The sequence below is a fragment of the Microtus pennsylvanicus genome, chromosome 3, assembly GCF_037038515.1.
Source record: "Microtus pennsylvanicus isolate mMicPen1 chromosome 3, mMicPen1.hap1, whole genome shotgun sequence".
NCBI classification, from domain to species: domain Eukaryota; kingdom Metazoa; phylum Chordata; class Mammalia; order Rodentia; family Cricetidae; genus Microtus; species Microtus pennsylvanicus.
The window spans coordinates 19,569,668-19,858,025 of record NC_134581.1 but is presented as its reverse complement, the minus strand read 5'-3'; the positions used below and the strand labels follow the sequence as shown (position 1 = coordinate 19,858,025).

The window sequence follows — 288,358 nt, the reverse complement described above, 5'->3', positions numbered from 1 at the left end:
AATGTATTCTCATCTTGCTTCCTCTGTGTCTGGCTGTCCATTGTGTCTCTGCCTTTCCTCTTTGGTGAATTCTAATCACCCTGCCTATACTTTTTGTCTGGCTGTTGGCCAATCAGTGTTTTATTAAACCAATACAAATGACAAATCTTTACAGTGTACAAGAGCATTATCCCACAATACCTAGTCCAATTTCAAAAGTTCTCATAATTTTTAACAGTCCCAACACTATCCAAAGTCAAAAGACTCAGTACAATCTCTTAACTATGAACCCTATAAAATTAAAGTACAATTTATGTAGTTTTGATGTACAATATCCAAAAGTGACATACAGGGAGATAGCAAGGAAAGATCAGACAAAGCAAGCCCCAAACCCAGCAAGGTAATCACAAAATTGTGCAGCTCTGTATCCAAAAATCTGGGGCTCTTGATGAATTCACCTGAACTCCAATGACCTTGGGAAGCTCTGCCATTCCCACTCTGCTGGCTGCAAATGTGACCTCTCTTGGGCTAGCTCCATTTTGCATCTGCAGCTTTCCTTGGCAGAGGTCCCAGAGTTCTTGCATCTCCTGTATCCTGGGATCTCCTGTAACATCAGCATCACCTTCACAGCCTCCTGTGATGGCCTTTCAGGGAATCTGATCTTCCACACATTGCTGGCTCAGCTGCTTTCTGGAGCCATGGAAATAGCCTCCATAACCTCTTCATTCTTCTGCTTACCATGCCCGTAAAACCAGCATCATGTAGCCAACTGCCAACTTATATTGTCAGCTTGAGAAATAGCCTAACTCCTCTTATATCTGCAGTCACCTTTGTTTGCCTTGGTGGCTGAATCTGAAAAAAATGCGTTCCCACGTAGCTTATTTGGAGCAGGGAACACTGTCAGTGATGTGCTTTTAGGGCTCTCTTAGTTCAAATGAACTTGTATTTTCACAATTTGGAACTTTGGATGGGTGGAGTCTTGCCCTTACTGCACATTTCTACCATTCCAATGCAGAGCACAATATCCTTTTCAATGCTACCAGTGTCTCAACAATCACAGCTACTTTTACATGTACCTTGTCCACAATTTAAAACTTTTCCATGCTTCCTTCTTCACCAAACTGTACATTTTTCATCTTTTTACCCTATCCCCCCCCCAAACACACACAGAGCACAAACCTGAATAAGAACAGTGAGAAGGAGCCATGACACAGCCTAAAGGCTGTCTTTTCTTAAAGTTTTTCTCCACCAAACAAATTAGCTCATTGCTTTCCAGCTCCATCTCACTCAAGTCCTTAGAACAAGAGTGAAATGAATTCCACAAATCCTTGTGGAATTGTGACATAAATGGCTTCTAATCCAGTTCTCAAAAAGAGTGTTTATTCCCCTCTGAAACTTCAGGACCTAAACCTCCACTGTCTGCTTTGTCTCAGAATTCTGAACGTACAAATACTTAACCAGAATAACCCACTGATCTCTGCTTACAACATTCTGGGGATTCTCTAGCCCACAGCTCCAAACTTCTTGACATTCCTCACACAAACCAATTCCAAAGCCTAAGAATCACATAGTCAGATTTCTCACAGCAGTGATTCTACTCTTGGTTCCAAGTCTCTGTATTACTTTTCTCATTGGTCTGATTAAATACCTGCAGAGAAGCAAGTTATGAGAGGAAGAGTTTGAAGAGATACATCCTATCATTGCAGGGAAGATATTAGTAGACAGAAAAGTGAAGCAATTAGTCATAATTCATCCATGGTCAGAAAAGAGAGTCAACAGAAAGTGAGTCTCCTGGCTATAAAACCTTGAAACCCTCTGTGTTGGTTTGAAAGAAATGTCCCCCAAAGGGAGTGGCACTATTAGGAGGCATGGCTTTGTTGGAGTAGGTGTAGCCTCATTGGAGAAAGTGTGTCACTGTAGGGGTGGGCTTTAAGGTCTCCTTTGCTCAAGCTGTGCTTAGTGTGACACATAGTTTACTTCCTGTTGCTGTGAATTAAAATGTAGAACTCTTCCCCAGCACCATGTCTGCATGCTGCCATGTTTCTCACCATAATGATAATGGACTAAACCTCTGAAACTGTGTTGTAATAAGGGCGGCGGCGGGGCTGTGTCCCCAAAACCCCAGCCGCTTGCCCGGCCCGGCTAGCTCAGTCGGTAGAGCATGAGACTCTTAATCTCAGGGTCGTGGGTTCGAGCCCCACGTTGGGCGCCATCCCATTTGTAGTAATATGGAGCGGCGGCGGGGCTGCGTCCCCAAACACCCCAGCCGCCTGGCTCGCCCGGCTAGCTTATGCCCCAAATAATTACACAGACACTGTATTCATTTAAACACTGCTCTGGCCCATTCCTATCTAGCCTCTTCTAGGCTAATTCTCACATATTAATTTAGCCCATTTCTAATCATCTGTGTAGCGCCCCTAGGTGCGCTTACCGGGAAGATTCTAGCCTAAGTCCATCCTGGGTCGGAGCTTCATAGCGTGCGTCTTCCCTGGAGCAGGTAGCATGGCGTCTCTCCTGCGTCTGCTCCGGAGAGGAGAGCTGTGGAGTCTGACCTCACTTCCTCTTCCTCCCGGCATTCTGTTCTGTTTACTCCACCTACCTAAGGGTGGGCCTATCCAATGGGCCTAGCAGTTTCTTTATTGCTTAGCTAATGAAATCAACAGATTGATATATGACACTCCCACATCAAAACTGTAAGCCAGCCCCAATTAAATGTTTCCTTTTATAAGAGTTGTCGTGGTCATGGTGTCTCTTCACAGCAATAGATACCCTTAGACACCCTACCTACTTCTTCCTATGAACCCCACATCCTAAATGTTCCCCAACTTTCCAAAACAGCTTCGCTGACTAGGAACGAAGTATCCAAACATATGTCCCTCTGAGAGACATTTCACACTCTAACACCCAGGGCCAAGTTAATAAATTTGTAGCCAACCTGAGAATGAGCCCATTGCCTAAGAATAAACCCATTTTAACATTTGCAGAGGCCTAATTTACTCAAAGAATAGAAAATGCAAATGTCAGGTGTGTCTGTCATTGAAGCTGGTCTGACTGGCACACAGTTTCCTTTTAGACAAACCACATGTCAACCAAACAGAAGAATTATTTGTGAGTGTGAAATTAGAACTGTGGGTATCATTTGAGTGCTGTTTTGTGCAAAGCAGGTGGCTCTGGTATGAGATATTCTGAGAAGAATATCTTTTCCAAGACATCCTGTTGGGGTAACTGCTAAAACAATTTGAGGTACAGTTTGTTTCTTTGGAATTGACCTAAGAAAAGGACTGGGGGAGGAAGCAGTAAGGGACAGAGGAAGTGGTTGGAAGGTAAGGTTGACTGGGCAAAGCCCTGTACTCTGGCACATCTACTCATCAGAATTGTCTCATGTCAAGCTGAGGTCACCAGGCCTTTGTGTTTCTGCCTTAGTCTGACACTGAGTTTGGGCTACAGCTGGAGAGGCAAGACCTTGAACGAATATAGTGAGGTGACATGTAGTCAAATTTACCACATTCAGTGGGCCTAGTGATGCATCTCTCCCCATTTCTACCTACGTCTTTGTAGTCTTCTGGGTTCTAGTTTGTTGACATGGTTCTTCCTTGTGCCCTGACAGCGCTTGTCTGTCATGCTTCTTTAAAAATGTTCTTTTCTATTCACCACCCCCATCTTGGTCCAAAAGAAGGTGTACAGCACACATAATTCCCTAAAATATGCCATCACTACTTGCTGGTAAGTCCTGGAGGTGAGTGGTGAAGGGTTGTCATGGGGATTTTGAGTGTTTCCTAATTTTTCAGATACACGGGGCTGTCTTTTTTACTGTCACCTGTGGTAGTGGATCCAACCAAGGGTCGATGTCATGACTTTTGTGACAAAAACCAGACCCGAGTGTTCTTTAATGCCACTCTGCTCTTTCTTTCATCTTTCCTCCCCCTCTCTCTCCCCACATATATCTAACAGACCGTTTAAGAATGGACTAGACCTTGTGAAAAGCCCAGTTTGGCCTGGTGTGTGTTGTCTTTTCAACTGAGACTAATTTTAGACTGGATGCTGCCATACATTCTTTGGATTTTAACTGAACCAGAAAAGAATGATAAAGATGAACAGTGCTTCTAACATCAAGACAAAAGAGCCACATGCAAAAGGCACATGTGTTTAAATGGTGGCAATATTTGCATTTCAAGAAGCAAGCCAGTGATGTCACTGTCAATTTGATAAATCCAGTTATTTTATTCCTTGCTATAAAATCGGCCATAAAAGCCCAAGTTAAAGTTGACATGTTATTACTTGGTGAAGCCATGGTAGGGGCCTCTAGGCGTGATTCACAGCTCTTGTTATTCAAGGATCACAGAGGGAAAGGCTAGCACTGGGAGGCTATACTTCAGTTACTTTCAGTAATCAAATTACCAGCTTGAACACATACATAGATGTATGCATGCACCAAAATATAGGCCAGTTGAGCAGAATACCAAATTAGCTGAAATCTATCTTAATTCCTCCATATGCAAGGCAACGTCCAAGAAATATTCCTGCAATTGTTATCATTAGCCTGCCATCATACATAAATATTTATTCAATACTCACCCTGCCTCTGGATGCCTTCCTTAGCTGGCTCTCCAAGCCTCGAGCCCCCTGTTGCCTTCCTTTTCTTCTACAATTCTCTCCCTTATGCGAAACCCATACCTTGGAGCAAACATTCTCTCCATTGGAAATTGCCTCGTTCCAGTTGGCAACCCAGAATGTAAGCATCAAAGAACAGAAGGACAACATCATGGCTCAATCAGCCAGCACTTCACTAGTTAATCAAGTCTGAGGTCCATAAAGCAGTACACATGCATGTTTAATGGTTACTGCCATACTACTTCGTGAACAGCCCATCGAAGCCTACAGGTGGCCTGTTTGAACAGTAAGGCTGAGGGCTTGTGTTTGTGCACAAACAGAGACACACGGGTTTTATTTCCTGAGTAGGTTAAGTTCTGGGAATTCAGGGAGCTGATGCAAAGTGTTTGGCCCACTCCAATTAAGCCGCTTGGACAGCCCGAGCTCAGTTTCAGCTGTGTAAAATTTGGGTCCCATTCAGTTGGCTTACACAGCAGAATAATAGAAAAAATTGGTCTGGGCATTCATGGCTGCCTTTTGCCACCTGTCATTTCATGCAATCAAGCACCGAAGCTGCTGCCCTAAATGAAGTTCCCTGCATTGATTTATTTCTTGCGAAATGTGGAATTACGATCTTTCACTTCTTCTTTTCTTTCTTTTATCAGCTAGACTGTGTGATGTGTTCCCTTCAAAAATGCCCCTGTGAGCACTCAAACTTTCCAAGACAACTAATCAATCTGTATTGCCTCCAAGAAATCTTCCCAGGTAGAAGGGACTAAATCAGACTATGACATATTATGTGTGTCCGCACCATTGTGTGCTTGTGTGTGTGTGTGTGTGTGTGTGTGTGTGTGTGTGTATTCTGTCCATGGATCTTTATCTTGTGCTTTTTTTATTGTAGCTACACAGAAAGAAGACATTTCAGAAGCTAAAAAATCAAAAGTTTGTTCAAGATTCCAAAGCCAACAAGGATTGAAAAATAGCTCTATAGTTTCCAAAATTTCTAGACCCTTAAATATTCCCAAATGACTTTTTTCTCATAAATGTCTTCCTAGAAAGACAGACACAATCTTTACATGGCAGATGACTCCAGTTTAGCTAATCTATTTTCCCTTATCTCTCAAATCAAGTCAACCTCATGTCATCCTAAGAATCTCTCACTAATATGAAACAGTCTGTGTCCTGTCAACTCCTCGCTCACCTAAGATAGATTTTGCAGCAGCGGTGGGGAAGGGAGGGTGTCAATGGCACTCTTCTATATACGATGCATTGTTTCTGGTGGTTGCCTTGGTTTCCAAACTCTAGGCCCACGTTAAGGCTCATAGATCTTTGCATTCACTCAAAGGACTGGGTTTCACTATTTTGTATTTTGGCAATTCTGGCTTTTAAAGAATGATCCAGATTGTATATTGTGATTTTTTTTAATATGGGATTCTAAATCAGGCAGTGTTAGCCTTCCAGGAGGTTCTGACATTCATTATTACTGATCTTTTTAATTTGATCAGTCTTCGTGGTATACAGGCTACCCTGGTTGTATCAGAATGCTCAGGTTTTTTGAAAAACCCTATGTTTCTCTCCACTACAACCATCTTGAATCTGCTGGCAATTTGCTCCCTGAACACATTTTAAAAGATTCATTTTTAATTATATGGCTATATGTAGATGAGTATAGTTGTCCTTAGAAGCCAGAGGCCGTAGATGCCCTGGAGTCTGAGATTTAAATGGTTGCAAAGCCATACAATGTTGATGCTAGGAGCTGAACCTGGGTCCTCTGCAAGAGTACTCCTAACTGCTGAAGCATCTCTCCAGCCCTAAACTTACATTTTGTAAATAAATTATAAAGAGATCGTTGGACATGCACATGAGCAGTGGAGAGATACCAGAAGACTTTGGCCTTGTGTGTTGGCTCAGACACAGACCTGGTCAGAAGCAAGTAATAGGAACTCCAACCAGTGCCCAGAGGCCCACCTATGGTATTCTGAAGTGTTATAGTAACCCAAAGAGGATGCCAGGTACAGGATAATGGCAACAGAAGCAGCAGATGGCAGCAGTGACCAGGTCCCGGGAGACTGGAAGGATTTCATGTGGGACAGTCCTAGAACCCAGAGGGGATGAACAGCTTGCTTGTCCCCAGAGCCCAGCCTTGCATTATCTGCACAAATGTTAAATTCATAGTCCAAATATCAGGACAGAAACTGCTGGCATTTCGGCGGTAAAACTTTTTCAATAAATTATTAGAAGACAAAAGCATTGAAGTGGCTACAGTCATGAGTCATTCCCTGGAAGTATTGACTTTGAAGGGTTTAGAATGTTGTTTTGAAAAACCATAGCACTGCAGCAACCTTGAAAAATAAGTGTGTGGGAGCTTCAATATAAATATCAAATTTAAAATGTGTTATATTGGAAGGAAATATAACACATTTTTATGTGAAACGTAGATGAGCTGAATCTTATATGTATTTATGTGTGAACTGTGTGTGCGTGGGTATATTCATGTTCCCGTGTGTGGGCACCCATCTATGTGTGAGTGCCTTCCACTATTCTAGTCACCTTATATATTAATACAGAGTCTCTTGAGTGAGAGTCTGCCAATGTGGTTAGTCCCAGCTTGCTTTGGGACTCCCCTGTCTCTGTCTCCTGAGCAACTGGGGTTACAGGTAGGCCATCTTATCTGTCATTCATATGGGAGCTGGGGATTTGAACCCCAGTCCTAACTCTTCCACAGCCAAGTGCTTTCCCCACTGAGCCATCTCCTTGGTGTCAAGGTGACCCAGTTGTTAATGAGAAAGACTCCTTTTGTTTTTGTTAAATGAAGATATCTTTTAAAGTAACATTTGCTTGTAATTTAGTCAACTGTGATGGATGTATTTTGAACTATTTATACCAGTAAAGCTGCTTTTGGTTCTACATGTATAAGGAGACTCTAAAATGCATGCTATAAATTCATATTTAAAATCAATTTCATACTTAGGATAAAAAAAATCATTTATATAAATAATTGATTCTAAAGAAATTTAAAATCATTATTGTATGTGTATGTTTATGTGTGTGTTTGCAAGCATGTATGTCTGTATACCACATGCATGCAGTGTCCATGAAAGCCTGAAGGGGGAAACAAATACAGACAACTGCCCAGCCTCCGGAAGAACAGCAGCCTGTGTTCTTAACCACTGAGCCATCTCTCAGTGCCACAGCTGAATCTCTCTAGAGAAGTTGTTCTCCAAGAATGTGAACTCTAGATGTACTGAAATGTGTATTTTGAACTAATTTATTAGACATTTGTCCTAATGCTGTCATATCTGTAAAATCACTCAACTTGAGTAACGGCTCCTCCAGATGATCCTTCTCAAAATAAGAAATTATCAAAAATTATCTGTAGTCTTGTATTTGACAAGAGTGACTAACGTAACTTTCAGTTATACCAACTGAAAATAAAGTCCCTGAAATATAAATTTCTATGACTTAATAATTTGCATAAAAACAAATCAGAAAAAAATCTTATGATGAACTAGGATTACATTAGCAAGATAGTATAATGGATCATGTAATATAAAATTACGACATCACACTACGTTTCTATAATCTGTGCAGTATATTTGTACAAATTATCATGACTACCCCTCATGTTTTAAAAACTGTGAAGGTAGCCGGGCGGTGGTGGCGCACGCCTTTAATCCCAGCACTTGGGAGGCAGAGGCAGGCGGATCTCTGTGAGTTCGAGACCAGCCTGGTCTACAAGAGCTAGTTCCAGGACAGTCTCCAAAACCACAGAGAAACCCTGTCTTGAAAAAAAAACTGTGAAGGTAAATGGAAGCTTGGGCAGAAATTTTTGAAAACTGTTTTTGTTTCTAAATTTCATGGTTCACTCATCAATATGTCTGATCCAGCCCTTTCCAACCTAGCCAAGCCCAGCTTCCTAGAATAATGCCCACACATCTTTCGATCAATTTGAGCCCAGAATCAACATTTGTCAATACCTTGTACACAAACACTGTGGTAACAATCTGTTTATTCTGGTAAGTGGGGCACACGTGACTAAACTAGCCTTTTGGAACCCTATGTGCGGACAGGCTCATGAGCAAAACATGTTAGATCAAGTACATACATCTCACATCCAAAGCAGAGAGATGCCTGTGGCTGGGGCTTGTGAATCTGGTGCAGAGTTTGTAGGCAGCAAGCTGACTCTGTAAGATGAACGGATGAAGATCCTTGATTCCCACACCAGCCAATGGTGCGCTGCTGACTAGACCGGAAGTCCCTTTCTAAAGCAACACCTAGCGTGTTCACGTTAGGTGGGGATGTCTCCACATGTCAACAGGTCAGCGGTGGCGGACCTTTGTGTGTATGTTGGAGAGGGAAGTGTACTTATGTGTATATGGTGATGAAGGACAGAGGTTAAAACTGGATGCCTTCCTTGACCGCTCTCCACCATATGGCTCTCACCAATTCAGCTGGCCGGTGAGCCCCAGGAGTCCTTCTGTGCCCGATTCCCCAGTGTTGATATTACATGTATATGCTGACATGCCTGACTTTACTTCATTTTCTACATACTACTTAATTTATTTTTATACATTACTACATAATTTATTTTTCTCTGTGGTTGAATAAATGCTCAGGTTTTTGCTATTTGCTCATCAGTTGATGGACAGGCATCTAGGCTGTGTTCATATACTGTCCCTTGTGAATAACAAACAACACGCTATTCATGGATTCCAAGTGTTTAGGATAAATTTTAGAAGTGGGTTTGGAGGTCAACGCAATCGCATTATTTACGGCATATCTTCCTGCACTGATGCCCAGTTATCACACTCTTTGCGGTTCTAGCAGGAAGTCCTCTGCAGTAGTCATGAACACCACGCGTAGTGAGCTTTTTAACCTTCGGCGGTCTGAGAAGGAATGTCACCTCCTGGAAAGGTCATCTGTCACCTCTCCACTCTCACTGTCACTAATTTAACTCAGTCTACTAATATCTCTCTCTCATGTTGTCACCGCTCCCTAGCAACATGGCTGTTCCTAAAGTTCCTTCCCAGCTCTGGGACACATGAACATGGGCCTAACTCTCCTCCTAAGGTCCTAATGACAAACCAAGGCATAGTTCTACCAATATTCACTCAGGGGAACTGAAGAATTTCTTGGGCTTCCTTATAGAGCATAGTTGAGGGGTTACTCACAATGAATGCTCCTTCTATGAAAGGTTACACCTGGAAAGCCTTTCCCCACCAGGGATGATGACCTCCACAGAGCTATAGAGAGGGAGCCTCCTGCCTCTAGCCCTCCCCAGCTTATATACACTAGCAACTCTCTGGGGCTACCTACAATTAAGGCAGTGTTGCCTACAGGCAGGAGAGAGTGGCTGCGTATTCAGGTGAGCATACACAGGTAAGGGTCTTGCGATCCTCCCTACCTCTCTGTGAGGGGATGTAAACAGTCAATAAGCCCCGCTGGATTGATCCTTTTACAAAGGAGAAACAGCCGAAGTCTCTAAGATGGTGGTTGCTAGGCTCAAAGGGTAGTCACGCACTACTGTGATCTAAATGCAGCCCGCTAGAACATGGCAGCAAAAGCGGGTCCATCTCAAGATGTCACTTCCTGCCCAAATCACCCGGATGCTCCGGAATTCCAGGATTGCACTCAATCTCCGTGGCTTGCATTCTTGCTCCTTCAGCTAGTAACACCCCCACACTCTTGAGTTGTAATGCCTAAGGCTGGCCATGGTTTCTGTTGCCTCTAGAAATGGCCCCATGCCTCTCCTTGGTCACAGTGCCCTTCACCTCCACACGTGTGTTCTCTTCCTGACAAGTGCCCATTTGCTACTATTTGAATTCAGTGAAGGTGAAGGCTTCACCTTCCCAAAGCCCAGACACCCTCAGGTTTCCACAACTCCCCCTTCTCTGTAGACATGCTCCTTGCCCTCTGTAAAATATAAAGCCACTTGTCAACCACTGAGGGGGCAAGGAAAAGCCTACTTCACAGGTTGGGACACGAATTTGTCTCTCAAATGCTCAGCCTTCTCAACTTTGTGTTCCTAATGTCCAGTACAGAATAAAGTGGCCAGTACAGAATGAAATTTAGAAACTCTTGGCTCGTTTCCCTAGGCTATGGTAGATTTTTTTGCAGAGTTGCAAATTATGGAATAGTTAAATCCACTTTAAGACAGCAGGAAAGACTCATGGATGTGAATTCTGTCCCCCCATTTTGTGTCCTATTATACCCCTGTCTCTCAAGAGATGCAAGGGTCTTCTTCCTTATTTTTAATTCTTTAATTCTGTTATTCACTTATTTAATTTTGCTAGAGAATACATTGACTCAGAATGACAAGATGATAGATTTTGTAATATCATCTACCACAATTTTAACAACCCCTAAAAAATTAATAGTAATACTCACATATTAGGCTAGTCTGAACTTAATTATTAAAATAAGAAGGATTTTAGCTCTAAGAAAACAGCTATAAAAGTTAATTTCCAAAGGTATTATCCAGAACTTTCCAGGCAGAACGTAAGAAAAAATATGGGATTTAATTTTGGCTGAAGGTTTATTTATTGTGAAGGTAGGTTGTAAGGATGGCTTTGTGGAAGCCAGAGGCAGAGGGATAGCTGAAATCAGAAACACTTGAGACACAGATGCTGTTGTACATTGTCTTGGTCAAACTCCGGAGCTTGTCCCTTGCCTGCCCCATCTGGAGTCCACCACTGAGTCTTGCAGGTTCTTGTTGTGTGGTGTTTTATTCTTTTGGCTTTTTGAGGGGCTCACCACCCAGCTCCAGATAAATCACACACTGAGGCTTATTCTTAGTTATGAATGCCTGGCCTTAGCTTGGCTTGCTTCTTGCCAGCTTTTCTTAAATTATCCTGGCTACCTTTTGCCTCTCAGCTTTTATCTTTCTCTATTTCTGTATTCCTTTCTTTACTTCCTTCTCTGTAGCTTTCTGTGTAGCTGCCTGACTGGCCCCTCATGTCCTCCTGTCCTTGTTCCCTTGCTCTTCTTCCTCATTTCTCATATTTTTACTCTGGCGTGGGAAGTCCTTCTGTATATGTGTTGCTTTTATTGGTTAATTAATAAAACTGTTTCTACCAGTGGCTTAGCAGAATAGAACTACGTGGGAAAACTAAACTGAATGCTGGGAGAAAAGGTGGAGCCGAAGAGAAGCCATGTAGCTGCCACCAGAGACAGATGTACTGGAACCTTGCCAGTAGGCCACATCCCTCATGGTAAAATATAGAATAATTGAAATGGGTTAACTTAAAAAATAAGAGCTAGCTAGAATTATGCTTAAGCTACTGGCCAAACAATATTGCAAATAATATAGCTTCTGAGTGATTAGTTCATGGTCTGGGCATCCGGGAACAAACAAGCAGCCTCCTACTACAATACTCTGCCTGCCCCGTCCCGCCTATCCTTGCTCCTTCCTTGCTATTGGCCTTTCAGCTCTTTATCAGGTGTTTTAGACAGGCAAAGAATCACAGCTTCACAGAGTTAAACAAATGTAGCACAAAGAAAAGCAACATACCTTAAAATAATATTTACAAACAGGTTCTTACATCAGTGGCTTTCTTGACTCTATTCCTGCTTACTCTGAGCCTCAGGTCCAATTTGGATCAAGCATCCCCATCCACTCACTGATGGTTGTCACCATGGGTACGGATGAGGGGAACTGTTCCCAGAGGTAGAGGTGGATAATCAGACTTCTAAAATAGTAGACACGCAGGGCAGATTCCCAATGGCTTACCTTAGGAAAGCTTTCATCTCGGAATCCTGGCAGTTGGTTTAGCTATTAAAACTGGCATGACCCACTCTGTTACTCTGAAGCGATTTCTATTCTGCCCAAAGATCTAGGGATCTCCTTGCCCAACAGGAAAGCCTCACTGTGGAAATTCCCCCTATTTATACCACAGGGTTCAGTCCACGGCGGCCGTTCCACATTAAATAAAAGACAGCAAACAACAACACAACATCTCCAAGAACAAATGATTCTTACAATCCAATCTGAAACTCAACCAGACTCTGAATTCACTGGGCATCTTTTCTGGGCATAGCTGTCAGAGAGCCCAGCAGGAGTCTAATCGGAAATCATTTTTGACCCAGAGAAGAGTAAATCATTTATTCTTTTTCATTTGAGGACAGATGCATAATATAAACATGTGGTCATTCTGGCAATGGCACTAATCTCTTTTAAATTAAATTAGGCTCCCTGACTATTAAACACCACCAAGCAGACTCCTCCTTTACTTGGCCACATTAAAGTCTGCAGAACAATCCTGCCTTGCTCCCTGGAACGTTTGTCCACATTCCTTGTGTTTCTCTCCAGCTCTCAGTTGTTCTCCGTCATTCTGTTCTGCACCAAGTTCCACGGTCTTAGAAATATTACGAGTGTAGTGAGCCCCAAGAGGAGCCAAACACTGGGAGAGCCTTGAAGAATACCCAGGTAGTTGATGACCAGCATAGGGCTGCTCTTCCAGCAGAATCCATCCCCAATTAAGTCTTTCATCATCTTCAAGCAAATGTGTTCTAAGGTCTGAGTTGCTGGGTCAGTTTTAGGGGCATGCATGGCTACCCAGAACTTTAAGTATGCTTACAGCATCAGAAATAATAGGCAGTCCTGAGCTTGTAGCAGCTATGGCTGGCTGCACCTGCCCTGCGCAAGACTGCCAGTCAACATCCAGTCACTATGGAGGAAGGACTCCTAGAGCCCCGCCCCTTCGGGGAGAGCTATTTAGCTGTTAACAGCTACTAACTGAAGGGTGGGGGTATCATGGTCTTCAGTGCTATTATGGGATATTTATACACTGTGTGAAGGCGTGTAGCTCTGATTATTGCAATAAAAAGCTAACCAACCAAGATCTAGGCAGGAGGCATAGATGGGACTTCTTGGTAGAGAGAGAAAGTAGGAGGTGATAATCGAGGCCCAGAGGAGATGCCAACAAGACATGGAAGGAGTTGAATATACAGAATGAAAGTGAGGTAAAAAGTCACATGGTGGAATGTAGATTAATAAAAATATGGGTTAATTTAAATCATAAGACCTAGTTAGGAACAAGCCTAAGCTATAGGCCAAGCTTTCATAATTATTAATAAGTCTCTGCTTCATTATTTGGAGCTGGCTGGTGAGACAGAGAAAGATTCGCCACACAGTGATCTAACCACTGGTGAGTTTCCCATGCTCCAGGGGAAAGTTCCACGCTCGTGTTGCTTGGCCCTTGTTAAACTCAGTGAGTCACAAAATAAAAACAAAAAGGCACAAGGAGATGGGGAGATGACTCAGTGGGAGTCATGAGGCTCTGAGCTAACATACCCAGCTAACAGGGGATTCATGAGGATCTCAGTTATGAGGCTCTGAGCTAGCATACCCAGCTAACAGGGGATTCATGAGGATCTCAGTTATGAGGCTCTGAGCTAGTATACCCAGCTAACAGGGGATTCATGAGGACCTGCGTTATGAGGCTCTGAGCAAGCATACCCAGCTAATAGGGGAATACATAAGGATCTTAGTTAGAATGCTCAGCACTTATTTAAAAACTTGAACGTGACATAACCCCAGCGTTGGGGAGATAGAGACAGGTGAATCCTGAGAGCTCACTGGTCAGCCAGACTGTCCAAAAGAACAAGTTTTCATTCACTTAAAGACTGTGTCTCAAGACATTAGAGAGACATCAAGAGAGATACCCCCATCCTGCTCTGGCCTCCACGGGAGTGTGCATGGTATGTCCTTGAATAGTCACACACATACACACCACACACATACAAATACGAAAGAGAAGAAGGAAGGGGACTTGGGAGGAAAGAGGTATAGGCAATGGTGGGAAAGCATAATACATTATATACATGTGTGAAATTTTCAAATAATTTCAGAGTTTTGAAACAACATACAAGTTTAATGAAGCAATTCTGGATTTGCTTTTTTTCTATATGTGTGACTGACAACAGGGACAAATAGTTGTAGTGTCACAAATATAACCCCTATAATTGGCTAAACACGGGGTGAACATACAATGCAAGCCCCGGGGTCTTCCTGTTTCTGAACACTTGGCTGCGTTATTGGGTATGAAAATACATATCCATGAAGCTGAGTGCTAATCCTCTCAATGTTTCATGAACTCGTCTGATTGGTAAACCACAGCATAAGCAGCCATTCCTATGGCATTTTTGCATTCAAGTCAGAGAATATTTCTCATGACAGCCGATTAAAGGCATGGAGGCTGGCAAGGGGGCTGTTATGTGAATATTGTGCATAATCTGATACTATAATTGTTGTCTCCCTCTGTTTCTCTGTGTGCAACCCAGACCCTTTGGGACACAATCTGTAGCTCTTTGTTCTAACACATTGCTGTCTTTTTAACTTTAGGTGAGATCATGTTGACCTATTTATATTCATGGGACATCTGTTGCTCCGAAAACCCTTGGTAAGAAAGAGTGAATCAGGCCATGTGAGACCAAGCCAAGACTGAGCAAGAGCACACCCTGTCCCTATGAGAGGACTAAGGATTTCCCTAAAGAGAATTTCCTATCTGTTAGTCCTGGGATCTGGCAAAGCTGGAAGGAGATTTGATGGCTCTTGAAAGGAAGGAGAAGGAGGGAATTGTTTTTTTCCAGGGCCTTGGCACAAGCTTTAGTGGATCCTAAATCAGTTATACCAGAGAGGGTAGACCAGGAAAGAGCAGAATACAGAGAACCCCCTGGCAGCCCAGACCCGTGAAACACCGGGAGAAATGGCTAAGCAGAGTGCTGGGAAAGCCTTGCTGGTGGACAGACTTCTAGAAAGCAGGCAGCAGCCCTGTGATCTAAGGTCCAGCTAATCTGACATCATTATTCCAGGCCCTAACATGTAAGTGTGTCTTACAGGTAATATTTATTGTTGTGAATAAATAATGCATTATCCATTATTTTATCTTTCCTTAATCTATAAATAATAAATAATCCCAAGCTAAAATTTCTGATAGGCTGTCCATCTCCCACTTTAGAAAACACTCCTGACGCTGTGTGAGTTTTGACTTGATAGAATCTATATCTTATTCTGAGTGTAGTTTACAGTCTTTAGAATCATGCCAAACACATCAAATATGTATAAAGAATAGGAGCAAACGAGGAAGAATTTAAAAGTTGTATGGAGAAATTGTTCTTTTAATATATTTTTCTAATAACTGTAATGTGCCTATTAAAACTATGGCTTCCAAGAACATGTGATGCTTGAAAAATGTGATAATTTTTTAAAGCACAGTAAAATGTCTGTATGTATTGATTTAAGTTTCCAAGTGAGTATTTACGTATGGAGAGAAGGGCACCAGAAAGGAACCAGAAAATAGCTAATAATAATCCTTGCTCAGGTTATATAGGTAAAAAGGATATTTCATTTCTTCTTTGCTTTTTCAGTTTTCAATTTTTAAAGTGATAAATGGATCCTGCTCTCTTAATGAGAAAAGTTATTTCTATCCACAGAGCTTTAAAGACAGAAAACTCTAGAGCAGGCGGGACATGTGACTTGGTGAGAGAGAGTTTGTGAGGCTCTGTGTGAGGCAGTGAGTTCTGGCACCCTAGAATCAGAGGCAAAACAAAAATCACAAAGCTATGGGGAATTCGTCATTAGGAAGTTGGTGAGCAGGAACAAATGAACGTGTTAGACAAGACTTGGAAAGCGCACTACAACTTCAATGGCAATTAATCGGTCTCTAAAGTCAATTATTTTTAGACATTAAATATGTAGGCAGCTGTCTGTATGTCAAATACACTTCAGTAAAATGACTTTTCAGAAAGAACTTTGATGAAAAACAAGTGCTGATTGGATTCAGAGGGAGAGACGCTGTTTTAACTTTTCAATTTATTTTGATGTCAGGATGCTTCTTTTATAATGTAAAATCTCAAACAAAAATAACCCTTTCATATAGTCTGTAGAAGCAGTAAATTAAAATTTTAAAGTATAAAAATTTAATTCGTAAACAGAGTGAGCACCTTGTGCAGGGGGTGGGGGATGTGAAATTCTTTTCTCTGTAACACTAGCATATCTACAACAAAACAAAAACAAAAGCCAGCCCTTCTGGGCATGGCATCTCAGGAGTGAGATAAGGCTCTGGAGGCAGCCTTCAGGGGACTGAGCCACCACAGGCGGGGGGCCAGCCTCCCTGGGCTTCAGTTGGGAATCTAGAACTTACTAGGAGATGTCTCACCTCGGCGACTTGCTGTCCTGAGTGCCGGTTTCCTCACTCAAAGGCAGAGGTGATGAAGTGGCCACCATCAAGGTTAGGAAACCAAGTGAGCGAATGTGCAGGAAAGAGCTTTTTAACATTTTCAGATGGTTCTAGATCTGTGACTGTCATTCCTACCTTGTAGCTACCAATGCATCTTCGTGAAGACCAACATCTCCCTTTGCCTATTGCTGGGCCTAAGACTTCCTGTGGCATCAGTCCTGAGCACCAATCACATAAAAACTAATTTCTCTAACCCTGCAGTCACTCTAGAATCCTGATCACTCCCGAGCTACACTTTTCACAAGCTCCTGAAACAGAAGTATAGCCAGGCACAGTGGCACCACCTGTAATCCGGTGCTTGAGAAGCAAAGGTAAGAGGATTAGAAATTCAAGTCTATCCTTGGCTATCTAGCAAGTGTGAGGCCACCCTGGGCTTCCTGAAACTCTGTCACAGCAAGCAGAAAAAAAAAACCAGAAAAAATTGAATTGCATGTGCAGAAGAACAGCGTTTTAAATGATAGAGGTAAAATTCAATGGTATTGCAAGGTAAAGACACCCATGTGGTCATCGTCCAGATTGAAGCATGGCTCCCTAGTAGGGTTCCTAGGAGCAGTCTGGCTCCTGTCACTCCCATCTGGTCCTACCCCTGTTACTACTGAGAGGCAAGCATCCCTCTGGTTTTTAACGCCTGAAGTTGGTTTTCATTTTCCTAAGTTATGGAATGAATTTGCATATGAGAGATTTATCCCTGTGTAAAGCAATGACCTGTTCATTGCTGCTGCCGGATAGTGGTCTGTTGAACCCCACACGGTTTGTGTATCCATCCTATGAGCCTCACGATGGACATATGCCCTCAGTTATCTTAGGCCATCACTATTGAGTGGAACCTGGGTTGGAGGAGACACCTACTTGTGTACGTCTTTAACTGATACTGGCCCACTGCATTCCAAGGCAGCTCCCATTTCCTCGAACCATAATGCTCCATCAGCTCTCTCTCTCTCTCTGAGTCTGACATCATAAGTACCACGCTCAAGTAGAGTCACACGGTATGTGTGCTTTTGCACCTGGCTTATTTCACTTACCACAATGGACTCCTCCACCCATATTGTAACTTGTGTTTCAACTTCTTCTCTTTTCAAGGTTGAGTAATTTTCTACTGAATGTGTACACCACTATTTTGTAATCCATCCATCCATCCACCAGTGGACACATCAGTCGCTTCCACTCCTGGCTACCGTGAGTTCAAGCACAGAAATGTGCAAACCATGGCTTTTGATTCTAACTACATACTCTGAATTGGAACTGTGGCATCATTTGGGGAGGGGAGTATTCTTAACCTTCCAAAGTAGCTGCCATACTGTTCTCTGTTTTTAAAGATTTGTTTTTTTTTTATTTTGTGTGTATGGGTGTTGTGCCTGCTGGGTTTTTTTGTGCACACATGCATGCAATGCCCATGGATACCAGAAGAGGGCATTAGTTCCCTAGAACTGGAGTTACAGATGGTTGTGAGCCACCAACTGGGAACTGAGTCCAGGTCCTCTGGAAGACCACTGAGCCGTCTCCCAGCCCCAGACAGATTTGTTTAGCTCCTTCATCATCCGTCTTCATTTTCACAGCTAAGACCAGGTCAACGTCCCATCCATTCCTCAGACTCTGCATGTGCCATTCCTGGCTGTCTGTACAACATGGCTGAGGAAGGGAACCAAAGCTGTCCATGGAGGAAGGACCTTCTAGTTCTGCTCCCACTTACACCATGTTAAATATAAAACAAAAGCATGCCCGGGCATTGTGAAGTTAGGATAAGACAGGCAAACCCCTTTCTTTAACCCAGGTATTCAGAACGTGTTCTTACGTTCCTCAGCATTTAATCCAGCTAGACTGGGTCACATTGCTCAACCACAACCACAGTCTACTGTATACCTCTTACCTTGTCCTCTCCGGACTCGTAACTTGGATGTCACACACCAATGAATCTGCAAGGACATGGAGTTTCAAAGAACCAAGGGAAGAAGGACTCTTTGGTTGAAGGGAAAATTAAGCGTGGCAGCTGCTATGTTTATTCCTTCTCATTCCACGGCTAAGCAGCGAGGTGCAATCATCACGGGGTGAGCAGTTCAGATTTTCTTCTAAAATACTTCCTGAGAGAATGAAAACAGTTGTCCCCTCAGAATGCACCATGGTGTTCACACCAAGACCGTCCTTCTTCTACATGGCTCCCTGACAATGCCTAGAAACGGTAGTGTCTAAGATGCTCCTCCCTGATGTTCCTGGTCAGCCAGGCATGGAGGACCATGTCTCTAGTACTAGCATTCATGAGGTGGAGGAAGGAGGATTGTTGATACTCTGAGGCCAGTTGGAACTACATAATGAGTTTCAGTCCATTCTGTCTCAAAAACAATGGCTCCAACAACATATGTATAATATCTATGGAAGGATAAATCTTTTCCTCCTCAGTCTCTGCTCTCCTTGGACAACTGTCATGGCTGCACCATGGTCTGTAGGCTCTCCCTGTCTGCTTTGGATCCATATTTTTCCACTGGCATTTCTCCCAATAAATCTCTCAGAAAACTCAATTCTATCTTCACATTTGCTTCTCAGAGAAATATGCTCTCAAAGTCGAGTGCAGGGCAAGCAAGAACCAATTATCATTTCTGCGATTAATGACCTCAGTGATTGGCTGAAAGGCCTGACCCTTAGAACCAATCAGAATTCTTCCCCAAGAGTTAGTCAACCTCAAACAGAATCTCTTTGTAACAGTGGTATTCAGAAAAAGTGAGGAAGCAAGTGCGCCAGAGACCGTATTTTCTGGTAAACAACTCTTCCAACTAGAAAGAGCAAGGTCAAGAGATGAAGAGAACGGAGAATGAGGGAAAAGTAGGGATAGTATGGTAGGTCATGTGGATATGTAGAGCTGGATTCTAAAGATTGGCATCCACTCTTCCTACCTGATGACACAAATCAGTGAATTTTCCCATTTCAATTATTTTAACCTCTTTTAAAAACTCATCTTACTCCTTTAGTAAACATCTTCCCACATCTCCCATTGACTCTAGCAGGGAGCCCAAATGCCCTGTATTTCAACTTTAAAAAATATAGATTCAACATACATGGGGTTTAATTTCACGAAGATAATTTCTTTCAAGACATCATGACCATATGCACCGCCATACATGTTCCCCCACTTCCTGCTAGTTCCTTTTCTACCCTCAGCCTCCCTTCTGCTTTTGTGTCATATTTTATAAGTCTTCTTATGTTTTGATAAAAAAAATTATGAGTTCCACAAATGTTAGAAAATATTTCATATTTGTCTTTCTGAATTGGTATGTTTCACTTAAAATCACCTCTAGCTGTGTCCATTCTTAACAAAGTATACAAGGCCATTCTTTTTATGGCTGAACAAATGTCCTCTGTGTATCCCTTCCCCTCAAGGCTCAGGGAACACTGCAGAAGAAGAGGTGGAGAGATTGTAAGATCCAGAGGCCTCTGAGGACTTCCATGAGGTAGTATCCTCTGGAAAGGACAGGAACATTGGACTGTGAACTCTTTGCAGCTGTAGTTGCCTTCACATGACCTGTTCCAAACCCCAGAGGTCAAAATTTCTGCCTGGTGGGGAAAGGGCTTACAGGCCCCACCCTTAACCAGGAAGCTACAGGCAGTCAATGACTGCTTGACTGCTGGAGGAGAATCGATTTTCTTCATGGATGTAGCCCATGTCCAGTGGCCAACCTTACACCTATGTACATATGGGCAACACTAATTTGGCACAGGAATATATATATATATATATATATATATATATATATATATATATATATATATATAATTTTTAAGTAGAAGAAAAAGACATAGTTGAGAGGACGGAGGGGAAAATCCAGAAGGGTTTAGTGGGATTAAGTGAGGGATGGGTATGATCAAAATGAATAAAATTACCAAAGAAAAAGGAAAGGTCATCTTTTATCCCTCCCCTCACCCTCTGATGAGCAGCTAGGTCTATTCCATAACTTGGCCACTGTGAATAGTATGATAAACACAGATACGAAGGGACTTCTGCGGTAGTCTGACTTACTCTCCTTTGGGTGTGCACCCAGCAATGTTAGCTAGGCCATATGGCAGTTCGGCCACTATGAATAGTGTCATGATGAACACAGATACGAAAGGACTTCTGCGGTAGGCTAACTTACAGTCAGCTGACTTACAGTGTGCACCCAGCAATGTTAGCTAGGCCATATGGCAGTTCTGCTGTCTGGTTTTGTAGGAGCCTCCATAGAGATTTCCACAGTGGCTGGACTACTTCACATTCCCCGAGCAGTGCACACGGGCCCTGTTTCCACAGCATCCCTGCTAGCTTTCTTATTTGTTCTCTTTATGATGAACACCCTGACTGGAGTGAGATGAAATTCCAATGTAGCCTTAATTTTCATTTCCCTGTTAGCTAAAAATGCTGAAGATTATTTTTATATTTCCACTGGATGTCTGTGCTTCACTTTGTGAAGATCATCTGTTCGCTCTCCTGGTCTCCTTACTGACTGGGCTGTTTTATTTTGGTTTTAGTTCTGTATATGTTTGGATAATGCTCCTCTGTCAGATGTGCATCTGGCAAAGAATTTTCTCATACTGGAGGCTGCCTCTTCACTCAACTATGTGTTTCCTTGGTTGTGACAAACATTTTTTTATTTCATAAAATCTAATATTTATTTTGAAAAATTTCCAAATTCACTGAGAATTTGCCAAAATGATCTTACACCCTTCATCTAGATATCAATTGCTACATGTCTTATCTTTCTTTCCCTGTTTGTGAAAATAGTTTCGATGCATCATTGGGAACTGAAGTAGTCATATTCATAAATATCTCAGCATATATCCATCCAGAATAGACTCTCTTCAATGTAACCCCAGTGCAATGCCATGTTTAGAAAACAGAACATCGGTTTGTTATTTAGCCTCTATCCACATTCAGATTTCCACAGTTGTGCCATTACTGTCCTTTATGGTTAGTGGTTGACCTAGTTTGGTTTCTATTGCTATGATAAACAACATGCCCGAAAGCAACTCAGGGAGGAAAGGGGTTATTTCAGCTCGCAGTCATTGTCCATCATGAAGAGAAGTCAGGACAGGAACTGAAAGCTGGAACCTAGAGGCAGGGATTGAAGCAGACTGGCTCTTTCATCCTGCTTTCTTATACCACCCAGGTTCACCAGGAGTGGTACCACCTCCAACAGGTTAATTGTTAATAGAGAAAATGTTCTACAGACTAGCCGACAGGCCAGTCTGATGGAGGCATTTTCTCGGTTGACATTCCCTCTTCCTAGTGGTTTCCGAGTGTGTGAAATGGTGGTAGATGTTTAGGTCTGAATATCTCTCCCACATTTTTATGTCCAAACAATCACCAGTGATGATATTAAGAGGTAAAGTCTTTAGGAGATGATTAAGTCTACCTACAGAACCCTCCTGAATGTGTTCTTCTAAAGGACACTGAAGGGAGCTGCCTTGCCCTTTATCACACGGAGATGAAGAAGGGACCATCACTGAAACTGGGAGCAAACTTTCACCAGACACAGCCTGCTGGGCCTTCATGTTGGTCTCCTCAGCCCCCAGAACTGTAAGCAATGAATCTCTGTGGATTATCGCTTACATAGTCTAAGGGGTTTTGTTGCAATAGACCAATAAGACTGAGACACTGTTGTGTTTTGTTTTGTTGTGCAACATCCAGCCAAGGATGGTGCGGTGTAAGAGTTGTCCTGTCTCTGTAATCTCCTGTTCTTCATTCTTTTTCTGCCTTTCTAATACCTTGGCATTTTTGAGAGTCTAGGTGAGTGGATTAGCAGAATTCCCCCTCAAAATGGATTTGTCTGGCTGTCTCCTCATAATTAGATTCGGGTCCGTGTGTTCAGGAATAGACTGAAAGAATGAGATCGCCTCTGCGTTCTCAAGGTTTCTCGCAAGCCAGACACTGTCTAGCTGTCAAGCCCCCTCCCCACCCCTTTATTACTTTCTGTTCCCCACCTTTGAAGGCCTCGTCAAAGTATCCTATATGCTCAAGCTGCCTCTCTTTCATCTTCTACACCACCACCTGCCTGCCGTGCCCTTCCCCTCCCCTGCCCTCTGCTCAATTTGGTGAGCATACATGCGTGTTATATGTATGTAGCCTTAAACATCACTTTACCCGGGAGTCCTTCCTTGATGTGTGGACCAGCCTACCCATATACATGTTTAACTACCTTTCCTTTGTTCCGCTGTTCTTCAAAGCCTGATCCTTAGATCTTTCGGATCTGAAGGCTACTTCATGGGGCTCATGAATTCAAACCTATTTTCATGATAATACTCGCATGCTATTTCTTTTACTGTAGATATTTTTTCACATTCTGCACGACAAAATGGAAAGTTTTAACTGAGCTCTTTTGCTGCTGAAATGGATGGTGAGGTCAGAATGCTGTGTCTGTTTGGATTTTGAGCTGGACCAAGGACTCTTTTCCTGGAGTATCATTGTTAGCTGAAGGGATAAGAGGCAGTAAAGCTAGAGTTATTGATTTGGCAAATATTTTCTCAAAAATTAACTGAGCCTTGCAGACAAAGACAGCTCTTTCCTTTCCAAACTGTTCAGACTTATAATCACACAAAAAGTATATTAATTACAACACTGTTTAGCCAATGACTCTAGTGTATTCCTAGCTAGTTCTTACATCTTTAATTAACCCATTTCCACTAATCTGTGTATCACTGGTAAGGTTCTGGCTAGCAGCTGGCGTTTTCTCCTTTGGCAACTACATGGGGTCTCTCTGAGTCTGCCTACTCTCTGTATATATCTCTGTTCTGATTTTCCACCTGGCTTTACTCTGCTAAGCCATTGGCCCAAACAGCTTTATTCATCAACCAATAAAAGAACCACATATACAGAAGGACCTCCCACATCAGAGCCTGTTGTATCAAGACAAACAACTCACATGTCCTAGAGATGCTCAGTTGGTATGAGACCTGAGTTCATATCCTCAACATACATATAAAAAGGCAGGTGTGGTTGATTACTGAATCCCAGAGCTGGAGGGCAGAAACAGGAGGAACCCTGGAACCACTGGTTAGCCCATGAGTTCCTGGTTCAGTGAGAGAGCCTGTCTCGGGAACAGGAGGAAAGCAATAGAGGAAGACAAGTGATGCCAACTTCCGGCCTCCACATGCACATGCCTATATGTATGCATGCATACATACACCACACACGTGTGTGTGCATGCACACATGCACATGCATGTACACACCACACACACACACACACGCACAAACATGCACATATGCATGCCCATGCAGAGTGAAAGAAAGGACGGTATAAAGGAGTCAATCTGCAGTGTATCAACCCTGGTAAAATTCATGCACCAAATAAGAATTAGGGTTCTAAAAAGATTGTCTCTATCACAACTGGCTTCACAGTTTCCTGGTACTTGATGGGTTTTCTAAATCAGTCAGTGTTGGTATTAATGAGTATGATTTTAAAATATAGTATAATAAAATGTGTCGACATTGGAAAGTTCTTACAGCTCAGTGAATCAATATTTTCTAAATGAACAATGGGTGTTGTGACAGAAAACACATGTAAAGCGCATTGAAAGCACAAGGTGACATAATGAATGGTAATGTAATTTTTAAATAGGAAAAATGCATTGCTGAGGTTTGCAGCCAATCTTTATGAAGTGCTCGCCCACTGGACTTCAGAAATACATGAGAAAGAATTTGCAGTTGTCTGAACTGGCTTTTAAGAGACTTCTCTCTTTTCCAATCACACGTCTAGGGGAGGCCGATGTCCTTCACCTACTTCATCCAGAACAACAACAAACACAAACTCTCTCTCTCATCCTCTCTCTCTCTCTCTTTCTCTCTCTCTCATCCTCTCTCTCTCTCTCACACACACACACTACATACACACACACACACACACACACACACACACACACACACACAGGATCCCCCACCTTGTTTTTTATTAAGCTATGCCCAGATGTCCTTCACCTACTTCATCCAGAACAACAACAAACACAAACTCTCTCTCTCTCTCTCTCTCTCTCTCTCTCTCTCTCTCTCTCTCTCTCTCTCACACACACACACACACACACACACACACACACACACACACAGGATCCCCCACCTTGTTTTTTATTAAGCTATGCCCTACAGAGGTCAGCAAGCATGGAGCAATGCCATTCTTCCTAACAACTTCCTCTTTGGGGAAATGTAAGATAAGAACGCATTCTTTGTATCTCATTACACAAGTTTAAGAAGACTGGATGAATAATACTCTAATTTCAAGTTGTAATTTCTTTAACTTTTTAATGACTTTGTTGTGAACGTGTCAGAGGATGACTTGAAGATGTCCATTCTCTCCTTGCATCACGTGGATCCTGAGGATCACACTTGGGTCTTCAGTCTTGGCTGCAGGGGTCTTTCCTTATTGAACCACCTCACCATTTCCCAAGTTTTCATTTGTAATAAAATGAGAATAGATAGTTACAACTCATATAAGCAAAGGCTCTCTATGGCAGTGTTACAGGATCATAAGACTAAAAGAAGACAGAGGAGTCCCACTCGAGACTCAACTTTGTGAGGGCAGAGCTGGGTTTGCTTTGGCCACTAAAGACATCTCCTTTAATGGAAAGTATTTGAAACATGGCCAGTCATGCTTTGAAAAGGTGGCTGAATTAATGAGAGAGAGAGAGAGAGAGAGAGAGAGAGAGAGAGAGAGAGAGAGAGAGAGAGAGAGAGGATGACACTTAACCTGAACCTCACAAGGCATTCCAGACAGAAGTAAAAAGCTGATTTAAAAACAAAATAAAACAAAAAATACCAGATGGGGTCAGTGGGTCAGCATGAAGGAAGGATATCAGGAGAATTTTGAGTGATTTTGTGTGGCAAACAGCACAGTGGCTAAGGCATAGGCTAGGGAAACAAACAGTTCTGAGTTCAGAAAATTCTGGCTCCAATCCTTGTTGGCAACGTCACTCTGGGCAAATCAACTACTCTGAGCTTTAGCTGATGAACTGTGTGAATTGGTACAAGTTGCTACCTCTCTGTGCCTCTAGTTAGCTCCAAATAGTCAAGTGCTAAGAGCTACACCATTGCCCATGGTAGGCTGACTGAGAAATTAAAATTGTATTTAATCTTAATTGATTGAAGCAACACTTCCTGTTTTAAATTGGCAATGCAAGTGAGACTAGAAAATAAAATTTTGGAAAGTTTTAATTTATTCTTTGACAGTTCCATACACTGATCATATCCACCTTCAAACTCCTCCTTCCCATGCCTCCAAACACCCCCAATACAAACGTCCACCTTCATGTCCTCTGCTTTACTTTCTTTTTCTCTTTCTTTATTCCTCTCTTTCTTTCCCTTTCATTTTGCAACCCATTGACTCCAATAGTGCTGCCTGTGGGGTTCTTGGCTGATCTTACTACCCAGGGGACCACAGCTGCTGTGAATTCATGAGCGCTTGGACCACGGCTCTTATATTCTATCCCCTCTTCCGTAATGTTCCTTGAGCCTGTGTGTGAATGTGTGTGTGTGTGTGTGTGTGTGTGTGTGTGTGTGTGTGTGTGTGTGTGTTGGTATCAATGTCCCAATTTTGTTAGAGAACTCTACATTTATTTATTCTTAGCACTTCAACCAGTTACAAGTCTCTACATTAACTGTTGCCCATTTCAGAAGCTTCTCTGGTCAAGGCTAAAAGCCATCCTAATCCATGGGTATAAACATAAATATTTAGAAGGTAGTTTGATAATGTGCTCATTTAGGAGACAATAGTAGTGGGTCATTACCCTTGCAAGGCCTATGATCTCCTTAGTCATGGGCTTTTGAATGGGTTTACAGTATCAAGTGTGAATTCTCTGCCTTTGGAACTGGCCTCAGATCCCATCAGAAAGTGTTTGGTTACTCCCATAACCTTCATGCCACCGTTGCACCTCTGGGTCAGCTCACCTGGAAGGTTTGTGCTGTATCATTCATAGTTTGCCCCTTAGCAATATCATCAGTGGCTTTTCTCCCACAGGTGCTTGCAATTTGCACCTTCTGGCACTACAGAAGCTAGCCATCAGAGAAGCTTTGGGTCAGCTCCAGATCAACTTCTCTTTGTCTACAACAAAAGCGTGTTTGTCTTCACCACTTGGAGTCTTACCATATAGCTATGGTGTGAAGTCTAAAGCAATAGAAATAGCCTTTGTTCGGGAGTGCTTGCGGCCTTCCTGGCCAGCATTTCAGTAAGAAAGTTCCCACACCTGGCACCAAAGTTTTCATTTAATAACCTGTGTTTTCTGGAGAAAATACCCACCTATGAAAAGGAAATTGCTTTATGCATCAATTCATGTCCTGAAATTCTAAGTGTGTTTGGAATAACAACTTGTGTAAATTATCTACTATTCTTACTGTGCATTTTATGAAAGCTAAGATGCTGATCACATATTTTCAAAGAAAATTAGCATCTAAATTGAGATGTTCTGTAGGTATACGATACCGATTACTTCAAATGACTTGATATTGGAAAGAGGAATAAAATATCTTAGTAATAATTGTATATTAGTTATATACTCACTAGAAAAATAGGTTATTAAAATCAATTGCATCTGTTTCCCCTTTTAACATGGGTTATTTAAAATCTAAAATTAGACATATGTCACACATATCCTATCTGGACAACAGTTTATTATATTTCAAGTATGATATAAAATGTAAACAACATTTATATTATTATTGATATTTGCTTTGATGTATTTATTTCTTATTTTTATTGTATTATGATTTATGTGCATGGGTATGGGTGTGTCAGGCATCCATTTGGCAGAGGACAACTTTCTGGAATAAGTTATCTCCTTCCACCTATTACAGGAGATTCGTGGATTCCACTCAGGCATCAGATTTGCACAGCAAGTACTTTTACCCATTTAGCCATCTTGCCAGTGCCCTGTTCTTATTATTTATTGTATAAAATCTTATAAAGACGAAATGTGATACTATGGGGAAACTCTCAGTGTGCACTAAGGGCATGCAGTGGTAACTTTGCATTGGTGAATGCAATTCCTGGAACAGTCCTAGTGAATGATGGGATTGGCACTCTGGGTGGGGAAGAGGTGAGGTAAAAGTTTGGAGAACCAGGCAGAGGAGCTGGGGCTTAATTCAGCTTGGAGCCACAGAAGCATGATTGGAAATGTGTTTTAGAATGGTAACTCTGACAGCGTGTATCCTCAGAAGGGGGGATGTGGGCTCTGAGAAGAATTCTCAGGCATTTGGAGCCCAGTCTGCTGAGCAGGTTGGGTGATCAAGCTGAGAAACGCTGTCGGGAGTCACGCGCTAAGTCTCAGCTTGAGTGATGAGTCTAGTTTCATGGACGGCTCCTAATCCAACATTGTGGCTAATTCTGAAAGAGCACTTTTGAAAAGTGACAGCATCGTTGCCTTAAATAAATCACTTTCCACAGCGACTACTGTATGCCAAGATGTGTGAGTGTGTGTTGATGTGTTTAAGCAAGCAAGCAAGTCCACGGTCTTGTCTAGTCTACTTGTTACAGCAAAGCAGGGGCTCTTACAGCAGAAAACTCCCTGATCTCCAAACCCCAATCTGTTCTAGTTCCTGGTTTTATATTAATGAGCTCACTCTTTCCGAGAAGATCCAGACCACCCACTCAGGCAGAGCTGGCCTGTGTGTTACTATGGTACGTACACTGTATTTTACCTAGACAATTGTTATCTTGATTTACAGCTTTTGGATAGTTAGGTATGTGGTTCCATAGACCTCTATTTGTGTCCTTGCCTAGGACTCCATGAATATTAGGTATGCACAAGACTTTAGTTTCTGATTCTGGGGAAGAGGGGCATTTACCTGTGTATTATGTTGCATTATAATTGATTATAATACAAACACTGAAGCTGGAAAGGATGGGTGAAGGCCCATGGTGGTGGCTTTTAGGATGTGCTCTGTCTTAATGTGTATTTATAGGACATTTCCCAAGACTAAGAATCCATAGCTATCAGTTAAACACGTGTATATATGTATTAGAGTAACTACTCTACTTCAAAATTATTATAGTTTAACTTTTGCTTTACAAAATGAAAAAAATCATTTTCAAGAGACTACAACATTATTGAAAAAATTGTACAGGATGCACTTTGGGATAGAGAATTATGGTGATCCCTGTTGGTCATCCAGATGGGTTCCTCCTACTGGAGTGGTGTTTTGATGTCCCAGGCTCTTTGGGTATTGGCTGTTGACTGACAGGGGCAAAGCCTGTCAGTCCCTTCTCCAAAGCATCGCCCATGGCTGACAGGATTTAATTCCCCCAAAAGGCTACTCTCCACCCCTATTCTACCCTATAGGCAGATGAAAGTGAGGTCCCCTCCTCTGGAGGTGGGACATCTGTGTAGTGTTGTGCTGTACAGTTCCCTGTGGGTAAGAACAAGGCTGCTCTTCACCAGAGACCACACCTTTGCTGAATTCTTCCCCTGACCCACCCTGACTCCCTCTCTTCCCTATGGATTTTTCCTCACGATACATTCAGTGCATCTGGACACCTGAATTCCTGACAACTGACCAGACCATTAGGTTTAGTAAGGTACAAGATAGGAGTGAGTTCTTCCATGTCTCCATCGGACACCTATTTTGGTGATTTCACACTCTGAATTTAAAACTTCTCCACTAGGTACAAGGCATGCTGAAGCCCCTGCAATGTGGAAGGAAGCAGAGGGAAGGTGGATTTCATCATTTCTCTTCATCTTTTCTTCCACCCACAGTCCTGTTCCAGGCTCCCCATGGAGTGGGATGGACCTAGATAAAGAACAGCAGAGCCTGCCCCTTCATGAGTTTAATTGTGGTTCGACTCCACTGTCTCGGGGTGGGAAGGGTATCCAAGTTTTGGGATAAAATATCCTTCCAAAAAGTTACTGAATAGAGAGAGGATTAATTTGGCACACGATTCCAGGTTAGGTCCATCTGTGGAGAAGTGAGGGGAGCAAGAACTAGCCATAATCCACCCATAATTAAGAACAGGGAGCAATGAATTCATGCATGAATGTGTGTGTGTCCAGTTCCCTTTCCCCTCTTTATTCATCCCAGAGCCCAGCCCTTGGGAAGGAGGCTCAGCCCAATAAGAAAAATCCCTCAAAGGCAAACTTGTGGGTCTTCCTAATCTAGACAATTCATCATTGAGACTTCTTCCCAACTGATTCTCCATTGTGTCCAGTTGACAAAACTAACCACCACAGACATGTAAACACACACACACACACACCCCAGGAGTTAAGGGCGGAAGAGAATAGAATGTCTTCAATTGCTGTCCCTTTATGTGCTGACATGCCTGTCCATAACCACTCCCCCACTCTCTGCTCCTCTGTGTAGGGACACCCAGTTCCTTTCTGCCCAGGTCTCCTCTTCCTAGGAAGAATGCTGTTATCTGGCAGGATGCATTCCTTCTGAGAGTTCTATGTCTCCTCCCTCCAACTCCACACACTGTCTTTCCTCCCTGTGTGTCCCTTCTGTTTAGTCTGGTCTGGTCTCTTTGGCTCCAGCACCCTCCTCTAGGTTTTCCCAAATATGTGTGAAGTGTCTTTCCTCAGAGGGCACAGGCTAAGCTCTCCGGGTAAATTACTAGACCATTATTCTTATGTTTTGACTGTGACACGGATAAATCTCTTCTCCCAAAGAAACAGAGGCACTGCAGTCCGGGGACAGTTCTTTCTAAAATCTTTGATGCCCCTCACTTGATTTTCAGCCTTCCTGCATCTAACAGAAACCAGCTCTTGCTGTCTCCCTTTGCAACATAGGTGGTCTGCCCTGGCTAGTATCAGAACTCCTGTTAGGATATGGGGCTCTTGACTCAGTTTTTGGCTTACAGGTGAACAGCCCCAACACCCTAATCTATATGATGATGACAACAGCTCAGCTTGTCTCATGCTTACTACTGCTTCAGATTCCTAATCTCTCCCCGCATCAAATCGCCTCTCTATGCCCAGCTCCAGCTGTCATCTTCATTTTACAGATGTGGAAAACAAGGCACAGAGGAGTCAATACTTCCCAGGGAATAGACTCCAGGTTCTCCATGAGTAGAATTCAGACGTGGGCCCTGGTTCACCTTCCCTAGGTGACCTCTGAGCTAGTTCGTCCCACTGAACGTGACCTTCCCGCAATGTGCCCACAGAAATAGCCAACCATACACTGGAATCCTCCTTGAAACAGCCTGCTCCTTTTCCACCTGGAATGTCCTTAAACAAAACTGCCTGTCAGCACTTGGCACACGAAGAGTCACTACCAGTTTTCCATTAGTTTTAGAAAGTATGTTGAGCTGCCTTGTGAAAACTTTCTTTTTCCAAATCAGCAGCTTCTCTGGGTGATGAATGTCCCTACACCCATATGGTCACTGGGGTGAGAACCCAGACCCCTGACTACACAGAAAGGGGCCCTCTGCTCTGCAGTTTGGGGTTGGAAAGAAAAGCTGTGCCCTTGGCCAAGGCAGCTGACGACCTTCCCACATCACAAGGAGAAGACACGTGGCTTTCTCTCCTACTGCTCCTTTTATCCACACCCTCCTGAGCCAGAGAACTCCGTGGCATAAGTACAATGTGAACCAGCTTATAAACATGGCAGAAGCCATCTAGATGTTGAGACAAGAAGGAAGACTTAACAGATATGTAAAGCAACTTCCCTTCAAATTATGCTTCCAATAATCAAACGGCTAGAAAGACAAGTACACCATATAAAAATACGTATGTTGGGTCTGTGGGGGGTAGGTTGTTCCTATGTAGCCCAGGCTCGCTTTAGGTTTGCACTGATCTTCTGCTTCAACCTTTCAAGTGGGTGGGATTACAGGTCTGAGGCACTATAACTAGCTAAAATATTTGTTATCGTATATACTAGCAAACTTACATGTAGTCAGATATAATGCAGCATGCATATGCAATATGAAATATGCATTGGGCAACAAAAAACAAATATGGCTAGCAGAGTTAAAAATGAAGGCAGAATTGTTGCTTCCCTGGAGAGGAAAAGCTTCACCGAGTCTCTGAGCATATGCGGGAGCTCTATAGGTCTACTACAGCAGAAACTGAATGATTTACACCAGTGAATTGTATGAGTCTGAGTTCAGATCTCTGGCTGTCCCAAGAAACAATGTGACTTTTTTCTGTCCTTGCCTTGTGACATAGGGAGCCTGATTTCAAACCAGTCTAGAACCCGATTGTCCATTTCTGCAGTGAGGCCTGGATCAGTCAGTAGATACCCAAGGGCCCGAAACGTAGCATGTTGCGCTTTAATGCTCTTCAGCGGGGAAGGAAAACTCACAGGCCAAAGACACAGAAGCAAAGAGGACTGCAGTAGCACGGGAGATGGGAAGTGAAGCTGCGAAGTCTCTGTCTGTGAGGTCCAGGTCCCTGCTAGGCTCTAGGTCTTTATTGCCTAAGCAGGAAGAGAGAGGCAGGTAGCTCTGGCTGCATAAAGCTGAAGTTGGATGAGACCATCTGCCCTGTGATCTGGAAGGGAAAATGGCATCTTGGCAGTAGGCTTTCTGTTCCCAGGCTCTGTGTAGAACATCACAGGATAAAAGCAGAACCTAGCCCCGAGCCACATGCCCTAGAACCTATGTGTTGAGAGCTTTGGGACTGTCAGAACCAGCCCCAAATAGACCCCGCTCCAAACAGGGTAACCTTCAGGATTCTCAGGGAAGATGAACTCTCTGACGTCTAACATGATTCTTAGGAGCAGTGCTTCGAATGTGTAGTGTGAGACTTTCTGGAGTTCATTTCTCTGATCTCTTAATCAGCACTGGGTGTCAGGTCCCTTGCCATTTGTTGTCTGAAACCTTTCCGACAATACCATCCTACAGCACACCCTGGACCCGAGCAGTGTGACCCCCTAGCTGCAGAAAAGAGAGCAAGACAAAAGCCTCCACTCTTTGCACCTACCTAAAATCTTCCAAGATTCATTTGGGGTGGAGGGAGTGGAGTTAGAAAGCTTTTCCATATCATGGACACTTGCAACTCCATACTTAACTAAAAACACAGGTCAAGAGAGCACAGTGGGAGCGGCTCCAAATAGCAGCCCTGAGACTCGGGTTCTGGTCTGGCTTGGTGATCCTATGGTCGGGGTTAGCACATGGTGACGGTCAGTAAAAGACAGTGTAAATTCTCATTGTTACTCAGCATACCTGACCAGGTACTCAACATCCCTATATTGTGGTCAATCCCACCAAATCCCAGATGTGAATGGGACCCTGCTCCTCTACATAGTGAAGCAGCGCATGCCCAGCCTGGTTACAGGGGGTGTCCAGTGTCATGGAAGACAAATGTCAAACCTTCAGAAGGTAGAGACTAGGTACAAATGTGTCCATTCTGTGCCCTTGTCAATACTTCATATGCTATTGTGCTGTGCCATGAAAGGTATTGGGGCCTCTCGTTTATACGAGACTGATAGAAAAGTAAGCGTTAGTTCTAATCATCAAGTACACAATGCAAAATGATAGTCCTGCTTCTCAGAATTTATGATGGAATGCGATTCAAACGATCCAGGTAGAATCGCTCAAAGATGAGTTCTTTGCTTCGAAAGCCCTTCTTGTAGATGCTGAGCCCATCCTTGACTCAGACGCTAACCCTCCGTGGTTCTCCCCTGGCTTGGGAAAGGAAATCCGATGCAGTTGCTTCCTCGTGCTAACCTCCTCCCGCACCTCCATCCAGGATCCTGCTCATCCTGCGAGTCGGTGGAGGGAGGCATCCTTACAGCTCCTTGCCTATGGTGCGCAGCAGGCCTCCAGTGTCCCTGGCAACATGGAATTAACCACCATCTCCTAGCAACCTCCTCAAATGTTGTCCTAAAGATACTTCACAGCAAGCAGGGGAAATGCCAAAGACAGAGGTGAGAGATTACAGTTGGAGGAAGAAATAAAAGCATGCTTAGGAGACAGGCCAGATTAGAGAACGGAAGGCAGATTTTGAAACCCTCCTTCAGCGTAAGACGGCAGTGGGGGTCCACCACAGATGGCAGTGGGGACATACCGCAGCATGAATGCATTGTGTATGCGCATAGGCCCCTTGCAAAGCACTTTGATGGAAGCGAGGTGTGGAGTGATATATATATGATACACACGTGGGCTTGAATTCACCTGCCACAAACATTCAGACACTAGTGAATGCTCATGCTAAACATGGCGAGAGCTGCCTTCTATATATTCCTCAGGCTTTTCAACCTTAGCATCTTTAAGATCTTATTAGCCTTTATTTGACCTCTGACCTTCTGCATTTAATGCCTGGTCAGGACACCACTGGACTCAAATCACCATGGCTATAAAATGCAGCCTCTTGATCGTCTGTCATCATCTCCACACCCATGATGGTTAACTGACCTCATCACTACCCAGACTCCTTTTATGGGAAGGTGTAGGGGCATTGGTAGCCCAGACTCTCATCTTTGCTTACCTGACCCCTGTCTGCAGTCTGACTCTTCCCTTTCCCATCCATAGAAATCTTTCTAGAGAACAGTCGCTGCGTGTTCAAATACCTTCAGTAAGTGTGTTCTTCCTGGGGTTCTTTCCCCCATGCCATCGCTTAGAATCCTTCGCCAGGTAACGTCTACCCGACCTGTAAGCCCCTTCCTGTATGAAACACTTCCAGCCTCCGCATCTCCTGGTAAGCAGGCAGCTTCAGGAGCTTCAGCATTCCACACCTCTATGCTGTAAGCACTCGCTCTTTTAAACTGAATCTACTACCGGGGCCAGTGTGTAGACTGTTTACCTGTGAGAAGATGTGGAGCTGGCGTGGGGCTCAATGGTAGGGTGTTTTCCTGGCATGCATAAGGTCGTGGATTCGGTACCTAGCACCGTAAGAAGAAAAGAAGAGACGAGAGTAGAATAGAAGTGGAGGGGATGAGAGGGCAAGGGAGGCAGGGAAAGAGACTGGGATCAGGTATGTTCCTGTATCTACTGCCTAGCAGAACTGTGGGCTCACAATAGCTACTTCAAAACTTCAATTCCTTCCTATTTCCTCAGCTCCAGAAATAGCATTGATCTAGAACAGAACATGACCAGACATCTAAATCTATTTGATGAAGACAAACAGAGGTGGGCAGAGATGGAAGCCCCATGCCCTGGACACATGCTAGGGCTTTGGGCTGCAGCTGTATGTGGCCGATGCTGAACTGGGACAGCCAACCTGATGTTGACACTGCCTTTGAGGCTGAGCTGTTTTGACAGGCATCTCTTTCCAAGTGAAAACTGTCTATGGCAGACGCTGCATTAGGGTAATTATCTTATACAAATGTAATCGATTTCTCTGCCTGCTTTCTTTCCAGAAAATCGTTGTATGCAAAGCAAAGCTGAGTGCTTCTGCTTGACAAGATGCCTTTTTCCAGGATGGCAAAAGAAGTGGTCTAGAGACCTTGCCAGAAATCTCCAGGTATCACCACACGATGTTGGTCAGTTTTCATTGGCTCCCACTTCCCCAGGCAACTCAGTTCCCTAGCACATCCTCCCTTATTTCTTCCATCTGCACACTGAGGGTGAATTAGGTTATCTCCAAGATATCTTTCCTGCCCTTAGAGTCTAATGTTGCAGGATTCTTCGTTCTGTTTTATACCTGATCCCTTGAAAAGTCAGTGGGTGGTACTGAAAAACTGGAAAAATAAATTAATTTGGTGATTATTCTTTGTTCAAAACTAATCCTTTTTTGCTTTATAGGATTTACCTCTATATCAATCCCCTGGCTTCTTTGAAATAGATTTGATTATAGTACTTGACTTGCATATCTGACCTTTTTATACAAAGCAACACTTATTTCCATGACAAGTCACATGACAGGCAGTACTCAATACAAAATAAAAATGCCAGGTTCTGGTTTGAAAATTAACAAAAGTTTCAGGTTGTGATAGCAGAACATTAACCAAGACAGAGCCTTGTGTGAGGAGCAGTCCCTGAGCATCTGCCAGCCCTGTTCATCTAGGCTAATCTCTGTAGACTTCAGTTAGGCAGCTAAACTGTCATTAGAAATAAATCTATATGCTCATTCCCCCCAAATGCTATGCTCCAAGTAAACCTGACGATTAGGAATAGAAATTCACAGGGTAAGAGCAAGAGATTAAAGTTGGGCCACAATCTAAGCTTCTATATGCACATTCAATAGAGAGCCCTGCCTGAAACCAGCCTTGAGGGTCATGTGTAGCTGGTCTCTCTCGCATGAATATGGCTGATTCCCTGGATTCTCTGGCCACACGGTTTTCCCCTCAGTAAGTAAGGGCCCTTGGTTTTAACATCAGAAGTCTGTGTGTGACTTTTGGCGTTCTTTCTGACCCCAAGGCTTGTCTCCTTGATCATGTGTTTTTTATACCTACAGAAGAGTGTTCATGTTGAGTGTGCTGAGCTTATTGGGTTCTTATAAACAGCACGCTGATGCAAACAGACCCAGAGTCAAAATCTAGAAGACCCAGATCTCAAAATCCCATCACGTGCACCCCCAGGCCACAGCTCCTAGCTCCCGTAGGGAGGCCACTAAACAGGCTTTTAATAATCTGTCTCAAACTTGTTCATCGTTGAACTTTAAACATGCTGGATCATGAACTGTGCGTGCATCTGGCTTCTCAGGCTTATATTAGGCTTTAGAATCAGACACAGTCACTGTGGGTCCGTGATCCACTGGTTGCTGAAGCACATCCTGAGGGCCTCCTACAGGTGATGGACATTCTGATAGGTCTCCTTTGGGGCTGCTCATGTGATTTTGTAACTTCCTAAACATATCTACCATTTCTGATTCTCAATAATTTTATTATGATTGAAAATCACTTTACTTTCTTGGAATTTCTGAACAATGAACTGGAAATGCCTTCATTTGGGATTTTCACAAATCTTTGACACTCGTTCTTCATAACCAAAAGTGAACAATGGGCAGAAGATGAAGTTCTCATTCCTCTCCTTCCTTCCAAAGCTCACAAGCTCTGTGGTAAGCTAGAGCTTACATCATAGTTGCTCTAAGCAGCTGTTTCCATCCATTCTCCTGCCCATGACTGGCACTTGTCACAAGACCCTGTTCTGGCCAAGATAATAGGAGGCATGCATCTGGGAAGTCCTCGAAAATTTTTTCACTCAGGTAATAAAAAAATAAATCTACTTAAGGGGCTGCTGATACATTTGTAACTAGTACTGTCAATGTTATCTTGTGGTCCACAAAGTTACTGTCTGGAACAAGCCTTTGAGACTCCCCAAGGCCATTAGCCAATTCCAAGCAAGGAGAGACTGAGGCTCAAGACCGCCTGAATCATAGCCTTGCCTTTTGTGTTATGTCAGGTTTATTCCTGCTTCCGAGTGCTCCATCCTACAGCTAGAAGGGAACTGCCCCTCCTTTTTTCCTATTTAAAACTCAAGATTCTTCTCAAATACCCATGTTTTTCTGAGAACCTTTGAAATACTTATGACCGTTAAAAGCACACCTCTTTGAACCTAAACATATTTTATACTGATTAGATCATTTGAAGTGTGCTAATCATTATGCTCAAGACATTTTTCTGATTTTTCAAAGATTTCTTTGTAATTTTGCATTATGTGTTTGTGGGCGGTGTGCGTATGTGAGTGCAGTTGCACACAAAGGCCAGAAGAGGGCGCTGGATTTCCCAAGTGCTGGAATGACTGGAGGTTGTGAGGCAACCAACAGGGATACAGTTGAACTGAAGTCCTTTGGAAGAGCTACGTGCACCCCTGACCATGGAGACATCTCTCCAGTTCCTAAGGCAATTTTTAATTTCTTCCAGGAAGGAAATTACTGTTTGTATGGTTTTCAGATGGAGCTACAAGCCTTGGTCAGTCTGTAGACTTTCACATGTGAAGCCCGAAAGCTCTAAAAACAGACTTTCTTATTTTTTGGTGTTACTGTCCAATTCTGCATGCTTCTTTGTAGTTTAAAAATAATACTGACTGGAAGATGCATTAGATAGAATTTAATCTTCTCGTTTGTTGTGCTGCATAAGAAATAAGGCAAAGGTTTAATTAGTTTTTGGAAAGTCCTCTCTTTAGATCCAAAACTAATTTTCTCCCCCCCTCTCTTTCTCTCCCCTGTGTGTATGTGTGTATGTGTGTATATACCTAAAAAGACATGCAAATATGCAAAATTACCCAACCTTTTAAAAATAAATTTTATTTAGCTGAAGAAAAACTGAAATATTAACCGCAACTATATCTAGGTGGTCGAAACATGACTCATTTGTAGTTTATCCCTTCTTGTATGTCTTAACTTTCTATCATAATGGGGTTAATTTTTATAATCAGAAATCAAAATAAATTCTTTCGAGATACCCCTGCTTAACTCCTAAAAGAAATGTTGAAAATCTATAGACTTGCTCAAATCAGTTACCACCACTGAAAAATGGCTTATATTACCATGTGATAGCCACTTTCTTCCCTATATATGACTCAAAATTCAGCTCGGATACCAACTTTCTTCTGAGAACCCTTAAAATATTTGTGTAGAGAGAGCCTATTAGAAAAAAATCCCTGTAAATAGTGCTAGGTTGTCAAGCTGTCCCTGAATGGATGTCTTGTGGGCCAAATATTTCATTTTTAGCAACTCTGGAAATACAATTTCCAAAAACACTTCATGTATAACTAACTGTACATATAGGTGCATATGTAACTATTTTAAACTAATGATATCTTAGTTTTCTGAGATGGACTACGTGGGTTTGATTGGGCAGTTTTCCCTAGTTGAGGTTTGTAGAGTTCTTTCTGAGAAGTTTGGCTTCTATCCTTTTAATATCTAAGTCAGAATCTTTTACCCCTAGTGGGGTTACACATGAGGAGGTTGTATCGAGCTTATGTGGGTCAGGACTCTGTAATCACAGACCCCAGAATCAGAAAAGCCTTAAAAAACAAAACAAAAACGAATTAAAAAAAACATTTCTCGTGTCTTCCTTTTCAAAAAGACGTTTCCTGATTGAGACTTATACTCAGCCTGGAAGAGTGGGGGATGGGAATCAGATTCTGCCTCTCATTTGATGAACCAGCAGAGAATATCCAGCCGGGTTTAGATGTCTAAGGTCAGAGGAGCCGCTATGGAGTTTGTTAGGGTCTCAGTGATGCTGATACAGCCATGTCACAGAGAAGGCGAGAGCAAGGACAACAGGCTGTCCACTGGATGGTATGCCTCTTGCCCTGGTGGATGGATGCCTCTGAGTGCTTCAAGCGTCACATGGCCTTGAATTGAACGGAGGGGCATTGGCATCAAGCAGCTCTGAGTTCAAATCCCAGTTCTGCCACTGACCCTTTGAATCACTTTAAGCATTTTGTTGGGTCACCCCCCTACCTGGGAGGGTCCAACATTCCTTAAACTCCATAAAAACACACAGATGAGAGATAGCCGCCAATTTTACAGAATTTAAAGAAATTGGAGTCATTCCATGAGCCTAAGTTCCTCAAGAGAGAGGTTATAAACCTCTCTGGGACGTTTAACAAGTTCATAGGCTAGCCTCGCAACTCTATATGTTCATCTCTGTTCTGACATTTCCCCCCTTCTATTTCATTACAACTCAAGTTCCATCAGAAACAGTTGACTATCCAGCAGGTGAGATGCACCATTTAGCCATCAACAGTGGATTATACCTAATACCTGTCAAAGCCAGTAAGGTTTCCAGAAAATTCTGGGTTTATTGTCATCTCTTCATACCCAATGGATAGGGGGACAAGGTTTTATAGATTCATTGGGAGAACGAAAGTAAAGGTAAAACATATTTTATTTTATTCTATTTATTCTTCTCTCATGCAATATATCCCAACCACAGCCTCCCCTGCCTCCCCTCCTCCCAACACTCCCATCTCCCCTCTCCTGGAGATCCACTGCACCTCCATTTCTCTTCAGAAAAGAGCAGGCCTCCCAGTGATATCAACCGAACTCGGCATAACAAGGTGTGATAAGACCAGGAATATACCCTTATAGCAAGGCTGCACAAGGAAACCCAATAGGAGGAAATAGTTCGCACAAGCAGACGAAAGAATCAGAGACACCCCCTACAACTCCCATTGCTAGGAGTCCAATAAAAACCCCAAGTTAAAGAACCACAGCATGTATGCAGAGGACCTGGTATAGACCCAGGCAGGCTCTGGAGTTGCTGGTTCAGGCTCCACAAGACCCTTGTAAACCCAGTTTGCTAGGCCATGTTCACCTGGTATCCTCGAACCCTCTCACTCCTACGATCCCTCATTACCCTCTTCTTCGAAGTTCCCTGAGCTCCATCTAGGGTTAAAGTCAATGGAATGATTCCTAATGTATTCTGCTCTACTCGTAGGATTGGTACCTAGCCCAGCTGCCGTCAGAGGGGCTTCCGCCAGTAGCTGATGAGAACAGATACAAAGCAAAACATTTAAAGGGGAAATTTGGATTATAATAAATTAGCATTCTTTAACATGTGAGGAAGTGCATAACAATAGGACCAATATTGTGAGGGATATTTCCGTCTCAGTGCAAGAACACAGGCTTCACTAGTAAAGAGTAATTGGAATCGAAGGCTCTGGTAGTTTGAATGAGGAGTGTGACCCACGGGCTCAGTGCTTTGTCCTTAGTTGAGGACTCTGAGGACATGTAGGAGGTGCGGCCTGGTGGCGGAAGTACACTACTGAGACGGGATTTAAGACAGTATCTTCTGACCGTAACTCTAGTTGGCTCCTCTGCTTTGTGTTTACATATGAGAACAGGAGCTCTCAGATTCCTGCTTCTGCCACCGTGGCTGGGGCTTGCCGCCGTGCTTCCGGCCAAGATGAACCCTTACCCTCTAGAACAGTAAGCCAAATAAAGACTTCCTTCTGCAAGTTGTTTATGGTTAAGGTGTTTTTTCACCGCAACAGAAAGAAATGACTGGTACAAGCCCTCAAGATATTGGACAAGAAGATTGAATTGGTTTCCTTTAACATTTGATCCAGAGTTCCCGTGATGATTCAGAATACCATCTTCCTTGCTTTTCCTCTGCCCTCTGCATTGGGTAAGGGCACATTTCAAGGAACCTTCTTGTCTGTGGCTTCAACATGGCTATTGGCAGTTCCTAGCACTAACATTTTCTAGGTTTAAAACTATAGGAGATCCCCTGCTGTTTCTCAGAATTACAGAAAAAGTCAAAATCATCTCAAGAAGACAATAGACATTAAATTTTATATAGAAAGGTTCAAGAGGCAGAAGAGCTGAGAAAAGTTAATAAAGACAAAGAAAGTTGGAAGAATTGCATTATCCAATATCAAAAATTACTGGAAAGTTGCAAAATCAGCACAGTATATTTTGACAAAAGGACAGGAACACAGATCAGCGGAATGGGACTTTAAGGGAGTTCAGAAATAGTCAAATAGGGCTATTTGATTCTTGACAAAAAAAACAATGTCAAAAAACTCACCTATCCAAAAAAATTGGAATCCAAAATATACAAAGAACCCTCAAAACTTAGCAATAAGGATATAACTCAATTTTTTTTAAACAGGCAGAGTTTAGAGATTTCTCTAAAGAGGAAATAAATTGTCAAATAGGCTCATGGGAAGATGTTTAACACCATTATGGAAATACAAATTAAAGCTAATATTCTGACACTAGACTAAAAGAAACAATTGTGCATCAAAATGTGGCACAATCAGAACTCTCACAGGATATGGACGAGAGATGTAATAGCAACATTACATTCACGTTCTAGCATGCTGCAGGATTTACAGAAGCATCCCCCCTTCTCCCCAAAGCTTCCCTGAAAATCTATGTCAGCCTCTCCTTTGTCATATCAAAATAATGACAGCATCGGTCTTACTGAGTTATTAAGAAAAATATATAAGGCCGGGCAGTGGTGGCGCACGCCTTTAATCCCAGCACTAGAGAGGCAGAGGCAGGTGGATCTCTGTGAGTTGGAGGCCAGCCTGGTCTACAAGAGCTAGTTTCAGGACAACTAGGATTGTTACACAGAGAAAAAAGAAAAAGAGAGAGAGAAAGAGAGAGAGAGGGAGGGAAGAAGGGAGGGAGGGAGGGGAAGGCAGGCAGGCATGAAGGAACAAGGAAAAAGAAAAGAAAAGCAAATAAAAGCATACACAAATATTCTGGTTCATAACAAAAATGTAAAATTATTTGACTGCCTTGTGTTTAGCAACTTATGATTTGCCTGAACTCTATCATGTCTCCTTTTTCTCTAAGTGTGAGCACTTCCTAAATTTGGAATAACCTAAAGCTGAGAGCAGACAGATCTATGTTTTTAAAGAGAGAAGAACAGGGTCACACAATGTCACAAGGGACGCTCCTGGAATGTGGTAGCCTCCAACAAATAGAAAAGCCTGTTTATGAGATATATTTTATTCCTATCATTTAACATAAGTATCCTCAAGAATTTTTTTTTATTTTTTATCATGTCTGCTTTTATTATTTTATTTTTTTTGAATTTTTTTTGAGAAAAGAAAAAAAACAAGTTTCCGCCTCCTCCCAGCCTCCCATTTCCCTCCCCCTCCTCCCACCCTTCTCCCCCTCCCCCCACTCCTCTCCCCCTCCCTCTCCAGTCCAAAGAGCAGTCAGGGTTCCCTGCCCTGTGGTAAGTCCTAGGTCCTCCCCCCTCCGTCCATATATAGTTCTATATCCCCAACATCCCATGACGTGCCTTCTCCATGGATATCATAAGCAGCAAGTGAGACAGACTACACAAAAATGTATTACTTTGGGGAGTTTTTTGTATGTTAGTTTTTTTGTTGTCTTATTTTTTGCCATTGTGATACATACCTGTAACAAACCATTTAAAAGGATGAAAAATGCATCTAGGTCACTGTTTCAAAGGTTGTACTTCAAGGTCAGTTGCACCATTTCTTTAAGTTTGAGGTAAGACAGACTGTCAAGTATGAGAACGCCTCATGGTGGCAGAAATCAGAGCAGGGTAACAGAATGGGGTCAAAGACAAGATACGCCCTTGAAAGCCACAACCAGGGACCACTTCCTCCACCCAGGCACCATTTAGTTCCACAATTCTGTCACCTCCAAATAGTCTACAAAGATTTTGAATCCATCAATGGATGAAACCATTCACTAGATTAGAGTCCTTGTGGTCTACCTGCCTCTGAAAATTCAGAGGCATCGCCTTTGTTAGGGACATTCAGATCTCCTAAGTGTCTCCCAATCGAATCACATTGATCATCAAGACTGACCATCACCACACACTTGCTCTTTTGTCCAAATACCACTTGCCTAGCAGTTGCTAAGCCTCAAATGCAATCCCAGGTATACAAACACAGATCGGTCTCCATCCTGACTCTACCCTGAGAGCACAGTTAGGGGCTGTAATATGCCTGTCACTCACAGATTCTTAATAAATCACATGTAAACAAAATGCAACATGAGGGAAAGAAAAAAATGGAGACCCTAGAAGATCACTGGAAAGAACGTAGGTGAGGGACTGTTTGGGGCTTCTCGGCCTTCTAAGAGAAGTGTCAGGGCCACTGCTGAGAGGGAAAATGGCCAGAGTGGTGTTCCTAGCAAGAGAAGTTGGTCAGGAATGAAGAAGAGACACACAGTAGCAGCAGGGATGGCCTGAGCAATGCTGGACAACATGCCCTGGGGTCAGAGCAGCAAGGCTTTGAGCTTCCCTTCAAGAATTCCTGGCAGTCCCAGAAAGCAAGATATAAAAGCTGCTGGGAGTTGCCAAGAGCTGGAGCTGGCACGCATAGCAAGACAAGGTGGCACCAACCTTTCTAACCATCCAGCACTCCCGTATCCGATTTGTGATGTTCACGGTGTTGGGTGCCTAATGCAGCCTGCTTGTTTACAAAGGATATTCTCAGAAGCCTTGCTAAGGACTGCCGAGGGAAGACATCCATCTCAGTGGTACAAGCCAATATTCTCATCTCATCCAAAGGCACAGACCACAATGTGACGGAAGAACTATTCTTGGAGATCAAGGTCAAAATGTTTACTTTGAGCTCTTTGATTTTCTGGGGGCACATGGGAGGCCTTGGAAGACAGCTGGAGGGAGGATCAAGGGTGGTACTGGTTATCAATGCCCTACAAAGCCTGGGACACGTTATCTCCCAATTCCTCCAGTTTTATCACAATACTCCTAAAACCTTTGCACCAGCAGAAATACCTTGGATGCTTGTCTAACGAGTCCTCCACTCCCAGCCCAGAGTTATGATTTTTTAGGTCCTGGCTGGGTCTTGTTCTCTTTCAAATTCATATATGTATATATGAATGTATGTGTGTATATATGTATGTACACACATACACACATTACTAAATACAACCTGCGCAGTCTTATATGTATATTTTACTTATATGTATATTTTCAGGACTACCCTTCTGGTATTGGATAAGCAATCAGTGTACTCTTCCCTGGGGAAGACTATTTCCCTCACTCTCAGCATTCAAGACATTTCTCGAGTGACTTTTGTATGTACTTACTCTGACCCAGGGTAGATACTCCTACCCACTGGGGTCACCAATGAGTAATGAGCAATGTGACTGACATAATCCAGGTCCTGATGGAGCTTACTAATGACAGGGTTCAATAACTATAACCACCACCACAAATTGCAGTGTCTATAAAATAAAATTACAGAGGGTTGTTAAAGGGCCTATGTGGTGATTTGAAAGAAATGCCCCCCCCCCCCCCAAAGAGAGTAGCACTATTAGAAAGTGTGGTCTTATTGGAGGAAGTCTCTCACTGTGGAGGCGGGCTTTGAGATCTCATATATGCTCAAGCCACACCCAGTGAGACAAGACCACTTCCTGGTGCCTTCCAGTCAAGGTGTAGGGCTCTTGGCTGCTCCTCAGCACCATGTCTTCCTGCATGTCGTCATGTGCCACCATGGTGATAATGGACTGAACCTCTTTGTAAGTAACCCAATGAAATGTTTCTCCTTTATAAGAGTTGCCATGGTCATGGTGTCTCTTCACAGCAATAGGAATCCTAAGACATCCCAGGTTATGAAGGCAGGACTTATATGATGAAACGAAAGGGTGAAGTCACCTTGAGGTACAAGGACTTCATAGAAAAGTACAGACCTTATGGCACATACACCTCTTCTTCCCTCTGAATCCCACTGTGTCCCCTGTAGTAAGAAGCCAGCAGTGAGCTTTGTTAGCTGATGGAGGAAGGCATACCAACCAGTGAGAAGTTGGTGGACCTGGGCCAGTAACTGACACTCCTTGGGCTTTAAAACTCTCATCTTCAAATTTCTATAATTGTTTCTGTGATTTCCCTAGGGTCAGGCTTCTGGAGCTTATTGGGAGCTGGAATCAACCTATTGGAATCTTCTGGAATGATTTTAAAAGAACTCTCTCATCTCCAGATACTGTGCACTTCACCTTGCTGGGTAAATATAGAATATTATGAATATGTTATATTATGAATTGTGAATATAGAATATTATGCAATTTTATTCAACTTGAGCTCTCCCTGTAGTGCTCCACAGAACTTGACTATGATCGAAGTTTCTTACCAGAGTCTGTGGGTCCTACTGATAGCACTTGTTATCATTTTGTTCGAAAGCTAGGAGCAGCACAAAGCCAGCACCAGGAGAATTAGCTGAAGACACTCCTCTCTCTGCAGTTTGCCTGGGGTGCTTGTTTTTCAGAGTTAGTGGAAGCTAGAAACTAAAACTTTGACACCTTTTTTATTGTGTCTCAGACTTAAGCCCATTCTGTAAATGTTTCCCATCCTGACATGGGCTCAGGTAGAAGTCTACAGTTCCAGGTCATCTGCCACTGGTTAGCTTAGGGCTTAGCCACAGGACTAACCCTGCTGTTGTGATAGCTAGCTAGCACTGTTTTGCCTTGGTCATAGTGACTGTCCGCCTCCTCGCCTTTGTTACGATCTGACAGTGCTACAGAGCCACGTGAGCTTTTACCAGCCAGAGCTAGCACTCCGCTTAGGCAGAAGACAGTCACCAGGATATTCTTATTTGGTATAAGTTGCACTCTTTAACCACCTTTTCCAAAGGCACCTTCACATCTTCATCCACCAACAAAATGCATACCTGCCTCAAGCCTTTCCACCAGTTCAGCTGAGAAGGCTGTGGTGCATGAGAGGCTCCAGAAAAACCCTGGACCCTTGGCTCAGATTCACATGTTGCCACCGTTAAGTCTCCAAGTGAATCAACTCTCAGAGTTGCTTGTCAGTAAAAGTGAAATCACACCCATCCACTCCAAGCACTGCTGAGCTCCTGACACAGGAGCATCAGAGCAACCTGAAGAGAGGTGGCACTGTGTCTCTTCTTCACACTCCGAGTGTCTGACCACAGCTCTGGGTGGGAACTGAGCATCTGCAGTACCAACAGGCTCCCAGCGATGCCTCGCAGAGGCCAACTTAAACGGTGTTCTTTGCCTTATCCGAAAGAGAATCCAGCCTTCGGAAGATTAGAACAGGGGTTGCATAATCAATCCAATTATTGTTTGCCTTGTTTTAAACTCAGAACTTCCTCTCGATCGTCACCTCTGCAAAGATCATTATATAGGTAAGAATATCAGGTCTTTGTATCATTACACATCTCTTCTTCACCTGCAGATCTCACACCCGCTGCCTGGAATATTCCCTCTTCTCTTGGTCCCCAGAGAACTCCATTTTTCCTTCAGACTCCAGCTCAGTTGTTACAACAGCAGAGAAGCCTCCCCTGACCTGCTGCCTAGATCAGATTCCATAAGTCATCCTCTCATTGTGCTGTGTGTCCCCACCTTGAGATACTTAGAGTTTGAGTTTGTGTCACATTTAAAGCTTAGTGTAAACCCAGACGGTGGAAGATCATATCTATATTTTCTCAAACACTTCATACTCTGTCCTTGGTAGCATGGTATACAGTAAGTACTCAATAAATTAGGACTTCTGATATCTTAGGACATCTGGCATCTTGCAGTAGCATCAGAGGAAGCTGCAGACCCAAGGTGGGGACCAGATGTGGCTCCGGGTTAGTCCATAGGCATGAGGAAAGCGCCGAATATCCCAGCAGCTTCAGAAGTTGGTGCCTACCCCTGGGCAGACTCCTCCTGAGCAGCTCAGACCTCATGAGAGATGCGCTGGGTGCTCACCAACACAGACACTCACAACTGGTCCCAGTGCAGAAAAGAGGATGCTCTCAGTCACAGATGGGACATCTATGTCACCTTCCTCTGTAAAGCTCAAGGACCATCACAGGAGAGGAGGTCAGGTAGAGCCAGAGGTCAGGGAGGATCAGAGAGGAACAGTGTTTTCTGGATATGACGGATGTTTGCACGCATGAGCTCACGGCAGCTGTGGTCGCCTGCAGAAGACCTGCACAGGATAGAGCCAGTCAACATGCTAGCACTGGGGGTGCTCACGAGCCCCTTACTCCTAACTGAGGAACCACTGACAGATAATGGCTTCTGGGGGAAGAAGAGTCAGTTTTATTTAGTGGTGTGCCCTGGTAGGTTGGCCAGCCTCCAATGTATGGATAGCACACATTAGAGTCAATGGGGTTTGGGGGATTTTGCAAGAGACATGAAGTTGGGGGTGTAGGGAGGTGGGGTAAATCTAAAAGGAGTTAAGGGGGGGAGTTGGAGGTGAAAATGATCAAAGTAATTGTATGAAATTCTCAAAGCATTGAGAAAGGTAGTTTGTTTAATGGGGACTTCCACATTCGGGATTTTCCCGTTGATTATGAATTGATTCCCCCAGAAGAGGGGCAGAAATACTTTACTTTTCTCGTTATCTCTGTTTGACTAGTGAGTCAGAAGCACCTGTGTTTTGGGAACCTGTACAATTAATGCGTGTGGGACTGGACGATCAATTCCTGCTAACTGGGTCACAGTGCCCTCCCCACCGCACCTCCTATCTCTAGGAGCCTAATAAATCCCTCTGGTGAAAGATAAGACACATTGAAAACTCACATAGGATTGGGGAGACGGTTCGGTGGGTGATGCTTGCTGTGCAAGAGTAAGGACCTAAGGTTGGGTCCCCAGCAGCAGCCAACGGTAGCATCAGTGCTTGATGGGGGGGGGGGGCGGTGAGAACAGACAGATCCTGAGGGTGCTGGCCTGCCAATCTAGGGAGCTTCTGGTTCATGAGGGAGAGGAGTGGCTGAGGAACATAGTCAACACCAATCCCTGACTTATATACACATAAACAGTGGAAAGGTGTGGGAGAAATACTTGTGTAAAGTTTTCTAGGAAGAGAAAAATGAAGAAAGGCACGAGCTACAGTCTTTAAGCAGCTGCGCTCAGATGTCTGGGTTGGGAAATGTCAGATCAGAGTCCCCAAGACCTTGGAAAGGACAGAGATGACAACCTCCACGATTACATAACCAATGCAGAACTGTGGCCGTCTTTGTTCAGTCTCTCCCTGCTAGAGATAAGCAGGCATCAAAGCAGACTGAGGATATTGCTATTGGTTTAAAGCTGGGAGTTTAAGAAGTGGGCGCCTGTTTGACTTCACATAATAAAACATTAATTGAACTTCACAGTTGAGAAAAGCAAGGATACGCTTTCTTGCATAATGAAGGCCGTCTCGTGTCTTCAGAAAATCTTTGATATCAAGACTCAGCACAGGCTTCCGTGGGGATGGTGGCTGGACCAGGGTGAGGCTGCTATTTAGGGAAGCAGCGGATTGGGGTACTTTCCCTCTGCCAGCTTCTCTTTGAAAGCGTCAACTGCAGACTTAATCCTGCAGGCTGCTCTGTGCTTATGTTGTATGATTTGATGGGAGAGGCACAGTGTGCCCTAGTTTTGGCTGAAGCATAGTGCCTCAAACTCTGTCTCGGCAATTTCTACTCACCTACAAGGACAATGACATACACTTAGGTTTAATTGCCTCTGTGTTGTCCAGAACCTAGAGTCTGAATTTATCAGGAATGAACAGCTCTAAGCACATCCTACCTTAACGAATCCTCTCTTCCTTGATTCCTAGTACCCCCTGCCATCTCTACATCCTTGTGGATTGGTGGAGTGAGGGCTAAGGCATGGAAAGAACCTCACTTTGAATGAATGAGGGCAGTGAGAAGTTGGGGTGATCCAAATAGCTGTTCCAACTGCAGGTCATCTTGGTGTGGTGGTACAAACCTGTAATCCCAGCACTTGGGAGGTAGAAGTAGGCCAGTCAGGGGTTCAACACCAGTCTTAGGGACATAGAGAGTTGCAGGCCAGCCTGGACTACAAGAGACTTTGTAGAAGAAAAATAAGATGGAGGAAAAAGAGGAAATGGGAGGAAGAGGGGGAAGGGAGGAAGAGAGGAAGGAAAGGCAGAGGAAGAAAGGAAACAAAAAGACCCAATGACTTAAGCCACCCTATCCCTGCTTGCACTTGACCCTGCAAGGGGACAGTAAGAACCATTGCGATAATTTGGATATTTGCAAACCTCATGGAGTAATGAGTAAGTTGTTTTAAAGGACTCTGGGAGTTGATCGAGTATGCATATAGCTGTATGGATATTGCTTTGTGGCACATAGACTCAACTCAGAAGAGTAGACGTCAGAGGCACGCAGTCTCGAGGACAATTTTCCCTAAAATGATACAGATGATGAAGATGCCTGTATGTAGATCTGTGGGTATATAGAGAAGATAAAAACCAAAGGAAGCCAAGGAGAGCTGCCACACAACTTTAGGATAAAAATTTAAACTATTTTTAGATAAGGGTTAATTGCTAAAGTGTGTTCCTTGCTGTTTTCCTTGCTTCCAGTGGGAAATGACTCACTCAAAGCAGCCCATATGGTTTCAGTGGGGCAGTGGGAAACAGCAACCTCCCAACACAGGCCAATGAGACCTTGTCTTGGGAATCTGGAACCAGAACACAGAGATGCCATGTGTTTTCATTTTTCTGTCTTTAGTTGTGACGCAAGCCTGGGAGTTGCCAGTAGTAGCTAGTAACCTTCCATGTGTTCTAAAGGACAGAGACAGCTGGGATAAACCAAGTAGAAAAAGAGATGCAGGTGTACAGAGAAAAATAGGGACCTGAGACTGGAAGTTTTCTGGTCCCCATCTGATGTGGGAGTGTCATATATCAATCTGTTGATTTCATTCGTTAAGCAATAAAGAAAACTGCTAGGCCCATTGGATAGGCCCACCCTTAGGTGGGCGGAGTAAACAGAACAGAATGCCGGGAGGAAGAGGAAGTGAGCTCAGACTCCACAGCTCTCCTCTCCGGAGCAGACGCAAGAGAGACGCCATGCTACCTGCTCCAGGGAAGACGCACGCTATGAAGCTCCGACCCAGGATGGACTTAGGCTAGAATCTTCCCGGTAAGCGCACCTAGGGGCGCTACACAGATGATTAGAAATGGGCGAAATTAATATGTGAGAATTAGCCTAGAAGAGGCTAGATAGGAATGGGTCAAAGCAGTGTTTAAATGAATACAGTGTCCGTGTAATTATTTCGGGGCATAAGCTAGCCGGAGCCGGTGGCTGGGGTGTTTGGGGATGCAGCCCTGCCACCGCTCCCTATTACTACACCCATCCTCTTCCACACCTGGATTCCTGAGACCCAACAGTAACCTTGTACTTAGATTCTATGAAATGCACTTCTGTCTTTGGGTTCATCCCACATCTGGCCAGGCTGACCTGTGAGCCTTCTTGTTGTAAGCTACACCTATGGAGTATTCTGCTTACATGTATGGTAGTTAAGTACTAGCTACAGTACCAAGAGTGCCCTGTGAAAATTAACCAAGATCATCCTAGTGGGAATCTGAGTCTGTTTATTCATTTTGATATAGAGGGAGCCAGCCGCCATCTCCCCAGTCTTCAGAGGCAGGCAAGGCCATAGGAAAGCTTTATGTGAAAACAAGATAGGATGCTGTGCTCTGATTGGAGACTTTTCACATAGGGATGCTAGCACAGGACAACTTTCATAATTTATATGGGTAAGATTTTTAACTTCCTCTGGTTGGCCCTGAGTTGGAGGATGGGAGGAAAGGGAGACTGGGAGTTATTGAGTGGGTCTTGACAGTTCTAGGCTGATTACTGTGGGTAGGAGCTCTACCGTCATTCAAAGTCTGACTGCTATCCGCTTCTGTATTCTGTCTCTGAGAACATATATTCACTGAGTAAGTTTTGAACCAATGAAACAGAAGGATTTCTGGAGGTCCCTGGGCAGCCAGTGTAGCCAATCAGTGAGCTCTGGACTCAATAAGAAACCCTGCCTCAAAAGACAGTGTATAGAGTGTTAGCGGAAGAGATTCAACTTCAACCTCTGACCTTTCCACACATGTATATGAGCACCCCTGTGCATGTGTGCACATAGATACAGACACTCCCTCACACACATACACAACCATCTGAGAGTCTCACAGCTGAACTGGCTGAATATGAGAATAAGTGGGGAAGTCTTTAACAGCAATACCTGATCCAAATTAAACCAGACCCTCTGAGATTACAGCCACAATTTGTGTTCTATCGCTTTTCCAAACGATTCCAAGGCACAGCCATGGCTAACCAGCAAAGGAGTGAAACCTGAGCACACTCTTCAGCAAGGATGCTGCCTTCTTTGCTGACCGCTGCCGAAAGACACATGATTGGCAAGGGCTTGCAAAAATGCAGCCTGCTGGTAAGACTAAGGGGCCATGAAATGAGGGAAGTGGCTTCACCAGTATGAAGCAAGCTCTTCCTAAGCACGTGCTCCAGAGAGTGCACGCCCACTGATGCTGTGCATGTATAAGTCTGTTCCCTGGGGAAAGAGGCTCCACGGGGCTCTGAGAAGGAGGTGCGGAGGATTTCACACCGTTCCTGTCCTCTGTTCGGCACATTCCGCGGTCTAGTCATTCTACCAAACATTTTTCCCATTGTATACAGAAATAGAGAGTTGACCCTCGGGTACTATTTGTTTCCCATTTTAGATAATTGGAGTATTTAATTAGCGTTCACTTACTTAGCACTCCCTATGTGTCAGCATTCTGTCAAACGCTGGAATATGGTAGTGAGAATGATAGGCATTGCTCTGTCTTCCCGGAATGCTGTGGGATGCTGTTCTCTGAGCATAACAGCATGACCATCTCCCCCAGAGTGGCTCTGGTGACCTGACCTGTCAGAGACCCTTGAGACTAGACCCACAGACATTACATCAGAAAAGGGAGGTAGGCAAAATCACCCAGCGGGTGGAGGTACTTGTTAAGCCTGATGGTGTGAGTTCAATCCCCATGAATGCCGAGAGTTGCCCTTTGACCTCCACACATGCTGTGACACATGTGGTCTAACACATACACACACACACACACACACACACACACACACTTTACACACACACAAAGTTAAGGGGTTGTAAAGAGAGGCATTGGCTATGGCTGCTCCCTACTACTGACATACACTTTTTCTAGCTATAGGTAACTCTGCCTTACTCACATGTGGTCTCAGGAGATACTGGAATATCTAGAAAGTGAGAGGTTGACTGAAGTTGGGGAGCTCCACTTACACAGCCATGGGGAGGTAACCTCATGCTGGATTAGGAATTCTCAGTGGTAAGAGCTCTTTGGGGTCACCCACACTCTGTAGATAATCCCTCACCCTTGCTCCTAGAAGTCAGGCTAATAAACTCACTGCTTTGCCAAGCTAAACCTAAGTGGAATCATTACTCTGACCTGACATTTGTCCCTGCTCTGAATAAATATATGTTTCATGTATTCCAAGGAAAAGCTACACAACGTGGAGCTTAATCTTCAAGTGTGAGCAATTACCATGAATATGTTAAATTTTTGAAGACATTGCTATTTGATTGTCCACAACATTTATAACTCTTCCAATGACCTTCTTACCTCTAACAATCCATCTCAGCATCCCCTGGAAACCCACATCTGAGACTTAATAATTGCCAAACATTTTTCACAATGACTCTAAGCGTATTTGTCTTTATTTATGATGTGAAATCAGGATTAAACAGTCTCTGCAGCCACTATTCACTCTGCCATTGTGTTTTAGAGCAGCCATAGGTGATATGTAAATGAGGGAGTGTGGGTGTGTTCCAATAAAACTTTATTTGTAGAGACAGGCAGGCTGACTGCATTTGGCCCAGCAAAATGACAGTGAGCAAACTTCTCGAAGTGAGAGGAATCAGAAAGAAGGATATGATGTTAGATTTTAATCCCATCTTGCCATTCAAGAACCAGGAGAGTCCAATGAATGGATTTTTCTGCAAACCTAACTCAGAAATGTCAAAGAAAATCACATTATTGTCATTTTGGAACTTTTTAAGTCCACGGTATCTTTAAAGGATCAAAAACTGTTGCATGTTCAATCTTCTACTGTTCAGTTTTAGTCAATTTTATCTAACACTAAGTTGGCTATTACAATATTTTATTTCTATCAAGTATATCTTCAAATAATTCACAAAAGATAATCTTTGCTTAATGACTATTCCATAGATTAATATTTTCATTTCACTTTAGTAATAGGTTTATATATGTTTGTATTAAAAATGTATTAAATATTAACTTTCCATTTTCAATCAAATGAATTATTGAAGTAGCTATAACTCATTTGATGCTTATAGCAACCCTGTGAAGTGGCCACTAGTATTTTCTCTAATTACAAATGGTCCTGGGAACTCAGAGAGGTTAAGAAACTTGACCAAGGTCACACAGAGATAAATGGCAGGAGTTGAGGCTACAAGCTAGACTTTTGGTCATCAGTCCATGTGTTTGGCCACTGTGCTAAGTTGATGTTTTCTGAAAAATAAACAATGGTGTTAGGGATTGAAACAAATGCTGCCACTGCTGTATCAGCATTGCTATTTCATCCATCTGCCGTAGTTACTACATTTGAACTGTGGGATGAGGTTCCTGGAGTGAGGGTAGCCACACCATGTTGAAGATTCTGTGAGGGATTGATTGGGACTTCCTGATTGGGGAGAAATGGAATGTTATGGATCCAGAGCCTAATTATCTTGAGCCATCATTAGTTCCCTTGACAGCTATTCAATGCTCACCACTGTGTTGGACCTTGCATCCTTTGGACACACAGTAAAACTTTTGGAATGTATTCTTAGTCACCAGCTTCTGTCAGCCTGGTCTACAAGAGTTAGTTCCAGGATAGCTAGGACTGATAAACAGAGAAACCCTGTATTGAAAAAAACAAAAAGAAAGAGAGAGAGAGAGAGAGAGAGAGAGAGAGAGAGAGAGAGAGAGAGAGAGAGAAAAAAGAAAGAAAGGAAGAAAAAGCAAAGAAAATGCCCTATAAGCTGGATCTTATGGAGGCATTTCTCAGTTGAGGCTTTCCTCTCTGGTGAATCTAGCTTGTGTCAAGTTGACATAAAAAACTAGCCAGTAATATAGCTTTATTTTTTGCCCACACTAAAGCTCCAACTATACACCAACATCATGGCAATGGCCCAGATGAAGACTGTCTTGTTATTATGAATGTGCACAGGTGGCCACCACCAGATGCCTCCTTTCCCTTTCCTTCCATGGACCATTGGGACTCTCTAATTGGGGAAATGCAGAAAGCCTGGATGTCATTGTGTTGTCTTTCAATTTTTTTGATAAACAATAGCTGTTGGGAGACATTGGATTGTGGAGACAGCTAAATTAAACCAACCTTTATATTTTAAAAATGTCTTAACTTCAAAATGGAACTCAAAAAATGTGTTGCACTGGAGAAGAGGTTATGTTTTGGTTTCCATAGGAAATGAAAGAGTGTGGATTCCTTTTGGGTAAATAGAGATCAGATTTGATTGAGGGGACCTCCTGAGTATCTTGGCTACAAACATGGGGGTGGAAGCCAAAAAAGACTACAGGACAAGTGATGTGTAAGCTGATCCTTCTGCATGGGAACAGTTCAGAGACAAGATGAGACATGATACATCTTGTTGGCTACAGAGTCTTCATGACTTATTATTACATACCATCCTTTCATATGGCATGGATAGAGATTTATATTACAATTATTTATATTGGTTATGCAGTCCAAACAGACTCATAAAATTGACAGATGCCTTTTCACCTGCTCAAACATAAAACAAAAAATTCTTAACTGACTTGTACACACCACACCTGGCATACTTGTGTTAAAGCAAATATTATGTTACCTTTAAAAGTTAGGGTGTTTTCAGAGCAAGGGGACCAGAAACGAATGAAGACAAGTGGCCCAGGTGAGTCAGCCTCTCAGAATGTCTCTGTCACAGTTTCCTCAGAGTTCTACATCCAGAACAGTGTCAAGGCTGCTGGCTGAAATGGTCCAGCCTCACAGACTACTCCAGCCAGGACTTCAGATAAACCTTTCACTTTCCTATTACACAGAGACTGGACAACAAGTGATACAGCTAGCTCTCCTAGGACTTGACCATTATCCCAATTTTCTCAGAGTCCCTAAAGATACCAGTGTCCCCAGACAACAGTAAGCAGTCTGTTCCCAAGAGGTGGGTGGGTGTTTTTTGTTCATTCAATGGGTTAGGAATATTTGTCATTGTTTAGGTGGTTGGTTGCAAGTTGTCATTGGTAATGCTAATAGTCAGGAAAAGGCTGAACAAAGGAGATTAGAGCCAGAGATCTCATTCTGAAAAGAGGGGATACATATATAACAGGATAAAAGGATAGATTATTGTATTTATATTTAAACTAAACTACTACTCTTTTAAAAATATTTTAAATTGGTATGGATTTTTTATATTGGTACAAATTTAAGTTTATTTTTGTTATACTGTATATGTGTTTCTACTCTTGGTTTAAGGTTTTTTTTTTATACTGATACAAATTTAAGGTTATTTTTGTTAGAACATACTATACACACATTTCTACTCTTGTTTAGGATATTGTACCTATGCAGCGCATTTAACAATGTAATATAAATTTCTAGTCCTTGAAAGTTATTATTAAAAACTATTTAGGATAATAAAGAAATTCAGGTTAGTAGTTGATCACCTATAACAATCAAACATGTTAAGTATATTTTCCATGTCAAGCAGATATATTTTAGATAGACAGGTGGTCTTCAAACACTTCAGAGATGTACAAAATGTGACACTTAAGATATTTTAATAACATAAGACTTTTCATGATAATGATACATGTCTCTTCCTAGTAGCTCCCATCTGTCAGATATTCTAGGCCTGTAAGCCAAAGATAAATGCCCCAATGTTACAGAGAAACCTTGGGTGACTATCCAGACAGTCAGATGTTTCTGTCATTTCTATAGTTTTGGAAGTTGTTTGCTCTGCACTTCCTGTTTACTTGGGTAACATTATATCCTTCTTGTGTCTCTGATGTAGTTGAAGACTAGATAGTTATAGCTACAATTTTCTTCTTATCAAATTCAGAAAAAAAAACTCATGAAAAAGGTATAAAGTGTATAAGGTTGAAAGACATAAAGACTTAAATTGTTTATCTAAGAAAATGTTCCAAGACTAAAAAAATAGTTTTGGGTTGGTAATACAAGTTAGTAAAGAAAATGAGTTAGGTACAAAACTTTGGACTCACCAAAATAGGATAGATAATGGAATATTTTCTCTGGATTTGCCAAATGCAAATGGAATAGACATTGTAAATAAATTTTTACTTGATAATTCTTATTGTATATAATTAATTTGTTAAAGTTATACCTTTCCTTTCTATTTAGACACTAACCGATAATTGTTTGTATTGTATATAGTTTTACAATGTTAGGAATAAAACCCTTCCTTTTTATTTAGACAAAAAGGGGGAAATGTTGTGAAATAATTTTGCACACTGTGAAGATGGTGTCTCTCTGATTGGTTTAATAAAAAGCTAAATGGCCCATGGCTAGGTAGAATTTTTGAGGTAAAGAGAATGCTAGCGAGAGGAAGGACTGAGTCACCATCTAAACACAGAGAAAGCATGACATGTAGGAGATGAGGTAAGAATCTATGAGCCATGTGGCAGCATGCAGGTTAATAGAAAATGGTTAATTTAAGTTATTAGAGCTAGTTAGAAACAAGCCTAAGATATCAGCCAAGCTTTCATGATTAATATGTCTCCATGTGGTTGTTTGGGAGCTGGCAGGCAGGACAGAGAAAGACTTGCCACACTTCTTAGTTGCTGTAGTGATTGCAGTTGCAGGCTGAAGCCCTGAGCCCCATCCTCCACCCACTCCCTGCAGGTCACCTCAATCTCCCACAGGAGATGGGAAGCATTCCTCCATCTCCACAAAGGATTTACTCCAGAACCATGCAATAATTTCCCTTCCCCATCCTGATGTCTTGTATTGCCTTGAGGATTCTAATATTTAAATCTTGATTATTACTTTGGGATTAAATCACCGAAAGTGTGACTTTTTATGTTGCACACGCAGCCATCATTCATTCATTTTTTTGTATTCATTCATCAAACATGTCTGTTGTAGGAGGCCACTTGTTTGTTCCTGGCTGCTCAGCCCCAGATTAATCATACAGAAACCATATCATTTGCAATACTGTTTGGTCCATTAACTCTAGCTTCTTGTTGGCTAGCTCTTACATATTAATTTAACCCATTTCTATTAATCTGTGTATTGCTACGTAGCTGTGGGTTACCGGGTAAAGTTCCCACATCTGTCTCCAGCAGGGCTGCATGGCTTCTCCTTGACTCTGCCACCTTTCTCCCAGCATTCAGTTTAGTTTTCCTCCTGCCTACCTATATTATGCCCTGAACAGACCTAAGACAGTTTCTTTATTAACCAATGGTATTCACAACATACAGACGAAAATTCCACAACATGTCTTCAGTGTTTACCCTCCACCATCCTCCCTGCCAGCCAGAAAAGAATAATCCATGCACTACCTACCCAGCAGCTTGGGAGCAGACTCCTAAGCAGATCATTAGAACACAGGGACCTTGGCAGTAGGACCACCTCCTGGATTTTGTTCTGATACTTTGCATCAAGCTTCTGTTGAGGTAGATTGCAGTTCAAATTTGCTTTTCTGGCATGTAGGCTGCATTTTATGAAAGTGTTTGTAGAACTATTTATTATCAGAAACCTTGATTTTAGAAAAATTGTTTGCGAAAACAAACAAGCCTTGAAACTGGTTTGGCAGTTGAAGCCAGAGCGATCAGCCACTTAACACCTGGCCAATCTATCATGTCATGGAACAGCTGTGGAGGAAGACGTGCTTGTCTGAAGCAATTAGTGGAACATTCATCTTTAAAAAAAAAAGAAAGAAAGAAAATATAAACAATAATGGGGAACCCACAGAGGGGGCCAGAGTAGCAGTTTTACTTAGGTAATTAATAATCTCAAACAAGTGAGTTGAAGACTGCCAAAATTATCAAAATAATTCACCTACTAAACGGTAGGCAGCCCAGCTCAGCTCTGAGGTCAGCCAAGCTGCGACGAATGTAACTCAAGAAGCCACCTCCACAGATGTTGTCCGGAGTAATAAGGTTCTATGAAAAGCTTTAACAGAGTCACCAGCTCAGCACATTTCTGAACAGTCCAGAGAATGATCTAGGACAGCCATACTCTCCGTCTTGGGTGAGTGAGGTTATCAAGTGGTAGAGCATGCTAAAGTAAAAGAATAAACAGCAAGGGGTTGATGGATAGATTTTTTTCTTTTTTCAGGATAGTTTCTCTGTGTAGCCCTAGATGTCCTGGAACTTGCTACGTAGACCAGGCTGGCCTCAAACTTACAGAGCTCCTCCTAACTCTGCTTCCCAGGTGCTCAGATTAAAGGCGTGTGCTAGAGCTCATCAAATGGGCACTCAGAAGCTGACGGGGAAGCTAGAGCAGTGAGCTGGAGTTCTGACCAAGCTTTCTCTCCATGGATGAACTTCCGGGGGCTGAACTTCCAGCGTCTTTCTCACTGCAGACATTATATCACAAAATAAGCAATACTAACGTCTACTGGAAACGCTCTGGCTTCTGGATGCTCTCAAAGACACGAGACTTACTCTCAGACTGTTTTGCTCTTCTCTTCCTTCCCTGTCACAGAGTTAGGAGGGCCGCCCCCCCCCAGCAAGGAATCTTGGGAAATACTTGACATACATACAGTCTGCTTGAATTACAGGGGGAGGTTACTGTCCCCAACCTAGCAACCACCATCTTGGGAAATTCAGCTATACCCCTTGCTAAAGGATTATCCCAGCTGGGCCTGTTCACTGTTTAAATCCCTCCTGGATGGGTTGGGGGAGGGTAGGGCAGTCAAGAGACCTCACCTGAGTACATAGCTGCTTCCTACCACCTGTTATATGCAACTCTGCTTTAAAGGCTTGTGGCCTGGGGTGTTGAAATATGAGCAGCGGGCTACGTTCCTGGCACCCAGCCGCCCGCATGGCTAGCTTTACCCGAAATAATTACACAGAAACTGTATTCTTTTAAACACTGCCTGGCCCATTAGTTCCAGCCTCTTACTGACTAGCTCTTACACATTGATCTAACCCATTTCTAATATCCCTGTAACACCACAAGGTGTCTTACCAGGGAAGATCTTAACCTGCATCTGTGTCCGGTGGGAGAATCATGGCGACTCCTGACTCAGCTTCTTTCTCCCAGCCTTCTGTTCTGTTTACTCCACCCACCTAAGGGTTGGCCTATCAAATGGGCCTAGGCAGTTTCTTTATTAATTAACCAATGAAAGCAACAGATTAGAAAGAAATCACTCCCACATCACTGGGGGGATGGGGAGGGAGGCTAGATTATATAAACTTGGGGATGACTGGGGCCAGGAGGAGGCTCTGTCTGCAGGCTCTCCTCACAGCTGGATAAAGGCTTTCCAGGTGGTCAGTCAGGGGAGCAGCGCCCACACCTTTATAAGTAATCCCTCTCCTAGGCTGTGAGGAAGTCTAGTAAACTCCCTGGTTCCCCAGAGTGAACAGTGGGAGGAATGGTGCCTCCATTTGTCACTGGAACCTTAGGAGGGAGAGACATTGGTGATAATCCCTCCCCTCTCAGAAAGGAATTTTAGCAACACAGCTCAACTTCTGGGGCCAGCGTCTCAGTGAGCTCCAATAGTATATGTCAGCTCACTAATAATATACGTTACAGGTGGGCCACTGCTCCTGAGACTTGAGTTTACTCCTGAATCCACTGGTGGGCTTGTATAACATGAATCTCTAGGCCCACCTCCAGAGTTCCTATAACAGCAATTCTGGGATGAGTCCGTCGGCCGTTCTCCTCCCCCCTCCCCCGCCTCCTGCCCCCCCCACCAGACACACATTTCTAAATGGGTTCCCACATGGATCTGCTGCTGCTGGCCAGGGGCTGTTCTTTGAGGACTGCGGACTTTCCAGGAACCTCACCTAGAGAGCTTTTAAAACAATGACCGGGCCTTTCAGAACAATCAAATCAGAATTTGCGAGGCATACCATGGCAGCAGTATACTTTGAAAGCTCCCACGTGATCCTACTGCACAGCTGAAGCTTGAGAACCACTAGGTAGTGACTCTGCCAACAGGAAACACATCGGCAACTCCTAATTCATGAGAGAATGCCTATATGGCAGAAAAGAACAGCTATGTGTTAAAAGCTCCACGTGAACCCAACTTGACTTTACTACAGCCATCTTGACTCCTAACTGTCACGATTGCCTCAGGATAACCTTCAGCAATTTTCCTGCAGAGTTCCCTAGCAAACCATTAGATGGTCTATGGAGCTTCCCAACTAGGCCCTCCCTAGCTTCAGGAATGTGCCTGGCTCACTTAAACTAGTGAACCTGGATCTGGCTGCTTGTCTTTCAGTCCCTCTATCTGTCCTCACATACTAGGACTAAATTTTTTCTGAATCAGACTCAATCAAAACCCCAGGTGGGGCTTTCAGAAGCTGAACACCATTTTAGGGTAATTCTGAATCTCAGAAAGTTCCAAGCAAAAATGTTTTTACTATGGGAGCAGAAAAAGAATTTACCTAAATCTGATTTGCAATGCAAGGGTGTATTAGCTAGGGTTCTCTAAATTAACAGAACTTTTAAGGATTTATAAAATGAATATGTATGTGTATTATATATTCTCTATATATGTGTATATATCTAATAAACCCCACATATATATATATGATATATATGTATATATGCATGGGCTATATGATATATATGTATATATAGTGTGTGTATATATATGCTATTTATTAGAATGACTTACAGGCTATGGTCTAACTAACCCAGCAATGGCTGGCTATAAACAAAAAGTTCAAGAATCCAGAAGTTGCTCAGTCCACAAGGCTGGATGTCTGAGCTGGTCTTCTGTATACACTGGAATCCTGATGAAGTAGGCTCTAATGCCAGTGGAGGAATGCACTTGCCAGCAAGACGAGGGCAAGCAAAGAGTTTCCTTCTTCCATGTCCTTATATATAGGTTTCCAGCAGAAAGTGTGGCCCAGGTCAAATGTGTGTTTTCCCACCTCAAGATCCAGATTAGAAGTGAATCTTCCTACTTCAAATTAAGAAAAAAAAACACCCTCACTGGTGTGCCCTCCATTTCTTAATTTTAGTTAATTACAGATGTTACAGATGTAGTCAAATTGACAACCAAGAATAGCTTGGTTCTGAAGTCACACAAAAGGTGCCTTTGTGTGAAGCCATCACAAAGGGTGCCTTTGAATTTCTATTGCTATGATAAATCTCATGACCAAAAGCAACTTGGGGAGGAAAGGGCTATTTCAGCTTACAACTCAGGTTGTTCTCTGTCTCTGAAGGAAGTCGGGGCAGGAACTTGAGACAGAACTGAAGCAAAGCCCATGGAAGAACGCTGCTTACTGGCTTGCTCCCTATGGCTTGCTCAGCCTGCGTTCTTATACATTGCTGGACCGCCTGTCCAGTAGGCTGGGCCCTCCTCGTCAGTCATTAACAAGACAATATCCTACAGCCTTGCCTATAGGCCAATCTTATGGAGACATTTTCTCAATTAATATTTCTTCTTACCTAAACTTCACCTGTGCACCGGGGAGCTGCGGTTTTCAGTTCCTGTACACTCACCCCAAATTGTTGTCTTTGTGCATTGCACATTGGATGAGCCAATTATTAACAAATAGGCATTTTCTGTGTATCTAGTGGTTGCTTTGTACTGAAAGAACAGCTTTGAGATGCAATTAAATGGTAAACTCTGATTCTATTTGGGAGAAACAGAAAAGGATACCGTTAATCTCTAGTTAAAATTGAGCATAGTTTCCCAACTTTTACACTGAAATATCATTTCAGGATGTTTAGATAACTGTGTCTTATGTTTAAAATGCTCTCCCTTCCCCTGATATTATAGTTAGTTCTTTGATGCCTTTTACACTTGAACATGATTGCTCATGCTTTAGATTTGCCAAAATAAGTGCTACGGTGTTTCAAACTTAACTTGCCCCCTTCTACTTTGTTTAAAGAGATATTTAAAATCCTAGTTCTAATTCTGAGCCTGTATTTGGGTATTAGGATATGAGATATGCTTTTACTTCACATTAAATATAGCTGGGTACTTGAGAAGTCCAGATGATGGCCACTGGTGGGTGCAGTTTCCTAGGACCTGACCAGCGCCTCAGTCTTGAACTTCAGACCCACTGAGCTGGTGTAAACTTCACCTGGGTCCATGACTGGATACATTTGGATACTTGTCTTCAACATTAAAAACTTAGCATACATTCATTTCTATAATATGCATTCTTGGAGTGGCGAGCCTTTATTGTTAATTTTGTGACATACTAGCTCATACATCATGTGTCATCTTCACAGGTAAAAAAGATTAAATAATAAATTACATACAGTTTTTTTCACATTGAAATTATAGAAACATTTGCTAAATTTAAAACCTCAATAAAGAGTGAGCATGGCACAGGAGCCACACACCCAGAATGGTAACGGAGGGATGTGTTGTAGCCTGCCAAGGAGAAGAGATATTTGCAAACTCATGTGTCACCAAAGTTTCTGATTCTTTGTTGGAGGGTAAGTCCGTTTGTCTCAGTTTCCTGAGATTCTCCAACAGATCAGCCCAGGGTCAGGCTGGTAAAACTGTATCTTCCTGGGTCAGACTAGTAAGCCTGTATCTTCCTGGGTCAGACTAGTAAGACTGTATCTTTCTGGGTCAGACTAGTAAGACTGTATCTTGGCACTGTTGCTATTACTCAAACTGCCAGACTTTTCAAAACCCAGGAGGGGGTTGGGATCAATCACTATTCAATCTGGGGCAAAAAGAGAGAAATTCAAACTCACAGCATCTGGGCTTTATTCCCAGAGATTAACCTGATACAAGTAATCTTTCATGGCTCCATTGAGATGTCTTCATTTTTTTTTTTTTTTTTTTGTTTTTTGAGACAGGGTTTCTCTGTGGTTTTGGAGCCTGTCCTGGAACTAGCTCTTGTAGACCAGGCTGGTCTCGAACTCACAGAGATCCGCCTGCCTCTGCCTCCCTAGTGCTGGGATTAAAGGCGTGCGCCACCACCGCCCGGCGTCTTCAATTTTTTTCTGCTTCAAAGAGCTACATTACTTGATTAAAATAATTCAAGTTCTCTTCTCATATATGTCTAGGTTTGTATCAAGCTGACAAAACCCAACTAGGGCACAGGTGATGGCGCCACTAAAAGGAAGGTCCCTTTGACCAATTAAATGGGGTAGAGTTAGAATAAAGTATAATAAAAGCAAATTTTAGGAGACTTAACTGCTGCTAAGGCAAGTTCTGCCAGCTCCAACTAGTGAATGGGTCTGGCAGAAGTTGTAGAAATTTGTCAGAAATGTCACCAATTTGTCAGAAATGTCAGAGAGGTGAGCCATTGAAGACAGTTTATTTGGCTGAAGCCCAGGCAACTAGTCGATGAGTTGAAGGTTAACTGGTTGTCTATAGCATTATTAGCTGTTTATACTGCTTCGGGAACACCACCAAAGCTCAGTTACTAGGGCTGAACTCTGTTGGTCTTTGGGGTCTAGGGCAGGTTCCGGGACCAAGTGCAGACCCTTCCACCAAATGCTGTCTAATACTACTGTCTCAGTTGGGCTTTCTATTATAAAATACCATAACCAAAACCAACTTGGGGACGAAAGGTTTTGTTTCAGTTTCTAGTTCCACATCATGGTCCATCACAGAAGGAAGTCAGGACAGGAACTTGAAGCAGGAACTGAAGCAGAGATCATGGAGGGACACTATTTACTGTTGCCTGTTCCTCATGACTAGTTCAGCCTGTCTTCTTACAGCACCCAGGACTACCTGCCCAGGGGTGACACCACTCACAGTGAGCTGGGCTCTCTCATATCAATAATCAATCAAGAAAATCCATCATGGCTTGCCCACAGGTCAGTCTCGTGAGGGCATTTCCTCAATCAAAGTTCCCTCTTCCAAAATGACCCTAGTTTATGTCAAACTGACATAAAACTAGACAGCACAAGTACTTTGGGTTGATTCACTGTAGAAAGAATTATGCAACCTAGAAAAAAAGACTAAGAAATTATCTCCCCGAATACAAACACCCACTGGACAGGAGGGCTTGAAATCTTGATTATGTGAACTTGCGGCCTCCCTTTGTAATCCTTACACTAACGGCAATGCCTGTCGCTCTCAGCCCATTCTGCTGAGGCGTTGCTGCAGACGGATAGGTCTATAGAACCCAGACGTCTCATCCTTGGCCTGCCCTGCTCCTCCAGCCCAACAGTTGTGCCTGAGATGAACATGTGACACAGAGACTGGGTTCTGCCTTGAAGGTGCAGCACAAACAGGGATGCAGGCTCTGCTGAGCCAGTCAGATCTTTCCTTATTGAATTTGGAAACAGCAGCAGCAGTAGAAGGCAATTTATGTAGGATGAAAGTGGGCATAGTTGAGAGATATGAATGCAAGAAAAGTTGGGTCTTCACAACTGGACGGCCCCGAAAGTAGACTCCTCAAACTTCTTGAACTTCCTTCATCCCTATCCCTCTCCACTTTCTGGATCTAAGACATACAGATTCACTGGGTGGATTCAAATACAATTGTTTTTCTTTTGTCCCTGACTTAGTTAGGGTTTATATTATTGTGGAGAGACACCATGACCACAATGACTCTTATAAAGGAAAACATCTAACTGGGGTGGCTCACTGATAGTCCAGAGGTTCAGTCTGTTATTGTTATGACAGGAGGATGGTGGCATGCCGGAAGATATGGTGCTAGAGAAGTAACTCAGAGTCCTGCATCTTACAGGCAACAGGAAGTCAACTGAGACACTTGGTGGTATCCTAAGCATAGGAAACCTCAAAGCCCGCCCCCACAGTGACACACTTCCTTCAACAAGGCCATACCCACTCCAACAAAGCCACACCTCCTAATAGTGCCATTCCCTATGAGATTATGGGAACCAATCACATTGAAACTACCACAGCCTCCCTCCTCATGAAGCTGTGGAAGAGCAGTCCCTTTTCTGAGGTTACCTTGTGGTGCGGGAGAATTGTCTGTATTCTGTCAATCATATTTTAAATAAACACTGATTGGCCAGGCAGGAAATATAGGCGGGAAAACCAGACAGGAAGAAGAAATGATGTAATGAGAACAGGAGAATTCTGGGAAGGAGGAAGTTGATTCCTCCCACTCCTGCCCAGATCACCAAAGCAGCAGGATGTGATCTGCCCCACTGAAAAAAGGTACTGAGCCACATGGCTAACATAGATCCGAAAAATGGGTTAATCAAGATGTGAGAGTTAGCCAGTGAGAGGCTAGAGCTAATGGGTCAATCAGCTATATAGAGATCTTTGTGTGATTTTTCTCTGGGACTAAACATCTGGGAGGCCAGATGGGACAAAAACCACAACAAGCAAGCCAGGCCCGTCCATGTTACAACCTTGTGAACTAGAAAAGTGGCAGGGGCCTTCCATCACACTGTCTTCTCTCACATCTGAGACACTGTCCTGTCTTGTGGCTCCTCTCTTGTCTAAGGACCAGAATGTGGATCTGTTGAGATTTGAACCCAGTCTGTGGTTCTGGGAAAGTTTGTCATTTTTAAGAGTCTTGTTGGGAGTTTTTCACCCACACAAGACTGTGAGGATGATGTGGAAAGTCACCATGAGCATTGGAAAGGATTACAAGTAACACAAAATACATTCTGGAGCCAGACTCCTCAGGTTCAACACTCAGCCTGATGTCTTCCTTGCAGTGTGGCTTTTAGTAGGTTACTTAATGGCTGGGCATCCAAAGCTAACAACAAAAGCATCCCCATCAAGGTGGGAAAGTGAACTAGCTATGTCAAAATTTAGAACATAAGAATTTTATCAGAGGTAGCCGTTATAACTGCTCAATTCCTGGGAAGTATTTACACATGTTTTAAGGTTCTCTGGAGAGAAACGAGTCTGCCATTAGTGGCTGATACAATGCCTGACAACTGGATTAGTCTTACCTACAGGCCTCTTCCCTTTGAGTTAAAATGGCGGCCACAGGAACCTTCTGGAACTTCTACATAAGCAGCAATCGATCTTAGCTGGGCCTCTGAAAGCCTGTGTGAGCCCTTCATCTAGGAAGCAAGTCTGCCCCCCGCCAGCAATTAAAATACCACTGTGGGGATAAGAAAAACCCGCTAAGTAACACATAGCATGTGTGGTCACGGGCAGCTGAACAGTCCACCTGTGAACTTACACTTGCCTCATCCTGAGATTTGAAGCTCCTGGTACCTCCTTTTGGGACTTGGTGCAGACTCCTGGGGTTCCAGAAGGGAAACACAAGCGAGAAGCCTGCCAGGCTTAGACACTTTCATCCCAACACCAGCCTCCTTCGCTGGGGGAGCTCACATAGTAGGAAGTGACAGTCCCTAACAGCTCCTTGTATAGAAAGGCTGGCTGTGAAGAGGTGGTGACTGGAAACTAAAGCAGAGCTGGCTGGATCTCCATCCGTAAAAACTGCTCTTCTAGGGTCTGGTTGTTAGGTGTGAAGGAAGGAGCTGGGAAGCATGGGAGAAGGGCTCGCAGCTGGGCATGAGATAGCCAAGAGGACCACATAGAAGGAAAGAGAATTCGGAGGGTGGGAGGGGAGCAAAGTCAGTCTTGGCCAGCGCCTGTGTAATGTCCCCATTCCCAGGAATACAATCAAGTCATCCTTGCCCTTCTCTCTAGTATACTTCTCAAATGTACGGGCAGTCACGACTTTCTACATTTTCCTGTATCTGATGTATCTAATTGTAACAGGCTGAATTGTGGGTAAGTATCTAGCAAGTCTAATAATTCAAGAAGGAAAGCAGCCCAGAGATAGAGAAATGGTAGCTGAAGATTTAAGTCCAGATCCCAGGGGCGGCACGTCACAGCTGGCTCTGCTGGACTCTCCTCTGCTCTGGAAGACCATTTCACGTCTGCTTCCTCAGCTGCAGAAATAAACCTTGCTGTCTCTCTCTCAATCTCCCTGCCCCTGGTGTGAACCCTTCTTCAGGACCACAAGCACTGAGGCTGTCCCCACAGTTGGGCTCAGAGGGCAGGAGAGGGGAGGCCATCTCCTCACAGGAGCATGATCATCCACTTCAAAATTCAAAATGAGGTTGGGAAACGCACAGTGAAGCTGGAGGGACGGCTGGGCAGTGGAAAGCACTGGCTGCTCGTCCAGAGGAACTGGGTTTGGTGTCCAGCACCCGCACAGTGATTCACAACCATTTGGGGATCCAGTCCCAATGGGTACACTGCTAACCTACATGCAGCCACTCATACACAAGCAAACAAATGATAAAAAGAAGTCGCCAAATGCACATGTCATCACTTAAAAGTTCAGGCTTCCTGAACAAGAAGTTAAAAGGCTTTTATGTGTAGGAGGCTAGATAATTAAAATACAGTGACATTCTCAGTACTAAAATTGAGTTGAGTTTGGATCAGTTTTAAAAGGCTACCCAGGAAGATAGAGGCCACACTGGTAGAATAGTCTGTAATAAGATGTCCCCTATCTGCTTAATCCAATGTGGCAGCAAATGTGTAGCAAAATATGACTGAAGTTAATGAGACACTGTATTTTTACATTTTACTTCATTTTAGTTAGCTTGAGTTTAAATTTAAATAGACACAGAGAACTAGTGGCTGCCATTTTTGTAGATCATAGAATTGTTGAAGAACGGTCAAATCCAAGGTCACTCAAGGGGTTTGTGTCATTTCAGAATCAACACTTAATGCAAGAAATCTACTGATCCTTGATCTTCTCAACACACCAAATAAATCTCTATATGATATCCACACATTCGATCACAATTCGATCATAAGCTTCCTGATAGGCTTGGGTTTCAGCTAAAAGGGGATTTGACATTTGCATAATGATCAAAAGAATATTACATGAGACACAGAATTCTAAAACTGAGAGAATCTTTAGAGATTATGCCGGGTCTACAAAATTCAGATTGTTTGGATGTCCTGGAAGATATTCAGGGCTATTACAAGGCCCGGGAGATGGCAATGGTGAGAGGCCAGGTATGTTAAATGTCCTGCCAGACACAGGGCAGTCTCCTGTGTGCCGCTTCATTCTGCCGCGCTGCCAATTATCCCCCCACTGTTAATACTTTCTGCCCAACAGCTTCTTCTACAAACTGGGGATCTATTAATCCCCAGAAGATTAATAGATCCAGTGGCCGGTAAAACTCAGTTTTCTAGGTCATGGCAGGGGAGGTAGGGGAAGCTGAAGCAAAGTGCACTGGATTTCTCTAAGAAATTGATGTTTCTATCCAGCTTGGGATATTTACAGTCTGAGTAAAACTCAAGGGAAAAGGCAGCCTTCTGGAAATGCACGACGTCCGATAGCTGGTGCATTGGCACCTAGGGAGAGTGCTCTTCCTTAGTGGCAGTGTTAAATGTGGTGCCAGCGATAGTTCGGCTTAAAGAGTCTCAAGTGTTTACTACTTGTCCCTTTTTTATTCCTGTAATTCTAGCACCCAGGGAGTCCATGGCAGAGGGATCTCAAGTTCAAGATCAGGCTGAGCTACATGGTGAGACCCTGTTTCAGAGACACCAAGTGCTGTGGATATAACTGGCGGTAGAGCCATTACTCATCATGTGTCAGACCCTGAGTAAAATCCCCAACACATGCATACATAGAGTTTACACACCGTGATGTCATTGACCAAACTGCACAGCTTCCAAGACACTGGTACAAGAACCGAGGACTATGGGAGCGTGGCAGAGCTCGTACAACAGGAACCGAGCAGAGAGTCCCAGGGAAATAAATAACAGAGGAAGAAGAGTTGGGCAGCAACATATTAACAGATTCAAAGCCCTAACCCTGGTATCTCAATAAGGCCCATAAAGAGATGATAAAGCTAAAATTAGGTTGTTTGAGTTGAGTATATAGCTCAGTGGTAGAGTGCTTGCCCAGCATATTCAAGGCCATGGGTTTGGTCCTTAAAGACTGAGAGAAGAAAAAGCTAAGATTGTTCACATGTGCCTTAAGACCTAATTAGACTGGTGTCCTCTTAAGAAGAGATGAGGGCAGACCCAGGGACACCAGAGAGCCTATATATAGCAGGGAGAGACAGCAGGAAGTGGTCATCCGCAAGCCACGGAGAGATATCCCGGAGGAAAACAGCGCTGCTAATACCTTGGCTGGACTTCCAGCCTCCATACCAGTAAGAAGTACATTTCCAGTGTGTTTAAGACTCAGGCTCGAGCGATGGCTTGGTGGTCAAGAGCATGCTGCTCTTACAGAGTGCCAGAGTTCTATTCCCAGTACCTATGTCAGGTGGCTCATGAACTTGTTACTTCAGCTCTCGGGGATCTGACTCCCCTTTTTGGCTTCTGTGGGTACATGCATAGACACACACATATACATATACACAAATATACAGAAGGGGGAGAAGGAGGGAGGGAGGAAGACAGGGAGGGAAAGAGAGAGAGAGAGAGAGAGAGAGAGAGAGAGAGAGAGACTGTTATGACCATCCTTAAAAAAGAGGACATTTTGGATCAGAGAGATGAGCATGGGGAGGTCCTCAGGTCCTTAAAGTGAAGACACTTGTATCAAGTGGTGAAACTGTATCATTGGAGCATTAAGAGTGCAGGAGATAGAGAGGGAAATGAGAAAGAAGAGGGACCACAAATGCCACAGTAGTCACTGGACTCCCTGAGCAGAGAGTGAGCTCAGATTTGGCTTCTAGACTGTTAAGCCTGATGACAGAGGGGAGAGGAGAGATGGAAGATCAACAGAGCAAAAAAAATTAAAATTTTTGAGCATGAAATGAGAACACGAGCTATGGTGTTCCCCAAGGGAAGCACTCGGAGGGAACAGACTGCAAGAATTTGCTTGGCCGAGAGCATTCTGTTGTCGGGGATGGAGAAATTGGCACAGCAAAGCTCTGTCTGCAATAAAACCCTGTGGCCAGAAGCTTGACTATTGCCTTTAACCCAACTATGCATCCATCCCTTGCCCCCAAATTATTGGCAATGACATTAAAAAAGACCAAAAAATTACACTGACCTTTTAAGGTGGATTAAAATACTAAATAGTGTAATTTTTGAATTTCTGAATAGAGGGGAAATAAGGTATTTTATAAATGAGAGAAAGAGATGAATGAAACAGCTATTTCACACTTCTTATAAGAACAAAAGACAGTCCATCGATACGAGTATTTGGAAGTGTTGAGATGATGGGTTTATGACTTACCAGGAAAACAGAGACGGATGGATGGCAGCATTAAAAATGAGCCAGGATTTTATGAAGCTGGCGGGGGAATTTATTATTCTAATATTTTATTAAAAAATTTATTACTCTAAATTTTCAACAGATGCCAGAGTTTTAAATAGTAACATTATCACTGCACAAAGCAGGAGTGTCTCAGCCTACATGGAAGCATTTGTTCTTGGTAAGGTGACAGTCTTGGAAACTGACAGCCTTGAATCCGCAGATTTCATTTCCAGGTGAAAGGGAGCCAAAAGGAAAACAAGCCTGAGGCCCTGTGGCTCACAGCAGTCTCAGCCAAAGGCCTCCCACTTCTATCAACCAGCACAGTTCTTTGTTTGGTTCTGCTACAAATGCCTGGTGAGTTGACATCAGGGATGTGGGTTAGAGGAGAAGCCCCACACACACACCAGGTTCCAGTTGGTATGACGAGAGGAAACATAACAGAGAAATATACCGTGACTCTTCATGCTCTCATGGATGGAAATCATTGTCCTGAGGTCTTCAGTCTCCCAGTCATCTTTATATTCGCTGGGGCGTGGGGGGGGGGGGAGCTCATGAACTTTTCGCAAGGAATCCATCTTAGGTTATCATTTTAATAAAAAGTAGAGGGAAGGCATGTAGCAATGTCTTTTAACCATTCATCTATAATCTCAAAGAAAGTATTAATAGCCAAAAGAATAAAAATGTAATTGCTGGCATTTACTGAGTATCAACTGCAAGCTTGCCAGACCCTATTCTAAGCACTTCGCTTATCCCAGCTAATCTCATCACAATATGCTACAGTATTATCACCACTTTATAGGTAAATAATCAGAGGCGTATGGAAATTAAGGATTTTATGAAGATTATATCCATATAAGTAGTAAAGTTGAGCATTCAAAGCCAAGCAAAATACCTCCAGGACATAACTGCTTCATCATTCTGTTTGTACAATTAACATTAAGGAATACCACAGTCGGCGATACGGTGTTACATAGTGATTTAAAGCAGTAAACTAGATCTACAAGTATTAATGTGGATTAATGTCCTTAATTAGATGCTGGCGTCTGCAATGGTTAATCTTGTTGACTCAATTAGACTGAGAGAGATGCCCAGGCAATTAACAGAAGGCACACAATGCTGGACGGGCTTCCTTAGAAGGTAGGTATAAGAGACGGTGATGTAGAGCAATGGTAAATGAAACCCTGCCCTGAAGATGAGAGGCCCCATCAAGCAGGCTGGAGGGAGCTAGGCAGCGTGTGCAAGTTCCTTTCTTCTTGAACAAGTGATCTCCATGTCACCATTGTCCGTGGACATCAGATGCCAGCGTCCTTAGCCCTCGGTACAGACTCACACCATTGGCTCTCCAAAGAGCACACAGGAAGGCAGGCTTGGACTGGGTGGGGCTGCATCCTTCGTCTCCCTTCTTCTGAAACGTCTACCTTCTTGGGCTGAGTAACTTTGTGGTCTTTGCCTCTCTAGTTCTTTGCCGCTGCTGGTGACCATCTAGGGCTATTCAGCTTCCAACAATGTAAGTCTTTTTGTAAACCAAAAATAGCTCTGCCACACGACCCAGCCGGACCACTCCTGGGTACTTGGAGGACTCCAAGCCAGCACGTCACAGAGACACTTGCACACCAGTGTTTACTACAGCACCTAAGCCACAGAACCAGCCCAGGTGTCCTTCTACAAGGAAGAAAAGCGGTGTAGGTAGACACACAGTGAAATTTTCAGTCGTAAATCACTGCAAGTGGAGATCATGGTATCATGCAAATTAAGTTCATCTCAGAAATGCAAATGCTGCGAGATTTCTGCATTTATGGCCCCTATATCATGGGCTGGACAGAGAGTTCAGCGGTTAAGTGCACTTGTTGCTCTTGTAGAGAACCAGGGTTTGGTTCCTAGCAACCACATGGCAGCTCACAACCATCTGCAAGACCAGCTCCAGATGACCCGAGGTCCTCTTCTTACCTCGGTGGGTACCCAGCATGCACACGGTGCACATACACACATCCAGGCAATGCCTTCACCTTACAAATAAACTAGTGGGTCTAACTCTTTAAAAGCATGCATTTATACATGGTGTGAGAGCAGGAGCGAAATTGTGTAGTGCTTCTCAGCTTCCCTAACGCTGCCACCCTAACTCAGCTCCTCATGCTGCGGTGACCCCAACCATAAACTTAATTCCTTGCTACTTCACAGCTGGAATTTTGCTACTGTTATGAATTGTAGAGCAAATATCTGAAATGCAGGCTACCTGATATGCGACCCCTATAAAAGAGTCAGTTGAGCTGCAAAACAGTCGCAACCCACAGGTTGAGAACCACTGGCCAGGAGGAACAAGGAGAAATAATAAGAGAAGGGGAGGGGAGTGGTGAAGGAGAATATGATTAAGGCAAGTTATATAATCATACAAGGATGTCCTTGTGTAAAACAACAGCTACAATGGAAACAATGGAGCAGAGGAACAAATGCCCTTTTAGAATAATATGCAGTATGTGTTCTGTTGACCCAGCTCCTCTAGAGAACCCGGACTAACACAACATGCTGAAAGAAAAGAAAATGCTCATTTAACCTAACAGTCACTTAAAAAGTTGGAAGAGAGCACAACAAACAACCATAGCAACCAAAGTTAACTGCATATTTGACTGGAGTAGTATTTCAGTAGTAGGGCAATAAAGAGGGGATCATAATGATTTGATATTTCCTTTATATTGCCAACAACATTTCAATATTCACACATTGTCAGAAAATATACACATTGTTCCTGACTTGTTACATCATCTTCATCCTTATAATAATCAAAAACTAGTTTTTTAACATGTTGGGACCATTTGGAGTCCTGGCCTCCAGCTGTTCTTCCCTGCTAGAGATCTTTCCTTTCCTTCTGACTTGAGTTACTGAAAGCTGTGTCAAAGTTGTTTACCAGCTCTGCTTCACAAGCACGTGTCGCCTTGGCCTTGAGGATCAGAGGATAAGATTTTCACCTGTTGGCCCACTTGATTGTTGGGTATACAAGCCTCCATGGTGCTATTGAATAAAGGGCTTCTTGCCATGTCTCTGTCTCTCTGTCTGTCTCTGTGTGTTTCAACCTCCAGCCCCTTGCCCGAAGCTCGGAAACTGTATGGTAGCGCATAGAGCACAGACAGGTGTTTGTGCGTGGCACCTGACCGTGATGGGCTGGACCCTCACACATCAATCATTAATCATTAAAATGCCTCACAGGCTTACCCACTGGCTTCTCTGGTAGGGGAGATTTCCCAGGTGAGCTTCCATTTCCCCAAATGACTATGGCTGGAATCAAAATGACCAGAATAAACTAAGCAGGACAGAGGCCAAAGGTCAAAGGACCTACAGGATGTTGGCCACCTCCCCCACCTTCACCTCTGTCCTTGAGTCTGTGGGAGGACGTATCATCTCTGCTTCATTTACTCTACTTGGCTTTCTATTGTTGTAACCAAAGTCATTGCAATTACTAAACCAATGTCTAAGATTCCCTATGCACGGCTATACGATTGAAAGGTTTCAAAAGGAAACATATGGGGAAGTGTGTATCCACATTCTGCTCTCTCCCATTGGTCAAGGGTGGCTCACATGAAAAAGTAAGTTCCAGAAATCTCTGAGCTCTAGGCTATGATATCAGAAAAGCCACATGGCAGGGAGCATGACTATAGTAAGAGCCCATAGGAAGGCACCTTCTAACTCACCCTGCTTGAGGCAGATTAAAGTCTACAGGAACTAGTAATCATAAAGGTAGATTGAATAAGAAGTGGCCCTGGATAACTTGTAGGAATGCACATAAACCTGGCCATCCTGAATAAGGAGATTTCTCACGAGGCAGTTTCTGGGAATGCAGATTTCGTTACAAGGCATACGTCTGCTCACAAGCATGCTCCAATGTCCTTGTGTTAGCTGAAGGCAGGTGCAGCATTTCCTTGGGGGCTGTCCTTGCAGCAGCTCTCCTCTAGCATGCTCTTCTAGCATCTGAGAGTTCGGAAGGCAGATGGCATTTTTCTAAACTATATTTGATTGTTCGGTGGGAGTTCAAAGACAGAATATCTCAGTTTGGCAAATATGAGATCATGAATGGCTAAAAATATTCAACATCAAACCAAAAATGGAATTAAGAAGCTCTTGAGTAATGATTATTTTTATAAAGGGCAAGTAAGAGCATCCAGGCCAAACTGTCTTCAAGACTTAAAAGCAATAACACTCCCTGAGGATTGGTTTGAAATGAGCTGTGGACATCTTATTGCCCAGAGAGATGGCTCAATGATTAAGAGCACTGACTGCTCTTCCAGAGAATCCATGCTTGGTTCCCAGAATCCCCACACCGCTCACAGTGATCTGTAACTCCAGTTCCAAGGGCTCCAACACCCTCTTCTGACCTCTGTGGGTATTGCACGCAGTACATGTGGGTACACAGTGCAGGCAAAATACATAAAAAAAAATAAGTCTTTCTTGGTTAAAGAAAATATTTAGCATTTGCTCATTTGAAATAAAGCTCTATAGCAGCTGTCTTAGTTGGGGTTTCTATTGCAGTGAAGAGACATCATGACTGTGGCAACTCTTTGAAAACATTGACGAGATAGCTTAGAGTTTCAGAGGTTTTATCATTGTGAGACAAGGTGGTCTGCAGGCAGACATGGTACTGGAAAAGGAACTGAGAGTCCTACATCTTGATCCACATGCAACAGAAGTGAACTCTCTCACTGGGTTTAGCTTGAGCATAGAAGACCTCAAAGCCCACCCCCACAGTGACACACTTCCTTTCTCAAGACCACACTTACTCCAACAAGGTCATACCTCCTCATAATGTCACTCCCTATGAGCTATGGGGTCAATTACATTCAAACTACCATGGCAGTCTTGAGAAAAAATCATGACAAATGCTGGTAAGGATATGGGGGTAAGAAAATCTTTATATATTGTTGGTGGGAGTATAAATTTGTATAGTCACTGTGTGTGTGTGTGTGTGTGTGTGTGTGTGTGTGTGTGTGTGTGTGTGTGTGAAGTCAGCCTGGACCCCGCAGTCTTCTTATAGTGCCCTCCATTCCCTTGGATGCCTGCATTAGCACGGCCAATCTCAACACTTGTAGAACTCAATGCTCCAGTATTAAAAGAAACCAATATTTCAGGATTAAGTAAAATAACATCAGTAGATGAAATTCAACATCACCGGTGTGATACTTTGAACACTAGAGACATCTGCTCATGTAAATTCCATGGAAAGTTGATATCAACAGGAAATCTTTGTCAATTATACATCTGATAGATTAATAACCAGAATAAAGAAAAACCCAAGAGGTGGGTGGTCCTTGGACTTCCCATAGGGCAGTGAACCCTGATTGCTCTTCGGGCTGATGAGGGAGGGGGACGTGATTGGGGAAGAGGGAGGGAAATGGGAGGCGGTGGCGGGGAGGAAGCAGAAATCTTTAATAAATAAATAAATAAAATAAAGAGCTGGCAAATTAGAAGACAAAAAAAAAAGAACTCAAAACACTAAACATCAAGAAAATAAATATTCAAATCAAAAAATGAGCCATGAAATTAAACGGTGAGTTCTCACAAGAAGAAGTGTTAATGACTAATAAATATTTAAAAGTGTTCAACATCATATCAAGTATGATGGCACATGCCTTTAACCCCAGCATTTGGGAAGCAGAGTCAGATAGATGTCTGTGACTTCAATGTTAGCCTGGTCTACACAGCTATCTCCAGGCCAGCCAGGGCTACATCATGAGATCCTATCCCAATAAAATAAAACAAAAGTGTTTAACTCTTTAGCCATCAGGAAAATGAAAATGACTTTGCTATTCTGTCTCATGAAAAATGTTATAACAAATGCTGGTGAGTATGAGGGGAGAGAGAAACCCTTTTACATGGTGGCTGGGAGTATAAACTGTTAAAAGTGACTATTTAAATCAGTTTTAAAAAGTTAAAAATTGGACCTGCCCTATGATACAACCACTCCTTGAAAAATAGAGATACCTACAAATCTGTAGTTATTGCTGCTCTTTTCACAAGAGCTTGGAAGTAGAACCATCTTAGATGTCTCAGATGAGAGGACAATAAAAATATAATACACTTAAACAGTGGTATTCTCAGCACTTAAAAGTAAAATTTGCAAAAAAAAAATGCAACTAGAAAATTTACTGAATGAGGCAACCTGAGCCCAGAAAGAAAAGTGCCATAGATTCTCACTCATATGCAAATTTTAGATTCACATCTTCAATAACTGTGTTTACTGAAATGAGTATCAAAAAGAGCTACATATCAAGGGAGGTGCCATGGGAGTTGGGGGGCAAGGAAGAGATCTGAAGAGGGGTGTGCATAGTAAAGCACATGATATGGGAAAGTGGGGGGACACTAGGGGAAGAAAGGCTGAAAAAGGATAAGGTAGGAGAATAAGAGAAAGATGTATTGACTAAGTGGGGCAGTAGGGAGTTTGGGTATTTTCCAGGAACTGTTGGGAAGTCAGCTAGGTAGGAGCAGGCTGAGTCAGAAGAGAGGGATCGACAGGAGCCATTGTGAACCAATCATGGATTCTGAACCAACCTAAGAAATTTGGATTTTCTTCTGAGTGACATCCAAAGCCACTGGAGGATTGTCAGTGGAGAAAGTACATGATTGGATTTGTTATTCTAAGGGCTCATTCTGACTTCTGAAAAGAACTCATGGAAGCCTGGAGACCAGTTAGTAGGCTGGCAGTAGTCTAGGCAAGAGGCTTAGTCTAGGTGAACTCAGCAGTGGTCGGGGGTCATGAGAAGTGGCTGGATTTTGCACAGGACCCACAGGGCCTGCAGGCAGATGCGCTGTTGTTTGTATCAGTGTTTCCTCTTAAGCCAGTGGAACGGAATCACCATTGAACGCGACTGAGATGGCAGCGAGGGCTTGGGAAAGACCACCGGGAGTGAGTTGAGATCAACAGAGGTGCTGGAGGGACAGACACATGTGTGAGCTGGTGTTTAGGGACAAGAGTTTTCAGAGATGAGGGGAGGTTGAAAGTAGAGCCTAAAGGAGCATGCTTCAAGGAATGGATGTGTCTGGAGAGAAAAACAGCAATGAGACCTCCCGAGCTGATGACATGTGGGTTAAAGTACAAATTGTTGTGGATTGTTGAAAAGTATTTATTCTGTTCTTACTCTTGAACATTCCACCCCCTTTCTAGCCTGTTCTTGCTCTACACATCTGCTATGGAGTCTCTTAATTTTATCTCTAAGATGAAACCCAGCACGGCATACCACTTCCTCGGGAGACCTCATAGATTAATAGGCACCGAAACCACAACTGCTCTCTATTCCTTTCAACTCTTTAGAAGTTAAGGAGAAGCCATGGAGGGTGGCATAAAAACAAAGACATCATTTGTGGGCTCTTGGATCTTATCAGTGTGAGGAACCTTCAAAGAGGTTCTGTCCTTCTCTGAGAAGAAAAAATAAGAAGCAGGCCAAGTGCTTTGCTTTAATCCACAACCTTGGGAGCCACCTTCCTCTTCCAGTCAGAGAGATAAAACTTGATGTTGAGTTGTGTGTAGACAGAAATCATCCCCCAACTGACCTAGCTCCCGTCATATAATTCTCGGGTTGCTTGAAAAAGTCACTCTGCGAATAACAGAAAGATGAACCAAAGATAATGTACCTCCTGTACATGTTTATTTTTTCTTAGTCATTACGGCAGTAGGGACTCCCGAACTCCTGCCCTTTGGCTCTCTCTCTCTCTCTCTCTCTCTCTCTCTCTCTCTCTCTCTCTCTCTCTCTCTCTCTCTCTCCCTCTCCCATTTTACATACTGCTGACTTTCTAGTGCCCAGAATACTTTCTGCCTTATGGGAGTCACATAAGTGCCTAGAACAGCACAACCTGTTCACGACTGAATCAGTAAAGAACTCAGTGCATGGCCAAGCATCACCTGAGCAGGAGGCCGGAGGCCTATGGACTGCTTCAGTGAAGGCACACATCTGTTCAGCTTGGGTCTCAAGTTGCTCTGAAAACTCTCCAGGGTGCAGAACAGTCACAAGACCAGAGGGTCCCAGATTCCTACCCTCCTACCCACCCCACTAGAAGTGAACTCTTTAGTTCCATGGGTCTGATTCTTAAAAGTCCACATTGTGTTTCTGTTTCCTGAACTATAAAACATAATGAAAGCATAGGGGATACAGCAAAAATTAAATGAGGCGCTCTCTCTCTCTCTCTCTCTCTCTCTCTCTCTCTCTCTCTCTCTCTCTCTCACACACACACACACACACACACACACACACACACACGTGATCATATAAGAGAATCATTTGACTCAGCCTACTTAGCAACTGAATCTCATATATCCGGATTATAAAGAATGGTTAAGCTAACATATGGCCACACAATTGGCCAAAATAACTTGTTAGTTCCTGCTGCAAAACATACTCATCTAAAAAGAAGAATGGACAATATTTTAGCACTCCAAAAATCATGGTTATTATATTTTATCCTGGTAAAAAAATGTTGAAAGGTAATATTGTAGCAGTCTTTTTAAAGTGGTAATTGAAGCTCAGAGAATTTAACTAACCTGTCAAAATCCAGTCATGTAGTCAGAAATTAGAAAGCTATTTTCAAAAGACCAAGTCATTCTCTTTATATTTTTAAAATTAGCCTCCTACTAATGATTCTTTCCAATGTTTTGATGTTTAATTAAAATTCACAGAAACGAAAGAGTGCCTGATACAAGAGGATATGCGCTGTGTAGCTGCATTGCTGTATGACTGCACTGCTGTATGACTGCACTGCTGCGGGACTGCACTGCTGCGGGACTGCACTGCTGCGGGACTGCACTGCTGTGGGACTGCACTGCTGTGGGACTGCACTGCTGCGGGACTGCACTGCTGTGGGACTGCACTGCTGCGGGACTGCATTGCTGCGGGACTGCATTGCTGTATGACTGCACTGCTGTATGACTGCACTGCTGTATGACTGCACTGCTGCGGGACTGCACTGCTGCGGGACTGCATTGCTGTATGACTGCATTGCTGTATGACTGCACTGCTGTATGACTGCACTGCTGCGGGACTGCACTGCTGCGGGACTGCATTGCTGCGGGACTGCACTGCTGCGGGACTGCACTGCTGCGGGACTGCACTGCTGCGGGACTGCACTGCTGCGGGACTGCACTGCTGCGGGACTGCACTGCTGCGGGACTGCACTGCTGTGGGACTGCACTGTGGTGGGACTGCACTGCTGTGTGACTGCACTGCTGCGGGACTGCATTGCTGTATGACTGCACTGCTGCGGGACTGCATTGCTGTATGACTGCACTGCTGTGTGACTGCACTGCTGTGTGACTGCACTGCTGCGGGACTGCATTGCTGTATGACTGCACTGCTGTGTGACTGCACTGCTGCGGGACTGCATTGCTGTATGACTGCACTGCTGCGGGACTGCACTGTGGTGGGACTGCACTGCTGTGTGACTGCACTGCTGCGGGACTGCATTGCTGTATGACTGCACTGCTGCGGGACTGCATTGCTGTATGACTGCACTGCTGCGGGACTGCACTGCTGCGGGACTGCATTGCTGTATGACTGCACTGCTGCGGGACTGCACTGCTGCGGGACTGCACTGCTGTATGACTGCACTGCTGTATGACTGCACTGCTGTGTGACTGCACTGCGGTGGGACTGCACTGCTGCGGGACTGCATTGCTGTATGACTGCACTGCTGTGGGACTGCACTGCTGCGGGACTGCATTGCTGTGAAATTCGAGATGAGCTGTAGTGATCCGTTTCCATGTGTGGAGGAGCAAGGACGGACTGGGGAAGGGTGAAGTGAACTTCCTAAGGAGACACAAATCTCATACTGTTGAATGTAGGTTATATGATATATGTGTTTGTCAAAAGTCATCAAAGCATATACTAAAAATATGAACATTTCATTGTACATAGATTACATTTCCATTTTTAAAGTTTAGAGCCATCGAGGAGAAAAATGAATTAGTCTTGAATCTCAAGTGAAAAATAATACCACTGTTTTGGGGAGCTTTTATTAAACCTTAGAAAAAGCCGAGCATAAAACTCCTCTTTGCTGGAAAGAAGCTGAAAGATGGCGTGTTGGGTGACTGCCTGGTCAGCACGGTGATGTGATGAGCCATCCCACCTCTGCCGTCACTGCCAAGGGCTATCCTGACAAGGCGAGACTGGAAGACAGTATTTGGATTCAGTATTCCAAACGGTTCTCATGATCTTAACCTCTGTGGTGTGGGCAAGGAGGCAGCTGAAATGATAGTGGTGTGGACAGACTATATTCAGAGAGGTGATTTAGTAGACAGTCACAAGGACTGATGCTAATCTGTGAAGCCGAGGGATAAAAAATAAAGATGAGGTTTTCTTGCACATGCCACAATATATTTTATTTCTGCTTATTCCTGTTCCCTGCTATTTAGTACTTTTTAAGATTAATCTCATCTTCGGATAGTCCTAGGAGGCAAACACATAACTTTCAGTTGAAATGAAGAATAAACTTTACATTGGGCAACCACAATAATCTAAGTCATTTCAAATGAACCTCATTCAAAATCTTGGGGAAGCTTTAGCCGCACTGAACTCTGTGGTCTATTTTTGGTGCCCACAAGCTCTTATTTCAGTTAGGAGAAGAGGTAGGAATAAAAAAATGTCACCGAACAGTTAGGAACCTTACAATGCTTCATTTCCCGGCTGCTTCCTTTCTTGAATGATTGCGTTCTCTACCGCTTCCATATCGAGGCAATTTAAATTCACACAACCATGCAAAGGCACGCAAAAAAATAACTCATATGGATCGGGGAAGATACTCACCACTGTAAAGAAACAACAGAAAGTGAATAACAGACTCTTGCTTACCACGCCAGCCTCCGACTCTGACAGGTAAATAGTCCCTTGATGCTTTCCTCAGGTGGCACAATGAACAGAAGGCCATAAGGAGAAGGCATTTATTTGGCTGAATAAATAGCAGAGTTGCAGGATGTGAATCCCAGCCTCTTAATCTGCGGGCTGCAATGACCACATGTGGGAGGGGTCACATAACTGAAGGTGGGGGTGGCCACATGGTTGGCACACGATGACCAAAAATTGATTCAAAATCAAACAACCAATCCAAGGCGTTTCTGTGCCCCTCAACCATGTTGTACCCAGACAGGTCTACATCCCTTCTTCTGAACATACAACAGACATGCAATGCCCACAACGCCGCCTGAAACACTTGGTTCAACGGCTCGTACACTGTGTTGTTTCACTGTACAGACAATATGGCCGCCACTAGCCATACAAGCTAGCAGAGCACTTGAAATGTGGCTAACATGACTGAAGAATTAGATCTTGAATTTCATCTCATTTTAATTCATTTTCATTTCATTTAGTTTTGTGCTGACTGACTTCATGTGACTGGTAGCTGTTGAGTTGGGTAGTTATAGCCCAAGAATGTTAGCAGAGAAATTAACAGTTGACACTGACCTTATGTTCAGAGGAGCCTTAGTGTCTCAATCACTTCCCTCATGGACTTTGGAACATTAGAGTTACGTCTGCATGGCTTTAACAAGGCTATTTGTTGACGCCTGCTATTCCCTGGGAGAGACTTCAGCCATGTCTGAGGAGCACTTCCTCACAGTCACGAAATGGGTTGTGACATGCGGAAACATTCTCCTTCCTCCTTTTGACCCAAGAGACTCCAGAGCATGTCCTTATACATACTTGATACAGCCTTTTGCCCGTCTTCAATTCTAAACCACAGAAATAACAAGGTCTCCCAGTGGGAGTCTCGAGAAGAAAATAAAGTAGGCCTGACAGACTGCGTCGCTTTGGCAAGAGTACATTGATCTCCTGAGCAGCTTCCTCCTGTGTGGTCATCTCTCCACATGCCACACCAGCAGAACACCACAGGGGTCCTAGGCTCTGCCTGCCCAGCCTCTCCTGGATAAAAGCAGCTGTTGGTGGGAACCGCCTCCGCAATCTATACATGAAATTCCCTGCAAGTGAGTGAAGGATTAAGCTTTGATTTTGAACAAGGTCGCAGAATTAGCTAGAGAAGGAACCAGGTTCTGTTGAATTGACTCGTCATGCTGCCTGGATGCTGTAGCCATTTAGCAATGTCTTCCCATGGTCATAGATAAGGATCTGTGTTTGCAGCTTCTGTGCAGCCCCTGTGCCTTCCCTACAGGTTGTGACGCAGCAAAGACACACAAAGGAGTGGAACAACGCAAACACATTGGGTACAAAACAGCCTAAGGAAGCTCTGCAGGGGCGGTAGGAATGGAGAGAGTCCAAAGATCAATTGTAACAGGAAATGCTGTGGCGGCAGCATGGAAAGATGAGGAAAAGGTAAATAAGGAGAGGGAAGGCATGGCCAAGGATGAATGACACCGTGATGGGGATCCACGGCACAGCTCAGCAGGTAAAGACACCGGCTGCCAAGTCTGATGACCCGAGTTCTATCCCCAAGACCCACGAGATGGAAAGAGAGGACCAACTGCTACAAGCTGTCCTCTGACCTAGACAGACAGGCAGGCAGACAGACAGAGAGAGAGAGAGAGAGAGAGAGAGAGAGAGAGAGAGATACAGAGAAAGATAGATAGACAGACAGACAAACAGATGAATAAGTAAATAAATGTGGTCTTCAAGATTAAAATAAAAAGACACAGTAAGGAACTGCAAGGCGGAAGGAGAGGCTCCGTGATAGAGCCAGAAAGAGTATCTAACAGTTACTTATCTCGTTGCTGTGACAAAATAACCTGAAGGAAAGAAAGGCTTGTCCTGACTCACAGTTCAAGGGCTCACTTCATCTTAGTGCAGAGGGCATGGTGTCAGGAACCTATAGTGGCTGGTGACATCATGACAGTCCAGAGGCAGAGATGGCTACGTGCTGATAGTCACCTTTTATGCGGCAAAGGATCCTGGCCCATGGACTGGGGCTGCCCCAGTTGAGGGCAATCTTCCAACCTCTAGAGAAGCCCCTCGCAGACATCTTTATCTCCAAAGGGAGCCCTGGAACTTGGTTAATAATGAAACAAATGCTTTTCATCAAAGTTATAGTTAATCCTCTCTGGTGACTTACCTGGGTTTAGAATCTCTCTCAGAGACACACATCTTTGGGCATGTCTGAGAGGGTGATTCCTTAAAGAGGGAAGGAAGATCTACTCTGAATGTAAGAGAAACAAATATATCTTACATTATATTTATATAAGGCAGAGTGAAGACATATTTTAGTCTAGCTGCCTAAAATATCAGCTATGTGTATGAGATACTTGGAACAGTGGCAGCCACCTTATATAAAAAACAAAATAACAAATAAAGTTTGAATACACACACACACATGCATGCATGTACACATACACACACACAAGAAAATGATAGTGGGGAAAGATGGAAAAAATGAGTCTTTGGTCATTGGGGGAACTTCTATTACATGAAATGACAGATTGTGCTGATTAGGCTAATGTTAGTCACAAAACTGTGGATGCTTCCTACACACATACATATTACAGGGAACATGTATGTGTGCATATATGTCAGGAGCCATTTCCCCCCCCCAAAATATTGCAGGGACCATTGTCCTGGGGAGTTTGCAGAGAGCCCCACACCCCAACGTATTAAGAACTGTTTTGTTGGCAGAGCCTACCCCACACCCAACTATCTTGAGAGCTATCTGTTAGCGGAACCCGCCCCACATTCCAACTATCTAGAGAACTAGGTGTGTCAACTCGTGACTTCCTGACCAAGGAATCATGACCTGACCGATCGTAACCTCCTGGCCGATGACCTCGTGACCGGCTTGGACCATCTCGCTGCAAGATCCCTTCCTGCCCTGGTCATGCCCCTGCCCCCCATCCCAACCCAAATTCCTCATCCAGGGGCTATATAAGCCGCAACCATGACGCTAATAAATGGAGGCCTTGACAAGAACTCTGCTTGGCCTCGTTCCTCTCTCTTGCCCATGTCTTTTCAGATAGTGCCTCTTCGGGACCCTGGAATAACGGACCTGCCAGGTGGGTTACAACCCTAGATAAACTGACCCACTGGGCGGTTACACATATATTCTATATGTGTATGTGAAAGACCCAAACCATTCCTAAAAACTGTTACTGAGTTTATCGCCCTGCAACAAACATGTCCTAAACTGGGCCAAACAGGACACCATGGTTCTGAGATGCTGGGAACAGGTAGTACAAGGTCCTAATCCCTGAGAAGGAAACCCGGGGCTTTGACTCATTCACCCAACTCTATTTGGTAGTGCTGTCTTGACCTCAGGGCCAACAGATGAAGGGGGAGATGGGAGTAGTATATTACTTTGTTAGGGACATGCAGGCCAGACTGTAGTGTGGCTGTGTGGGGCTAAATTTTTATGTTAATTTGACACAAGCTAGGGTCATCTGGGAAAAGGGAGAGCCAATTAAAACATGCCTAGAGCAGATTGCCTGTAGGCAAGGCTATAGGGCATTTCTTTGATTAGTGATCCATATGGGAGGGTCCAGCCCACTGTGGGTGGTATCTCCCATAAGCAGGTGCTCCTGGGTTGAATAAGAAAACAGGGTGAGCAAGCCTTGGAAAGCAAGCTAGTAAACAGAATTCCTCTAAGGCCCCTGCATGAGTTCCTGCCCTTATTTCCCTTCCTAATGGATAATAAGCCCTAAGCTGAAATAAACCCTTTCCTCCCCAGGTTGTTTTTGGTCACGGTGTTTCATCACAGCAATAGAAAGCCTGAGACAATGACTGAGGGAATGAGAATGGATATCAGAGAGGATAAAATTGTCCTGTTGTGGGAAAGATTCTGGTTTTTTCCTCTGGTTGTTGACTAGACAGCTAGGCTTCGGGTTTAGGATAAGACCTGAGACGCGACGGGAGGCTATGGTTTACTGTTTGCCGTGGAAGCTTTTCAGTGTTGACGGAGGCACTGAAGCCCTGCTAGAACAGAGAGACTGTAGGGTTGGCTACATAGACAAGGTGGGAGAGCACATACCTGACATGTGCAAGGCGCTGGGTTCACCCATGAGCACCACCGAAAGGAAAGAAAATGATGCTGTCAAGACTTCATCTACTAGCGCAAGTGATCCAGACATGTGGTGCCGGTGGGCAGAGAATTAGATCATTGAGACAGGTCAGAAAGTCCGGAAACAGACTACATACTCAGACTCAAATTGATTTGAAACAAAGGAGATAAGATAATTCCATGCAGTACAAACAAATACATAGAGAACCATGAGTAGGAGATGAGTCATAAGCCTAACCACAAAAGCCACCGAGAGACTAGACAGACTGGGGTTGTTTGTCTTTTGAACCAGTTTCCCAGCTTCTGGTCACACCACTGGCCCACAGACCAGCTTTTCCTTTTATTTGAGACAATCTCTTATGAGTGCCAAACTTTTGATCCTCCTAGCTCAGCCTCCTCAGTGCAAGGATTACAGGCATGCGCCACTAAATCTGGTAAGAAGCCACATTTTTCACTTTGACATCACTTCTTTAAAAAAAATTTCCATTTATCTGAACACCTTGGCTGCATGTGTATCTCTGTACCATATGCATGCATCAGATTCTCTAAAATTGCACCTATCAACAGTTGTGACTAGAACCTAGGTCTTCTGGACAAGCGGCAGGTGCTCTGAATCTCTGGGCCATCTCCCCATCCTATCCCAGGACACAGTTTTTGGAGATGACTGATGACTGGGATACTGTATCCAGGAGAAATTTATTGCATCTTTATTGCAATAGTGGCATGCCCCAACTCAGAGAAAAGATAACAATGCATTTAATATGTACCCTTGCTTATAAAGAGCATGAAGCTAAGATATTCAAAGTGATCCCTACCCCCGTGACTGTTTGCTGTGTTGTGTTTCATTGGGAAATACCTCTGTTATTCCCTGAGTTATAAAATGCCCTCTGCCTAGAGATTTTTATGTTACTCTACATTTCTTTTTGCCATTGCTGGCTGTCCCCTCTGTGTCGTGTTTAAGTTGTATGTACCCCTGCTGTCTGCATTGCTGTAGGCTTCTTGCAGCAGCAATGGGCTCCAAACAAGGAAGGAAGCTGCCAGAAATGTTAGATTCTCTTGCAGGTAGATACAAAGGTTGTGGAAGGATTGGAACCAGGATATGGCTCGGGAGGTCCTGAATTTACATTCTGAGCCACTGTTTCGTGAGAAATGATTCAATCAGCAATCTCTCCCACCACTTTCAGCCTTGGTTTTCCCGTCTGCAGCAGCTCTCTCTTGTGAAAATTAATTGAGAAAATGTACAGGAAGTCCTCAGTCTTTGACCTGAGCCACAGTGAGAACTATATTAAGTGTAAGTAGGGCAGTACAGTGAACCAAATAAGTGAACATTTTTATTATTTTCATAGGGGGTTTTTCCTTAGCCAGGATGAGCATTGAGCTGGGGGCAGAGATGACAGGGCATGAGGGGTAGAAAGGGGAGGTAAAGCAATTGAAGAATTGCTGCAGGAATGTGAAGACATTCAGTCCGTATTCAGTTTCAGGCAGCCAGAGAGACTGTTTTAAGCACACAGAGACTCGGGGACTGGATTGGATGTGGGCATATTTGGGGCAGAAGAGGATTTTCTAAATTCTTCTCACTCGTCTTTAACAAATCACACAGTATGCCTGGAAGGTGACAGCACACACTGTTACTTGATGCCCGAGAAGGCGAGAAAGAGCATATGGCCCCCAGGAGTCCCTAGCTTTCCGCAGCTGACCCTGTGATTGCTGGAGGACAGCTGGGAGAGGTGGTCCCAAGCCAAGTGCACCCAGCACTGAAAGAAGGAGGGGGCTGCTTGCTCCTTGTCTGGGGCAGAAGGAGATCATCTCATACCACCCCATGATGCCCTCACCAGAGAAGCCGGTAGCTGATCACGTGACAGATACTTAAGCTGAAATAGAACGAGAAAGACAAGATGGGAGCCAGTGAAGACTCCAGAGGAACCATTGCTAGGGAAGTCTGCATCGAGCTCTGAGGTTATCTTAAATGCCCTCGGGAGGTACTGGGCCACAGAGAGGCAGGAAAGCACATTCTAGAGCAACCAACGTGAACAGCATGGGCTCTTGATCCTCACTTATGACGGGGAAGAGAGATGGGCTTCCCAAAGCAGCTGCTGGTCTAATGACTGGCTTGTGTTCTGAGCCTTCTAATCACGGCGAGGGAAATAATGGAGGGCCCAGCAAAGCTGAGCCGATTTCAGCCAGGCCATGTGGAACGGGGCCAAAAATATTAGAGAGAAAGTGACTTAGGATTTGAAAACACCAGGAAAAAAAATCAATAAGATGGAAATGGCTTAGTAGAAATAAAAACTGCGAGGACTCTTGCCTGTGTCACCCCGTGAGAACAAGTTTTCTGCGTTCCAGTCTTCTCAAGGTTTTAATAAGGAAGTAGATTTAAATTATTTATGCAGAATGGGACAAGGTGGAACTTGATGTCTTCCTAAGAAGAAGAAAGAAATAAAAGCGTGATACATTGAGCCTTCTCAAATCTAGAACAAAATCTGCAGCTGGGGCTCAAGATAATCCTGGGGAGTCCTGGTAACAGGTCCAGTGTCTTTCACCTCAGAAATGGGTCAGAGGTGAACCAGAGCAGAGCCCCGAATCAGGAAGTGGCTTTGAGACCTTGGATAAACTCATCGGTCCACGAAGCCATACTTGAGTGGAATCATTGTACCCGTGATGGTACCCTACGAGGCCATCAGACATTTGTTCACGTGTCCCCAGGGAAAGTCACAAAACAGAGAAACTGCCATCTTAAATGTTAATGCCTGTTGGTACAAACTTAAACTTACACCATTATGATTTTAAAGACACGGGTGTTCCCGAGCAGGAAAGCCTAGCGCCCTGCTGGGCATCAACAGAGACCTTTTGGAATGATGGAAGGGACCTCTCTTACCCCAGAGGGGCTCAGTCCAGTGGTCTCAGGAGTCGGACAATCAGTGGCCACCTGAAGTATGCTCTGAGCTAGAGCCTTCAGAGTCTGTTGTCTCACTTCTGTGACGAATATGGAACATGAGCATGAGAAGGTCAAATTTATTAAGGAAAAATTTTTAAAAAGGGAAAAAGTCCTCAAAGGGAGTCCCAAGGAAGAACCACCACTGGACAATCAGATACGGAAGTAATTTCTGTTGAGATCTGTTAATTTTCTGGGCACATGTCGGGTGAAGCCAGTAGGGGGCTGACACCATGCATGCCCCTCTAGACCAGCAAGGGAGATGATTCCACACTGTGTGCCCAGTTAGGGAGCTGCTTGTGTGCCGAAGCCCTTCCCTGTCCATTATTTACTGATTTTCTTGCCTGTTGTGCTTTGCACTTGTGGCTGGTTCCCAACCTTGGCTTGTTTCGCTGGCTATTAATAAAACTATATTATCTTTGTTCCCTAGTTACGGGATTGACCCGTTACCATGGGCTCTTGTCTGCCTGTGGGGCACAGACTCCAGCCTCAGCAGGACTCAGAAGGCTTATAACTAGCAGGGTGCAGCCTCTCCAACTCCACCACGTTCCCCACTTCCATCCCACCACAACGGGCTCCAAACCATCCTCAAATGGTCAGAGCAGGTATTCACAAGTATACAGGCTCCTCTGACTCACAGGCAAGGGGATGGACCTAGTTCCACTTCTTGCTATAAAGAAACACTATGACCAAGAGCAGCCTTGTAGAAGAAGGGCTTTTTTTTTTTGCCTTTACCATTGTAGGTTATGGTCCATTATTGTAGAGAAGTCAAGGCAGGAACTTAAAGCATCATGTCCATAGTCAAGACCAGAAAGACAAATACACCCAGGCTGTCCACCCACTTTCATCTAGCTCTCTCCTGTCCTAAATAATTCAGGGACCCTAACTAGGGAATGGTGACACCCATGATAGACTGGACCTTCCTACATCAATCAACAGTCAGTATAATTCCCCATAGATGTGCCCACAGGACAATCTGACCTAGATAGACTCTCTAAAACTCTCTAGGTTTTAGCAAGCTGACATTTAAAACTAACCATCAAAGGGTCCATCTAACCTATCTTGACCTACTATACCTTTAAGAATTATTGAGATGCTGTTAATTATATAGAAAGCCCTGGATTATTCTGAGGAATCAGAGGTACCCTGGTAACAGATCTTTCCACTCAGCTAAATTGATTTTCTTTTTTTTTTTTAATTTGCAGTACATTTATTTACAAAATTAAAGGAGAACTTCTTCACAGAAATTTTAGATGTTTCATCATTTACATTTAATTCTCAGGTATGTTTGCCTCATCTCAATAAGAGTTAAACTTTAAATTCTATATTTTCCTTAAAGTTATCTTACTACTGCAATATCGCTTAATAAACATATAGACCTACTTTCTCAGGGAAACAGGAAATACAATTTATTTGTGAAACAAAGATGGTATCATCAGGGCAGCATTCCTAAGGCGATCTGCAAACACCTGTCTTCTGATCCATGTTCATCTTTTCTGTTAAAATGGATATATTAATTAAACAAACAACATATGAAGCAATCTTTAAAAATTAGTGTTTTCTTCTTTTCATATAATGTCTGTGTGTAAATATATTATCTCTCATTTATTTCATTTCATAGAACGCTTGTATGTAAAATACATTACATAAAGCCATATTTGATATACATATGTGCATACGCTTGCCACTTTTCTTTCAAAGTTCTCATTGTCCCTTATTGGTATTATATACCATAATTTGCCATCTTTGTTTCATAAATTGATTTTCTTACAGACCAAGGGCAAATGTCATCCTTTATATAAGACCCATCCTTTCATGGAGATCTAGACAAAGGATAAGGAATAAGAAGAGAGTAAGCAAACTGGATAAATGTGGAGGCTCATCTGTAATTCCAACACTCAGAATGTGGAGGCAAGAGGATTGCAAGTTCAAAGCTAACTTGAACTACATAGCAAGTTTTAGGCTAGCCTGGGCAATGTGGCCAGACTTCTTCAAAAAAAAAATTAATGAATTAATGAATGAGAAATTATAAGTGTTAAAGTTCTGAAAGGAACTTTCCAAGTGGATCAAGTGATGCAGTGTCTGGCAAGAGTGGCCAGGAAAACCTGCTTGAGAAAACACTAGGCTGAATGAATTCATTTGTACCATAATATGGGGACAGAGTAGTCCTCACAATGACTGGTCTAGGCAGAGCCCGTAGGGCCTGAGCTGTGGTCGACAGAAGAGACCTTGTGTGTAGCCAACAGATCTACCCCTCTTCCCGGGGTTCATAGTGAGGACAGCTTTCAGTTAACATATTGTTGAAACATCCTTTCTGTTCCTGTGCTCCCTCTACCCCCGCTGGTGGTTAACTTAGGGGATTTCGTTTACTCTTGAGCCTGGCAATTTCCCACCTGCCTGGGGGAATTTCCATTGTGTGGCAGATAGGTATATAAGGTTTTTCTAAGCTTGAATAAATGGCATTTGGCATTCTCACTTCACAGATGACCCATGTCTCTTGTGTGTTGCTTTCATCTCCAGGCCCTTGCCCGGCTCACGAATGGTACAGTAGCACGGACTATACTGTAGAGAGTGATGCAGACGTTACACCTGTTAACTCGGGAATTGGCTGGAGAGTCTGCACAGGGATAACCCGGCATGGATCACAGGGGAAGGAGAAGACAAGGAAGGGAGCAGATGGATGCGTGGAAATGACACGCCAGAGGAGATGGGGTGGAACCGGAATACCTATTTCCCTACAACTGCAGGATTGCAAAGAGAAACAGCAAGGAGACCTGGAATTCGAGAAGTATCACCTGGTAAAGAAAGAATCAAAGGGAATTTGCTTTTAAATATTCACTAGGATCAATTTTTAGAAACTTTTTGTCTTTATTTTTGTACATGTTATGTTCCTATATGCAGAGGCCAAAGACAAGCCTCGGGTATCACTCCTTGGGTGCTATCCACCATGTTTTCTGAGATAGGGTTTCCTCCTGACATGAAGTTCACTGGCCAATGAGTCTCAGGAATCCTCCTGTCTCCACCTCCCAGCTCTGAGACAACAGGTGCATGATACCATGCCTGCCCAACTTTTAAACATGATTCAGAAGATCAAACTCAGGTCCTGAGGCTTACAAAGCAAGTTCTGTTACTGGCTGAGCTAGCCCCACAATTTGCCGAAGACAATTTTTCTCAGACTAAGTAAAGTTTATAGAAAGGTAGGATTCTAAGGAAGATATGGATTACCCTCGGAAGGGGAAATAAATGAGATCTCCTGGGTAATTGAGGGTGGGAATGGGGCTATAGAGTAGAGGATGGGGGATGAGAACATGAGGGAACAAGACGGGCAAGTTGGGGGAGGGACAGAGAGGGAGAGCAACGAAAGAGCTATCTCGATAGAGGGAGCCATATTGGGTTAGGGAGAAACCTGGTGCCAGGGAAATTCCCAGGAATCTACAAGGATGATACCAGCTAAGATTCTAGCAATAGTGGAGAGGATACCTGAACTGGCTTTCCCCTACAATCAGATTGGTGACTACCCTAATTGTCAACATAGAACCTCCATCCAGTAACTGATGGGAGCAGAAATATCACTAAAGTTTAAATTGCACATCAAGTCCCACACACTTATAGTGAGAGATTCCAACACCCCACCCTCACCACTGGACAGGTTAACCAAAAAGAAAGTTAACAGAGAAATAAGGGAACTAACCAAAGTCATGACTCAAGTGAGTTGAACAGACATCTGTAGAACATTCCACCCAAAAACAAAAGAATATACCTTCTCAGCACCCCATGAACCTCCTCTAAAACTGACCACATACTCGGTAACAAAACAGATAAAAAAAATGAAATAACCCCCTGTATCTTATCAGATCACCATGGCTTAAAGTAAGAATTCAACAACAATAGTAATTGAAACTGAGAGGCTTCTGTAAGGCAAAGGACACAGTCAACAAGACAAAATGACAGTCCTCGGAACGGGAAAATCTTCACCAACCCCACATCTGACAGACGGCTGACCTCCAAAATATATGAAGAACTCAAGAAACTAACCACCAAAATACCAAAATAAGCCATATAAAAAATGAGATACTGATCAAAACAAAGAATTATCAATAGAAGAAATTCAAATGGCTGAAAGACTTTGAAGGAATTGCTCAACTTCCTTAGCCATCAGAAAAAAACAAATCAAAACAACTCTCAGATATCATCTTACACCTGTCAGAATGGCTAAGATCAAAAACACCAGTGATAGCTTATGCGGGAGAGGATGTGGGGGAAAAGGAACACTCCTCCATTGCTGGTGGGAATGCAAACTTGTACAGCCATTTTGGAAATCAATATGGCAAATTCTCAGAAAATTGGAAACCAATCTACCTCAAGACCCAACAATACACTTTTAGGCATATACCCAAAAGAGGCACACTCATACCACAAGGATAGTTGCTCAGTTATGTTCATAGGAGCATTATTTGTGATAGTTAGAACCTGAAAACAATATATATGCCCCTCAACTGAAGAATGGATAAAGAAAAGGATACATTTATACAATGGAGTACTTTTCAGCGATAAAAAAAATAACAGCATCTTGAAATTTGCAGGCAAATGGACAGAAGTGGAAAAACAATCCTGAGTGAAATAAATCAGACCGAGAAAGAGAAATATGGTATATACTCACTCGTGAGTGAGTATTAGGAATAAAGCAAAGGATGGCCAGTCTATAGTCTACAACCCTAGGGAAGCTAAGTAACAATGATGACCCTAAGAGGGACATATAGATCCGACTAGGAAGGGGAAATAGACATGATCTCCTAAAACCTTCCTCTTATAACTTTTGGAAGCCCATGCAGAGATGCAGGTGCAGAGTGGTAATTGAGGAACTAAGCACTGGACAAAGCTCCTGGAGTCCTGCCACGAAGAGGGAGGAGTGATAACATGAGCAAAGGGGTCAAGACCATCGTGGGTAAAACCACAGAAAAAAACCGACCCAAATTAGTGGAAGCTCACTGACTCTGAACAGACAACCAGAAAACCTGCATAAGACTGATCTAACCCCCCGAAAGCAAGTGACAGTGGGTGGCTTGGGCAGTTTGTGGGGTCACTGACAGTGGGATCAGGAGCAGTCCCTAATGAATGATTTGTTTTGTTTTGTTTTTTGGAGCACATTTCCTATGGAAATGCTTAGTGTAGACATGAGAGGAAGGGCCTTGGTCCTGCCTCAACGTGGTGATATGATAGACTTCACTGACTCCCCATGGGAGGCCTTACCCTCTCTGAGGAGCAGATGGGAATAGGAGGAGGAAAAGTTGGGGGGAGCAGGAGGGGAAAGAGGGGGAACTGAGATTAGTTTGTAAAAAAATAAAATAAAAAGATCATGACAAGGAAAGCCACAGAGAGAGCTAGCCTCGTGAGCTCTAGAGCAACAGCTGGGGAGTCTACGTGAGACTGAATTAGGGCATCTGAACGTGGGTGACAGTTGTGTGGCTTGGTCTGTTTGTGGGGCTCCTGACAGTGGGACCAGTATCTATTCCTGGTGCATGAGTTGGCCTTTCGGAACCCATTCCCTATGGCGGAATGCCTTGCTCAGCCTTCATGTTGGGTGTGGGGAGGCTTGGTCCTGCCTCAACTTGATATGCCAGGCTTTGTTGACTCCCCATGGGAGGCCTTACCCTTTCTGGGGGAGGGGATGGAGAGTGGGGTGGCAGGAGGAAGGGAAAGAGGGATAACTGTGGCTGGTATGGAAAATGAGTAAAAACTTTAAAAGAAAAAAAAAGAATAGGCAAATCCACAAAAGGGGAGAAAAAAAGGAAGGGAGCTAACTTGATCCTTTAGAGCAACAGTTCCCAACCTATAGGCCTCCACCCCTTAAGGCTCATGGAGTAGATAACCTGCATATCAGATACTTACATTACGATCCACAACAGCAGCAAAATTACAGTTGGGAGGTAGAAATAATTTTATGGTTGTGAGGTCACCACAACACGAGGGACTGTATTAAACAGGCACAGTATCAGGAAGGTTGAGAACCACCGCTGTAGCTAGAAGAGGTAACCTGTCTTCTGTGGTATTCCCTCCGTCCCTCTGCAGAGATGCCCTGGGGTCATAACTATTTTACAGTTCTGTCCGGGCTGGGCTCTGTATTGTGTTTGCTCAGCTAAGTAGCTATTCTTTCTTCATTAATGTGGCATTGATTTGTAATGAGTAACAAGTGCTTAGATAAAAACTAACCCTTAAAATTAGGTAATGTTAAATCCTACAATTTTATAATTTTTCAAAACTTTTTCCTCTCTCTCCTTCAATTCCCTGTTTTAAAGTCTTATTTTAGTACTTGATGGGATTTTTTCAGTTTATTAAATATAGCTGGTTCATTTGCCTTTATCTAGAACAGAAGAGAAATTCCTTAAAATATGAGCCATTGGCAAGTAACCGTCCTTCATTTCAGAGCCTTAAACCAAGAGAGGCTTATGTTTTGTGAAGGCAGAACATAAGTCAAGAAGTCAGAAGACAAGGCTGGGCTAGCATCAGTGTACTGGTTCACCAATGCCAGAACCAAGTTCTTGGAGTTGGGGAGCAGTATATAGGGTTGTTCTTGGCCTTTGTGTTGGGGCCACAAAATGACAGCGACAGCCATATTATCCTACCAAAGCAGGGAAGGAGACAGAGCTCGTGTTGCCTTATCCAGAACTCCAAAGGATATCAGAGTACCCTTGTGCTTTATGGCCATCATCTCTGCTTTTTAGCCTGTTTTATAGACTTAGTCTAGGAAAGAGAGGAGGTTGGTATGGGAGTTGGGGTGGCAGTCTATTGTACCTGCCACACAGACCGGTGAGAGGTCACAAGAAACACATTTTTATTAAAGTCAGCCTTAAAAAAAAAGTAAAATCAGCAAGAGACTCATGAAAGGAGACCATCTTAAGTGACATCCCTTTCCTCTTGGTGCTCTGTGGATCCTTCTCAGAGCCTCCTGATTTCAGCCTCTTCCTGACAGACCTCATTCTCCACCAGCCTTTGAGAGGCGGAATGATCGAGTAGGAAAATAAGCCTGGTCTGCTGCTGTGGTAGTTTGAATAAGAACCCCGTCCCCAGATGACTCATAGAATTTGAAAGCCTGGTCATTAGGGAGTGGCACTACTTGAGAGGGATTGGGAAGAGTGGCCCCCTTGGAATAGGCTTATTGGAGGAAGTGTGTCACTGGGGGTGGGCTTTTGAGGTTTCAAAATCTTAAGGTTCAGTGTCTCTCTCTTCCTGCTGCCTGCTGATCCAGATGTAGAACTCCCAGCCACTTTTCCAGCACCATGTCTGCCAGGGCTCCGTCATGCTTCCCACCATGGAGATAATAGACTAAACCTCTGAAACTGTAAGCCAATTAAATGCTTTCTTCTATAAGAGTTGCCACAGCTATGATGTCTCTTCACAGTAATAGAACATTGACTCAGACAATTGCTGACAGAGACCGGGTGCATGCAGGGTGGTGTGTGTGTGTGGACCTAGCCTGTTGCTAAAGGCCAAGAATGGCATTGTACCCAGGAGAGAGTATGGCTCTCTTTAATAACTTTTCAAAGAATATTGGAGTTCAGTGCGTATTTATGGATCACCCACTTCAGTCCCTGAGTGTGAGAACTGGCTGTGTCCTATCTCTCAGTCATCATATTCCTGGGGGGGGCACTGAGGGAGGAGGGCATTTCTCTTTCTTTTATTGTTACTGTTTTCTATCTTGTGGTCTTGGATTCTGTTCTCTGGGTGTCTATATGGCTATGCATGTGTGGAAACGGGAAAGAATCCATCAGATCCTCAGAGGCAAGGGCATCATTACTGCAGCACCTCCCAGCCTCCTCCCCAGGCTATGAAAAGCACTGCTCATACCCTGGCAAGAAGGGTGGGCATGTTGCAGGGTTCTCTGTGAAGAGTGCTGCCTGCTTAACAACCATGTGCTTAATTGTGTATTTCTTTATCCAGTGAATATTGATCAAATCTGCTTGCCAGATTCTGTGGGTGTTGTAGGAAACATGCAGACAGAGTGACTGCCTTCATTGCATTTGTATTTGCTGTGGGACAAAGCTCTTCAAATATTAACAGATGTAACTTTCTTGCTATACTCACTTTTTTTCTTTCCTTACATCCTACTTGTGTAGCTATGCTGTGATTGTGGCCTTGGGAGAGAGCTGTGGAAAAAAATAGGGACATTTTATGAGAGTAGACAGGATATTCAAAGAGGCTAGAGTATAGCTCAGTGGTAGGGCATAAACCTAGCAAACACAAGGCCCTGGCTTCCAACCTCGGCTCTACTCACATAAGGGGAACGGTACCAGCCATAGACAAAATATTAACAGACAGGGCTTTAGCCTCACCCAGATCCTATTGGGGGAAAGAAAATTCCCCGGAGCTGAAAGGGAAAGATGAGATCCCAATAGAAATATCAGTGAGGAACAAACCATGACTATAGATATGAGTACAAGGTGTACCTCTGCCAAGGACCAGGAAAATGTCCCTGAGTCTCCAGTGAAGACCCAGCAACTGGATGTTACAACTGGAACAAGATTTGCCTGATGTATGTAACTCAGCTCCCACCTACAAATTGTGATTTTGCATTGAGGATTTGGAAGTTGCATTCGGCTTATACAGGCAAAGTAAAGTGGACAAAGTCTACCAAGTCACAGATGCTAAGTGCCTCCAAAGCACAGAGGCTGTGTGACTAAAAGTGGAGGCTGGGAGTGAGCCCCTCGAGCAGCTCAAGCATGGTAAAGTGCTTCGTGATCACCCTGTTTACATTAGATGATGCATCCCGGAGGAGGACATCCAACTTAGAAGAAAAATGAAAATCGTAATTGTCTCTTATAATTTGTACAGGATGTCCTTATCGACTGAATGTTTGCCTCCCCCAAAATTCATAGGTTGACATGCTGCCAACAAAACAATGGTTGGGAGATGGGACTTTGGGGAAGTAATTAGATGTCACTCCCAGCCTCCAGAACTGTGCGCAATAACTTTTTGCTGTTGGAAAGGCACCCAATTTGCGGTGTTTTGTTAGTTTCGCGGACAGACTGAGATATCAAATGACTAGCTCTATTTTTCAGGGCAATTAACTAGAAAGAATGGTATTTAAAGACTATGGCACACGAGGGCCTCTAGACACCTTAACACAAAACTTCTAACAACATTAAATATGATTGAAATCCTTCATTGGGAAACTCTGCCCTTCAGTGCTCAACGAGGGAGTCACATAGAGCTGGAAAGTGGACCCCAGGATAAACCATACTTTGAGCTGTCAGAAAAAGAGACACGCCGCCACTGAAGTGTGTCATCTGCAGAAACCAAAGGCCAACTGGTGGGAGCCAACGCTGTGGTTCCTGAACGCTCTCCTGAGAAGAGAATGCTTAAACTATGATGGTGACAGTCCCCTCTGTGTGCTCTTCCCTTGCCCTAGTAGGGAACTGGGCTTTTTTCTTTCTGTAATTTGCTCTTTCTATGTCACCAGATGCCTTGTGATACTGCACTTAATGGATCTCTTATTGGCAAGTTTCCAGGAGCCAAAAGCTAATTAACTCAGCCTTCCAGGTATGGAAGAAGAGAGTGGACTAGGCTTCATTCATGAGCAACACTGACCAACTGTTCCAACGTCCATGAAAATTGCTGAGGCCGTGTGTGTACCTCGCATGTACATGCTCATGTGTGTGCAGGTGCTGAGGCCGTGTGTGTACCTCACATGTACATGCTCATGTGTGTGCAGGTGCTGAGGCCGTGTGTGTACCTCGCATGCACATGCTCATGTGTGTGCAGGTGCTGAGGCCGTGTGTGTACCTCGCATGCACATGCTCATGTGTGTGCAAGTGCTGAGGCCGTGTGTGTACCTCGCATGTACATGCTCATGTGTGTGCAGGTGCTGAGGCCGTGTGTGTACCTCGCATATACATGCTCATGTGTGTGCAGGTGCTGAGGCCGTGTGTGTACCTCGCATGCACATGCTCATGTGTGTGCAGGTGCTGAGGCCGTGTGTGTACCTCGCATGTACATGCTCATGTGTGTGTGCAGGTGCTGAGGCCGTGTGTGTACCTCGCATGTACATGCTCATGTGTGTGCAGGTGCTGAGGCTGTGTGTGTACCTCACGTGTACATGCTCATGTGTGTGCAGGTGCTGAGGCCGTGTGTGTACCTCGTGTGTACATGCTCATGTGTGTGCAGGTGCTGAGGCATGTATGTGCATGTACACGTGGAGGCCGGAAGTTGATGTTGGTGTCTTCCTCAAACACTTTCCGCCTTGTTTTTTTAGATGGGGTCTCTCACTGATTCAGCTAAGGTAACTTTCAGCAAAGCCCAGGGTTCCTCCTTTCTCCACCTCCCCAGAGTCGGGATTGCAGGCACATGCTGATGCACCCAGATTTTGCATGGATGACAGCGATCCCAACTCACACTTGCATAACATAGACTTTACCTAATGAAGTATCTCCCCAGCATGAGCAATTCCACATCTTAAAGTTCTGTGCAACTAGCATAAGCTGAACAGTTCTCCCAGCTTCCCTGAATTCTGGAGGTTGAAGGTCTGGCCTTAGGGTGCAAACAGATCTCATGCCTGGTGAGACCTTTCCCAGGATGCAAACCTCTAGCTTCTCCTGTAGCACCCCATAGTAAATGGTAGGAGAGCTACCTCTGTGTCCTTTTTTGTTAGTCCCCATTCACAATGCCTCCGCCCCCGAAGGTTCCACCTCCAAACGCCATCCCATCAGGAACTAGAGTTCAACACGTGAACTTTGGGGGCAAGTAAACATTCAGTAGATAACAATAGGGAATCAACAATTGTCCGTGAGCTGCCTACTCAGTCGGGCATATTGCCAAACTCCAAGGATCTAAAGAAGTTTGAGACCCAAGTGTTTTAATAATCTGCTTAGAAAGGAGAATGCAAATCTTACAAAGAGCAAAAAAAAAATCAGTGTGTGTATAAATACATGTGTGTGCGCACATTCATGCAGTATATATGTGGGTGGGGTGGGTGGATGGGTGGAAATTTGTTAGAAATGAAAATTCTCAGCCTCCACCCAACAAGACCTGGCCGCCATCACACGCGTAGGCATTTGGAAATCATTGATTTAACAAAGCATTTCTTCCTCCAGCATAAATAGAAAATGCAGGTAAAGGAAAGGAGGGAGGCTAGGCCTGGTTTGGAAAGAAAGCACTGTAATTTGTACCAGTACACAGTTGGAGAGGGGAGAGGTGGGAGGGGAGGGAAACTGGCTCCAGCTCCAGACCACCTGTGGAGAGGATGGCCCCTCTCAAAGACCAAGAATTAGCCCTGTGTCACTCTTAGGCTACAAGGCTCCAACTCTATCTGCCGTCTTCTGGCTGTGGGTCTAGGATTCTCTTCCAGAACCTGAACTGTGACAAATTGGAAGCTGTAGATATTAAACACCTGCTTGCTCCTCACTGGATTTCAGATGGTTGCAGAGGTCACATCTTAGCATATGGCTGTCTATTCTTCGCTGAGGCTCTTGGCACCCTCGCCGCTGCAGTAGTGTGCCGTGTCAGCACCAGCATGAGAATTTACTGAGCGCTGTGTGGTGCCAGCCGGTCCATCTGAGGTTTCTGGCAACAAGGACCCTCAAGGGACTCCTGAGAAGGCAGAGCTTTTCAAAACTTAAAGTCACAAAGAAAGGATGGGCCTAAACGCCTGCAGTTCCCCTATCAGAGTCAATCATGAGCGAATGACCTAACTCAACTGCTTTATGCTTGTCTGTGTTCCTAGGGTGACTGTTCTTCACTGACAGGCACAGACCGTCCACTTGACTCACAGGTCTGCTCCCAGGCACATACCCTGGCAATACAGGTCACAAAAAGTTCTTGACAAATGCCCCTGGCAGCACAATCAACAACAGTCTGATGTGGGAATGATACAAACGTCCATCTGTGCTGGCTACTGTTTTGTCCACTTGACAAAGGCTAAGAAAAAGCTTCCATCAGGTTGACCTATGGGCACATCTGTAGGGAGTTTTCTTGACTAATAATTGATAGGGAAGGTTGCCACCCACTGTGATAGTACCATTCAGGAAAGGTGGTCTTGGGTTGAATAAGAAAACAGTCTGAGCAAGCCATGGGGAGAAAGCCAAGCCAGGAAGCAACACTCCTCCATGGCTCTGCACCAGTTCCTGCCTCCAGGTTCCTGCCTTGAACTCATGCCCTGCCCTGGCTTCCCTTGAGAGTTTGATGGACTCTAAACTATAAGGTGAAATAAACTCTTTCATCACTAAGTGGCTTTTGGTCGTGTTCTTTATCTTAGCAGTAGAAAGGTAACTAAGGGACTGGGGAAATAGCTCAGTGGTTAAGAGCACTGGATGTCTCCTCCAGAGGAGTCTGGTCCAATCCCCAGCACCTACATGGTGGCTCACAAACATCTATAACCCCAGTAGCAGGGAGTTTAATGCCCTCCTCTGACGTGATGTACCAGGTACACATGGTGCAGACACACATGCAGGTAAGACACATTCATATAGATGAAATTTTTTTTAAATGTAAGAGCAGCTAATATTTTCCATCAGTGATAATTGTTAAGCAAAATGTTATTTAAGATAGTGCACAGGCAGTGTTCTTCCAAGATAGAAAAGAATAAAGTATACATAAAATGGATGAGCCTACAAAATACTATGTTACTTTTAAGAAGGCAACAATAGAGAAAAATTATTATATAATTCTGTGTCTATGGGTATCTAAAACAGGTCAACTTATAAAAATCTGTGGAGACAGAAAGTAGATTCATGGACGAGAAGACTGGGATAAGTGGATATGATGTGGCTATCTAAGGGTATGAGGTTTCTTTCCGGGGTGATGTAAAGGTCCTGAAGTCAACCGTGGTGGCATTGCATCTATCTGTATATACAGGAGCCCAGTGGACATGGCACAGCTGAAGTGGATGAGTTTTACAATCTATTAATCATATCTCTGACAATACATTTGACAATTGGCTTACAGTCCTAGTGGACACAGTCCAACATGGTGGGGAAGGCACTGCAGCAGGATCATGAGGTGGCTGGTCACATTGCATCCATATTCAGGAAGCAGAGAAAGAGGGATGACGGTACTTCACCTCCATTCTCCTTCCAGCCCATGGGATGGTCACATCCATCAAGTTGGGTGTTCCCTGAATAAACTTCTCTGGAAACATTCTCACAGATAGGCCTAGCAGTTTATCTCCCAGGTGGCTGTAAATCTTGTCACGTTGACAATCAAGATTAACTATCACACTCAACAAAACTATTAACAAACACCAACAGATCTTTCCCATTCCCTGTTCTCCCATTTCCCCCAGGCATATAATCAACCATCATTAAGACTGGATGAGCTATGACTCTCATTTTGGGAATGATACACAATCCTACCTCAATCATCATCTCAATCCTCAAACAACTTGGACACAGCATATATTAGGCCATCAGATAATTGTATTTTGTTTTTATTCGAATCTAACCTCTTAACAAATGCTAGAGGCTGGCTTACTTTTTATGATTATAGTAAAAATGACCATTGCCAGTTAATAGCACATGACAAATTAGCATAAATCATAACATCTGTGGAATGAGCAAATGTCTTTTTCAATTTTTCCTTTAATTCTTAAATTCATTAAATATGAATTATAAACATTACTGTGAATTTTTTTATTAAAAAAGGAAGAAAAGAAACTCTATCCCTGCTGAAGTTCATTTTGAAATCACACACACACACACACACACACACACACACACACACACACTTTGAAACCCTGTACTAAATTATTCATGTGAAAAGAAACAGTAATCTAAGAAGTAAATTTCTGCAAGACTCCAATGATGAGATTTAACGGCCATCATAAGTCAGGACTTGTGGAGCACGTGGAGAACCTGCAGTAACTGCCCCTACCCACTTTATTTTTTCAGGCTTCAGGTAGGCCAAAGTCATTCATTGTGAACGGTTCCACAACTAATTTTTCCTTAATCAAATCAGGAATGTAAATTCCCTTCCCTGCTAGCACAGAGCCAAAGGATATGATCTTCATTATAGAAGGCTCTGCATGCATGAGAACATTCTATAAATCTGGGCCAAATAATATTTTAAGACATCAAGAGCTAGTAAGAATTTGTATTATATTTAACTGCACATTACAGTAAAATGGAATTGCTAAGAAGCGAACACATAAATAGTTGATTCCTGTTAGTTTATTATACCCTTCCTATCAGGCTGCCCAGAAGTTACATCTTTAGAGATGTTCTTTGCATAATTTGAATATTTGAGATGAAGGATTACATTAAGAAGATACTATTTGGGACAGGAGAGATAGCACAGTCTGTATAATACTTGCCACACAAGGACCTGAGTTTGATCCCCAGCACTCATGAAAAAAGCTGGTCAGGTAGCACCAGCCTATAATCCTATTTGTGGGGAGGCAGAGGCAGGATTCTGGGGACATGCTGGGCAGCAGAGCCAGTGAGCTCCAAGTTCAGGAAAAGATCTCAAGAACTAAACTGTAGAGTGACTGAAGACATGCAATGTTGACGCCGGCCTCCACACATGCACACAAGCATAAACACACAAAAAGAAAGCTTAAAACATGTACAGGCTCCAACCTCATAAAAACATCAGGAGGCAAAAAAATTCATGTAATTTCAAGGACATCCCAGGGAGTTCCAGAGATACCAAGAAGAATCCAAGAAAAAAAATTAAAGAACCAGATATACTTACCACAATACAAAGAGGTGACAACCCCGGATGTTAGGAAGGATACAGAAACATGAGAAACTGAATTTCCCATACACTTCAGGACACTGATAAATACACAGCATCTGTACTGTGGCCCGATAATCTCACCCATAGGTATCTAGTCAAAAGACTGAAGACACATATTCATACGAAGTTTTATATAAAACTGGGTGCGTTATAGAATATTTACATAGAAGAAGTGGTTTTCTGCAAGGACAGGATGCGACCCCTGAGGGGCTTGCTTTCACAAGGTGATCACATTCCCAGGGTCCCATATTCTAGTCTGTATGTTTCAGGAGTTCGTAGTCCATGAATGAACATTTCCAGAAAGAAATATCACCTCACATTATACCTTCTGCAAAGCTGAATAACTGATTAGGATGTCAATTATTGGGAAGAAATTTGAATGTTACAAGTCCAGAGCCTAATTATGATTCCTCTTGAGCTATCTTTAGCCCTTTAATAGCCGCTCCTCACCCACCCCACTGTCTGGTCTAATATCAGTGTGACTATCAAGTGAAACTTTTTTGAATATATTAGTTTTAGCAGACCCATAGTTTTTGTCAGTGCAAGAGCTAAGAAGCCACAGGGTGCCCAGGCGTTGGCTCACACATATTCTGGCTATCTAGAAGGCTGTTTTAGAATGAGATGGAGGATGGAGAGCAGCCAGTGTACCTCCATGATGGAGCCTCATCTAGATCAACATTTGACTCAACACAGCAGCTTGCCCTCCCTTACGGAGCTGAGACTCAACTAGCTGAAAACAAAAAAAAAAAAATGCTTGAAGACAACATTTGTGGACAGAAGGCTGGAGTACCACAAGAAAGGCTGATCTTTCTATAGGGGGATAAAACGGCTCCTGCTGCCTGCCTGTCTTCTTTCGGAGCTTCAGTGAGGAAGCATCCCTCTGGGTCTCCAAACCGCTCTGGACCTGGAACTGCAACATTGATTCTCTTGAGTTTCTAGGTTCCCTTCTATAGTTCTTTGAACTCAGCAACAGCAGCCTCCATTAGCCCAGTGTGTGTGTGTGTGTGTGTGTGTGTGTGTGTGTGTGTGTGTGTGTGTGTGTACGCGTGCTCATGCATTGGAATGTGTAAATGCAGGCAAAGGTCACAGATTAATCTTTGCCTTTCTCCTAAGTTCAGAGACTCTTTTGTTGTTTGTTTCTGCATACTCCAGGCTGGCCTTTGAGCTTTCCCAACAAGTCTCCTGTTTCTGCTTCCTGTCCCCAGTAGGGGTACTCTGGGGTTACAGATGTGTGCACCGCTGCATCTGGCTTTTATATGGGCTCTGTAGGTCTGAACTCGGGCGATCGGGACTTGCATGGCAATCACTTTACCCTCCAAGCCATCGTCACAGCCAGAGCTGATTCTTTTTCATGAATCTATGTATGCCTCTGCATTCGGTGCTGTGTCTATGGAGAACTCTGACTACTACAGGGGCTGCGGCAAAGCAGGATGAACCCAGGATGGGAAAGGGGGCACCCAGGTAACCCTTCCTGGTCCAGAGCAATGATGTGGTCACCTGAGGCTTATGAGTTTACTTTATATAGTAATTGGATTTTATATTCTGATTCATCTCCATTTTATATTCCAACCATTTTATGATTTTCATTTTCCATAGACTCCTGTCTCAAAAACCTGAGACTCCTGGGTAAGTTTTCTAAAGACAAATCCAGGGGCATTACCACTAAAAGCGTTCCATAGATGGGCTTCTGCTAGTAAATCTCATTAGTCTGTTTACCACAAGGTCAATTGTCTACATGTTTATAAAAATTACATCAGATCGCTTTTTTCTTTTTTCCTCTCAAGAGTGTTGTCCTAGCAACAGAGAGAATTGGACCGTAGGCCAGCTGCTTGACTTCTGCCCATGCCCCAGGATTGACATGAAGCTGCATACTATAGAGTACCACCCTACACGTAAAAGTTCTCGGAATCTCTAGCCACGGGGGTTTTACATGAGGGGTCTGGAAGGCAGCTCTAAGCACAGCTATTCCAAGGGTTTGGGAATAGAAGCCTTTGTGCCCATGGAGATTCAGGCAGGAGATCAAGGAATCCAGTAGCACCTAAACAAAGACGAGAATATTAGAATCTCTGTGTTAACTGTATTCATTAACACAAGCTTATCCTGGAGCACAACTTTTATTCCCTGGTGGCGTATTTGTGGCTCAGAGTTCAATAACCTGTTCAAGGTCATTTTCTAGGATTATATATAAACCATGCAGGATGCCCGCTGTTATACCTAATTTATTTCATTCAGCATGATTTTAAGGTCTATCTGTGTTGTTGTATTATAAACTGAGTCATCATCGTTCAGTTTAAGGCATGGTCCATGGCATGGGGACAGCACACGTTGTTACTGGTTCATGCACTCATTGATATGTGGGTGATTGACAGTTTGGGTTTATTAAAACGAAAGCTGTTGTCCGTGAATAGTCATGTTCACAAAAAGAAGCGTAGCTCTTGTTTCATTCTGCATTTGGTTTGACTGATGTAGTCTGTGGTCTCTGCACAGAACTGCAGCTCACTACTGGTGCGGCTAAGCTCTTAGTGAGGCTATGCTTACAGGTGCCACCCAGGCCCCTCATCAAAAGCCTCCAGTGACTGGAGACAGAGAGAACTTACATTCGGCAAGGGTGGACTGTGGTCCTCAGTGTGTCACTTCCTGTCAATCCTGGGGCATGGACAAGCAGCTGGCCTGTGGTCCAGGTCCCTCCTGTTGCTAAGACAACAGTCTTGAGAGAGAAAAGAAACAAAAAAATTGATGTAATTTCCTTATAAACATGTCGATAACTGACCTTGAGGGAAATAGACTAACAAGATTTCCTAAGAGAGGCCCCGATGGATCTCAGCGAGCCCCAGCGATCCATCTGTCTTTGCTTCCTGAATGCTGGGATTACAAACATGTACTGCCCACACCTAAGGCTGGGGACCCAACTCAAGCCGTTTACTGGGTCATCTTCCCAAACCAGGGAGATGTGTAAAACTTTGAGAGACAAATTCAGACGTGAAGATGAGTGGTAGCCTTTAGTGGCTGAGTCGTCTCTCCAGCCCTCTGAAGGGTGTTGCCTGTCAGTTCCTGATGTTGGGTTAGTATCAGAAAAGATACACGAGTTTGTCCCTGCTCACTTGGGCATTTGATTCAGTGCTTTGTCTTTTGTTGGCTTCTTGTTGTTGTTTGTTTTGAAATTGGGATTTCCTCTGTCACAAGACTGCTCTTTCCCTATGACCTTCCTGCCTTAGACTTTTGTGCAGTTAATGTTTGCCGGTCTCTACCACCATGCCAGGCTGTGATGTGGGATGTCCTTTCGTATGTGTTGTTTTTATTGGTTAATGAATAAAGCTGCTTTGGCCTATGGCAGGGCAGAATATAGCCAGACTGCAAGGGATATAGAGAGAGAGTAGGCGGAGTCAAGGAGACCGGAAGGAGACAGACACTGTACCCTTACCAGTAAGCCACAACCTCATGCCAATACACATATTAATAGAAATGGGTTACTTTAAGATATAAAAGTTAGCCAATAAGAAGCCTGAGCTAATAGGCTATGCAGTGTTGTAATTAATATAGTTTCTGTGTGATTATTTGGGTCTGGGCAGCTGTAAAATGAACAAGCAGTCTCCGGTTACAGGGCTGGTCTTACTCTTAAGAAACAAACTGCTCGGGAGCTGGAGAGATGGCTCAGAGGTTAAGAGCACTAATTGTTCTTCCAGAGGTCCTGAGTTCAATTCCCAGCAACCACATGGTGCTCACAACCATCTGTAATGAGATCTGGTGCTCTCTTCTGGCCTGCAGGCATACATGCAGACAGAATACTGTATACAAAATATAAAAATAGATCTTTAAAAAAGAAAAGAAACAAACTGGTTTACAGAGTGAGTTCCAGGACAGCCAGGACTGTCACACAGAGAAACCCTGTCTCAAAAAACCAAAAAGAAAACAAACATAAAAGGAATAAATTAATAGACAAAGTATAATATTTGATGTCAGAAGACCACGTCAAGCTCTGACACACAAGTGTATTGTTTGAATGTGGTTTTTTATTTTTGCTTTTCTTCATTTCATAGTATCTGCTGGTGCTGAGACAGTGTGGAGCTCGGCAGGCAGTAGACTCTCAGACTTGAAGTCATTTCATCCATCCTCAGTCTGGAAACTTGATCCAGAGCTTTTCACTCAATGCAAACAAGTTAGAAGATGTAGACCGACAATCAGCTAAGCATCTGCTTATCTGCTTCTCTCCCTAATTATCTGCTTCTCTCCACCCTAAAGTCCAAGGGATAGGAGTGAACAGAGGTGGTACTCTTTGCTCTCTGGCGAGTATAATCTATGTCCCAAACAACACACAGATTAAAATAATTTCAAACAATGATGAGCAATTTTTGGACAAAAATAAATAACACAATGTTGCCCATGCTTGGATATGCGAAGAAAACTCATGAGGAGGAAGAATTCAGATTTGCTAGGGAGGGTTTCCGGGGGTGGTGTGGGGGGGTTGTTTTGTATATTTTTTTAATTATTAAATTAACAGTCATTTACAGTTATATATTAAGACAGGACACAATGAACTGAGCTTACCTCTGCTGTCTAAACTTAAGGCAGACAAAAATTAAAATCTTAAGACTAGAATGATTCACATGGGACTATGAATGAGGCCAATAGGTCCTTAAACTCTTGTGGGGGAGGGGGTGGAGGTGGGTTGAGGGGTGGGGCAGGGGGAAGAGGGCATTGAGAATGCTCCTGGAGTGGGATGTTGGGAGATGAATCAGCAGAGTACCTCTAGCAAGCAAATAAGGACTTCCTGATTTGGTTTGGTTTGGTTTTTCCTTCTGGGAATTCACTTTAAAAAAATTTTTTTGGATCAAAATTAATTAACTTTCTTGGTGCCAGGAGCATATGAACTGTTTCTTTCTTTATCCCAGGATGACTTTGGCAGTAAAGATTTCCTGGTTAAATCCTCAGTGAAAATTGCGGAAGGATCCCTCCCACCTAACTCAATCCACTAGACGGGGCCGAGGAAATGTCAACTAAGTTCATCGGAAGAACAAATGGTCTAATCAATAAATGGACAAATGAACAGAACAGACAGTTCTCAAACGAAGTACAAACAACCCGTAAATACGTGGAAACGTGTTCGACATCCTTAGCCACGAGGGAACACAAATCAATACAGCATTGAGATTCCCTATCCTCCCAGTCAAAATGTCTGTCATCCAGAAAACGAGAGAACTATAAACACTCGTGAAGGTGGGAGGTCTGAAGAGGAAGCCTTACACACTGCTGGTGGCAATGCAAACTAGTGCAAACTAGTGCGGGAACGAGCACAAAGGCCCCTCAAAACATGAACAGAATTACCATGTGGTCTAGCTCTATCATCATGGGTGTGAGTCCCCATAGCCAAATCCTGCAACCAGCCTGTTAGAAATACTTTCTAACGCGAGCTCTCCGCCAACGCAAAATAATCCCAATCAACCCAAATCAGACCAGATTAAGAGATATCCAGGTTTAATTAGACACCTGAACTCCCAAGTGGCCCTAAGGAAACGGAAAGTTGCCAACCCGACCACCAGAGAGGAAAAGGAAAAACCACGTGTTTATTTTCTGGGAAGCAGTTTAAACAGTAGCATGTGGGAGTGGTCTTGACCTTTCCTAGGGAGGGGTCAAGGCTCCAGGGGAACAGGGGTGGGGCCTCCAAAGATGGAGGCTGGAGGCTGGGATTTACATTCCAGACTGTTTGTATAAGGGGTGACAGGAAGTTGAGGTGACATTTATTACCAACATTTTAGGCTCTCTTTGGAAAAAGAGGTGTTGACTCAAGTCTGGCTACTTCCTACAGGCATGGGTGACGTGGGGGAGAGGAGAGCTGGGTGTTGGTGGGTTCACACTCAACAAGAGGTTGACTGGAAAGGCATCCTGTTCACTGTCATCCTGGAGATGCCAGGCATCTGTTTCTTGAGGAAGGTAAGAAGGCAGGTGTCTAGAAGAAAATCTATTGTTATAACCCGTCTTGTTTGTATCACCAGAGATGAGTGTGCCAGGCTGAGGAGCAGGTAGGCCCTTCATTGTGGCATCTTAGAAAGCTGGAGGCAGGAAGGTCCTAACTGCTGGACAGACCAAGTGTCCTGAGTAGGTGCCCACTTGAGCCTGGAGAAATGGTACCAGCATGGGTGTCCCAGGAGCTTGGAAGCCAAGGGCATGGTGAGGATTTCCCTGTGAGGTCCTGTCCATCGAGGTCCTGCGGGAGTTCTGTTCACAGTTGCGACTGCACAGTGGTCCTCATGATTTGCTGTTTGCATTAGCTAATCTATTGCTGTAACAAAACACCTGACATAGCCACTTAAGGAAAGACGGGGTAGAGGACTGGAGAGATGGCTCAGAGGTTAAGAGCACTCACTGATTGTTCTTCTAGAGGTACTGAGTTCAATTCTCAGCAACCACATGGTGGCTCACAACCATCTGTAATGAGATATGGTGCCCTCTTCTGACCTATAGGGATATATGTGGGTATAATACTGTATACATAATAAATAAATAAATCTTTTTTTTTAAAAAAAAGGAAGGACGGGGTAATTTGGGGCTCAGTTTAAGAAGGGGTAGAGTCCATCATAGCACAGACAGGAAGTAAGGTCAGGAGCTAAATAAACCTTTAACCTCTCCTCCCCCAGCCAGTGAGCCACCTCTTCCAAAGGAAGCTTCACCTCCTAACAGTTCCACCACCCCTTAAAACAGCACCACCAATTAAGAGTCGAGTGTTCAAACACATGAGCCTATGGGGAAACATTTCACATCCAGACTGTTACCTGATTTAGGGATCACAGCCTATGACCCAACAAGCCAGGTTCAGCACTAGCCCTCACTAACCCAATTAAAAGAGCCAGATTAATAGTGAAAAATAGAAAAAGGATATTTGGTCAGTGTGGACACGCTGAGAAGAAAGAAAAGGAAGACTCAGTGATTTACCCCATGGCCATCTTCAGGGGCCCCGACAGAGGATAAGATTTAAATAGAAAGCAAGAGGAATGCATGACAATCAGTCCAGCCAGCGTGTGGACCCTGGCCACCACTGCCTCAGCTCCAAGCCTATCCTACAGGGTCATCAAATGAGCTGTGATGTTTGCTCCAGGACACAATCCCCCTCCAGATGCCACCAGGCTTCAGCCATTTTTCTTGCTAAGGAAGACTGGGGAAAATCTAATTTCTTAGGTTCATTCCTTCAGTAGTCTGATAAGGAAATATACCCTCAGGTTATATTCACCCCTGCCAAACAGGTGGGTTATAAAGCCACAGCACTTTTATTATATTCTTGCTATCCCTCCTTAGATGGCATTCAGAAGATAAGAAACAGTCAAGAACTACTGAAAATTAGATGAATCTCACAGATCATAGCATGTGGGGGCCATGTCATCTTTCCGCATCCAGTCTCTTTTCTGCACGACTGGGCTGAAGCAAATGCCTGGTTTATTTGGCTATGCAGCACTGTCCTGGCTTGGGAACTGCTTGGTGAGCAACCTAAACTTGGCTGCAGCAGGATGAGGTTCCAGAACAACCAGTGAGGAGAGAAGGCTCTGGCCGCTGTCTGGGGATTTCCCCCTCTCTGAGATGGAAGAACAATTTAAATGGCAGAACATTTTGAGATGCTTAGGATGCAAACACTTTGAAACCTAGAATAACTGAGAAAAATTCTTGTTTTTATGATTATAGGTAAGAGATTAAAAAAAAACTAAAGCTATCTTAAAGCCCTTGTGGGAATGGGGAGAGTATAGCAACATACAATGGTAAAAGTGTAAGGAATCATAATGAGCCCCATTATTTTGTATACTAACTGAAAATTAAAGGGACAGAAACCAATGAAGACCTTATTTAAAAAACTATTTAGTGATGCGGGATTCCCCTCTGTATGCTGTGTTAATGAAGAAACTGTCTTGGGCCTGAGCAAGGAATAGAGGTAGGCAGGGAAATGCTGGGGGGAAGAAGGTGGAGTAAGGGAGAAGCCATGTAGCCCCGCTGGAGATAAACACGGGAACTTTGCTGGTAAGCCACTGCTGCGTGGTGATATACAGATTAATAGAAATGGGTTGGGTTAAATTAGCTAGAGCTAATGGGCCAAGCAGTGATTTAGTTAATACAGTTTCTGAGTGGTTATTTTGGGGCTGAGCAGCTGGGAACCAACAAACAGCCCCCTTGTTAGAAGAAGCATTTCTAGAAAAATACTTTAAGTAAATGTAATACACACACATATATTATGCTAGACTAGAAACTCCCTTTTAAAAATGTCTGTATTAACAACTCAGAAAGAAAGAGCTGGTGAGAATCATGTGCTCCGGTTGCTTTAGTTCATCTGCATTCATGTTTCAGACTCAAACCTTCTATTTCTATCAAAGTTCTCAAATTAAATATGCAACTTTCAGATAATCCACAATAAATATTCATGATATCAATCTAGTTTACTTTGTATGTGTGTATGTGTATATATGTGGTATACATACACACATATATATACATACACACATATATAGTGCATGTGTATGCACACATGTGTGTGTGTGGTTCCCTGGGCCTGTGTGCATAGAGACCGGAAGAGGACATCAGATGTCCTGCTCTGTCACACTCTACTTCAGTCCCTTGAGTTAGGGGTGTGCCACTCAACCTGAAGCTAGGTCCTCATAATGGATTATGGGATCTCTGAGGCTACAGAGATAGTTAAATAGTCTATCTGGGTTTGTAAACTCCCTAGGTGTCCAGATTCCAAGAAAATGACAGCTGACATGAAACCAGACCTTGGACATCTAAAGGCTGAAGCACATCCCAGCCCATGCTGGGCACACCTGAGGTCCCATTCCTCCACACCTCTGCTGCTTCCTCTATATTCCTGCCTCTCTTCCCCACAGCGTGAGACACTCCCTTCCTTCCCCGCTCCTAAGGCCTCAAAGTAGGCTTCTTTATTTTCTATACTCCCTCTGGCATTAAGGTGTGTGGCCCCAAGGGGTGATCTTGGGTCTCGTGTGTCTGAGACCTACCACCAACGACACCTTTGTGAAGCAGCTATTTCTTTGCTATTTCTGTTCCTGTTCTCTCGTGTTTAAAAAAGAATTCTGACAAAATACTAAGACTTCAGAGTGCCAAATTGCTCGAGTTTGTATCCACTGAGGGTAATAACCTTGCTGAAACACAAGGTTAGCCGGAAATGGAACAATTACCATGTGAATAAACTAAATTGGTGATTGATGTTAGCAGAGTTGCTGAGGGCCCGGCTTTACCATCCAAATGTGCACGACGACCTAAAATAAGGAGTGAGAGAAGGAACTAACTGCAGAACAAACAAGATGCTGACGAGCACATCCTCCCTTCCAACCCAAATAAAGACTTCCATTTTTTTCTCACTCATATAATTATAATTCAAAAGCTCAAAAAAGAACCCTGTAGAAAATACCAATTAATGTTTTTCTATGGATAAATTTTAACTTGGTATTCTGGAAACATGTGGATTGGTTCCAGCAAAATGGTCTCCCCTGGTTGCTAAATTTCAGGCATGACAAACCTAAAATGCAAAAGAGGAGATGAGGATAACTCAGCAAGGTGCCTTTGGCCACCGGGACTTGTTCAGCCCTCAGAATCCCCATAAAAGACAAGTGAGGGAGAGGGAAAGTTGTGTCCAGTCAAAAGAATAAAATCTCTCTGGCTTGAGTGGAGACCCAATGTTTCAGTTGGGTTGGTTCCATCACCTGGCCCCGAGAACACCCCTAGGAAAGCAGCTCACCTTGCCATGCTGAAGAAGCGGGTGGAATGATTCATCCTCTAATAGGAGACTGTGCTTTTCCTCCCCAGAATCCACACCCCAGTGCAGCAGCCTACTGGGTCTCAGGATGACAGCAACACAGCCATCATATAGCTTGCAAGCCAAGCCTGCTGCTCTTCTGAATAGTTGGGGAAACATAGCTTCTCCTTTTCTTCTTTCTACATCTTTCCTAAGTGTGCCTTCCTTAACACTTTGGGCTTCCCCCAACATTGTGGACTTCCCCCCTCTTATCCCAAAGCCTCCATCGCTTCCTTAGGCGGCCTGTCTGCCATGTATGACCTCCATGCCAGCTTAAATGCCAGAGTCTTTTCCTTCTCTTTTCTATTGCCCTCCGCCAGCTAGCAGCTGAAATTTAGCTAGGCTTCCCTGGGGTTTTTCTTTCCCTTCATTATTATTTTTAAATTTTTATTATATTGTGTCTATAGATGTTTGGTGTGCATGCAGTGGCCAAAGAGGCCAGAAGAGGGTGTCAGATCCCCTAGAACTGGGGTTACAGATAGTTATGAGCTACCATGTGGGTGCTAGGAATTGAACCCAGGGCCTCTGCAAGAACAGCCGGTGCTCTTAACAGCTGAGCCATCTCCTCGGCCCTAGGATTTTTCTTTTAAACTCCAATAAAATTATCTTTGAGCTTCCATCTGAGTCTATTCTTAAATTCTTTTAACAAGATATAAGCCCCAAAAGGGAACTCTGACAGCACGTGCCTGTAACCCCAGTGCCAGCAGAAATGGAGACAAGTGGATATTGCTGGCCATCCAGTCCAAGCCAAGCTGGTGAACTCTGCATTTGGTGAGAGACCATGTCTAAAATAGTAATGTGGAAAGGGATTAAGAAAGATGTTGTAGAATATTATTTTAACAAGGCAATGATGTGTTACAATTGTTTATGCTGCAGAACATTAACTGTGGTAAGGCATGTTACTTTTGTTTATGCTGCATTTGTTCAGCGATGTAAGGATGTGTGTTTAATTATGTAAAGATATGTTGCATTTGGTCCACGTTGCCTGCCTAAGGCACCTGATTGGTCTAATAAAGAGCTGAACGGTCAATAGCTAGGCAGAGAAAGGACAGGCGGGGCTGGCAGGCAGAGAGACTACATGGGAGGAGAAATCTAGGCTAGGGAGGAACGAGAATGGGGGAAGGAGAGAATTAGGGCACTGTCTGAAGCAAGAGGCCAGGCTGATGCTGCCAGCCAAACATAAAGATGAAGAGAAAATAAGATATACAAAAGTAAAAAAAGGTAATAAGCCCCAAGGCAAATGAAAAAGAGAAACAGGACGATTTAGATGAAAAGAGCTAGGCAGAAATGTGCTCAAGCTATGCCTAGCATTCAAAACTAATAAGTCTCTGTGTCATGTTTTGGGAGCTGCTTGGTGGCCCAAAAGAAAAAGCCTTACAGAATTATACCCAGTCCCAACCTCTGCCCTCCATACACAATTACACACTTGAATGTGCACTTGTGTGCAGATATGCCCACAAATAAACACATATAAAAGCAGACAAAATTCAATAGAAATAAATTCACTCATTGCGACATTGGGCGATAGTCACCATTCTGTTTGCTGAACTCCCGGAGTTTAAACTCTGAGGCGGTTTCTTATTAGACTGCCTGCTTCGCTGACTTTGCAAGGCGCTGCATCTCTGGCTAGAGTTGTGAGGTCATCAGTCAGCACATTCTTCCAATCTTTGTCAGAGACCGTCTTTAAATCTATGGAGTATGTATCTGCACCCCCACTCAACCGTCCTAGGCCAGCAAGACCTTTGATATCCTTCTTGATACAGCCAAGATCCCCGTTTCATAGACGTGTCATAAAGTACACCCTCAAACATTTCTGCAGCAGCCACTCTGCTGACCCGCCCCTTGCTAATATCAAAGCAAGACTGTGGGGTTCTAGAATGTTCTAATATGGCCTGCCTTTCTTTAATTGTCAGTTAAGCAGCAAGGTTCTGGCTTTAGAATTCTCTCTTGGGAGCACTTCCAAATCCCCTGAGATGGAGTGCAATATTTTTCTTTTGACCTAGAAAAAAGAAACTATAAAAGGTTTCCTGCTGAGTTAACTCCCTAAAAAAGAGCTGTTTGGTAAATTTAGCTGTTTAACAACATCTCTGTTTCCATTTTCATTAAGAAAAAACTGTGGCAAGATGAAAAACAAAAAACCACCTCAGTATGACCTTGCCCAGGATTGGAGTAGCTGAACCCCCCCTCCTTAGCCTGGGGTCACAGGGTCAGCTCTGGATGGTCTCTAGATACCAACTCAATCATTCAATCTTTCCACCTTCCAAGGACTTCAGAGGGACTGTCTGTCAGGGCTGAGTTTATTCACCTTTCAGAGTGGAGTAACTCATGCAGATTATCTACGCATAGAGACATTGGCTCAAATGTTTTAAAAGTAGACACTTAATTTAGTAAAATGGCCAAAGCAACTGCCTGTACAGGCACTGCAATTTATTCTGTGAGAATCTAATCGGAAGCTTTAATGTTCTGCAGGAGAATGGGATGGGATCAATGGCAGCTTTGCTAAGCTGAGCTCATTGTCTTAAACACAATGGATGAACTTGGAACACAGTTTACTCAGAGTCTCACTTCTCAATCAATTTTCAGAAAGATCCTGAAAGAATTTTAGATCCACCCATGTTCTATTACTTCCCCAGCTTCTGTCTAGGTGGAATACCTTGTCGCTAATTCACAGCTGCTAGAAATGTAAGTTCCTTGGAAGAAATGGGTCTGGGGTCTCATGGAAATGACCATACAATCCAAACCATGTCAACAAGGGGAAAAGGTTTCATTCCTGCAGAAGGATGCAAACCTGTGTCAGATCAAAGGGGCAAGCTCGCCCAGCGTGGGTCCGGCTGGGTTTCTCTTCCTAATGCAAAAAGGTCCTCTGCCTCTCTCTGAGTGGTCAGAGCTCCACCTTGAATTCTTGCAAGAGTGGCCGACTTGAAGCAGCACAGCTGATAAGCAGAGAGCAATTTTGAGCCTGGAGGGCAACCGTGAGCATGTATATTTTGATTTCAAGAAATGCTGACCCTGGCGGAATTTGAATTTCTGCCAAGTGGCTTCTTCACCTTTCTTATTTTTCAGTATGGAGTTTGTCTCACTTAACCCTTGCGTAGAAACACATTTCGTTTTATTTACCCTTCCCACATTACCTATCATAAGATACATCCATAGTGACAGGCTTGCACAGGGCTCCCAGAGAGCCACTTGCTCGGCAAAGGTCAGCGGCGCTGGGCCATGACTCCTGCTCGGCGGTAATTAAGAGTGTGGGTACTGTGTGGGCGCCCTGGTTGTTTCTTCGTCTCAGCTAGACACTTGGGCAGGCAGAACAGAGCGGAGACTCAAGAGCGTAGCACCGGGCTCGCTTCTGATAAAAGCTGCATGCCTCTGACAGCTCTGAGCGGTGCTTTTTATGGCTTTGTTTACCTTGTTCTAAAATGAAATGACAATTCATTTTTCACAAACAAGCTGAAGACTCTCTGCAGCAAATATTTCCTTTTCTTTGAAGTAAATTTAAGAGAGGCTCGGGGATGAATTTCTAGTTTCTTCTTAGACAGCAAGTGGAAAATCACCCCCAAAGCTTTGCTTTCCGACTTCCGGTAGGAAGAGCCGCAAAGCGAGGTCCAGTCCATGGGCAAACGGACTCGCTTGTTCTCCTTTATAAACACCATTTTTCACGTGCTACGTTGTGGTAGCCCGTTGTATTAGTTATTTTGTTGTTGCTGTGGTGGTGGTGTTTTTGTTATTGTTGTTGAGAAAGGCTCTCACTGTGCAGTCTAAACTATCATGGAACTATGTTGCCCAGGCTGACCTCAGATCCTCCTGCCTCAGCCTCCCAATCACCGGGATTCCAGTGTGAGTCACCACATGTGGTAAAATCATTATTTTAGAAGGAAAAGACATGTTAGCACTTGGAGTAGTGGGCTGAGTGCTTCACAGTGCGTATTTGAAGCTAAAAGTACATCCATCATGACTCAGCCATACCACTCCTTGGCATGTGCCCGTCAGACTCAACATCCTGCCCCACAGATCCTTGCTCAGCCCTTGTTCATTGCTGCTCTGTTCAAATAGTTAGGAAGAGAAATGACCTAAATGTCCTTCAGCTGATGAAATGTGTCTTGAATGTGTGTACAAACTGCCCTACAGCCAGGGGAGACAGCAAGCAATTCAAGGTTCTGATTGAAACTCAACCATAGTTTTTAGGAAATACTTGTTTGTGAGAAAACACTGACACCCCAAAAGCTAAGCAAGACATCTTCAAATTTTTCAGGTACACAATGAATCTATGATGTCATAATTCAAGGGAAATAACTTTATATGAGTACAATGTTTTCTATATATGATGAATATTTGTGGATCTGGTTTACCTGGCAACAGAGAGAGCACTCATGGTAAGGCTTCAAAGAGTGTGAGTGATGGCTAAGCCCGATAGCCAACTTGACATACCTGGGAAGAGGGAACCTCAACGGAAGAACTGCCTCCATCAGATTGGTTTGCGAGTATGTCTGGCGGGGGGGGGGGGCGCATTTTCTTGATTCATGTAGAAGGCTCCAGCCTGTGTAGGCAGTGGCAACCCTAGGCAAGGGCGCCTGAGCTGTATAAGACAGAGCTGAGCAAACCAGAGAGAGTGATAGCAAGCTAGTACACAGCATTCTTCTGCGGCCTCTGCTTCAGTTCCTGCCTCCAGGTTCCTTCCCTGAATTCCTGTCCTGGCTTCCCTTGATGATGGGTAGTCAGCTATAAGCCGAAATAAACTCTTCCTTCACCAAGCTGCTTCTGGTCATGGTGTTTATCACAGGGGAAGGAGTAACTAGGAGAGAGCACATGTGTCTTCACATTCTAGGAGAGCACAGTGTGTCTTCACGTGCTAGGAGAGCACAGTGTGTCTTCACAGGCTAGGAGAGCACAGTGTGTCTTCACGTGCTAGGAGAGCACAGTGTGTCTTCACGTGCTAGGAGAGCACAGTGTGTCTTCACGTGCTAGGAGAGCACAGTGTGTCTTCACGTGCTAGGAGAGCACAGTGTGTCTTCACGTGCTAGGAGAGCACAGTGTGTCTTCACGTGCTAGGAGAGCACAGTGTGTCTTCACGTGCTAGGAGAGCACAGTGTGTCTTCACGTGCTAGGAGAGCACAGTGTGTCTTCACGTGCTAGGAGAGCACAGTGTGTCTTCACGTGCTAGGAGAGCACAGTGTGTCTTCACGTGCTAGGAGAGCACAGTGTGTCTTCACGTGCTAGGAGAGCACAGTGTGTCTTCACGTGCTAGGAGAGCACAGTGTGTCTTCACAGGCTAGGAGAGCACAGTGTGTCTTCACGTGCTAGGAGAGCACAGTGTGTCTTCACGTGCTAGGAGAGCACAGTGTGTCTTCACGTGCTAGGAGAGCACAGTGTGTCTTCACGTGCTAGGAGAGCACAGTGTGTCTTCACGTGCTAGGAGAGCACAGTGTGTCTTCACGTGCTAGGAGAGCACAGTGTGTCTTCACGTGCTAGGAGAGCACAGTGTGTCTTCACGTGCTAGGAGAGCACAGTGTGTCTTCACGTGCTAGGAGAGCACAGTGTGTCTTCACGTGCTAGGAGAGCACAGTGTGTCTTCACGTGCTAGGAGAGCACAGTGTGTCTTCACGTGCTAGGAGAGCACAGTGTGTCTTCACGTGCTAGGAGAGCACAGTGTGTCTTCACGTGCTAGGAGAGCACAGTGTGTCTTCACAGGCTAGGAGAGCACAGTGTGTCTTCACAGGCTAGGAGAGCACAGTGTGTCTTCACGTGCTAGGAGAGCACAGTGTGTCTTCACAGGCTAGGATAGCACAGTGTGTCTTCACGTGCTAGGAGAGCACAGTGTGTCTTCACAGGCTAGGAGAGCATAGTGTGTCTTCCTTAATCTTACCTTCTTTCCTTAATCTTCCCAGCCTATTACATACAATGGCAACTAAATCTGGTTTTGGCAATACAGCTTGTGTCATTGGGAACTGCTTTTTATAACTTAGCTATAAACGTGAAGCGATATGTGCATATCTACTACATGTTTATCTCCTACAAAGATGGAAAAGGGAGGAAGTGGGGCTCGCCTCGTGTATAATGCACACTCTAGAATAACTTAAGGAGGAGCATTTTGCATTTAATTATACTCCCACCCAGGAATCTCGTAAATGTTTAATACTGATCTGTATTTCAGACATAGAGAAACAAGCTGAGGACCAACATTAGACCCATGAATATACATACAGCCATTGCTGAGCAGATCAAACACAGAAAGGCCTCACTTTGCCATCCGCATGGTGACGCTACACTTCACCTGTTGACCTTCCCCATCTCTGGGTTCTTACAATTGTATACTCATAAGCATCTTCATAGCACTAGCAAAAAAATTTACTAGGTCCACTAACAACATTAAACACCCCATGTAAGCAATCTCACCAAAAACTGAAAAAAGTGGTTAATATCCTTCATATGTTTCTGGGATAGACTCAAAAGGAGTAAAGCAGGGTCCCTAAAAATAAGTAATGCCTAAGTGAACAGTACATATAAATGACCCATTCGGTGAGTTCAAGGCCAGCCTGGTCTACAAGAGCTAGTTCCAGGACAGGCTCCAAAGCTACAGAGAAACCCTGTCTCAAAAAACCAAAAAATAAAAAATAAAAAGCTATTCTGATTCTGAATGAGGAAAGTGAGGCTGATAAATCTATTTTAAAACTTCAATTTCGGGCTGGGGAGATGGCTCAGCAGTTAAGAGCACTGACTGCTCTTCCAGAGAACTCAGGTTTAATTCCTGGCGCCCATATGGCAGCTTACAATTGTCTGTAACTCCAGTTCCAGGGGACCCTACACCCATGGCAAAATACCAATGCACATAAAAACAAGTTCCAATTTGATAATGAAAGAAATATTAAGTGACATTGCAAAAAATACCTTCTTAAACACATTAAGAAAGGTAACACTTGAAGGCAGGATGCAATGAGCTAAGTATTATCATATTGCTCCAAGGAATTGATTTTATTAATTAATTAAGTAATTGGTGCTGGGGATTAAGCACAGTGCTTTGCATATGCTAAGCACACAGTTTACTACCTAGCTACATCCTTCATCCAAGCTGGAAGGCATTTAAATGATTAAAAATTTTTTCTGGAATGCATTTGAGAACATGATGATTATCCGGAGTCTCAAGATATTTCATACCATTTGGCCCAGCAATTCATCTTTGAGAAATCAGTCCAAAATGCACATCCATATGCAAAAAAATTGTTGCAAATATTATTGAGAGAGAACAACTTAAATATTGCAAAATAAAGGAAGGCTTAAATCCATGCTGTCTTATCTGTGGCCTAGGAAGTCAGAACAGCCTCTGCTGCTACTTAGGAAGTCTTTCCATCAATGTGTGAAGAGGGAGATGAAACGGCCTCAGGTAGAAGCAAGAGTCAAAGCTTTGGAAATAGGTTTGTTCATATTAAGATAGACTATAGGCCTAAACAGACAAGTGAAAAAAAACCTCAAATCTTTTCAAAGGAAGCAGAGACAGCGTTTTTATAATGTTATAGGGGCCTTGTAAACAGAATGTAGACAGAGATAAACAAGAGGAACTTCTTGAAAAATTGGATTTCATCAAAATTTAAAACTCATGCTCATCAAGAGTTAGCATAAGAAAAAGAAGAAGCAGGAGGGCTACCTGAAACAAAGGGACTGGGAAAACGCATTGAAGCCTACTGCCATAGAGCCCAATTCAAAACTCATTAAAGGGCTGGAGAATGGGCTCAGCAGTTAAGGGCACTGGCGGCTCTTCCAGGGGTCCTGACACCCTTGCAGATGTATGTGCAGATGTATGTGCAGATGTATGTGCAGGCAAACCAGCAATGCACATAAAAATAAACAATCTTAAAAAAAATAAGAAAACCATTAAAAAAATATTTTTTAAGAAAAAAAAAGTAATTCAAAGATAAATAACCCTTGTAGTGAGATAATGCTGTCCCTGGAAGCGGTGACACACTAAGCAAAGACCCCAGTCCCTGGTGTGGGCTGCCTTCTTTGGAGCTGTCAACCAAGTGACCCCCAAAGACCTGATATTAGTTACTTTTCTGTGGCTGAGATGATAACATAACCAAGAGCAACTTATAGAATGGAGAGTTTGTTTGGGCTCACAGTTCCCGAAGTGTGGTGGTGTGAATGAGAGTGGTCTCCACAGGCTCCAATGTTTGAAAGCTTGGTACCCACTTAGGAGAACTATTCCGGAAAGATTAGGAGGTGTGGCCTTGCTGAAGTAGGTGTGGCCTTGTTAGAGGAGGTGTGTCACTGGGGTGAGCATTAAGGCTTAAAAAGCCCATTCGAGGCCCAGTCTGTCTCTGTCTCTGTCTCTGTCTCTCTCTCTCTCTCTCTCTCTCTCTCTCTCTCTCTCTCTCTCTCTCTTCAACTTGTAGACCAGATGAAAGTTTTCAACTACTCTTCCAGCACTATGCCTGCCTCCCTGCCTCCCTGCCTGTTGCCAGGCTCTCTGCCATGATGATCATGGACTAACCCTCTGAAACTGTAAGCAAGCCCCTAAATTAAATGCTTTCTCTTATAAGTTGCCTTGGTCATGGTTCCTCCTTACAGCAATACAACAGTTACTAAGATACTAAGTATAGTCCAAAATGATGAAGAAGGCATAGCAGCAGGCAACCAGAGCAGTAGGCTGGCTGGTCACATCTGCAACCACAAATACAAAGCAAAGAGTTCAAACAGGACATGGATGAGGCTATATAGCTAGGATATAAACTCTCAAACCCTAACCTCAGGGGCATACTTCCTCCAACAAGGTTCCAACTTCTAAGGGCTGCATAACCTCCTCAGCCAGTACCACAAACTAGGGACCAAGTGTTCAATACCTGAGTCCATGAGAAACACTTCTTATTCAAATCACCACAGGTCCCCCCCCCCAAAAAAAAAACAACACAGTTGTTTTCTGTTGGTTACCCGCAAGAACAAATGATAAGAACTCCATTGTTGATGATGTTACATGCCTTGTTCGGAAGACATGAATAAACCAAAGAGCTGGAAATCTCCTTCCTGCTAGCTTTCAAAGTGTGAAAGTTGTTATGCAGGCTAATTAAGAGATTGGTGGTCTTCTGAAGAAATTGGATCTACAAACTATGATATCAGCATGCCATGGAATATGCGCTCACACATACAATAGTGGCACCACTGTTTCGAAGGTAACCAACCACTTTATGATTGGATTTGAGGGAGATCTGCCACAGAGGGCACCTATCCTAATAGTGTAAGCCTGATCAAAAACCCATGCCTCCATAGATTGTAGGTGTTGGGGAACATGACTATTGACATTTAGCTGAATAGTTGTAAAATCAAGATGTCTTCTAAATATCTGTCTTTACACCCTTAGACAAAAGCTACTCTCAAGTCTAATGAGAGAAGCCTCTCTTTGCAGTGAACCGTGGTGAGGGCAGCATTCACAGCTGCCCAGTGCTAAGAATAAGAGCCAGAATAGGGCTCAACCCTAAACTAGTCATTTATACCATCCTCTCTAAGACTCTGGGAACATTACAGAAGAGCAATCAAAAGAATATAAGAGCCAAAAGACAAGGACAGTAAAACACCACCATTTTGACAAGACACAATCAATGTGGTCATGAACTTACAGCAGCTAAAGTTACTTGCACGAGACAGACCCTTCTAATCATGGACGAAAGAGAGGCTCATGATCCCCTACCCCTTAGTGCAAAACTACAGGTGATTGATAGAGTTTAGGTGAGAGGGAGCCACTGACTTCAGTACGCACTCTGGTGGACCTGCCAGACTTCAGTGAATAGTTCCAAGCCCGTGTCCATAGATATAATCTTGGCCAAACCCAGAGGGGACACAAACCAAACAAAAAAGACATGAATTTTGGGAAGACAATGGGAGATGACTATACAGGACTAGAAAGGAGATAACAGGGAATAGAAGTAATGGCGTTATATACATGCTTGAGATTTTCCAAGAGCAAATTCCGTTAACTTCAAAAAGAAAGGGAATAGGCATGCCACAGAAATACAGAAAATATCCTAGGCCATGAGTCTGACAAAGGACTTATATCCAGAACATGTAATGAATTGCAACAAGTTAATAATAACGATCAATTGAAAATAGGCAAAGATACCAAAGACATTTCACAAAGGAAAATATACAAATGACTAATATGCAAATTAAAAAGTGAAATTAAAAGTCATTTACATCACTTATTATTAAAACCTATAAGCTAGAATCCCTGTGAAGCATCACCACACAGCCCATGACTAAACATATATGGCCTCTTTTTCGTATGTGGTAAAAAAAGTATACATACCCAACAATTCAACAGCTACACATTTACCCACGAGAAATCCAAACTTCTGTGTACTAAACAAATTGTAATAATACTCAAGACAGTTTTACTCACAACAACCAAAAGTTGAGCCCACATGTGCCTACAACTCACCTGAGAACAAATAAATTATAATACATTCATGTAATAGACTACTACTGGTCACAAAAAACTAAAGAACTGTTTACTACATAACAACTTAGTCTCAGAGACACGATACTGAGTCAAAGAAACAACAAAAAGTAATACACTAAGTTGTGTCAGCTCTATAGATTTTAAAAAGAGACGATGCTAATATAAGGTGTAATGATCAGTGTTAATTGTCATGTTGGCAGAATCTAGAACCACCTAAAAGATGAGTCTCTGGGTATGCCTGTTGGGGATTATCCTGACTGTATTCGTTGACAAAGGAAGATCCATCTTATCTGTGGGCAGAACTGTTCCCTGAGCAGGGGATCCTGTTCCCTGAGCAGAGGATCCTGTTCTCTGAGCGGGGCATCCTGTTCCCTGAGCAGGGCATCCTGTTCCCTGAGCAGGGTATCCTGTTCCCTGAGCAGAGGATCCTTCCTGTTCCCTGAGCAGAGGATCTTGTTCCCTGAGCAGGGCATCCTGTTCTCTGAGTGGGGCATCCTGTTCCCTGAGCAGGGCATCCTGTTCTCTGAGCAGGAAATCAATCTTGACCTGTCCTAGCATGAATGATCGCTTTCTGCTTGACCGGGGATGAAATGTGTCCAGCTTCCTCAAGTTTCTGACTGTGTGGCTTCCGCCACAGTGGACTGTAACCTGGGACTGTGAGCTAAATGAACCCTTTCTCCCTCAAGTTGCTTTCGTCAGTATTTTATCACAGCAACAGGGGGAAAACCTAAGACATGAGATTAAAAAACTAAACACAAACAAAAAACTAAAACACTATCCGCCTAGAAAGCAGAAAAAGAAGGATGGTCAGGGTGGACTAAGATGTCCCTAGGATTGTCTGGGTGGATTAATATGTCTCCTAAGATTGTCAGGGTGGATTAAGATGTCCCCTAGGGATTGTCTTGGTAGACTAAAATGTCCCCTAGGGATTGTCTGGGTGGGTTAATATGTCCCCTAGGGATTGTCTGGGTGGGTTAATATGTCCCCTAGGGAGTGTCTGGGTGGGTTAAGATGTCCCCTAGGGAGTGTCTGGGTGGGTTAAGATGTTCCCTAGGGAGTGTCTGGGTGGGTTAAGATGTCCTCTAGGGATTGTCTGGGTGGGTTAAGATGTTCCCTAGGGAGTGTCTGGGTGGGTTAAGATGTCCTCTAGGGAGTGTCTGGGTGGGTTAAGATGTCCCCTAGGGAGTGTCTGGGTGGGTTAAGATGTCCCCTAGGGAGTGTCTGGGTGGGTTAAGATGTCCCCTAGGAAATGTCTGGGTGGATTAATATGTCACCTAGGGATTGTCTGGGGGGGTTAAGATGTCCCCTAGGGAGTGTCTGGGTGGGTTAAGATGTCCTCTAGTATTGCCTGGGCAGGTTAAGATGTTTCCTAGGATTGCCTTGGTAAATTAAGATGCTCCCTAACCATTTGCTTAGCATGTGTCAGTCTTCCAGGACTACTGTAACAAAATACCACAGACAGGTAGCGTAAAGAACATCAGTTTATTTCTTGAGTTTTAGAGGTTGAGAAGTTCAGGCTCAAGATGTTGTTTGATGCTGAGTTTCCTTCTTTGAGTGCACAGGGCTCTGTTCTCCAGCTTTCTTCCTGCAGCCCTAAGGGTCAAAACTCAATCCTTACAGTCTCACAGACCCCTTATCATCTCCTTGTAGTCTCTGGCACAAACACAGTCAGCCTGGGAATTAAGGCTTCAGTAGTGATCTGGAGTTGGCACAATTTAGTTATTAACAGCAAGGCTATACAGATAGCCTTTTCTCAAAACTTTACAGCTAAGGTTTGTTTTTCAATGTTTATAAATTATTTCTTAAATTTTTGTAAAAGTAACAATTGAGGATTAGAGATTGGGTTTAAGACTATGTATAATAATTATCAATTGAAATAATATCCAAATAGTGAATGGTTTTTAGCTTGGATGTTGGGGGGGGGGGAGTCCATTATGATACCTACTCCATCTATATAAGTCATTCTATTTACTTTACATATGTTTGAGAGTCTTATAAAAAGGTTTAATAAAAAGAAAAAATGCCATGCATGGTAAACAATACTTTCTTGTTAGAGATGAAAGTTCTATGTGGCATTCTCCTGAATTAAGATTAACCTCAGCTCTGTCTGTAGTGAGTATCTCAGGAAGGGTTCCTTCTGTGCTTGGCTTATGTACTGATTGCTTTTCTATTGCTGTTGTGAAACCCAGGATCACAACAACTTATAAAAGAGTCTATTGGCGTTCCCAGTCTCGGGGGGGTTCAAGTCCATGATGGTGGGGTGCAGGCACGGCGGCAGGAACAGCAAGCTAAGGGCTCACACCTCGAACCACAAGCACAAAGCAGGGAGAATGAACCCAAGCCAGCCTGAGTCTTTAAACTCTCAAAGCCCACCTCCAGCGATATCTTTCCTCCAACAAGGCCACACCTCTCAGGCCTCCCCAACAGCTCCACCATCTGGGAACCAAGCACTCAAATGCCGAGACAATGGGGGCATCACATTTAAACCACAGTTTACTTCTCATGGATGGATTCATCATACAGAGGTATTAAAATCATGCATAAATTATGAATTCTGGATCCTTTTCTTTTGATACAGCTTCTTGTCATGACTTTTTACTCTTTTTTACATTAACTTTTACCTGTGGAGGTAAGATTCTGCGGGCCAAGATGGTAATCATCTTCCGGCAGAATTGTTTTTTAGTGGAAATATTCTGATTCAGTGGGGTTTCTGAGAGATTAATATGCTTAAGAAAACAGATGACAGTGTGGAGAACGTTATCAAATGAAACGACTATTTCAGTGAATTAAATTAAAATTCTAGTACAATGGGCAAATATAACTAAATGAGTAAATCCAATATATGAATTCAATAGATTATTTTAAGGCAAGTAAGATAAATATTGCCAGAAGCAAAGAGAGTTCATTATAAAATATTCAGACTGTAGAACAATCTTAAAATTCTGGCAGGAAAAAAAAAAGCCAAGACAAACAAAATAGAGTTAAAAGGTCACACATATATTTAACCAAAGAACTAGAATAAAAAGAAGTAGGAAATGTAGTAAAGACGGGATGTGAAGAGGAGCTGGCTGAGAATCTGCAAAAATTGTCAAGCTAAAATATCAAACCAAATTCCAAGCAAGATGCCCGTAGTCTGAAAGTGAGAGATAACAAGAAAATTTTCTAAAGCACCCAAGAGAAAAACAAGAAGCATTAGCTTCAGGGACTCAACAGCAAGACTTACAGACGACTATCAAACAGAAGTAATAGAAGTTACAGGGTTGGGACATAGCCTGTTAAAAATAATAAGGAAGGGGGCGGGGGAGAACTGCCTGCAGGAATCCTACAGCCAGCAAAAACATGCTTCAGGAGAAGTAAGCGAAACAAAGAGAATTTAAGACCAGCGAACATGGATGCCTAGACTGAAATGCTACAGGTACACAGATTTTCAGGGACACAAAAGTGACCCCCCAAAAAAGCAGGGAAATGCTGCAAGGAAGGAAGAGCCACAGAAAGAGGGGTGGGGCATAAATATGAATGAGTCTTGACTACATAAAGATGATTACAGGATAGGATTTAAGATTATTATAGAACTAAGATGTCCCACAGAAAGAGCAAGCATATGCACACGCGCGCACGCACATACACACACACACACACACACACACACACACACACACACACAAGAAAGCAGGGTAAAGAATATATTTTCAAGTTGCAACATTGCTGAGAGGACTTCAAAAGTTGGTAGGTCACGGTAAATTCAAACAAGCCAAGGACACATGATGAGATGCCTGGGGAAACAATGAAAATTGGAAGACAGGAAGGCATGTGCAGCGAGCTAGCATACAGAGGAAAGGTGATTTTTAGCACTGATGGTTAATCTAGAGGAAGTTAAGGTGTTGTGATGGTTACTGTGGTCAACGTGACAGAATTTAAGATCACCTGGAAGACAGGCCTCTCAGAATACCTACGGAGAGATTATCCTGATTGCTTTCTTTGAGGTGTGAAGACAAGCCCACTCTGGGCAGTCCCATTCCCACTGTGGGATTCTGGGTCTTGTCGGCAGAGAAGGGAGCTGAGCAACAGCACACATTCCTTGCTCTCTGTCTCTGGGTTGTGGATACAATGTGTTCAGCTGCTTAAGCTACTGTGTCTACTTCCTTCCCTAACAGAAGCCATGGTGAACTGCCAGCTAAACCCTTTCTCCTTTAAGTGGCTTCTTGTCAAGATGCTCTATCACAGCACCAAGGAATTAAACTAAGCCTGAAGCCTTCCATTTATTAACTTTTTTCTTTTCCTTTTAAACAGAAGCAGAACTCAAGAATTTGTTAGATGTCTGTATGAGAGGAAAGGAAGAGAGAGATAGAGCATTTACTGTTGATAACAAATATTCAAATATACTAATATATTGACTTATGTAAACATGGTTTTTAATCCATGAAGACACCGAAGAGAAATGACCCATTATAACTTTCTGATAGAGATCATAATATGTGGGAAATATTTCTAAGAAAAGAAAAGGAATTCAGAAACATAGCTAGTTCTGGGAAAGCCAATTTTCTCCTAAAAGCCAAAGCCTTCAGAATAATTTAATGTTGTCAGGAGGACAAAATTACTTTTCAGGCAATGATGGGAAGCCTGAAGTTTTATTTCTTAAGGTAAAGATGGATCTAATTTACTCAAAGAGTGTTTGTTTCTATCCCAAGGAAAGGGACTTGATAATGTGGTTCTGTCCTCTGAGGCTTCACTGTGGCAATGTTCTACGAAACTGTACTAGAATTAAAATTGCTTGTGTGTTAGTAATTGAATCTCCTAGTATAGAGTCCAAAGGCAAGGTTCTACTTCAATATATTATATAAAAATCTCTTAGAGAAGGTTATATCCCCCCCCCTTGATATGACTGGAAGCAGCTAGCATCACAGATGTTTTACACACTGAGATTTCAAGATAATTGAAAGTTTTCTGATCAAGGACCACTAGTATATTTTTAGAGAAAACATAGCCAAGGAATGTGGTTCACACCTATAATCCCAGGATCGAGAAGGCTGAGGCTACAGCATTGCCCCAAGTCTGAAACCAGACTGGGTAACATAGTGAGTTCCAAGTCAGTCTGGACTACAGAGTGAGACCCTGTTTCGAAAACCCTTTAAAACAGAAAAAGAACGATTCTAAGTGACGAATGGCATGCCACAGAAGAAAAAAACAGAGATTTTTAAGTGAATCTGAAGTTTCTACTCGGGTGGGTTTGCTCTTGCTTGTTGGGTTTTTGGTTTTGGTTTGTTTCTCTTTTTTTCTTAATTTTTTGAGAATTGAAAGCATCCACCCTTCCCACAACCACTGTTGGGATGTCGATGGCCTTGATCTCCTGCTATCACCCCCAGTTCCGTGACAGTTTTGCCCCTATCCTCCCTGACCTCTGGCTCTAAAGATCTTTGCACCCTCATCTTCCACTACCCTAAAGAGAATCGCGAGCAATCATGAAGGAAGGAAAACAACCTGTGTGAGGTACAGAATAAGGCCAGGCCAGTGGACTCGAATCTCCAAAACTCACTCTAGTGACAGGAAATCTCATAAATTTGCAGAAACTGGCATGAATAGGTGTTACCAGATCCTACTGATTAGGTCACAAACAAGGACAGGCTACTAGATTTAAGGGGAAAGACTGTGGTTGCTAGTGGGGGGACATATTAGAAGACAGGCTTTTGTAGGTTTCATAATGTGAGCATAAATGGATGTTTTGTGGAGAGAGGCATTGGGCAAGGAGCAAGATAAGAATGAACAGAGGGATGAAGTTGCCGTAGGTGGTTGAATTCAAATATCACCTGTACACACATTTCAAATATCACCAGCACACACATAGCAGCCGACCTCACCGCTAAAGATAGAACCATACAAAGCCCAGAGGAGCTGAGAAATGCAAAGGGCACAGTTTGGGGGAGAGTTCAGAGACCCACTGAGTAGATAAAACTTTAATTATAGATAATAAAAAGAGATTAAGCAAACTATTCCCTACGAGCTTTTACAACCTGTAATTTTGTACTAGCAATTAATGCTTAAGCATCAAGGTGGAAACCGTATTCTATCCTGGTTGTGTCTCCTCCACCATAGAACATGACCTGTCCTTCCACTTTCAGGGTAGTGGTTGTGTGTGGGTGAGGAGTGTTGCTTGTTTCATTTTGTAGATAGATTTTTGAGGGTTTTTCTTTGTAGCCCAGACTGGACTTCTGCTCAAGATCCTCCTGCCTCAGCACCCGGAGTGCTGGGTTCCACCACAAGCACACACCCTCATCATAACCTGGCTTGGAGGACTCTGCTGTTGTTTGTATTTGTATTCGGCTTCTCAGTCTGTGTACTGGCTACCTTTTCATTCCTATTGCTATGACCAAGTTACCGAAAAGAAGCAACTCACAGAGGAAGGGCTTTTTTCGCCCCAGGACATAGGGATATATGGAATCATGGGGAAAGCAGCTGGTCCAAGAAGCAGAAAGCAGGCAGGATGTGAATCCACGCTGTAAAGGAGCAAGGCTCCACCTCCTGAAGGTCTGACAACCTTCCAAAACAGCAGCTCATGATAGGCTTTGAATCCCGGTTATTGGATATCTGCCGCCGATGTAATAAGCCAATCAAACTGAATTATTGAATTCAGGTTTAATGAACAGAGCAAAGCAACTCATGGGTAACCCTCAGGAGGGCATGAGAGGAATCACATGGCAAATATGGCCACCAGGTCTTAAGCAGCCTATAGGTGTGGTCTTGAGCAACCCCCAGGGGAGGAGCTGACCCTTGGTGGGCTTTTTGAGGGGGCGGGGTCTGGAATGGGAGGAGTGAGATATAAAAGTGGAATGGGGCCCCAAGTTGGAGCTCCCCAAACCCATGAGCCTTTGAGGGCAGTTCACACTCAAACTACAATAATTGCTTATGTCTAATAAAGTGACGTTTGGAGGCAACTCAGATGCTACCCAAAAGAAATTGGAGGTGCTGGGGGGATATCTCAGCAGCTAAGAGCACTAACTGCTCATACAGAGGACCTGGGTTCAATTCTCAGCACCCGTATAGGAACTCACACCTGTCTATAATTCCAAGATGTGACACGCCCACACAGACATATATGCAGGGAAAACACCATTGCAAAATAAATAAATAAAATTTTAAAAGAAGAAATTAGAGAAAGTATAAGAAAAGTGGACAATTATCCTGTGTTCACGGGAATTAGTAGTTACAATGTCCATAATGACAATCTATAAACACAGAGTGACCCCATTAACACTGACTCCTCACACAAGTAGAAGAGGAAAGAAATTCTAAGAGCCATGTCAAACCACAGAAGACCCCCAAAGGCAAAGCTATCTTAAGCAGGAAGACCAAAGCTGGAGACATCATGCTACTGGATTTCAAAATCTGCCATGAGGCTAGAGTAACAAAAGTAATTTTTTTAAAAAGGCAGGAAGCATGGTGCTGGCTTAACATTAGGGATGTAGACAAACAGAACAGAATGGAAAGCCCAGAAAGAAGCCCATGAGTTGGCTGTACTGGCTGCTGACAAAAGTGCCTGGAGCATACAGTTGGAAAAAGGCAATCTCTTCCATAATGGAGCTAGGGAAACTGGGTGTCAACACACAGAAGTAATGACACTGGACCTTGCCACCCCCAAATGTACAGAAATCAACTGGAAAGGGGGAAAGACTAAAATACAAGAACTGAAGTCATACAACAGTGAGGGAAGAGGAGGAAAGCTCCTTGATGCTGCCCTGGGCACCGCCTTCTCAGGAAAGGCGCAGGCAACCAAAGCAAAAGCAGACAAAGGGGGCAACTGGGTGGTTTCTGCGGAGCAAAGGAGACCATCAGGAGAGTAAAGAGAAAAACTAGGAGAATCACGTGCAAACTGCGCATCTGCAAGAGGCTAGGGTCCTGAATCCATATGGAAGCCAATTCAACAGCAAGATAACGAACAACTTGCTTTTAAAACAGGCAATAAACCAAGTAGATATTCCTCAGAAGAAGTCTGATAGCCAAGAGGTGTGCAATAAATGCTCAGCATCACTAATCAACAGGGGAGCCCAGCAGCAGCGCAGTGCAGGGACATGGCTCTCCTGTTAACTGCGACTGAAAAGATGGTGGACGAGCGTTGGCAAGGTTGTGGAGAAAATGAAGGGCTCACACACAGCTGGTAGAGATGCAAATTAGTGTTTCCATCAGGGAACACGGCGCTGGGGTTGCTCAAAATATTAAAAATAGAATGAACATACGATCCAGCCACCCAACTATTGTGTGTGTCCCCAAAGGAAATGAAAGGAGTGTGTGAAAGGGACAGCTGTTTGCCCATCTTATGACATTCTTAATAACAGCCTCAAAATAAAACCAAGTGGGGTGTCCATGCAGAAGAACGAGTACCTCCTGGCCTCACTTATGTGTGGGATCTGAAAAAGAACTAAGGAGAAGTCTCAAAGCAAAGAGAGGAGTGGCCTCATGAAGGCAGAGTCATCGGCAGGGATTAGAGAGTCATTGGGCAATGGGTACCAATTTTCCATTAAGCTGGAGTGATAAATTCAAGAGATCTATTATGTTATGATGACTATAAATAGAAATGTGTTATATTCTTGAAAATTGCTAAGAAAATAGATTGCAAGTGTTCTCAACACAAAATTATGAATATATAGCCATTCCATAACATAGATAGATAGATAGATAGATAGATAGATAGATAGATAGATAGATAGATAGATAGATAGATAGATAGATAGATAGATAGCATGTTGGACAAAGTGAATATACACAATTTTTATTTATTAATTAAAGATTAAGAAAAGGCAGGCTCTGGTTATTACAAATAATGCTACTATTATATAGTTATATAATTGAGCACATGTCCTTGTGGTATGATTGAACATTGGGGGTATATACTCAAAAGTGTTATTGCTTGGTCTTGAAATAGATTATTTCCTAATTTTCTGAGAAATTGCCGTACTGATTCCCAAAGTGGCTGTACAAGTTTGCACTTCCACCAGCAATGGAGGAGTTTTCGCTTTATCCCAGTCCTCTCCAGCATAAGCTGTCATCAGTGTTTTTGATCTTGGCCATTCTTACAGGTGTAAGATGGAATCTCAGAGTTGTTTTTATTTGCATTTCTCTGATGGCTAAGGATGTTGAGCATTTCCTTAAGTAAAATAACCTAGATACCCCTCAACTGAAGAATGGGAAAAAAATGTGGTACATTTATACAATGGAGTACTACACAGTGGTAAAAAGTAATGACATCTTGAAATTACAGGCAAATGGATGGATCTAGAAAAACACCATATTGAGTAAGGTAACCCAGACCCAGAAGGACAAATATAATATGTACTCATTATAAGTGGCTTTTAGACATAAAGCAAAGAAAAACCAGCCTGCCATCAACAACCACAGAGAACTTAAACAACAAAGAGGACCCTAGGAGAGATATTCATGGATCTACATAGGAAAGAGAAAAAGACAAGATCTCCTGAGTAAACTGGGAGCATGGGGGTCATGGAAGAGCGTAAAAGGGGAGAGTAGAGGAAGGGAGAAAATTGTATAGCTAAATAAAAGCAACCAAAAAAGAACTCAGATATACTTAAAAAAAAAGAAAGGCAAGATGGGCAAGGTTGGCACACGCCTTTAATCTCAGCCCTGGGAAGGCAGAAGCAGGCGGATCTCTGTAAATTTGAGGCCAATTTGGTCTACAGAGTAAGTTCCAGAATAGTCAGGGCTATATAGAGAAACCCTGTCTCAAAAAAACGAAAGGAAGAAAGAAATGGTGTTTGCTGACTTTTAACCTCAGAATTCAACAGATTCATCTCTGCAGAATGGTCTTTCTTGTGTTCAAAATAGGATAGCCAGAACCAGTAAAGAGATGCTCTTTTAGGATTTGTTGTCTAAGTGAGGATGCAGATACTCTCCAGTGTCTGTCAAAGGAGCTGGATCTTAGGGAACTGTCAAAGCATCTCAGTCCTCTGAAGATGCGGTACACCTGTCAGCGTTGTCTTGGGGTTTTTCGTGGGGGTTGCCTGGCTAAGTTTCACAGAGAAAGCATGGAGCTAAAGAAACAGGGTTTAGGGTGGATGCTTAGTTTTGGTCTTGTTCTGTGCATCTTCAGGGAACAAGCTAGGACCAACTCCAAGTTCCTGGTTTGGCTGTCTGTAACTGCCATAAGATGAACTATTCTTGTTCCCATTTTCAGAGGAGGAAACGGAAAGAAGCCAAATGACACACACAAAGAACTTGCTAGAATCTATGCCCCAGAAACTGTAGGACAACCTGTTTTCTAGCCTATCCTCCATATTTCCTCCCTATAGCAACTGGTGGGTTATACCCACTTACCTATGTAAGCTGTACTCAGTTGTTAAATTTTTATCCTGTTCTATTTTAATGAAATAGGGCCACATGTGATACCAGCTGGTCTTGAACTCACTCTCTGTATACGAACTCCTGGGAAGAAGCTGATTGCATAGGCCAATGAGGGGTGAGCCTTCATGACTATGGGGAGTTTGGGGTGTTCCTATAACCTAATTACCATTTCTTTTGATAGCCTCCCCCAACATCCTTTCTTTGCCCACCTTCGTATCAGACCTAACATTCTAAGAAACAGATAGAAACTTCTGGAAGCTATTAACAGAACCCTATTTCCCACCCATGGAAGGGCTAAGAATGCCGTCAGTTACCATCTGAGGCCTGTGGTTGAGACTCGTCAGCCTGACATAACTGCCCACTTAATGCTTCCGCCAATGCGTTTTTTAAAAATGCCTCAACTTACAGATTTTTTGTTCTGTCTCTATAAAAATTCCATGAAAACTGCTTCCGTGTTGGAGCACTGCATTTGAGAAGACCTAAATATACATTCCTGGGCCACGGTCACTCATGTTTGACTCCGGTATGAACTATCTTTTATTGCCTTTGAGGTGAAGCTCTGTTTTTTGCATCAACAGTAGCCATGGGTAACCTTTAACTCCTGATCCACCTCTCTAATACTGGGATTACAGGTATGCGCTCCCATGTCCAGCTCCAGTATCCAGGATCTTCATAGAGCCTAGAAGGCACGAACATGGACAAAGAGCTGACTCAGATTTCATACCCTAAGGGCAGATGCATTGCTGGGTTCTCAGAATTCATCTGCAGAAAGCACACATCTGTGCAATGCGGACAGGGATGGAGTTCCAGTGGTTTTCATTCTGCACTTTCTGTCCATAGTAATTATTCAGCTCCGTGCTGAATCAGCCACAGGCTACCTTGCTTAGCTTGGTTTCCCTGGCAATACGCTGAGAGTACTAAGGAAGATTATTGGGTTGGGGCCATGGCTCAGTGAGGGCTATAACTCCCATTCCCAGCACCCACATTAAATAAAGCTGGGCGTGGCAGTGTAGATGGAGAGTTTTCTCCATCCTGCAGTCCTGCTGTACTGGTTTCTCTCCACCCTCGGGTCCCCACAGACGCTTATGAAAAAACCACTCTGAGGCTTATTATCAGTTACGATTGTTTGGTCAATGGCTTAGGCTTCTTACTGGCTCTCTCTCTTTCTCTCTCTCTCTCTCTCTCTCTCTCTCTCTCTCTCTCTCTCTCTCTCTCTCTCTCTCTCTCTCTCTCTCTCTCTCTCTCTCTCTCTCTCTCTCTCTCTCTCTCATAAATTAACCATTTCTACTGATCTGTGTATCACCACATGGCCATGGCATTACCTCTGTTCTCACATCTTTCTCCTTAGGCTGTTATTGGCATCTCTCTTCTTGGGTGGCTAACGGGGCATCTTCCTGATTTCATCTTCTCTCTTTCCCTATCTTTGTTTTGATTTCCTGCCTAGGTATATTCTGCCTAGCCACTGGCTGAAACAATTTTATTCATCAACCAATAAGAGAAACACATAGTCACAGCACACAGAAGGACATCCTACATCAGCAGTGTGCCTGTAATCCCAGCACAGAGGCAGGAGGATCCCTAGGATTTGCCATCCAGCCCATCTAACCAAATTAGCAAGCTTTAGATTTTAAAAAGCTTATCTCAAAAAAGGAGGGAGACGCATAACATATTTTCATTATTTGTTCTTCTGTGGAAGGCTGTCTAGACCGGTTCCTTTCCCTGCTGTTGTAAATAGAGCTGAAGTGAACCATGGGCTTGCACCGCTCGGGTCTGTTGTCTTTGGGGTGTACCGTTCAAAAACACCGTAATGACATCTAATACCTTATATGCTGGTTTTTTAAATTAAAAAATAGAAAAACTAAGGAGGAGCATGATTCAAAGAAGATGTCTGCTGTCAACCCCTGGCATCCGCATGCACCCACACACTCACACGTTCACACACAGAGAAAAAAAATCTTAAATTAACCATCCAACACAAAACACACACGAAAACAAAATCTATCAATTTATGATGATAATTATTAAAATTTTAGTCATGAATGGAGACTATCTAAATGATGAATCCTTCATCATTTAAACTCGAAGTTAAGATCAACCATTTTAACACTCGCATTACTTGTGAAGCGATTTAGTGTTCATTTGTCTGTTGCAGATGGAGACAGCGGCCAACTCTTAGTATTGTACAGTGGGTGCTATTTGTGACGTTTTCTTCTCCTCTACTGTTTCCTTTGGTCATCTCCCCTTCCAGGAAGGATGGAAAACTGTTGCAGGAGGCCACTCATTTGTTTCCTGGCCACCAGACTCCAAAAATAAATATTACTCAGAAACCATATTATTTGCAATACTGTTTAGCCAATCGCTTAAGCATATTTTTGGCTAACTCTTATATCTTAATTTAGCCAGTTTCTATTAATCTGTGTATTGCCATGAGGCTGTGGCCTACCAGGTAAAGTTCCGGCGTCTGTCTATGGCAGGGCTACATGGCTTCTCTCTGACTTTGCCTTCTTTCTCCCAGCATTCAGTTTGTTTTTCCCCACCTAGCTAAGTTCTGCCTTGCTATAGGTTCAAAGCAGTTTCTTTATTAGTCAGTGGTATTCACAGCATATGGAGGGGAATCCCACATCAGAAAATAGGCTAGGTTGTGCCAAGAGGGAAGACATTCCCAGTACCAGGCTTTGTACAGACATCTCTCCCTTTCCTCATCCTCCTCGAGACAAGGCCTTGTGTAGCCCTATAATCACCGTAGGGTGTGAAATTACAGACTGTGCCACCACACCGTTTTTGAGGTGTAGTTTTTGATCAAGCATGGGGCTTCGTGCATGCCAAGGCTTAACCAAGCACTTAACCAACTGAGCTTCATCCCAGCCCTAAACGAGCCCTCTCTTGAGAGTACCAATAACCGGAGCCTAAGCTTTCTATTTATATCTTTTACATTGTGGGTAGTTATTCAGATACTGAGAATATGATATTATGCCAAGCTGAGCCTTATCTACAGCTCCCCAAGAGACAGTTAACTTTATTTGGGGCTTAATGTTTCCTTCAGTCACAAAGAGGGTTTTTTTATTTTTTTGTTTTTATTCCGTTGTATGAGCACCACTCACTCATAAATATTTTGATCTAGTAAATTCGATGTATTTAAGTTTTAACCAATTCTGAAAGCCACCTGGGCTTGAGGAGAATTCCCCTCTTCATGCCAGCACTCGGGCTCAGTCCCACGCTTAACTCAGCCAGCCACTTGTGATTGCACATAAAGCTTTATTGGACTATAACCAGGCCTTTATTTTGTCTATCGGTAGGGCCATTTTGTGATATAATGATGAAATTTAATGATTACGGCAGAAACCATATGATTCTTGAGGACTTAAATATTTCGTATCTATTTAAAAAGAAACGTGGTTCCCTGCTCTTGTCTGTTTCAAACCTATTGCTGAGTCACGTTATTACTTCTGATGTAAACTAAGTACAGCAGCATACTTACCACACCACCCTAACTGGATACCTTCACATCAGAAAGATGATCCTTTCTAGAGCAGGCGACATGCCTGCCAAGTTGCTTTTTCCTAAGTTAGACTGCCACCTACTGGTAGATGTGTGAAATCACTGATGGATGAAGAAATCCTCAATTGGTGATTCCCCAAATTGGAGTCTTGCTTATGGACTTTGTAATAAGGAGGCCTCAGTTGCGTAAATGAAAAAGACTGAAGTAATTAAACGGTAAGGTTTTTCTCTAGAAAGACTCAACTGTAGCATTTCCAGACCATGAGGTACTTATTCCAAGGTGCTATGAATGTTTGTGATAAAGACAGATGCCTCTTTTTAAGGTTCAAATTAAATGCTATTGAAGGCATAAACTTTTCAGATTCACTCCCTATCTCAAGATTATAAAGAAAGAATATTAGAGAGAATGAAGCTTACCAAAGGGGACCGTGCACACATTAGCAATAAGGAGACAGATGGCAGAGATGAAACCATTGATTTTCAACCTGGATTACCAATTACAAGGCTTGTGGAGCTTTTAAGAAGCAATGGTGTACAGACCCCATTCCTTGGAGATCTTGGCTTAATAGTTCTGGGTTGAGGCCTGGACATCAGCTTTCTTTTTTTCAAGTTCTCCAAGTGATTTTAATGAATGATAAGGCTGCGTCTTTATTCCACAGTAGTGTGTCTCAACTGATGGGGTAGATTCCAACCATCATGATTCCTTGTACTTATCCTGTAGAGTGTAATCCATTAGCTCCGTGATGGCATCTGAGCAGTGCATCCCTATTCAGAGCCACGGTGTGGGTGCAGTTAGGGAGCTATCCTACTAAACTCAGTAAGGATGTAAGTCATTCCTATCCATATTTTAATGCAAACTCGGTGGTGCTGAGATTGTAAAGTAGGTGTGTATCATCTGGGAGTAACTGAGCATGAAGGTTTGAAAAGTCTGATCTCAGAAACTCAGTATCTATCCATTTCTAATAAGTACCCCCAAGTAATTCATTCATCATTTCTTTCTCTTTGTTCTTCTTCCTGTTCCTTCTTTTTCTCCCTCCTCTCCTCCTCCTTCTTGGGTGTGTGATAGCCTAACACTGAACTCAGGTCAGCCTGGACTCACGGCAATCTTCCCACCTCAGCCTCCTTAGCTAGGAGATCAGTGCTAAGTCACCACACTCCGCTGTCCCAGGGAATTTCAAACCAGAATCTGAGAACCAAATACATGGTGTCATTTCTTCCGAGTCCCATTTTGAAGAGCAGCATCGCTGTTTGCTCATCTGACCTGTCACTCAAATCAAATGAAAGCATTTTTTTTTTCCTTCGGGTGTGAGAACAAATTCTTCCAAAAGGTGGTGGCTGGAAGGAAGAGCAGTTTCGTTCTATTTCTGCCTTCCTTAGTTGCCAAGTGGCTCTGCTCACTGTAGGATGCACTGAAGTCACTCGGCACCCGGATACTAAGTGGGCTGCTCAAAACTGAAAAGATGGCTTCATCACACGTGGGTTGGGAAGGGTCACTGGAAGTCTGGGCTCAGCTGAGACTGTCACTGGCTCATGAACTCACAGGCCTGCCAGTCTGTTTATAGTCTCCCAGGGAGTTCCAGGATACTCTAAATGGAGTGGCCATTCTCTCGGAGACTCATCTTAGAAACTGTAACAATGTCACTTCTGCTACAGTATTTTGGTCAAAGCAGTGGTAGTCTCATGTGACCCCATGAAGACTTCCATATGCTGGTCCCCAGGGCCCCACACTCAAAGGGCTGTACTTTGGGGCTAAGACTCTGATGCTGTTGCTTGGGATTCTTCATGCTTTTTTAACAAGGGCAATACATTCCCCTTTGGCACTTAGTCCCACACACATAGCCCCTTCTTGTTGTAAACTGTATCATCTTTCAATGAGCAAAGTGTTAAAACTGTTTGTAACCAGGGTAGGTGTGGCAATGCATATCTGTAATCTGAGCACACTGGAAGTGTGGCCTGGAGGAAGCGGGTTGAAGACCAGGCTGGGCTACAAAGTGAGACCCTATCTCAAAAAGTACCCACTCTTATGCTATCTTTTTTTTTTTTTTTTTTGAGACAGGGTTTCTCTGTGTGTCTCCGGCTGGCCTGGAACCCACAGAGATCCAGCTGCCTCTGCCTCCCTGAGTGCTAGGATTAAAGGCTGTGCCACCAGCGCCTGGTTTATGCTATCTTTTTAAATTGCCCCGTGGCATGCATTTGTGAGTCAGAGAACAACTTTCAGGGGTCAACTCTCTACCTCTATGACATGAGTCTCAAGAACTGAACTTGGGCCATCAGTCTCAGCAGCAAGGAAGGGCCTTTGCCATTTCTCTGTCCCCAAAGCATCTGTCTGTAATCAGTCACAGGCCACCTGCTAGATTTTACTCCTCAGTGCATCTTTCTGTTCAGTGTTATACTTTGAAAATGCAGAATCAGGTAGGTAGGTTCTATTAAGCATTAAGAAGAACAGATGATGAAATTGAGATTAGACTATATTTTTTATTAGGATTAATAAACTCAGTGGAAATCTACTACCAGCCCCTTCACATGGTCATCTTTGAGCTCATTTACTTGGTTTGCCTATCTTGGCATTAATGTATGCTTATCCAAGGTGAACATGAATGTATGTATAGTTACTTGATGAAAAAGATGATGTCTTTGTCATTGTCTCTATAGATGCAGACAGCTTCAGGGTCTCAACAAACCCATATTTGTGTCTGGAGAATCTACAAAGCCATTTGACAGTATTTGAAGATGGTAGTGACAACTAGTCTAGTCCATGAGCTCTGTGAGAACTGAGGTCATATGATGTGGGAAGTCCCTCAGTATGTGTGTTGCTTTTATTGGTTGATGAATAAAGCTGTTTCGGTCAATGGTTTAGCAGAGCAAAGCCAGGTGGGAACTCTGAACACAGATATAGAGAGTAGACGGAGTCAAGGAGATGCCATGTAGCTGCTAAAGGAGAAGGATGCCACTGACACCTCACCAGTAGACTACAACCTCGTGGTGATACATAGATTAATAGAAATGGGTTAATTTAAGATGTAAGAGCTAGCTAGGAGTACGCACAAGTCATTGGTCAAGCAGTGTTGTAATTAATATAGCTTCTGTGTGGTTATTCGGGTCTGGGTGGCCAGGAAACACTTGAGCAGTCTCTGGCTACAGTCGTACTAGGTCTTCCCAGAGCGTCAGTTATTTGTTCTACTGTACATGCTCAGGAGAGAGCCCATAACAGCTGGTACAGCAACAATAACAACCAAAAGTTACAAAATAAAAATCACTCCTAGTTAGCAAAATGGTAAGTTAATTTTCTCATTGCCATGACAAAAAGTAACTGAAGGGAGGGAGAGAGGGAGGGAGTGAAAGAGGGAGAGAGGGAAGGGGGAAAGGAGAGAGGGGAAAGGAGAGAGGGGAGGAGAGGGGGGAGAGAGGGAGGGAGAGAGGGAGGGAGGGGAGAGAGAAAGGGGAAGAGAGGGAAGGAGAAAGGGGAGGGAGAAAAGAGAAACATGAAGGAGGGAAGTGAGGGATGGAGCGAGAGAGGGAGGAAGGGTAGTTTTATTTTGGCTCACAGCTTGAGGGTATAGTCCGTCTGTCAGGAAGGCAGGAAAGTTGTTCACATTGAAACCTCAGCCAGAAAACCGAGATGAATCCTGACTTTCCAGTTGCTCTCTCCTGTGTACTCACTCTGGGGCCCCAGTGGGAAGAATGGTTGTGCACACTTCACCGCTGTCAGTTAAACTTCTCAGGAAAATGCCCTCACAGACATGCGCGTGTCTTCTAGAGGATTCCGAATCCTGCCGAGCTGACAGTGGAAATCAGCCCACACAAACGCAGATGCAGCTGATGCAGAATGGAGTTAGGAAGCGGTTCTTGCACAGGGTGCACCATGATTGCCAGAACTGCTGCCATGAGGGTGAACGCTCAACAGAAAAGCTCATGCAGAATTCTGGATAACTATCAGAGAAGGACACCACATTCTGAGGAAACGGGGTTAGCAGCGAGTACCACAAGGAAACGGCAGCCATGTAGGAGGCAGAAGGAAAGTGGCCCAACAAAGGTGAAATACATGTCAAACAGGGTTCATCACCAAAGAGGTGAAGGGAAAAAAATGGTTGATTTGGGGCTCTTAGTGGGATCTAAGCTCCCACACTGTCATCAATTAGTGTAGCTCTTTTCTGTCACGTTTTGGAAGGGGTGGGTGATGGCACACTCATAGATGTCTTCAGCTGAGCCACATCCCAAACATGAACATTTTCAAACAAATTGTCAGGTATCTAGAGAATGGGACAGGGACGTGGAACAAATCAGTTGTGTCTGGCAAGCATGCTCTTCTTAAACATACCATGGTGGCATCTAGTGGTAATCACAGCACCTGGGAGGTGGAGGCAGGAGGATCAGGAGTTTAAGGTCATCCTTGGCTACAAAGAAAGATTGAGGCCAGTCCGAGCTATGGGGCACCCTGGTTTAGAAAGAAAAGGAAAGAAGGAGGGAAGGAGAAAGAAAAGAAATCTGGAGAATGGTTCTTAAATCTCTGATCTATGTTGATGGAACTGACATCAGAAATTAGCAACCAAAGAGAATTTGAGAATGTAGGGAATTCTTTGGGTTTTATGGCAGAGGAAATATTTCCCCTGAAAAGTCTCATGGTACTACCTGAAGAAATTAATATGTAACCCTTCAACTCAGAAAAATACAAAGGCCAGCAGAAAAGATGACCAGCTACTTTGGTGGAAGGAGTTCAGGAGCAGTTATTGTTCATAGGTTGGATCGGACCAGCATTCCCAGAGTTCTCTGGAGGAAAGACTGTTTGCTATGTGGTAGAGGTGACTGACGGATTCGACTTCAGCCGCTAACAATGCTGTGAGCAGACCACTCTCAGCCAGCAGTCTCCCCCAGCTAAAGAGAGCAGATGACTAGATTAAGCAAAGTATGAAGTCCTAGCCCCCAAACCAATTTAGAACAATCTACGGAGCCATCCCAGCTTTTACAATCTGTGCAGGACAGCCGAGGTCCTTGTCGGGAATGCGGCAGAATGCAATCTCTCCTTCCGCCCAGTCTCCCTGCTTCCCTTTTCTTGTCCCAGGTGCCGGGCCCAGTGTTTCACTGTAGACGTCTTGTATGGTTATCTCAGCTTTTCAGGAAACCCGACAGTGTCTGTGGGTCAGATGGGACCCTATGGTCACGCGAGTCGCCATGCAGGAAGCTCTGCATGGACACATGCTTAAAATGCCACTAGCTTCCTTGCAACCAGGGAAGGAGTAAGCAGAAGCTGGAATAAAATTATATCACACTTGGGCAAGGGAATTTCCAGTAATCAGAGAATAATGGCAGATCGGAGAGAGTGGCTGGCACTTTAAAGAATTTCGGTACTTCCTAAAAAGGAAAGGACATGCATAAAGAGTACCAGCTTACAGCTCACAACAGTGTCAAGCAAAGTCATTTCTGCCCTTTTTGTCCCCTTTAACCTTGGGCACCAACCTGGAGTGGGTAGGGAGACAAGCTAACAGACCAAGGGCAACCAGGAACAGAATCTAAAATGATAGCAAGTGTTCCCTTCCTGCAGACTCTATAATTGTAACAATTTCCTTTCGTCTAGTGTACGATCCCCAGCGTCCCAGGTGCCATGAGTTATAAAACCTGATCTTATCCAAGGATGGACCCCGTGGTCTCATGTGGTGACCCTTTAAAGTTCTTTCCTGGACAACATTATTTGCTACATGCATACTGAGAGACACACTAGGCCCTGAACTGCCTCTAGGGAGAGGAGACCCTAGTTTGGGACAGCAGAGACAGCAGCGGTGGAGGTGGGTGTGCGATCTAGTTCTTGCAAAGTAAGCGAAGCAGCGCCCTTCTCGCTTTTAGCCTAGGTCCTAGTCTGAAGTCCTCCCTTCTAGACGTCCTGGGGTATAGCTCCTCTCCTGGTCCTCCCCACCCCCACCCCCACCCCCCGGCTTGCCCAACTCAATCCTGCAGCCTGTTACTGAAAAGCCAGCTCTCAGGCCCGACAGCTCCGGTCCGTGTTACCAACTCCGCTCTTCCCCCACGCTCCTTTCTCGCAACCCTGCCTCGTCCCGCCCCTCTCTGCAGGCCGCTAGCTCCCCAGCAGAAGCTCCAGCCCCGCTTGAACGGCCTTGCCCCTGAAACCTGGCTCCGCCCTCTGGGTGGGGCTCTTTTCTCCTGCCGATACCCGACCCCCCCTCTAGCTGTCACGCCTGGACCCTCCCACTCTGACTCTCCCCGGCTGCCACATTGCCTCCCACTTACCCGGTCACGTCCCCAAACCCCGGCCCCACCTCCACTTCGGGCCCTGGCCTCACCTGACCACGCCTCCTCTCGCGGCCACGTCCCACCCCTCTCTGCAGACCGAGTCCTCTCCGGCAGCCGCAGCACGCCCTGCTTGTTTGTTCACGCCCCTAAGGCCTTGCTCCGCCCCTTCCTGGACGCCTTCTCTTTGACACCACGCCTCCTCTCTGTGTCACTTTCCTCTCCCCTTCTCTCCAGGCCCCACTCACTACTGCTCTGCTCCTCTCTCAGCAACCCTCCGCCCTCCCCGCTTCTGCACCCCGCCCCACCATTCGGCCACGCCCCACATCTGGACTCCGCCCCTCCTGGCCCCGCCCTTGTCTCCTGGTCACACCCCCTCTCCGCTGCGCTCCGCCCTGCTTTCCAGGCCCCGCCCTCTTGGCCCCACCTCCTACTGGGACCCAGCGAGCCGCCGCGGCCGGCCGTGGGCACCATGGGGACAGCCTCATCTCTGGTGAGCCCTGCTGGCGGGGAAGTGATCGAGGACACGTACGGGGCGGGCGGCGGCGAGGCCTGCGAGATCCCGGTGGAGGTGAAGCCCAAGGCCCGCCTGCTGCGCAGCTCGTTCCGCAGGGGAGCGGGAGCCGGGCCCGGGTCGCTGCCTCGCGCGGCGGGCGGCGGCGGGCTGCTGGGAGCCAGCTTCAAGTCCACCGGCTCGTCAGTGCCAGAGCTGGAGTACGCGGCAGCCGAGTTCGAGCGCCTCAAGAAGGAGTATGAGATCTTCCGGGTCAGCAAGAACCAGGAGTTGCTGTCCATGGGTCGCCGAGAGGCCAAGCTGGACACTGAGAACAAGAGGCTGCGGGCGGAGCTGCAGGTAACGCGGGACAGAGCGTGTTGTGAGCGGGAAGCGCTGGGGAAACTGAGACCCGGGTGTGCCGCTCAGCCACTTGGTGGCACCACCATCCTGCCCCAGCCTACAAATCTAGTTGTTTTCCACATTGGACAGAAACTTCTCCTTGTTTACGAGGAATTATTTGAATCTAAACTAATTTCTTATCAGCTTCTTTCCTCCCCCTTTTCAATTTCCGGTTCATTCATCTAGACACCTTGAATCAATCATCCCAAGTCCTGAAGCCACAAATGCCACACTGTGATGAAACTTCATACAACTCCTCCCCATTTAACGTATCTCCAACATGGAGCGCTTGGCTCAGTTTCTTTGCGACGTCCTGAAGTTTTGGGTTTTAATGATATGATAGGAATTTTTATGGAAACCTCCTGGTTTCGCCGTTTTTAACTGCTGTGGTTGAAAACCTTCCTTGAGAGTACTCAAATTCCTGTAGTCCATTTGGCTAGTGGACTCATCGTTATTTTGATGCTTTGTAGGCCTTATAACAGATCGGCTTTAGTTCATTCAGATAGTAGGTAAAGCAAAATTTCTCAGAGCAAAAAGTCTGGGACTTGATGCCAGGGGCTCGGAGCCTCTCTGGTGGTCGTTAAGTTTACTCCTTTCTTTTCCCTGGGTGAGATCTCTGACAGCCCAAGAGCTCCAGGGCCCATTGAAGTAGGCGTTAAAGAAATAGCTCAGGCTTTACATAAAAGAAGGCGCCTTCTTTTAGTCAGGCTTCATTTCCATCATTATCTAGTATGCCATTAGCATATTCTCTGGGAAGATGTTCCTCGCTGCAGCTCCTGCTGCCTCGGGTTCCACTGGCTGACCAATGCACTTGCCCATATAAGGTGGACCTGTGCATATCCGGTCTGATTTCATGTGTGTGCACTACTGCCCACTGAGAGTCATGTGGATGGCAGGTAGGAAGGGGCAGGATGAAGAAGCCAGCTTAGAGAGGGCTGACAGACCCAAAGTCACAGGTCACTGGTCAGCAATCCCTGTTTCTTATATAACCTGCTGTTCTTTTCTTGCCTGCATAATCTTGAGGAAATTTTCCCACATTTATTTCACTCAGACGTGTTGACATTTACTGGAGGCCCGCTGTGGAATCAGACTGAATGGCTCAGCGGACAGTAAAAGGATTAATCTATATTGTCGCGGAGCATGGAAACTTTCGTAGTTAATTATTCTTCAAGCTGAGCCTTACAAATTGCATTTCTTAGTCTCTTAGAAAACCTGAGGCATAGAAGACTTTGGGAGCTGGTGCAGTATTTCAAAGAAAAGGTGTTCATGTCCATTGAAAGCTCATTGCTGCAGAACCTGCTTGCTAGGATTCAAACTTGTTTGCATTTTTTTCTATTTTGCATGAATAAAATGATGACATAGACATGCTTGATAGTTGATAAAAAATAATGAGTAGAGTATTAAATCCTACCATGTGTAACATATATATCAGAAGGCAAGGCTGTTTTTGTTAAGAGATAACAGGTGAATTATTCCAGGCACTTCAGAAAACTTATCAGAAGATACTGCGGGAAAAAGAGGGGGCCCTGGAAGCAAAATACCAAGCCATGGAGAGAGCAGTTACATTTGAACATGACAGAGACAGAGTTAAAAGGCAATTCAAGGTAAATTCCTTGTATTTCTACACGCCCCCAGTGTCACAGATTAAAAACTATTTTTTTAAAAAAAAGTGTTCATGCCGGGTGGTGGTGGCGCACGCCTTTAATCCCAGCACTCGGGAGGCAGAGGCAGGCGGATCTCTGTGAGTTCAAGACCAGCCTGGTCTACAAGAGCTAGTTCCAGGACAGGCTCCAAAACCACAGAGAAACCCTGTCTCGAAAAACCAAAAAAAAAAAAAAAAAAAGTGTCCATTTGATCCAGATGTAGCGGCCCATGCCCTTAATCCCAGCACTCTGGAGACAGAGACAAGCAGATTTCTGTAAATGCAAGGCCAGCCTGGTCTACATAATGAGAGCTTGTCTTGAAAAACACAACAGAAAAAAAGTTCATCTGCTATCATGATGAACATAGATAAATGAAGTAACATGTATGAAGGTCATAAGAGCTGGAGAAGAAAGTGTTTCGTGTTTTCAGTTGGGTGTTGTTTATTCGATAGAGAGATAGGAAAGTGAATATTTTAGATGAGATATTGAAAGATTAAAGAATGAATTTTTATTTCTATTTTTAATTGTGTGTGTATGTATATACAAACACACATAGATGCAGTGCCTGTGGAGGCTAGAGTCATAGGATCTCTTCGAGCCAGAGTCACAGGCCAGTGTGAGCTGCCCAACATGAATGTAGGAATCAAAAGGAATCAAAACTCAGGTTTGCTGCAAGAGCAGCATGTATTCTTAGCCACTGTACCCTCTCTCCAGCCTCCAAGAATGTGGTTCCTTCGTGAGATGGAGCATTTGAAAATGTTTGGTATTTGGTATGAAGGAAACAAATTTGTTAGATGTCACATAAGACTCACCTTCATGCTGCGAGACTTCCAGTGGGTTCAACTGGGAAGCAATAAAAGGTCTGAGGACGTCATCTCAGAGGAGACTAAGAACCAATGAAAACTGACTTTATGAATGAATGGGTTTTCCCCCCTGAAAAGTTGGTGGCACAACTTTGTGATTATAAAGAGTCTCAAAATTAAATTCTATGTTTTAAAAGATTTTTAGGGAGACCAAAGAAAATGAAATCCAGGACTTACTGAGGGCCAAGCGGGAACTGGAAAGCAAACTTCAAAGGCTGCAGGCTCAGGGTATCCAAGTTTTCGACCCTGGAGAGTCTGATTCTGATGACAGCTGCACAGATGTCACAGGTAAGCGCATTTCATGTTCACGTTACCCTTTCTGCAGGGCCGCTGTGATGCTCAGAACCGACTGCCGTATTCCCTTTACTCTCTGTGTGCAGGATTAGTGCGTGCCATGCTCTTACACACAGAAGAGACCTTTTGGTCCTCTCTTAGCTGCTAGGACCTCCTGTCCTTGGTAGTTCGGGTTAGGCTTCCTCTTGTCCTCACGCTCTGCCAACCATCCTGGCCCATGGTGTACATGTATGCTCTCTCTCCACACGCCTATCCCCACCCAAGGTACCCACTGCGAGTCACACCTACATTTTTCTAGCAAGAAAGAAAAATCTGTAATCACAGAATTCAAGACATTTCCCACAATTCAAGAAAGTATTAATGAGCTGTGATTAGTACAAGGTAAAGGAAAAGCTTCCTGTAGGTATAAGGAGATGTTGTTGTGATCCTCCTGTTTATAAGGGTGGTATTATAGCCTTACAAAGGGATGCACTGGGGAGTAAGATACAGCACCTGGCTGTTCCTGACTTATTTTCATTTTATTCTCAATGGTTGTGAGCAGCATTTTGAGAAAAAGATGCAGTGATCCCAACTGACCAAGAACAGCTAAGAAAGTGCCTCCTGCTGTCACATGACTTACTGACTGCTTCCATTCCATATTGGCTTCTTCATATGTACAATGTATCAAAGTTACTGTAATGTCTTGGCAAGTTAAGAAACACAAGCCAATGCTGCCTCCTTGGTCCTTCTCATTGATATATCAATTTAAACCTGAAGGACACAAGTTATCAATGCCCTGATAGTCTATGTTTAAAGTCCCTTCAGAAGCTGGGCATGGTAGTATATTGTAGGCAGAGACTGCTCGTTTGTTTCCCAGCACTCAGACCTGAATAATCACACAGAAACTATATTAATTACAACACTGTTTGACCAATAGCTTAGGCATATTTTTAGCTAACTCTCACATCTTAAATTAACCCATTTCTATTAATCTGTGTATTGCCATGAGGTTGTCACCTACCAGTAAGGTTCTGGCTGGCAGCTGGCATCTTTCTCCTTTGACAGCTACATGGCGTCTCCTCGACTCCACCTACTTTCTCTATATATCTCTGTTCGGATTTCCTTTCTGGCTTTACTCTACTAAGCCATTGGCCAAAACAGCTTTTCTAATAACCAATGGTAATAAAACATATTCATAACATACAGAGGGGAATCCCACATCAGCATATGCCATGAATTTCAGCACTCAGGGAGCAGAGGCAGGTAATCTATGTGTGTTTGAAGTCAGTCTGGTCTACATAGTGAGTTCCAGGACAGCTGGGGCTTCATCTCAGGGGGAAAAAAAATTCCTTTACATTTTAACTGATGTGTAAATATCCATTTGCAAGTATATTTTTAGAATTGTTTGTGGTGTTTTTAAACTGCCTCTTTTTCATTTCGTTTATTTATCTTGAGTATATGTATGTGGGTATGTATGTGTGTGCATGTGGCTGGAAGTGCACGGTGTGGAGGTCAGAGGATAATCTGTGAGAATCAGTTCTCTTCTTCTGCCAATTGCACTCCAGGTATTGGACGCATGTCCTCGGGTTTGGTGGCAAGTGCCTTGGCCTACTGAATCATCTCACTGCCCTAAACTGCCTCTTACTAAAATTCCTTTGTCTCTTTTTCTCTTCTTTCTTTCCTATTTTAATCCTTTCTTTGAGTTTGAGATGATAACCAGAATTGTGCTAACCAGAACTGAAATGCTTTGCCAAAAGTCAGTGCCAAAATATTTTGAAAACCAATTTTTGAATGTTTGTTTTATTTTTAAATAGAACATCTTGACATGAGAAATACTATTATTTGACATATGTAGTGAGTTTTAAAATATTTGGTAGCTTGGTTGTTTTTGAAATTCCGATTCCTTGTTGCAACAGCTACTGGAACCCAGTGTGAATACTGGGCCAGCAGAGCCTTGGGAAGCGAGCCTTCCATAGGCAGCATGATCCAGCTTCAGCAGTCCTTCAGAGGCCCTGAGTTTGCCCACAGTTCTATAGATGTGGAAGGACCCTTCGCAAACATCAACCGAGGTAACCGGCCCCTTGCCTGTGACTGTTCGTGCTCTAGAATCTTGTGCATATGAAATGGTGTTCTGGTGTATTCCATTGGCAAGCCAGCATGCACAGAGGCTACGACTGCCCAAGCTGAGGTGACACACTTTTCATCAGGATCACATGGCCCTCCTGCTATCCTGGCCACCCAGGTTCTATAGCTGTGCTGTTCTCAGAATTCGCAGGTGCTTTTGTTGAGCCACAAGCATATGATGTAGTTTAAGTGAGAAACAATATTTTTATATTTGTTATTGTCCGGTATTTCATAATTTTTCCTTCCCACTAAATAACATAAAACTACTTTTCTGCCGGGCAGTGGTGGCGCATGCCTTTAATCCCAGCACTTGGGAGGCAGAGGCAGGCGGATCTCTGTGAGTTCGAGACCAGCCTGGTCTACAGAGCTAGTTCCAGGACAGGCTTCAAAGCCACAGAGAAACCCTGTCTTGAAAAACCAAAAAAAAAATTAAAAAAAAAAAGATTAAAAAAAAAAACAAAAAAAAACCTACTTTTCGTTTTACACCATTCTCAAACTCTCTTAAGCTTCACTGGAGTTCAAGAATAAGAAGGCAAAATGACACATCACCCTGGGAAGGCAGGCTCCCTTCAACTAGCAGAGCAACCGAGTGGCTCATGATAAATAGAATCGCAGCCACTATCCTGGGGATCCATTGTCTCCAGGGGAGACTACTGACCTTCATTACCTCAAACCCCAGAGGAGAAGTTGAGGCTAGAAATTAATTACTTTCTAATACATTATTCCAGCTTTGTTGGTATTAACACGACAGCAGGTTCTAGTCTATGTTTGTTATGTTTTTTTTCAGACTTACTTGGAATTATTTTGTCAGGTGTATGGTGGTAAGGTTTTCATCGATTTATGGACATTTTACTTCCAGATGACTGGGACACTGCTGTGGCTGGCTTATTGCAGGTCACGCCCTTGTTCTCACGTTCCCTGTGGAGTCACTCTGTCAGATGTTACCTCATCTACACAGACGAAACCCAGCCTGAAATGGAACTTTTTCTGAAGGTGAGATATTCATAAATTGTGTATTAATTCATTGAGAATACAGAGTCTGGGGCTGGAGAGAGGCTCAGCAGTTAAGAACTTTAGCGGCTCTTGTAGAGGACGCGGGTTTATTCCCGGCACCCACACAGCAGCTAACAAATGGCTATAATATAATTAATATAATATAATATAATTCCTGTCACAGGACAATGGGTGCCCTCTTCTGGCCTCTGTGGGCACCGGGCATGCTCATAATGCATATACACACATGCAGGCAAACACCCATATGTATAAAATTTTTTAAAAATATCTTTAAAAAGAGAGAGAGAAAGAAAAGAAAATACAAGTTAATAGCTGAGGTAGTGGCACATATCTGTAACCTCAGCACTCAGGACAGAGGTAAGAGGCCTGAGGTGAGTTGGAGGCTAGCCTGGACTACATAGTGAGATCCTATCTCAAAACACGATACAAATTAATGTTGTATCCAGAATATAATTGCATTTAAACTAAGTAGTTCACTACCTATGAGATTATCCAGTTGAAAAAGCTGAAAGCATTAATAAGGCTTTGCTTATGATGCACTTTGGTTCGGTATTCACGTGCGTAAAGAAGACATTGTGATTGTGTTAAGGCTCATAGTTTTCATTTAATTTACTAGTAAAGCAAGGACAGGAGTGAAGGCATGAAGACGAAACTAAGATGTTGGAGCATTCTGGCTACTTTCTATTTATATCTAATTTTATACCTAAAATATATCATTAAAAAAGATTCTGATGTCTTAGGGGTATACTCCTTTAATTCCTGCACTTGGGAGGTAAAGGCGAGTGGAGCGCTGTGAATTCAAGGCCAGCCTGGTCTACAGAGTGAGGTCCAGAACAGCCAAGGCTACACAGAGAAACCCTGTCTAATCTCGAAAAACAAAACCAAAAAAAAAACAACAACAAAAAGAGATGCCAGTGTCTTAATGTAAAAGTACAAAATATAGTTAAGAATCTGTGTATTAAAATGGCCTTTTCATATTTCATTAGCTATTGTCTTCCGTGTTTGAGCTCTTCGTTGGCCTTGTCTGATGTAGTTGCTGTCCTTAAAGCTGTTTCATATAATACTAAAGTTTAATCCTTATCATGACTTTGAACTTCTCAAGGCATCCCATGGAGTTATTCAAAAGCAAAATTAGAGCTCCATGGACTACAGCCTGTGGCCACTTCTGGCTAGCTACCTGAAGTATGACCCAGAGCTAAGATTTGTTTTTATATTTTAAATTTTAAATCAGTGTTTCTCAGCCTTCCTAAATGCCACAACCCTTTAATACAGTTCTTCATGTTGTGTGACCCCCAGCCATAAAATTATTTTTGTTGCTACTTTTGTGAATCATAATGTAAATATTTTTGGAGATAGACATTTGCTAAAGGGCGACCCACGGCTTGAAACCACTGTTCTAAATTATTGGAAAAAGGAAACATAAGAAGACTATTTTGTTAGGTGAAAATTATATGAAATCTACACTTTAGTATCTATTTAAAAAAGTGTTATTGGAACACTCTCAGGCTGTGGTGTGTGTGTGTGTGTGTGTGTGTGTGAGAGAGAGAGAGAGAGAGAGAGAGTGTGTGTGTGGTGTGTGTGTGTGTGTGTGTGTGTGTGAGAGAGAGAGAGAGAGAGAGAGAGAGAGAGAGAGAGAGAGAGAGAGAGAGAGATCCGTGGCCGCACTACCAAAGCAGTTAACTGAGACAGAAACCAAATATTTAAAAGGTCCCTACTAAAACAGATCAATTATTAAGCATTATTATTTTAAAAAATATTTACAACTGACCTTTTGTAAGAGAACTCTATCTCTACTGTCTCAAGTGAATTTCAAGTACATCTTCATGCCCAAGGATAAACCTGCTAAATCCATGGTCTACAGACTGTTAGTAGATTTACTTAACACTCCTTTATGATATTACTCAATCTTGGTAAAATTCTAGAATATTTTATAGTTCACAGCTTCCATCTCTTAGTTGGATATAAGTTCCTCCCAAAGACAACTAGAGGCATCTGACTAATTCCTTTAATAAAAATCATTATTATTTACTAATATTCTTTGTTGTAGACTGATATTTTTTTCATTAAGATTTTTAACATTTTATGTTTCTGCATTGAAATCTCGGGCTTTTTTATGCAAGGCAAGCCTGCTGTCATTGAAACTGCGACCCCTAGCTCAGATCACCGTATTCCACACGCACACAATACACACACACACACACACACACACACACAAAGAGATTTACCTTTGAATCCTTTAAAACAAGAAAGCAAATTATCCCTGATAAAAATAATACCAAGAAATACCAAATCAAACTAATCTACTACTTTCTTCTGTTGCTTGACTGTGAAATAAATAAATCATTTTATGAGCTAGAAAATAGTCATGTTATTAAACTATTAATTTTTGTGCTAGAGAGAAATTTGCTTTTGCTTTAATATATCCTAATTCACTTTTAGGACCATTCACCTAAACTTAAGAGAATGTGCGAGACCATGGGATATTTCTTCCATGCCATTTATTTTCCAATAGATGTTGAAAACCAGTACCTCACCGTAAGAAAATGGGAACTCGAGAAGAGTTCTCTAGTTGCTTTATTCCTTCATTCAACGTTACCAAGGTAAGCTGGAAAAGATCTCTAGTTTACCGTCACATTAGCTGTAGAGATCACTGCCAAAGGAACTTCAAAGGACTTACCTAATTCCATTCTCATAATTGAAAGCAGTGTGTGAAATCTAATAAATATTATAACTCCCTCACACTCAGATTTAAAAAAATGTAAAGCTTTATACCATTAGATCTATCAGCATCATTAATATAAGAATTGCTTTGGGCAGCAGTTGGCAACAGTGGCCCAGGGCTAACCCTGCCCATTGTCAGCTTTTGTAAATAAAGTTTTATTGGAACACAGTCACATTCACTGATTTGTGTACATGTTTTTAGTAGCTGCTTTCATACTATAACAGCAAAAGGGAGTGTTCACAATGGAAACTGTCCTACACAGCCTAATGTTTACTGTCTGAATTACAGGAAAAGCTGGTGGCTTCCCATATCAGTCCACAGGCAACCCCGTTGTTGTCTTTCTTAGGATACAATTTGAGAGACATGAAGTTTCAATGTGAATATTATTATAATATAATGAATCTTACCTGTGGGTCTTTTTAATCAATCAAATACAGATGGTGTAGATAAAAGACAAAATGGGACAAAAAGGGGCGTGAGCTGTTCCATCTAGCCTTGTTTTCTGACTGGGTTTGGCCCTGCAGAGTGAGTTGCCTTAGATGTCCTGTTTCACCACTTTCCCTGCAGAAAATCCTGTCCTTGTCTCTAAGACTCTGCCTTGAGCTGGGCCTCTCAACTGCTCAGCAAACTGACGCAGGATTGCAAGTTGCAGCCTAGCCCAGGCAACTTAGCAAGATCCTGTCTCAAAACCAGAACTCAAGGTCTAGATATGTGGCTCGGTTGGTGGAGGACTTTCCTGCCATGCACAAGATTCTGGGGTCAGTCTCCAACACCTCAAAAAGTCTGGCATTGTGATGCGCCCCTGTAATCCCAGCACTCAGGATAGGGAGGCTGGAAAAAAGGAGAGGAGAAAACTCAGTGGTAGAGTAATAATTACTTTGTGTGCATAAAGCTTTAGATTGAATGCCGAGTTACACACACAGAAAAAAGAACCACATATACCTACTCACACCAGACACACACACACCACACACTTAATCACACAGACACACTCACTCACACATACACAACACACACTTGTTCACACACCCATACACAACACACACACTCACTCACAACACACACACTATACTCATACACAACACACACATCCCCACGCATACAAACACACAAAAGAAAGAAGGGGCCTACAGACAATTTAGCGGCTAGGTGGAGAAAACTAATAGTTTCTCCAAGTGTGTCTACAATGCCCTTCAACTGGTTGTCCTCAGCAGAATCCCATTTCTCTCCTGTTCTCTCCTTGCTTTTGTATTCATTAAGGGTGTATCATTTTTAATACCTGATGTTGGGGTTGTATCTTACGTTATTTGGTAATACATGTCCTTCATTGTTAAATTATTCTTTTTAATTCTTATTTTTAATCTGCTTTTTCTTTAAGACATTCGCTTGTTTAAGATAACTCTCCTCTTTATGCTTTAGCATTTGTTTTTGTCTTCCTCATTTTAAACTTGAGTTCCCCCTTCCATTTATTTTCTATTATTTGTTATCTCCTTTAACTAAAATTTTGATTTTCTTAAATGATTCTTTTATTCAGGCAGTGGTGGCACACAGCTTTAATCCCAGCACTCAGGAGGCAGAGGCAGGCAGATCTCTGTGAGTTCGAGGCTAGCCTGGTCTACAAAGCGAGTTCCAGGACAACCAGGGCTGTTATATGTTACACAGAGAAACCCTGTCTCAAAAAAAAATTTTTCTTTTTAAATAATCAGAATTTTAATTTCTTACATTTCTGCTTCAGCTTCATTCTGCTTGAATTTCCCTCATTTTATTGCATTCTTTCCTCTGTTCCTTTGGACTATCATGGTGGTTGGGGCTGCGAGTGCAGCTCAGTGGTACAGCACTTACCTTGCATGCACAAGGCCTGGGTTCAATCCCCAGGGAGCTTCCCCCTCCATGAACAAATTCACAGAAGTGTGACAGGAACAATGAGCATCAGATCACAGATACAGCTGCTGGGGCCTTTGTTCTTCTCAGATTACTCTGCTTCTGATTAGCTGACTCTCGCAACTTTCCAAAAGACGAATCTAGGAAGAGCAGCCCAAACAGCTTGGGAGCTTCATAGGGGAGTACCTTCCTGATCAATAATTAGTTGCTCTGTACATATGGGACGCACAGAGTTACTTCAAGATGCCTTTCGTTGGCTCTCACGTCATTCTGTACTCTCATAAGAAACGCTGTCATTAAAACTTCATGGTCTTTAGGTGTGAGGTGAATGAGTTTCATGAATCTGCGTCATTATTTTTAGCCATGCACAAACGGTATTTTTTTTAGAATTTGTATGCTTAAAATAAATCAATCATGAAGCTTTATAGCTTAAGGCATAATTTATAGGTCTTATTCTCTGGCTAGTGAACACACTGTATTTTTAAGACCATGTAAGAATAGTAGACACAGACTCGGAAGAGCAGGGAGATAATGCCCGACATGAAGTCACACTGCTGACCCTGACGCTGATAAAAAGGAAAGAAAAAAATGGTCAAGGAAGCCCAGAGAGAGAAGAGGAAAAATAAAATTGTGAAACATATGAAAAAAAGAAAAGAATAAACAGCCAATGCCGAGAAAGGCAAATAGAATAAAGAGCCGTGGTGTGGGCATTCCTCAGCTACATTTTAAACCCCGAGTAGAAGCTGGAGCTGGAAGATGGCTTCTTGACTGTTCCTGAGTCTTTACCATCTCTCTGTTGAGATGACTGCATTGTGGTCATGTAATTGCCCCCAAAGCCCAAAGCCCATAATGTCGGGATCCAGCCACTGGTTCTACTTTTAATAGATTTATTAAAGTACTATTTTAATGAGAAAAAAAGTACTGTAAAATGACCCAATTTTGGAACTGGAAAGATGGCTGAGTAGGTAAAGTGTTTGCTATACATACATGAGGACCCGAGTTCGAATCCCTGTACCTACATAGAAGTTGGATGCTATGAAGATCTATAATTTCAGCACAGGGGAGGGAGAGAGTAACACATAGATCCCTGTGGCTTGTGACCAGCCAGGCTAGCTGACTCAGTGAGCTCCAGGTTCTGCAGAGAGTGGCACTGGAAGACATTTGACACTGATCTCTGCGCGCGCACACACACATACACACACACAGAAAGAGAGAGAGAGAGTTTGAAAGCTTTTATTCCCTTTGTATCTGAGCCCTTTCACTATGGTAAAGTCCATTTGGGCACTTAGACTGGTCACTGAGAATCTGCTGCCCAGTACAGCATAACCCGAGAGATGATGATTTCCAATCTAGGTTTCTACTAGAAGACTGCGAAGAAGCCTTTCTGCAGAACCCAGAAGGAAAACCACGATTAATCTACCATTGTTTGGAGGATGGGGAAGTCATTTCCGACTCCGTCCAGCAGTTCCTGGATCAAGTTTCTAACCTAAGCAAGACCAACAAAGCCAAGGTAAAACACAGAACATATGTCACAGAACATGCCTGGCAGAGTTAAGCCAGAGCCAGGAGGTGGATGAGCATGGGAAAGGAAGCCAGCATGTCCGGAGAGGGCACATACAGGAAGGTGGCCCAGTTAGATCAGTCCTGAAATACCTCAGAAGCTGTTTAAAGACCTGGCGTTTTCCGTTGGAATGGGGCTGGGAGTATTGGTTGGCACTGAGCAGAATGTCAGGGCCTGGTGTGAACCTCTGCCAGTGATATCCGTGGTTTTGCAAGAATAGAGTAGTCTGGAGGGTAGCAGGCATCTAGATGAGAGATTCCGGGGGTCCTAACCCAAGGGAGAGGGTTGAAATGAGCCGCCCCCACCATATTCCTGTGTGGCCTCAGACCAGCTTTTTAACTTACCTCGGTTTCCTCTTGTGAACAAGGTTACAATCTAGTATCTTTCTTGTAAGGAGTTTGCTGGGATAAAAAAGTTAAAATGTTGAAAGACTTCTCCTTCTGCTGCTGCAGTTACTGCATGTCCATGTTACTTCTGAGCCCTTTTCCCTAGATCATCCATCACTCAGGAGATCCTGCGGAGGGAGTCTATAAAATTTACATCAGTGTGGAAAAGATTATTAAACAGGTAAATATGCTTTTCTCTGTAAGCTTTCATCTAAAATACCCTAATAGTATTTTCTTTAGTTTTCCAGACAAAGCTACTTGTATGTCATTTTTGAGACTGGCTCCCCAGGAGAGCACCATTGTTCTTTGGGAGCTGGTCCCTGGGTGAGACCCTGGTGTTGTCAGGATGTGCCTCACAGAGCTGGCTGCCTTCAACACCTGCTAGGTGTAAATGTATTGCAAACATGGAACTCCAGAGGAGGCATTTGAGGACAAATGGGCACTGTACTCCTCAAAGAGGCTTCTTGTGATCTTTGTGGACTTGGGTTTTTTACATATTTGACGTGCCCCCACCTTGCTATTTCTAACAGCAGAGAGGACACATTTTGGGAGAACAGGATATGGACCATGGAGGCATCTGGAGCTAGAAGTTTCGTTGAAATCTCGTATATTTTTTTAATGCATATGCTTTCCGTAGCTGCTTGGTCTTATGCCTGAGCTTATTCTTTATGCAAAAAATCATTTCAGAATTGTTTCAGCGAAAGCACCAATAACTAATATCAGAAGGCTGGCAGCACTGTTGTCTCCAAGTGAAAGGAACACGATGGGAAAGTGTGCCATGTTGGCCTAAGGATGCCCAGCTCTTCCCTGGAGCCAGAGACCTCACCGGAGAAGGAGGGGGCGTCACATCATCTTCTGTTTTGTTTTTTGACACAGGGTTTCTCTGTGTACCAGCCCTGGCTGTCCTGGAACTCACTCTGTAGACTAGGGTGGCCAAAAAATTCTTAGAGATCTGTCTGCCTCTGCCTCCCAAGTGCTGGGACTAAAGGTGTGCTCCACCACGTCCAGCTTCATCTTTTCTATTTAAATTGGATTACAGATATGGAGATCTGTCATCAGAGAAGAGTGAGCCCAAAATGTAATGAGGCAACCTATGGCAGCGCATCTGCATGCTGATCTCCAGTAGAAAGATTGCCAGGATGATTCTGAGCTTTTCAGTCTTACAAAACTTAGAACCAAGATAAGTAAAATGAAATAAGCCCTACCTATCATCAATATATTTTCAGTCATCTACTATAGAGATTAAATGTGATGGTAGAGAGGCCTGAAGTCAAGAAAGTCCATCTCATGCCAGGCGGTGGTGGCGCACACCTTTAGTCCCAGTACTTGGGAGGCAGAGGCAGGCGGATCTCCAAGTTCAAGGCCAGCCTAGTCTACATAATGAGTTCCAGGACAACCAGGCTACACAGAGAAACCCTGTCTCGAAAAACTTTTTTAAAAAAAGAAAAAGAAAAGAAAGAAACTCGATCTTGGAAATTCAATCTTCTACTGTATTTCTTAGGCATTAGTGTGGCCTTTGAAATTATTCAGTAGTGGGCTGAAGAAATTGTTCACTCTGTAGAATGCCTGCCTCATACACATAAGGACCCGAGCTGGAGTCTAAGCACACACTTAAAAATACCAGGCCTGATGGTATGTGCTTGTTATCCTAACACGGGATGTGCAGACAGAAGGATTCCCTTAGGCTCTCTAGCTAGCCATGGTGAGCTCTTGCCAGTGAGAGACCCTATCTCAAAGGTGGTAAGTATTCCTAAGGATGATGCCCAAGTTAGTCTTTGTCTCTTGGACTCCACACTTACGCTCACACATACACACACACACACGCATGCACACATATACACACACTTTTTAAAAAGTGATTCTCTAGCCAAATATAATTACAACTATTACATGGCATTTTTCAGAAAACAAATCCCATCACACAAATAGTACTCTGCTTTTATTTTTAGTTGAGAAGAACTCTTAATCTTTATATTTTAGTGTTTTCATTTTAAACTAGGGTTCTTATGGTTGCAAATTTATTCTTGGGGGTACTTTTAATAACTCTTGTTCTTCAAAGCCTAAGTCTGGACTTGCCCGCCCTCGGCAGGTAAGGCCCAACAAGCTGACCCCAGCTTCAAAGTCTCTGAGTTTCATTTGTTTTCCTGTACTTGTTCTTTGTGCTCAGGATGTCCTCGGCCTTGAGATCACAGACGTGGAGGTGAAGGATGTAGGCAGTGAGGATTCCACTCCAGAAGAGGACGATTTGGGGGATGTGCTGTGGGACATACACGATGAGCAAGAGCAGATGGAAGCCTTTCAGCAGGCTTCTAACTCAGCCCATGAACTGGGATTCGAGAAGGTAAGCTTCTGAGACACTGGTCCTATCAGCGATCAGGTGCTGGCCTGGGGGTGGCACAGCTGGGAAAGTTCTTCTCACGTCAGCATGGTGGCCCAAGTTCAGATCCCAAGCACCCATGTCCAGTGTGGTGGCTCGTTTCTGTAACCCCAGTGCATGGGGAGGGAAGAGGCACAGGACGATCTAGGGAGCTCATTGGACAGTCAGCTTAACCAATCAGTGAACCTGGGCTCAAGGAGAGACCCTATCTCAAAAAATGAGGTGGGGTGTGATAACAGAAGACACCAGATGCAACTGCACACACACATACACATGCACACATACACACACAATTAAAAATAATAAAAATAAGTTATGGCTTAAAGGTTGTCATCTAACAATTCTTTCACCTGAGTATATTTGGGTTGGTGACTGTGTTACCTTCTCTCAAGGCTGGATGGCCCATGTTGGAATGCGCTTAGATTTGTATCACGGAAAGACTATGTGACTTTGACATGTATTATGAACACCAATATTGCTAACGATGAAGATTCATCAGCTACGCACCCATTATGCTGCCGTCTGTGACTCCCCCAGATCAGGCTAGGGAATGTGATGGTAGCAAAGCCAGGCTATTGTTCTTCCTAACTGTTAAAGAGCTAAAGTGCCAAATGTTCAGAAAATAAACTCTGGTCGTTCATTCAATAGGCAGAGCAGCCATCCACTTTTGGTCTAATCAGCATTTATAAGGATCTAAACAGATTAACAACTTGACATCTAAGAAACATGTCCAACTTAAAAAACACCTAATAATATCACAAAGTAATGTACAAATCAATTTTTAAATTTGGGTGACATTATGTAGTGGGGGGGCACACATGCCGTGGTACATGTGAGGCTATCGGAGAACAACTTTAAAAAGTTGGTCCTCTGCTTCCACCATGAGTGCCCAAGGAATGGAGTCAGGCCATCAGGCTTCGTGGCAAGCACCTTTAATGGGCTGAGCCATCTCAACTTGAGTCTACAAATTAATTTCTAAGGCTGTCACAGAAGTTAATGTGAGAAGACACATTTTTATAGAGTTCTTAGAATTTAGACTGTGCTCATTGCTTGGTTCTGTCAAATCTCTGGTCACTCTAAACTTGACCTTCTTATCCGTAAATGGAGAATAGCTAGTGTTCCTTCTCTCGCAGGACAATGTTGCAAATATTAAGCCTGATGACACCCCTAAAACAGACAGCAGCTGGCATGAGGGTAATATTAAGTAGTGGTTGTTTTAAGAGAGATACTGATACTGCGGTATAGAAGAAGAAACTGAAGTCTGACATGATTTCCCCACGAGCATACATGGAATAAACATGAACTGTGATCCACATTCTTGGCAGCAAGAAGCCCCAACATGGGACTCTAGACCTTTATGTGGGTTTCTATAGAACCATGGACCGAGTTATTGGGATAGTTAGGGTAATAAATCAACAAGGCCTCCCTCTGTTCCTTCAGATGCAACACCGCTCTGAGCCATTGGGGATCCTTGGCAATTGATTCGTGTCTCGGTACCAATGTCTACACCACAGATGTTTCCCTGCAGTTGAGATTTTACTACTAGAAAGCCATCCCAAAGCCCACCACAAGCTATTATGAGTTTAAAACGTCATCAGCAGTCAGTTAGATGTTGGTAGACATAGCAACACTAAGCTGGCTCCGGGCACTCCTAAGCTCTGGAAACTGAGGCAGGCTCCGAGTTCATTCTTCTGCTGAGGAAATCTAGGGTTGCTGCCTGGGACTGCACAGCATAGGGACACTTGCTGTGGTCGAGGGGCTCCGGTGTGACCGATGTCTTCTCTGCAGCGTTTCACCAAACATCTAAACATTGTGAAAACCCGCCACAGTCCATACTCTCCCTCACTCTGTTACAGCAAAGCCACGGGGCTCGTTTCCTGCTTTAAGCAGCCACGCGTGCTGTTGGCCCGCCGCAAGTCTGTCTTCTCAAACAGCTTCCTCTAGTGTCTTCAGAGGACCTACAGAAGCTGAGTGCCAGTTAGTTCTGCTTAGTGTTCTCAGAGACGTGTGCAATCTTACAGTGTAAATCCTTTTTTTGTTTCTAGTATTACCAGCGCCTGGATGATCTGGTGGTGGCACCAGCCCCGATCCCACCCCTCCTGGTGTCTGGAGGACCAGGGTCTGGAAAGTCCCTTCTTTTATCAAAGTGGTATGACCCAATGCTACTAAACCATTCTTTTCACTGTCTTATTTTTTTTTAGAGATAGGGTCTCATGTAGCACAAAATGGCCTGGTTTCAGCCTCGCTGTATAACTAAGGATGACCTTGAACTCCTCGCCTCCCAGTATCCACCTCCTCTAACAGCCTGCTTTAGTTAAAAGTCAGTGCCCCTTTTATTAACATTTTATGTTAATTAACATAATCTGCTAATTAAGATGAGGCTATTAGTTTAAAAGGTTCTAAAAACAGAGTGGAATCACTAATCTCCTTATTTAATTAAGGACACGGGAGCCACAAGTGATGTCTGGCTCTGTGTGTATTTGTCGCTGCGGAGAGTTTATAAAAGTCCCGTGTCTTTCCTTCAGGATTCAGCTGCAGCAGAAGCATTTCCCTAACACGCTGATCCTGTCTCATTTTGTGGGGCGGCCCATGTCAACCAGCTCGGAGCCCTCCTTGATTATCAAGCGGCTGACCCTGAAGGTATGTCAAGCGCGTTCTGAAGCCACCTGGATATTATGCAGATTCTGGGGCTCTTGGGGCTGAGACAATAATAATAAGCATGCTTTCGGGATTGTAGGTAGAACATCACTAATTTGAAATCGGAGCTGCTAAAATCTGAAACTTTTTGGTAGTTGTGGAGATTGAACACTGGACCTCGTGCGTGCAAGGCAGGCTATTCTGCCACTGAGCTACAGCCCCAGCTGACATCTGGAGCTTTTTGAGTATCAACATGACAACTCACGTGGAAAATTCCATGTCTCATCTTATGTGCCGCATCACGGTTAAAACACTGGCTCGCTTTGGGAGGTTTAGGATTGCCCTCAGGCTAATTGTAGAGGGCGTTATGAATTTCATATTTAGACTTCAGTCCTGTTCCCAAGATCACTCACTATCATATGCAAACATTCTCCAGATCCCCACAATCTGAAATCTGAAACATTTCTGGTGCCAAACATCTTGCATGAGGGATATTTAACCTGTGACGGTTATTTTAGTTTTGTGTAAGGTTTAAAAAGTAGTCCTTGGGAGCTGGGCGGTGGTGGCGCACGCCTTTAATCCCAGCACTCGGGAGGCAGAGGCAGGCGGATCTCTGTGAGTTCGAGGCCAGCCTGGTCTACAAGAGCTAGTTCCAGGACAGGAACCAAAAGCTACAGAGAAACCCTGTCTCGAAAATCAAAAAAAAAAAAGTATTCCTTGGGGCTGGAGAGACGGTTCAGTGGCTAAGAGCACTTTCACCCTTACAGAGGACCCAGGTTCGGTTCCCAGCACCCACCTCATAGCTCATTTCTATCTGCAGCTCCAGTTCCAGGGGATTTGACACTCGCTTCTGGCCTCTGTAGACCCTGTATGCACATGGTACCCAGATGTGCACATAGCATAAAAGTAAATAAATCTTTCAAAACTATGTATGACTTACAGGCTGCACAGATGATCCAGTCGGGAAATGCTGCCATGCACATAGAAACCTGAGTTTGCAGTCCAGCATTCATGTAGACATTCAGGCATGGCAGCATGCATGTCTCTAACCATAGCACGAGGGGGTGGATGGAGACAGGAGGATCCGTGGGACTTTCTGGCCACTAGGCTAGCCAGTCAGGGAACTCCAGGTTCTGTGGGAGACCCAGTCTGAAAAGATAATAAGGTAGAGAAGCCACTGAGGACACCCAACGTCACCCTCTGGCCCTCACATGCAGGTGCACACATGTACACTCACACACACACTCACACACACACTCACACACACTCACACACACACACACTCACACACACACACACTCACACACACACACACACACACACACACACTCACACACACACACACTCTCACACACACACTCACACACACTCACACACACACACTCACACACACACACACTCACACACACACACACTCACACACACACACTCACACACACACACCAGCACTTGACACCACCACCGTGGGGAGTCAGCGTTGATGTACACAGTGAGGATGAAAGCACTCTCTGCTATCATGGAGTACGGCTGATTTACTTTGCACGTGGTGTCACCTTGTCACTCCGCAGCTGATGCAGCACTTTTGGGCCGTTTCTGCACTGACACTGGATCCTGCTAAGCTTCTGGAAGAATTTCCACACTGGCTGGAAAAGCTCTCTGCTCGGCATCAGGGCAGCATCATCATCATCATCGACTCCATAGATCAAGTTCAGGTGCTTCTCTCAGTGTGTTCCATTAGCAGATGCCTTAGATGACCAGAGTACCAGCCATGTCTGCAGCAGGCATCCCAGTTCCATGCTGGTGGAAGGGAATGATGCTGTTCCATCCAGTTCCACTTAACTGCGGGGGAAGAAGTGTCTGAATTAAAATTTACACTGTATTTTCACAGATAGTCGCATCAAGTAAATCTACATACATACTTAGCAAAAAGTATGACATATTTTTAAGGCAAAAATATTTCCTTAGATGTTCAGAATTCAAATTTGGTGATAAGAGTGTTTTGCCAACCTAGAATCAACCCTTCCCAAATAAGAGTTGTGTCCTTAGTAAGGACAGTGTAATGAGAATGGTACCCTATTGGAGAACTCGGGGATTGCTCTGAAATGCTGTTGTTATAACCTGACTTCCGCTGTCTGCTCTTAAGCAAGTGGAGAAGCACATGAAGTGGCTGATAGACCCCCTGCCGGTGAATGTCAGAGTCATCGTCTCCGTGAATGTGGAGAGCTGCCCGGCAGCGTGGAGGTAGGTGAAGTGCGTGGAGTGGGTCCCTCAGCGGGAGAGTCCGGTCCCTCAGATGGAGAGCCGTTTCCCGGGCAGGCAAGGGAAGGTCCTTGGTGTGCATCCTCAGTGAGGCTGGGGAGAGGTGGGTGACCTCAAGGAGAAGGCACCACCTGCAGGACTTGGGGGTGAAGTCAGAGCTGAGGTGGGAGGGAACGGGAGGAAATGGGAATGACTGCAAGTTGTCTGAATGAAGAAGTGAAAGCTAATTGTGACTTCCTGGGCTGAAAGGGAGACACAGGCTGGGCATGTTTGCGGGGAGGAGCTAGTGGGTTTGTTTCTTGGGAGAGTGTAGTTTGAATTGTGAATTGTTAATCCAGGTAAGGCCACCTATAAGCAGGTGAATTTGTGGGTGAGAGAGGTGGACAGGGGCTTGAGAATTGCGGTCTAGAGACCCGCTATTCTAGAATGCAGGCTCACTTTTATTGACTGCCCTCAGAAAAGTCATATAAGGGTTGAATTCTGGAGAACAGTTCCTTAACTTATATATTTTTTTTTACCCAGGGAAAAACCTTGTAAAGGTCCTTTCCTACAAGAAAGCCTTTTTCCACCAATCAAGCCTTTTAAGAAATGTTAATGCTGTGTGTATGCACTTATGTCCATGTGCATCTATAAGCAGATATGTGTGTATATTTGTACTTTGTGCATAAGATCTTTCCTATCCCCAGTCGGTTGCCCTATAAGAAGCTGAGTGCAGAGACCATCTTGAACTGTTCCTCCTGAGCACTGTGCTAGTTTAACGCAAGTCCTGAAGGTAGAAGTAGAGATGTTCCCTACTTAGCCAGCGAGTATGTAGCTTATGGCACTCTGCTTTGATTATTGGTCAATGTAATGGTAAACCTTAGAATGAATTAAGCAACAGTTTAATGGGATTAGCAGATTCCATTAGCTTATTTTATAAAATCGCATAAAAACAACTTATCTAATGGTTTTAAATCCACGGGTTTGTGGTGGATTATGGTCTTTGTTGCATTGTTAGAAATTTGTTTTCTTTTTTTCCTCTTTAAACAAAAGGTTGTGGCCTACACTGCATCTCGATCCTTTAAGCCCCAAAGATGCAAAATCCATAATAGTTGCAGAATGCAGCTCTGTAGACACGACGCTGAGCAGAGAGCAGGTGAGTGTTCCCACTCCACTGCTTTCTCTACTGCCAGACTTCAAATTCAATATAGGAGCTCTGTTCTCATGAGGAAATCTGGATTTCTGTGATTATTTTGGTAATAATTCTTCCCTTTAAACTATGTGTGTGTGCTGTGCATGTGTATACCTGTGTGTATGCGGGTACATGCATCCATGTGTATACCTGTGTATACCTGTGTGTATGCGGGTACATGCACCCATGTGTATACCTGTGTATACCTGTGTGTTTGCGGGTACATGCACCCATATGTATACCTGTATATACCTGTGTGTATGCGGGTACATGCACCCATGTGTATGCATGTCTATACCTGTGTGTATGCGAGTGCATGCACCCATGTGTATGCATGTGTATACCTGTGTGTATGTGGTGCATGCACCCATGTGTATACCTGTGTATACCTGTGTGTTTGCGGGTACATGCACCCATATGTATACCTGTGTATACCTGTGTGTATGCGGGTACATGCACCCATGTGTATGCATGTCTATACCTGTGTGAATGCGAGTGCATGCACCCATGTGTATGCATGTGTATACCTGTGTGTATGTGATGCATGCACCCATGTATATACCTGTGTATACCTGTGTGTATGTGTATGCATATGGAGGCCAGATTGGAGTCAGATGTCATCCCCTATTGCTCCCCATTTTATTGTTTTGAGCCAGTCTCACTGACCCAGGTGCTCAGCATTTGGTTAAATTAAATGGCCAGCAAGCTCCAGAAGCCCGCCTGTCTCTGCCATCCCACCCTACTCCTATCCCACCTCCCACTGCTGGGGTTACAGGCATATACTCCCACACCCAGCTTCTTTATGTGGGCTCCTCAGTATCTGACCTCAGGTTCTCATGGAGCAAGCTATTTATTCCCTGAGCTACCTCCCAAGTTACCCCCATTCTGTTTTTAATGACAGACATAGAAGAAGCAACCCAAATATTTTGGCACTTAGGAAGAGTATGTAGTGTTAAGAAGGTATTCTTACAAAATGAAAAGTGTTTCTCTATTGGCTGCATCTTCCTTCGGCAGCTGGAAGTCTGGCTGCAGCCAGGCTCCCTCCGTTACACCTGTGACATCAGGGTTAGCAACAGAGACAGTGTCCTTCTGCTGGGGCAGCTGTGGCCGACCCAGGAGTAGTGACCCCAGGCTGCTTTTCTTACTTCCGTTTTGTTTTCTTTGGAAACTGGTGTAGGAGAAGCAGCTAGACCAACACTGCCGTTCCGCCGCGACCTGCAATGCCCTTTACGTCACCCTTTTCAGCAAAATGATGGCGTGGTGAGTGGGCGTCTCCCTTGGTTCTGCTGGGATTCATCTTGTTCGTCTTGCTGCAGTCCACTTTCTCTGCAAAGTGATGGCTGCTCAAACTAGCTTCCCTGGCCTCGGATGTCCCTCTGTTTCCTGACGTGACACTTGCACTCACACTGTGGCTCAGTGTTGAGGACGGAGTGATCAGGAGGGGTCTTCCACTGTCTGTTCTAAAGTCTAGCCATAAATAGCTATTTCCATACCAGGCAGTAATCCACTTTTCATGAGCACTGGATGGCTGGGCTTTGGTGTCTTCTTCCGTTCAGCCTCACTCTGCATAGTCCTCAGGCAGAGATGTAAGAGGACTATTTTTTAATATTTGTCATAATAGAAATCATCCTAGCCCAGCCTTGTTTACAGACACTGAATCTAGCATTCTTGTCTTTTAATTCCACATTCTCATTTTGAACACCAAATCTGAAATGAAAAGAAAATCGTATAAGATTGAGTTTCCTATGACATGCTCTCCTGTCTTTTCATTGTTACTTGTGGCAATACAGTGAGAACTGTATGGAGAGCCTCTTCCATACAAATGTATGGTGTTTGTTACAAGAATCTATTTTCCCATTCATTAAACAGATTCCTTCGTACACAATATGTTGGAATACACTTTCCCCTCCCTCTACTCTTCCCAGTTCCTCCCCACCTCCTCTCCCATCCAGATCACTCCATTTAAGTCTCTCCCTAGAAAAGAACAGGTTTCTAGGTGATAACAACAAAACACAGCAAAACAAAATATAATAAGATAAAGCCAAAGCCATCATATTGAAGTTAGACAAGCCAAGCCAACAGAATAATAAAGAGAAGAGAAGGCACAAGAAAAGGCACAAGCATCAGAGACCACACATTTAAACATTCCAGAGTCCCATAAAAGAATTAAACTGAAATCTATAGTATATGTGCAGAGGAACCGGTGTGCAGACCTGAGTAGACTCTGTGCTTGCTGCTTCGGTCTCTGAGTTCATGTGAACTTTGCTCGATTATTTTAGAGGGTCTTGTCTGTTATCCTCCATCCCCTCTGCCTCTGCACCCCTTCTGCCTCCTCTTATTGGGATTCCCTGAGCTCCGAGGGGAAGGATTTGATGGAGACATCTCACTTAAATCTGTGTATTCTAAGATCTCTCTCTCTCTTTGATTTATGTCTGAAAGCCAGTTATGAGTGAGTACATATGATATTTGTCTTTCTGGGTCTGGGTCACTTCACTCAGTACAATGTTTTCTAGCTCCATCCATTAGCCCACACATTTCAAGATGTCATTATTTTTTCTGCTGTGTAGTACTCCATTGTGCATATGTGTGCACATGTGTGTGTGTCTCTGTGTATCACCTATTTGCTCAGTGTATTTATTTTGCAATACTTAAGTCTGAACTTAGAGCCTTATGCACACTAGACAAATGCCCTCCTTCTGAGATGGGGTCTCACTAAGTTGTGAGACTGGCCTTAAACTTACTCTGTACCTTAAACAAGTCGTAAGCCTGGGATGTTTCCCCATTGCCAGGGTTACACACTTGTACCACCAGCCCTGGCTTTTTTTTTTTTAACTGAATTTCTTTAGTTTACCCTGGTGTTCTCAAGACCCTGGCTCCATACAATTTCAGTATGCATGGCTATCAATGCTTATTGTTATCTCCTGTGTTCTGCAGGTAGGTGGCGTGCAGGAGGATAAGAGCCAGTTTTATGTTCCACAGTGAACATTAAATTAACTCTCAGCACATGTTCTTTGACATGGATTAAATGGTATACTAAAATAAACCCAATGACTCCGGCAGTCCCAGAAAACTATCGTTTCTCTCTATTTTTATTGAATTCCCATTATAGGTTATAGTGCAAAAATAGAGGTCATTGTTTTTATGTGCCCCAGATTCCTCACAGATATCGGCAGCCTGTATGAGATTCGGTCTGTTCTCAATTCCCACAGTGCCGGGATAGCAGGCAACTTAGATAAAACCCTTCATCAGTGCCTGCAGTGTCAAGATACAGTTTCCTTGTACAGACTCGTGCTCCGCTCCATCCGGGAAGCCATGCCAAGTGATGTGGATAAAGAGCTGATGACGCAGGTGAGGAACAGTGCCCCCGCCGGAGGGCAGCACCCGCCAGAGGGCAGCACCCGCCGGAGGACAGCACCTGCCAGAGGGCAGCACCCGCCAGATTATCACTGAGATTTTGCTTTCATGGTTATTCATTGTCCCGTTCCTGGTGTTTTATATGACAGGGTTGCTCTATAGCTCTGGGTGCCCTAGGACCCAGGCTGGTCTCAAACTCACAGCCATCCTCCTGGGCCAGCCTTCCAAGGGCTGGGATTATAGGTTTGCAGCACCATGCTTGACTTTTACTCCTTATTAAATTAGGTTTCTGATTCGTCTGTACTTGTTTTTCTTTTAGGATTCATTTTGATTTTTTTTATTTAAATTCTGTGTATAGCTGTATGTCTGTTGGGGTGCATATGTAAGTGGTGGTTCCCCAGGAGACCAGAGAGGGCTCTGGATGGCCTTGGAACTGGAGTTACATGTGGTTGTGAGCCTCCTAGTGTGGATGCTGGGAACTGAATGCGTGTCCCCTGAAAGAACAGCAAGTGTTTTTAACCACTGAGCCAACTCCCGACTCCTCGTTTTCTTTTCCTTATTGGTCTGAAGTTCTTAAATTTTCATATTGAATACAAATTATACATCCTTTTCCTTTGTGTCTTGCCACCTTTGGTGGTGTTTATTTAAATTTTCATTTTGGTAAAATCAAATTTACCAACAGTTCTGGCCTGATGTGTGTTTTAAAACTTCACTGTTTTAATCTCCTCTGACTTGGAATGCTGCCTGGTAGATATCAAGCTCACGTGAAATTGTGGGTCTGTTTCTAGGCTTTTCTATTCGGTTTAGCTTTTTCTCCAATGATATATTGTCTTAGAACCTTAAAACAAGCTTTGACATTTCATTGAGCAAGTTGTCTTTTTCTGTTATTTCTTGTGATTGTCTTGGCTAAGGGGGGTGTGTGTGCATGTGTGTGTTTGTGTCTCTCTGTGTGTATGTGTGTGCATGGGTGTGTGTCTCTGTGTGTGTGTGCATGTGTGTGTCTCAGTGTGTGCATGTGTGCATGGGTGTGTGTGTCTGTGTGTGTTCGTGTGTATGCACATGTGTGTGTCTCTGTGTGTATGTGTGTGCATGGGTGTGTGTCTGTGTGTGTTCGTGTGTATGCACATGTGTGTGTACCTGGGTGTGTACCTGTGTATGTGTGACATCTGCATGTACTTACAGGCGTATGTGGGAACGCACTTGCTGGTTGGTACACATGTGGAGGTCAGAAGTTGACATCAGGATGAGTTCTTCAGTTACTTCTCTACTTTCTTTCTTTGAGACAAAGTTTGGATAAAAAGTTAATAAGTCTTAACGAATTTTAAAAATTCTCAGCTGTGATCTCTGAAGTGCCCTGTGGTCCCTGTGTGCTCTGCTCTCTGGTTAGATTCTCTGCCTCATCAACGTTAGTCACAATGGTGTGAGTGAGTCGGAGCTGATGGAGCTGTATCCAGAGATGTCCTGGGCCTCCTTGACCTCCATTGTGCACAGTTTACACAAAATGTGTCTGCTGACTTACAGCTGTGGCTTGCTCAGGTTTCAGCATCTGCAGGTAAATATTATTTCAAACGTCTTTTTAATGCAAAGGGTTTTTTTTTACTTGTAAGTATTACTGTAGCGCTCTATACTATATTATACTATGTTATGTTAAACTTTTCCAATGTTAGCATCAGAAGCCAAAATTTGGCATTACACTTTAGTTTTATGTGTTGGCTTTAGATTGCATGTGAGCTTCTCTGACACTAAGCATTGTCTAGTGCCTTCAGGAGGCAGCTGTTGCTTCAAAGGTGGTGCCAAGGGGCTTTAGTTCTAAAGATCTGCTGCAAAATATTGTCTCTGTCGTTTACAATGGTGTATTGTACACTTACAATTTTACTAAAAGGAACCAGGCTCAGGGGCACATGCCAGCCATTATTCCAGTACATGTAATGTAGATACAGAAGGATCAGGAGTTCAAGACTAGCCTCTGATATGTAGTCTAGCCTGGGCTGTATGAGATCATGTCTCAAAACCTACAACATTTATTAAGAGGAACTGGGTATGGTGGCACAAGCCTATAATCCTGAGAGGATGAGGAAGGAGCTTTGTAAATCCGAGGCCAGCCTAGGCTACATAGCAAAATGCTGTGGGTCTCAAAAACAAAAAAACAAAACAAAACAAAAAACACAATTAAGAAGGTATCTTTCGTGTTACATGTTACACATAGAATGTTAAAAAAAAAAGAAAGGACCCAAATTCAAGTCATAAAACACATGAAGCAAAATCAGGGAGTTTCTTCCTAGGGATGCAAACATGAGGAGAATCAGCCTCCTTTTATAGCCCTTCCGCCCAGCTGAGAAGCTGTTCTGGGCTAGCCCCAAGCTGGGCAGACTTTCCAGCTTCTCACGGGGCTGTGAAGAGACTGGAGAGGTCCTTGAAGGTGTCAGACTTGCTATGGGCTCACAGTTATAACTCTTCAGAAACCGCTGACTAGAGAATCCCTATCATATGTCTGTCATGACTGAGCAGTGTAAGAATTCTTTCACCCGAGGGTGCTTCATCACATCCGTCACTGTAAATGTTTGTCATTCCACAGCTTTGCTCCTTTGTCACTGTCTTAGTTAAGGGTTTATTACTGTGAAGAGACACCATGACCATGGCAACTCAACACACAGGCGTGCACGTGTGTGCACACACACACCAAAACAACAAAGACAACAACCTCTTCAGTGTAGCCTCAGGCATACTTTTTAGACAAGGGCAGAAAGCAGCCACACTCTTAACCCAAATATCCCAGGAGTGTTCTCTAGGCCACATATTACATTCTTCTCTGAACCCACTTGAGCCAGGTCGCCACAGTTCAAATCCCCCAGCACCACTGTCTTCCATGCTCCTACTAGTATGGCCCATTAAACTCCATTTAGAGCATTCAACTTCTCTTCTAATCCACAGTCCCAAGGTTTGTAGTCCTCCAAACAAAAACATGGCCAGGCCTCTCACAGCAATGCCCCAGTTCCTAGTACCAACCTCTGTCTTAGTTAGGGTTTCTGTTGCTATGAAAAGACACCATGACCACAGCAACTCTTGTAAAGGAAAGCATTTAAGTGGGGCTGGCATACAGCTTGGAGGTTTAGTCCATTGTCATCATGGCTGGAAGCATGGCAGTGTACAGGCAGACATGGTGCTGGAGAAGGAGCCGAGAGTCCTATATCTAGATCCATAGGCATCAGGAAGAAGAGACAGTGAGCCACTGGGCCTTGTTTGATTGTCTGAAACCTCAAAGCCCATCCACCAGTGACACACTTCTCCCAACAAGGTCATACCTACTCCAACAAGGCCATACCTCCAATAATACAACTCCCTACGAGACTATGTGGACCATTTTCATTCAGACCACTACAGTCACATATGACTTGGATATAATTTACTCTTTTGAGTTACCTTTCAATCTTCTTTAAAAAATTTTTTAAACTTTATTTTGTTTTTTTTTACATCAAATCTCTTTGTGTAGTCCAGGCTGGTCTAGAAGTTACTATGTAGTCAGGAAACCTCAGACTTACTGTCTAGCCCAGGTTGGTCTAAGCAAATGTTCTTTCTGCTTTTACCTTTGTGTAATGGATGCACTATCACATACAGTTTTCTGGGATTTAATACATACACACACACTTTTTTTAAATTAAATTGTGCTTTGAATTCTTAATTTTTATACTAAACCAAGTTTATGGCATTAGCATATCCTCAATTTAAAAATATTGTAGGGCTAATTCTACTATATAACTATAAAACTGAAAGAATTAGAAATTGCATTTTGCAAATCCACTGTCAGAAGTACAGTGACTTGAAACAGAATCCGGTGTCCTTTTCCTTCTCTCTCCAGGCCTGGGAAACAGTGAGGCTGGAGTACATGGCAGACCCTACCCTCATCTCTTCATACAGGCAAAAGTTAATCAACTATTTCGCCTCCCAGCTCAGGTACCAGAAATGTCCTCCCTGTTCTTCTGCAACACACTCTGCCTTTGAGTTCTTGTTTCTCTCTCTTAGCTTCTAAGTTAAAGTGTAAAATTCAGCCAGGTCAAGTGGCACAGGCCGTAATACCAGTTTCTAGGGAAACTGAGGCAGGAGGAGTGCAGGTTTGAAGCCTGTCTGGGCTACTGAGTGAGTTCAAGTCTAACCTAAGTTTAGTGAGACCTTCCTTCCCTATCTCAAAATTAAATAGTAAGTAAATAAATAAATAAACAAATAAATAACATTAAAGGCGAGAAAGTAGTCCAGTGTCTACCTAATAGCAAGAAAAAATGCCATTTTATGGACATCTTATGATAAAGGTTAAACCTTGGATGACATTGATACAAGATCAATTTGTTACCTTTATTTTTATTCTGTTTAAATAACTAAAATATATATCATACATGTGCATGCTCTCTCTCATGCGCACACACACAAGTACGTAGACCTCTGTGTATGTGTATTAGATCATTTGAAGGTTTTTTGCCTTGGTTTAGGAAGAGACCTTTGGCCTGTGGAGTTTGAATGCTCTGGGGCTTTTACTTTCCCAACCCCTTCAATGTTTCAGTGTTTTATTTCTTCCTCATAGTGGCCTGGGGAAGAGTCTGCTCCAGAATATCAGGGATTTATCTCACAGTGGGAATGGTAAACGTTCCTGATATTGGCGTAGCTGAAGGTCTCACCGTGTGACCTCCTTTCTCCCGCAGTCAGGACAGAGTGACCTGGAGAAGTGCAGACGAGCTCCCGTGGCTTTTCCAGCAGCAAGGAAGCAAGCAGAAGCTGCACGACTGCCTCCTCAATCTCTTCGTGTCTCAGGACCTTTACAAAAGGTCCGCGGCTCCTTCTACATCCTCTCCCCAGAGGGCGGATTTCAACAGTTAGTGGTTCTGCTTAACAACGCTGACAAAATGGAATAGTTTTTACATTTAAATCAGAATAGTTTCAGTAGCACCTGAAATACAGACAGTGGGTGGGCTTCGGGGGATTCCATGACAGTTTATAAATTGTCAGGAGATCTTGTTTGTCCAGGGGCAAGTAAGTTCTGCTTTACAAAAGCCAGCTGCAATGACCCCGGGGCAATTTTGTCTAATTCTTGCAGTTAAGCAGATTTCAAACAGTGGGGAAAAATTATTCCTACTGTGAGCTTCTTGGGGCTCCAGGCCTCTCACAAGTGCACTTCAAGCCAGATTGGGGGCTCCCAGTGAAACCCGACCAATGCTAATGTCAATACTGCTCCGGTTTGTCAGCATCTTCTGCTGCCCCTCTGGATACATTTGAATGTGTTAGTGGTGTGACTGCCCTTTTATTAGCCCCGCTTCGAACCTACTAAGCCTCAGGAAGGATTTTTTGGTTGGTTTTTTTTTCTGTCTCACTAAGAATTTAGATATAGACATATAATTTGATTTGCTTCTGAGCAAACACTCACAAATTTCATTCTTAGATCTGTTGAGCTCCATGCCAGCTGCATATGATTCCTTTGAAGTCAGGTTTGTCTTTGGCCTGGCATCTCTCTCACCCTCCTCAGATGAACACGGTCACACACATGCACACACACACACATACGCATGCACACGTTCACACGCACACACACACACACACACCCGTGCAGAGGCAATCACAAGGTGGATTTGCAATGCGAGTTGATCTGCTTCACCAGTTTCTGCTATTCTAACACACACGCACACACATTCACGCATGCGCACACACACACACGCACGCACACACCCACACACCCATGTAGAGGCAATCACAAGGTAGATATGCAATGGGAGCTGATCTGCTGCACTAGTTTCTGCTATTCTGACACACATGCACACTCACGCACACACACACATGCAGAGGCAATCACAAGGTGGATATGCAATGGGAACTGATTGGCTTCACTAGTTTCTGCTATTCTAACACACACACATGCACACTTACGCGCACACACACACACACCCATGTAGAGGCAATCATAAGGTGGATATGCAATGGGAGCTGATCAGCTTCGCTAGTGACGGCTGGCAGCTTGCAAAGGCCTTCCTGTCACGCTGTGCACTCACACAGCAGGCGAGGTTGACATCCCTTTCTGTGCAGACAATGGTGAGGGGTGGGGGGAGGTCAGACAGTCTCCTCCAGGCCACAGCTGGGAGCAGTGGGACAGATTGTCACTGTGCTATGATTGCCCCTGCACAAACTGTCATCAGCTCCCTAGAAAGGAATTCCGGCATTTTTATTCGCTGTAGATTTTAAAGTACGGTTTCCATCAAGTTAACATTGTCTGTTGGAACAGAGGACACTTTGCCGAGTTGCTGAGTTACTGGCAGTTTGTTGGCAAAGACAAAAGTGCCATGGCGGCCGAGTACTTTGAGTCCCTGAAGCAGTATGGGAACTGCGAAGGCGAGGAGAACATGCTGTGCCTAGCTGACTTGTATGAAACCCTTGGCCGGTTTCTAAAGGATCTCGGCCTTCTCAGCCAGGTAACGTCAGTGATTCAGAGGCAGGGTGACTCTCCCTGTTTCCAAGTCTCTTCTTTCCAGCGCTGAGATCTGTGGGGTTTGATTAGCCCTTTAATTGCCGCATCGATCAGCCTCTGTCCTTTGTTCCCAGGCTGTGGTGCCCTTACAGAGGTCCCTAGAGATTCGGGAGACCGCGTTAGATCCCGACCACCCGAGAGTTGCCCAGTCCCTCCACCAACTGGCCAGTGTGTACGTCCAGTGGAAGAAGTTTGGGGATGCAGAGCAGCTTTATAAACAGGCCTTGGAGATCTCGGAAAACGCTTACGGCGCCGACCATCCCCATGCTGCCCGAGAGCTCGAGGCACTCGCAGCCTTGTACCATAAGCAAAATAAGTAAGTCTTCCGTGGTCACACGCTGACGTCATGGAGGGGGCGGGTGTTTCTAATGCACGGAACTTGCTTTGGGGCCCTTTATCCCATGCATCATGTTCAGGTGGCATTTCCTGGTCTTCCTGGGATACAGAAAGAAAATTAGAATCCCCGGGTCTTTGGTTTGGGGTTTTCATTGAAGATGCATGAGGGATAGAGCGTGAGTGTGGAAGTAATGTCGTTTGAGGTTTGAACTCTGACTCTTCCACCGCCATCACTGTAAAGCTGAGCACATCACCACTTCAGGGACTGTGAGCCATTGCCTAGTGGCCAAGTCCAGTTTGGCAAGGAGTTTTATCGACTCCCAGACACATTTTTTTATTTAGGTTTTATCTGTGGTCGACTCTGTGTGGTTTCCTTAGTTTTGGCAGAGGCCACATCCTCACAAAGCCTAAACTATCAACTACAGACCCTTTATAGGAAATGTTGGCTGGAGGAAGTATAATAAAAAGGCTGTCAAAGCGAGGGTATACGTCAGCAATAGAGCATCTGCCTAGCTTGTGTGTGTCCCCAGGTGTGATCCCTGATGCCATTTGACTAAGACAATACACTTTCGTAAGGCTCTTCTACCTACGAGGCACCCGCTGAGTGGCCTCTCTTCCTCTCTCAGAAATCCTTTCTCTTCCCCCACCATTGGAGGGGCTTTCTGGAAATTTTTCTTTTGAACTTCTGTAAGTATGGCTTTACACTAACTTTGTCTGGAGTTTTGCATCTATAGCTAACCAAAAATTAGCCTGTCCAGGTAAAAGGTGCCTACTGCAAACCTAAGTTTGGGATTTTTCAGTGATTTAGACTGCTAGAGATTCAGACTGCATTAAATCAGTTTAAAACATTTCATTGTGAGCCTTATAGAGGACTCTGTGGGTTTCCTCATAGATTTCGAACTGCACGAGCTGCCACTAGACTCCTGTTGTTTTAACAATTGAAACTACCCCAGGCTGTACCAGAGTGTTTTTTTCGCCCTGAATCATGACTATGCTCTTGGAATGCTCTTTTCCCTGACTCACCATTTTCCCTCTCCCCCTCCTCCCTCTCGTTTTTTTTAAAGATATGAACAAGCTGAACATTTTAGGAAAAAATCCGTTATAATCCGTCAGCAAGCCACAAGGAGAAAAGGCGGCCTGGTAATGACACTGCGTCCTTGTTGTCCTTTGAACCCGAGGGGAGGATGAGACAGGAACTCATGAGTGCGTACACCTCGCCCTGGAGAGCTTCAGGTGTCCACAGACTTCAAGCGAGGCCCTGACTGGCCGTGTCCTCTTATTTCTAAGCACAGATTGAGAGTGGTGCTGGTGAACAGCCCAACCCCCAGTCGGGCTTTTAAGTTAGAAAGCTCAGCTGAAGGTAGACTCTGGGAGGTGCTGTTCAAGCTACTTTGACTCTTTTTTACAAAGTTAGGGAAGGGTTCAGCATCTTCTGTGAAATTCAAACGAGAAAACTGTTTCCCATAAGCAAACATAATGTTTTAAATGTTTCTAGGTTGCTGATAGAAACCTAAAAATAGCATGTTTGGCTTAAAGTTCTCTGTTCCTGGGTCTGAGGAAATAGTGAGCAAAATGCTTTCCGCACCAACACGACGACCTGTGCTGGATCCTCACCCTCACATTAATAAAATCAAAGGCAGGCCTGCTGGCATTCCTGTAATCCCAGCACTGTGGAGGTAGACATAGGGGGATCACTGTCACTTTCCTAACCTAGTTGGTGATCCCAGGTCCCAGTGAGTGACACCATTTCTAAAAATAAGGTGGGCAGAAACTGGGAGTCAACACTGAGGACCTGCCATAGCTGACAGCTGGCTTCTGCCTGCACGCTGTGCGCACATGCACGGTTATTGCAAACTGAAAGGACCTGATGTTTGTATCTGTAGCACCAGAGTTGGTAAAGATCAGCGAGCTGTTTCTAGTCTTTTCTGAGGTGATTTGACATATACCATGCTAAAATACCTCATAAAGTTGAATGAATTTGTGAACAAGATTCCATGTAGAAATAAATACACGTGCTACTTAAAATAGCTGCCATCAAGACAAAAGAGAAAGTTCTTAGGAGACCAGTAGATGCTTCCAGAATGAAGGTTGGTGCTCAGTGGTTACGCTTTTGTGTTGTAGCACGGGTTTGCCCTGCTCCGCAGACGGGCTCTGCAGTTAGAAGAGCTCACGCTAGGCCAGGAGAAGCCTGAGAATGCCCGCACCCTCAACGAACTGGGTGTCCTCTACTACCTTCAAAACAACCTTGAGTGAGTACCAGGGCATTCAGAGATTAAGTACTCACTGTGGCTCTTTGGTACAAAGCTGTTTTACATGTCAATCAAATCCAAAGTTAGGGAAAACAAAGATTTAGACAAGAGCTCTGCCAGCTGTTTGATGGTTGTGAAAAGTGGGTACTCATATATGAAATCTCAGAGGCAACTACAAACTGTGAGGGCCATGGTAGAAACTGTGGCCGGCTGCTGCCTTACCCTTTAGTTCACGTGAAGAGAAGAGCCTCCACACACCTCTACCTCCACTGTCTAAAAGCCACCTGTCAGAAACAGCCAGTAAATTTGAAACTTCAGAAAAGTCCAACTCTCAGCTGATGAACTAGCCACACTAGTTCAGAATTATTTATGATAAAGGGGTATTTATTTAGGAGTAGACTCACAGATCATAGTACTAGACTATAGTCCTCTGCACAAATGGGGAACAGGAACCATGGGGAACAGGAACAGAGTCTAGCAGCCAGAAGGGAGAGCTGGAAGCCAGAGAGCGAGTGCAGGCTTTACAGCGGCATTTATAGTGTAAGAGACCACACCCAAGTGGGCTGGTATCTTAAAGGCTATTGGCAGCAGGAGTTCCCACAGCATTCATCCACTTCACTTAAATTCTGTTTACTAACAGGTTTTGTTTTGTTGGTACTAACTCCTAAGGAAAAGGAAGGGATGCCAATGTCTTTCATTGGCACAGGTCTGATCACTATAAAGATCTTAGGATTTTCTGGGAGAAGTGGAGGGTAAACTGATGCCTCATGGGAAACAAAAGCTGGGGAAGGTGGAGGGCTGGGTTTAGCCTGACTCCTTCACTTTGGTGTGTCTAGGGAGAAACAGGTTTCTGTTCTCCACATCACTAGGGCTTAGAACGCTTAGAGAAGAAATTGTTTAAGGCATTTGGGGGTTTGTTCCAGAACGGCAGAGCAGTTTCTGAAGCGTTCCTTGGAGATGAGGGAGCGGCTTCTGGGGCCAGATCACCCAGACTGTGCCCAGTCCCTGAATAACTTGGCGGCTCTTTACAATGAAAAGAAGCAGTATGATAAAGCTGAGGAGCTCTACGAGCGAGCCCTGGACATCCGCAGACAAGCCTTGGCGCCCGACCACCCTTCCCTGGCCTACACAGTGAAGCATCTCGCTATCTTGTATAAGAAAACAGTAAGTGCCCCCCACCATGCCTGCATGCTTTATAATATGCCAGAGAAGCCATGACTGCTCCCGCTAGTTAGTTTATCCCAATGGGAGGTTATTTCAGGTGAGCTTTTTAAAACAACGTTGTTTAATTTCTAGCAGATGAGAATGTGAAGGTTTCTATTGTTTCAGATTTAATTCAATTAAGATACTGATTTAGTTTTCGGAAAATACATTCCAACTACAAATCCACCAATATTGTAGATGAGTTCCTTTCAAATACAAACTGTTTTATCAACATTATGAATGTGGTCTCTTTTTATATTACATCTCAGGAATTTTCAAACCCACTAACTGTACTTGCTATTAACAAAAACACACCAAATGGCCAGCAGCCAAGGCTGCAGACAGTGCCTTATATTTATTTATTTATTTTTACAAAATTTTTGTTTTATTTCAATCCTCTCTGAGTTTATCAACAATTAAACATCAGCTCTTTGCCTTGGGGGTAAAGTTTGGGTTCTTGTATCTGTGCAAAACAAAAGTTGGCCACAGTCTGCTCTGAGTGGTGCAGTGGCAGAGCAGTCAGCTCTCTTGAGAATTGGGTGGCTCCCTTGCTGGTGGCCCTGGCACCGAAGCTCATGTAGTGAGCTCATGTGCTGTCTCTCAGGCCAGCTTCTGTGGCTGAGAAATCCCAGGAAACCCCAGAGGGGACTTGGCAGTTGGGAAATGGTTTTATTTTGATGCCTCCATGAGTTAAGTACAGCAACAGATCTACACCATTGGGCTTTTCTCCCACCGCAAACACTAAAGAGTAGATAGAGCGTTTTCCAAGTTATCAGACAATGGCTGAGTTCCCAACAGCTCCATTTGGTCTATTGCGTTTTCAGCTGTAGAAAGTGCTTCTGCATCTTTGTTTGATGCATTTATTTCTGGGGAGAGCTCTGGTCAGATAGTATCTATTATAGCCCTCATATTGTTAGATTACATTCTTGTTTTTCAGGGAAGAGTTGACAAAGCTGTACCTTTGTATGAATTGGCTGTTGAAATTCGGCAGAAATCCTTTGGTCCAAAGCACCCCAGTGTCGCTACTGCCTTGGTGAACTTGGCAGTCCTTCACAGCCAAATGGTAAGCATCTACATTTTCAGCTGTTTACAAATGAATGATCTGAAGGTAATATATATATATGGATAAATATAATATAATGTATATATATATGGATAAATGCTAGTTAATGGCACAGTAAAGAAAATAATGCTTTTTACCATTTAATGCTTCTCTTTTAAATACCTCAAACATTATTGAAGTTAGAATTGTAAGTTGGGTCTCTGCTAAACACCAGCTGACTGCTGGGTTCAGGTTTGCTTTTCACCTTCTGGGGACCCCTGTCACCCACAGGACAGTCTCTGAGCATCTGCCTAAGGACCTGCCGGGTCACGAGCAAGCTTGTGCTTACAGATTACAGATTCAGGTTAATTGGTACTAGGACAAGTCTAAAACTTAAAGGAGTTTTAACTTTCTAGTGTACCGATTCTCCAGTTAAAACTGGTCATAAAATAATGTTTACTTGCATCTCATAGGAGGATATTAAGATTTTTAAAATGCTGACCAAAGTAGGTCAGCTCAATCTAGAATACATTAATAGTAATTTCATAAACAGTATGTTTAAGCGAGCACTATTTTTTTAATAAGAAAAAGCACAGTGAAGCCCTGCCACTTTATGAAAGAGCACTGAAGATTTATGAAGATAGCTTGGGGCGGATGCATCCTCGGGTTGGAGAAACATTAAAAAACTTAGCTGTGCTCAGGTAAGAACTTTCCTGGCTTCTCATTTATCCCAGTTCTTGAATAGCTTTAACTTGTCGCAGAACAGCATGAAACATTCATTGCTGAGAAGTCTTTCTTGGAGAGAGAAGTAGTTGTTTTTTGTCTCATGTAGCTTTAGATACTCAAGTGATGCTCAGAATCAGGGTGAGGTGGGCTTACTTTTCGTGTATTGTGGCCACTAGTGAAGATGGCTTATCTGGCTACTGCCTCTGGCCTGATAGGGCCTCTTACATCAGAGCTGATGAGGTAAGTGTGTTGAGTTTTGCTCACTCCTGTGTGTTCATCTCGGGATACAGATGATAACAACACTTGTTACCATTACACCATTACAGCATGATCTTAATGGTGCACATACAAGAAACATAAAATTCCCCAGTGTACATAGGTGAGTTTGGGAACTCTGGCTAACTGGTCTACCTCAGTGAACACACACGCGCGCGCGCGCGCGCGCGCACACACACACGGAGAAAGAAAGTGCAATGGGAAATTATTTGCAATGTAGTTTTCTGTGTCTAGGATGGCTATTTAGAAAGGAGAGCTGCTTCATGCTAATAAGCCTATTTCTTGTGTCTTTTTCTTTGAAAGCTATGAAGAAGGGAATTTTGAAAAGGCTGCTGAACTGTACAAAAGGGCAATGGAGATAAAAGAAGCAGAGGCATCACTGTTGGGTGGAAAAGCTCCTTCAAGGCAGTCGTCAAGTGGGGACACATTTATCTTTAAAGCAACACATTCACCTAATATTTTCCTTCCCCAAGGACAAAGGTAATAGCGCCAATTTTTTTGCAAGAATACCTCAGGATAAAACAGACATCTGGAGCATTTGAATTCAAAACAGTATTTTTAAAGAAAATCATTTTTCCTACTTAGTGTTATTTAACTGGTATTTGTATGAGGTTGTATTGAATTACAATGAATTATTGTGTCCAGTTTAATTGATTAAAGAATCCATTTCCCATGGGATGAGATCCAGGGTGTAGAAATCAGCACTCTAATGACTTGAGGAGTGGGTTGTCTCTGGACAAGAGCTGGCAGGAGCCCGGGGTTTAGGAATTCCATGATTAGCCCTGCCTGCCAGTCACTGGTGGTGTCCCCAGCAGAGCTCTGACCTTATCCTCTACCTCAAACAATGCCCAAGGGCTAAAGGGATATTTATGAAAGATCTGAACAGTCTTCAGAGAAACCAACTAGGTGGGAATTCTTGTTTTTCTTTTTCTGGGTTTTTATGTGAGAATATGCACACACATGTACCTGTACATGTGGAGATCAGAGGACAGCCTTGTTTTTTTTTTTTGTTGTTGTTGTTTGTTTGTTTTTTGTTTTTGAGACAGTGTCTCAGTGACCTGGTGCTCACTCACTTAGCTAGGCAGACTGGCCTTCCTGCATCCTGGTAACCTAACCACCTGTCTCCACCTCCCGAGACAGGATTACAAGCCTCCATCCCTATGCCCAGCTTCCTAAAGGGGGTTCTGGTATTGAACTTAGGTCCTTATGCTCCCATGGCAAACGCTTCACCAACTGAATATCTCCCCAGCCTCTTACTGGGTGTGTGGGTCTGTGCAGCTCAGGTTGATCATCCCTCCTTGGCTTCCTGGGTGTTGGGATCACAAGTGCACGCCTGGCTTTGCTTTCCAGTCTTCCTTTCCGCTAAGCTGCTTTAGTCAGCCTTTGCTTTCTGCACTCTCTCCAGGGAAGCTTAGCACTGTGCCGCACTGCGGTGTCTGAGGGCAACCACAGGCTCTGTACCACTCTGATCTCACTGTGGCACAGGCCAGGCCCGACTCCCAGCTGCTCACAGGCCTCGGAGTTCTCAAGGACAGACACAGCCAGCTTAGAGTGAGTTCAAGGCCAGCCCGGGCAACTTAGTGAGACCTTGCCACAAAATAAAAAAGTAGAGCTGGGGACATAGTGGTGGCATCAGCCCCTGAGTGTAGTCCTCAACACACAAAAAGAAGTCATGACAGTTCTCTTCCCTTCTTAGGTGGTCTAAATCAATCTTGCTTTACCTCAGTCAATTAGCTGTCACTTTTATACTGAAAATTAAATATTTTTATAGGTTTTTATAAATATTGCCACATTAATTTTTATTTGTATATTTATAGTAAAATTTTCATCAATTTAAAATTTTGTAAGATCTCAATATGTATTATTATGAAGATGATGCAGAATTTGTATTCCATTGTTTTAAAATAAAAGTACAATTGCTAATTCCTCTTTTTTTACACTCTGTACTAAAGGGCTACACTTTGCACAATTATTTAAAAATAAACATTGAACATGTTTTAGCAGACTTGAATATTGGCCAAGTTTACTCGGTACTTTGACCAAGTTGAAGAACTGTGGTGAGTGCAGGCTGGGCCAGAGCCATTGCCATCCAGAATTGACAGACTGCAAGGCCTTGCCCTGAGCCACTCAGAGGCAGCCTGAGAGCTGGGTGGCCAGGTGACTCCTGAGCCTGTGAGCTTGAGAAGCACCGCTAAAATCTAGACACCATTCTGGCGACTTAAACTAGACAGAGATGCACAGAAGAGGCTCAAGGTTCAGGAGGAAAAAGCTAAAATATAAGTATGACTTACCTTTTGGAGTTTGCCCCTGTTTGTGAATTCACAAACAGATATTGACCTTACAACTAATTTATCAGAGCTTAAAATCTAATTATTTTATGATTAATTTAATACACTAAATGTATTGTATTTACCACCTTCAAACAACTTCAGTAATCTGTGATCAGTACTCTAAAAGAATTTTCCAAAAAGCATAATATCCTTTGATCTTCCAAAGTTTAGATTTGATAACTCTGAAGTGTTGGGGCTGGAGAGATGGCCTAGCGGGTAAGAGCGCTGACTACTCTTCCAAAGGCCTGGGGTTCAATTCCCAGCATCCACATGGCAGCTCACAGCTGTCTGTAACTCCAATTTCAGGGGATCTGACACCTTCACACCAATGCAAAGGAATTTTTAAAAAACCTAAAGTGTTGACTTTATGGCACACATTATAACTGAGGTGATCACTCATATATATATTTCAAATTAAGTATGTAATAAAAATGATTTTATCTATTATTTTTATCTCATTATTTACTAGCAATATTTTTTGCTTTCATGAGAATGCCTAAAACTACAACAAACATTTGTGTAGATCTGCAATCTGAACAGTAAGATTATGTTCACAGTAACATAGATGTGAGTCTCGGATCATGTTCACATTAACACATTTGATTCACAGATTACACTAACATAGACGTCTCAGATCATGTTCACACTAACATAGATGTGAGTCTCGGATCATGTTCACACTAACGTATTTGATTCACAGATTACACTAACATAGACGTGAGTCTCGGATCATGTTCACACTAACATAGATGTGAGTCTCGGATCATGTTCACACTAACACATTTGATTCACAGATTACACTAACATAGACGTACGTCTCAGATCATGTTCACACTAACATAGATGTGAGTCTCGGATCATGTTCACACTAACGTATTTGATTCAGATTACACTAACATAGATGTGAGTCTCAGATCATGTTCACACTAACATCCGATTCAGATTACACTAACATAGATGTGAGGCTCAGATCATGTTCACACTAACATACACCCCACAGCAATGGTAATTTTCAGACCAGTCCCTCATAAACGATTGGTAGGAACCAAGTTTTGCTATAACTTATCCTCAGTACTTTACAGAAAGGGAAACAGGAAAAGCGAAACTGTGATCTGAAGCAATCAAAGCTTCTCTGACATAGTCTCAGAGCTACTGCCTTTTCCTTTTGGCTCACATTTGTGGGCGTCAGCGAGTATTTTCATGAGAAAATACAAAAACCTGAGCAGAACCACAGATTGCCATTCTACTAACAACAAGAAACAAAGTGATGAACAGCTTTACTACGTCTAGACTCTGGGTGTTAAGACGATATTGGGACTGCTCGCCTTTCTCATTAGGAGAGTTTACAAATCTGGCCAAACCTCTGTGGTAATTCACAACTCAAGTGTGTTAATTCTCATCCACTGCCTGCTACCCCTTAAGTCTCTGTGGCTACAGACTATGGGGTGAGCCATATGGGATCAATTGGTGCCTACTTACTGCTGTATTTTATTTTTACTTATTTTTGAGATGATAATCCAGTAGTTTCTAATGAAAAATATTAGCAAAGTGAGACACGTTAGAATCTGGTACAGCCTAAGAAACCAGAAAGAGCAGATCTGTAGAAGACGGTGGATCCTATACTATGTATTGTGCCTTAACCAAACCTGAAAGTTAAACAATTTCAAGTTAACCTTGGAGAATTCATGGGCCACTATTTCTAAATATTCTGAAAATAAATTTCATTTTAAAAATTTAAAACATGTCTAGTGATTTGAAAAGTTATTCTCCAATCTAATATGCTAAGTTCTGTGAAAATATTTATAAAAATTTACCAAGGTTATATAAACGTTAAGTTTCAAAGTTAGGCATACTCTCTTCCTGACTTCATAATAAACATGAAAAAAATCACATTTAATCCTAGAATCTCAAAGTTAGTACATTAAACTGATGCCTAGACTTGGTCTTTACAACTTTATTTTAGAAATAAGGAATGATACTTTTAACTTTTGTTAACATTTCTCAATACACACAATTTAGACATTTACAGATTCAATTATCTTCAAGGTAAAAATCATCAATGATTCACATCAGTCATCAGTTTACAATTTAAGTGGTCACAGTTGGAAATGGAACCCCTTCCAGGGAACAAATACCTGTCATTCATTACAAAGGCAATTTCGAGTTCATTTTGCCCACTACTCAGAACAAGCCTTGCTGACATCTCAGTTTAGGGAATCAAGTTGAAGTGTTCAGGAGCAGCCTATATGATATATACAGTCCCTTTGATGTACACAGTGTCTATGATGTAGTCTCTATAATATACACAGCCTAATGATGTAGTCTCTATGATGTAGTCTCTGATGTACAGTCTTTATGATGTACAGTCTCTATGATACACAGTCTCTATGATGTAGTCTCTTGATGTAGTCTCTGATGTACAGTCTTTATGATACACAGTCTCTATGATGTAGTCTCTTGATGTAGTCTCTATGATGTACACAGTCTCTGATGTACAGTCAGTCTCTATGATGCACAGTCTCTATGATGCATAGTCTCTTCTGTATGCTGTCTCTATGATGCAGTCTCTGATGTGTACAGTCCCTATGATGTAGTCTCTGATGTATACAGTCTCTATGATGTACAGTCTCTATGATGTAGTCTTTGATGTACACAGAATAAATGATACAGTCTCTATGATGTACAGTCTTTATGATGCAGTCTTGATGTAGTCTCTATGATGCACAGTCTCTATGATGCACACAGTCTATGATGCACACAGTCTCTATGATGCACAGAGTCTCTATGATGCACAGAGTCTCTATGATGCACACAGTCTCTATGATGCACAGAGTCTCTATGATGCACAGAGTCTCTATGATGCACACAGTCTCTATGATGCACACAGTCTATGATGCACACAGTCTCTATGATGCACACAGTCTATGATGCACACAGTCTCTATGATGCACACAGTCTATGATGCACACAGTCTCTATGATGCACACAGTCTATGATGCACACAGTCTCTATGATGCACACAGTCTCTATGATGCAAACAGTCTATGATGCACAGTCTCTATGATGCACAGAGTCTCTATGATGCACACAGTCTCTATGATGCACACAGTCTATGATGCACACAGTCTCTATGATGCACACAGTCTATGATGCACACAGTCTCTATGATGCACACAGTCTCTATGATGCAAACAGTCTATGATGCACAGTCTCTATGATGCACACAGTCTATGATGCACACAGTCTCTATGATGCACACAGTCTCTATGATGCACACAGTCTCTATGATGCACACAGTCTCTATGATGCACAGTCTCTATGATGCACACAGTCTCTATGATGCACACAGTCTCTATGATGCACACAGTCTCTATGATGTACAGTCTCTATGATGCACACAGTCTCTATGATGCACACAGTCTCTATGATGCACAGTCTCTATGATGCACACAGTCTCTATGATGCACACAGTCTCTATGATGCACACAGTCTCTATGATGCACACAGTCTCTATGATGTACAGTCTCTATGATGCACACAGTCTCTATGATGCACACAGTCTCTATGATGCACACAGTCTCTATGATGCACACAGTCTCTATGATGCACACAGTCTCTATGATGCACAGTCTCTATGATGTACAGTCTCTATGATGTACAGTCTCTATGATGCACACAGTCTCTATGATGCACACAGTCTCTATGATGCACACAGTCTCTATGATGCACACAGTCTCTATGATGCACAGTCTCTATGATGCACACAGTCTCTATGATGCACACAGTCTCTATGATGCACACAGTCTCTATGATGCACACAGTCTCTATGATGTACAGTCTCTATGATGCACACAGTCTCTATGATGCACACAGTCTCTATGATGCACACAGTCTCTATGATGCACACAGTCTCTATGATGCACACAGTCTCTATGATGTACAGTCTCTATGATGTACAGTCTCTATGATGCACACAGTCTCTATGATGCACACAGTCTCTATGATGCACACAGTCTCTATGATGCACAGTCTCTATGATGCACAGTCTCTATGATGCACACAGTCTCTATGATGCACACAGTCTCTATGATGCACAGTCTCTATGATGCACAGTCTCTATGATGCACAGTCTCTATGATGCACACAGTCTCTATGATGCACACAGTCTCTATGATGCACACAGTCTCTATGATGCACACAGTCTCTATGATGCACACAGTCTCTATGATGCACAGTCTCTATGATGCACACAGTCTCTATGATGCACACAGTCTCTATGATGCACACAGTCTCTATGATGCACACAGTCTCTATGATGCACAGTCTCTATGATGCACAGTCTCTATGATGCACACAGTCTCTATGATGCACACAGTCTCTATGATGCACACAGTCTCTATGATGCACAGTCTCTATGATGCACAGTCTCTATGATGCACACAGTCTCTATGATGCACACAGTCTCTATGATGCACACAGTCTCTATGATGCACAGTCTCTATGATGCACAGTCTCTATGATGCACACAGTCTCTATGATGCACACAGTCTCTATGATGTACACAGTCTCTATGATGTATGGCACTTGTGCCTGGTATTCAGTAACATGGCGGCTCCAGGCATTTCTGTTCCAGAAGGCAATACCTTTTGGTCAGTGAAAATTAGAATACAATTGATGTTTTTTTCTTGAACGTACTTGTCTGTCCACAAAGACAGCTTGCATTTATCTGTGCTTTGTCTTAAATATTTAACTCACAGGTTCACACACTGCCAATGAAGAAGACATTATCTCACTGAGAAACATCTGAAGGGACGTTTTATTCTATAGGCTGACTGTGTGAAGTCACTCCTGGTCAGATTAGTAGTAGTGGGTAACTGGTAGGAAGCTATTCAGACACTCAAGACACCTGCTGGCCACAGCCGCCAGGCTAAACATCCTAACCTCCATCTGCACTGCTTACAGTCCAGGGCCTCAGTACAGAGACACGGAATTAATTACTGTAAAGGAAATTATGGAATGGGATTGGCCTCTCCTCTCCTTTCTGTGGGAGCATTACCAATTCAGCTGTAGAGGGAAGCAAGAAGTAACCACTAGTGTTCCATACAGCATGATAACTCAGTAAAGATCCACATGCCAGTTAAGGCGGCCCTAAGTTTTATTAGTTTTAATTATTTTAATACCAAGGGGATAAAATAAGTACAGAAAATAAACCAAATGCTAGTCCATGATCTACATGTTCTTCATCTTGGCCATGAGATCTTCCAAGCTTTCACCAGAATCTTCCACTGTTACCTCAGAAACAGAATCCTCTTGCTGTCAACAAAAGGGGGAAATGCAATGAAAACAGAACCATACAAAACTGCGTGTCTTTAACCGTTTGCTTTACCCATGCTCAACATGTTTAAAAAGCTTATTTTCTCTGATAAATACATTTTGAAATATTTAGGGGAAAAGGAGTTCTTTATATTTCTCACCAAAATTTTGTTCAGGAGGCAGCAATTTCAATATTCTTGACATTTCTACTGAGCGCATTTTTAATATAAAATTACTGTTATATATAGTAGACCATAAAGTTATGGTACGTGTATATACTGTGTGATGTTCGCCAGGATAACCATTTCTTTGTAATGAGAACATTCAAAAATCACTCCTTCTACCTAACATACAACAGTGATTACCTGCAGCTACCCTTCTGGACAGGCACCAGAGCTTAATGTTCCTAGAAAGCTGTAACCTACAAGCCGCTGGCCAGCCTTCCTCCCCCCTCCCCTACTCACCAGAAGCCCTTCTCCACTCTCGACTTGTATAACACACGAGTGAGATCAAGTGTCTGTCCATCTGTGCCACTCTTATTTTACTTAATTACGTCTAGTTCCATCTGTCTTTTTCACAAGAGACAGGTTGCCCATTCTCTTATGGCTCAATAGTGTTCCATTGTGTGTGGGCATTTTGGCTATATATACTTTTGATACATACCGCCCATGAGATCACTGGCTCACATACATCACATATATGGTAATTCTTTTAATTTTTTGAGGAGCCTCCACCATTGTTTTCCAAACCAGAGGCACTGCTTTCCATTCCTGATGGCAGTGCACTGCTACATCCCCGGCTCCCTCTGCGCACATCCTTGCCAGCACTGACCTTTCCCCTCGAAGCGGCATGCACCTCACTGTTTTCATCTGTGTGCCCTGATGATTAATAATGTTCAGCAACTTTCCAGTAACGACTGCCTCGCTGTCCATCTTTTGCCTGGTGAGCCCAGCCCTGCTCTGTCTGTATTTCTGTGGGTTTGCTTGTGTGCCTGCTCTCTTTCTCGCCTCCCTATCCATGGCCTCTGCTTCCAGGTCTTATTACACACCCAGGTGCATCTCCAACTGCAAACCGTTGCCTGCTGCAGCCGCTTACGTGCAGGGCCACAGGCGCACACCGTCACCCTTTTCCAAAGGATTTTCATGGATTTGTGGCTAAAATTATCAAGATGTGAAAGTAATATTTTAATTTAAACTAAATCTATTATATTGGATACATCCGTGGATTTTTCAAAGACTCTACTTTCTCAGTTTCCAATGAGCTGTGCCTGTCTCCTTGGAGACAAGAGTACTTCTCAGCACCTCAAGGCTGACTGCATAAATATCTAGAAAGGAAACACCTCAATAGCCTTCCAATGTAAGATGAAGCTGAAGGAAGATACGTATTTTCTCTTCTCTGATATTTACATATCAGGGTAAATACCTTCTTTGGGACTGTGTATGCCACTGTGATTCCTTCAGGTAAGGTGGGAACGGGACCTGAAGAGTTCTTCAGTTCCTCTTCTGAAACCTCCGACACCAGCTCAATACCTGGAGGATTAAATGTGACCTGTGCTCATTCTCAAGAAACTCTAAGAATCACTTATATCTCTGTATACTCTTACAACCCACCCCACCCCCGTCCCTGCAGAAAACAGTCTAAGAATTATCTGAAATTTTGTGTAGTCTTATTCTCCCTCCCAGCAAAGAGTGTGCTTCCAAAGTGAGGCCGGGGCACGAAGGCTTCCTACCCCACTCGTTGTCTTCGTGGACTATCTCCTCCTCCTCCTTGGGTACAGCCTCCTGTGTGGGCAGGGCCGCGGCCTTCTTCTGTAGAAAACAAACAGCACCAAACATCGGATTTCTTCTCAGTTCTCTGCAGCAGCACTCCACAAGAATTCACTTTTATCTTACCGAAAGCAAGAATGGGTGTTGTTCTGAAGTATGAGAAATTAACTATAAAACTATAAAAATCCAGAACCATTTATATTATATTGCGAATCTGTTTCTTTTCAAAGTTACTGGCCTTGCAATGTGATCCTCAGACTTCCTAACCAATCAATTGGTTGTGTATACCTTGTATTCTTCTTGTTGCTTCCTGCAGTTTCTGTCATCACACTGAGGGTTTGGCTTCATGGACATGGTAGGGAAAAAATCCTGCATTGCATTGTATCCAAGGTAAAAACTGACAGTGCCAAAATTTAACAGAAACCTGGAAAAGAAAATCAAATTAGCGAGGCATGGTGGGGCATACCTTTAATCCCAGCATTTGGGAGGGAGAAGCAGGCAGGTCTCTGTGAGTTCCAGGCCAGCCAGGGGTATATAGTGAAACCACATCTTAAAACACAAAAGAAAAAAGAAAATCAAATTATACTTAATAAAGAAAAAAAGTACTAGAAGTGAATTTCTACAAAACACTTTGGAGTAGATAATGAGTTTTCTAACAAACAACCTAGGAAGCAGCAACTTTCTCCACCTTATTTATAAAACTCGGCTCACAGTGGCTGTTTGAGTGATTGCGGAATGAAGAAGGAAAGGCAAGGGTACTACTCCCCATCACGGATAATGAGCTATTATCTTTGAGCCTCTAAAGATAAACTGCTGGTAAGTAAAGTACGGCAGCTAAACCACAGACCAGCACACGGATCTCAGGGAAACTGCAGCATGAGAGATGTGTTTTTAAACCTGAGCTATCGGGGCTTGGGAGATGGTTCAGTGGATAAAGGACTTGCTATGGGAGCCTGGGAGTCCGGGTCTGGGTCCCCAGCAGCCAATAAGAAGGCAGCCATGGCACCATGAGCTTGTAATCCCAGACTGAGATGGGGAGGGGTGGAGACAGGCAGATCTCAGGGCTTTGCTGTACAGCCAGTGTAGCCAAAATGCTGAGTCCTAGATCAGTAAGATACCCTGTCTCAGAAATAACATGGAACACACCTTCAGTGCAAGGCATAGAGAATGAAGCTGGAAGTGAGCTGAGCTCTTCCCATTGGCTAGCTTTTGTAGTGGCAGAAGGTGCTCTACAGGCCCCTGTGGAAGAAAAGGCACCAATTGCCTTACCTAGTTGCAATCCCTACATTCAATAATACTACCCTGCCAGGCAAGATGGGCCCACAAGTGAGGTGATGGCACTGCTGTTGGCAGAGGTGTGGGTGAGAACCACCCCCTCACTGACTGGATTTGAGGCCTGCTCCACAAAAAGGAATTCAAACCTACTACCACAAATGCAGTCAGAAACCTGTGGTTAAAGTCTTAGGCCCTATGGGCAGATTACTACTGCTGTTTAGGTAGCCTAGGCAGCAGACTGTCTTCTAAGTATTTAAGCTTATACCCATAGACAGATGCTCCCCAACCTTCCTGGGAAAAGCCTCTCTACAATGCACAGCATTGAATACAGACAGAGCTGGTCACGGTGCTGAGGATAAGTGAAGGCTGATTACTCAGTCCTCAGTCGGCCATTTATACCACTCCATACTGCTCAGGGAACACTGCAGGAGACAGGGAGAAGGGCTGAAAATACTGTCTGCTGGGCAGGGCACCCACAGCAGCTATGGCTGTTTGCAATGGGTCTACACAATACCAACAGTCAGTCATGGGCCAGGAAGGGCTGATGGGCCTATCCCTCTTCCCTGCTGAACTGCTGTCTACGGGTGGGTTCTGAGGAAGGGTAGTCGTTGTCTTCAGCTGTGTTCCCACTGAGTGCCCACCAGGCACCAGCAGACGTTCCAAACCCATGGCTGTAGAGACCCTGGCTAAATAACAACAAAGCCATGGATGAGAGGAGATGTGTAGGGGTGGCAGTGGAGAAGGAGAACAGAGAAAACGGAGAAGAGGTTACAGCAATCAGACTGCACTTCATACATGCATGAGACTGTCATCAATGAGGTCAGGAAAAGTCGTTTTAAAGGTAAAGAAATAGAGACACAACAGTGCCCTCTGGCCTTCACACACGAATGCACAAAAAAGCATACTTCATACACATGTGCACACATACATAGCGCCCTGCACACACAGACAAAAATCTGTGTCATACTAAATCTAATTTTAAAAACTGGTATTACTATTAACTATGCAATTTTAAATGCAGTAAACGTAAAGCTAAACTTAGTCACTGATGTAAGTCAAAGAGCATTTCCAACACCCATGGAGCTCCATTGTGACCTCTCCCTGTCAAACGACATTCTAGAGAAAAGTTTCTGTCTTGGTTGGGTTTTTGACAACTTAACATAACCTGGATCATCTGGGAAGAGAAAACACCTCCATCACATAGGTCTGTAGACAAGTCTGTGGGGGCAGTTTTGTGATCAATGATTAATGTAGGAGTGTCCAGCTTACTATGGGTGGTGACACTTCTGGGAAGGTGGCCCTGGACTGTATTAAAAGTAGGTTAAGTAAGCAGTGGGGAACAAGGAAGCAAGCAGAACTTCTCCACAGCCACTGCTTCAGTTCCTGCTCCAGCTTCCTTGAATTCCTGCCCTAAGTTCCTTCAATAATGGACAAAGATGTGAAAGTGTAAGCTAAATAAATCCCTTCCTTCATGAGTTGCTTTTGGTGATGGTGTTTTATCACAGTAACAGAAACTCTATGACAGCTTCGGTATAGAAGATTATGCATAAAACTGAATGAGAGCTGGGAAGATGGTTCAATGAGCAAAGGGTTTGCCGTGCAAACATGAGGACCTGAGTTCAGATCCCCAGGATCCACGTAAAAGCTTGCCAGTTGTGCGTGACTGTAATTCCGGTGCTCCTACAAGATGGGAGGCACCCAGGAAAGTCCCTGCAAGCTCACAGGCCAACTATCCTGGTGCAAGCAAAGGCAAACAACAAAAGACCCCACCTCAAACACTGTGGAGGACTACTGACTGAGGCCATCTACTGACTGTCCCACAAGCAGAACAGTGCACTCCTGTACACACAATCATGAACATATGCATACCAAAATACCTAATGGTACATTCTCATAATTTAGCCCTCTTGCCCAGTGTTGTTCTGCCAATGCTCTGGGTATATAGAATATTCTGTATCTTTTTTTTAAAAAGTTATTCCAAATGCAGGAAGTAACTGACATTTAAATAAACATGTATGTGTGCACATACTCACATACATACATACATACATGAATGTGCACGAGTGCGTGCGCGTGCACACACAACACACACATAAAAGTCCACGTATGTATGATAAACTTAAAAGAAAATTTAAGTATAAGATAACTACTTAGTTGACAATATCAATTCTTGGAGTATTTTATGAAATACATTTTAATCAAAAGTATACAACACTAGTCAGAAAAATCAGCCCTTACTTACTTTAATACGTTTTGAACCAAGATCCCTGCAACCACTCCCATGGTGGTGGGGAGACTGGCTGCGCAGACGCCTTCTCGTTTCAGGGTCTTTTCATCAATATTTGCAGCAACTACAAGCGGTGGCGCACACTACATGAGAAAGAAGACAACAATTACAAACGAAATAGAGTAAAACAATCCGAAATGCCCCAGATAGTATCCCAGCACACTCCTTTGCTCCTCTGACTTAGACACCAGTGACAGTGAGCCGAGACAACGCCTACCGCAAAACACGCCGACTCTCCGGGGATCATGAGCTGGATGTGCCCGGAAACTGCATTTTCACTGACCCCAGATTCCATCCACGTCTGACCAAGTTCATTACAAGCCTTAACAGGAAAAGGGGAAAACACAAAGCAGCACGAATTACTGTCATCTTCCTCTGTGGACTATCAGGTGTTATCTAAACGGATCCTGAGGCTTCGCATTCCAAGAGAAGAGTTGCAATAATTGAGATACAGGGGCCATATTCCAGACACAGGATGTTCCATTCCTTACACTGAACCATTGCTTCCTAGATTTCTTCAGACTAACAGAAAAACTTACTTTTCTAAATCTTCAATACAAAAACCATAAGAATCATTTAAAAGTAATTCAAAAAAAATATTTTATCTTTGGGAAATGTTTTCAATTTACATATTTAATCCTAATAAGACAAAAAGACAGAAAGTGAAAACCAATGGAGAGCTGGCAGGATGGCTCAGCTGGGAAAAATGCTTGCCTCTAAGGCTCATGACCTGAATTTAGTTCCTAGATCACACACGGGCTCATCCCACAGAGATGCCCTCTGCAAGTTGCCCTCTGACCTTCACAGGAATATGGTGGTACGCGCACACACATGCACATACGTGCACACACACATGCACACACTCTGAATGTAATGAAAACCCACTGGTGACTAGAATAAGCATCATAAAATACTCATCTACTTTAAAACCACAGAGCAGAAACATCTGCTACTTTATACACAAGAGAGTGAGACATTGTAACACATCACAGGCCAGGCCAGAAGCTCTCATCACACATTTTAAAGCAAGCTATGCAAACAGAGTTTAAACCTAGAACTACACTCAGCTAGAACACTCAGGTTAGAGCCAGGGCTGCGACCCCTTCCGTAACACTCACTGTATTGATGGCCATCCGAGCTTCAAAGTTGTCCACACAGCTAAGAACTAGGTCAACAGGCTTTCCATCTTCTAAGCCACCATTACTAGAAAAGGAAAGTAAACTGTATTTGAAAAACATGGAGGACACAAAATACATTTCTTTTGTTCTAAGGGTTGGTGGCCGACACCTGTAGGCCTAGCACTTGAGGCTGAGGCAGAAGGACTGTCACTGATTCCACCATTCATACAGTATGAGATCCCACCTCAAAAAACAACCGAAGGCAAACCCAAATCCCATGGCCCATATGAACCCCCACTGCCGCTTGAAGCAAGATCTCAAACTGTGATCCTCTTGTTTCCGCCTCCCAAGGGCTGGATTTACAAGTGTTTACCACCACACCCAGTGGAACATAAGGCACATCAACTGAATTTTATTTGTGCAGTCAGTTTTCTTTCATAAGTGTTTGAACACAATTATAAAATAGTATTTAATGATAATGACCTCACATAAAGGTTAGAGCATTAATGACTCCATTACTAGTAAAGGAAACATAAAGTCTATTCATGGGGCTGTCATCTCTCTCTCCATGGGTTCTCACAGATATTTGTTTTGGTCCAGTTTTTTAGTCCTGTTGGGACAGAAGTCAGGGCCTCAGGCATGCCAAGTAAGTGCCCTGTGAGATACATAGAGGGCTATCTTATTTTATTATTTTATAGTTTTGAGAAAGGGTCTAGGTTGCCCAGGTTAGCCTAGAACTTATGATGAGATTATAGGCCTGTGCCACGGAACTCAGGGAGTTTCACTGCCTTGTTTAGGCTTCCCTACAAACATACACGGAATAAAGCTAATTGAATCATTACTTCAGGGGTCCCAACAGACTGAAGACAATGACTTTAGAGCACAGAGCACAAAGCTGAGGGCTGCCTGTTGAATCACTGTCATTTCAGAGGGATTTTTCCCCCAATTTTATTTTTTGGAACATATATTTGTTTGTGTATAGACTACAGTCTAATACATAAATGTTACACAAAAAATTACTTTTCCTAAAAGCTGAAAAAATTGTCAATAGATTTTTCTAGCCTTTGTTTAACTGAGCTGAACATCAGGACGTTACAAAAAACATTCACAAATTTCACCTTATTCTGCTCATGAAGTGCTCAAAGTGCTCCACGGTGGTGATATTGTAGTTGTGAACTTCAAATGTGACATCAGGGTTAATGTTCCTGAGAGGGAAAAGCAAATATTCCTAGTAAGAAGAGGAAGGAAGGACAGAAAAGGCTTCTATCTGCCAATGTGAGGACAGATGGGCTAGGGTGACACACCTGCACAATCTGCAGACGGCCAGTGCCTGTGACACACCTGCACACCATCTGCAGACGGCCAGTGCCTGTGACACACCTGCACACCATCTGCAGACGGCCAGTGCCCGGTGACACACCTGCACACCATCTGCAGACGGCCAGTGCCCGGTGACACACCTGCACACCATCTGCAGACGGCCAGTGCCTGTGACACACCTGCACAATCTGCAGACGGCCAGTGCCTGTGACACACCTGCACACCATCTGCAGACGGCCAGTGCCCGGTGACACACCTGCACACCATCTGCAGACGGCCAGTGCCTGTGACACACCTGCACAATCTGCAGACGGCCAGTGCCTGTGACACACCTGCACACCATCTGCAGACGGCCAGGGCCTGTGACACACCTGCACACATCTGCAGACGGCCAGTGCCTGTGACACACCTGCACACATCTGCAGACGGCCAGTGCCCGGTGACACACCTGCACAACATCTGCAGACGGCCAGTGCCTGTGACACACCTGCACACCATCTGCAGACGGCCAGTGCCCGGTGACACACCTGCACACCATCTGCAGACGGCCAGTGCCCTGTGACACACCTGCACACCATCTGCAGACGGCCAGTGCCTGTGACACACCTGCACAATCTGCAGACGGCCAGTGCCTGTGACACACCTGCACACCATCTGCAGACGGCCAGTGCCCGGTGACACACCTGCACACCATCTGCAGACGGCCAGTGCCTGTGACACACCTGCACAATCTGCAGACGGCCAGTGCCTGTGACACACCTGCACACCATCTGCAGACGGCCAGGGCCTGTGACACACCTGCACACATCTGCAGACGGCCAGTGCCTGTGACACACCTGCACACATCTGCAGACGGCCAGTGCCCGGTGACACACCTGCACAACATCTGCAGACGGCCAGTGCCTGTGACACACCTGCACACCATCTGCAGACGGCCAGTGCCCGGTGACACACCTGCACACCATCTGCAGACGGCCAGTGCCCTGTGACACACCTGCACAACATCTGCAGACGGCCAGTGCCCGGTGACACACCTGTACACCATCTGCAGACGGCCAGTGCCCGGTGACACACCTGCACACCATCTGCAGACGGCCAGTGCCCGTGACATACCTGCACAACATCTGCAGACGGCCAGTGCCCGTGACACACCTGCACAATCTGCAGACGGCCAGTGCCTGTGACACACCTGCACACCATCTGCAGACGGCCAGTGCCTGTGACACACCTGCACACCATCTGCAGACGGCCAGTGCCTGTGACACACCTGCACACATCTGCAGACGGCCAGTGCCCGTGACACACCTGCACACCATCTGCAGACGGCCAGTGCCTGTGACACACCTGCACACCATCTGCAGACGGCCAGGGCCTGTGACACACCTGCACACATCTGCAGACGGCCAGTGCCCGTGACACACCTGCACAACATCTGCAGACGGCCAGTGCCTGTGACAAACCTGCACAACATCTGCAGACGGCCAGTGCCCGGTGACACACCTGCACAATCTGCAGACGGCCAGTGCCTGTGACACACCTGCACCATCTGCAGACGGCCAGTGCCCGGTGACACACCTGTACACCATCTGCAGACGGCCAGTGCCCTGTGACACACCTGCACACATCTGCAGACGGCCAGTGCCCGGTGACACACCTGCACACATCTGCAGACGGCCAGTGCCTGTGACACACCTGCACACCATCTGCAGACGGCCAGTGCCCGTGACACACTTGCACAACATCTGCAGACGGCCAGTGCCTGTGACACACCTGCACAATCTGCAGACGGCGAGTGCCCGTAACACACCTGCACACATCTGCAGACGGCCAGTGCCTGTGACACACCTGCACACCATCTGCAGACGGCCAGTGCCTGTGACACACCTGCACACCATCTACAGACGGCCAGTGCCCTGTGACACACCTGCACACATCTGTAGACGGCCAGTGCCTGTGACACACCTGCACAATCTGCAGACGGCCAGTGCCCGTGACACACCTGCACAATCTGCAGACGGCCAGTGCCTGTGACACACCTGCACACCATCTGCAGACGGCCAGTGCCTGTGACACACCTGCACACCATCTGCAGACGGCCAGTGCCTGTGACACACCTGCACAATCTGCAGACGGCCAGTGCCTGTGACACACCTGCACACATCTGTAGACGGCCAGTGCCTGTGACACACCTGCACAATCTGCAGACGGCCAGTGCCTGTGACACACCTGCACACATCTGTAGACGGCCAGTGCCTGTGACACACCTGCACACATCTGTAGACGGCCAGTGCCTGTGACACACCTGCACAATCTGCAGACGGCCAGTGCCTGTGACACACCTGCACAATCTGCAGACGGCCAGTGCCCGTGACACACCTGCACAATCTGCAGACGGCCAGTGCCTGTGACACACCTGCACACCATCTGCAGACGGCCAGTGCCTGTGACACACCTGCACACCATCTGCAGACGGCCAGTGCCTGTGACACACCTGCACACATCTGCAGACGGCCAGTGCCTGTGACACACCTGCACACATCTGCAGACGGCCAGTGCCCGTGACACACCTGCACACCATCTGCAGACGGCCAGTGCCTGTGACACACCTGCACACCATCTGCAGACGGCCAGGGCCTGTGACACACCTGCACACATCTGCAGACGGCCAGTGCCTGTGACACACCTGCACACCATCTACAGACGGCCAGTGCCCTGTGACACACCTGCACACATCTGTAGACGGCCAGTGCCTGTGACACACCTGCACAATCTGCAGACGGCCAGTGCCCGTGACACACCTGCACACATCTGCAGACGGCCAGTGCCCGGTGACACACCTGCACACATCTGCAGACGGCGAGTGCCTGTGACACACCTGCACACCATCTGCAGACGGCCAGTGCCTGTGACACACCTGCACAACATCTGCAGACGGCCAGTGCCCGGTGACACACCTGCACACAATCTGCAGACGGCCAGTGCCCGGTGACACACCTGCACACCATCTGCAGACGGCCAGTGCCTGTGACACACCTGCACACATCTGCAGACGGCCAGTGCCCGTGACACACTTGCACAACATCTGCAGACGGCCAGTGCCCTGTGCTGTTTCTGACAAATAAGCAAAGGAAAAGCAGAGGAGAGGGCGAGGCAGCGATGAGGATTTAAATGGTCTGAAGAAGATCCAAAGTCATCCTCTGCTGCCATTGTTGCACTTCCTAGATGAAAACACGTGCATCATTTGGATCCTGCCCTCTGCCCATGTGCTACAGCTGCTGCAGACGAGCTACGAGAGCAGCTCTACACTGCACTTGTGACTATGTCCTGCTCAAGGCCAATGTTGGACTCCCTAATATGGACTTCTCATAAAAGATTTCAAGAATGCTCCCATTCTAACCCAGAACAACCTCTGTGCTGGGAACAAAGCCTTAGCCCCAGTACAGTCTGAGAGTTTCTTTATGTCTTTTTCAGTTTAGTCCAAAAATGTTTGGGATTTGCAAATCACAGCGTATGAGCCAAATCTGGCCACTACCCAGTTTGGTATGGCCTTTAAGACTAGCCTGGCTTGGGTTTTTGTTGAGTCTATGCCTTGCCAGGCAGCCCTGGTTGGCCCAGTACTTGCTCTCCAGCACAGGCTGTCCTCAAATTTGCACACTCCTCACATGGCCTCAACTTCCTGTGTGCTGGAATGTGCAGCATAGGCCGCCATATGCCACTAAACAATTCTTAAATGCTTGGAGGAAAATCTTTTTCAGAGTAAGTAAAAAATTCATTTTCTAACAAGACCCCACTGCGTGTGGCCCTCTGCTGCAACTGCAGCTAACAGGACCCCATTGCATGCGGCCCTCTGCTGCAACTGCAGCTAACAGGACCCCATTGCATGCGGCCCTCTGCTGCAACTATAATTACCTCAAGGTGTGTTCTGCGGCTTCAACTTTACTCAGTCCTGCTTGATGAGGCTGGAAGAAAAGTCGATTCATGTTGGCCAGTTCCACCTTGTCATAGTCAAAAAGCAGTAACTAAAATGAAAACAGTGGTATTTCAGTGAAAAATGACATGAAACTAGTGGATTTTCCATTTGATAGGCTTAATGGTGGTGGTCTAATAACATTAGTTAATTCTAAGGCACCCGGTGCCTTACAGAGATTTACTAAATGTTCTGTGAGGAAAATGCACAGCATCTTCTATCCTCAGCTTAGTGACAAGGCGGCTGGGGCCTTGCTGAACAGCGCTCAGCTGATGCAGGGCTCTCCCCCACCCCATGCTGTGCTGCTTCTACAGCTCGGTGAGAAAGGGAAGCCTGCTCCATTTCCTTGACTCCCTTTGTATAGCACACCACACAACAAAGCTGATGCTAAAAATCATTACCAAAGAGAATTAGCAACCAGTTAATTATTCTTTCCTGTTTCTTTTTTCCTTCTTTCCTTCCTTCCTTCCTTCTTTTCTTTCTTCTTTTTGAGACAGGGTTTCTCTGTAGTTTTTTTGGAGCCTTTCCTGGAACTAGCTCTTGTAGACCAGGCTGGTCTCGAACTCACAGAGATCCGCCTGCCTCTGCCTCCCAGGTGCTGGGATTAAAGATGTGTGCCACCACCACCTGGTTCCTGCTTTATTCTTGTCTACTTCAGTGTTTGCCACTGTACACACATCACCTAAAATGAGCAGATCACATTTCTCTTCAGTATGAAGAGGTCAGATTTTTTTTTTTTTTTTTTTGGTCAGTGCTGGGGATTGAACCTGTGACCAAATCCATGCTAGGTAACTGCTCTACCACAAAGCTATATCCCCAGACCTGATTTTATGCTTCTCAATACAGAAACTTAAAACAAACAATGACAATACCCGGAGAACCTTAGTATCTTGCTAGCAAAGACACCACTTAGGCCCTTTATAACTCCAAAGTCCCTAAACTATGGCTCACTCAATAATACTTAGTAGGTGAGACAGAGTACTAAATCTGAGTCTGTGGCTCTTATTTGGCTTTGTGAAAAAAGTGGACACTAACACTGTTGCTACTTGGCTTAGGTCAACTTTCTGGAAAGCAAAGCCGCTGATGCAGACTTAGTCATCCAGGGAACTGCAGCTACTTGCAGAGATAAGAAATGGGCTTTGGATTTTCTAGGCACCATTACCCCCCTCCAAACTTAATCAATTAGCTTCTTGCTTATCCGTTTTACAGAAAAGAGAAAGAATTCTGAAACTTAACTGTTTAGTCTGGTTTACAAACCTGGGTACACAGTGGGATCACGAGAAGAGTTAGTGGAAACACAGGCGTCTGCATCTCACTGCCAGAATTCCTAACTGCCTATCATGGGAGTAACTGGACATGGTGCTAGCCAGGTCTTCCCGGGGATTCTCATTACAGCAGTCCTCGGGAGTGACTGCTGCAGCCTCATCTAGCAGCTTCTGCACCACCTGACGCCATTACTGGGGCAAAGAGCACTTCCTCAAGACTAACATGCAGCGTCTACTAAAAGATGGATTCTGATCAGCTGTATGCACTGCACCTTAAGCCTTCCTTCCTAGCGAATGCCCAGGCAAAGCCCCCAGTGGTTCTCAGTGTTTAGTTTCTGCACTGTCCGGATTGCCTGGAAATCAGTATGACAGTTCTCAAGCTCTGACACCTGCAGGACTAAAACCACAGAACAGGTCTGGCAGTCTGCTCTAACATGGCTGCCACTGACCTCAGGCATCTCCAGCATCCCACCAATCAACCAGGTACTCAAGCCATCGGCAACAACATTTTGGCCTGCTTCTATAAACCACTTCAAAGATATTAGGATTATAATAAGCATTTTAAGTATTTTGTTGGCATCATTTTTATATTGATAAACGAGGGCCAATTCTGCAACTGATATCATTAATATTACTTTATTAACAAAGATACTGGAGAATGCATGTTTTATGGAAATAACATAGGGCAGATAATTGGGGAAAACTTCTCTATTCAACTAAGTAATATCAATAGTCCTTGGCTTTATACATCTAGGACTGAAATCAAATTCTGGATGAAAGGTTCTACAATTCGAGTCTGTTTTTAAAAGAAAACAAAATGGGCTAAATAAAAAAAATTAAAACATCCCTGGTTCAAATTCAGTGCTTTCCACTCGGTGTTTAGCTGAGCACTTCATCTGCACTTTTTATCCACTTAAATGTCCTCCAGTCTTTTGTATCAAAGTGTCAAATAAGACAACACTGTTTTTAAAAAACTGTTGTGTTTCGGGGGGACTTGGAGGAGTGAAGAAGGGGAGGCTGCAGTCAGGATGGATTGAATGAGAGGATATATAAAAAGTAATAAGAACTTTAAAAAATATTGTAAAGTGGTCACTTGGCAGAAATTCATATTCCTCCAGAGTCAGCACTTCTTGAAATCAATACATGCTCAAGGTTGTATCCCGTTCCCAAAAATTGTACTGTGCTCATCAGCTGTGCTATCTGGAGTTAGTCAGCTATGTAAGAGTGTGGGGCTGAACTCTGACCACTCAGAGTGGGGCACAGGAGCCCTTACATTAGGAACAAAAACCCAGCAGAACCCCCACTGGGTGAGCCTGCCTGCTTGACTTGGCATAGCTATACACCCTCCAGCAGAAGTAAAATTTTGCCTTGCTAAAATACTAGGAATCTATTGGGGGGGAGGGACCCCTGAACCATTTCTAACAGGTTCTGTATCTAAAATAATTCCAAATTAATTACACATTACACTACCCTAAACAAAAGTTCCTGAACACAATTAAATGCCCTTTGTTTAATTAGCAATAACATGAGCCTTTGTCTGGAGAGGGCTATGATTCAGCCTCTTGAGAAGAGCTATTCCATAAACAAACAGTAATCAACAAAACACTGATTGAGCAGAAGAGCGCTAACTTGTACCTGATTTGCTGCAGGGGTCAACGGTTCCCTACTGGACAGGCAAAGAGAAGTCTTTTTACCTTACCAATGCCACATCTTGTCAGCATTTCGGCAGTCACACTGCCAACTCCACCAACACCTACTATTGCTACAGCGTAAGTACGAATTTTCTGTGAACACAAAATGATACGTGTACTGGTTACTGCTCTTCATTTGATTATTCGCCAGAAATTATTCTCATCCACCGCGATCGCGTTCAGAGGCTGGTAAAGGTTTAGCATACCTCATAGTCACCAACAATCCCCATCCGCTTCAACGCCATCAGACGGCTTCAAGAAAAAAAAGAGGTTCAGAGCTCTTGCAGTCCTTTTTATTTGTATTTTTCATATGTATGAGTAATTTGCTATTATGTGAGTATATGTATGTATACATGTAGTACTGAAGGTACATACAGTGCCTGCAGAGGCCAGAAGAGGGCATCAGATACCCTGGGGACTAGAGTTAAGGATGGTGAACTTCCCTGTTGGTGCTGGGGATCAAACCAGGATCCTGTGGAAGAGCAGTCAGTGCTCTTAACCACTGAGCCATCTCTCCAGCCCCACACTGTAGTGATATTTTGTTTGTGCTCTAACAAATAAAGCTTGCTTGAAGATCAGAGTGCAGAGCTAAGCCACTAGCTAGCCTTAGAGGCCAGGCAGTGGTGGCACACACCTTTCACCCCAGCACACAGATCTCTGTGACAACCTACTGACCTTAAAAGCTAACTTTTACTAGGTAGGAATAAACCACTCGGTAGGCTTAAAAACATGGACTTTCCTGGGCGTAGCCTGCGAAACATTTTTCTTCTATAGAACATTCTTTATCCTAATGTATAGACAAGATCTACACCTAATAGTTTAATTGTTGAGGGACAACATGAAATGTCATAATTTTCCCGTGCTGTATTAGTATACATAGAGAGAAATAAGCTCATGGTCTCTGTTCATGATGGATGATGTCTACTTTTGGAAGCATCTGTTGTATCCCAAGTATTCTAAGCACTTCAGCCACTGCCATCTGCTCTATTACCTAAGTGTGTGTGTGTGTGTGTGTGTGTGTGTGTGTGTGTACTCTGTGCATATGTATATATATGTACACATATATTATGTACATAAAATGTGTTATATAGTTTGTTCTTGATGGCACAGGTGGACCTAGGGCTGTTAGAAAGTCAGCAGTCCTCTGGCTGGCCCCCTTCTTCCCACTTTCAACTCGATGTGTCTATAAATGCATACTACTGCAGTATTTTCACTACTTGCTTTTCAGTCTTCTGAAGATTTCACTCGGGCTGGAGAAATGGCTCAGAGGTTAAGAGCATTGCCTGCTCTTTCAAAGGTCCTGAGTTCAATTCCCAGCAACCACATGGTGGCTTACAACCATCTGTAATGGGGTCTGGTGCCCTCTACTGGCCTGCACAGACAGAATATTGTATACATAACAAATAAATAAATATTTTTAAAAAAAAGATTTCACTCGTAAATGTCCATGACTGCTACCAAACACTTCCCACCCCTGCAGCTTGGCCATCTTGGCTAGATCATAAGCGTTCACTGCTGGGTGGCTGCTTTAGAACTCTCCCTTGCCTCCCTAGCCTCCAGTCCTCAAGGCAGCAACTGTGTCTTCCTGATGCCTGCTCTCCTACGTGCTTTCACTTAGCCTAGCCCCAGCAGGTCTCTAACACGCCTCTGCACACATTCACCTGCACGAGTTTCCGACGTCAGCACCTGAGAGTGTCTCTAGACCCACTGCACACATTGCTCTCTTTCTAGAACTTCACTTATGTTAAAACCACCCAGTTTCTATCCGCACTGCTTACAGGCTTACAGACTTATGGGGGAGAAACCTAACGCACCCAGATCCTATTCTCTACTCCAATCTATCTAAAGCAGCTCTCTAACTCTCACTTCTCTCACCTACGGAATGAGCTCGAAATCACAGCAATCCCATAGGGCTACGGGGAGAAGAAAAACATGTAACCCAAAGGTCTACCTGCCTGCTCCTGAATGCAGTCTTGTACGAGGCTTGCCATGTACAACTGCTGTTTTAAGAACTTCACGTAAACTGACTGTTTCAGTCTTCATAACTATGACAGAAACGGGCATTCTTATGGTCCCACTTCACAGTAAGGAATCTGAAGCAGCTTAGCAGCTGTTAGAAGTTACTGGCTATTTGGTATGCTGAAAATGAATTCATTCCGCCGTGACGCTGAGACCTTCTTCCCCTTAACCACTGCTCTGTATTCCCCTTCATAAACTAGAAAGTCCTTTAGGGACAGAAGTAGGCAGGCCTAGCAAAGTCGATAGTCAAAGATGTTTCTGAGCCCCCTGGTAACCAACTCTCCCTCGCCCTGCCTCATCTAAGTTATACTGAAAGATCTTTCAGTAACTGTAATTTAGCCTTGGCAGCTTTACATAAGATGTTATGTTCTGACAGAGCTCTCTAGCAATCAGCCTTATGCAGAGCGAGGCAGACTAATAAAGAGTCAAGGGTGACAGAAAACTGGGCATTGGACAGCGGGCACAACAGCTGAACCATATGGATGCCTGCCTTGGATTCTCTTTGCAGGAGAAAGGGGTCTCACGATACGGCCCAGGCTGGCCTGGAACTCGCGACAACCCCACTACCTCACCCTCCCGAATGCTGGAATGAATCGTGAGCCACTACGCTAGGCAAGGATTATCTTCTGACTAACGCTAAGACGTGGCCTTGCCCATCTAGGGACAGGACAGCCACAACAAGAAAGGTGCCGCAGGTGGCCTGCTGTTCCCCGCAAGAGGAGCGTGGCCCTGCCCGCCCCACCATGAATCACCTGTAGGGATTGGAGTCCACCACCTCGGAGCTCATCTTCTCGATGCGGGTCCGGCCGCCCACGACCTGCCGGCTTCTCTCCCGGGAGAGTTCTCGTTCCAGCTCCTCAACCCGCTGCCTCAACCGCTCCACCGTCTCTGCCATGGCTGGGCCCCCGGCAGCCGCCGCTGCCAGCCTGGGCCTCCGCCGCCGCCGCCCCACGCTGCTCCGCTGGGCCCACGAAGTGCAAGTGGACTAGGCACAGCCTTTCGGGTCCCGATAGCCGGGAAAGAGCCTGCAGGCAACCCAGTAAGACACGTCTCCGCCACGCCTGCCGGTCTTCCGGCGAGCCGCTTCCGGTGCGCCTCCGCCATGGCTCCCCCAGGCAAAACAGTCCTCAAAACAGTTGCAGTTCTCCTCTAGAACCGCTAAACCAGGTCGCGGCAGGGCCAGCGTCTTGAGTGTCCAGATCAGGCTGACAGAGATTCTGTCTTTCTAATCTAGGAGGCCATGAAGAACACCGAGGTCTTTACTCCGGGACCCCAAGGTCGTGGGGGACCCTCATCTTAACCGGACCTCACAGGGTTTCCCCCTGGTGCGTCATTAATCTAGAGTGGAGGATCGCCCCCGAGTGACGTTTGTGACTTTGTTTTTCCATAAAATCGAGGCCTGCAGCTCTGACGCTAATAGAAAATTCTCAGTTGGGGCCCAGAGCAGGCGCTTTATTCTCCTCCAGACCCCAAGTCACTAGACTCAGCCGCCCACACTGCTTAGCAACGGCGCCCTAATGGTGATTGGCTTCCGCTAAGCCCCGCCCTGGCCACGCCTCTGAGCTCTAAGTGTAGTGCCTACCTCCTGGCTGCCACTCCATTCCGGTGCGCCTCCGCTATGGCTCCCCCAGGCAAAACAGTCCTCAAAACAGTTGCAGTTCTCCTCTAGAACCGCTAAACCAGGTCGCGGCAGGGCCAGCGTCTTGAGTGTCCAGATCTCAAGTCTGTGGATTCTGCTTCTCTGTACCCTGTGACAGCAGTGGCAATCATGGAGATGGATGTCACCAGTGACACCGTGGAAGTGCTGCCCCAGCACAAGTTCGACGTCAGGTCCCTGGAAGCCTATCTGAATCAGTATTTGCCTGGCTTTGGGGCAGAGCCCCGGGCTGTGCTGACTGTTACTCAATACAGGTATCTATCATAGCCTTCGCCTTCAGCTAGAGCAAGTCTGTGCTTGGTGCTTTTCTTCTTTGGGCCCTGGGTGGGTTTCTCATCTGCCCAGTCGCGATTGGTTTCCCTGCAAGGACGCTTCTCCTGTATGGCTTCTCCTTGAATCCCAGGCTAGTCTGAATTAGAAGGCAGTAGTAGAGGCAGTGTCCATTGTGCAATGCAATCTTGTTAAGGACTAAAATCGTTTGCCTAATTGACTGAGATGGATGAAGCTGGACACTTTTGAAGAAAAAGATGCTTTCTGTGACCTTTTGTGCTACAATCTGAAGATTATTTTCTGGAAGACTGGTGCCATTTTAATTGACCGTAGTCACTTGAGACTAGGTTAATAACACCACTTGAAGTATTTAGGCCCAAGTTCTTGAAAGAAGGGAATTAAATTGGATGAGATGACCCTGAGGTTGCCTTTCCCCACTGGCAAGTGAATCTGACTTTAATCTGATGTTTTGCAATAAATAGTTTTCATTTTTATATGATTCCAGTGTAAAACCATTTTATATGGTTCCATTATAAAACCATTTTATATGATTTTATGATGGTCCCAGTCAATTGTGTGTGGCCTTTTTCTCTGGGGATTTAACTGTAACATAAATTCTGAAACCAAAGTTTCTTTCTTATAATTTGCCCGATCCCATTTGTCTTGGTAAGGAAATCTTGAAGTATGATGAAGTAATGTAGGTGAGAGGGCTTGAGCATTGACATATCTGTATAGAGGTGAAATAAGGAATAGTTGACACTTGTGCTTTGTGTTTTAAACAGACTGAAACAGGTCAAAGTTTAAATTTCAGTGGTTAGTCCAGTCCATGTGGAATTTGGCCAGCTTGTTATCTGACCATCCCATCCTGCTCTGAGATAAAGGTCATTTATTCTCAGGCTAATGTGGTCCTGTATTATCTTGAAAGTAATTCTCAATTAAGTTGATATTCATCAAAATCATGGTCTTGAAATGAAATTAGGTGTGAAACAGAACTTATTTCTGAAACCAAGTCTGGTGCTACTGGCTTTAATCCCAACACTTGGAGGCCAAGGAAGGATGATAGTAAGGTCAGCTCAGACTATGTAGTGATCACAGGTCTCAAAAACCGCTTTTCCAGAACCGTTATATAGGCTTGGTTTAACATACATGCATGGAAGTACAGATTCAACACAGAAGACACATTCATTTCCCTAGATGAAAACATTTTAAAATTAAAAATATACTAGGCCACAAATGTATCAAAAAATCTTTTTGAACTTTGGGCCAGTGAGATGGCTTATCAGGTATGCACCTACTGCCAAGCCTGATGCCCTGCGGTCAGTCCTTAGAAACCGCAGTGTAGAAGGAGAGAGCCAGTTCCCGAAAGTTGTCCTCTGACCTCCACATGTGTCCCCACATAAGTAAATACAAAAACCCACACCTTTTCACAATATAAGGACAAGCTTTTTAACAGGACAAAAACAGCAAACAAATACCATGTAGAAAGTAATGTTCATATGCTGGTGAGCCAATGAGCAACATGGTAATAGTTTGTTAAGATAAATATATACACCGCCTGCATTTCTATATCTTAGCAACAGTCAGAGTATGACATTCAAAAAGCTCTGATAAGAACATGTTTTAAAAAAAAACCAATTACCTAAACACCAGGCTAATAGGTATGCAAGACCTTTATATAGAACATGACAAAGCCTTATTAGGAATTTTTCAAGAACTTTAGAAATTTAGAAATAACATACATGAAGAGGAAAAATCAGTACTGTAATTTTTCCCAACTGATCTAGTATAGGTTCAAACAATGCCAATGAAAATCCTCTGTTTTTCTCTAATTAAAAAAAAACTTCTAAATTTTCTGCAAAAGACCAAAGGGTTAATAGAAACACTCCTAATGAGAAACAAAATGGGAGGTTTGGATTAAGTAGCATAGTATTAGCACACAAGTGATTAACTGTGTCGGTGAGGCAAGGTTCACAAAGGACCCATGTTTATAGAACTGGTGTGAGAATGTTGACTCAGAATCAGCGTGGGAGAAATGGGAAGAGACATAGAAAAAGGCTTTTCAGGGGCTTGTGGTGAGAAAACTATTATCCCTATGAAAAATTGCTGGAGTCTACCTCAGTAAATAGAGTGCCCCCTGGCATGGATGAAACTAAGTGTTTAACCCCAGTGCCACATAAACCAGGGACAGTTTGTGGTGCAAACCTGCAGTCCTAGCACAGAGAGATAAAGACAACAAGAGTGGGCGTTCAAAGCCACCCTTAAACAACTTCACACAATTGTCCTCTGACCTGCATGTTCACACACATCAGGTACGTGCATGGTTAAGATACGAGACCTTAAAGACTCGTTAAAGTATGAGTCACTGTAACTGCCTTAACCAACCCTTTGACATTATTCTGTAAAACTGAGATTGAGAAAACATGCATGCCCTTTGCCCCAGTGATCATTATTTCTTAGAATCAAGAAAGTATTTTTACCAGGCTATCAAGAAGTCATCTACAGACTATCCATCGTGTTGCTTATAATAGAACAACTTTAAAACGATAATATGAGTAAAATGAAAGAATAAATTGCCCATGTGCATAGTGGACTGCAATACATTAGTGAAAATGATTCCCCCACAGCTGTACATAACATATAAAAGCAAGGGACAAATATAGAGCATGTGGCTTAAGGAGTTAAACTTCAAGAGAACAATAAGCATGAAATTCAAGGCAGAGCTACTCAAAGGTCTGGTAATTTCTTCAAGATAGAATATGGCTTTGTTTGCTGTAGCTATTCTGTGCCTTCTAGGTTTTGTAAACATTCTTTTTAGTTATGCAAAAATCTTAGCTTTCAAATATTAAGTCATTTTGGGAATATAAAATATAGTTAAACAGCAATGTAAACATTACATAGCTTGACAAAATAAGCTGGGTGGTGGTGGTGCACACCTTTAATCCTAGCACTTGGGAGGCAAAGGCAGGTGGATCTCTGTACATTCGAGTCCAGCCTGGTCTACAGAGCGAGTTCCAAAACAGCCAGAGCTATATAAAGAAACCCTGTCTCAAAAATAAAAACCTTCTGTCTTGTAGCATTGTGCCTAATGTGTATCTAGCTCTGTTGTTGGTCTTCAGCATGCTCCACTCTACATGAAGCAGAGAGACAATAGACATGAATGATTTCTAAGTATTATTTGCAGGTTTATGCTATTTGCAGTGTTATGGGGTGCAGAAGATGTTGAGGACAAAGCAGGAAGGCTACATTGAAAAGGAAGCAGCCCACAAAGACTAGAAGGGGTTGAGGAGGACCATGGAAGCTTTCAAGGCACAGGGGACCACTGAAGCAAAGGCCAGGTATGGGGAGTGTGGCTCATGTGTCAAGGAACACAGATTAAGTACTGTAAGCAGGGGTAACAGAAGCCCTGTCGATAGCCATAGGGACTTTGCCCTTCACTTTGAGTTGAAGTGGGGAAAATTGGAGATTTTTGAGTATAGGAGGAAATAATTTGCTGTCCTTATTGTTTTCAGCAGAAACTCTGCTGTGTTGAGTTTGGATGGAGAGAGCAAAGTTGGAAACAAAAGCAGTATGTTAGAGTTCCAGCAGAGGCGTTTGTGGTACAGGCCAGGGTGGCGGGGTAAACCAGGTGAGAGGAGATCAGATCACAGTCTAGGTAGATTTAGAAAGAGCGGCTAATAATTAGATGCGGGTTAGGAAAGGGAGAGATGTAGTTGTTCTCGTTTTGCCGTGCTGCCTGAGCATGGGGTCATCATGAGCTAAAACAAAGGTAAACATAAAAGATGTCGCGGTTTGAGGGATAATGTCCCTGCAGGCTTATGCTTTGAACTCTTGGCCCCTAGCTGGTGGAGCTTCTTCAGTGGTTGGTAGAACTGAAGCAGGCAAATGTAGGCAAGACTTAGCCACTTGGCACTCTGAGTGGAGACCCCCTTTCTAATCATGTTCTTAGCACCTGGGAGCCCTATCTGAATAAAGCTGCATGGACCTTCTGCTCCAAACAAGGCAGTAGGTCACTCCTGCTTCGAGAACTCCTGGGTGACTGGCATTTTTTGTTTGGTGTCCATTCGTGTGTGTCTTGGAACATATTGAAAATATCCTGGAACTAGATGCAAAAGGCCAATCTGGTCTGCGTTCGTCTTAGGGGTATAAATAGTAAAGCGAATTGTGTTCTCTGGTAAACTTTTAGACTTGTATTTACCGTCTTATGCCTATGCTTGGTTAGGCATGTGTATGAATAAAATCAGGTTCTTCGTGGGAAAGGACATTCACAATAAGCACTTACATAACCCAAGCCTGTCAATCAAAAGCAAAGCGCCCACATTATGCCCCTTAGCAACTAACTCTTCCTTCTCCTGGATCCCATGGAAGAAAGTCCCAAAGAATAACCACTGCTTTGTGGCATTCTTGCTCAAGTAGCCCACCATTTCTCTGTATTAGGCCCAGCGCCATCTCTTTACATCAAACTTCTTGGACCTTGACATTGATGTGTGCTTTTTCAGTTTTTGTGGGTAAGACACCCCATACCTGGAAGCACCCAGACCACTGACAACAGAACCCTTGGGACTTGTGGCTTAGCTTATAGAAGTGGGGTGTAGGGGACAGGCCTTGACGGTCGTGTGTGCTTCTGATGCCACCTGGAGCTCTCTGCTTCCTGGTTTGCTGAGAAGTGGGAAGCAACTGCTGCAATCTCTTGGCACCATAGACTGAACCACTTTGACATGCTTTCCCCCATTGAGACAGACCATATACCCTGAAACTGGGAGCCCCCCCAAAAGTGTTTTTCTGTGTATTGCTTCTGGCTGACACTTTATCATAGTGATGAGAAATGCTAGTCCCACGGAGGAAATGTGAAGGCAGTTCTGTGCTGTGACTTTGAGGATGGTTCCTAGACACTTCAGTGAATACATCGGAGTGACCAACTGGATATAGATCAGGGCAGAGGCCTTGTCTAGGCATAGGTTTGAGAGCTGATAGAGAAGGCATTGGAAACCACAATGCAGAAAGGCTTACTTGGAAAAAGAGTCTAAATAAATTGGAGGTTTGGGGTTCCAGCCACAGCACCCCAGTAATAAGAAGTTGGAGAGTTAAAGGGAGAAGGAGTGGCCAGATGGTAAAAGAGTGTCATGGATTGTGCTAGTGATCTTGAGAAGGCAATATCAGTGGAAAGATGGGGAAGGAAGCTTGATTGGAGTGGTTGATTAAGACAGTTGCAGTGGAGAGGGATGAAGAGGGGCCAAGAAAAGGTTTCGGGAAAAACCAAATAACCAGTGATTAAGAATTTGTGCAAGAGAAGATTCTAGAGCAAAGACCTCGAGAAGGAAAAAAAAAAGCTCTGGAGGAAAAGTTATCTTGTTGGTCAGAAACCAGGCTTCACCTACAGTTCTGATAGAAAGGTATCCTGGATGTCAGAAGCCAGGCTTTACCTGTAGCTGTGAAGGGAATGGTATCCTAACAGTCGGAAGCCAGACTATACCTGCAGCTTTGATGGAAAGGTATCCTAGCAGTCGGAAGCCAGGCTTCACCTACAGTTCTGATGGAAAGGTATCCTGGCTATGTTCGGGTGGGGGTGGTTTCACTGCAGGAATGTAGCAATCCTGCTCCTGTCCGAGAAAGCTCTTACAGCCCAGCTCTGCTCCACCCTGCTGGGAGAGTTTCCCCACAGATATGCCCATTGCTTGTCTGCTCCTGCTCCACTCAGGGAGTTTCCCAGCAGAGATGCCCATGGCTTCCTTGCTCCAGCGAAAGTTGTTACTTCTCTGCCCCGCTCCACTCTGGCAAAAGAAGATTTTCACTCAAAACTCATTCAGGAGTGGCCACCTCTGCCGGGGTGGAAAAAGGCAGCTGCCAACTGAACAGGCACAGGCTTATATGGGGCTTCTTAGGGGCAGTTTTTCCCAGGGTGGAGATTTTCAGGGTGGGACTTGGTTGGATTCCAATCCCTGAGTTTGTATAAGCTCAGAAATGAGCTGGTTTTTCTGCTTAGGGATTGATTGGTTTTGTGCTCAGTTGGTCAAGGGCAGAATGTTTCTTTGACTCTGGTTTCAGGGCCAACGTAAGTGTGTGTGTGTGTGTGTGTGTGTGTGTGTGTGTGTTGGCTCTAGCTTCAGGGTCAGAGGGTGTTTCTTTGGCTCTGGTTTCAGGGCCAACATGTATTTTTTCACTGGCTCTGGTTTCAGGGCCAGGGTGTTTGGTTTTTGGCTGACCCTTTCTCCCTACACCTTTACCCCCTGAACCATCTCTCCTGCCCCGTGTCACTGTCTTGAGGAGCTATCCCTGGACTGTCAGAGCCTCCTTTGGCCTGAATGTTGTATCCAAGATGACACTTAGCCAATTTCAGGAAAGTAACACCTGCACCTTATTTGCTTCAGACAAGACAACTCTCAGGTGGTGAACTGTGCAGAGTTCACCTCATGTCCAACTCCCACGTTACACCCATGGGTCAGGCTGAAGCTACCCACTAAGTAACTTTGTCTAGCAGTGTACCCTTGCGTGGCTTCCTCCCCTCCCCGAGATCTGCCTTGCCCCCTTCTGTGTGGGGATATAATGAGAGGCACCATTTATAAGGAAGCAGATCATCGCTGCACACCAAGTCTGCTGGCCCCTCCGCTGTGGGCCTCTGAGACTGTAGAACCATGAGAAGTAAGCTTTTGCAGTTTATAAACTACCCAGCCTATGGTGTTTTGTTTATTGGCACACGCAGACTATGGAAGGCTTCTCAACCAGGATAGGACCCACACACTCACCCTTTGCTCCTCACCTGTCGCTGCAGGGGTACAGGAGACGAAGAACAAACCCTACATGTCTGATGGGTTACTACAAGAACTCTGAAGAAATTCATATGATTCTCTCCTGTCTGTATGATATAACTTATATTTATTTGCTTCTAAGAGGGTAAGGGTGGCATATTAGGGTCTTGTGATATTAATGGATAGCCAGGATTTTATCAAAATAACCCATCCTAGCTGCCTACCTAAACAGAAGGATTCAGTTCTTATCAATAGTCAAAGTACCATGTCTTACAACAGACTTCAACAATTTCTTTAGCACCAGATATCTGTTCAAGTTCTTAACTCAAGTTCTATGAGCTCAGTGGTTTGTACCCTGAGGTCATCAGTGCTTCCCCACTGCTGGGGTCCTGCTGGGTGGGGTGGGGAGATTTAACCAGTGCTGTGTTGAGGTGGTGATAGTCCCCAGTGCAGGGGGGCTTCTGCATTTGTTTCCTTACTTTTGTCTCTGTCAGAACTGGAGGAGGCATTTCTCCTGTTGCGTTTGCAGAGTCCTCAGCTGCCAGCAGGCTGCCATCTATTTAGTGTCACCACGAACTCGCCCTCCTCCAGCTGCTCGGGGCACCCTGGGGCCAGCCCAGCCTTGGGATACATTTATGTTTGTCTCTGGTCTTTGCTGACATTTCAGTAGGATTTCAGAAGGAAGGAGACAGTTTAAAATTGACCTTTTAAAAACCTTTTTCTCTAGATCAGGACAGTCCAACCCAACCTTTTTCCTCCAGAAAGGACCTCAAGCCTATGTTCTCAGGAAGAAACCACCGGGCTCTCTTCTCCCCAAAGCACATAAGGTAAGGCACAGACACACAGCGAGCAGTTCTTCCACCACAAGAAACTCCCTCTGAAAAACACAACTGCCATTCAAACTGCATTTGAAAGTCTTCTCAGGACTGGAGAGATGGCTCAGAGGTTAAGAGCAGTGGCTATTTTTCCAGGAGTCCTGAGTTAAATTCCCAGCAACCACATGGTGGCTCACGACCATCTCTATGAGATCTTTCACCCTCTTCTGGCCTGCAGGCATACACACAGGCAGAACACTGTATACATAATAAATAGATAGATAGATAGATAGATAGATAGATAGATAGATAGATAGATAGATAGATAAGAAAGAAGGTCTTCTCACCATTACTGACTAGTGGAAATGCACTTCTCTTTTAATTAAATATTCGCTCCATTTGTACACCCTCCTGTTTGAAAAAGGGTGAAACCTAAAGGTGTGTTGAGGCTGTCACCCTGAACCCCTCCAGGTCTCCTGTGGGCTTCATTCTTCCCTGTGGATATGATCATTGCTACTCATGTCTAGATGATCTGTGTTCCCTACAGACAACAAGTGTCTGTAATGACAATCTTTGCCCGACGAGTTACTATAATGTATTTGCTGTGGACATCTTATAATCATTCAGTGGTGTAAAAATGACATCAGCAATCATTTATAAAAGACTCATCAGGGAGAACTATAAAAAGTTTGTTACAAATTAAATTTTCTAATTATTCTGAGTTGTTCATTACCTAATAATATCTACATAGACCAAGTTATCATACTGTTGTTGGGGTTTCTGTCCTGCCTGGTTCCTGCAGTCGTTAAGTCCCAAAGAAATCACACAGAGGTCTACATTAGTTATAAACTGATTGGCCCATTAGCTCAGGCTTCTTATTAACTCTTATAACTTATATTAACCCATTATTCTTAGCCACGTGGCTTGGTACCTTTTTCGACTCAGCAGTCACATCTTGCTTGTTCTGTGGCTGGGTCAGGACTGCAGAGGAATGGGCTTCCTTCTTCCCAGAATTCTCCTATTCTCCTTGACCTACCTCTACTTCCTGTCTGGTTGTCCCACCTATACTTCCTGCCTGGCTACTGGCCAATCAGCATTTATTTAAAATATAATTGACAGAATACAGACCATTGTCCCACACCATCATACTATATTTTATAAATACATACAAACACAACTTATCAGTTAATTTCTAAAGTAAATTTTCCTTTTTTTTTTCAAAAACAGGAATTATCTTGGGATAGTTAGAGAACAGGAGAGGACATAGATCCAAGTGCTGGAGAACATTCTAAGTACTCTATGTGTGTAGATGGTGCTGTAATCATGTGCTTTTGTTTATTTCTTTGTTTTCCAAGACAGGGATCCCTACAACAGGCCATGTACCTGTAAGGGTCCCCATGCTCCCTCCTTAGAAGCATGCTTCTCCCTTGATGTCTAACAGGGATGGGTGATTTTTTTTTTTGTTCCCACAATCAACACCCACCTCTCCCAGCTCTTATTTCTGACTAGAGGAAACCCATCTTGAGCCTCTTGAGAAGTGTGAAGGGAGAGCCAGCAAGCAGGGAACAGCAAGGGGAACAGAAGGATTCTCTAACAAAACCTGTGAAATACAGCCAGACCGTTACCCTCATGCTACGAGAGCCAGTACTGAGCCCTATGCAAATGCCTGTCCTTTCACCCCCATTAAATGGTCATGCTTTAGGGCTTCCTACTTTGTAACTGTACTGATCGAACGAGTGTCCTCTGAACAGGGAACTGTTACTGTCAGCCCTGGGTTAGTCACTGGCGCAGTTTTGTAACTGATAACCTTAGTTGCGATTAGCTCACATATAGTTATAAAATTTCTGTGTTTCTGATTTTTAATAATCCTATCTAGATTGATAGAGAATTCAGAGTCCAGAAAGCCTTGTTTTCCATTGGATTCCCTGTTCCCGAGCCTCTACTGTACTGCAGTGATGCTTCCATCATAGGAACGGAATTTTACGTGATGCAGCATGTGCAGGTGAGTTCACAGTCTTACCCGGTTGTTGTTTTTTCAATTGTGGGGCTAATTACAGCATGACATTAGTTGAATGTTATTATAGTCATAGCTGATGTTGTTTGCTCCACTTTTTAGTACAGTTCCTTTCCAAGGGCTTACAGTTTTGTTTCAAGTACATACAAAGAGGGAGAACAGAAATGGACTAGGAACAAATTTAGTAAGTAGCTCTCGATAACTTGTTCTTAAACACTCCTCTAGGTGTCAGTAAAGAGCTACCCACAATGGCAGTAGCCAAACAGGAAGGCAGATTATGTATGCAAGTGTGTGGCGGAGAGGCTCTTCCACATAGAAAGAGCAAGTCATTGAGATCAAATTCAAATTGTTTTTTAACTTAGAGATGTGGGTTATAACCAGTTTGAAGCCTTCAGGTTCATCCTGGCATGTTCTTGTATTTTGCCTTTGGCATGTAGCCTCTTACATATTTCACAAGTAAAGCTATGCCTATCATACTCTATACAGTGTATGTTTTGCTTGTCAGCTATTTCAACTGGCCATTGTGATCACATTTGATAGGGTCGCATCTTTCGTGATTTTTCAATTCCCGGAGTTAGCCCAGCAGAACGCGCAGCTATATACGTGTCTATGGTAGAAACCTTGGCGTGGCTCCATTCTCTGAATGTGAAGTCACTGCGGCTAGACGGATATGGTTATGGAGCCGGGTACTGCAAAAGACAGGTAAGCTGTCTACATTAGAATGTACGTCAAGCTCCCAGAAATAATACGCTGTAAGTGGCTAGTCACAGTACACCCCGTTATTGTGTGGCTCTCTGAAATCCTGCCATTTTAACATCATACTTGGTAATATATCCAGATATATTTTAGCATGAAATAATGTTGTTGTTGTTGTTGTTATTGTTGGTAGTGATGGTGATGGTGTGTGTGTGTGTGTGTGTGTGTGTGTGTTTTGAGCGGGTGTACATGTGTGTGCAGATATACATGTAAGTGTGTGCACATGGATGTGGAATAGAGGCCAGAGATCAACCTCAGGTGTCATACTCAAGAGCCACCCACCTATGTTTTTGAGACAAGGTCTCTCATTGGTTGACCTGGAACTTCCTAGTTAGTTCAACTGGCCAGTGAGCTTCAGGGTCCTCCTGTGTCTACACCTCAGTTCTAGAACTCCAAGCATGTACCACCACACCTGGCTGGCTTTCTTCGTCTTCCTTCTTCCCTCCCTTCTATTTTCTCTTCATGTAGATTCTGGGGATCGTGCTCAGGTCCCCCGATGGCCCGGCAAGCCCTTTACTGTCTGCGCCATTTCCCCAGACTCTGACTTTATTTTTTAGTTAACTTTTGTTCAGTAAGAGCTTCTGTTTTAGCTCTTCCCTTGGTTTGTCAATGGATTTTCTACTTGGTTTTGTCTCTCTGAGTTGGGCAAAGCAAATATGTCATGTGTTTAATACTTGTGAAATACTTTTTTGAATATCAAGAAAGCAGAAATAGATTTTTGCCCTAAAGAAAGTTGTGGTCATTTTTGAGAGACCCATTCATGAATCGTATATAAACGAAGCTGAGAAATGGGCTATTTCCCTGAGTGTATTACCTGTTTGAAAATTGTTCATTGTTCATCCCAAGAACTGCACGTCCAAGGCATAGAGATTGACATGCCTTTGCTTGGATGGGAAAAACTCTTTAGGCAAGAAATAACATAGAGTGCTAAGAACAAGATGGTGACTCTTGCCCTCAAATACAAGTGAGACCAGCTATGTATGGGCTGCATTCCTTATTTATCCTTTGAGGGTAGGGTGGGGAGAGTCAGAGTATATTCGCTATGTATTGTGTCGCAGGCTAAGTGAGCTGTGGACATTCTCTTTTTTAACTCTCTGCAAACCTCACAAGACATAAGTCTTATCCTCATATTGCAGATGAGGGCTCTGAGGTTTACACTGACCCAATAATACACAGGTAAGTACTTAGACATAATATAAACCTCAGTCAGTGAGACCCCATTGTTGAAGACCTTTGCTGTGTTGTGCTAAATTGAGCAGACGTACATTGGGCAATGGAGAGAGAGGAACAGCTCATAATGTGATCTTCTTTGTAGAGGACTCTGAGAATAGGTGGATTTTGTTTGCACTTAATTCTCTGAGCAATACAAAGTCTGATCGTTTTAAAATACCTGTACATTTAAAATACTCTGTGGGTGTAGGAAAGGATGTTAAATGGGAAAATTTCTGTCTAGCCTTCAGGTCCCCCTTTCAGAAAGAAACTGTGTGTGTGTTTGTCTGTCTGTCTGTATGTATGTATGTATGTCTGGTCTCTCTCTCTGTGTATGTGTGTCTGTCTGTCTGTCTGTCTGGTCTCTGTGTGTGTGTGTGTGTGTGTGTGTGTGTGGTTTGTACGCACCTCGTTACTACATGAGAACCATTCCTGACAGCTATACCAGCATTTATATTTCTTGTCTGATAAAGGCCTAGGCCAGTAAAATGGAGCTAGGGGGAAAGAAACTTAAGTGTTCAGGATTTTAGGCTTTCAGAAGTGTTTCAGGCTTCAGGAATTTCAGCTGGCGAATGTTTTGTTAAGTGTTTAGGAGTGAAGTGGACTTTGGCACAGGAGAACTTGTTTTAGAGTCACTGGCTCCCACATTTTATCTTTACTTCTGCCACTTTCTCATTTGTCATTCAGATATCCACCTGGACCAATCAGTACCAGGCTGCGGCCCATCAGGACATCCCGGCCATGGACCAGCTCTCCAAGTGGCTAATGAAGAACTTGCCAGATAGTGACAGCGAGGAGAGCCTGATTCACGGAGACTTCAAGCTGGATAATATAGTTTTCCACCCCAAAGAGGTAGTCAGCTGTGTTTGTGATGTGTTGCTTAGGTCTGACCTGAGTCTCCAGAAGGAAAATGTCCCTCAGCTACCCCCCAGAGTGCTAATGGAGCCCAGATCAGTCTGTTCCTCCCCACAGCGCAGACTGTCTCCAACTTAAAGCCTCTGAAAATGAGTCCTGCAGATTTTATAGCATAGGATCCTGTCTGCTTTGGGACTGGTCTTAGTATCACAGCCATCGCGTAAGCCGGACTTGGAAGCTGCCCTGTGTCACTCTTGTCAAAGATTTCGGTCTACTGAAAGTGCTTAGCTTGCTCACATTCTAGCCCTTCCTTCCAGTTCCCTAACATTGCTTTGAGTTCTTCTGTCCTGTGTCATGAGAATCTTTTATTTGTTTAGTATAAACTCAGGGAGAAATCCCAGGCGCCCCCTTGGGGCTTGCATCAAGGAGTTACGTGAGATTAACCTAACCTTTCTCTGTGTAAATACGCACAGTGCTGCTTTGGGTCAAACCCAAACAAATGAGTATTTATAGTTTCCCAAGTCTTACTTCTTAGAGGAAGATTTTCTAAGCTGATTAATTTTCTCAGTGTTAAGTGTTTGTAGGACTTGTATTGCACATGTCCAGGGTTTCTTACTTCCTAGCTCTTCCCTTTAGGAAGAGTACAGGGAGAAAATACTATATAAATTATATGACAGGCATAATTAAAATTAGAACTACATTAACTGACTTTTTTTTTTTTTGATTTTTCGAGACAGGGTTTCTCTGTAGCTTTTGGTTCCTGTCCTGGAACTAGCTCTTGTAGACCAGGCTGGCCTCGAACTCACAGAAATCCGCCTGCCTCTGCCTCCCGAGTGCTGGGATTAAAGGCGTGCGCCACCACCGCCCGGCCATTAACTGACTTTTATAAACACATATAAGCATATTTTCCAGCAGGACAGTTAAGTTTTCTTAGAGAAACCAGCTTGGATGTGGTTTTATAGCCCCTATCTATCTTACAGGAGGGATATAGCCTGACAGCTAATAGAAGCTGAAGTAGCCTAGTTTGAAAATAAATTTAGGATACCTGATCTACTGAGCATTGTTGTTAAGCAGTACAGTCCTCTCTAGAATGTCAGTTGCTTACCTGTGTGTGGTGTATGTCTGCCCAGCATGACGAGAAAGTGCAATGCCTCAGATTGCTAGCAGGAAAGATGAAAAAAGTGTGGTTTATACCGAGTATAAATGATCTCCGTGCCACTTTACAGTCAGAAAACCATTGTCTAACCATCAAATGTAGTGTGTGTGTGTGTGTGTGTGTGTGTGTGTGTGTGAGAGAGAGAGAGAGAGAGAGAGAGAGAGAGAGAGAGAGAGAGAGAGAGTCTTAGGCATATACCAGACATTTCTGAGAAGGTTAGGGAAAAAGACGCTCACATACTCTCTTGATGGTTTCTTTCAAACCTTTTCTTTAGTCTTACTTTGCTAGTCTCTATTCCTTCTCTCATTCTTGATGGTTTCCTTCTAACTCTATCTTTCTTGATATTTTTCTTCTTACTCATTTTAACTCCTTATCTTTTCTTAATGTTTCCTTTCTAACTCTAATTGTTGATGTTTTCCTTCTAACCCATTTTAACTCTTTCTAATTCTATCTCTATTCTTTCCCTTACAGCTTATATACCCAGAAAAATCTTTCAGGCAATATAAAAATTACAACTCTGCTTTTCAAGTGAATGATTTCAAGTAAAACCAGCGCATGTCTTCCATGTCCCCCGTATGATTAAACATTACATATTACATTATGTATTACAGGTGAAAAACCAATTATTACACGAACCCAGGTTTATCTATACCCAAGCAACTTGTTACAGATTAACTGTGGGGGCAAGCAAGGTGTTCTGGTCAGGTATTTTATTGACAGGTTGCACTTTGCAGTTACAAAGAAAGGGCCAATTACTTTATAATGTTTTATTATCTTGAAAGGTAATCTTATAAGGAATCTTAAAGGAATCACACACCTAAACTTTTATATATAAAAAAGAATCAGTCATCTCTACTTTAAACCTTTGCAGAACATACCAACTCATCAATATTTTTTTATATCAGAAGATTGAGGGCAGAAATGGATATAGGGAAATAATTTTCATCTTTGGTCATCAGCCAATCCTAGCAGGGAAAGTACATCAGCTAGTAACAATTTGGCTACTTTGTGTTTTGACCTCAGCTGTGTCCTTGTGAACTTAGGATTGTTTTCTAAGGTTTCTCATCTCAAAGCTATTATCACAGCGTCTGACCCAATCTGAAGTGATTTTAAAACTTTGTTTCAGCTGATGATTCACACTGAGCCTATGGCTGCATCTCTCAGCATTAAGAGAATTAGGGCCAGCCTGGCTCCTGGGGCTCAGTTGTTTTTCTCAATCATTAACTTGAGCTACAGTCTATGCAGCTTCTTAGGTGAGACTCACAGGCCCTGTGTAGCATTTCCTTGTATTTGTTTTTATTCTTTAAAATTCTGTATAAGCTAACGTTATTATTATCAATTAGACAGTACAGCTTAGCGAGGAATCATCCTCGTAACAATCAATAGGTAAAAATGCCCATTAAAATGGGATTTTCCATGAGATAAACACAGTACATTACAGGCAGCGGGGGTCTCCCCACTCACACTGTGTCAGATACCAGAGAAAGATTACAGTAGCAAACATGTTAAGGCACAGCAGAAGCAAAAGACATTCCCGGGTCTATGGTGTTGGGAGCCTTGTCTAGCCGAGATTGACCTATCAGAGAGTTTCTTCCTGGTGGGCTGACACCTTGAACTTCAGTTACCACCTGCTGCTCCTCTGACACAGCCACCAACGTGTGTGTGTGTGTGTGTGTGTGTGTGTGTGTGTGTGTGTGTGTGTGTGTAACTTTTTATCAATAGCACTAATTTCTGATATTAACTTTGACAGTTTCCCACCTTAAGCTTAGGAAATAAAGCAGTGCTAATTTTGCCCTGGAGAAGTATAACAGCTTATCCCCTAAATCGTCAGAATCTGATCTGTCTTTAATATATATTATTTGATTTATTGATATTTTAGAGCCTGTCTTTCAGTATGCAAGCGTCCTCTATGTTCTGTAACCCTAGGGACTTTTAGTTTTCATTTAAGGCATGCAAGAAAACAATGTTTTTGACTAAGATACTTAAATTTTAGAATTAGTCCTAACATACTGAGTCTGATAGTAAATTATAGTAAATACTAGATTGTTTTCCGCTTCTGTCACTAATCTCTGACTTTAAACCCATTTATTAAAGACACAAAACACCAAACAGGCATCATCTGTCTTCAGAGCAATGAATCAAATGTCTGGGAAGGGTTTGTTTTTAAAAAGAAAGCAATGGGGATCTGGAGGGATGACTGGGCAATTTCTGCACTGTGGCTGCTCTCCCAGAGGACCTGAGCTCAGTTCCCAGCACCCACTTCGGGAAGCCTCCAACCATCTATAATTCCATTTTCAAGGGAGCCAACATCTTCTGGCATCTGTGGGCCCTGCAAACAGGGCACACACATACGTATACACACACTTAAATAAATAAATATAAAAAATAAATCTTGTTTTTTAAAAAAGAAAGCAGATGCAGATTTTATTTATTAAGCTGCAATCCTAATTTGTTAATGTGTATCATTTCCTTTGAATGTTTTCAGGTTATATGATAGTTAGTAAAAAATTTTCTCTTATACATAGTACTCTCATAATCATTAGTTAAACTGAATTTAATCAACTTCTGCCACTAGTAAATAGTGTTACTAATTCTTCGTGGAAGTAACATATGGTGGCAGAATTCAAGTCAGCGAGCACTCCCTTGTTACCAACTCTCCTCTGATGCATTCACAGGAAGGAAATAGGCGCATAAAACACAGGTGGAGAGAAAAATAGCTAAGAAGCAGCACCTGACACAAACTGCCCGGCACGCACTAAAAATGTTGGAATGGGGGGGGGAGTTTATAAGAGACCCTTAATGGCACTGTAACCGTTCTGTAAGGTTTAAGGTTTGTTTTTATGTTTTTGTCATTAGAATACTGTGATTGGGAAATAAAAGAGAAACAGTTTTTGGTGACGAACCTCCCAGGAATGTGTGGGGTAGATCAGAACAAGCTCATTACTCAGCCTAGCACGCACTGTGGTTACTCTGTGCAAGGAGGCACAGTAAAGAAACTGCCAGCATGACTTCTGTTATTAGGGGAAGGTTTCTATTGTGAATAAGAGATAGAAAATATCCAGAGGCAATTGAGAAAATCCACAGAGGAGAGAAAGAAATCGTCTAGGCCCCTATAGCGTTATAGACTTAGGGGCTTGACCAGCAAACAGGCATGTCTCACAGTCCTGCGCTGAGGAACCCAAGATTAAGATGCAGCATCCTCTGGACTTGCACTTGGCCTTCTTCCCAGGTCCTCACATTGCCCCAGGGGTGGGTGGAGAAGGATAAAGAGAACTTCCTTTTCTTCTGTGTAGGCTGAGCCCATCAGGAAGGCCTGTGACCCTAACTAGTAATGCCAGCCCCTGGGGGTAGACTTTAAGCCTGTGACACTGAGGGTTGACAGACAAGCAGCCAGTTCATGGCAGTGGTGAAATCTGATTTCCACCTTAGACCTTCAAACTTAATGCTGCACGGGCTCCCACCCCCTGATCAGCTTCAGTGATCTGAAACAGAAACACCCTATCTGTTATCATGCATACCTTACTCTCTACTCTTAAGAAACACCCTATCTGTTATCATGCATACCTTACTCTCTACTCTTAAGAAACACCCTATCTGTTATCATGCATACCTTACTCTCTACTCTTTTATTTCTTGTTTGTTTAAGACAGGGCATTGAAATGTAGCCCAGGTTAGCCTCGCACTCTTTCTTTGGACTGCCAGCTCCCAAATAATGATATGGAGGGAGACTTTTTATTAATTATAAAGTCTTGCCTTAGCTTAGGCTTTTTCCCAACTAGCACTTTTAACTTCAATTAACCAGTTTCTCTTTATCTGCCTTTTGCCTTGGGGCTTATTGCATTTCTTACTTCTGTATATCTCACCTTCACAGCTTCTCAATGGCTGGCTGGCTGGCTGGCTGGCTGGCTCCTTGTCCCGCGTGTGTGTCCCTCCTTCTCTCCTCCTCCTCTCATTCTTCTTCCCTCTCAAGCCTAGATTTCTCTTCCAATTTATTCTCTGTCCACCAGCCCTGCCAATCCTTCTCCTGCCTAGCTATTGGCCCTTCGGCTCTTACTAGACCAATCAGGTGCCTCAGGCAGGCAAGGTGAAACAGATGCAACTCATCTTTACAAAATTAAACTCACATCCTTTCATTGTTAAACTAATGCAGCAGAAACTAAAGTAACACACCTTCACACAATTAAAGTAATATTCTCTAACAGACAAATGTATCAACTCTTTGCCCAGTTAAAATAATATTCCACAACATATGTCTGTATGCCACATCTGTGCCTGGTACTCATGGAGGTCAAAAAATGGTTTGGGGTCCCCTGGGACTAGAGTTAAAAATGGTTGTGACCTGCCATGTGGATGCTGGGAACCAAACCCAGGTCCTCTAGAAAGGCTGCTTGTACTCTTAACTGCTGAGCCATCTCTCCTGCACCTTCCCGTAGCTCTTTCTACCTCCTTTGAGATGCTGCAGAATTAATTGCTCCTTCTTCAGACTCTGTGATTCCCAGACGACTTCATTTGACTTTTTACCATGGAGGGGCAATGGTCACAATCTGTTATTTCAAAAACTGTTGGCTTTAGAATTTAGTTAATTAAAATACATAGACTGGAGGTATGTATGAAAATTAGAACATTTCCTGAGTATAGGATACTAAATATTTAAACCTTTCATTTATTTTTCTCTGCATAATATCACATGGGCTATAACTTTATATCTTAATCAAATAAGACTTTTTTTTCAGTGCCTCTAGTTTGAACCTAGATCCAGGCAAGCTCGTTACCAATAACCTGTTTCCCATTCCTTTACTTTTTTTTTTTTTGAGACAGCATCTTTACTCTGTCACCTAGGCTCTGATTCAACCATAGATCTGTGTGATGCAGTTTCCACAATAGCCCGCAACACTACAATGATGTGTCTACGTCTTTTCAAAGAATCAAGGGGATAAAGCCACACACGCAGGTACTTGGAGGCTTGGCGCCCCCGACTCACACTGCTGTTTCATCTGACAGTGGATCGTTTCCCTAAGTCATTGTTACAGTCCCCTCGCCTGCCATAGAATAGCATGTGAGGTGACTCTTTCAGAATACAAGTCACATGACGTCATGCCGCTGGATAGAATCCTCTGAATTGAGGTGTCACTCTCTGCTTTTCACCCCCACCTCAGTTATTCCCCCCCCCCCAAGACAGAGTTTCTCTGTGTTACAGTCCTGGTTATACTGAAACTCAGTCTGTAGACCCAACTGGCCTTGAACTCACAGAGCTGAACTCACTTGCCTCTTCCTCCCAAGTGCTGGGATTATAGGTGTGTGCTACCACCACTTGGCCAACCTCAGTGCTTTTAAGTAGGGCATTGCTATTAGTTTGGTGTGTATCGTTTCAAGTTGTAAGTTTATTTGGCAACCTTCAACATTTTTATAAACTATATTTTCTTATCTTGTGGTGAGCTTGGGGCACACATGCCACTGTGTGTGTGTGTGTGTGTGTGTGTGTGTGTGTAGGTCAGAAGACAATTTGAGGGTGTCAGCTCTTTGCTGATTAGTTTATATAACTTACTTTAAAATATGATTGCTGTAATAATATATTTATTTTATAGCTAGATTCATCACCAGAGCAAATGCTTCCTTATACATTCTTTTTTATTTAAAAACAATATTTTTTCAGTTTACATACCAATCCTAGTTCCCCCTTCCTCCCCTCCTCCCACTCCCCACATTTCCCTTCCCCACCCCCCAGCCACTCCTCAAAGAGGGTAAGGCCTCCCATGGAAGTCAACAAAGTCTGACTCATCACTTTGAGGCAGGATCAAGGTCCTCCCTCTATACAAGGCTGAGCAAAGTATTCCTCCAAAGAGAATGGGCTCCAGAAAGCCAGTTCATGCACTAGGGATAAATCTTGTTTGCTTAGGGTCTTAGCTGGAATCAGCCTTATAGATTCCTGGGAATTTCTCTAGGGCCAGGTTTCTGCTAACTGTATAATGGCTCCCACAATTAAGCTATCTCTTTCTTGGCTCTCATCTCTGTCCTTCCTCCATCTCGACTATCCCATTCCCTCAAGTTCTCCTCAACCCTCCTCTTTCCCTTCTACTCTCCCCCCTCCCCCATACTCCCAATTTTGTCAAGGGCATTCAAATTGGAAAAGAAGAAGTCAAATTTTCATTATTTGTAGATAATATATACAAGTGACCCCAAAAGCTCTACCAGAGAACTCCTACAACTGATAAATACCTTCAGTGATGTGGCAGGATATAAGATCAACTCAAAAAAATCAGTAGCCCTCCTTGCTTTTGGTATGATTGCCATTTTTACTATGTTGATCCTTCCTATCCAAGAGCATGGGAGATCCTTCCATTTTCTGATATCTTCTTCAATTTTTTTCTTCAAAGACTTAAAGTTCTTGTCAAATAGGTCTTTCACTTCCTTGGTTAGTGTTACCCCAAGATATTTTATGTTATTTGTGGCTATTGTGAAAGGTGATGTTTCTCTGATTTCCCTCTCACCTTCTTTAACATTTGTGTATAGGAGGGCTACTGATTTTTTTTGAGTTGAATTTGAATGCCCTTGATCTCCTTTTGTTATCTTATTGCTATTGCCAAAACTTCAACAACTATGTTGAAGAGATATAGAGAGAGTAGACAGCCTTGTCTTGTTCCTGATTTTAGTGGATTCTCTGAGTTTCTCTCCATTTAATTTAATGTTGGTTGTCGGCTTACTGTATATTACTTTTATTATATTTAGATATGTTCCTTGTATCCCTGATCTGTACAGGACCTTTATCATGAAGGGCTGTTGGATTTTGTCAAATGCTTTTTCAGCATCTAATGAAATGATCATATGTTTTTTTTCCTTTAAGTTTATTTATATGATGAATTACATTGATAGGTTTTTGTATGTTGAACCAGCCCTGCATCTCTGGATTGAAGTTGACTTGATCATGGTAGATAACTTTTTGATGTGTTCTTGGATTCTATTTGCCAGTATTTTATTGAGTATTTTTGCATCCATGTTCATGAGTGAGATTGGTCTGTAATTCTCTTTCTTGGTTGAGTCCTTGTGTGGTTTTGGTATCAGGGTAACTATAGCCTCATAAAAAGAGTTTGGCAATGTTCCTTTTGTTTCTATTATGTGGAACACTTTGAGGAGTATAGGCATTAGCTCTTCTTGGAAGTTCTGGTAGAATTCTGCACTAAAACCATCTGGCCCTGGGCTTTTTTTGGTTGGGAGGTTTTTGATCATAGCTTCTATTTCCTTGCAGTTTATATGGTTTATTTAAATTACTCACCTAGTCTTGATTTAATTTTAGTATATGATATCTATCTAAAAAATTGTCCATTTCTTTTACATTTTCCAATTTTGTGGAGTACAGGTTTTTTGTAGTATGACCTAATGGTTCTCTGAATTTCCTCAGTGTCTGTTGTTATGTCCCCTTGTCATATAATAATCAAAACACAAAACATACACAATAAAGAAAGAATATTAGCCGGGCAGTGGTGGCACACGCCTTTAATCCCAGCACTCGGGAGGCAGAGGCAGGCAGATCTCTGGGAGTTTGAGGCCAGCCTGGTCTACAAGAGCTAGTTCCAGGACAGGAACCAGAAGGCTACAGAGAAATCCTGTCTCGAAAAAAATCCAAAAAAAAAAGAATATTAATAACTACAAAGGAAAAAGGTCACCTGTTTGACTGTTTTTTCTTGGTTTTCTTTAAGGGATTTATTAATTTCTTCCAATTTTTTTGTCTGTCTTTTCCTCCATTTCTTTAAGGGAGTTTTTCATTTCCTCTTTAAAGATCTCCATCATTTTCATAAAGTTACGTTTAAAGTCATTTTCTTAGCTTCTTCTGGATTAGGATGATCAAGTCTTCCTGTTGTGTGACCACTGGGTTCTATTGTTATCATGTTGCTTTTTAGGTTGTTGGAGGAATTCTTGCATTGTTACCTACCCATCTTTTCCTTCAAATGAGGCCAGCAGTGTCTTTGCATCTTGTTCCAATCTTTCCAGTGGCTGTCTGAGTGTTCGGGAGTTTTTCTTGGTCTGCTCTGTACTGTCAATGTCTGTCTCAGAACGCCTCTGAGGTCTCTATAAGCCTTCTCTCTTGGTCTTCTCTCCTGGTTCATTCTCTGGGTGCTCTCTCTTGGTCCCCTCAGTGTTGTAGCAAGCTCTTTGTTCCCTCAGTATTGGAGCAAGCTCTCAGCTCTTAGGCAGGGTGTTGCTAGTAACTTGGGGGGGGGGGGGGTCCAGTGGATAAGGTTTTTGGGAAATCCTATTCACAGGAAACTCCCTGCTGACTGGCTAGAAAAGCCAAGGGAGTTGGGGGAGAGGCCTGGGGTTTGACCCACTGTGGAGGTCCTAGAGAGTGGGGTGTCCCACTGTGTGGCTGTTCACTCTCCTCTTAAGTCCCCTCAGTATTGGAACAAGCTATGTTTCAGAGTTCCACCGAGGTTGCAGGTGGATAGGCGAGTTTGGGGGCAGGGTTGGGCTAGTAGTTTGTAGGGGCCCCACCCACTAATTATTAAAATATAATTAATCATTAGAATTTCTTCTTTACCACAATTCCTCCAGCTGAAAAGTTTCGGCTATGCTGCGTCTGTCTCTTGGAGGAGATGTCAGGGCAGAGCGCGGGAGGATGGGCAGCCCCCAGTAGAACCAGAGGCCTTGGCTCTAGACGATTGTGACTGGCTGGCTTTCAGAAATGAGATGTGCCACCGTGGGAAAGGACTAAACTATGGCCTCATGTTGCACGTTGATGGAAATGCGATTGTTGACTGTTCTATGTCCTCTGCCTCCTTACTCTGTTTGCTTTCACTGCAATGTGTCAGAGGCCTGTGTGCATCTTGTTGCAGAGTCGGGTCATCGCAGTGCTGGACTGGGAGCTTTCCACCTTTGGCCACCCTTTGACGGACTTAGCCCATCTGTCCTTGTTTTACTTTTGGCCCAGGACACTGCCCATGCCAACCGGAGGCTTTCACATTCAAGAGAACACAGGTACAGAGAAGCAGCTACCTAAACTGCTTTTCATATTAATCCTCTTTATTACTGTCGGAGTTGAAAGACATAAATTTCTTGCAGGTTTATGAGGATTTTGAGCCTTAAAACTGTCTCTAATTCATCTCGCTGGTTTTCTGAACCTAACATTTCACTTTTCATAATTTATGACAATACACATTTTTTGTATGTTATTTAGGGAATCAGTATTAAGAACAGGCTTATTGGCGACTGTGTTTGCATTACAAGCCATATTGTATCTTCTGTGCTATCTTATGCCATTCTGAAGTGTTCACTGACATTGTTTTTAAAGTTTATGCTCTGTGCTCTTTTTTATAGGAATACCATGGATGGAAGAACTGATTTCAATATATTGCCGTTGCAGGGGAATTGATCCTAATCTTCCTAACTGGAATTTCTTTATGGCCCTTTCTTTTTTCAAATTGGCTGGAATCGCGCAGGTAATTATTTGAAGCATGTGTTTCTTACTTGCAACCATTTCTTACTGATGAACTGTGAACAGTGTTTTCTGGTTCTGGTTCTTAGGCCACTGTGCTCTTCCAAAAAGACACGAGTCAGATATGAGTAACATATAAATTTAGAATTACAAAAAAAGACTTCAGTGGGAAGAAAATTTGAGGCTCACCTGGGCCGTGGCTTCTTTGTAGAGCAAACCAGAGGGACAGTGAAAGAAGTCTTATGGCGACACCATAGGGAGAAGCACGTGGGAGCAAGGGCCATTGTGAGTGTCCGCTGTAAATGCAAACTAAAAGTCTTCTTCCCTTGTTTAGTCTGGGAAACGCCCATGGCGCCACCTCTTTCTAGAAATGTACTCACAAACACCCAGCAGTGTGGTCCCATGGTGATTCTAAACTGAGTCAGCCTGACAGTGAAGGTGAGCGGTCACGTGGTAGAAGTGGTGTGTTATGTCAGAAGATGTGGAGAGTTGTGAAAAGGCTGATTGGCATTCTCTGACACTGCTCAAATTGGGAATCAAAGTGGTATTAAACATCTCACCGCCTTCTCCTTGGTTCTAGCGTTTGATTCATTTCAACAGCTCTGAGGGGAAAGCAGCGGTCATTACAGATGATGTGGCGTACAGGTTGGCTTTTTGGCAGTGACTGGGGTCATTTTCAAACTTGGTTTGAGTTATCAGTGACACGTCTGCCTAGATTAGAGTCAGAACTATGTGATACGAGTGTGACTCAACTCTGAGGCACACGGTCACCTCTGCATGTGAGTTCGCAGGCGTCGTGGCCTGGTTGACATCTCTGGCTCAGTGGGTTTAGCTCATCATGTGGAGGACAAGCTGGAAAGACTAACTGGATAGTTGAGGCCATTTTCAATAGATTTTTATTGTCCTTGTAGGGAGTCTATTGTAGATACCTCTTGGGAAACAATTCATCTGAGGATAGCTTTCTGATGGCCAATATTGTGCAGCCCCTGGCAGAAACCGGATTACAACTCTCAAAAAGGTAAGGAAAACAGAGTCTTTTGTTAGCTCAGTTTATAGCCTCTGTTAGCTAGGTCTCATACATTCCCAGAAAACCAGGAGACAGCCTGGGGACTTCATTCTTTACTTAAATAGTTACTGGAAATGGGAAGGTTAAAACTTTAAGGAAATGGAAAATTATATCTCTGGCCAGACTAGAGCTGCTATTGCCAATCAGGAGAATGTTCTAATAAATTCCCATATACCTAAAAATAAACTAACTGAGAAATATAAATAAAATGCCCATACTTGTGATGAAATGTATTCTTTGCCAAATTGGATGTATAACCTTTTAAGTATATAGATGAACATGTTTCCTTATAATTTTTGTTACTTACGTGCACCTATTTAAATGGTATTATTAGATTATTTATTAACTTAGAAATACTACTTTTCCTTTAACATTTTGCAAGTGTCTGTGAAACTATGTCTCTACGAGGGCAGCATTTCTGAAGAGTCTAGCACTCTTTTCCAGTCATATACCTGTCTCTCCTATAATGTATGTGCAATGCTACCCCAAGGAGCATTTCCTAGACACCCTTACCCTGACACAACATTGGGACAGTTATTCTTCACCACTCATTTCTGGACTGCTCTGTGTGATTTTCCAATAGAATAAGGGACTAGATGTATTTCTTTTTTTCCCCCCTCATCTTCAGAATGCCCATGGTCGTTATCTAAGAGAAAAGTGTGGAGAATGATTGTCAGATTTCTGCACACCTTCCTTTTTTCTTTGAGGTTGTGACAGCTGATGTCACTGAAACTAGCCCTGTTTGAGGCGTGTGAAGCTTGTGTTTTCCCAAGTAGCTCATTAAGCATCCAAGCTTAGTATTCAGAATAAAGCAATTCTATGTTTACCCCATACTCCAAACAAAACAAGAAAAGGTCCAAGGCTGTAGCGCAGCAGTAGAACAATTGCCTGGCATCTGCAAGGCTCTGGGTTTGCTCCCTTGAGCTGCAGATAGTAACAAGGCAGAATTCAACAACAATAAACCCAAGCCTCCCAGATAAGGCAGCTTCTCCTAAGGATATTTTTGGTTAGCTGGGGAGATTTTGCCTTGTTTTAAGAAACATATAATAATGCCTTTGGTCATCTTTGTAACCTCCCGGGTTTTGTTTGTTTGTTTTCCTTTTGCCAAGGACTTTGAGTACTGTGCTGCCGCGGGCCGATCCTAAGAACCAGCTCTTTGCCCAGACTAGGCGAGGCCAGGAAGTTCTTACTAAGGTGAAGCAGTTCATGAAGCAGCATGTCTTCCCTGCTGAAAAGGTAGGGTGTGAAAGGGTGTCAGCGAGCCCTAGCTCCTGGTGGGCAGACAGCCCCCCATCCTCCATGACCCTTAGAGCCGAGCTCTACAGACACTTAGAGCTGAAATATGCCCGGGGGTGTGCATATTTCGCACGGGGCCAGAGGGAGCAGGCAGCGAGGGCCTGAAGATATGAAGTAGGACCTTACATCTGGGTGCTTTTTGCTGAGGCAGTGACCTTCAACTTTTGTTATTTTACATCTGGATGCTTTGAGAGTTTGAGAACTGAAGTCTCCCCAAATAAACATGAACATGATCTTTGGCCTGTCATTCCAAACCACACCAGTCCTACCCTTTCTTTCCCCATAAGCTATTGCTGCAAGGGGTCACATAGAGGTTCATGGGTTGTAGTGAGGCAACATCCGTTCAGTGAAGAAGGATGTACTAGGCGCCTTGTGACAGACTGGACACCTGGGGCACAGCTAAAGACAGACAGGGCTTATGACCTTCTGGAGAGATAGGCGGTAAGAGAGGACATGTGCCATGAAGGAAAGGGAGGGTATGTGAGAGCACAGTGGCAGGGCTTGGCTCCGCCATGTCTGCTGTGGGTTGGTGGCCTTTGCTGGTATGTTTGTGTGGCCTAGAAGTACAACAGCAAATCTCATTGTAGCTAGCTGTGGTTCTGGGGTTCCAGATGGGACTGGCAGAGTCAAATGGTGGGAGGAGCACCGAAGAACAGGATTCTCCCAGCAGTGCTCAGGAGTAAGATGTGTTTTTAGGGACATCGGTGTTATGAGTTATATGAGCAGTTGTATTGGCACATATCTGGAGATGAACATTTAGCATAGCGTGGGATATAGTTTCTTCAAAAATACTGAAGTATTAATCCTAAAATTGTCACCTCTCACATCCGATGACATGGAATACTCTGTGTTCTAGCCAGTGTCTGTCTGATCTTGAATTTTAAAATTAAACTTCTGTGTATCAAAAGGGGACAGCCACCCTTTTAATTCAAGATGGTAGTTGGAATTCACCATCCTCCTTCCTCAAATAAAATCCAATTTTAAACTTTTAGGACAATGAAATAATAGGGCGATAGACTAAATCAGTGAGGGCAGAAAAGGGGTACACCAGGGAAGCGAATGCAAATCAGATTTGAAAACAGTGGTTATATCGAAAAGTAGATCATCATAGAGGAAGAGACATCTTGAAAGAACTTTGGAATGAAAGCGGGCTTTTTCCATAGCGGTGAGATAGGTGATTGGCTGATGAGGAGAGCAAGGGGCAGAGAGAAGTCAAGGCGCTTGAAGTCTTACCCAGTGTCTAGGGCTGATCCCTCAACCACACCCAGCAGTAGTATTTGTCCCAATCCCAAGTCTAGAACACTACTTGAAAACAACAGAACCCTTCATGTCTCACAGAAGCCAGGGCTTCAGCGGGAAGGTGGATGCGCTAGAGCGGCACCGCTATTGTTAGGTGTTGTGTTTGTTTTGTGGGATTTGGATGGAGAGCCCAGCTCACCTATCAGTTCATCTAATCCTACGTGCTCACACTAAAACAAAGTCTGTCTCCTGCGTGCCCGTGCCTGCCACTGGCCCATGATCCTAAGGGCAAGTCGGGGAAGCAAAGGGTGTTCTCTTTCACCGGGAAATGTGAGCAGGTGCTCCAGGGACCCTGCGGCAGGGAAGGGAGGGGTCAGAGAAAGATTGTGGTGTCTCTGAACTCAGTGCCTCAGCTGCTAAAAATGTGTAAAAAAAAAATCACAATAAAAGTAAAAACAAATAAAACCCAGACAGGCTGTAAAAAGAGAAGTTTGCCCGAGCTTGTGTGGCAAGGAAGCCACCTGGTGTTGGCGGAGCCTGCAGATGGTGTTCCTGCATCTGATGGTGTGCACGACTTCTTCATCCAAACATGTGTGCCAACGTGTGTACTTTATCTTATAGAGAGAACTGATCAGTGCTAAGCCCCAGATGTAAGATCTACACATCTGGAATTATTTGTAGAAAAGTAAATAACTTTTCTAAAAATAAAAGGGAGAAAACCCTAAATTCTACTAAATGTTATTATAACTGAGTTGCCAAACCTAAATGGTCATGTCTAGAAAATAAGATTGTATCATAAACTATAACAGCATTTTACTATCATGTGTCTTTAGCTTCTAAAGCTCTTTATTTAGCTACTAAAATTACCTTTTCTTTATATTCTTATGTATTTTCCAAAATGAAAAAAAAATAAAGTTGGCAGGACTATTTCTATGACCTTTGGAAACTCCTTGGATGGCATAAAATGGCCACAACCCATATCTTGAAAATGTGCCAAGTCGGTTCTTCCTCTTGAAAATCTGTGAAGAACACTAAAACACACGTGCATGACAGGAACAAGCAACACAGTGTAAGGAGCACACACCGGTCACAGTGATAATGTCACAATGTTTGAGGAAGTTCCCTCATGGTCGCCAGATAATATGGGTGACCGGAAGGCCCCTTGTGGGGCTCACAATCTCATTCTTAAAAGAATGTGTAAGAAGAGACTCAGATGAAAGCTTTGGGGCAGTTTTATTAGACTTAGAGAGGAAAGCACCCCAGGGCAGTCACATTGTACATCTCAGCAGCTGCCCAGAGAGAAGAAAAGCCATGCCACGACACTTGGGACAACATAGAAGTCAGCCACATGGTGAGACAGCCGCATGGCAGGGAGGAAGGCAAGAGAGCAGAGAGGATACAATGTACCAGAAAAGGCATGCTTAGGTTTGGGCCAGCATCTGAAGAGAAGGAACTGGCAAAGTTGACTCAGAAAGATGGGCGGACCCAGCTGAACCTCAGCCATGGCTCAGCTCATGGGGATTCGGGCTAGGGGCAGTTAATTCTGGGAAGGAGAAATATAGTGGTTCATTACAGGAGCAATTAATTATTCCTCCTATCTTCTGAGTGTGGCTTCAGATGAAGCCGCCCTCCCGGGGCATGTAAACACAGGTATAATTTGATTTCTCAGAACTGTGTATCATAAAGAGATAGTCAGAATGGGGACATCATAAACATCTTTCATAATATATTTATTACCAAACACAATAGCATTTACTTTTTATGGCAACTCTAGGAATAGAAATAAGATGAGACCTTAAACAGGAAACCCGATTTAACTGACTTCGTGACAAACGTGACAAGTGCTCTCTCCTGGAGCCTTGGAAAGTGCAGACCTCTGCCTCACATAGCACTGCACCCCAGACCAGCCCTGCGTCCCCAAGAGGAACGTGGTCGTCTGGCCCGAAGCAGCGCATCTTAGAACGGTCTACCGTAACTGGGTGATTGATACATGTGAAAAGTTTTGACAATACCCATGGCCCTTAACCCTGTAATTCTCTTAGCCAAAGTGTAAGGAAAGCAGTGATATCAGGATGCTGTAAATATTTATAAATGCATCTCTAGTAATGGTCACACAGTGTTTTCATTGTACTCTTTCAGTTGTACAAATCAGAGGTTAGCGTTTGGCCCAAATAGTGTTACTTAGATTTACCCGTATTGCTTTTCCTTTTCATTCATTCATTTTTGCAACGTAGATGTTTCTCCTGGAGCCTTGTGCCTTTGCTAAGAGTCGGCTATTGTTTGTTTGAGTGACTGATTTTTGAGGGGATAAATAGTACCTTGCCTATCGATGATACTTTTTTTTTCCTAATTCTTTGAAATTTGGTGTTATATTTTGAGGCAGGGTCTCCCTAGTTATATATCAGTCTAGCCTCAAACTCGTAATCCTCCTGCCTCAGCTTCTCATGTTTTGGGTTATACGTATGTGCCACCACCATCCCCAACCAAAAAAAAAAAGTTGGAATATGAATTCTAGGTTGTTAATTACTTTCTCTTGGTAGTTGAAGATATTCACCCATTAATTACTTTTTAACATTATTAATTCATTCGTTTGTTTGGGGTGTGCACACACAGAGGTCAGGTCCTAGGGACTGAACTCAGCTCATCAGGCTGACAGCAAGCATCCTTCCCCTGAGCCGCCTGACTGTCCTCTCCCTTTGATTTCATGGTTGCCATGGAAGTAAGCGCTCAGCCTCCATGAATCTTCTTTAGATCTTCCTTCCAGTGTTTTTTCTAAGTGTTCTCAGGCCACTTTTCAGCTCTCCATAGACCGGCCTTAGCTAACTCTGGAGAACGTGTTAAATGCCTGGAGAGCTTTTAAAGAACAGAAGCCCAGACTCACCAAAGTAACGTAGAAACTGCACACCTGCTCCACTGGACACCGGCTCCATCGGTCCCGGATCCCCAGGGCCTTCGGTCACCAGTCTTTGAGAAGTCATGGATGGTACCATTCTTAAGCTTAGTTGCTAAGGTTTTTGTTTGGGCTGTGGTTTGTCCTGTCAGTTTTACTAGCCCATTGTTGTACTTGTAATTCCTTCCTATGTTCTTGGAATCTACCGCCCACAGATATGCTGTGGTGTGAATGTGAGCATTACCGTTGTTTTGAGGAAGCGTGATTGCTTTTGTTGACCCGCTCTTTTTGCTGATTCTTGCCTGTGGTGGCTGGTTTCCCAGAGCGATTAGTGATTTGTCAGGGTGGACTGTGGGGTGAAATGTTTTTCTAAGGACTTAAGTGAGCTTTCCTACAATGCTCGTCCCTCCAGGGGGCCCGTTTTGTTTCTGCCAGGTGCTGGCAGCTGCTGTGGAACTTGATTTGGGCTTGAGGTTTGGGGGCTGACAGGTTTCAGGGCTTCTCTTTTCTGTTTTACTGACAACTGAAAGATGTTTCGGTGTGGTGGGAGGCAGAGGGGAGTTTGTCCTCATGGTCTACCTCCAAGGGTACAGATTATTGTGTGTTTCTCTGTTCTATTTGTTCCTTACTTGGGTTTTATTTCTCCACCGTCCTGGCTTTGGTGGGATGGAAAGATCCCCATGCTCCCTTCTGCTGTTTCCAGCCCCTGGCCTTATCACCTGTGCCCTGCTGACGTAGCCCTTTGAGAGCCTAAGCCAGCATCCACAGCCCAGAGGGCAGGCTTAGCGCCCATCCTGTCGCCCTGAGGGCAGGCTTAGCGCCCATCCTGTCGCCCAGAGGGCAGGCTTAGCGCCCATCCTGTCGCCCAGAGGGCAGGCTTAGCGCCCATCCTGTCGCCCAGAGGGCAGGCTTAGCGCCCATCCTGTCACCCAGAGGGCAGGCTTAGCGCCCATCCTGTCACCCAGAGGGCAGGCATAGCGCCCATCCTGTCGCCCTGAGGGCAGGCATAGCGCCCATCCTGTCGCCCTGAGGGCAGGCATAGCGCCCATCCTGTCGCCCTGAGGGCAGGCTTAGCGCCCGTCCTGTCGCCCTGAGGGCAGGCATAGCGCCCATCCTGTCGCCCTGAGGGCAGGCTTAGCGCCCGTCCTGTCGCCCTGAGGGCAGGCTTAGCGCCCATCCTGTCGCCCTGAGGGCAGGCTTAGCGCCCATCCTGTCGCCCTGAGGGCAGGCTTAGCGCCCGTCCTGTCGCTCATCTGAAGGGTGAAGCTGTTTTATTTTCTCTCCAGAACAACTGCACTCTATGTGATAGATCTTTAATTGGTAACATTTCACCCAGCAGGTTTAGTTGAAGGGTTTCTATGCCCATTGGTGTATCATGTTGCTAGAAGCAGAACACTTAAATCTTGGGTATAAGATTATTACTGTCTAATATTGAGGCAGCATAATTTTTTGAGGAGTAAACAATTGGAATTTTTGTTATTCTGCATCTAGTATTAAAAAGAAACATTACTAACCAGGGTGATGATACCAGAACCAGTAATCCCAGTGAGAAGACAGCTGATGTAGAATTTCGAGTTCCGGCTCAGCCTGGGCTACATAGCATGATCCTGTCTTGAAATACTACACACACACCACGTCACGCATGATGTTGTATTTCGTATTAACCTGGCCTAATCATTTTCCTTTCACTGTCTTAAGGAAATAGCAGAATACTATGCTCAAAATGGAAACGCAGAGGCAAGGTGGGGACACCCCTCAGTGATTGAAAAACTAAAGGTAAGACAGACAAGAAAGCATGAGCTAGAAGATGCTCATGCGAGGATTTGTGAGGGGGCGGGAAGGGAAAGGGAAGGGGAGAGGCAAGGGAGGGGAGAGGAGGGAAGGAAAGAGAAGGGAAGGGAAAAGAGGACCAGCTACTTGGGATCCTGACTGTGGTTCTGATGAAGACAGCCTCTTTATACCGCTCCTTGCTGTCCATCACTGAAGGGAAATGAAGCCGGAGCAGGTCAGTGAGATGTGAAGGCTGGGCTGTATCTTCATGGAAGAGCTCTCCTCGTGTGATGCAAGGCCCTGAGTTTGTCTAGCAAGGAACAGGGTCAAAGCAGGATGTTTGTCCAGAGTGTTGTCAAGTGACACTCCATGTTTTCAGTTCTTCCCAGCAGCACATGTAAGGGGCCGCAGCACATTCCACGCTTGGCAGAGTTACACTCGCTGGGGGGGGGGGGGGGGGGGGTGAGGGGGTGGGTAGGGGGGACGGTTGTAATCATTCTGATTGAATGAGAAGCACCAAAGTATGCAAATTTAGTTTTAGAGCCAAATCTAAGAAATCCTGGAAAGCAAGGCATTTCCTTAATTATTTAAAAACTGCTGCCTTAATGAGTTAGTACCATCTTGATTTAACATAGTATAGAATACAATGAAATAACTCCATAAATGTTTTTAAATTTCAAAAAAAAATTAACAAAATATTTATTTAAAAATAAGCTACTTTATTTGACATTTTTTGATCACTTGTCCATCCCCTTGACAGGAAATGGCCAAAGCAGAGGGCCTATGGAACTTGTTCTTGCCAGCTGTGAGCGGTCTCAGCCAGCTGGACTATGCCTTGATTGCTGAAGAGACAGGAAAATGTTTTTTCGCTCCAGATGTTTTTAACTGCCAAGCACCAGGTTACTACAAGCATTTTTCTCTGATTGTTTGAACAGTGTTTAAAATATCTTTATTATAAGGAAATTTTCCTATACAAAGTCATTTATTTACAGATTTTTGCCATAATTTTACAGCTACTCTGAATGCAATATAAAGTGGATTTGGATTTCTCAGTGGCTGTCATTTTAATCAGTATCATTACATTAAGAGTGCCAGCAGACGAAAGTAGCCACCAGGAGAAGTGGTTATATAAACACCCACTTCCTGACCGGGTCTGGGTATTTCTATGGCTAGTTGGAAGGGAGAGGCATTCCAGGGCTCTTTGTTAATCCTCGATCTCTCCGTCCTGCAAAGCTCTTTCTCCCAAAAGGCTGGCTTTGTTTCTGCAGGGGCTTGCAGCTGTCGTTGCCAGCACATTGTAAATTTAACTGGCAGGATATCCTATAGTTCCCGTGCTCACGGGTCCTCGGGCTGCCTTTATTGTGTGAGTTGGTGCTAATGCTCTCCCAGAGGGGTTAGTGCCCTGTGGAGCAGACAGAGGGTCAGTGCCGTGTGGAGCAGACAGAGGGTCAGTGCCGTGTGGAGCAGACAGAGGGCTGTGTCAGTGTGATGCATTTCTGAGAGAAGGGTCCAGGTCTAACCAAGTGGATCCCTGATAGACTTTGACTTACTTGCCTGTGAAATTCAACATAGTTCTTAGGCTTCTGGTAATGGTGCTTATCCTGGCATGGTTTCCCTTCTGTCTATACCAGTTTATCACATCGCTGTTGTCTTCCACTGTAATCCTGTCAAGAGGCTGTTGTAAGAGAAACGTGTCCTCTGTCTGAAGAGCTTATCCCGAGTCTACGATGCTGTTAGGACACACTGCACATGCCGTGTGATTTTACAGAACAGGAATTGAACTGCTAATCCTGACGTTCAACGCTCTTCTTCCTGCTCTCGCTAATAAGACATAGTTTATTTGCAAATCAATGTGTAGCTTATATAGTTGCACACATAGGTTTGCAGGTGGCAGGACAAATATCCCTCTGTGTTGTTGAAACACAGGACCCATGAAACCCGCTTTCCTTACCACACATAGCATTCAGATATTTTCTAGACCTGGCATCTTCTGTATTGTTATGTTTTTGTTTTTATTTGGTTTCTTTTTCAAAATTTATTTGTATTTTGTGTGCATTAGTGTTTTGCCTGCATGTATGTCTGTGTGGGGGTGTTGGATCCCCTGGAACTGGAGTCTCAGACAGTTAGTTGTAAGCTGACAAGTGATTGCTGGAAATTGAGCCTGGGTCCTTGGGAAGAGCTACCCGTGTTCTTAACCTCTGAGCCATCTCTCTAACCCCCTTGTTATTGTGATCTGAGGCTCCAAGTCAACCCAAGAAGACACAGAGGTTACTGAAAGGCAAGATTTAATGCAGGACAGTACAAGAAAAGGGGGCATGAGGAGGGGCCTGATCCATCAGGGCTGCAGATCAGAGGACTGAACTGTGACCCCGAATGCCAGTTGAAGCTAATGTTTAAGCACAAAAATCACACACATTTTTTTGCCAAGGAACAGTTACAATTTTCACCAATCAGGTTAGGGGTTTGTTGGTGTGTTCCATCATTGTCAGCCCACACACATTGCAAGTTTTCAGTCCAACCTGTCAGATTCATTTGTGTTTTCTGTTGTTAGGAACAGCATGATTAAAGAACTAAGGGACACAACAATTTCCATTGTTTAAGGAGGAGCTTGGTCAGTCATTGGAAGGTTCCCAGTTTCACTAGGGCTTGGGAACCTGAACTTTGGTTCACCCTACAGGTAAAGTGGAGTCTGAAGTCATTAGGACAAGATGCTTTTTTTTTTTTTTTTTGCCTGTTCCCACCGTCACGTTTTTAGAGCGTGTGAGCCATATTCTGTTAAGTAGATGTGTGGCACAATAGTGGGTCACACATAGCGCCGCTAGGCTGCGGGAAGCTGGCTCGCTGCTCTGCTGTGGCTGCTCCATTTCACTTGTGGAGGCACCAGACGCTCGAGGAAGATTTCCTAAGACTGAAGTTCCACGGCTCTGTTTTTCTGTTTAAATAATACCACAAGATTGTTGAACATTTTAGATTAGTTTTTGACTAAGAAATGACTAAGCAACTCTCTGAAATAGAAAGAAGGAAAATCAAGAAGCCACGAGTCTCCCTTTTGTGGTAGAGCTATTGCAAAGGCCTGGCACGCTGTGTGCTGGGGTGTGTTCCAGGCAGACAAACAGGGCGTTGTGACTGGTGCCGATGACATTCTTCGGGAGGACTCTTCAGTCTGAGTGATTCATTTCTACCTAGGCTCTCCAAAACACTGCAGTTATCAAAGCTTAATAAACATGTAGCCTTCTGGTGTGTCTTTCTGCTTTCTCCCTTCAAAATGTCAGATAATGTTGTATATTAGAATACTGAAAATAGCTATTTTTAATTTCTAAACCTGCCACTAAAATAATTTAGGGCCTCTGGGGTGAAATTTTTTAGCCCTTTCCCTAAACCATAAATAAAAAACTGGCCAGTTTCTCAGAGTAAAGATGATAATTTTAGATTCTTTCTTTCTCTTTTAAGTAAGGTCTCATGTAGCCCATACTGTCCTCATGTAGTCAAGGATGACCTTGAACTCTTGATCCTCCTGCCTCTGTCCTACCCCCACAAACAAGTGCAAGGATTATAGATGTATGCCATTGCTCCCAGCTTAATTTTGAAAAGTTTTAATTCTTCATTTTGTTTGAACTATAACAAGCAACTCCAAATTTCAGAAGCGCAAACAAAGCAAATAATTCATTCTGTTAATTATAACTAAGGGTTTCTTTTCTCCCTCACTTGTTAGGTTTGTATTGATCTACTAGGAATTTTGTGCCTCTCAGTTCAGTATTAGTATCTGAACAGAGTGCAAAGGTATATTTTAAAGGATGGTTTTAAGATGTAAAAACATGTATGTGTGCGAGTCTCCTGAAGAGGATGTAGGATCCCAGGGAGCTGGAGTTACCAGCTGTTGTGGGCTGTCTGAAGTGAGTGGTGGGCACTGAACCAGGTCCTCTGCCCTTACCCCGAGCCATCTCTCCGGCACTTACAATGAACCAGGTCCTCTGCCCTTACCCCCAGCCATCTCTCCGGCACTTACAAATCTAGCCTGACTTGATTCCAAGCTGTCAGTTTTCATCAGCATTTGAGCAGCCGTCCTCCAGGTCACAGGAGGTCGACACTGCAAATCTTCCTTAAAATCTCAAAAGGATTCAAGCAGAATTCAGGAGATATTACAGGCATGGAAATCAGAGAAAAGCATCTCGAACTTTTGCTCACAATAAACAGTGTGCTTTTCCAGCTGCAGAAGCTGGGGTGTGGGGTGGGCTAGACAGCACCCCTCAGGACTGGAGTGGATCCGTGAGGGTTTCTGCTTCTTTACAAGGCAGGGCTTCTGTTGTTCACAAAGGAATGGGGTGCACAAATTAAGATCTGTCTTAGGGCACACCTGTAATCCCAGCATTCACAAGACAGAAGTAGGGGTTTGATGACAGCCAGGACTACCCAGAAAAAAAACCTGTCTCAGGAACAAACTGAATCAACAACAGAAACAAGCTATGAAAGGTGAACTGAAATTGCTGTAGCTAAGAGCAAGGAGGTCTTTCAGAGTGGGTAAGTGGAGGTTCTTATGGAGACCGTAGCTCGTGAGCAGTTTCCTTACCCACACCAGTGGACTTTCACAAGGCCTGGCCCAAGCCAGCTTGTGTGCCTGGGGAGCAGCATGGGAGCTGGAGGCTCCTCTCCAGGACCGTGGAAGTCACTCCTGACATAGCATAAAGCACAGCAGGCAGAGTTTAAACCAGGAACAGCCACTTCAGTCCTAACTGAGTCAGACCTCCTTAAAACTGTGGAGGGAACTGGGCAAGCACCCAAGAGTCAGAAAAAGTTAAAGAACTAAAGAGCTGAGTGCCATAGATTTGTATGGTACAGCATGCCCTCATTACATGTTCAATTTAATGTACGTTTCCGAATATTTTCATCAACCAAAATTTTACTTCAAAAGATATAGTCTGAGCTGGGTGGTAGCGCACGCCTTTAATCCCAGCACTTGGGAGGCAGAGGCAGGAGGATCTGTATAAATTTGAGTCCAGCCTGGTCTGTAGAGCAAGTTCTAGATAGCCAGGGTTACACAATAAAACCCTGTCTTGAAAAAAAAGAAAGAAAAAAGCATCATTTGTATTATCTTCATAAATGTGGATTTAATACTGGTAGTTTTAAATGTCAAGTAACACTTTCTTCACATGTAGACACAGGCAACATGGAGGTATTGCACCTGTATGGCAGTGAGCAGCAGAAGCAGCAGTGGCTGGAGCCCCTTCTTCGTGGAGATATCACCTCTGCATTCTGTATGACAGGTGAGAGCAAGTCCCAGCCCTGTCTCCTGTCATCGTCATCCTGGGGTTATCGTGGGTGAACCACCTGAACAGTGTGGGGTGTAGCCAACTTTGCCCACGGCCTGAATGTGTTTGTTTGGAGCCTGGTTTGAAATGCTGGCATCCTTGAATGCTCAAGATAGATGCCCCTATCCTTTGGGGTGGTTCCAGATGCATTCTGGTAGTCTGCTTCAGCATCAGCAGCAGGGTGATGGCTTCTAAATTGTGCTGTTTCTACAACTGCTGCCCGAGAATATTCATCCTTGAGATATTTATATGACTACAAGCTACTCAGCTATTCCATAATCCTAGAAAGCCAGAACGTAAACCGATGGGAATGTCGCTGAAAGCACGGAGTAGGGACACGATGATGACGATGGTGTTGCTACATTTGTATGTTGGAAATGGGAATTTAACTTCCTTTAAAGACAGAAATCACATCTCAACTTGAGTTTAGAATTAAGTTCAATTTGATTTGATCATAATGTGAAGTTCATATTGACCTTTCACTCATGACCAACTTATTTATTTATTTATTTATTTATTTTAGTTTTGATTTTTCAAGACAGGATTTCTCTGTATATCCCTGGCTGTCTGGAACTCACTTTGTAGACTAGGTTGGTTCAAACTCCGAGATCCATCTGCCTCTTCCTCTTGAGCCCTGGGGTTAAAAACATGCACCTCCACCATCCACTAGATTTGATTATTTTTTATATAATATACAAGTATTATACACACATATATAACTGTTTATATAATAATAAAAGTTCTTTCTACTTGGTTCATCAAGAGGTGTTTATTGACCGCCTGCAGAATGGTGTGATGACAGAGTTTCCACAGCACCAGCCTCAGGCCACAAAGTAAGCTCTCCATCCCTTCTCCGAAACCAGCTTCTGGAGCTTGAAAAAGAATCTGTGAAGCCTCCCAAGGACTCAGTGAAGAGAGCAGAAAAGGGGCCGGGACACGGCTCAGTCTGTAAAGTGTTTGCCACACAAGCATGTGGACCCGAGTTCCATTCCCAGGATCCTCACAGATGTCACATCTAATCTTAGACAAGTGTAAGCACAGCACTGGGGTTGGTTACAGGAAGATCCCTGCGGCCCCCTGGCCAGCCAGGCTCACCAGTCACCACCGAGTATCAGGATCATACCAGGCCAAGCCAATGAGAGAGCAGAGGAGGAATGACAACCGAAGTTGTCTGGTCTCCATATAGACACATGTTCCAGCGTGTGAGCACACATACACGTATAAACATACAAAATAAAAACAAGGACAATACAGGAGCAAAGTCAAAGCTGATTGGTCCCTATATGCCATGCAGTAAAGAGAATTTAAGGATATTTACAGGTGTTGCACAGAGAGCGTTCTGGAGACCTGAGTGTGGAGAAGATCTGGATGTCACTGGCAGATACATTCCCAGTAGCACCTTCAAGGCACAAGTGGAAGTTGTTGGTGGGATTAGAGAAACCCAGCCTGCCCTCAGTTAAAGCAGATTCCCACTGGGGAAAGTCAAAGGCAGTATTATCTGGTTTGGGTGACTGGGAAAATGCTGAGTGAGTTGTATATGGACGCAGACATCAGCAAAGCCTCCAAGGACACAGTTGTCAGTCTAATCCTACTCTTCATCCCTCTGTCTTCCAAGTCATATTTATCGAATGCTTACAGTGTGTCATTAAGAAAGGACCGAGTAGAAAGGGGTACAATAAAAACCCAAGGTGCCTCTGTCCTTGACGAGCTTGCCTTCTCTCGCCCAAGCCTCTCTGGCTAAAGACTGATTTCCGCCTGCCTGTTGATCAAGCTGTTCTTCCTTTCTAGAGCCCAATGTCTCATCAAGTGATGCCACGAACATTGAGTGTAGCATCCAGCGAGATGGAGATGGCTATATAGTGAACGGCAAGAAGTGGTGGAGCAGCGGTGAGTGTTCTCCGTGGTTCTGCTACCCCTTTGCCAGAGCAATGCCACGATTGCCGGTCACTGCTTTGTGGTCACAGCTTTAAATCAGCCTCTGAAACGCTATCAGACTTAGAAACAGTACCAAGAGAAAAGGTAATTTGATAAGTTGTGGAGTCTGGGGTATAGTTCAGTGTCGCTAGAACACAGGCTGAGCATGTGTTTGGGGTTCATTCGTAAGTGTCGGTAACGAAATATAGTAAATGTATTGATTTTATTGCCTAAAATATGCATGGTTAAATGAAAATTAATCTTTATATATAGGATAGTATATTTGCTCATCAGTTCTTAGTAATAGGCCAAAATACATGGGGAAATTCTTTAGGAACTTATAAAATTAGACTCTAGATAATTATGATTTTTAAGGCTTGCTTCTAGAATGTGCATAATGAACCCAGAATGTATTTGGATAATTTTCCTTGGTGACATCATCAAACCAAATTGCATTTATAGGCACTTTCCAGAATGTGTGAACATCTCAGGAAAGTTTATGGGTTTGGCCTTCTTTTAAAGGTTGGGATAATTGTCATTTTATATTTTATAAAATCGCTTATAAATTATGAAACAAAAAAATTAGAGTAAGTTTGTTGCAATTATTTAAATATTGGAATTTTGCAGAAAAATATTCTTATTAAAACTTAAATAATTACAAATACTTATAATTTCCTCAACATATGTTTCTTTATTAATTGGTTTTAGATCACCTGATTCAGAGCATGATGGGATTTTTTAACTTTTTATTTAAAGTTGCTGTCTAGCCGGGCGATGGTGGCGCACGCCTTTAATCCCAGCACTTGGGAGGCAGAGGCAGGTGGATCTCTGTGATTTTGAGACCAGCCTGGTCTACAGAGCTAGTTCCAGGACAGGCTCTAAAGCCACAGAGAAACCCTGTCTCGAAAAACCAAAAAAAAAAAAAAAAGAAAATAAATAAAAAATAAAGTTGCTGTCTACTCAAAGGAAGTTACAAAATAGTACAGGATGGTCTTGGGGGCTCTTTACCTAGTGACTTATCACACGGGATGGTCCCGGATAACCCTTACCCATGACTTATCACACAGGATGGTCCCAGATAACCCTTACACAGTGACTTATCACACAGGATGTTCCTGGATAACCCTTACACAGTGACTTATCACATGAGATGGTCTTGGATGCTCATTAGCCAATGTTTTATATTTCATAATTACAGTTGCTATCAAAAGTAGGCAGTTGAAATTCCTATGTGGCAACATCTAGATTTGAGTAGCCACCACTATAGTCAAGATGAAAACACCCCATTGCCATAAAGGCTTCCTCTTTAGAGTACAGCGTTTTTCTCCTTCCCGCCATGCTGTTTTCCTGTAGTAACTTTAATTTCCAGGTTCTGACCATTTGTTGTTTACTTTCTGGTGTCTGTCTTCGCCAACCCTCACCCTTTGCTCCTTTTTTGTTCTGCATTGCAACAACAGTCTAGTGTTGGACATTTGAGTCTCAGTGTAACACAAATATTTTATTTGAGTAAGAAAGCTCACGTGTGTGTGTGTGTGTGTGTGTGTGTGTGTGTGTGTGTGTCCAAGCAAAAAGCAGAGAGCATTTTATATTTAAATGGTAAAAGAACTGGTTGGATCTGTAGGAGCCTCGGAATCAAAAGGAATTTCCTCTGCGTTCTGTCTCTGTCTTCTCCAGGATCCATATTTCTTGGCCACTTTCATGATATAGTTTTTGAAGGAGGCCCCCATGAAGACATACAGGACAGGGTTGAGGCAACTGTGGAAGAGTGCGATGCTCTCTGTGACCTGGATGGCGACATCCATGCGCTTGCTCATATCACAGTTGGTGATCAGCAAGTAGATGGCATCTATGGCTTGGCAGAACTTGACAATGTTGTAAGGCAGCTGGGTGACAATGAAAACTACAACCACCGTGAGCAGAACCTTGAGGGGGCGAGACTTTTTAATATTCGGCATCTTGACGAGCGTCCTTGCAGTGATGGCATAGCACACCCCCATGATAAGAAAGGGAACCACAAAGCCGATGCAGATTTCCAGCATCTGAATGGATGCCTTCAGGGATGTTCCCAGGTGGTGGGGGAAGATGGGCGTGCACCTGGCATTGTGATTCACGGTATAAAAAACCAGCTGGGGTATACTCAGCAAGGTAGCAGCCACCCACACACAGCCACATATGATCCAGCAGGGTCTCCCCGCTCCTGATTGGCTGGGAGCCTTAGTGATTGCCCAGTATCTGTCAATGCTGATACAAGCCAGGAACTGCATCCCAGAGACAAAGTTTACCGTGTACAGGGCCGAAGTTACTTTGCACATCATTTTCCCTAGAATCCACCCATGGACGGCGTTAACTGCCCAGAAGGGCAGCGTCACCAGAAGCAACAAGTCTGCCACAGCCAGATTCAGGATGTACACATCTGTCTTAGTCCTCTGTTTCTTGTAATAGGCGTAAATTGCCACAACTGTGGAATTCCCTGCCAGTCCGATGACAAAGGCTATTGCAAAGAAGGCAGGGAGGAAGACTTTTGCAAACTGCCTGACCTCTTCTTTTATGCAGATCGTTTCATACTGGCTGTAATCGTACGTGTCATTCAGTTCGTTTCCCTCGTAGTAGTATTCTGTTGGCTGGCCCTGCTCGAGAGCCATGGCACCGAGCTGGATGGCAGGAAGAACACAAGGCACTCACTTGAGCATTGCTTAAAAGGAAGCAGCTTTACCCAGCATCTGGTTTGTGTTTTCTCTAGAGAATAGCTTGTGGCTATCACGTGTGTGAGCCTGGATCAGTTCCCCCATCCTTTGTTCTTACACGTCTGTGTGCAGGAACTGGCATTTGTCCATGGCCAACAGACAATATCCTAAGGGATTCCCTTAGTTATTACTAAATCCTAGATAAAGTTGAAGACTTTTAAGTAAATATAAGTTGTTTAGTTTTGTGGGATTTTTTTTTGTATGTGTTTGTATGTGTGGTCTGCGTGCATGTGGGTGGGTGTCAGGGCACATGGACGTGCATGTATCTACAGGTTGGAGTTGGCATTAGGAGTCATTAGATTACTCTCTACCTACTTCTTGAGGCAGAGGTTAGACCCAGAGCTGACCAGCAGAGCTGTTCTGATAGTCAGCTTGGTCCACACATCCTTCCTCTATCTTCTGAATGCTGGAACTGTAGGCGGGCTGCAAGCCCACGCCTCATTTTCATATGTGTTAGGGACCCAGACTCGAGTCCGCACGCTTGGACAGCAAGCATTTTAACCACAGGGCCGTCTACCCAGTCTGGTTTTCTTTGTTTTTTGTTTTTTGAGTTAGGGTTTCTCTGCTTTAAAGTCCTAGCTGTCTTGGAACTAGTTCTTATACACCAGACTCAGTCTGGTTTTTATGATAGAAAATTTCATCAAAGAACAGAAGAAATGTTATAATTTTTACAAATAACTTGTCTTGTGGAGTTAGCTATAATAAATTAAAATAAGTTAAGTTGTCTTGCTTGAAAAAAGGAATGTTTTAATTTTTATTCTACTGTGACTATAAATTTAAATAAATTAACTTGGCATTTGTAGAGCATTAATGTTGACTTTTCTACAGGAAAACCTCATTTGGTCAGCTTGCCTCCCACGCCTGTAACTACTTGTGTCCCCTGGTCCCTTTCATGTCCCCTGGTTCCTCTTGTGTCCCCGGTCCTCTGAAGCTGAAAATTGGCACTGTCCTGGACTTCTTGCTTACCTAGATCCCCTTGTTTCCAGTTAGTCTTTAAGCTTGTTCATTCTTGTTTGCTTGCTTTTTTTGATTTCTTTCCCCTGAGACAGAATCTCACTCTGTAGCCCAAGTTAGCAATCCTCCTGCCTCAACCTCCCCAGTACTGGGATTATAGGTGTGAGCCACCACACCTAGTTTGCATGTTCAGATTTTACCTTGCAAATGGGTCTCAGATCTTCCTGCCCTTGCGGTCTTTAGACTTGTGCCATCTGCCCACTGTGGCCCTTCTGATTGTGTACGTGCACGCATGCACATGCATACACACACACACACACACACACACACACACACACACACACACACTGCACTATCGTCTTAGCTGGAATCTGACTGTTCTTCATCTTTCTCACCAACCTTCCTGTGAAAACCATTCTTACTGCCTGTCGGTATTGTACCTCTGACTTGCCAGTCTAATGCCCCCTCATCTAGCTCTGCACCTGGAAGCACCTCCCTTTCTGAGAAAGAGACAACACAGGATCCACAGAGTGGACTCCAAGGCTCCCTCCTGCCTCCTCTCCTCCTCCCTGTCCCCACACAGTAGACAGGAGTGTGCTCCATTGCCAGCTGTTGGCAGACACAGGCTGCTCTTATGCGAATCACCATCGTTCCCGCCTGCCCTTTACCCAGCACTATTTTCTGCCTTCCCTATAAGAGTAAGTTAGCTTGTGTTTTCCTCCCCAGAAGATTCACCCTCGACCAAGGATGTGACTCCATCCTGTGGAGAAAATGTATTTCCCACTCTAAGTTCTCTGCAGTCTGAGCAGTTTGATTTCTGGTTGTGAGTGAAGCATTTATTACATACCAGGCACATGCTAGCTGCTCACTAAATAGCTGTCAGGTCCTGACACAACACAACAAAACATACGGAATGGATGTCGGATGTGTTAGGGGTCTCCTGTCTCAAACTCAGGAATCACGCGCTGGCCAATAGCACTGCAGGGTATCAAGAAAAGCTTGCACTGAATTTACAAATATTACTATGAATATTACAATGACTTTCATTGTTTTTATTGCCTTTTCTTTCTTAGCTTCTCTATCTTGATTGGCCATTTTTGTCCTTCAAAGAATCCCAGGTCTTACAGAATCACTCGTGAAAACAGCATTTTCAAAGCAGTACAGGAAAGAACGTGAAGTTTCTAAAGAGGTCTTTAACTTGCTAACTCCTCTTTGGATGAATAATGTAAAGGTCCCCCTTAGGGAAGGTGTTCCCTGAGGCAGGTGCTGTTGAGGGGTTTTCTTTATCATGCAGAAAGCAAGCAGCAACAGTCTGCAGTGGCTACTTTGTTGTAAAGGCGGTGCAGAAGCTGCACTGGCAGCCTCCTATAGCCTCCACAGTTTCTGCATTAATTATTAACACAATATGACTTGGTTCTTTCCTCTCTGTTATCACAGAAATCTAAAACTTGATGACAAAGAACAACAGAACCAAATAAAATATAGGGTGAATATTTGAAAGTATGACTTTTCCAGCAGTATAAGAAAATCAGAATAGGAATAGAGATTATTTGCAAAAATTACCCTTCTGTAGATATATAGGAAGACTTTCAACTGTTTTTTAAATTATTTTCAAAACAAAAAAATATTTATTATAAAGAGAAGGAAGAAATGATCTGGTAAACTCTATTAGCTCCCTGACAAACCAGCAATGGTATTGAAAATAATTTATTCTTCTTGATATATTCATATTTTCACTTAAAGGTTAAAGTGTAGAGATGTTCTTAAATAGCTTTTTTTTTTTTGGCCCATGTAAATGTTTAAACTCTCATGCACCAAGCCCCCATCCCTCACTAAAATAAAAATGCAAAATCTTTGGGCTTAAAAAATTTTTTTAAATGCATATTTAGGTCAAAAGGAGAAAAAGAAAGAAGGAACCAACCTGTTTGAGCTGGGAGTCTGCAGTCTTGAGTGAGGAGAGCGAAGGACCTCTGACTCACAGGACTCTTGTTTTTTCTTTTTACACCCCGCCTTTATCTCGGATCCAAGAGGGCTTTCCTGAAATTTAACCTCTGGAGCACTTGATTAAGTACTCTGTAAAGCCTTCCTGTGGAGTCCAGCCAAATTCTTAAATGTCTGGATACAGACGGAAGGAATTCCAGTTTGGCTCCCGAACTGCAGGATTGTCGGGTCCCACTCAACTGAGGGGAAGAAGAAAGTGCCTGTAGCTCGCCAGCTCCTGCTCAGCCAAGAGGGGGACACTGAGAGCCGCACCTCGAGGCCACAGGCGCTGCTGGGGAAAGCTACAGAAACACTTGAGAAAGTTACTTTGTCTAACAGAGGTAACTGAAATGATTTAAACCCAGAAAGTTATCCTTTTGAAACCCAAATTAAGTAAGATTAAGTTCCAGGCAGTCCCAGCAGAACTTACTGTTTCCCTTCAGCTGGAGTGCGTGCTTTGTCTACTTCTGCAGTAGGCTCACTGTGGTGTTCTCTCCAGGGTTCAAAGTGTAACTCTCGTGGTGGCTTTCTCTTGTTTTTCTTAGAACCTTTCATCAAGGGCCAAATACAAGCCTTCAGAAAACCTCTGTGTGGAGAGGCTGTTTTCCCGGGCTGCCGACAAGAATCGAAGCCTGTAGAATTGTCCTCCTGCCCTGTTTGACCTCCGCTCACTTCACATTTGCATAGCATTGCCTCGTTTTCTCCTGCACAGCCAGCCCAAGAACCCACCTGCAGAACTTATTTTAGACCCAGGCCCTTTTTGTCCTCTCAGTGTTACAGCTTCCGCGTTGATTCGTGCAAAAAGAGACTCATGTGTATCTGCCTTCAGCCTTATTTCTCCCAGGATATGTCTTGGGGTCAAGGTAGACCTCCTACCCTGCTACCTCTCTTTGAGAAAGCATCATTTGCATGCAGCAAAACCAGCTTACCACTAATTCGTGCCATTTGCCACTTTCCATGGTGTAAGCATTCAACCATAGCCAGTCTTAAGAACCAAAGTAAAGCTACTGAATGAGAAGTCACTAGCAGAGGCACGTAATCAGCGCTTCTGAGCAGGTGCTAGCACCCTTTGTTCTCTTTGTTAATGTTTGTGGGTGGGTTTGCCTGCCTGTATGTCTGTGCACCACATTCCTGCAGTCAGGTCTGCTGGAACTGGAGTTACAATTGTGAGCTGCCATGTGGGTGCTGGGAATTGAACCCTGGACCTCTAGAAGAGCAGCTAGTGTTCCCAACTGCTGAGCCATCTCCTCAGGCCCAACTAGTACTGTTTTACTGGGGAGATAGAAGCATATCAATGAATAGGTAAAGACAGTGTACACGGGAATGTAGCTCAGCTGGTAGGTACAAGCCGAGCATGGCAGAAAGCCCTGCCTCGGTTCTCAGTCCCATGTAAGCAAGGTATCCTGACTTACATCTGTAATCCCATCTCATGAGCCTGAGACCAGACTGGCCTGGGCTATATGAGCTTTGACTAAAAAGAGAGAGGGAGGGTGAGGGAGGGGAAGAGGGTGGAAGAAAAATATATGATAGGTATATAGATATGTACAGTGGACTTCAGTGCTGCCATGAAGAACAAAAGTGTCATTTTTAGGGAACTGGATACAATTATGATCATTTCAAGCAATATTATATATATATATATAGTCTCTTATTTATGAATGCTAAAAGTCAAAGGGGGGCTAATTGGAAAGAGGAAGGGAAAGGGGGAAAAGAGTAAAGGAAAATGGGGAGTGTGGTCAAATACACAATAGACTTGGATAAAGATGGCGTCACACAACCCGTTCGCTTTGTAAAATGTACATACCTGATCTTTTAAAGTGTTCTTTCCCACAGCTGGTCATTCTTCCAATCTCTCACCTCCTTCAAGAGGACGCTGCCTTTCTTGCTCCCCTGCCTGGCCTAGTGTACCTGGCCTCTCTTCCGTTTTCTCTAATCTTGTCCTTCTGTATACCAGGGATAGAGAAAGTAGGCATCCAGCCCTCCACACAGTTAGCAGTGGCTTACGATGCCCCTCGGGTTTGCCTTTTCCAGCCCTTCACGCTCCTCACCTCATCCCAAACTGCTCACTCCTTCGCCTGCCGTGTCTCTCTCCTGGCTGTTATCGGGCACGATTCTAAGGAGGTCTCTGTACTGTCTCTCCAATCCGTCTACATGTGCCTTCTCTCAGTATCTACAAGGCTCACGCCCTCGTCCTTAGCTCCCTTTCTTCTACAGTCCAGGACCGTCTGACCAGGGAATAGTGCTGCCATCGTGGGCCAGACCTTCCTGTATCCATTAGCAACCAAGACAATCTCCCAGAGAAATGCCCACCTGCTTGTTTTAAGCTGATCTTGGAAATCTTTCAATGAGTTCCTTCTCATATGACTCCAAGTGACAGTTAAAGCTGACGAGGATGCTCTCATCGACCTCACGGCCCACTCTTGGGACTGTGTGATAGTTCCTGTCTTCCACAGCTGTCCTGTCCATTGTGTTTCTCCAGCATTTATGTTGTTATCTTAGTCATGACGCCAGCCTGTCAGATAATAAACATATGGATCAATGTATCAGTCAGCTTATGCAACATCCTCCTTAGAGGTAGTTTGATACCAGGATTAAAGTTCTTTCTTCACATATGCAATGTTAGACTTTCCCATTTTACCATGTTATCTCTGACACATTGCTGGTATTCCACGATGTTACCTGTTATGTAACCCTAATATTGCTTTATGTATGAGAGAATATATCCCCTCCTTCTTCTTGTTTATCCTACCCTAAGAAACTACATATTTTCTTATGAATTGGGTTCTTATCTTGTGAACCAGTTGTAAGTTTATAATAATCTGTATAGCTTTTGAATTTAAAAAAATCATTTTTTCAAGCATAAGTCCTCAGGACATAAAGGGTGCCAGGACTGAGCTGGTACTTATGGCATGGTGCCCTGGGCTCCGCCTCATTTGAGTCATGGTTAATAGACCCTTGGCTATGCCGTGCTTTCATTTCTCCAGATACAGCTAGGATTGGTGGTAACGGGAAATTTGATAAAATATGAAAGGCATCTGGGTGTGGTGTCTCAGGCATGTAATCCCAGCTCTCTGGATGCTGGGACGAGAGGATCACGGGTTCAAAACCAACCTAGGCTATACGGCAAAGCCTGACTCAAACCAAACAGCAGATAAATAAATTAAATACATTAATAAAGAAGGAAGGAAGAACTGGTAGTCACATGAACTGAGGACAGAGCAAAGCGTTGCCCACGAGGGCGACTTTCAGAGCACTTGATGCATATTCTGTTGGTTTATTCCCCCTTTAGCCTCTCTTCGCATTTCTTCTCAGAATCTTTATAATTCTCGTTTATCTCCTGTCTTAACATAGCAGTGCCTTTGGGTTCCCCAAAATGTCTGTCTGCATCCATTTCTGGCTCTCCTGCTGGTGGTACCACTTTGCCTGCTGATAGGTGTTTGACTGAACTACATGCTACCTTGTCACCTAGAACGCCACTGGTGTTGGGCTGTGCACCGAGCGTTGCTGAGACAACCTTAGCTCTTCTTTTCTAGTGTCCATATTACATGTTTAATTCGTATTATAGCCATTTTTAATGTCCCATTTTTGCTTAAGCTCACTATCAATGAGCTTCAGCAGAAGTAATAGTTTATTGCATGATTACCATAATTTGCTTTATTATTTCTTTAGGAATCTTGCATTTTTTAGTGTTATAAATCACATCTGCAGAGTGATATCTTTGTAGATAGTGCGATGAAATGAACTCAATCATAGGAACTTTGAAGACTGTAACGAGGTATATATACATTAGCCTCTTGTCTTTTATGCCAAAGAGAGTGTCAGCATGATTTTCTTGTATTCGTGATCTTGAATCCTTGCATGTTGGTGTGTAGAAAACTCCCATGTTGGTGTGTAGAAAGCTCCCATGTTGGTGTGTAGAAAGCTCCCATGTTGGTGTGTAGAAAGCTCCCATGTTGGTGTGTAGAAAGCTCCCATGTTGGTGTGTAGAAAGCTCCCATATCCCGTTAGAGGCCTGTGTTGTGGACATAGCACAGCAAGCTTCCATAGTCCTGTTGTACATTGACTGGACACTCTTCACAGTCAATACTACTGCAGTGAATATTCACGTGTCCCTGCCATTCCACAGAGGGACAGCCATCCATTTACAGGATAGATAGATGATAGAAATTGGGTGGGGGAGCCAGAGACTGCGTGAGTCTGTAGTTTTGGTGGGGTTTGCCAGTTGTGTTCCTTAGGAATGGTTTTACTTTGTTACTCCACCAGCAGTGTGTGGAAATGCCGGCTTTCCTCAAAGCCTCCACAATAGACCGAGGTGTAGTAACCCTTTCCTTTCTACCACACCCAGGCCAGCCCCGTGTGAAATACCGAGTCAAAAGCTGCTGTAAATAGTACTTTTGACATTTAGCAAGAAAATGGTATTTCATTGTTGCTTTATTCCGCTTTGATTTGGGGGACTGATAAAATTAAATGCTGGGAAATTCTCTTTTAATTCTTCTCTGTTCCTTTTGTGAATTTGTCCTTTGCTCATCTTTACAGTGGGTCTCAGATATTTTAATGCTCTAAGAAGGTATTAAATATTTCATTTAAAATGCTGAAAGATTTTTCCAGTTTTCTGATATTTACCTTTATCTCTTCATATAAAATAACTTTATATTGACAAATAATTCGATCCTGTACTTTCACTTATAGTTTTGTGGGATTGTTGATTTTGTTTGTTTGTTTTTATCTTTCTCTGTTTTTTGGGGGGGTTGTTTTGTTTTTGGTTTTTTGAGACAAAGAGTTTCTCTGTGTAGCCTTGGCTGTCCTGGAACTTGATCTTCTGTTAATCTAGGCTGACCTTGAACTCAGAGATTCACCTGCCTCTGCCTCCCTAGTGCTGGGGTTAAAGGTGTGTGCCACCATACCTGGCTGTTTTTACTTTGGTTTGCCTTTTGTGTTTGTTTGGTTTTACTTTGGTTTGGTTTTATTTTGAGGAAGGGTCTTAGGTAGCCCAGGCTTTCCTTGAACTCAGTACGTAGCCAAGGATGGAACTGAACTCATGATCCACTACCTCCAGCAACTAAGTGCTGGGATCACAGGCACACACCAGCACACTTAGCCTCATTTATATTTTAGATTTTAAAATTCCAACCCAAAGATCTATGAATATTATTTTTCACTGTTGTTTGTGGGTTGATTCTTTAAATGTTTTGAAAGCTTCAACCCTAGTCTATTTGGAATTCATTTTGATCTGTTTCCAGCAGCATTTAATACTTAGCAAGCATCAGTCTTTCCAAGGCTGGCTTAACATGTGCTGAGGGCTGATTGCCCTTTAGAAATGGCGTGAGCTCTGAGAAAACACGTTGGATAATTTCCCCCTCAATCATGGCCTTGGACGATAAGCTTTCCCAAGAGGGAATTTTATTATAAGAAGGGCCTTATCTCACAATGTCTTCATCCTAATTTGAACCATTACTATTAGAGCTGAAGCCAGATTAAGTATAAGCGTTTTCACTCGAGCAAGTCCATTGGTAGAAGATATAACCTCGAGACCTCCTGGGTGGCTGGCTATGCTCTGTGTGGTACCATGAGTTTATGTCACTTTCTAGCCGCATACACAGTGGTCATGATAATTCTAGTTGCCATTTTTCCTTCTGTGGGAAACTGATCTTTGATTGATAAACATGTGAACTGGGAGCCTCTGAAGTTAAGCTCCTAAGCAAACGTCAAGGGATAGAATTCATAGTCTGACTGGATGCTGGCAGTTGAACCGTCTCGCAATACAGTCTGCTGCGCTGAGAACAAACATCCTTATCTTGGGCATCTGTTTTCGTTCACAAGGCCTGTGACCCCAGATATGCTGGCGTGTTCTCTGGACTCTGCCTTTCCTCTGGCCTGTCTCACTTCTGACATTCTGTATCCTGTTCAGTAACTAAAACACAGAAAAGAGGGGATTCTCTTTTCTAGAAGGGCGTTCCAGCTGCTACCTCTGCCAAGTTCTGCCTGGAGCTCGGGGAGCTTGATATATTTATGAGGATTTGGATCTCGTTCTTCTGAATCAGCCAGGTTAATTGCAAAACATTGCAAGTTTTATCAATTGTGTATTCCCTGTCTTCCTCTATTTAACCGTCAGCAGAAGAGCCAAATTAGATGTTTTCTGTTTTAGAATCTGAATTATTCAAAAAAGAATCTGAATTATTTTCCATGTGTTAATGGAAAAGATAAAAATTAAAGAATTGTTTACCTAATGTTTTGAAGTTTTTTTTTTAATCGATCTGTGATCTATTGAGGGGTTAAATGAGGAAGAGCCTAAAGCATTTTCATTCTGAAAAGCATGGTTTTAGAAATTCTCATTCTAAATAGGAAAGAAAGAGGGTTGTGAGCCCAAGTTCCAAGAATGGTCGAGATTATGCTTGCTTGTTTCACTGACACATAGTCTCCTGTAGCCCAGGCTGGCCTTCAACTCACTATGAAGCTCAGGATGACCTTGAACTTCTGAGCCTCCCTTCTGCTTCCCTTCCCAAGTTTTATGATTACGGGCATACTGCTACTCCCTGTTTTGTTGTATTTATTTATTTGTTCATTTATTTAATGCAGTGTTGTGGGTTGAACTCAACTTCACACAGGCTAGGCTAGCACTCTGCCTGCCCCTTCCCCCACCCCAGCCACAGCTCCGGCCCAGGTTGTTCTTCTGACGATGTCAGCTTCTTATAGGACTTGTAATGAAAATGACGTCGGTCTGTCCAGATCCAATCTTCAGCAGTGTGCTCACCAAGAAGGTGCTGTGTTGCATGGGGCATGGAGAATTAGCCTTGTGGCTTATGGGCCTCTAGGTTCTAGCTCTGACTAGGAAAATATTATTGAGGAGTTCAGAGTGAGTTGTTATATTAAAAAAATTTTACTCTGCAATTTCTAAGAAAGAAAGCATGACGTCATGGGGCCTGGAGAGACTGCTCGGTGGTTAAGAACACAGGACTGGAATTCAGTTACCGGCACCTACACTGGGCATCTTACAATCCAGGGGGATCTGTGGGTGCCTGCACTGCACTCATGTGCACCCCCCCACACACAATTTAAAATAACTTTTAAAATCTGAAAAACAAAGCATAACTTCAGGTGATTACAGAGTCTGTGCAAATCAAAGGGGGACAATCTCCCAGATGAATATTTCCCAAGAAGGAATTGTAGCTAAGGTCCACAATGAAAGAGATTGCCCAGAAACAGTAAAACTCCTCTTTCCTGTTGGTTTTGTTGGTCAATTGTCTGTCACTAAGCTAAGGCCTTGAACTGATTAACATGGAAGAAAGGTTTGTTCCTGCTCAAGGCTGCAGAGACTCTGGTCAATGGTCAGATGGCCCTAGTGCTCTGGACCCCTGGAGCAGATGCTCAGTGGCAAGGGGAGGGGCGCAGAGGTGGCCTGGGGACATAGCAAAGCAGAGCACTTAGCCATAGCCATGAGGTAAACAAGGAAGAAGAGAGAACTGAGTCCGTGGTCCTCTTTCCAGGCATATCCAACATGACTTAATGTCTAAGCCCCACATCCCAGGGCTCCAATACCTCCTATTAGTTAGTGCTCCCCGGCAACAGTCCTTTTTTAACACAGGGACACGAGGGGACATTTAACGTTTAAACCAGGGCATTGGTGACATAAAGCAAGCGTGCTCTGCTGAATTGAAGCCCCTGTTGTGCCATGCCAGCACTGACCCAGCAGGCTACAAACATGGCGATGTGTTTTATTTGAGTAACTTCGTGTTTTTTCGTATTTATGCTCGTACAATTGCTTCTTTTTCTTTTAATGAAAAACACACATTCCTTTTTAGTATAATAATTTCCATTTCCCTCTCTTTGAAGCAATTGGGTTTAGTAATAAGATTATGTTGCAAATGCCCAGCAGGGTGGAAAAACGATTCCACATATGATTGCCAGTTTTACTATTTAAATTTCCCGTTTCACTTAGTTAGAAGACACCTCCCTTCCTAGTCATCCATAGAGGTCACGTGTATACACCTCTGCGTGTTCAGACAGTTCTGGTGGCTGTTACTGTGGAGACATCGGAGCTATGATTCAGGCACAGCTGAGGTGTGCCCTTGACGTGATGCCAGCCTGAGAATGAGTGGAGGCGCCCACTTTATGCTCACTGCCTTCTCCCCAAGCCTTCCCTTTCATGGAGAAAAGCGATTTTGTGGGTGTTTGTTGTTGTTGTTGTTTATTAAATATTTTTTTACTATTTCACATACCAACCACAGTTTCTCTTCCCATTTCCTCCTCCCCACCTCCTTGGTACATCACCCCGCATCCACTCCTCAGAAAGGCAGTGGTGGTACAAGCCTTTAATCCCAATACTTAGGAGCCTGAGGCAGGAGGATCTCTTTTTGTTTGAGGCCAGCCTAGGCTACAGAGCTAGTTCCAGGATAGCCAGGACTGTTACACAGAGAAAACCTGTCTCGAAAAACAAACAAATAAAATTAGACTAGTTTGTATTTTTAAAATCCATTTAAATGTTTCACTAGGCAGAGTGTGCATGTATGGTTTCTGGAATTACACAGAATCACATGCGAGGAAGTGGCCCTCTGTAACAGGAGATGCTCTCCACTGTTTGTGGGTTTTTTGTTCAGATTAAAGAAAAACTGGGAGGGGAAAAATGAAAACCACATGCAGCCTCCCTCTCCCAGCCGGAATCTATAATCTGTTTATAAGATGGCAGGCTTGGCTTTGCTTTCCTCCTTTTTGTGGTGGGGGTTGTTGAACAGAGTCTCACCAGTAACTCAGTCAGGTTAGGAACTCAGGATCCTCCCACCTCAGCCCCACTCCCCACACAGAGTGCTGGGATGGCAGGCATGTGGTGCCGCACCCAGTTTGGCTCTATACCCTGCTTAGTTTTGTAATATTTTTTTAGTTCCTATTAGCTAGTTGAAATGGTAACAAACAAGAGCAGCTCTAGCAGCTTGCTCATCCCCACCGCACCAGGTGGCAGTGCCATGCCCTGGGGGACAGCAGTGGCATTCAGTTTGATTCAAGGTGGCCAACTTTTCCCTCATTCTCCATCTGATGTGGGTTTCTCTGCTTGGGGGATCAGCCTCCAGCAGGGCAGGGCTTAAAGTGACTCGGTTTTTGTTTTCTTTTTAATCTGAAGGGGTTATGGAAAAGACATACATTCCCTTGATGGTTTCCTTCGTTCCTTCAAACCTTTTCTTTATTCTTCTTTTGCATTTTCTATTCCTTCTTTTATTCTTGATGTTTTCCTTCTAACTCATTTTAACTCTGTCATAATATTCTTTCACTTACAGCTTATATACCCCCGCAAAATCTTTCACGTAATATAAAAATTACAATGTGGTTACATTCTGTTTTTCAAGTGAATGATTACGGTGACTACAAGTAAAAAATAGCATGTTTCCATATCCTTTACATGATTAAATATTTTATGTATTGCAGGTAAAAACAAATTACCCCAAGAACCCTTGTACATTCATACCTAAGCAGCTTGTTACAGATTAATCATGTGCCAAGCAAGATATTCTTCTCAGTCGGTCTTTTACTGGCGGACTGTGTTTTGCAGTTACAAAGAAAGAGCCAATTACTTTATTATTTATATTGAAAGGTAATCTTATAAGGAATCACAAACCTAAACTTTTGTACATAAAAAACAATCAATCAGCTCGGTTTTAAATCTTTAGGGTGCATACCCCCTCATCAATAGTTTTTATATGAGGAAATTGAGGGCAGAACTGGGTACAAAGAATTAATCATCACCTTTGGTCATCAACCAATCCTAGCAAGAAAGAGCCATCAGCTAGTAATAACTGGGCTACTCTGCTCTTGTTTCCTTACCTTAACGAGTTCCTCACTCAACCATGTGCCTTCCTAAAACTTTAGATTGTCTTCTTGGGTTTCTTACCTAAAGCTATTATCAAAACATCTGCTCTAACCTGAAGTTATTATAGAGCTTTGTTTGAGCAAACAATGCATAGCAAAGCCCGTGATGTCATCTTCCAGCATTCGGATTAGAGGAATTTGAGCCAGCCTGGCTCCTGAGACTCAACTGCTTGTCTTAATTGTTAACTTGCAACTGCGCTCTGCATGCTCTATGCAGCTCCTTAGGTCAAACTCACAGGCCCTTTCTTTGCATTTATTTTTCTTCATCAATAGTCTGTATAAACTAACATTATTATTATCAATCAGACAGTACAGCTTAGGAAGAAATCATCTGTATAATAATCCGTATTAATAAAAATGCCCAGTAGAACAGGATGTTTCCGTGAGATAAACACACTATATCACAGGCAGTGGGAATCTCCCCGCTCCCATTCATACCATGTGGAAAGGCAAAAGACATTCTGGAGTCTGTGGCCTTTGACCTTATGTATCCAAGATTCACCCATCACGGTTTTGCCTCCTGGTGGTCTGACACCCTGAAGTCAGTTGCCATCCGCCTCTCCTCTGACATGGCCACCAACTATAGTGAGCACAGTACTTCCGTCCTCCAGTCTGTCATTCTTATGAGAATGCAAGCTGCTCCATTTAGTCCTTGGCCACTTTCATGTCCTCCTTTCCCTGTCCCTTTGCAGGACTCTGCTGTCTCTATTTTCCTGGTGTTCTTGTCCTCACCCATCTCCCAGATACTATTGGAATCTCTCATCTCTCAGTGGCCACCGACATCCCAACCCTGCTTCACTTCCTCTTTTTCCTTTTCTCTACAGTTTTGCCTTCACTGTATTTTGACATCTTTGTCTCAGTGGGCATCTCAACAGTGTTGGGAGGTAGACACCGTTCTGCATTTTGAATCCTTCTGGACTGTTTTTAGGAAAGCTATCGGCTCAATCTTTGTGTGTGGGTCGTTTCTGGTGTAGTGTCCTGTTTCCCTGGTGTCTCCTCAGTTAGATTGAAAACCGGCAAGAGCTACCGGGCTGTACCCACTTTATCCTGCTGCGTTTCGAGAGCCACAGACCCAAATGTGAGGCGCTTCAGATGGTGTGAAAAGCAGATTGCCTCGAATCCCCCCCCTCTTTTTCTCTCTCCACCCTCACCTTCCAAAGTCTTTCCCCTTGTCCCCTCTGCCTTCATCTTTCTCCCAGGAACGTTTAGCATCTTCTCTGCATCCTCTCCCAGCCCTCTCCAGCCTGAAGAGGAAAAGCAGCTGTTTCTGGGGACAGTCTCCGCTTGCTATTCCCAGGCCCCCCACGGCAGCAGCACACTTCTTCCTAACCCTGCCGCACATGGTAATCCTCTAGGAACTGGTGTTGAGTAGTGTTGAGACTTAATCATTTCCAGTTCACAACTAGGCTTGCTTTGTCTCTACTCCCATTCCTTCCTTTTCCAGATTATTTTGAAATAAATCCTAGATGTCACATGATTTTTCTCATAGATGTTTTCGTGTGTGTCTCAACAAGGGCTCTTCATAAATATGACCATAATACCATTAGCACACCAGAGCTACTAAACGCTCTAGCAGATCCAGTGAGTGCAAATGTCAAATCGTTTCATAGCTGCCACTAATATTCTTTGTTTTGCTGCATCGAGCTGGGATCCCAGTGAAGCCCGAAAGTCTCTGTTGGTTGATATGCCTTTTAAATCCCTTCTAAATATACAAGCTACATCTCCATCTCCTGGAATTTTATGGATTTTTCAACTATTTGACGTAATTCCTTACATGTCTCACTAAATGTTTATTTGATTTGAAATCCATTGAACTCTCTTAGGAAAGAGAATTTGATCATCTGAGAGTCAGATAGATATGGTCAGCAGTCTGATACAGTTCTCTTTCACTGTGTGATTAGAAAGTCAGCCAATTGATTGGTAGTCTCCTCAAGGGACCAGGTACAAAGAATTCCAAAGTGTTCTTTCTTAAATTAAGGATCTCATTTATGGCCAGGTGGTTGTAGTGCACGTCTCTAATCCCAGCACTTGGGAGACAGAGAGAGGCAGCCGGATCTCTGTGAGTTCGAGGGCCGCCTGGTCTACAAAGAGCTAGTTCCAGGACAGCCAGAGATGTTACACAGAGAAACCCTGTCTTGAAAATCCAAAACAAAACAAAACAAACAAAAAAAGAATTACTTTTATTTTGCAAATGAATGCAAGTGTGTGTGTGAGTGTGTGCATGCATGTGAGAGTGTGTGTGCATGCATGTGAGAGTGTGTGTGCATGCATGTGAGAAGAGTGTGCATGCATGTGAGAAGAGTGTGTGCATGCATGTGAGAGTGTGTGCATGCATGTGAGAAGAGTGTGTGCATATGTAGTAATAGGAGCGGCGGGACTGCATCCCCAACACCCCAGCCGCCTGCTCGGAAACAGAGCAGACAGGAAGTAGAGCGGGGTTATTATGTAGTAATAGGAGTGGTGGGGCTGCGTCCCCAGCACCCCGGCCGCCTGCTAGCTTATGCCCAGAAATAATTACACGGACACTGTATTCTTTTAATCGCTGCTTGGCCCATTAGCTCTAGCCCTTACTGGCTAATTCTGATATCCCAATCAACCCATCTCTAATAATCTGTGAGCACCGGTCTTACCGGGAAGATTCTAGCCTAAGTCCATCCTGGGTCGGAGCTGGGGCATGGCGTCTCTCTGAGGCGTCTGCTCCCGAGAGGAGAGCTGTGGAGTCTGAGCTCACTTCCTCTTCCTCCCAGCGTTCTGTTCTGTTTACTCCACCTACCTATGTTCTAACCAATAAAATGGGCCAAGGCAGTTCCTTTATTAGCCAATGACCTTCCTCCATCATGCATGCATGTGAGAGTGTGTGCATGCATGTGAGAAGAGTGTGTGCATGCATGTGAGAGTGTGTGCATGCGAGAGTGTGTGCATGCATGGAGGTCAGAAGACAACTGAGTTAACTCAGATCGTCAGTCTCGGCTTCCCCCTTACCCTCTGAATCCTCTCCCTGGCCCTTCAGTGTGCTTCTGCAAGGTCCTAAGGGGGAATTCTCACCAAGCCTGAAGTGTGATAAAATAAGATTTTACATTCAAAGTAGAATAACTTTATGGTGTCTAATTTTCACCCTTAGTAAGCCTATAAATAACCCTACCACCTGAAGATGGAATCAGAGCCTAGACGATATTACATCAAACTAATAAAATTTTACAGCCTTTCCTGCGAGCGAATGCCTCAAGTGGCGTGAATGAGAGCGAGGCCGCTTTGGCCTCGCCATCACAGCTGTTTCACGTTGCTTTGCCATCACAGCTGTTTCACGCGGCTTTGACATCTGTGTATTTTGGCACAGCAGCTTTCATTGATGGAGTCCAATCTTGTCCTTGCCTCATTCTTCTTGAATGATGCACAGCATGGACGAAGTGTTATTTTAATGAATCAAATAATTGCCCCCCCTTTTGACAGGAACTAAACTTGCAGAGAGTAGAGCCCTCAGAGTGAAGTGTGACATAAGAGCTCTCTCTTTGTTCACTCTGCTCCTTTTCTCCTGGTCTTAGGAGCTGGGAATCCCAAGTGTAAAATCGCAGTTGTTTTGGGAAGAACGGAAACTGCTTCTGCATCCAGGTAACAAAGTGGTTCTGACGGAGAGGGCCATGAAAGTGAGCCAGGTGTTCTTTTTTTAAAAAAAATATTTATTTATTTATTATGTACACAACACTCTGTCTGCGTGTATGTCTGCAGGCCAGAAGAGGGCACCAGACCTCACTACAGATGGCTGTGAGCCACCATGTGGTTGCTGGGAACTGAACTCAGGACCCCTGGAAGAGCAGGCAATGCTCTCAACCACTGAGCCATCTCTCCAGCCCCCAAGCCAGGTGTTCTTTATGTCCGTCTAGTCACTTCAAGTGTGCCACGGGGGCGTCCTACAACAATAGGAGATATGTTAATAATTCATGTTGTAGACCTGCATCTCAATTGTTTTACTTTCAAAATCTATCTGGGAAGCAGTTTAGAGAGTGAAGCAGTGCACTGTACAGGAGTGGCTGCTGCAGTTGGTAGTGCAGGCCAGTGACCTAAATATTCAAGAGGTGACAGAGGCAGAGGATCAGTCTAGTCCAGCCTGCTCCACACAGCAAGCTCCAGATCAGCATGTAGTGAGACCGAATTGAAAGGGGTGGGTAGGGAGGGAGGATAAAGTGTTCATGAACCTTGAAAGATATTTGGATAAGGCAACTAGAAATTGAAATTTTTTATTGTTCAGTGGCAGAGAATTTACCTGTCGTGTCCAAGGTCTTGGTTCAGTCATGGGTACTGTAGAAGAGAGGGAGAGAAAAAAAATGTTCAGAGTTGTCCGAAATACGGAAGCCTTTGGATGTATGTATTAAAGACAATTGTCTTAAAATGTTTGATTTGGGATGTCAGTTGGCCTTTACCATTGTGGAGTAGTGAGGAACCTCCGGGTTTGTTCATTTGTGAACCCTTGTGTCTGTCCCAGTTCGCAGCCTAGGACAGACTGGGCTAAGCACGTACCATTCCAGCCGTCCTTGCTCATGTGATCTCAGGACAATAACAATCGTCTCAACTCTTAGCACCGTTTCCCTGATGCTGTCTCTCCTTTCTGCAGACACAAACAACACAGCATGATTCTTGTTCCAATGGACACACCTGGAGTAGAACTCATACGGCCTTTGCCAGTGTTCGGCTACTTGGGTGAGCACTCATAAACAAGCCTGGGTGTCACATGCAGGAAGGTGGAGTCTGCAGAAGCGCGGAAGGGAGGCAGCAGGGCTGCGAAGCAGGCCCGAGATGAGCCCTTAGGAGTCCCTCCAGCCCCATCTGCTCTTCATTGTGCTAGGGGAGGTCCAGACGGAGCAGAAAAGGAGCGGGCTGTGGCAGCACAGCTTCCTGCCTCACTGCTTACACTGTGGAAAGGGCAGGTTGTCCTCAGGATGCAGTCCTGACTGGCAGCCTACTCTTTAAGTGTGTTTGTATACTTAGAAAAGAAACCTCAATTGTGGTTTAAAAAAAAAGAAAAGAGTCCACATTGAAAACATTGAAAATGAGTAGGCAGTGGGAGTTTCTCATCTTCTCATCCTGGAAATGGATGCCTGCTGACACAGTGGGTCTCTTCAAGGGGAAGAATGAAACATGAATAAACCAGTCTGACATGATCACTAAAATGTTTTATTTATTTTTTATCTCTGTGTTCAGTTCTCTTAACCCATAAAAGTTGTTAGTAAGCCATGTGATGGATTTTGATTTATTTGAGTGCAAAACACTTCCCTTGATTCTGCCCTTGGGTGGAATTTTTAAGTAAGGCTACTTGTTCCCTGCCACCCATCCTGAGCACACACCCTGTGCTTGTGACACTAAGGTCATCCACTCATCGAGAGCTTTTGTGACTGCAGTAGATCAAGGTCCTTCCACTTGGGAGCTTACACACTGGGGAATGAAAGACGTGAAGGCGAGAAGCATCCCGGCTTATAAACTAGGACCTCACCAGTGCAGACCAAGGGTGGTAGACAGAACGATGACTGTATGTCTGCTGTGTCACCCACTGAGCCTGCCTGTCCCCTTGACCAAGTTCCTCGGCATTCTTGAATATCAGTTTCCACAGCAAAATAATAAACAGACAAACAAACTCCAGAAATGTTACTCGCTTTCATGCTTGGAGGGTTTTAATTTTCTTAATTTAGTTTCTGTGTGTGGAGTGTATCATGCCTGTGTGCATGTATATCTGTGTCGTGCATGTGGAAGCCAGTGTTAGCATCAAATGTCTTCCACTGCCCTGCTCGACCTTGTCTTTCAGGCAGGCTTTCTCACGGAATCCAAACTCTGACTCTGCCTGTCTCTGCCCTACCACTGCTAGGGCTACAGATATCCACGAGCATCCCTGGGATCTATGTGGGTGCTGGGGATTTGAACTCAGGTCTTCATGGCACTGGGTAGACCCCTTTATCAGCTGAGCTGTCTCCCCAGCCATCTGTATTGGATTTTTAGATTTTCTTTGAATCTTTTCCCCCCAAACCAACTGACCTTTGGGTCACATGAATGGACATGTGTGCCATGGAACCTTCCATTTCCATAGCTTTACAACCTCAGATGACAGATTACAAACCTCTATCAAACGGTTTCTGAGACCTCTTCTAACTCCAGCAGTTGCGTTTGCTGTGACATCGATTGCTGTGTCCTGAGGGCTGAGTTCTACCCTGGAATGTCCACAATATATTCATCTTTGAAATGCTACTTTCGCTGAATAATTATGATTCTATTATATAATTATTAACATAATTAACATAAAGTATAATTGTGCAATATAAACACAATAAATATAAATATGTGGTTATATTATATAATTATACCTTATATAATAATATAAAATATAATTATACTTTATAGCAGAGTCACTGTAACTTCTTTGCTCAACTTATTTTGTATTTTAAATGATCATTTTCTGTTTTGTAGATAATGAACATGGTGGGCACTGGGAGGTCCATTTTAATCATGTGCGAGTTCCTGCTACCAATTTAATACTGGGTAAGTATCCCCCCCCCACACACACAGTATTGTGTATTTCTATTCCCAGGTCTGAATCTGTAAAAGATATACATCATTAGTTTAGATACCTCCCATTTTATTCCAATTATCAAGGAAAATGTTCATTCTGTGTATTTTTCTTCTCTGGGTTGATACGGTTTTATCTGAGTGTTAAATGAGAGTCTTGTGTTTTATAACAGCTGGAAACATAGCTGAATACAAACATTATCCAACTGAGAGCAACATGCTTTTTCTAAAGCGAGGTCATGGGCTCCCTACTAGTTCTAAGGAAATGTCAATACTTGCATTGAATTCAGATCCAAGAGAGAATAGACGGAATAAAATTTTAAATGTTCACTACATAACTGAGATGACTTCATCTTTCCATTCACTGGAAACCTCCCAACCGTCAAGGGTGGTTTTTCCTCTCATTTCCACTCCCCCCCCCCCACAGACCCTGGGATCACAATGGAGGACAAACTGCCCCTCCTTTGCCTTTCTTTATCTCTCTGTGTCTCCCTTATTCACAGCCTTTTTTCCTGGACTCTACATTCCTAAGGCAGGGACAGCGTCTCAGCTTTCTTTGTAGTCATTGGCACTTTACTCAGGGACAGTCCTTACATTAGACTGGAATCCAGATTCCCCTACAGCCTAATGAACTTGATTGCAAACGTGACTCTTTCCTCACCGGAAGACTGTGTAGAGTAAGGACAGCTCCGCCTTTCCTAGAAGTCGTGTAGATAAAAGGGACTGGCTGAGTCACCCTCACCACGTTCTGCTTGCCTTCTCACAGGTGAAGGCAGGGGGTTTGAAATTTCCCAAGGCCGCCTTGGACCTGGAAGAATCCACCACTGCATGAGAAGCGTGGGTTTAGCCGAGCGCATTCTGCAGCTCATGTGTGAACGGGCAGTACAGAGGGTAGCCTTCAAGAAGAAGCTGTACGAGCATGTAAGAGGACCTTCAATGTCCGGGAGCTTGCTGTAGCCTGCTAACCTACTCTGACCTTAGTGAGAAGAGCCTGTGTGCTGGAGTGGTTTCCTCTAAGTGAGCTGGAGAATCTCTGCTGAGGGCGTGGTCACGTCCTGCATGAGAAGCTGCTTTTCCCCCAGCATAGAGAGTGTAGAGAGTGTAGAGGGCCTAGGACATCACAGCTCACTGAGGACTTGGGGGGAACTATCATAGAAAAAGAACTAGCCTTTTCCTTTGGGTTTTGGGAGGGAATTAGAACAGATAAGTGTAAACATAGAGGAAAACAGTACATTGTAGGCAGAGTTTTTCATGAGGACCACTGGTCAGCTCTGTCCCACCATCTGACTCCCAAATAACCACACAGAGTTATTGTTAATTATAAATGCTTATCCAGTAGCTTAGGCTTATTACTAACTAGCCCTTACATCTAAATTAACCCATATTTCTTATCTACGCTCTACCAGGTGGTGGTACTTTATTTCAGCAAGGCAGTTTCATCTGCTTGATCCCACCCTTCCCCCCTCCCCTGTACTTTCAGTCTGCAAGTCTTGCCTAACCTCTTCCTGCCTAGCTATTGGCCAGTCAGTTCTTTTATTAAACAAATCAGAAGGCACCTTGGCAAAGACACATCTTCACAGTATACAAAAAGATTATTCCATAACAGTACATAATTTAGAGAAAGAAGAAATATTCAATGATAGATTAAATAATGGGATGAGCTGACTCTGGAGGAAGCCAGTTTGCTACTGATGGAGAAACATAAAAATGGAGCCAGCATTTAATTGGTGGTACATGGTTTTTGAATTTTCATCTATAAATTATATACTGTTGTGTCTGTTATTAACAACCCACTATGAATATTGTTATAAATATACAGAAAAATTAAGTTGCGTGTATCAGGAGAGGGAAGTGGGATAGCTGCAGGCCCTGGAGAACCTACAAGAGAGATGTTCTCTTCTAATTTTTAAGACACAAGAAACTTAGTATTAGGTATTTAATCTTACTGCTGCTCACATGCTAGTATTAGGTCTATCTTGTGTTGACAGAGGTATTGTGCTTGCTGCACACATGTGTTTTATTGCATGAGTCCCCTGCACAGCTATAACCTCAGAATGTTTCACAGCAGCTTTTTTTTATTTCTTTCTGTCTTTCTTTTTTTTGTTGTTGTTGTTTTGTTTTTGTTTTTCTATATGGTTTCACTGTGTAGCCTGGCTATCTTGGAACTCAGTTTGTAGACCAGGCTGGCCTTGAACTCAGAGAGCTATCTGCCTCTACCTCCCAAGGGCTAGGATTAAATGCATGCACAAGCACATCCAGCTTTCCCATAGGTTTTTATAAGCTGTGTTTGCCTTGTGAAGCACTCCATCTTCAATGTTGGTTTTGAGAGCAATGCTTGAAATTACCTGGCGTGAGTGAGAAGGAAACACGGAACACAACAAACCTGCTTAGGAGTTTATTAGAGGGGGCATGCACAGGCCCAGGGAAGTCAGTGTGCAGAGAGAGGGAGGAAGGTGGCGTGTCCAGCTTTTAAAAGGACTCTCTGAACATAGCGGACAATGAGGACTACTGACAACTCAAGAACAATGGCAATGGGTTTCTGATCCTACTGCACGCACTGGCTTTGTGGGAACCTAAGCAGTTTGGATGCTCAACTTACTAGACCTGGATGGAGGTGGGGGTTCCTTGGACTTCCCACAGGACAGGGAACCCTGATGGCTTTTCGGGCTGGGGGGGGGACTTAATTGGGGGAGGGGGAGGGAAATGGGAGGCGGTGGCGGGGAAGAGACAGAAATCTTTAATAAATAAATAAATTTAAAAAAAATCCTGTAAAAAAAAGCTGCCTAGCGCATGCACACAGGGGTTGATGTGGCTATGTCATACGCAGATGACGGGGCTCACGCATGTACACAAAGGTCTAACTGAGTCATACATGGATGATGCACCCACGCATGTGTGCAAGACCTTAGCTGAGTCATACGTGGATGATGTAATCCACACCACACATGGCTCACAGGGGGCCCTTTAACATCCCTGGGGGCCCTAAGGCACTTCTGCCTGAGGGCTTGTCTGCACATGCATGGCCCCTAGAACCCAGAAGTATCAGCCTGATGTGGCTGAAATCATTACAATGCTGGTACAGATATAAATACAAATGCTAACAATAGTAGCATTGTAGCAGAGGAGAAACTGGAAGGAGGGGTCTGCAAAAACAACGGCAATAGTTACTCAACACTAATATTTGTGAAGTGTTCGTGCTCACTCAACATGGACATGGTTTGTTCACAACACTGTTTTTAAGAAGAACGCAGCCAGCCTCATACACCATATGCAGTAACGATCTGGAGGAAGCCCCTTGGTGTATAGAAAGGACAAGAATCAGCAGTTGAGCAGCACTGTTGGAAGATACAGAGGATCATGATGGATATGGCCCTGTTAATGCCAAAAAGGTGACTTCTGAGTTGCCGACGGCACTGGCCATGACTTCTTCCCAGTAGCTTTTTGAGCTTGTCATGTAAGCGCTAGAGGACACGCTAGGGTATCCAGCAGGCCTCTGATAAAGTTAAAGAAAGAACCTGGTGGGGTGTCCAGCAGGCCCCCTGATAAAGGCGAAGGGAGGACACAGTGGGGTGTCCAGCTCTGCCCCTCTGCCCCTGCCTCCCAGTGCTGTAATTAAAGGCATACACCAGCACACCTTGTAGTAAGTGGAGCGGTGGGCTGCATACCGGCCGCCCCAGCTCCCGCATGGCTAGCTTATGCCCCGAAATAATTACACAGAAACTGTATTATTTTAAACACTGCCTGGCCCATTAGTTATAACCTCTTATTGGCTAGCTCTTACATATTGATCTAACCCATTTCTAATATCCGTATTGCCACTTGAGTATGGCTTACCGGGACGAGTCTAACGGGCATCCATCTTGGAGAGGAGAGTCATGGCGACTGCTTGAATCTGCTTCTTTCTCCCAGCATTCTGTTCTGTCTACTCCGCCTACCTAATTTTCTGTCCTATCAGGCCAAGCAGTTTTCTTTATTAATTAACCAATGAAAGCAACAGATAGATACAAGACCCACCTCCATCAACACCTGACCTGAGTGGTGGTTTTTTTAATTAATTAATTAATTTTTATTTTATATGCATTGGTGCTTTCCTATGAGTATTGGATCCCTTGGAATTGGAATTACAGACAATTGTGAGCTGCTATGTGGGTGCACGGAATCAAACCCAGATCCTCTGGAAGAGCAGTCAGTGCTCTTACCCACTGAGCCATCTCTCCAGCCCCCTGAGTGGTGTTTGAATGCTGCACCAGGGAGGATTCCCCCCACCCCCCATCCTTTAATGTATCCTGCTATGCCGGTGAGGGCTTAAAATGTGTCTCCTTCTACTGGACCCCTCTCCCATCTGGCTCAAATTAATGGAACTGGCAGAAGCAGAGAGAGAACGTGAAGGCATGTCACAAACAAGAATTCGCTCCAGTTCTTTCCTTCAATTTGTAAAAATGACATTTTGTTTCCCTGAATGAGGAGACTCCTTCCAGCTGCCTTCTAGATTACTCCAGCTCTGAAATAGAATTTCATCTTAGTCAATACATCTGGGTATTTCCCAGAGCGGTCAGTGTCCACCCCTCAGTGCTCTTCAGCAAATCTGGGGTCTGAGGAGACCCAGCTGGGAACTCGGTCCTTCCTTCTAAAAGCTAAGAAGGAGGAACATTTAAGTCTGTTCATGAAGTTGTGAGTTCCCTGTTTGCCATTTGCCATTCATCAAAAAACAAAACAAAACAAAACAAAAACATCAGCTTCTGGCAGCCTGTTTGGAATTAGTTCTGAGCCTGTTTTTACCCACCAGGCCAGTCCTGACCTGAGTACCGGGACCCCAGACCACCGCCATGCTGAGTCTGTGGCTGCGGTTTTGGAAAGTAAGAGGCAGCAGATGAAGTTCTTTCAAAGAACATTTTAACCAGGTGTGGTGGTGTGCGCCTTCAGTCCCAGCACTCAGGAGGTAGAGGCAGGTGGAGCTCTGTGAGTTCGAGGCCAGCCTGGTCTACAGAGTGAGTTCTAGGATGTCAGGGCTGTTAGAGAGAAACGCTGTCTCGGAAAAATAAATATTTTTTTACTTGACATGTGATCACAATGAAATCAATATAAAAAATAGGATTAATGAGGTAGTTTGCATTTTAAAATTGAGTGCTTTTTTTTACATTTTGTGTTACATTTAGACACACTTCAAATCTTAGACGCCACGGGAGGCTGAGGAAGGATGGCTGAGCATAAGATGACTGTGGGAGATTCCCACGGCTTGAATCAAGCGCTGGAATTGCTGAGTAGGCTTAGTAAGCATCATAAACAATAGTTCTGTGTTTAAAACTGGGAACCCGGAAAAATCCATTTTGATCATCTGGGATCATTTACTATGCCTCCTGGACTCCCGTGCTGAATTATGAATATCCAGTTGCTTCTGAGATGATGTTGATGTTGTCATGGATATTGTTAGGCTACAGATTTCCCGTCAGTATAGGCTCATTTAGACTGTCCTTTCATGGAGCAAACTCACTTCCCTCTCAACACCACATCTTCATTGACTCCTTGCAACCATGACCTGCTCCACTTTAAGTCCATTTTTCATTCCAGACATGGGATTGTATAATATGTAAGCATTTGGTGGTTGACTGTCTCCCTCAGTCACTGTTCTTTGGACAACCACAAGCTGTGTGATTCAGTAGCCAGCAGTACCACTGAGCATCATCTCTTTGCATAGCCTCTGTAACATGAGGGCCTGCTTGTTGGGGTTTCTGTCCTGCCCAGTTCCCACAGTTGTAAGGTCCCAAAGAATCACACAGAAGGTCTACATAAGTTATAAACTGATTGGCCCATTTGCTCAGGCTTTGTATTAGCTCTTATAACTTATATTAACCCATTATTCTTATATATGTTAGCCACATTTCTCAGTACCTTTTTCAGCGGGGCAGGACATATCTTGCTTCTTCAGTGTCTGGGCAGGACTGCAGGAGGAGCTTTCTTCTTCCCAAAATTCTCCTGTTCTCATTATCCCACCTCTACTTCCTGTCTGGTTTTCCCACCTATACTTCCTGCCTGGCTACTGGCCAATCAGCATTTATTTAAAATATAATTGACAGAATATAGAATTGTCCCGCACCAAGCCTCACTACAGGTGAGCTTTGCATCTGCTAAGGGACACCTGCATCATTTGTGGTTTTATGTCTTAGGTTGTTATGAAGCTGGTAGTGGATGAATACTAATATCATTTCCATGAGATGCATGCCAAGAGAACGGTTTCTGGGCAATGTGTCATTGTCTGTTCAGCCCACAAGCTGTATGTGAGGGGTCCAGTTTCTGTGCATCCCCACCAGCATGTGTTGGTGCCACCGTTTTCTTTATGTGGGCATTCTGATTGGCTTATACTGATATGTCAAATTCTTTATGTCACCCTTTTAGGGACATCTTGTCATTATTTGCCACATCCTTCCTATGGGCTTGTGTCTGATGTCCATTGTCTACCTTGATAGTTTGATGTTTTCTACTGAGTTAGCTTACATTCTGGGCACTGTACTCTATCAGCTCTGTGGTTTTCAAGTATCCGCCCCCCCCCTTGGCGTTTTCCCCCATCCTTTAACAGGGTCTTTCATGAAGCAGAAGTATCTTGCTGTAGTGACCCTCACTTGTCCTGTTGTCTTTGTGGCCCATGTCGGGCATCAGTCTGAGGGCCTTTGTTTTGCCCGTCTGTGCTGAAGGTTTTATCTGACTGTTTTCCCAAGATCTTGTACTTTGTCCTGGAGAACAGCAGTCATAATGTAAGGCCTTCAGAGTCCTGTTCCTGTCTGTTTGTTTGTTCCAACACTTGCTGGAGAAGTGTCTTTCCTCCATCTAAGTGCTCTTGTGCCTCTACAGAGGTCAGTCGCTGCTGTTTTATTTCTGGTTCTCATATGTCTGAACTCTCTGTGAGTCTTTGTCTACCAGCACTGCACATTTTTATACAGCTTGTCTCAAAATAAGCTGGACTAAATTCTCTCACTTCACCCTCCTCTTTAAATGTTCCAGGTACTCTAGACCCTTTGCTTTCCCACGCAGTTTTGCTTTGAAGTTCACTTTCCATGCCATCTGATTATGTTTGCATGACACAGCTTTTCCCCTTTGTTTTGCATTTTTTGCTATGTCATATTTCAAGAACATTTCTTCAAGTCTTGTAAGAACAGACTTACCAATAGCAAATAAATACATCAAAGGAAGATCAAAAGTGCCAAGAATGCAGGCTGGTACCACTGTGAAATATCTCTGACTAAAAGATTGCTAACAGTGCCCAGTGCTTGGGAAACTTCTAGAATTGTCAGTCAGCAATATAAACACTACCTAGTACAACCACTTAAACCAACTCTCTATCTATCTATCTATCTATCTATCTATCTATCTATCTATCTATCCATCCATCCATCCATCCATCCATCCATCCATCCATCTATCTATCTATCTCCTTTTCTTTTTGATTTTTAAAACATGATTTCTCTGTGTAGCCTTCCTTGCCTGTCCTGGAATTTGCTACCAGGCTGGCCTTGAACTCAGAGATTCGCCTGGCTCTGCCTCCCGAGTGCTGAGATTAAACATGTGCACCTCCACTGCCCGGCAGCCAATTATTTCTTATAAATGTTATCCATTGGCAAACAATTCTACTTCTGGTGTTTGCTTTTTAAAACAATAAAATGAGGAGGCTGAAGGGATGGCTCAGCAGTTAAGAGCACTGACTGCTCTTCCAGAGGACTTAGGTCAATTCCCAGCACCCACATGGCAGCTAACAACTGTCTCTAATGCCAAGGTCTGACACCCTCACACAGACATACATGGAGGCAAAATACTAATGCAAATGAGATAAAAGTAAATAAATTATAAAACAATAAAACGAAGAAGTCATACTCATCCCAAAGCCTGTATGGAAAGGTTTACAGAAGCTCCATCAACCATAAGTTGTCACGGCCCCAGTGTCCCTCGGCAGATGAATGGGCAAGCAGACTTTGCTCATCGCCAGAACAGAGTCATTCTCAGTAACAAGCATCCCTGACAGTTAAAGAACAGATGGACTTGGGTAGAATTCAAAGCATTACACTGGGTGAAAGCAGCCATTCCCCGTCAAAACCTTGCCAGATGATCTCACTGCACAGCGTTATACACCCTGGAAAAGGCAAAGCTATGGGGCGACCTGTCACGGGGGTTGGGAGTGTGGGGCTATGAGACCAGCCCACTGCTGCACTGGGGAGCTTGGGGGATGAGACTGTTGTACGCCACACCTGTGTGTTAAACTCTCAGAGCTGTTCCCATGAGGTCTTCCCGCTTGTCTGGGGGTGGGCTCTGTTTGTTCGTTATGTGTATGGGTGTTTTGCCTGCACTGCGTGTGAACCAGAAGAGAGCATCAGATCCTCTGGAACTGGAGTTATAGATGTTGTAAGCTGTTGTGTGGGTGCTGGGAACTGAAACTAGGTCCTCTGGGAAAACAGCCAGTGCTTTTAATCACCAGGCCCTCTCTGCAGCCCTGGTTGTTTCGTTTGGTTGACAGGGTCTCATGTAGCCCAGGCTAGCCTTGAACTCCTGATTCTTCAGCCTCTACTTCCTGAGGTACAAGACACTTCTTTAAGGAGAAAGGTCATTTTTAATACATACCATCACAGTAAAGGGGTGGGTCGTCCTGAAAGTGTGCTGGGAATGATCAAGTCTGGTTAGAACCAGTTCCTCCGTTGTACACTGCAGAACGTCAGCAGGGCTGTAATTAGTGTTCAGAAGGACCACAAAGGGTGGTGTGGCAGTTCAGCCATCATATAACAGCAGAAATTCAGATACCCAAAATAGGCATCTGCCACCATGCCTGACAGCCTGAGCTTGGAGATCGTGGCACAAGATATGCACACATGTGCGCGCGCGCGCACACACACACACACACACACACACACGTACACGTGCGCGCGTGCATATGCACATATTCTAAAACACCCAAAACAAATTATTTCTGAGCAAGCAACAGTTCTACAGTCTTCTCATTTTAACTGTGGTATTTCACAGGTTTGTAGCTAGGCTGGTGTATATCAAGAAACTCAGATCTATATACAGCAAAAACTATGCAGCAGGGCTTGTGGGCTACCACTGGCCCAGAAAAAGTTGATCAAACTGCAAGACGGCACTGATCCTCCCCTCGCTCTCCTCCAGGAGGTTGTGGCTCACTGGATCGCTAAAAGTCGCATAGCCATCGAGGAGGTCCGCTTGCTGACCCTGAAAGCAGCGCACAGTATAGACATCGTGGGCAGTGCTGCAGCCAGGAAGGAGGTGAGCTGCCCACCCACTCCACCCCTGCACCACCAGCTGCAGGGTCCTCTCCGCCTCTCCCACCCACTGGCTGTTTCAGGGTCTGTGCCCCCATGACACTCAGATTACAGGAAGTCTCCGTGTGGTTTTGGTTTAAAGACTGAATGTTTGTCACTTGCTGGGAATGGCTTTCAGGATGCAGAGCGCCTCAAGTCCTGGGCTGTCTGCATTCCTGGAATCGATGGTGCCCACTGCGCCTTGTGTCCAAAGCATCTCTAGTATCTCTCTGCCTTGGGCATCAGGCTAGATAATGGAGCATATGGGACAATTCCCCCACACTATGAATTCCACCTATTGTTGCCTGCCTTCTCACGGATCCAGCTGATCTGGAGTGAGGGCGTTCTTATTTTATTCTAAAAACTCATAATATTTCTAAGAAAAAAAAAACCCTGATTAATGGAGCGAAGACCATGGACTTTGTGTGAACACAAACAGTCTGCATATGATTTATACGTCCGCCTGAAATCCCTTTGGAAACAAGGCAGCTTAGAAACAGATGTCGCCTGGAAGCAAGATCCCTTCCCAGAACATCACCGCTGACTGAAATAAAGCCCTTGCTTTAACGCTGCGGCCTTCTGTTGGCCTCCAGCACAGATCCTGTTTAGTGGTGACTCGGGTGTGGGAACGTTTCCTTGTTTTACTTCACAGAGAACTGCCAATTCTCTCAAATGCTGGCACACTGTGTATAGTCTGAGAGACGAACATTCTTTTCCTATCTTGCTTTTGTAGATTGCAATGATCAAAGTGGCTGCCCCCAAAGCCATCTGCAAAATAGCTGACCGGGCCATCCAGGTGTACGGAGGGGCGGGCGTTTCCCAGGACTTCCCTCTGGCTCGAATGTAAGTGCATGTCATCTAAGAATATTTACACCGAGTGTCGGGAGATGATTTGGTGGAGGAAATGCTCTCCCTGCAGGTGTGTGATCCTGAGTTTGAATTTCAGGCACCCAGCTAAAGGTAGGTACAGTGTCTGTAGTTTCACTGCTTCGAGCTGGGAGGCAGAGGCAAGGGGAGCTAGCCTGGCTTCCAAAACAGTGAACAAAGGGCAAGGTGAGGATCAGTACCCACGATTGTTGTCCTCTGATCTCCTCATAGGCACCGTAGTGTGTGTGCACATGAGTGTGCACACACACACGCGCATGTGTACACACAGCATACACAAAAATTTTCAAACTAATGTACTTGAAAATATGAGGATTGAAATAAGTGTCAATCAAAAGATAAAATCAGTTTTTAATCTACAGATGCTTTGACGGTAATTGTTTAGGAAAACAATAAGGATGCTTCCTGTATGTTACTGAGAGTGCAGTGACCTGGGGGGTTACAGTGGACTTCGGCTCTAAGAAAGCTGCTCTTAGCGCAGCTTTGTTAGCCTTTGCCTGAGGGGTGCACTGAGGGCTTCTGTGCTCCAACATGGAGTTCCACCTAGAAGCAGGAAGAAGGGGAGGACCCAGAGTCATGGAGGGACCCAGAGCCACCCTGTGTCCACCCACCAAGAGGCAGCAGCTGAGTTTTCAGTGTTGGTGGCAATGACCATCTCGTGCTGGCTACTGGGGGACATGATGGAAAGTTCCCTGTTCCCCACTTGCCCTTCTCCACACCAGCACTGTGCGTGTTCTTGTCTCACCGTGGGGGCCGTCTTATACATGCCCGTCTTTAACCTAAGGAGCTAACTGCACCGCCATCCCGTCGGCTGCTGTGACTGCCACCAGAGCTCCTGGTTCCCGTCAGGTCAGACAGCGCAGCAAACCACGCGTGAGAGCAGCCCATTTAGGCCTTGTAAAGTTTCGCCTTTTGGCCAGCGTGGTGGTACCTGTCTGAAATCACAGTCCTTGGGGGTTGGGTAGTGACAGGAAGACTGAGAGGGATTTCCGCCTGGGCCAGGTGACAAGTTAGAGACCAGCCCTAGCCACACAGAGAGGCCCTGCTTCAAAACCAAACAGAGCATTCTGCTTTCCCGAGTTGGGGCTTTTATTTAGTAATGCGTTATCTAGTTACATGTGTTAACTGTATATACCGTAGACAATGGAGTTCATTATGACATTTCCAAATATGTATGCAGCCTGCAGTGATGGATGGGAGTTTTTTAAAAAATATTTATTTGTTTGATTGGACTCTCACTTTTTTTGTTTGAGATAAAATCTCCTGTAGCCCAGGCTAGCCTCAAACTCAACTTGCTCTGTAGCAAAGGAAGACCTTGAACTTCTGATGATCCTCTTGTCTCTAACTCCCAAGTGCTAGGATTATAGGCTTGTGACATCACATCTGGCTCTGATGCAGTGCTGGGGATCAAACTCAGGGCCCTTGCATGCTAGGTGAGCACCGTGCCAAAAGGGCTACCCCTAGCTTATAGAACTGCTTTCTTTCTCTTCTGGGTGTAGGACTCCCTGACACTTGGTTTGTAAGCCTGTCTGCTGGGCATGGTCCCCAGATTCTGCTTGTTGTGGAAAGCATCTCCCTTCTGTATCTAAAGGCTAGCGCAGCCCGGTGCTGTGATCCTTTCACGACTGGAATACATCCTGGCCTGTGGTTTTATGCTGAGGAATCTGTGGCTAGTCTGAAAAGGATAGCCCTCCATGTGGCTGGGTACCATTCTCTTGCAGATACAATTCCTGTTCCGTCTTGTACTACTGGCAGTTGCATACAGTCTGCCATGGTGATAGCCTCTCCGGTCATGTCTATATGAGGTCCTGTCTCTTTACTGTTTCACTGAATGGATTTTATATCCTCTGAGCTTTTTCCCCTTGCATTGTATTCTAAAAATGTGTTCAGTGGCATCTCCAGAGCCCAGAACTCTCTCTCCTTCCTTTGTATGTCCTCTGTTTGGTGGAGCAATACAAAAGAGAGTTGAGAGGAACTTTCCTTGGGTTCGGTTCCCTCCTCGGCATGCAAGAGTCACCAGCTCTGATATCTGGTCTGCTCCCACCCCCACACCTATGTGGTTTCTCCCAGGTCCCATCCCTGTGCCTTGTGCTCCCACACACTATTGTCAGGAGCAGATGTGAGAGTAAAGAGAGGGTTCATGATCCTGCCTGCCCACATGCAGCATCTGGCCAGGGACCACTGACTGCTCAGGTCTACACACGCCCGGCCCCTCACTGCTGAGGGCAGGGACCAAAACTAGCAGCAACCCTACTCGAGGAAGTTCCTTTCACCCAGTTTAGATCACAGCCTAGGGTTATTGCTCCCACTGTTGGAGTAGCCACACAGAAAGAAGCCCACACCCAGTTCTGTCTACACCATTGTCTGAACTGCCACAGTGTCCTCACTCCTGCACGGTCTGTGGAGACAGTGGATCAGTCTGATTCTGCCACCAAAGTTCTCAGCCACAGTAAAGAAGTTCCGCTCAGTCCAATTATCTGCACCGCTGGGCAGCCATCTTGAATCTTCCTGAGCTGGGAACGTTAAAATGGCAGCTTCAGAAACCCTTGGCTTTCTCTCGTCGTGTTCCTTGTATTCTTTCCTTTTCTCGGATTGGGGTGAACATGACCTGATAGTATCGTGTTCTTTGAAAAGTCTGTGACCCCCACTCTCTCACCCTTCCAGGTATGCTACAATACGCACCCTGCGCTTAGCAGATGGACCTGATGAAGTCCACCTCTCTGCAATCGCCAAAATGGAGCTTCAGGAGCAGGCCAGACGGTTGACGGCCAGGATGTGAGGGGAGCAGCCTGCCCCATCCCACCGCTGGAGAGGCTTGAACTCAAGTCTCCATTTCTGCAAGAGTTTGAGAGCAATGCTAATTATTCACTGTGGTAAAGATTTTAGTATCTGTTTTGATCATTGGGTTTTATAATGTTAAAGACCACACAGATGTGAGGTAAATAGGAAATTCCATCACTGTCATCACGGAGTGTAGTACCTAATGGTTTAGTATTTGCCTTATACACATGACCTGTGATGAGGTCGTACAGGGAATGGCAGAGCTATTGCTGGATTGTGAGCATGAAAAGCGATTTGCTTTGACTTTCGGGAACTAAGCCATGTGAATAGACACCCAGACCTTTTTCATGTTGTCCTGAAAACATATGTCGCGGTGTCCCCTTTGAATAATGTTCTGGAGGTTCGAGTAGCACCTCAGAGAAAGACATAGCTGGAAGTTCTTCCGAGTTCCCCTGCAAAGCCTCTTCCTAACCCAGCAGGAAGCAGTTCTGGTTAAAGTTCACAAGAAAATGTAGCATTGTCAGGGGAACACACAATCAAGAGCACTTAAGTTAAACAGAAAACACCGCCAAGAGCCTTCGCCAGCTGCTGCCGCATCAGAGCTCTTCGGTCCCGCGAGAGCCGGTCTGGCCAGGTCAGCCTTGGGGCTGGTCCTGTCAGAGCTGCCCCTACAGTGCAGCTGTTGCCACCATGGTCCTCTGCATTGAAAGTTTAAATACATATTTTCAGTTCGGTTGCTGGGAAGACCGTTAAATATAGCCAGGTGTTACGTATATAAGGCTCGGGTGGGTTGATCTACTTTTTCAAGTGTGGATGTTTTGAACTCTCAATACAAAGAGAAGTATTTTAAATCAAAATTTGGTATCCAAATAATCACAGGAAGTATAAAATACATATTGGATTTTGAAAACTTAACTGAAAATAATTTAAAATATCTCATGGATAAATACCTTTCTATATTGATCATATATTGAATTATATTTTGGAAATATTAAGTTGAATAAAATATACCTAAATCTTCTCTGTTTCTCATTGCCATTTTATGGTATGAATACCACTGGAAAAACAGCTGGGATATTTTTAAAATTTTCAAACCAAAGTATTTTCGGTGGTAAAATCATTAACCTTTTCATCAGCAAGTGTGCTCATGGCATTGGATTGTGGATGACTGGAGACGCTGTCTGTTGTGGCTGAGTTTCTTCTAGGGGGCGCTGTGTAGGGGAAGCCAGGTCTGCCACAGACCTGGGCTAGGAGCTGTGTCACGTGGACTTTACAACTTCTGCCTCTATGCCCTCAGCTCCCTCTGACTCCCTTCCTTTACAATACAGTGGGATCTCCTTTTTAATCCTGGGCGCTTGTTTCCTGAGCTACTGTGAGAATCCCGGGCGCCATGGAGGAGCAACTTGAACCTGGGACCACGGTAAAGCACTTTAAAGTTTCCTCGTCTGCAGCTCATCGAATCTTAGCAGCAAATATACGTACTCTTCGCTCTTTAAAGTTTTGGTTTAGGAGATATCAAGGGGATTGTTTGTTTGTTTGGGTACCTGGCCTTGAACTCCGAATCCTCCTGCCTCTGCCTCCTGGGATTGTGAACATATTATACCACCATGTCTGACCTAGGGTTTTCCTCTGTTGGCTTCATTTTGTTTTTTAGCAATCTGAATTAAGGTTCATATATTAAAGTCTCATAAGTACTTTCTCTGTCTCTGAGGGAATCCAGCTGCATGGCTGCAATTCATTCCAGCTCATTTATTGTCTTCTTGACACTTTTCCTCAGCCAGGTCACCGCTTGTGACCCACACTGTACACAAAAATCCAATCCAATGTAAAACTGGTAGTTGCTTTCTAAAAGTCGATCCAATCATCTACCTTTTTATCTTATCATATCTGTATCATCCCTTTTTTCTTTTCAGAGTAGATTCTGCCCTTTTATCCTGTCTGTATATTTTAGTAAATAAAGCTTGCCTGAAGATCAGCGAGTACACCCACACTGGTTAGCCACACAGACCAGGCAGTGGTGACACACACCTTTAATCCCAGTAGCCACACTAGTTTACCATGGAAGCCGGTGGTAGTGGTGCACGCCTTTAATCCCAGCACTAGAGAGGAATATAAGACGGGAGGAGACAACTCTCAGACACAGTCTCATTCTGAGGATTCATGGCGGCAGGATCGCCATTTCAGTTTGAGGTAGAGGTAAGAGCCAGTGGCTGGTACTTTGCTTTTCTGATCTTCAGGATGAATTCCAATACCTGTTGCTGGGCTTTTGTTATTTGTGTTACACCACATCTCTTTCCTTACCTTTACTTTACTCAAAAAAAAAATCACATTAAAATGATCAAAGGAGCAAAGCCAATACGAAGGCTCAGTGGGTAAAGTCACCTGCAGCCAAGCCTGGTGACTCGAATTCAGTACTGAGACCCACGTGGTGGAAAGAAGGAACCCCATACATACTCATACCACACACACACAGTCATGCGCATGCCTGTGAATACACACACAGAATAAATAAATGCAAAAAAAATGTCAGAAAGAAACAAGAATTTTTTTAAGTGAAAAAGCCCCATTATAAAATAAGAATGAGAGACCCCAGGTGTGGTGGGAGAATGAACTTATGATAAGCTTGTGCACTTTAAGCCATCTCTAGGATGCTGTCCCCACCCCACCCCCACCACCCCCACACAACACATGCACCCAAGGCAGTCACCAGAAATCACCATGGCCCTCCAAGATTTTTCCCGTGTGCTTGGTAGCAGAAGAGGATGGGAAGACATGAGCTCCGTGCGGAGAGCAGGCACAGTCATTCTCCTACAGGACACAGAGGGATTGCTGTGTGCTCCCAGGGGAGTAGCCAGTTAAGTTCCTCTGCCCTGCGGACAACATGGAACGGCTACAGACAAGCTGAGCCCTCACCAAGCTGTAGCTATTTAAGAAGGCGTTGCCACCATCAGTCCACACCCTCCCCATTGGTCCTCAATTGGACTGGACTTAACCTGCCACAGGCACGCTGCTATTTCCCCGGTGAGAGCAGGCAAGTCCCGTGAGAGACTGTATTCGTGTGTGTCTTCATTTATCATCCTCCCCCTTATTTGAGTCAGGGTCTCTCATTGAACTGACTGATCAGAGAGCTCCAGGGATTCACCCCACCCTCACCCCAGAGCTAAGGTTATAGTCGTACACTGTTGTGTAGATGATCACATTCTGACAAAGTTTGCTTTGAATCAGAGGGAGGAGCTAGCTACTAGCTGACCAAAGTTAACCATAGAGGTCTTGTGTTGTTGGAGGCTGCTTCTTCGTTCCCGGCTGCCCAGACTCAAAATAACCACACAGAAACTGTATTAATTAAATTACTGCTTGGCCTATTAGTTCTAGTTTTTACTGGCTAGCTCTTACATCTCAAATTAACCCATTTCTTTAATCTGTGTAATGCCACATGGCTGTGGCTTACCGGCAAGGTTCCGGTGCAACTGTCTCCTCCAGCGGCTTCATGGCATCTCTCTGACTTCTGTATTTTTGGAATTCCTGTCTTGCCCTATTCTGCTAAGACACTGGCTGAAACAGCTTTATTCATCAACCAATAAAAGCAACACATAGACAGAAGGACTTCCCACACCAGTGTTAGAGGACTGAGGACTTTTAGAGAGTCAGGAAGAAGTAGGGTAGGACCTAGAGAGGATCTGACTGATTTTGGATGGAGGAACAGAAGAGATAGGTGGTCACGGGTTGCTTCTCCACTGCTTCTCCAACCATTCAGGTTCTTACCCCAATATCCTGATGCCCGACTTTTTATTGATATAGAATGATTAGATAAACGCCACAGTACCACCATGCCTGGCTTCTTACATGTCCTCATGCTTACACAGCAGACACTTTACTGACTGAGTCATCTCCCCAGCCCCCAAATGTTGGTATTTCAATGGGCACGAGACTTGCCAACAACTACTTTTCTTCATTAACCGAACTATGGCAGGGTGAACCTGTGACATGCTTAAATAAAGGACATTGTCAAATGAAAGACAGTCACGAAATGTCTGCTATGACGGATACCGTGCCATTGCATCCAGCCAGGTCGTCTTGCACAGTTTCTCCACTGAGGTGGTCCTCAGGGAGGAGCAGAGTGCCAAGGATACGGAGCTAGACAAGGCTGGGGTTTCTGGCTTGTCCATCCCTGGCAAGTATTTTTTTTTCACCCTCTTTTGGCCTGGGTTTCTGCAGCTGCCTCCCAACTAAACATGCAACCACAGCCTAACAGTTGGTTGCTGCAGCCCTCATGAGTGTGTGTCTGGCTTTCCCCTGACCGAGGAGAGTTCTCACTTTGGCTGTCTGGGTTTCATCAGAGCTTGTCCAATTCTGAGACCTGATCTCCATTGCCTGGCCCATTCTAGCATCTTCTCCTGGTCTCTGTAGCAGCACACTTGCATACCCAGGCCCCAGAGTCTTGGCTCATGCTGCTTTCTATGTTTGGAAGGATTTCCTGAGATTTTCCAGAAGACCTGTTCAAAAGCCAAGTGTTCTCTCTTGGCCATTGCCCTACACTGGCTCATCCCTCATCTCGTTCCTTCTTTTCTACTCGCGGGGTTAGCTCACTCCCATCATATTTGTTTATGGTCTGTTTTCCACGAGTGTATGTGGGCCCCCATGCTCTTCCCTCCAAACGTATTTATTTCATGTGTGTGTGTACACATACGAGCAAACACGAGTGTCTGTCTGTACTTGTGTGTGCATGCGTGCTCGTGTGCACCTGTTGTCGCCACCACTGACTTGTGCCCAGAGTTAGGCGTGAAGATAAGGTAGGAAGGCCATTCAGAACATGCTGAGGCCTGAAGAACTGCGGTCTGAGCCCCAGGCCAGAAGCGAACTTGGGCAGCTGACCTAGACCGACTTGAGTAGGGAAGGAAAACCAGCCCTAGGAAACAGCAAAACACCAGTGGCCAGAGTCTGGGCAAGGAACTGATGACACAGCTATTAAGTGAGCAGTAACAGCCAAGGGGACATGTACTTAGCTCTTCTCTTAGTATCTAGTCAGCCTGAGGGCTGTAATCCACTCTAAATACAGGGGAGTCAGGACACCGAAGAGAAACAAAAGAGATTCTGGTGACGGTTGGAATTCCCCAGGTGCACAAATAAGTGGAATTCTGGCAGAGCCATTCCTTAATGCATTGCAGTTTATAGTCCTACCATATTTCTCTCTTTGTTTTCAAGCATGTCTTTCTCATGGTGGCATTTGCGTGTCCCTTTTAAGATAAACCTACTCACAGCTGAGTATGGGCTGAGTATGGGCATCTGTCGGACTTGTTTCTGTTCTCTGCCTTTCCTTTATGCTGACTGGCGGGGGGACCCAGGGGGCATCCTGAGCCAGGACTGGCCAGATGGGGGACTGCTGGGAGACAGCTTGAGGCCACCATCCTCCTCTACTTAGGCTGATGCTCCTGATGAGGGAGAGGCGGAGACTGCAGACGCCGTCCTCCAGCCCCTCTCGCTGGGAAGTCAGGGTCGGTGCTCTTTTCCCTTCCTCTGCACCAGCTGGATTAGCCATCTGTGGCTCCTCCAGGGTCCAGATGTTGCGGGATAATCTTTTTGTACACCATGAAGATGTGTCACTTGGATTGGTTTAATAAAAGTCTAAACAGCCAATAGTTAGGCAGGATTTTCAGTGCAGAGAGGATGCTGGGGGAAAAAGGGAGGTGCTGCCAGGGACACAGAGCCAGCAGCATGGGCTTTACATAGTAAAGGTAACTGAGCCACGTAAAACAAAGTAAATGAATAGAAATGGGCTAATTTATGTTATAAGAGCTAGTTAAAACCATGCCTATCTATTGGCTGAGCTTTCATAATTAGAAGACGTCTTCATGTGGTTATTTGGGAGCTAGCAGGTGGGATAGAAAAATCTGCCTACATCTGGGCATTTGCTCACCCTGGGGTCTTTGCTGTTTGTTTACCTGAAAGCTTCCCTTGTCCCATTCCATGTGCTCAAGGATTATTCCTGTCCTGCAACTGTGACCTTCCAGTTACTCCTTCTATGGCCACCTCTCAAACCCTCCCAACACATGTGCAAACCCTCCCAATACATGTGCAAACCCTCCCGACACATGTGCAAACCCTCCCGACACATGTACAAACCCTCCCAATACATGTGCAAACCCTCCCGACACATGTGCAAACCCTCCCAACACATGTGCAAACCCTCCCAATACATGTGCAAACCCTCCCGACACATGTGCAAACCCTCCCGACACATGTGCAAACCCTCCCAATACATGTGCAAACCCTCCCAACACATGTGCAAACCCTCCCAATACATGTGCAAACCCTCCCGACACATGTGCAAACCCTCCCGACACATGTGCAAACCCTCCCGACACATGTGCAAACCCTCCCAACACATGTGCAAACCCTCCCGACACATGTGCAAACCCTCCCGACACATGTGCAAACCCTCCCGACACATGTGCAAACCCTCCCAATACATGTGCAAACCCTCCCAACACATGTGCAAACCCTCCCAATACATGTGCAAACCCTCCCGACACATGTGCAAACCCTCCCGACACATGTGCAAACCCTCCCGACACATGTGCAAACCCTCCCGACACATGTGCAAACCCTCCCGACACATGTGCAAACCCTCCCGACACATGTGCAAACCCTCCTGACACATGTGCAAACCCTCCCGACACATGTGCAAACCCTCCCGACACATGTGCAAACCCTCCCGACACATGTGCAAACCCTCCCGACACATGTGCATACCATTAACCCCTTTCCTTTGGGTTTCTTACAACTTCCCTTCATCGTGTGCACTCTGGATGCTTTTCTTGGGCTTACTATAGAGTGCATTCTTTTTTATCCTCCCCTCCAGGATCTTGTGATGCCTCCAAGGTTAGCCTTGAATACACAATCTGCTGCCTGATAAAGTCCTTCTCTTGCCTGTTCCTGGGATCTGAGAAAGTCCCCAGTTAGTATGTGTGTCATGAGTACATGAGGGCTCACCAGCTGCAAAGAGATGGGATCCTGGGGGGTGTCATCTGCCTCTGCAGGAGAAGGGCAGCGTCGATAGGTTCATGTTTTTCACTGGCCACACAGACACTAAATGTTATTTTTTATTATATTTTTAGAGAGGAGAAAAGGAGGGGGAGAGAGAGAGAATGTGTTTGCACACATGTAGAAGTCAGAGAACACCTTACTAGAGTTTGTTCTCTCTTCTACTAGGGATCTAACTAGGTTCTGGGGCTTGGTGGCAGAACACCCCCCCCCCCCAACTGAGCCTTTTTCCAGCCCCCAGAGCTGAGCATCAGGGTTGCCTGAGGAGCCTGACATACATAAAGCCCTTCCAGCCTCGATGACTGCAACTTTGGCAGTAACAAGATTCATCGGGAGTCCACTGACACCAGGGTTGAGGTCGAGACTTGAACCCTGAATTTCCATCGTGTCTGTGAGGATGTTTAACCAAGCAGGGACTGGATAATGGGAGTCAAAGGATTAGTGGGGTGGCTATGGGACAGGAAGCTAAGGCTGGGACAGGCAAGAGCCAGGTGCCTGCAGGTGGGACCAGTGGGTCCTCTGAGGTGAGGACCTCTATCTGCCCAGTCTACCTGAACCATCTACCCTTGTGCCTTGCTGAGATATAAGCACAGTACTCAGCCACATGACTGACAGTCCAGCCATGAGACTTTCTGAGAAAATAATTTGTCCGGTGCTACAATAAGAATACAAAGCAAACTGCACATCTAATTTAAAATTGTAGGTGACATTGTCAGGGAAAGGAGTGCCCCAGAATTTTATGCCTCCCTCTTGAAATTTTCATCCAGGCTTCACCTCAAAATTACATTAAACAGTTTTTCCATTAGTCTCAATTTTCCACCCTTGATGAGGTGTTATTTTCCTCTGGGGTAGGAGATCTTTCATGTGGAATTTTTATCTTCTTAAAAAAAGAAAACAAGAAGCAAAGGGCGCGATTATTCTTTCATCTGCTTCTTTCTAGTGGCTCCTGTTCAAGGTAGTAAATATGTCAGCGTACGTGTTCTGAGGGCTTCCATAGACAGAGGTAGAGCTGCTTAGACCAGCGGCCAGTGGTTCCTGTTTTGTTATTTCATCTTAT

The 288,358-nt window shown here is 44.0% G+C and overlaps 4 protein-coding genes across 9 annotated transcripts; 2 read left to right on the top strand and 2 right to left on the bottom strand.

The window, feature by feature from the left end:
- The first annotated feature begins 143,419 nt into the window (after positions 1-143,419).
- Nphp3 (nephrocystin 3) lies at positions 143,420-189,423 on the top strand. 3 transcript variants are annotated; one of them, XM_075964812.1, is made up of 28 exons: positions 143,420-143,841; positions 145,362-145,487; positions 146,527-146,677; positions 148,579-148,731; positions 149,646-149,779; positions 152,240-152,400; positions 155,757-155,913; positions 156,457-156,531; positions 158,518-158,691; positions 160,773-160,876; positions 161,253-161,367; positions 162,933-163,076; positions 163,508-163,605; positions 164,656-164,758; positions 165,972-166,054; positions 168,004-168,142; positions 169,536-169,700; positions 172,005-172,099; positions 172,840-172,962; positions 174,408-174,594; positions 174,725-174,966; positions 176,051-176,126; positions 177,108-177,235; positions 178,159-178,399; positions 179,376-179,501; positions 180,066-180,181; positions 180,786-180,962; positions 189,361-189,423. In XM_075964812.1, the coding sequence occupies exons 1-28, from the start codon at positions 143,461-143,463 to the stop codon at positions 189,383-189,385; spliced, it is 3,999 nt and encodes a 1,332-aa protein (XP_075820927.1). In that variant the 5' UTR covers positions 143,420-143,460; the 3' UTR covers positions 189,386-189,423. The 3 variants fall into 3 exon arrangements, with proteins under 3 accessions (XP_075820927.1, XP_075820929.1, XP_075820930.1); XM_075964814.1 differs by lacking the exon at positions 189,361-189,423 and having other exon boundaries at positions 180,786-182,493; XM_075964815.1 differs by lacking the exons at positions 158,518-158,691; positions 160,773-160,876; positions 161,253-161,367; ... (15 more) ...; positions 180,786-180,962; positions 189,361-189,423 and adding an exon at positions 157,390-157,434.
- Uba5 (ubiquitin like modifier activating enzyme 5) lies at positions 184,752-206,288 on the bottom strand. 4 transcript variants are annotated; one of them, XM_075964823.1, is made up of 14 exons: positions 205,586-206,288; positions 203,021-203,066; positions 202,818-202,907; positions 199,801-199,910; positions 195,690-195,776; positions 194,572-194,656; positions 193,671-193,775; positions 193,409-193,536; positions 190,180-190,315; positions 189,855-189,933; positions 189,548-189,654; positions 187,062-188,125; positions 185,250-185,526; positions 184,752-185,197 (listed from the first exon to the last, which is right to left on the bottom strand). In XM_075964823.1, exons 1-12 carry the CDS (start codon positions 205,726-205,728, stop codon positions 188,042-188,044), a joined length of 1,200 nt encoding a protein of 399 aa, XP_075820938.1. In that variant the 5' UTR covers positions 205,729-206,288; the 3' UTR covers positions 184,752-185,197; positions 185,250-185,526; positions 187,062-188,041. The 4 variants fall into 4 exon arrangements, with proteins under 4 accessions (XP_075820938.1, XP_075820936.1, XP_075820935.1 ...); XM_075964821.1 differs by having other exon boundaries at positions 185,250-185,558; positions 187,186-188,125; XM_075964820.1 differs by lacking the exons at positions 184,752-185,197; positions 185,250-185,526; positions 187,062-188,125 and having other exon boundaries at positions 189,413-189,654.
- Positions 206,289-206,400: 112 nt separating this feature from the next.
- Acad11 (acyl-CoA dehydrogenase family member 11) lies at positions 206,401-281,281 on the top strand. The gene is made up of 20 exons (XM_075964816.1): positions 206,401-206,744; positions 214,231-214,330; positions 216,195-216,320; positions 216,873-217,034; positions 218,985-219,149; positions 229,137-229,278; positions 229,618-229,739; positions 230,647-230,753; positions 231,911-232,037; positions 237,925-238,002; positions 238,757-238,895; positions 243,150-243,257; positions 245,091-245,189; positions 264,292-264,358; positions 265,359-265,444; positions 267,200-267,271; positions 268,065-268,219; positions 276,443-276,559; positions 277,328-277,437; positions 280,144-281,281. Exons 1-20 carry the CDS (start codon positions 206,602-206,604, stop codon positions 280,256-280,258), a joined length of 2,340 nt encoding a protein of 779 aa, XP_075820931.1. The 5' UTR covers positions 206,401-206,601; the 3' UTR covers positions 280,259-281,281.
- On the bottom strand, positions 246,694-251,046 carry Ackr4 (atypical chemokine receptor 4). Its single transcript, XM_075964825.1, has 2 exons — positions 250,836-251,046; positions 246,694-247,867 (listed from the first exon to the last, which is right to left on the bottom strand). The coding sequence occupies exon 2, from the start codon at positions 247,856-247,858 to the stop codon at positions 246,806-246,808; it is 1,053 nt and encodes a 350-aa protein (XP_075820940.1). The 5' UTR covers positions 247,859-247,867; positions 250,836-251,046; the 3' UTR covers positions 246,694-246,805.
- Positions 281,282-288,358: the final 7,077 nt, after the last annotated feature.

Excerpts from the sequence above, each read along its gene's own strand:
- Nphp3 (XM_075964812.1), top strand. The coding sequence starts at position 143,461 with ATGGGGACAGCCTCATCTCTGGTGAGCCCTGCTGGCGGGGAAGTGATC. Across the intron at positions 172,963-174,407 it reads TCTCAGGACCTTTACAAAAG|AGGACACTTTGCCGAGTTGC; the intron begins GTCCGCGGCTCC and ends CTGTTGGAACAG. Across the intron at positions 179,502-180,065 it reads CAGTCCTTCACAGCCAAATG|AAAAAGCACAGTGAAGCCCT; the intron begins GTAAGCATCTAC and ends TTTTTTAATAAG.
- Uba5 (XM_075964820.1), bottom strand. The coding sequence starts at position 205,728 with ATGGCAGAGACGGTGGAGCGGTTGAGGCAGCGGGTTGAGGAGCTGGAA. Across the intron at positions 203,067-205,585 it reads GTGGACTCCAATCCCTACAG|CCGTCTGATGGCGTTGAAGC; the intron begins GTGATTCATGGT and ends TTTTTCTTGAAG. Across the intron at positions 193,537-193,670 it reads GAGAGTCGGCGTGTTTTGCG|TGTGCGCCACCGCTTGTAGT; the intron begins GTAGGCGTTGTC and ends TTTCTCATGTAG.
- Acad11 (XM_075964816.1), top strand. The coding sequence starts at position 206,602 with ATGGAGATGGATGTCACCAGTGACACCGTGGAAGTGCTGCCCCAGCAC. Across the intron at positions 264,359-265,358 it reads GAAACTGCTTCTGCATCCAG|ACACAAACAACACAGCATGA; the intron begins GTAACAAAGTGG and ends TCCTTTCTGCAG. Across the intron at positions 276,560-277,327 it reads GTGCTGCAGCCAGGAAGGAG|ATTGCAATGATCAAAGTGGC; the intron begins GTGAGCTGCCCA and ends TTGCTTTTGTAG.
- Ackr4 (XM_075964825.1), bottom strand. The coding sequence starts at position 247,858 with ATGGCTCTCGAGCAGGGCCAGCCAACAGAATACTACTACGAGGGAAAC.